The sequence below is a fragment of the Lissotriton helveticus genome, chromosome 11 (genome assembly GCF_964261635.1).
Source record: "Lissotriton helveticus chromosome 11, aLisHel1.1, whole genome shotgun sequence".
Taxonomy (NCBI): domain Eukaryota; kingdom Metazoa; phylum Chordata; class Amphibia; order Caudata; family Salamandridae; genus Lissotriton; species Lissotriton helveticus.
In genome coordinates, this window is record NC_136072.1 from 485,543,298 (window position 1) to 485,831,655 (window position 288,358).

At 47.1% G+C, this 288,358-nt stretch overlaps 1 protein-coding gene across 2 annotated transcripts; it reads right to left on the reverse strand.

Annotated features, from left to right (window-relative positions):
• Positions 1–44,864: 44,864 nt before the first annotated feature.
• Positions 44,865–218,741, reverse strand: PLEKHB2 (pleckstrin homology domain containing B2). Of its 2 annotated transcripts, none has more exons than XM_078666082.1 (8): positions 218,668–218,741; positions 137,830–137,875; positions 131,501–131,653; positions 100,550–100,652; positions 90,159–90,198; positions 66,471–66,557; positions 57,332–57,440; positions 44,865–46,488 (listed from the first exon to the last, which is right to left on the reverse strand). In XM_078666082.1, the coding sequence occupies exons 2-8, from the start codon at positions 137,864–137,866 to the stop codon at positions 46,352–46,354; spliced, it is 666 nt and encodes a 221-aa protein (XP_078522208.1). In that variant the 5' UTR covers positions 137,867–137,875; positions 218,668–218,741; the 3' UTR covers positions 44,865–46,351. The 2 variants fall into 2 exon arrangements, with proteins under 2 accessions (XP_078522208.1, XP_078522207.1); XM_078666081.1 differs by having other exon boundaries at positions 57,332–57,443.
• Positions 218,742–288,358: the final 69,617 nt, after the last annotated feature.

Sequence of the window (288,358 nt, forward strand, 5' to 3'; positions counted from 1 at the left end):
CCCAGTGGCAGAAACTCAGACGGCCCCTATTTCTGAGGCCTGGTGTGAGGAGCTATCCACTTACTTCACAGAACAAATAAGAAAAATTCAAGAGAGTCTTAAACCTACCATCTCTGATCACGCTATATCATTTCAGGATGCCTGTAACCAAGACGACTCTCCTCGACCTTTTATTCCAACTAATGGTATAAAGCCGAAGGGCACGTTGTGTTCCTTTAAAAAGGTCGAGGAGTTGGACGTTTTGGCCATTCTCAAAGCGCTGAAATCCGGGTCTCCGGCAGATCCCTGCCCTGCGAGAGTTCTGAGTGGTGTGGCAGGGGTTATTGCTTCTACTGTAACGGATTTGGTTAATAGGTCTCTTCAAGCCGGTACAGGACCTCCCCAGTGGAAGCAAGCAAAACTCCTTCCACTGATAAAAAAACCCTCAGCGGATCCTCTGATTACCTCCAACTACAGGCCCATCTCCCTCCTCCCGGCCCTAGCCAAGGTCTGCGAGAAGGTGGTGTTCCGTCAGCTGGAAAGGTTTGTGGAATCTACGGGGGCCTTACACCCGGCCCAATCTGGGTTCCGCACCTCATTCAGCACGGAGACCGCGCTCGTGGAGGTCACCGAGGCCATTAGGGAGTGTCTGGACGGAGGCGGCAGAGCGGCTCTAATTTTATTGGACCTCTCTGCCGCGTTCGACACGGTTCCACACGTCCAGCTCCTCTCGAGGTTGGAGGACATTGGCATCACGGGCGCGGCCCTCAATTGGGTAGAATCCTTTCTCACGGACCAATACCAACAAATCTGGCTCCCCCCTTATCATTCTTCGAACAGCAGGGTAGACACAGGGGTTCCACAGGGGTCGACTTTGAGCCCCCTTCTTTTTAACGTGTATTTGACGCCACTTGTCTATCTCGCGGAGAGCTTGGGTGCGAAAACAATGGCTTACGCCGACGACACCCAACTTCTCTTTACTTGGGATAAGGGCAACCTTGATACAGAGAGAGCCCAGCAGTGCCTGTCCTCGGTGTTTGCCTGGATGGCCCGGGCCTGCCTCAAATGTAATGAGGACAAGTCCGAGATCCTTCTGTATGGCCACTTTCCAGAGGCCTCTAAAGAGTCCATTTGGCCCAGGGGACTACCCTGCCCCTCTGGGATCAGCGGAGTCGCAAAAAACCTAGGGATCTGGTTTGGAGCCGATTTGTGTTTCCGAGATCAAATCACGCGACTGGCGGGTACCTGCTATGGAACCCTTACCACTCTTAGGAAGTTCTTTCCCCTTCTCCCCCAGGAGGCAAAGGAGACAGTAGCCAGAGCCCTTATACTCTCGCGTCTGGACTACGCCAATGCCCTCTATATAGGTGCACCTGACTTTCTGCTGCACAAATTGCAAGTGGTTCAGAACGCGACAGTAAGGCTCCTGTTTAACATTCCCAGGAGTCTGAGGTGTACGCAAGCAGCTCTCAGAGTTACACTGGCTTCCAGTGACGCTGAGAGTTCGCTTTAAGATTCTGACACTTGCTTTTAAAGCATTACATGGTCCCTGTCCGTCCTATCTAAGGGACAGATTTGCTTTTTACCATCCACCCCGCCAATTGCGTTCTGCCACCATGAGACATTTGGTTACCCCCAGATTTAAGAGAGCTAGACTGGGGGGAAACTCCTTGCTGGTTAGAGCTGCTCAGATGTGGAACCAACTGCCTGACCCTCTTAGACACACAACTAACCTAACATTCTTCAAAAAGCACCTAAAAACTTACCTAATCAGGCAAACCGTGTAGTCCTCTTGCTCTCATTTATTCTCGCATTCTGAATCCTGTCCCGCGCCAGGACAGTCTTGACTAGCAGTGCGCGCTACAAGAAACCATATAACATAACATACATTAATCACCAATTAAAAAATTAATTACCAATTACAAATATTAACTACCAATTAAACAAATAAATTATCAATTACAAAAATGAATTACCAATTACAAACATTAATTACCAAATTAAAAAATAAATTAACAATTAAAATAATTAATTTCCAATTAATAATTAATTAAAAATGAATTTATCAAAACCAATAAATTAAAATAAATAATTATTTAATTACAATTAAAATACTTCCCACCCATTTCCCCTATAAACCCACTAACCGCTACAGAACTTAAATGCAAAAATTAATTAAAATTAATTTGTAATTCCGAAAAAATTATAATTAATTTAATATATTTAAATTACTTCCCACCCTATTCCCCTATGAACCCACAACCCGCTCCAGTACTAAAACATTAAATTAACTTTAAAATATCATTATTATTATATAAAAATAGTACACATGTAATTTAAAACAAGTAAAATACTTAACAAAAAACATATAACACATACATATTAAATACATAATAAAATACATAATAGTTATACAAATATCGATATTAGTAACATCGAAATTAGTAACATCGATATATTTGATATCGATACTACTGACTTCGATATTACTTACATCGATATAGATAAATTCGATATTACTTACCTTAGGGTCGATATTCGGTCCAACGATATTCTAGACCTCGATATTCTTTACCTTCGATATTTCAGACTCGATATTTCTGTAGATCGATATTAAAAACTAAATTTTTAGACTGTGTACTCACATCGAATATTATGCGGCACATTTTGTGATAGCATTATTTATTTATGTTGATTTTCAACTTCTTAACAGTGGGCATAGGTTTTGCCTCATTAGTACCAATTTAACCCCCAAATATAGAAAAATGCAACAGAAAGGGTACCAGGCAAACTCAGCGAAGCGTCTTCTACTGCACAGCAGCAGGTACTACCTAGCATGTTTTTGCTAATTCTTGATTCATTTATACTAGAAAAAAAAATTTGTAAAAAAATGTAGATTCTGCAGCAGGTGATGGATAATGCAGGAAACGAAGCAAATCCATAACTATGCGAAAAAAACGCCATGTTCCGCAAATCGCATGATTCCAGCATTGCCAAAAATATATGTACTTTCTTTTTCTAATGTACACTAATCTTTACCCAGCTAAAGACAATGGTGTTTAGTCTGAAGACTCGTCACTTCCTTTGATGCTGTTTACTGACCGGTTTGCAATGATTTTGTCACAAACTGGGATTGTTTGTGTTCTGTTGCAGGTTGTTTACCATTGTGGTTGGTGCAGTTGTGAGCTTGAGCATAATAACCAACTATATGGAATATCTGAGATGTGTTGTACATGTGCCTAATGTTCTGTCTTTAGTGGTCAGTGGGTGTGAATGGCTATTGGCAGTGCGACTTAGACATGGATGCATCGTACACGTCTCCTCACCTATATATGTCGCCAAGAAGTGTGCACTATTAGGGTGCTGTTTATTATCGTGTATGCTGTTGAGAATTTCACCAGCTGTGTTTACATGTTTGTGTGTGTGTAACTAATTAGCTGAAAGCCTGTGAATATCTTAATGAGAATGTCTTACGTTGAAGGTCTTGGAGTCAATCATTAACTTATAACGTTTTCTATCTTGTGCATCGTACCTAAGTAAACAGGTGATCCGTCTGATGGGCACATTGGCACGTTCTTGTGCACGCTCCTTTCTGTAGGGGTCAAAGTCCAGATCTATCACTACCTTTCAAATATCAGGCATCTGCAATTTGCAAATCCGGTGGTTTGGAAAGGGAATTTGCTAATCAACCTGTGTACTAATAAGCTGCATTGTAAACCGTTCATTGCTAGAGTGTCTGAAAATGACCCGCCTAATGAATGTTAATTTGGAAGGTCGCAATTTGTGACCCCCGTGATTGGATGTCGCCAAAGCAGACCCTTCAATACATTTGATTTTCAAAATGGGAAACTTTTTTTAAGTAGTCATACCCATTAAAATCACAGGTGCTACTTAAACAAGCATTGGCATAGCCAATAGGTCTCGCCTTTGGGACCGTATAAGTGTTTAGTTATCCAGAACAATATCCTTGGTGCAACAACATCAAGTGAAAATCCTCCAGAAGAGGCAGCCTGATCGTAGGACCAATGGCCATGCTCAATAGCTCAGGATACCAAACTCTCCGAGTACAGTCTGGAGCCACAAGAATTACTTGGGACCAGTCGCTCCTGATCTTCTTGAGAACTCTGGGCAGGAGTCAAATGAGCGTAAAAGAGTACTGGAGGCCAGAGCTCCACTCAAAATGAAAAGTGTCTCCGAGTGGAAGCAGCCTTGTAAACTCCAGCATGTGGAACTGCTGACATTGCGCGTTATCTGCGGTAGTGAACAGATCTAACCAAGGCTCTCCTCACTACTAAAAAGACCTTGCACCACCTGCGGAAGGAGACACCATTCGTAAACCACTGGTCATCTTCGGCTGAGTTTGTCCACCCTGGCGTTCAGAGAGCACCAGAGGTGTTGAACTACCAGGGAAATCCCCTGATAAGACACAGGGCCACTTGACAAAGGTTTCATGACTGCACCCTGCCCTGTTTAGTGCAGTACCTCATGGTGGTGGTGTTGTCAATGAACACTTGCACTAGCCTCCACTTGGTGGAGGATAGAAAGGCTTTCAATGCCAGCTGGATCGCCCCGGAGCTTCAGAAGGTTGATGTGGTGTCCAGATTAAGCTAGAGATCAGAGGCCTCTGATCTCCACCTCTCTCAGATGGCTGCCCCATCCCAGGAGTGAAGCATCTGTCACTACAGTCAGATCTGGTTGGAGAATGGAGAGGGGTCTGCCGCTGACCCAATTGTCATTAACTAACCAACACTGCAGATCTTGTGCAGTTCCCACCGAGATCTGGACCATGTCAGAGAGATTTCCCTGATGCTGCCCCCACTGGAACTTCAGGTCCCACCGCAGAGCCCGCATAAGCCAACTGGCATGTGTCACAAGGAGGCTGAAGCAGGGCATGAGTCCCAGCAGCCTCAGAGTCAGTCTCACTGAAATCAAGGATAGAGGCTGAAACATTGGTTATCATAGCCTGAATATCCTGGACTTGCCGTTTGGAAGGATAGGCCCAAAACTGCACTTTGTCCAGAACAGCTCCAATGAAAGGAAGCGTCTGAGAGGGAGTTAGGTGTGACTTCGACACGTATTCTGGTGGCGGGTGCCAGCAGCCTGGGGCAAGACTGCCTTCAACAGCCAGTCGTTGGGATAGGGGAACACTGGCACCCCTGATCTCAAAAGATGAGCTGCAACCACCGCCAGTGCCTTGGTGAACACTTGAGGGGCACTGGTGACACCAAAAGTGAGAACAGAGAACTGTAAGTGCTCGTGCCCCACTGTGAACTCCAGGTAATGCTTGTGGGCAGGTCGGACCAGAATGTGGAAATATGCATCCTGCAAGTCCAACACTAATATGCAGTCTCCTGAGTTCAGGGCAGATAAGACTTGAGGAAGCGTGAGTATTTTGAACTTTTCCTTCTTGAGGAAGAAATTGAGAGGGCATAGGTCTAGGATAGGATGAGGGCCTCCATCCTTCTTGGGCACCAGAAAGTAGCGGGAATAGCAACCACAACCTACTTCTGGCATCGGTACCCTCCCTATGGCCTCCTTGGTCAAGAGAGCCATCACTTCCTGATGGAGCAAAGAAAGATGGTCCTCCGTCAGCCTGTCGCAAGCAGGTGGCATGGTGGAAGGGAGGGAGTAGCCCCTTCGGACAATCTACAAAACCCATTGGTCCGATGTGATAGACCACCAGTGGTGTGGGTGATGGCAGATTCTGCCACCCACTGGGTGCCCATGATGATAAGGGTTTTTCATGGTCATCTTCAGGACAATTTGTTTCGGGGTTAGTTCGGCTCGATTCATTATCAGCAGCTATGGAAGACATGAAATGAATGGAGTAGAGTTGTAATTTGCTCCCCAACACCATACAAATAAAATGTTATTTATTCAATCACTGATTATTGCTGTGCTTGTTCCATTCCTCTGATTAGAAATTGTTTGATGGAATGCTCAGCCAACTATTTGTCCTGAAGATGACCATGTATTAATGACAAAGGTCGAAACGCCGTTGACGCTACTGTGGCCGCGATTTATGGAGGACACATTGTTTTGTTTGTTGTGGTTCTAGCTTTGTTCTGGAACTCCTTCCTTTATGGAACCTCTGTTTATATGCTACTTGTCTGGTCGTGTATGTTCACCAATTGTTATATGTACCAGCTTTTATGTCTGAGCCTTGTGATATATTTTATATGGATTACATTTTGTACGTTTTTCTAAAAAAGTTTCCTATATGGGCCCAATTTTATATTTTTTCTTTTTTCTTCTTTTTTGATGTGCACTTGATTATTTATTGTTAAAATATGTTTGTAACTTTTGATACACTTTGAACCGTTGTTAGGAAAAATACTTCTTGCCCCTGGTTCAGGTGGTTAGGGCTGCCCCAGTGGTGGTTTATCATGATGATAAGGGGGCAGACTGTAAGGGCTTATAAGCAGAAGCTGCCGGGGGAGGTGTGGACTGGCCCAGCAGCTGGATGCCCAACCCACCACGTCTGTGGGTACAGCGTCCTCAGCCACTCACAAGCTGTGAAGCTTGTACACCCTGGTGGCTGTGGGGGTACAGACTCGGCACGTAGCCACTTCCATGGCCACAAAAGGAGCACATGGAGGATTGGGGGTGACGAGAAGCCATAGAAAGGCACATGGACCTGACCGTAGACCTGCTGTCTTTAAAGTGCTCCAGCATTAAATCCGCCTTGTTTACAAATAGACAGGACCCATCAAAGGGCATATCCATAAGTGATGCTTTGACGTCCCTAAAAAAGCCAGCCGCCCTCACCAGGCATGGCATCGCAAGGCCCCTGTCCATGAAGCTGATCAGCCCAGTAAGTTGGTGGTGTCCAATTCATATCCTTCTCACTCCAAATAACTGACTAATATCCACCACTGAAATTACTTCATATTTCACCATATTAATTCAGCACTACTGCTTTATGGGCTTCCTGAATAGTGTGTGTCAACACCCCATCGGGGTAACAAGCGCTATATAAATACAAACCTGTTTACTCCTCTATCCTTCTGCTATCATTCCAAATCCAAATAACTGACTAACCTATCCACCACTTAAAATGTAATTGCATGTTTCACTATACTAATTCAACACTAATCCTCTATGGATCCCGGAGTAGCGTGCTACTCACCGAAAAAGCGTGTTGACGCCTCGTCAGGGGTAGTAAGCGCTATATAAATGCAATTACAATACACTACAATCTGTGGATCAAAGGGGCCCGACTGATGCCACAGTCACTGGCATGGATTCAGTTGCCGGAACCCTCCCGAACCAGAGGGACCTGAAGGCACACCAGAGGCAACAAGCCGCCCAAATATGAGGTGCATAGACCCGTAAAATTCACTTAATTGGGTGGAGGTCACTCCGGCTCCCAGAAACTTGGGACACTCTCTCATCTCATCAGCTAACGGACAAGGAGAAGTCAAAAAACACTTCTTGTGGGACTTACCCAAATTACCCAACGACTTTGAGTGTGCAGAGGATCTTGGAATCCGCGACCGCTCCTGGGACCTACCTCTCGACTAGGACCTGGATTGTCAAGGTGTCACACGTTGAGCTGCCAGGAGCTTGAGGATTCCCCCCCTCAAGTTCTTCAGGTTCATGGCACGGCAATCGGAGAAGAGAAGGCCTTCGGATAATGGTTGCGTGTGAGGCACCAAAGACATACAAGATCCAGGTCCATCACAGACATTGAGCGGTGACAGGTACTGCAGAATATTGCTGTCACACCAGGAGGAAAACCTCAAAAAGACTCGACTAAAGTTGAAAAAAGTTACTCAAAGATCGACTAAGGCGTAGCTCTTTTCGTATCTGCGATGAGTGGTGTGGAAAGAAAATAACTGACAGGAGTGTGCTAGGGTGGCACGCATATAGACACCGCGAATGTCACTTCCGGCGCGGACGTCACCACGAAGAGCAAATAGGCGCCACCTACTGGCACACAAATGTTCGCCATCCACTCGGACGCCTGGGGATAATACTAAGGTAAGAAATCTGTGACTAGAAACTTCTATCAGATAAATGACACTGATTAAGAACACCATTGATGCCTGGTCGGTTTATAGGCTGACCAGGTTCCCAGGCTTTTCAGAACTACAACCTCCTTGATCAGTTCCTTGACACTGCCAGCAAAATGCTCACATCAATGACTGGACTCTTGTAACTGCAGATGTTTATGGGGCAGGGTGCAGCATTGTATGGGTGCCACCCACCTGCTACAATTTCAGAGGGTAAGTTACCCATTTGATGTCCGAAAAGATTTTGATATTAGTTACATGAGTGTGTGTTACGTTTGCATACGCTGTCATATCATGCATCAATGGGCAAAAAACATTGATACATTTGTTAATCAAACAGGCATTTTTTTAAAGTTCCCAACATTAAATGCACACCTTGAATACTTTAAAATGATTAATCTTGAACACATCTCCAACACAAACATTGTGTTAAGAATATACATTGCCATGTGAGGAGACACCAATTGATGGAGTATCTGTCAATAATCACCTATTAAGGTGTGCATGCCACTGGCCATTTAGTAATTATACTGAAGTTGTCTGTGCCACGGTGAACACATTGAAAAATAATTGTTAGACAAATTTAGAGTTTTGTAGTTACATATCAGAATCTTTAAAAATTCACTACACACATAACATGGATGCAGGCAGCTGAGGTTCCGATTACTTCAAGAGACTCTACTGATCAGAGGCGCCCTTAGTTCAATGTCTTTCACTACTTTGCATTCACTCCAGCAAAAAGTTTTAAGTCCACATGGCAGACTCTTCTGCATGATCTAGTCTTGTTCTGGTTGCAGGCTAAACCTCACCTTTACCTGCTTGATCGTGCTGTAGTTCTGGTGGTAAGTTAGATGCAGTTTATATAACCACTCTCACTGCTGCAGCTTCACTTCTATTGGATGTGTGGTGATACCTTCATGTTTTAACAAGGACTGCTGAATGGAGTCAGTGCAGCAGTCCTGTTTGGCATCACATGTCTTCAGCAGTGGCGGCCTCCCTGGCTAGGTGCAGACTGTTGGTATGGCATGGCAGTTTTGGCACTAGGCTGAGTTCACTATGATGGTCTGCATTCAGCAATTGGGGCATCTTCAGTGCAGCACGTACACTTCAGTGTGATGCCCTAAGTTTTACCAGCATGCCCAAACAGGGGTACAATGTATACAGCGCCACTGGAACCAAGCGATACCCGACTGATGAGCACTAATAATGGCGAAACCGGTTTTGGGTTGCTGGTGTTCCTGTTCAGGGAGGACCTGGCCTGGGAGTTTGGGCTGAACTGATCCTCTTGGAGCAGGGTCAAGACTTATTTCCTTATATATTCGTATGCCTGATATGGTGAATTATTGAATTGGGTTCTGAAACCTGCCCGGCCAGTAACTTGCACTCTCCAACCAGCCCTTCCCTAAAAACTATTGTTTTGAAACACTCTACGCATTGAAAACTGGGCCTTATCAAGACCTGTAAAAGTCTTAACATACTTAGTCAAGGATCTTACCAGGCCCTCTTCAAACAATAAACCATTTGCATCATCTGAAGTTTCTCTTTTCGACAACTCATTTAATTTAGGATTTATCCTCATTAATAAAGTTCTGCGTCTTTCTGCTAATAGACCTGCATTAACATTTCCCATAAAGCAATTTGCTCTTTGGCACCAACTTCTTGAGAGTGATAGGCCCACATCCGACCCGTTTAAAAAAGCCTCCTCAACAGTATCAAAGATCTTTGCCCAGAATATCACGCAATTTGTCCTGACAAATCTTTAATGACTTTTCCAACCCCTTTCTTGGGTCTTTTCCAATCTTAAACATGTAGGTAATCAGATCTGGATCTAAACTAGGAATCTGAGTCGTCACCTTCTCCTCAATAACAGGTTGTGAACACTCTGCTCGCATCAGATTCCATTCCTCTCTTTCCAGAGGTTTCTGTAGTCTTGCTTTAATATATTGAGATAAATGTTCCATGGGCCACCAATCTTTTCCTCTGGGGTGTCTTATCTCACTCCGGTCAAACAGCTTCTCCCCAAAACGGTCTTTTACAGAAGACAGTTACTTATAACCAGACCTGAACCCCATATCACTCTCCTCATTCTCATAATCATCCTTATATTACAAATCTAGGACATATTCATCAAGATTTACACTAGATTCTGCTTTCTGTGCCTCAAACTCATCAATAAGATTGTCCTCTGACTCAGCGGTCTGCTGACTCTTCCCTGTGCCGCTGTGGACACCTGAACCATGCGAGGCGCTTGGGCCTCCTTCATTCTTTCCCTTACTCTCCAAATATCTCTTTTTCTGTAAACGCTTACCACCTGGGTTCGTATTCTCTGAATCTTCATCTGAAATTTAAAAATATTCCTCCTCGTCCCGAACCCTTCTATCTGTTCTCCCTTAAACCTGCTTTAAAGTCTCTTGGACCACTGCCTGAACTTCCTCATATACTAACTTCCTCAATCTATCATCTTTTACCTCCTCAGTGTTCTGGGTAAGATCCATACTAAGTCAATCTTAATGTATCCTAAGTGAACTAAACCACTTGTCCACACTAATAATCTTCTTCTGAAATTGTTTCTCATATACCTTCTTTGCTTTAAATATACATTTTTACTACTAATTTACTCTCCTCATCGATCGTCTAACGACCATCTCAACCGGAAATGAGCGTCTGTTGAGAAAAACTCAGTTTCCTAGATACGCCTTGCACTAACTGACCTTGAAAACAGGCCGAATTGCAAAAAACAACCTTCAATTCCCACAGAAAGATCCGCCTTACACACAACGATAAAGACCGATTATACTCTACTCCATTTTGTTTACTGATACCTCGCATTCAGCCTGCGCCAGCTCCTTCCCAGATTACCAGAAAGGTCTGTTTAAATTATTATCCCATGTTTACCTAATGTAAACTAATTTACCACAGTCTTATTGTTTTGTTGTCGATCGCCCGACTAAAAAAACAAAACCTATTAACTAATCCTTTTCTTTCTTTTTTTTAATCTTATCAATAACAAAATATCTTAAACCAATTATAAAACACAAATATTAATACCAAATCTCATCACTCAATCAAAATACCCATAAATCGGGTAACCTTCATACAACTCAACAAGCATTCATGAATCAAAGTACTTAGCTTGCTCAGAAGCAGCAACAAAATAGAAAGAAAATGGAGGACACAGAGACTTTATATGGTTGAACATTCTTTTTAATTGTGATGTTTTTAAGTTCCATTCTGGGAGCTTTTATGTGGTGTTGCTGCTCAGAAGTTAATAAAAGAATAGGCATAATGCTAGCCTCCTGTCTTTCCATAAAAATCTATCTAGTCTCAGATTCCTTACCTTAGTTTACCCCAGGCATCAAACTTAAGCTGGAAAGTTTCGAGCACTATCTCTGGGCCACAAGCACTTTCAGTTTGCTGTGCTCCCTTTCAGCCTTACCTGCTCCCCTCGGATGATCGCAAACATGATGGCAGTGGTCGCAGCCCATCTGCATAGGTTAGGGGTTCCAGTCTCCCCCTACCTTAACGACTGACTGTTGAAGGCGGGCACCCCCCAGGCAGATGTCTCCCATCTCCAGACTACAGCGGACTTCCTGCCTTCACTGGGATTCTCTATTAACATGCCAAAGTCACACCAGACTCCCTCTTATATGCTCCCTTTGATGAGCGCTATTCTGGAAACAGTGTAGTTTCGGGCCTATTCTCCAGAGTGATGAGTCCAAGATACTCAGGCTATGATTCTGTTGTTGCAGTCTCTATCCTGTATTTTTGTGAGATTGACTCAGAGGATGCTGGGCCTATTGGACGTGTGTAATCAGCTGGAAACACATGCCCGCTGGCATATGGGGGCTCTGCAGTGGAACCTGAAGCCCTAGAGGGTGCAGCATCAGGGGAATCTCTTTGACTTGGACTGTGGGGAATTGTAAAAGATCTGCAGTGGTTGAGGATGAACTGTGATTGGGTCAGCGAAAGCTCCCTCTCCCTTCCCCACCCAGAGCTGACTGTGGTGACAGATGCTTCACTCCTGGGTTGTGGCGGCCATCTGGGAGAGGTGGAGATCAAAAGACTCTGGCCTCTGGTAGAGTCTCAGCTCCACAGAAACCTGTCGGAGTTGAGAGCGATTCGCCTGGCACTGAAAGCCTTTCTTCATTCAATCAAGGGAAGGCTAGTTTAGGCGTTCACAGACAACATAACCGCCATGTGGTATTGCAACAAGCAGGGCGAGTGGGGTCGTGGACACTGTGTCAAGAGGCCCTGCGCCTCTGGGCATGGCTGGCACAGCAGGACATTTTCCCGGTCCTACAATACCTAGTGGGATCTCAAAAGGTCAGGCGGGGAAACTCAGCTGTCAATGCCTCACCAATCTGGAATGGTGTCGCCATCCAGAGGTGGTGCAACATCTCTCCAATAACTGGTGAGAACCTTGGGTAGATCTATTTGCCACAGCCATCGATGCTTCGTGGATCAAGAATCACGTCTTTATTAGGAGATGGTGCAAGGTCTCTTCTGTGACTAGGATGCACCTAGGTTAAACCTTTTCTCCATCTGTGAGAACGCGCAATGTCAGCACTTCTGCATGCTGGAGTTCCCAAGGTGGCTCTCGCTCAGAGACGCATTTTGTGTCGAGTGGTCTTCAGGCCTCATGAACACATATCCGCTAATATCACTTCTGCGCAGAGTTCTCAAGAAGATCACGAGCGACCGGACCCAAGTTATTCTTGGTGCTCCAGATTGGGGTGAAGGACATGGGATCCCAAATTCCTCAGCTTGAACATCTGTCCTCCAATCAGGCTGACCTTTTGGGAGGATCTCCTGCCACAGCAACAGAGAAGGGCCATGCACCTGAAGCTGTGCATGCTTCACCTTCATGCACAAAGATTGTGTGGCAGCAAAGGAAGTCTGCAATGTCATTCTGGCAGCTAGGCGTCCCTCAACCAAGACAGTATGCATCTGCAGATGGGACCAGTTTGTGGCTTGGCGTACTACCAAAGATGTTGATCCCCTCTCTGCACCTTTGTCTGAGGTGTTGTTATTTGTTCTATCATTAGCCAGGCAAGGTTTTGCTTTGGGCACAGTTAAAGGGTATCTTTCAGTCATATCAGCTTTCTTGCAGTTGCCGGATCACCTGCTGTGGCTCGTTTTCGAAAAGAACTCCAAAGTGTGTTTACTCCAGAATCCTTCATCATGCCCAAATGGGACCTGAACTTTGCTTTGTCAGTTTTGATGTGCTTGACTTTCGAGCCTAAGCACAGCTGCCCTCACTATCTCTTGACATTTAAACAGGCTTTCTAGCGGCCATTACATCAGCCAGGAGGGTTAGCAAGCTGCTAGAACTGTCTGTGCACCCTCCTTACACCAACTTGTTTCCAGACAAACTGGTTCTGAGAACATGTACCTCGTTCCTGCTGAAAGTGTTGACACCATTCCACATCAGCCATACCATCACATTGCCAGCCTTCTTGCCCCACACCTCACCCTTCCAAAGAAGAGGAGAGACTCCATCACCTGGCCCCAAAAGGAGCGTTTTTGTTCTACATTGATAGTATATGAGAACTCCGGGTGGATGATCAGCTCTTTGTTAGGTTCACCGGAGCAAAGAAAGAGAAAGCTGTGCAGAAATGGATCATCTCCAGATAGATTGCACTCTGCATTCAGATCTGGTACACACGGGCCAAGAATTGGCCCAATGAGGGGTTGTGGGCTCACTCCACAAGAGCCAAAGCTGCAACCACTGTGTTAGCTCACGGAGTCCCTGACCTGGATATCCGTCAGGCTGCGATGTGGGCATCTCTGCATAAGTTTAGCAAGCACTACTGCCTGGACGGACAGGTCCATCGTGATGGGCATGTGCCTGTTCAGTCCTTCAGGACTTCCTGGTCTGAATTTATTCGCAGACCCATCTCTGGGGCCATAATGCTTAGGTTTCTATTCTAAGGTAAGGAATCTGCCACTAGAAGTCTCTATCCGATAAACAAGTTACTTACTTTCCATAATGCCTTATCTGGTGGAGACTTTATCTAGCTGTATAGGGCTTACTGATCCTATCTGCTTCTGTGAACTGTGTTTTTCAACTAGTATGGCACCTGTAAGCTCTTAGGGGTCTGCGCATTGGTACATCAGCATTCTGTCGCGACTCCGTGGTCTGGCGTGGAAATGTCACGGAAAGTAACCAATGTCAGTGCGGTAGGGTGGCGCCTATATAGGCTCCGCGCACATCACATTCTGAGCGGACAATGCTGAAACAGAGCTGATCAATTCCGCCCCTGTGAACCACAGGTAATGTCTGTGGGCAGGCAGGAAAATATGTGAAAATAAGTGTCCATCCAGTCCAACGCTACCATCCAGTCTACAGGGTCCAGGGGAGACAGGACCTGTGCTAACGTGAGCATCTTGAATTTCTCCTTCAGGAATTAGTTGAAAGGGCATAGGTCTAAATTAGGGCAGAGACCTTCCTTTTTGGGCACCAGAAGGTAGCGGGAATAGCAACCACAACCTACTTCTGATGCCAGCACACTCTTAAGGCTCCTTTGGCCAAAAGATCCTGTAGTTCCTGAAGGAGGAGGTGGTGCTCCGTTAACTAATCTGAGGATGGTGGCATGGGCGGGCAGGGTTTTGGTAAATTTAAGGCTGTAGCCCCACTGAACCATTTGAAGCACCCATTTTTCCAATGTTATGGACTGCCGGCGCGGCAAGTGATGCTGGATCATCCTGCCCACTGTTAGACCTGGCACCTTGGCCTGAGTCTCCCTTCCACTTTTTGCTGATGTGCCTCATGTGTTTTACTGGTGTTAGCTGCTCAGGGCACTGTGCCACTGCCAATCAGTGTCACAGTGGAAGTGCTTCATATGAAAAGTGTATACATTAATTGGTTTCCATGATTGGCTTATTTGGTTTACTGTCAGTCCCCAGTAAAGTGCACCAGGAGTGCCAGGGCTTGTAAATACAAAGGCTGCTGGTGGGCCTGCAGCACTGGTTGTGCCACCCCCAGAAGTGGCCTAGTAAAATGTGTCTAAGGTCTGCCACTGCAGAACCTGCGTGCAGTCTGGTATTGTCATGCTGGCTGGGCAAGTGCACCCACTTGCCAGCCCCTAAACCTTCCCTTTACTTCATGTGAGTCACCCCTATGGTAGGTCCAAGGGCAGGGTGCATTGTAAGCATAAGGTAGGACAAGCCCTGATGTGTGTGGCATGTCCTAATAGTGAATTACAGCCATTTTTGTTTTTCACTATTGTAAGGCTACCTGTTCTCATAGGCCAGAATGGGCTGCTGGAATTATTACACTCTATAATCCCAGTAGGCTCAGGGAACATGGTAGAAAGTCAAGTTTAGTATGCCTGAACTCAAAATAATAAAATACTTCTTTTAGTAAAGTTTATTTTAACCCCTTCAGTGCTAATGACAAGGGTAACTCGTCATGGAGTTTCCATTGATTTCAATGGAAATTCAATGGGAATGATCGACATGCCTTAGCATCCAAGTGGTTAATATCCTGTATTTGCAAATGGTACTTTTAGAAAGTTAGCATTTGCTTGCCTAACTATTTCAGCCCGCCTCTGCTAGGATGTGTATCTGCTGTCTGGTTTCTGTGAGTGATAGGGCTGGGGGATTCCAGGGTACAGTCTGGGCTGCCAGGCGGTGAATGGAGGGATTACCCCCAGGATAGGTGGGAGGAGTGCCCCTTGACTCTGAATAGGGCTGTGCTCTGCCACCACAATGCTGGCTCCACCTCCTGCGGAGCGTCTGATGTCCCTGCCCTGCACCCTGAAAGAAAAAGCCGGAGGCTCTCAACAACAAAGTGCTCCAAAACTGGGCTGAACCAGGCTCAGGCCTCCTGGCCTGGAAAGACAAAAGAAACTGTGTATAAAAGTAGGAGCCCTGCTCCTAAACATTAGATCCTGCCTTCGCCAAGAAGAAACTCTGCCCGACAAAAGGACTGACGAAAAGCTGTTGATTTCAACTTGTGCTGAACCCAGAAATCAATCTCCAAGGGCTTGGACCTGAGCTTGCCCCCTGACCTAAGCCCCGGGACCATTGGGCTTATCTCGCGTTTGCCCGTCGATTGCGTGGCTGTGGTGTTTTCCTCCCTTGCCGGAACGGTGATTTCTGGTGCCCTCGCCCCCTCCTAGGGCCGTGACACTCCGGAGCCTGGCCGCCCCTGCCGGCTGAGAGCCCGGGCTCGAGTTTGAGCCGCTCTCTCCACGCTGTGCCGGGTCGCCCGCTCTCCTGTCACCTCGCCTGCAACTGGAGCGTGCTGTGGGCCCCTCACCCCTCCCGCCGGAATTGGACCGGGGCGCATTACCAAGCCCCGGAAGGCCCGTACTTTTAAAATGTCCTCGGCCGCCCCGCTCTGCCCTCCTGCGTCCTAAAGGGCCGCGCCGAACCCTGACGAGCCTCTGGTACGATCCGTACTAGGAGGCCCCATGCGCCGCCTGCCTGCCCGGAGAACCCTACGCCGGAACTGACCCAAAGGTACGTCTTTACCCCCAACGCGTACTGAAGAAGTATGAGTCATCCCTCACAAGAGTACGCCTCAAACCAGCTGGGTTCGCAGCATCTAAGCACTCATTAAAGGTACTGTACGAAAGTTCTCAAGCAGGAGTGCGCACCGGACTCGGGGTCCGCAACGTTTTGTTTTCCCCGCATCTTGAAGTGATTCCTGGTACGTCGCGTACAGAGCAGAGGCTCCGGTACGCCGACATTTGTGTAAATGTGCCTACATCTTCCGCAGGAGTTCACACCGGACTCGGGGTCCGCAACGTTTGTTTTCCCCGCAGCTTGAAGTGATCCCTGGTACGCCGCGTACAGGGCAGAGGCTCCGGTACGTCGACATTGCACAAACGTGCCTAACTCCAAGTGCTCACATCGCACCGTGCGCCCCGTATGGAGAATACGCGGGGCGCGTGAGACCCTCTGAAAAACACGCCATCACTGTACGAGTTGCACAGGAGCAGTAAGGTTCGCACAGGCCTGTAAAATACAGCGTTTGAAAAACGCTATTGTCCTGAAAGAGGGGGGAACCTGTCTGAGAGATAATGGAACTGTTACAGCATTAATTGAACTTGCAAGTGAAACCTTCCTGCAGAACTTTAAAGAATCTTGTTGATACCAAAGTACCTTGGCTCCACTTAATGTTATATTGGTCTTGTATTAAGCCTGCAATTACCTACTCCTATATTTTTATAAAGATGACCTATTTTTACATAACTACGCCTGGTGTCCTTTTGTGGTGGATCGTTATATTGTTGTATGTGGTTATAAATGCTTAACTAACTGACGCCCTAGGATTAGCTTTGTCTGCTCGTGCCACACTACCTAGAGGGTGAGCAGGGGTTATTCTAAAGGGTGATCCCCTTATCCTGACTAGAGGAGAGGGTCCCTGTTTGACACAAGTGCTTACCTGTGCCAACCAGAGACCCCCAAATCTAACACCCACCAGTTGCCCGTAATGGTGAGAGGGCAAACTAAAGAGATTTGGAGGCTATAGGTTCTGAAGGTGGCAGACTGGGCAGACCTCTGGTCCAGGTTCCCACAGGACTTGTGGAAACCATAGCTACAAAAGAACTGGGAAGCCTGTTGACCTTTGAGGCTGGGTGGGAATGGACACATTTGGTAGCTACTAACGTAGCTGCGGAACGGACAAAAGGCAGAGTGGGGCACAAGAGGACCATGGAGAGACCTAACAAGTGGACAGTGTCCCTGTTGTCCTTAAAGTGCTTGAGCACCAGATCTGCCTTATCACTAAAGAGGTGGGTGCCATCAAGGGGCATGTCCATAAGGGGCTCCTGGAAGTCAGTAGATCTCAGCCAGGTGTGGCATTGGAGTGCCACTGACAACTAAATCACTCTGCCTCACGAACCTGTCAAATCCAGACTGCAGCATACGGTGAACTCTGCTAAGTACTTGCCATCAGCAATAGCCCTAGGTTAGGATGGCTCGGGCATCCTCCGAGGCGATGGCCAGCACTTGTGCAGCCGAATCCCAAACAGTGTGAGAATAACAGTCCAAGAGGCACATGGAGTTTACTGACTGTAGTGCAAGGCTGTCGGAATAGAACATCCTCTTGCCGAAGATGTCTAGCCTCTTGGATTCCCTTCCGGTAGGGTGGTAAGTAACGCACCAGGGCTGGCAATAGATGTGGAGGACTAGACAACCAGGCTCTTTGGGGTGAGTAAAGCTAGGTGCCCAGGAGCGAGGTGGTGGTGGCAGGAAATAGTCCTGTGCACAGGAGCCCCTATGCCGGGTTTGGCCCACGCCCCGAGTAGGCCTACTGTGACGGCTTCACTAAATGGGTGGAGATATTCTGTGGGGCGGACTCGCAGATGAAGCACCTCTGTCAAGACGTTTGTCTTCACTGACACCTATGGAGAGCCCACCTCTTCACCACCATGGCAAATCAAGGCCCTTCCTCTGTAGCCACATTTGGTGGAGAGACTAAGCCAGTGTTTGGGGAGATGTCCAAACCTCTTGCAACCACCAGTTTCTCGTACCAGTTTTCTGCAGGCTCTTCCAAAGGGTTAGGGTAGCCATAAGGATCCTCAGGTCCCTCCCAATCATATTCCCTATATGACCTGTTAAAAAAAAGGCCCTGGCTCAAACTCGGAAGGTCGAGTAACAGCTGGCACCGAAGTCGACGTAGAGTGACACTGGTCCAAATCCATATGACAATCAGGTACGATGTGGTGCGTCGGTGGCATCGGAAACAACATCGCAGAGACCATCTCCAGGAAAGGTTGTGGTCTCACAACCAGGGCTGATACGGATCCAAGAGGCCAGATTGGTGGTGAAGGCAAGCCCACCGGCGGAAATCCAGTGGGGGGCCCTGATGAATCAGTTTTGCTCAAAGGCACTCCAGTGAGCTAGCCTGCCCAATTATGAGGTTCAGGGCCTCATACAATTCTTTAAAGGGGGCAGGGTCGCCCAGGGAAATTCTGTGAAGCACGGAGTGGATCCAGACTCAGTCGCCGCTGCAGATGTGAGGGAGCAAGGTCTAGAATGGTTTCCCCGCCTCGGTCGAAGACTTGGACTGGTATGGAGAAGCCTAAGAGTGCTTAGACTTTCCATATGTTTTAAATATTTTGTTGGACTTACCCAACGATGACTTTGAGTGCAACCAAAAGTGCCGGGAACACTCATCAAATAGGCCCAGGACGTTCCATGCGGCAGGGATCGGGAGCTTTGCAGGGTTGGCTTGTGTGGGCAACCAGGAGATTCAGAGAACGTTCCTGAACTGCCTTGGAATTCATGGTGTTGTAGTCGGGGCAGGCCTTGGAGTCCTGGCTCGGCTCCAGGCATCAGAGGAAAATCGAGTGGGGGGTCTGTCACAGACATATATCTGTGACAGGAACCACAGGGTTTAAACCCCGTAGGTTTTTAAGGGAACATCACTAAGCACAATGGGAGCAAACATCTCAAAAAGGGTCACCAAAACATTGAAAAATACAGTCCAAAAATGGACTGGGTTAGGACCCGGATGACACCGACGCAGAGCTGATCAGCGCCACATAGCAGCATGTAAAGGTACTGCTTGAACATTTCTGGATACAGTCTGTGGCCTGTGGCATATTCCAAGGTAAGGAATCTGCAGCTAGAAGTCTCTATCAGATACGTCGTTTATCGTCATCACTGCTCTATGTGATTAAGCCAGGGCATGCAGAATAGTCCTACACCCTCTTATGAGGCACTTGCTGCCCCTCCCATCCCCAGGTCACAAAGACGGTTCAGGGCTTGCATTTCTAGAAATAGGACTCTGGAAAAATTCAAGATTACCATTGTGGCAAGGCCATACAAAATGTCAGGACACCAGTTTACCATGCAGGGGACATTACCATCCCAACATAATGCAATGTTTAACAGACTACATGCCAAACAATCTTCCACATGACTTCTCTAAAGTGCAATAGCATACCTCCAAAATGATCTTATGTGCCTTCAGGAGCTCTACAGAGATGTGTGTAAGCATGTGGTTCAAGCAAATGAGCAAAATGGGAAGTGCACTAAAGCCGCCTGTAGAGACTATGGAATGGTGATGTACTGCTGTTCCCCTTTATTAGGACAGTGTAGGACATGAGGTAGGCATCTAGGTCACATTAACTGCAAATTAAATACTGTAATTTTACTCATTCTTTGAAAGGATCCAGTTGCCGGAAATAGCAGTAGGTACTCTAGCAGCAGCTGAGCTTGAATGGGATTGAACAGAATAAGGCCAAGAGACTCAAGAGGGCAAGACCATCAACAGATATAAGACAAATCCCTGGCTAAAACATCAGCATCACATCCTGAATGTCCTCGACTCGCTGTACAGGGGGAAAGTCTTCAGGGGAAGGGTATCAATAAACGCTCCAGTGAAGGACAGATGCTGAGCAGAGCAGACTGAATAAATAACATAGGGAGATCACAGAATACCCATGTTGAAAAGCAGAAATATTATGCTCTGCAGGAGGTCCCACAGCAGGTGAGGTGAGCCAGCTTTCAAAAGACAGTTGGTAGGGCAGAGGAATTTGTGTATACCTGTCTGGGAAGGTGGACCACAACACTCACATATAAAGACATGAGGGGATGATATGTGGCTAAAGGTGAATGCTGCAAACTAGCAGGAAGTGCAACCCACCACAAACTGATGATGTTGCTTGTGTGACAGTAGTAACAGAACATGAAAATATGTGTCCGGAAAGTCAAGGGAAAAAGGTAATTCAGCACCCAGTAGGTCAGGATCTGGGAGCAAACAACCAAAAAGTAATATGAATAACATCTCTGGCCTTTCCCTGCCTTGGGTACCACCTTTGAGGCTCGTCTGTTCAGACAAGTCAACACCTCCTTCGAAAGAATGCAGGAATGACCTGTAGACACAGTCAATCAAATTGGGGGAGTGTGTGGAAATGATTTTTGAATTAAGAGGACATACCCTGTTTCAGCAACCTGGACATTATGAAGTAATGGTCCAGAAGTCCGTCAGGCCAGTAGTTTCCGCAGAATGAGATATGTGAAAGCGAATACTCATGGTTAACTGATGGTGGATGAAAGTGGTTATGAAGCAAGGGAAGAAGAAGAGGACGACACCGGCTGTCTGCTCTTAGCAGTGTCAAAACAACTTAAGTCACAAGAAAATGATTGTGACTGTTGCAATTGCTGAAGGACTGGCCCCTTGAAAAACTTGCGTACATTCACTACTGGTGATGGAAGTGCCAGAGAGGAGAAGGAATGCAAGTGTGCTATGGCAATACTCAGTTTAAAGCTTTCCAGACCCTTTGGCACCAACAAACTGTGCAACATTGAAGGGTACATCCTTAAGCTTCATGTGGACATCACAAGCAGAGACCTGGAACAAATCCAGTCAGATGATGCCCGTGCCTATGGACCTCTCATGTGTTTCAGTAGGCAGCCATCTCCCTAAGTTCATAGGAGTAGCATGCCACCAGGAACACAGCACTGAATAAGAGCAGAGACAGAATCCAAGAGGAGAAGACTTTCTTAACAATAGAGTTGCTGCGCTTGAACAACTGGTCAAGGGGAGTGGAGGGGTAAACTCCATCCCTCCTGAAAAAAGTCTTGGGGTTGTGCTTGGAAGAAGTTTGCACCACTACGCTTTCTAATGAATGGTGGGTAGAAACTAACTTGGGATCCCTTGTGTGCAGATCAGTGGCACCTAGAAACCTGGGGATATACCGACAGGGCAAACAATTATTTGTTTGAAGCCATGAGCACCGGACCAAGAGAAACTCACTGAAGTCAGGAGAGGCACAGACGAATAAAACGCTGGTTAGACAATGTCTGTTTATAAATTAGGTTTGGATTCTTCAACTGGAAGTGAAAGTTCCAGTAGTTTGCCAGCTTTAAGGATCCCAATGTAAAAGAAGCAAACTCAGCAGAAGAGCCAACATGATTTATTTATTTATTTATAAAGTTTTATATAGCACGAACAAGGGGATAGGACGGTAATAGTAGCAGTACAATTGTCATAGGGGGTACAAACCTGGACAAATCACATATGCAGCAGGACAAACTTTAGTGTTGCTCCACTTCCAACTTCACACATGCCATTTGATTCAAGCTAAACACAATAGATTTAGAATTTTACTATGATGCTGATTAATTCAACATAAACAAATTTAATGTGAACAGCCCAACTTAAATCCAAGTGATGATTCCAGACCACTGGTAGTTTGAAGAGCAATTTAAATACCCTAATTTACATAGTAGGGGGAAAAAGATGATCCACCTTAGTCTAACATCCTCTTTGTGAGGCACCTTGGAGGCCTTTTACGTTTCATTGGAATCTGAAATGAAGAGCCCTCTAGCAAAGTTCTGCATGCGTGGTAGATGCTTGCGCAGAAGCTCGTCCTCAAAAGAGACTGCGACTTTCTCTTTGGAGTGAGACAAAACGGGTTGTGTTTGAGTAGCAGATGCAGCCCTTGGTGTCAAAGCAGCTTTGAGACAGCCCCAAGCAGGAACAACTGATGTTGAGGCCAGGGATGCAGAAAGACTGCAGAAGTTCATGAAAGTTCTGTGGGGCCGAGCGCTAGGTGGCGCACAAACAAGATGGCCACACTGGTGTGAGGCTCTTACTGCTCGGTACCATCATCAGATCATTTATCCTGCCCTTCAGATTCTAATGTGCTCCTCGCAGTGCCGCTGTGGCGGCTGCGTCCCGGTGCCCTGGCGGAGGGAGTTTGAGGCTGGTAGCGTGCTGCTAAACACTATCGCGACGCTACTTTGTTGCAGCCGACGGAGAGTCCTGTCCTGCGTGGAGCCCTTGCCGGGATTAGCCTGGTACTTGAGTGCCGCGGCACCCACGTAGTGACTGGGCCCGATCATGGATGCGGCTGCAGCCCGCACCGCTGCTGCACACCAGGGGTGAGTGATCTTCAAACCGCCCCCAACGCGCACTTGGGAAGTCCTTCCCCTGCATATCCGGAAGGACAGAGACTGGCAAAGCACTGCTAATCCATAAAATGGCCCCTCTCAATAATACCCTGAATTTCCCGCAACACCACTGATGGGATATAAAGACGATAAACACATGATATTGGCCTAGTATATTCAATATAACCTTGTAACCGCACGTTAGCCTTGTATTATTCACACTGTGTTATTATAGTTAGGAACGTTTCCCTCTAGTATTGTCTGTACCTATTGCTGTGACCGGAGCCATCTTGTTTCGTTTCATAGTCTCAAGCACAGTTTCCCCGAAATCACGTGACTAAGCTTTCTGCATGAAACCATGATGGCAGACTTAGCTGTCTGCTCCACTCGCTAGTTTGTAGCTCAAGGGAATCCAAGGTCGCACCTGCCCTTCTTGTGGGATGCGCACATTCTAGCAGATCCCATTCCTGCGTTCCCCAAGCTACAGATAGAAAGGGAGGCACCTTGCTGACCTGCCCCCGGAATAGCTTAGGTATGGCTACTAGCAATCAATTGTGCCTTATATGGGTTTTCCTGCTGGCTCACTGACAAGTTGTATATTTCCTAGTAAGGTGACATCGTTCTATGTGTGAAACGTATATATGCTTTGTATCACTTGTATGTAGGGAGTCTCCTCTGCGCACCTCTGAGGGTCGTGTGGACTGAGGCTCCTCTGTCAGGGTCTGTATCTGCAGAATAAACGATTGAACCTTCTCCATTGCCGACTGAACTTATTATTGGTATATGAGATAGTTGGACTATTGGTGAGTGTAGTCCATTAGTATAATTTTGTTTCCTTCATGTCACCTGCTGCTTGGCCACACATTCACTGATCCTGCTGGCGGAGTGGCGGCGTGACAAACAGTGCTGAGTGTTGCTGCCCTGCCTAGAGGGAGTTGGATTATTACAGCTCGCTGCGCCCGCATCTCTACGCGGCACCACTACTGTCCCACCCGGGGGGGGGGCACCGAACGATGCAAGGGAGCGCTGTGCTGCCAGCCTCACAACTCACAGCAACAATCCGTATCGTAGTGCTCGCTGTACAGATTATGTGGCCCTGCTGCACCAACACTTATTTACTCACCCTCCAAAAGTGAGAACTACTGCGACTGCTATCTGCCTGCACTGTCATCCTGGGGGAGGCCTTGCACTTGTGATCTCCATTGCGCTACTTCCCTTCTTGGATACTGTTGACCACTGCTTGGGCCTGGATCTTCACTGCTGATGCTTCTGCCTTTTCCCGGCCTGCGCTGTGGCTTGTGTTACTGACGGAGGCCTCCCTGGCACTCTGCGCTGCTCTTAGCTCTTCCTGACAGCATAGTCTTCCCTTGAGTTCCTGAGGCCCCACATGCCACACACTGAGTGACCTGACCACTGGCCTCTTCATTACTATAACAACCTATATCGTCGAGTGTTTTGGTCCCTGCAGTGCTGCACCTTCCAGGAGATTGGCTGATCGACGATACTTCTATTCTCTTGACATTGCGGGCCCTGTGAGGCAGACTTGGTGAAGAACAACGCGTAATACTACTGTTCTTGCTTAGCTCAGTTCGGATAGGCCCTTTCCCCCTCGCTTCCTGCTCTGGCCTGCTAACTACCATCCCTGTATCAGTTACCATTGAGCTTTCAGCTACCCTACATACATCATTGGGAAGGCAGACATCAAGCAACCCCGGCTGACTTTCGAGACCAAAAGGGTTGGTCGCTCTCAGCAGGAGGGATCTGAGGGAGCCTGGGAGGAAAATACCCAGAGTGTGACCCCCCACAGGAGGACGATACGAAGTCTCTACTTTTAGAAGTGCGACGGAGTCTAATGTCTATTGCGGAAAAAATGGACACAATGACCAATCGGATGGACGCCATTGTCCACAAGCTGGACGGGCACAATGAACGCATCAAAGAAACTGAGCGCCGCGTTTCAGAAGTGAAAGACATCCATACTCATGTGACGGAGATGGAAAAAATACTTAAAATCATTGCTGCAAAAACGAAGATCTTAAAGCGCAGTCAGAGGAATAATATACACGTTCTTGGAATTCCCAAGAGTACCAACACCGGTAGAATGGAAGAATACATAGAAAGACTTTTGAAAAACACTATTGGGGCCTCATCCTTTTTCTTCCAATTTATAGTCGAAAGGGCACATCGCATTCTTGGACACAGGCCACCACCGGGAGGCAAGCCGCGTCCCATAATTGCCCACCTCCTAAATTACTGCGACTGCGATGTTGCTCTAAGAATGGCTTGGGAGAAACTCCAGCTTGTCTTTGAACGAAACAAGTTAACTCTCTATCCGGATTTCACAACTCCGATGCAAGAAGAACGGCGCAAGTGTAACCCCGCCAAGCAAAAGCTATGTAAAGCCCAGATTGACTACGCCCTTCTCTACCCAGCACGGCTGAGTATCCCATATCAAGGCAAGCAATCATTTTTTGCCAACCCGCAACAGCTAGATGACTTCCTAAAACATCTAAAGCGCCATAATAACACATCCCCTTCTCATCTCCTGGTATGACTTCTACAGCTGCAGACTAATTGCCTCCAGTGCCATGTCATCATCATCCCAGTGGAGCTTGTGGTGCTATACCGTCGCAGCAGCAGACGAACTTGATGCACAGATGCGATGGAATGGGACACCTGATGCCACTAAACAGGTAAGAGATGAACGAGGGCTCAATAACTCTTGTTCTGAGCGCCCTCGCCCTCGATGAGAATGGTCTTTCAATCGTTCTGCTACTCTGAGGGCGGGGAAGAACTGTGCATGTGCCTATGAGTTTCCCCCAGAGGGTGTTCCCCCTTTGACACTCTGCATATGTTTCCCCGGGTTTGTGTTTTTTGGTGGGGGGGAGGGATTGTATTTTCTGGCATGTTTGGGATGCTTCAGTGGATGGGGGTGGGAATGGGACTGTTTATAAATGTTTCCTCAGCACACGCAGCATACTGTGACAGACAGACAGACGAAGCTTAGCTTATTTACCCTTGTTACAGAATTAGGGAAACCACAACCTCGAGCATTAGATTTCGCATTATCACATGGCTAATACATCACCTCCCCAACATCTACATGTCCTCACATGGAATGTTAGGGGGTTTGAGATCCGAGGAAGAGACAGAGTATCTTGGCATATCTGGATCGTCACCAGGCACAGGTTGTGATGCTCCAAGAAACCCATCACAATCCTCACAATACTTTTGCATCCAAATGGGCAGATCACAGAACATGTTCCTCTTACTCATCATACTCTAGAGGGACAGCAATACTTATAAAAAAGAAAACTCCCTTTGTAGTGGCCGGCACAGCACAGGATCAGCATGGTCATTACTGCATTGTATGGGCAGATTGGATCCTGTATCGATCACCCTAGCTTGCTGCTATGGCCCTAACATTGATTCCCCGGAATTCTTTGCCACGCGGTGGGGGAAAATCACTGAGATCGGTTCCACTCACATTATATGGGGGGGGCTTCAATGTTGCCCTTAATACCGCTGCAGACAGGTCCAACCCCGTGCGGCACCATTACAATAGATCTAAAAAAATGGTGCAAGATATATTGACTGACAATGAGCTGATAGATGCATGGCGTCATGTACATACTCACTCCGCTGAAGGTAGACACTTCACAGCGCACTCTGCTTCATGGGCCAGATTGGAGTATTGTTTCACTTCCCGGGGCCTCAGCCCGTTGATTACGGCTGTTACGCAGTTAGAGCACACATTTTCTGATCATTCTCCCGTAAAATTGACGCTGTCCCTGCCAGGATATGATCTCTCACGCAGCATTTGGAGAGTGTCGCCCCTCACGCTGCTTGACACAGCATTTCACGAAGAACTAGGACAAGAAATTACTGATTTTTTTCAGAGGAATCATGGCTCTGTTGAGAGCGTCAAAACAATATGGGAGGCCTTTAAGGTCACAATTCGGGGATTTTGTATCTCAAAGAGCTTTGGAGTCTTACGGGACATCCAACATACTCTACAGAAACTAGAGAAGGAACTTAAAAGTATAGAGAGCAGACTTTCTCATGGCACTGATGGACGAACTCAAAGTGAACTTCAAATTCAGAGGGAAGTATTGGGTAGCCCGACGATATGGCGAAGGCGAGCGCCCAGGCAGGGCTCTGGCAGAGACTATAGGAAGGCCTCGCTTTTCTAACTATATCCTGGAAGTTGAGGGTCCTGGGGAAGTGCTATACAGAGACACGGCTGATATACTTAACATTTCTACCACACACTACTCTACGCTGTACACCTCGGGCAGACGGGAGGCCCTTGACCTCGATAGCTATCTTGCGGACGTCGCCCTGGGATGGTTGGGTGACTCGCAGAGGGAGTTCCTGTGTGCCCCATTTGAACTAGATGAAATAAGAGACACAATTATGCACAAGAAGTCTGGGAAAGCCCCTGGCCTAGACGGACTCCCCATCGACTTCTATAAGACATACATTGATCAACTAGCTCCCATTCTCAGGGAGGTATATGAGGATTCCCTAGAACGCTTTACACCCCCCTTCTATGAGAGAGGCACTCATCACCCCCCTACTTGAACCAGGGAAGTCGTCAGTCCATTGCGACTCGTATAGACCATTGTCCATCATCAATTGTGACACCAACATTTTTGCTAAGGTCCTTGCCAATAGGTTGAACCTGCTCATGGAGAAGCTCGTCCTCCCTGATCAATCGGGATTTATCCCTGGACGTTCGCCTACACATAACTTACGTACATTTTTCTCCATATTGCACAATGTCGATCCCAACCTTGTGCTGGCAGCGGTCTTTCTAGACGCCACCAAGGCATTTGATTCTGTTGCATGGGATTATCTACTAAGGGTACTGCAGCAAATGGGGTTCCCTCCACTGTTTCTTTCGTGGATCCGTTTACTTTACAGACTCCCTAAAGCTAAAGTTATGGTCAATGGCCGACTGTCTCCAGCCTTCCCCATAACCAGGGGCACCAGGCAAGGGTGGCCATGCTCCCCCCTGCTCTTTGCCCTCGCAATTGAACCCTTGGCGGCCAAGCTTCGGCAGCACCACCAGGACAAGGCATTGCGCTGTAACTTGCGCCAAATACTCATATCCCTCCATGCTGACTACGTCACCCTATATATTCGGGACCCACAACACAACATAAACCTACTCCTTCGAGAATGAATTGTCTTTGGGAAACTTTCTGGGATTCACATTAACTGAGGGAAGTCGCAAGTATTCCCTTTCACACCCACTGCCACACAATTTCCCATGGACTTCCCACTGGAATGGTGTAACTCCGATCTACACTACCTGGGGATGCGCATTTCTAGAGATCGGGAGGAATTAATGCGCCTCAATTATGGCATGACCCTCGACCGTATTGCAAACTGTGTCACCCGAAGGATCTCCCTTCCGCTTTCCATGGCGGGTCGTGTCTCCCTAATAAAAATGGTAGTTCTCCTGCAGCTGCTATACTTATTCCTTAACATTCCATACCACTCAGGTAGGCATTTCTTTAAGGTGCTGCGTTCAGAAATGATCAGATAAACATGGGGGGGGCAAACAGCCGTGCTTACAGTGGAATATACTTACTAAGCCCTTCGCCTTGGGAGACTTTGACGTCCCAAACTTTGAATTGTACTAAACATGTGCTCAGACACACTAGGTTAACTTTTGGTTTCACCCACGGGTATATATGCCGCAGGTAGCAGCAGAACAATGGTTGACAGATCCTCTCCCATTGCGGGCATGATTTGTGCCGTCCCTCAGCCAAGGGACAAAATATCCCCAACAACTACATGCATGGTTAACGTCTGGCACTGCATCCTTACATTACCACAAGGTACCTTGCTTTACTCCCCACTGCTCTGACTGTCATACCACCCCCACATGCCATTGCTGCAAGAGCCGGGAATTCCTAAACTACCGGAACGGATGAAAATCACAATTTGGGGGGACCTTTATCTCAATGGAACATTCAAATCGCTAGAGCAGATATTCCTCGGCACTCAGCCCTCTCCATTAGATGTATTCCTTTATGTGCGGCTCAGGCAGGGTATGCAACACATTTCCCCAGCATTCCCTCAGGAGCCCCCTTCGTTGGCCCCTCTACACTTGGTCTTACAGGCTACTTCTCCAGGGCATGTCGTCTCCAGACTCTATTACACATTTCACACACAGCAGGAGGTAGCTCCTTGTTCTTCTCTCGATCACTGTAATACAGAGCTCACAGAAGAACATTGGGCTTACTGCTGCTTACAAACGGAGCAAATCTCGGCCAGCAGCAGACCCCGCATTACTCACTTCAAATTTTTGCATCGTCTATATTATACACCTGTCAAAATGTATAAATACAAACTGAAAGACTCGTATCGATGTGATAGATGTGGTTCTGCTTGGGCAGATTTTCTTCATCTTGCCTGGGACTGCTCCATGGTGAATAAGTATTGGAGGCAGGTCTTTGAGGCTCTAGAACAGATGACAGCACTTTCTTTAGAGCCCTCCCCACTAGTGGCTTTATTGTGCTACACCGCATCAATAGCGAGGCCCCATCGTCGCTCCCAGTCAATTGCTTTGTTAATGACTAAACACTGTGTCGCTTGCAGATGGGGCAGAGGCAGAGCGCCGAAGTTTAAGGATTGGCTCTCCGATCTAACATACTGTCAAGAACATTTGAGTAATTATGCAGAGATACTCCCCTCGACTTCCCGACCCTGGAATATCTGGCATCCCCTAAAAAAACTACCTTAACGCACATTCCCCAGCAACTCCTACTATCACTGAAGAACCAGTGGCATAGATATTTAAGAGGGAAATGTTCATGAGATACTTTCTTTGTACACTTCGCATTAACACTTCACCCTCACTCTCGCAATGCTTATTTACGGATGTTCCAATGTTGATATGGGGATACTGGGATATGGATCTCTCTTTGTGTTCATACTATTTGCCCCCCTCAGTCCTAACCTAGCTGTTATTGTTAATAGGGTTTTCATGACCGCAATGTCTGCTTTATTTGGTGAGGCCCAGAGACGCCATCATCAGAGCTGGGGTGGTTATTTCCTTTCCACTATAAACTGCTTCTGTATGTATTGACTATCTTTTTCGAATCAAATTGCTATGTCTGTCTCTGATTGATTTTAATGCTACAATGTTATGTCATTGAAAATCAATAAAAACAAATAGAATAGGTGAACAGGGGCACCCCTGCCGGGTACCCCTGCTTATCGTTATTCTGTCCAACCTTTGTCCCATCATCTGAATACGGGCCACAATACATGGCCTTAAGAGCCATCAAAATCCTAGGGCCGAACCCACTCTCCCGGACTACATCCCATAGATATTGCCACCTGACGCGGTCAAATGCTTTTTCTGCATCGAGGAGGATCATGGCTACTCCCCTCCCCCCCCCCCCAGCATGGGCCTCGAACAACGATATAGCTCTTCTGATGTGGTCCGTGGTACCACGGCCCGGAATGAACCCATGCTGCCAGGGGGAGACCAGTCCACCGATGATCCTCCCCATCCTTGTGGCCAAAATTTTTGCATATATATTATTATCCGAGTTTATGAGAGAGATCCGCCTATATGATCCGGTGCTCTCTTTTGGCTTGCCCTTTTTATGAAAGACAACTATATTAGTGTCCCTCCATGTCTCAGGGATTTTACCCGTACATATGATTCCATTGAACAGATCTAATAGTAATGGGGTGATTTCTACCGACAGGCATTTGTAAAGCTCCAAGGGGATGCTATCGGGGCCAGCGGCTTTACCTGCGGCCAGATTAGATAATGCTTCACGTACCTCTTCAGTTGTTATATTACACTCCAATTTAGCCGCATCATCTGGACCCAACTTCGACCCTGGATCCGGGTGGCAACCATCCAAGCCATAGAGCCCTACATCCCCTGTTTCTTCCCTATATAATCCCTGATAAAATTTTGCGAATACTGCCACAATAGCTTGTGATTTAGTAAAATCCTGTCCCTCATGATGTATGCTAGTTATTGTATTTTTGACGCTGTCTTGCCTGATTATTAAAGCCAGTGCCCTCCCAGCCTGTTCCCCTGTCTCATACATTTTCTTCCTGAAAGTCCAATACTCTACTGACGCATTTTCTGCCATCTGTTTCTGTAGTTCTGCTTTGATCAGGCAGATTTTGGTTTGACTCTCACTTCCCTCTCTCCCAAGGGACAGGTCGAGGCAGTGCTGCTCTTCTGCCCTAACCAAATTGGCTAGGAGTTTAGTCCTACCTTCCTGTTGTTTATTCCTTGCCTGGGAGGTATAGCTGATGACTTCCCCTCTTAATGCTGCCTTGAAGCAATCCCAAACCGAGTTCCTTGAGGCACTATATTGATTTGCGTCAAAAAACTCGCGAGTCCATATTCGTAAATGTTCCACAAATAGAGTATCGGACAGTAATTTTCGGCTAAATGTCCAGGCGCTTCTCTTTCTAGACACACCTATACCATTGTATCTAATTACCAATGGACTATGGTCCGAAAGGACCTTAGGGAGCTTCATGATATTAACCTTCCCAATTTCACCCGCTGATATTAAAAAGTAATCTAATTTGAAATACTTTTGATGGGGGCTTGAGAAATAAGTGAAGCCTGGATCGTCCGGGTATTTTGTCCCCCAGATATCAATTAAGCCATGTGATTGCATCATTGATAATAATGCCCTGAAGACTTTTGGCTTTCTACCAGTATACGGTACGTTTTTTGTCAAATCTAATGAGATGTTGAAATCACCACAGACCAAGATAGGCTCTGGCCAAGTTGACAATTCCCCCTCCAGTATTTGGAATGCTGCTGGGTCATCCTGGTTTGATCCGTAGATCCCACAAACTGTTAGACCGCAAGCTAATTCCGCTATTGCCCATCTTCCCAAGGGATCCGATTTAAAACGTTTGGCCCCCCCAGGATTGTTTTACCCAGGATTGCCACTCCCCTTATTGTTGAAGACTGAGAGGAGCACGATAGTATCTCAAGGCCTCCGGCCCTTAACAACTTTCTTTTTGCCCAAGGAAGATGGGTTTCCTGCATACACAAGATATCGATAGGCTCGGATTTGACAAACTCTGCCAATCTCGCTCTTTTCCGCCAGTCGTTCAGACCCCCTATGTTGATTGAATATATATTAAGGCTTGACATCTTTGTTCTTCAATTCTCTCCTAGTTCTTAATACCTGGATTTGTTTACTAACATTGGTCATTTTGTAAAGATTGTGCCACATAATTTTTTTGCCACCCATTCTCAATTTTTTATTTTCGATGCTTACCCCACCCCACCCCCCACCACCCGTGACTACTTCTCCCACCCTTGTGACCCGCCCCACCCTCTCTCCCCTCCCTCTCCCTCTCCCCTCAGAAGCGCTCAGACCTAGGTCTGTGCGTTGATGGAATGGTGCAGCAGCGTGGAGCGTGGTGCAGTTATACTTCAAACAACAAAACCACTTGGAAAAAAAAACTTGCCCTCCCCCCTGAGTCCCCAATCCCTTCATCGAGCTCAATAGATAATAGCGTTTTGAACCAAGAGAAGAGAAATAAAAAATTTTTTAAAAAACAAATAAAAAATCATATTATTCCATCTTTTTGTAAGACCTCATTTTCCCTTTTTTTTCTTCCTCCTTTCACTCCCCTTTTTTTTTCTCTTTTGGGTATATTTTTTCTTTTCCTTCCCCCCCGCCCCTCGATTTTTATTGCTTACACTGAGTCCAGAAACTCCTTTGCTTTCACCTCGGATGAAAAGTATTGAGTCTTTCCCTCCCTTATTACCTTGAGCTGCGCTGGATTTACTAGATAGACCTGCATATGCTTATCCTGAAAGGGCTTGATCAGCTGCCGGAGTCGCCATCGCCTCTCAACCGTTGTGTGGCAAAAATCTGGTCTAACAAAGAAGGATAAGCCCTCGCAAGTTCTTTTGGCGTCAGGTCTAGCCTTATCCGAGATAATTTGTCTAAGGACATAGTTTCCAAGAAAAATTAGGACTGCCCTTGGCTTGTCGCTTTCTGCACCCGAGCGAATTTTGAACGGGGTCCGATGGGCTCTCTGGATCTCAGATGACCAGTTCCAATCTGTCAACTCCGGAAATGCATTTTTAAATAGGGTGATCATATAGGACCTGATATCTGACCCCTCGACCCCCTCCGGGACCCCCAGAACCCGCAGGTTGTTGCGTCTCACTCTATTTTCCATGTCTTCCAGCTTCCACTGGATATCAACAACCTGCGCGGCCTGTAGGTCAACCTTAAGTGAGGCGGCAGCTGCTTCAGTCTCAGTCGCCACAATCCGTTCCTCTATGTTAGAAACCTGTCCCCCACATTAGCATGTGCTTTAGACAGTTTCCTTACCACACCCTGTAGTTTACGCATAGCTGATTGTGATTTTTTAGTATCCTGTCTAGCTTCCTCTCTGTGTGTGAGGATGGTTTGATAGATAACATCCAGGAGAGGAGGGTGGGATGTAGATGCCCCTACGTCTTGGGTCCCCTGTAATGGTCTGGCTGAGGAGTGATCCCAAGTTAGATCCATGTGCGACTGAGCTTGAGCCCTCTCTTTACCAGCAGTTCTTTTAGCTGTGTTAGGGGGGGTGTGGTCCAGATCGCTATCCGACTCCAAGCCACTACCTTCTTGAGAGGAACTCTTTTCTTCGTCAGACCACTCCGCCTCTTCCGTCAGGGAATAGAAGCAATCGCTACTGTCCTTTTCTCTGTCTTGCTCACTGTCACAGCCTTCTGCCAGAGACATTAGGGCTAGAGGAGGACACAAAAGTGTAGTGTCTTTATCAGTGCCAGCTGCCTCCATCACCTGTTCCCGACCTGCTGCAGCATCTAGTGACTCGTTATTTTATCAGAACCATTGTGCTTGTTGGTTTGCATAAGGTGGTGACATTAGCAACTTTATTGATTAAAGACCCACTGGCCTGTTCCTGCTCAGCCAGCCCTGCACTAGCAAGCTCGGGGGTCTCAGGGGTCCCAGCATCCCCTCTCGCATCTGACAGATCCGACATCCCCACAGCTTGCTCAGTGAGCATACATGCAGTATCCCCCAGCAATGGTGCGTGTGCAGCGCTGTTACCTGGGGTTGCCTCGCTGACTGGTGACTGAGGCACTGAAGTCGTTACGGTTTGCTGATTTTTGCCGCTACGAGCGAGCAGCTCTGAAATTGACGGAGTCTGCTTGGAGCGCATCGTGGCCCGTTTTGCTCCTTTTGTTTGTTCCGGCGTTTCAATCTGTGCTTCAGCCTGCCCTGCTGGTTCAGATGACCCTTCGCTCTCCGCGATAGTTTTCTGCAGGTGTGCGGAGTTCATTGCTGCATTGGAGGCAGTCTGAATAGCCAGCGCTTTCCTCTTCGCGGCTGCCGCTTTTGCCGCTGCGTTAGAGGCTGGCTTCGGAGGCATTATCCCCGCCGTCCGCCTCAGCCACCGACCCAGCAGGCAAAATCCGCCTCTGAAGACCCCCTCCACTTGGTGCCGAGCCGAACTCCGACCTACGCGCCGGCGCTGAGGATGAGCCCAAAATCCGAATGCTGCCGCCGATAGCCACAGAATCCCGGCGGCTCCGGAGGACTGCTTCCACCTGATGACTTCTGGCGAACTCGCTACCGTTTCACCGTGGCAGCGACAGCCTGACACAGGTAACCGGATCTTGTCCCATAGATCAGAAGGGGGGAAAGTGGTTGCCATACGGGGGGTTGAGGGAGCTGGGAGGTTTTAATCACACCACTCCACGCTGCTGCTCCGCGGCTCCTCTCACTCTGCCGCCATCTTGCTGTTCACCTATTCTATTTGCTTTATACATCGACCCGTTGGTTAGGGAGATATTGGGGAATAACAGCATCAAGCCTGTAATAACCAACGGGTTCGAGAGCAAAATTTTAGCATACGCCGATGACTTGGCAATCATCACCTCAGATCCTGCAGAGACCATGCGAATTTTAGTTGAGATCACTAGGCAATTTGGATATCACTCTGGGTATCGCTTAAATGAGGCTAAAACACAGGTGATATGCTCCAAGAATATAGTAAAAATGGATCAGAGATATCTCAACTTTGCCACTTATCTCGGAGTAATTATTAATGCAGATACAGGGTCGATCGTACAAGATAATTTTAATCCACTTCTCAAAAAAATTGAGGTAAACCTAAAGCGTATGGATCTGCAGCATCTATCCCTTATAGGTAGGACAAATGTCTTAAAAATGACGATGCTACCCAAACTTCTGTATTTATATAGATCCATTCCCTATTTAATCGAGGAGGGAGTCTTAAAAAAGACAGAGACTATTTTCAATAGCTTCTTGTGGCAATATGGAAAGATAAGGAGGGCAGCTAAATATATGACTCTCCCTCAGGAACACGGAGGTCTGGGAGTCCCAAATATAAGATTTTATCATTGGGCTTGCTTATTGACACAGATGTCTGTTTTATTCGAACCTACACTCAGGGAGAGACACACGCTGGATCCGACTTCTGATTTATACATCCTCCCCTCAATATACGAACTATTAATGGGGAAGGAAGCTGTTGGTGCTTTACTAAGAAAAACTGGGCGTAGATTTTTTTTAAAAACTAGGCTCAAGGTTCTTAGTGCATGGGATCTCTGGAAAAAACTACAAAAATCCCTACAGATCCCTACAGTCAACATATACACACCGCTGTGGAGGTCAGGGTTCTTTCCGAACCTGAGTGTCGATGGGGCTTGGAAAATGTGGGAACAACAGGGCATCCAGACAGTGGGGGATATATTATGCAATGGCAAGATCATGACTCTAGATGCCATCCAACAGAAATTTGATCTACCAGGTGGCTACAGCTTTAAGTACCTTCAGATCTCGCGAGCGTTCAGGGCGGTTGTGCCGGCTCCTGCTTGGGGCGCTCGCAGTGCTATACTCGAATATCTATTGAGGGGCGGTGCTAGGATTAGGGTTATCTATCAAGAGCTAATTGAAAAGGTGCCGGATGATTTGGAGAAACACGAGGCAGCATGGGCAGCTAAGCTACAAGATCCAGATGTAGATTTAGAAATAGCGCTATCTCTGGATAAGCAGGTGTTTAGGTCCTCTAATCTGAAGGCACAACATTTTAAAACTCTTTTTAATCTGTATTATACTCCCTCTAAGTTATATGATTGGGGTTTGAGGATGGATAGTAACTGCCCGAGATGCCAACAGGGTCCGGCCGACCTGCTACATATGTTCTACTCTTGTGACAAACTTACTCTAATCATAACGGAGATTGAGAAATTCTTTGAGGGGCTGCTAGGCTCTAAGATCAGCCTATCCCCAACAGTCATGATTTTCGGAATTGATAGCAGGTTGGGTCTTAGTAGCAGAGAAAATGAGGCTTTTATTTTTTTGGCTGTGGCGGTTTTACGGATCCTGCTTTCGGCTGCATGGAAGGATCCTTCCGCACCAACATTTTCAATGTGGCTGGCCAGGCTCCTCACAATTCATAATATAGAATCTATGCTCTATTTACATAAGGGTAGGAAATTGCGAGAGTTTGGGTACAATATGTGGGCCCCGCTGAATGCTTGGAGGGAGGGCAGAGCATCTTAAATTTCTCGACTCAGATGGGCTAGTTGGCTATAACAATTCAACCTCGATAGTGATTTCAAGGGGTTAGTAGGTTTAAGAGCAACGAGGTGTTAATCTTTTATCTTTTCTACATATTTATATACTTAGATATTTATGTATGATGCCGCTTATCTATACTGTCTGTAGTAACGATCCTGACCTAAGTGCTTGAACAGATTTGATCTCCTTTATGAATTTTGCTGTATCAATTACTGCGTAATAATGTGTGTTTTTGTGTCTTTTTGTCTCTTTCTTTTATACCACCCAAATTCTCAATAAAAAACAAATAAAAAAAAAAAAAGAAAATCAATAAAAACAATTAAAAAAAGTTCTGTGGGCCCAGATTGTGCACCAGAGGAAGGAGGAGTAGACCTACAGATCTGGAGCATGGAATCCACTAAGGCGGCCAATTGCTACTATGGGAGCAATTACTCAAAAACAGGCACTGAGGACTACATCATGGCCAGAATTGGGGAATCTCAAAAATGCCTGGCAGAGCTATCCATGGAATGGGAGAGACATATGGAAGTGGAGGGCTCCCATTTAGGTTTTGTTTTTTTAAGAGGATTTCTCAACAGAACACTCCCTCTTCGAGGATATACCTGATGAAGGAGAAATGGAGTGGGGAAAATCCAGTTATTTGTAGACCTGTACTATGTAACTATTGACTTACCTCTCCTTGATCGCCTTGAAGGTCATGAGGGCACATTTCTTACCGGAGCCAGAGTTGTTCTTGGGATCCAGGCACCGAAAAAAGACACTGTGATGATCCAAAATTGGACATCTGCTTGATGCAAGTGCACAACTGCAACAATGTGTAAAGCCCAAACAATTGGCGAGCAGAGATGATTTGACCATAAAGTACACTATGAGGATATTTTTATATTAGAAGATAATAATGATAAAATGCTGAAGTGGGCGATCTCGATGCATTTTGAAGGGCAGTGAAGGAAAAGAAAACACAGAAGCACACAGGGTGGCACTTTATATATTTTCAATTTGTTATGTCCAAAGGAGGGACTAGAGTCTCACAGTCCCACATAGCGTGTTGGTAGATGGTGTAAAGTTTCCGGATTTAGTCTGCCACCCGGGAAAATTCCGGTGAGGAATCAAAAGGTGGGAATCTCCGGGTAGAAGTATTTATCAGGAGCAGTTGCAGCCTTAAATCTACAGCTTCTCCTCTGGTGTGCTGGAAGGGACAGATTCTCTACTGAACCCCTCACTGATTCTAGCCATCTCCTACTAGGCATGCTAGGCAACTTCTCTTTCACAGTTGATGAGACAGATGAGACAGACGTATCGTCACCCACAGGGAGATAAGGCATCAATCTGCATTGATAATTGTATCTTCTTTCTCAAAGGGATGTTACAGGGATCTCCAGGGATTTATGTTTTATCACAGTTTACCATACCTAGGGGCAAGAATATAGACTCATAACCCTTTACCTCTATAATTATATGTTGGCTAACAGAATATCCCATTAGGAGTCTACTAGCAAGCCCTAGAAGTAAAACAAAAGCTAAACCCATAGGTACTCCCTCCAAGCCACATTGGTCCCAACTGCCCAATCACAACTTATTGAAACAAAAGAAAGGTTACTTGCTTGGAGTCTTTTTTCTGCTTCAGATGATTCTCCATTGAAGTCATAAGTGCTATAATATTGCCCCACTGCCTGTGGACCCTGAAGCAGTATTATTGTAGTATACTGTCCATTAAAATGTCGCACAGGGTGCCAGTGTCCATCTTCCCTAGGATGAGCAACACCCTACAATAATACATACAGTAATAACATAACTCCTGAAAACCTGGCCCTTCAATAACTAGCATACTTACAGTCTCTCATGTTTCCTGTGGAGGCAGCCGCAAGACACCGGAGAGTAAACGAGCGCTTTAAATCTATTAACATAACAGTAGTCTACGAGGGACTACAGTTTTTCCTGGAAATCCACTGATGAAATTTAATGATCAGTTTCAAGCCTGCGTCATTTATGGCTGCAGTGAAGACTTCTATAAACCTGAGGTAGTACTGCAAGTAACCTTTTGTTCTGCACAGTAGGAACTTAATTCATAGTCATAAATGATAGAATAAAGTAGCAAGCAAATGTTTCTTAACTAGGAGTCTCCTAGGTTGCAAGAAAAAAACCAGAAAGAACACTAACCTCAAGTGTACAGATTATGTCTTGACAAAAAAGGAGATTCTCTGTTTAAAGAGATTTTTTTTATTTTGTAGCTCATTCTAATATATGGTTGCATGTACACATGTAAATAATAGTGTTTCGTAAATGTGTGGATCGATTTACATGTTACCGCCTTATAGATGTCTACAGTTGGTATATTCCTGATCCAAGCTGTTGTAGCTACTTTTCCTTTGGTAGAATTAGCGTAAAGCTTTAAAGGTAGAGGTTTGTTCGCTTGCTGACAGCATAGTATGAATCAGGATTCTATCCGTCTACCAACATATTGCTTGGATGTGGTTAGACCATGTCGGGTTTGGCCATAATTAATAAAGAGTTAGTGCATTTTTCTACGATCTTTGTTTTATCTAGGTAGAAGCAAAGGACTCTTCTAATGTCTTGTGAATGGAGGTCACTTCTGATGTTGAGGAGGATTGGGGCAAAATAGGAAGAGTAATAGATTAATGTGAAAGTCAGAAACAACTTTTGGGAGGAATGAATAATGGTTTCTCATTACCACCCTATAAAGAGTGGAAAAAGTGTAGGCCTCCACTGCTAATAAAGCTTGCAACCCACTCACTGCCCGAGCAGAGGTGATGACAATAAGGAAAGCTGTCTTACAGGAGAAATGCTGCTATATAGACTTGTGTATCAGTTCAAAAGGAGAGTCGACCGGCTTTGACAGAACAATGTTTAACTCCCACATTGAAGAAGGATGTCCAATTGGAGGGAACACTTTATTAAGTTCTTTCAAGAAGTCTTTGATGACTAATATTTTTAAAAATGATTGTCCATTTGGGGATTTTCTGTAGGCTGAACCAGTGGCCAGATGGACATTAGATTATTTGAATTGAAGCATGGTTTAGGCTCAATAAAGCAGAGAAGGTAAAATAAAGTCCTCCTGACAGATGTTTGGACTGTGCCATTATCCAGGCCCCATATTCAGAATATTTTCCATTTCATGGAATAACAGTCTTCTGGAGGGACGTTTAACTTCTTTCAATATTTCCTTACAGGCCGTTGGAAGATTCAAATGACCTTACAGTCTGAGCCATGAGCCATGCAGTCAAATTCAATGATGGTAAAGTCAGAGGGTGAATTTGCTCCTGAAGCTTGGTCAGCAGATCCAGCTAGCACAGAGGTCACCTGTGTAGTTCCATAGACATTTGCAAAAGGTCTGGGTACCACCACTAACTCAGCCAATTTGGTGCTATTAATATAATTTTCACTGGACACCTCCACAGCTTCAGTATTACTGAGGTGATTAACGGAATTGGTGGGAATGTGTAAATAAATGGTCTCAACCAACTGATCAAAATGGAATCTCCTAGTGTCTCCAGTTCTGGTACCCTGGACACAAAGTATCTGCTTTTGTATTTTTGACATTGTATAGAGTTCTATAGAAAGTGTTCCCCACTCTTCAAAGATGTCATTTAAGTCTTCATCCTCCAGGACTAATTTGTGAGACTTTTTCTAATAGCGACTAAGAAGGTCAGCTTCCCGATTCATCGTTCCTGTAATGTGCACCACTGGTCGTGCCAGTACCCTGACCGGGGTCCAGTGACAGATTGTCTGTGCTTCCAAGCAGTCTCTACCCGGTGCCTCTTTGCTGCTCAGATAATGCAAGGTGTGGTATTGTCTGTCTGAATCTAGATTGTTGATCCGTTTTTCAGAGATGGTAGAAAAGTCTTGAGATCCAGGTGAACCGCTCTTTATTTGAGATCGTTTATGTGGTAAGGGGCTTCCTTGAGTGTCCACTGCCCCTGTACTACCATCAAATGCTGTACGTGACAGGGGCGCATTCATCAATATGGTTTGTGATGGAAGCTCCTGCTGAAAGGAAACTCCCTTGAGCACATTATGCTTCTCGCACCACCATGCTAGGGATTGCTTTGCTCCAAAGATGTAGACAGATCGGATGCAAGTCCAGAATGCAAAACTGATCTTTCATGATAAATGTTTCAGTGAACCGCACGTCTAATATTGGTCTGTATTCCTTCTATTGGCCTTTTTACTGTGCAAGAAATGCCTGCATCAAACTCCTCGACTCTCTTGAGCTGGTAGATCTGGTTCAATGGCCCCTATTTTTAATAGGATCCACAAGCCTGTATTCATAAATCCACTCTGCAGATGCAAGGACACCGCTCCCTACAGTGGAATGAGAAAGGGAGGAGAGGTATAAGATTGTCACTGTCTATTCCTCTGCAGGTGGGAGGCTTTGTCTATGTTGATTTACATTTCAACAACCTTCTCTTCTGAGGGTATCTCCATCATTAGTGTTATTGATGTTGCTGAGGTTGAAAGGGCCAGCAAAATTGAACCATACATTGGTAATACCTCCAATCTTTGCCTTGAACTGCTGTTTGAAGATCTTTTTGCTTTTGTCCAAGCCCACTATCTTCTGCGTTTCTTCCTCAACTTCCTCTTTTACATCTCCTCCTCCATGTGTTGCCCAAAGTAGACCCTGGAAACTGGAGGTTCATGGTTTGTAACTGTGCCTATGGCTTTAAAGTGGACGAGCCAGGACTATCTGCAAATAGCTACACCATGACAGCATCCTATAGCTGCCAATTCTCCAAAAACAACTGCTGCACTAATAATTTGGTTACAGTTCAGTGGATTTTCATGCAGCATTTCAGAAAAGTCCTGTTGCTGATGTTTTGGCACATTGATAAATGAATGCATGTCCACTCAGAATTCCCTCGGATACCCAAGGAGAGTGCTGTTGCACTAGCATTTTTTAAATGTGCAGCTACCATATTAAATACTTTTCTACCAGTAGCGTCCAGACGTTTGCTTTCAACATCTGGCAGAGCAGTAGTTTCTGGAGCTGAAGCATGCCTCCTTCACAAGGTTACTATAACTGTACCAGGTTTCAGTTCAGTGTTTAGGAATTCGGCATCTTGTTGTGGTACCTTTCTTCAAGAGGTGCAAAGTGGCAGCTTTTATATTGCTAGAGGTAGGGAACCTTTTCTCTGCAATGTCCAGCAGGCTCTGTACTACAGGTATCAATGTTTTCAGAGCTGCCCTTGACAGCAAAGTTTCTAGAATCACATAAACTGTCAGCTGTGGAGCATCCAGGGCAATGTTCCGTTTAGCAGCTTTCCTGGTGAGAGCCCCGTTAAAGATTGCAATATCGTTGAGAGGAGAAACACGAGATGGAGATGCGAAAGGCGAAGTTGAATTGTAAGATGAATTGGTGTCATCTGAGTTTTAAATACGAGACCTGGATCTGGAAGGAGATCTGTGTCTTTTTCTCCTTTCCAGAGTACGATGGGAAGAGGCAGTAGATATACAAGTAGAAGTTGGAGTTGGTCTACTTGTGCATAGTGGAGAACCTGATGTTGGTCTCGATACCATCCTGGTGGGCTACAGCTGAAAGGGGTGTAAAGGAACTTGAAATGGATCCTCCAATGAGACTATTGGCCTTATCAGTGAGAAAGGTACTGGATACAGGTCCAATATGTTTAGATTAGGCATAGTTTGAGCAAGAATTAAAGACAAGGTTAAAAATGTAGGTGTTATGTCACAGGACACAACTTTTTGATAAGGAGATGCCAGACACAGTTAATGTAGAGGCAATGCTGCAGCCAAAAATATTATAGACAGGGACGGAATACCCATCATAGGTGATGGTGACATTCTTAGCCTTTTTGACATCGATGGAGGTAAGGACTTGGAAGGAGTGCTCAGGTGTCACTTTTTTAACATTGAGAGTTGTGACGTTGATCAGTGATGGGAATCCTACTGATGTAGCAATCGAAGATTGGTTGGTCAGCAATATCACACATGCTTTTGATGACGTTGGATGGTGGGCAGTCTTTGATGTCAAATTGTGGATGGTTTTCAATGTTATCACTTAGAGTTTTTCAGACTACAGGTGTTTGGTATGTTTTCCATGATGTTGATTAGAAATAGATGTTAAACCCGGCGTTGACGGACAACAGGTCAGTGCCAATGCTCTCAACGCTAATGCCAAAATCTTTGACAGCGATACTGAAATATGTTTAACTATTTTTTCCACTGGATCGCCTTCCTCTGCATCTCCCTTCATGGAAATCCTTCTCAGGAGTAGGCTGTCCTTCAGAGGAAGCATGAGAGGAGGACTTCTCTAGCTTTTTCTTCTTTTTTAAAATTATTTTCTGTAGACAGATGCCTTAACGGACCTTCACAAACATTTTGATAATTGCTTTGCTTAACTTTCACAGATTTCACAGTCATTGACTGAGTGTGAGATCGGCAGACACACTACACTACAGAGACCTTATATAATCGGAGACTATCTTTTTCCTACAACAGGAGGGACACTTCTCAAAAAGAGAAGACATTTCTCAAATAGAAGTTTGTCAGAAAACAGCAAACATGTAATGGAAAGGTCAACACGTCTTGTTTTTCAGGCCTACTGGCTTTGTCAATGGTTTTGTTATGCTCTACAGCATCGCTGATGCTGTGCAGGAGGGTTAAATATGGAAAAAAAGCCTATCATGCAGCAGTCCACACCATTTTGTAGGTGTGCGCATCACGCATGTGTATGCCAACAAAATGATGCAGCAGTAAGTTTTCTTTTTATTTGACAATCCGAGTTGGATCTGCAAATAAAAATATGTGCATAAGCGGTTTTTTGAAGAGTGGGAGGGGGAGAAACAAGGAGGGCACAGGTAGAGGACGCAATAAAGGCATGTGAGAAGCAACTGGCAACCCTCATGCGGTGAGAGATGCAACATGGAGGACGGGGGTTGGAAGCAACACAATAGGTGGGAGTGGGCAGGAGAAGCAACAGGCGTGTGGGGGAAGCAACACAGAAGGCAGGGCACAGAAGTATCAAGGAGGGAGGAGAAGCAACAGGTGAGAGCAACATTGAGCAGGTGGTGGAGAAGCAAACAGGCAACATTGAGCAACACAGAGTGCAAGGGGAAGAGAAGTACATCAGATTGACAGCAGGAAAGACATGCAGTCTTGTGGAGTGCTTATTCAAAAAGAAAAAAAGTTGTGCCTGAAAAGCAAGCAGTGGAAGTATAGAAGCCAGCCAGTCAAAAGGGGTGACAAATAGTCTATGCTCCACAGAAGAGGCAAACACAAGACTGACAACATATGACAAAAATAAGAAGGAGGCAAATTACAGAGAGAGCAAAGCTAACCAATGGAAAGCAGTGAGCAGGCTCCAAGCTCCGGTTTGTTCTTGGTAAGGACACACTGCCTCTCACAACTAGATAGCTTTGTTGTCTCATAGGCTTGACATAAATTACTTCATTCAACAGAATATTTTAAAGATGATGAAAAGGAGAAGTTCTGCTATCAAAATTTAGTTTAAAAAAGAAATTTGAAATGTGAAACTTAACATATGCTCCTACTCAAAGGCGCCAGAAAAAAAGAACTGGCTCTTTGAGGTAACTGTCAGTACAGAGTATCATGGGCACAGAAAGCTCCTAGACTCTTAAAAACGCATAATGCTTTTCTCACCTTTCAATGTTTACCCATCAGACTACATTATTTCATTCCCTTTCATACACTTTCCTATCTTTCTTGCACATTAAATGATGTATTGCAGCCTTGGAACTACTTATTAAGGTTCATTAGAGGATTTCCAGGAAAAAATGTAGTCCCTCATAGGCTACTGTAGGGTGTTGCTTATCATAGGGAAGATGCACACTGACACACGGTGTGAAAATTGATTGGACAATACAGCTTTGAAAAGTTCTCCCGGGTCCATGCATGCAGGAAGGATTCTAGCATTTAGGACCATCAAAGAAGATCAAACAGTACAGAACTTGTGCATAACATCATGAATTCCAAACTATTCAGTTTGCCCATTTTGCTGCTTTTATTCCAATCTTATTTCGAAGATGTACTCTTTGCTAAGTGCAGAATTGGAAAAATACAGTTTGTCCGTTTTGCTGGTTTTTATTCTAAACATCTTATTTCAAAGCAGTACTCTTTGCTAAGTGCAATATTTGAAAAATGCAGAACATTTTAGAGCTCCCATTGTTTTGGAAAAATGTTGGTGAAAGGTGCAAAAGCAACATTTTGATCACCTCAACCAAAATACCCAAAATATGTGGAAAAAATGTACCAGGAAACCATGGAAGGTGCAAATCTAAACTTTTAAATCATCTGTGTCTTGTGTACAGTGAAATACTTAATTCAATGTAGCAGCCAATTAGGGTAAATGCAGCTTTTTCCAAACATTTTAGTGCATCACAAGAAACATGGACCTGTTATCACAAAGACTTAAAAGACCAGTCTCATCCGCATCTCAAGCTAAACTTTTATTGATTAATTTTCATTTTTTAACAAGTATAAATTAGTATCCCATAATACAGAATCTGCACGCTATACATTATAAACTAGTGAATTATTAATAGGTTGCTGTTCATTTTTCTATGTTCAAATTCACCTTGAATAAACCCTTACTCCTATTTACCTATCATGGATCTTCTTTCAAAGCTGGAAAACAGATACTCCAAAGAAACCACGCCTTTAACCGTTTTATAAAAGTCCATATTATGTTCATGTTAAAGGGGTATACCAGTGTATCACCCCCATACCTCGCTTGGAAAGGCCTCATTGAGTGATCCTGGCCAAATTACTAAAGCTGTCCATACTTCTTTTCCATGTCTAACAAAATTAGGAGTGCTTAAAATTGTCATGTGAAATGCTGTGTCATCAACTGATCAAAGCTAAGGGGAAAGGACTGATAGCATCTGGAGTGCCATAGTTAAGAATCAATATAGAAAACACATTTCAATCCAAATAGTAGATCCCAGCACCTGCAACTTACCCGCACACACTTTTACATTGCAAACCCAAAGTTCTATAAAGGACGAAGCAAACCTTGCAATGGTTACCTTTGACTGCTTTTATATTATTGTGCTCTACGGAATAGTCAGTAGACCTGCAGGCAAACACTAGTTCCCACACAAGTGATGTAAAAAAATAGGAGGATGTTAAACCCTTGCAATTTTAGCAACTGAAAGTGCATTTGTGCAAATACAAAACAATGAAAATGTGGGGTGCAATATTGGCTTCTCGTGTTGAGGAGGTGCCTCAAAGAATGTGCCCGAGTAAAGCTCAAACTAAGCTTGCATTCGCTCTCTTTCGTATGAGCAACCACAGCACTTTCTGACCCACCAATCCAAAAAGAGTAAGGCTGCTAAGATCAAGAATGTAGTACATTTCTATTTGATCTAACAGAATTAACAGAGTGCTTAAGAGGCTATCCTCCTCTTGGTGGGGGAGTTGTTGACTTTCTGTCTAGATCTCAGCCTCCTTGGGTGCAGCTCGAGCATCTGATCCACCATACGTCTCCAAACAACTTTCTTTGTGTTGCTTGGATTCATCTGAGTAAGGCATTCTTGGGATGCAGAAGACCTCTAACTGAACCACAGGATTCACTGCCCAATATCTTTATGAAAGGTGGGGTGTGCTGGGTCCCATTATTGCTGCTGACTAACAAAGGTCAGAAACCTGGAAGCTTGTCTTGTCTTAGTAAACTTTTCCAACAACGCTGCATTAAAGATGTTTCAAATAAACATCTGCCCTTGTGCTAAGTATAGTTATTCCACAGTTATGATGTCACGCCATACTAAGGACTATTGCACCTTTTTTTCACTGTTAAAGGACACAAGTGAAATTACATAACAGAAGGTAGGTTACTTTTAGAAAAAGTATTACTAGCCAACACGCACAATAAATAAGACTTTGGAGTTGCCAAGGCAGAAGATTACATTTACTTGAGGGTTTCTAAAATACCCAGAACAGAGATCCCAGAGCCATGCCAGTGGCTGCACCAGCTAGCATGCCCATGGCAAGGTCTCCATCATTATTACGGTAGCGCTCACGGATGATAACATGGTTGACTGGAGGCTGGTTATAAGGCCCTAGAAGGAAAATAGAAAATAAACAATTTGTCAGTTGTACAGTTTAACTTTTGCTAGGTTTATCTCCGTTTTCAAATGAGCTAAAACACAGCACGTGAAACATGCACTTTGGCTAGACAAAACACAAAACTGGAAGATAGAGTGGCCATATATAGTGCTGTAAATCTGAAACTCATGTAATACTAGAAAGGTATTTTATGGTTGGCTGCTATCGAGTATGGCCAACATGCACTAGGCACTGTCTCACGAAAATTTTAACTGCAAGTGAGGAATATTATTTACCAAAGTTTACAACGCTGTCGATACAACGCGGTACCATTACAAAGCGGTCAGTACAACGAACACGTTGTTACCACGCATACCATTACAACGTAAGTCATTACAACGACTTGCTTTAGAGGGTTTTATGTGTTGGATTTACAATCCAACACCTTCCTTACTGTTGCACAGACTGGAGTTGGAATAGTAAATGATAGTATTCCAAACTCCAGCGCCCCCTACAGCAAGTCATTGTAATGACTTGCATTGTAATGGTACGCGTGGTAACAACATGGTCGTTGTACTGACCGGGTTGTAAAGGCATGCGTTGTAAATGCATGCAGTGCAATGTCATATATTCAGAATATTACTCTTTCTTCCCATAGTTCAAGGGGAAAGCACTTGTTTCACCAGAGCTGCCAGGCAAATGTACTGCTTTTTTGGTACAGTCAGCTGTAAATGGGGCAGATGTACCAGGGAAAGAAAGAACATAAAGTTGACATGTTGCCAATACCATGGTAGACAATATATGCTTCTACAGCAGGCAATACTCCCTCCTCTTGTTCACAGCCATGCAGTCAATAGCTCCTACAGCTTCTTCTCTCTCTACATTATGATCCACGTCCTCGATGGCTTATTCCAAAACCTAGATAAAGGCAATATTGCCTTTCTTGCCCCCCTAGACCTCTTCATGGCATTCACCAGTCGAACATAAAGAAATAAAGGATAAATTACTTACCTTCTATAATGCCTTTTCTGGTAGAGATTCTAACTGCAGATTCCTCACCTTGTGAATTTCTCTAGCTTCCCACACTGGGTCCGGAAAGTTTAACAGCAATTCCCTTCTGCATCGGCATGTGGCGCCATGCGGCTCCAAGTCAGGTCCATCAGTTTCGGGAGTGACACTGAGGCCCTTAGAACACCGCCATCTCCGCAAGCTGAAGTCAGTTTCTCTCTGTTCTCCATCCGCACTGTCGGACACTGAGCATTGAAATCAGAAGTGTAGTGTGAAGATCTTTCAAATTTGGGATCTTACTAATGGATCATGTGAGTCCATTTCACAGAAAGAGGAGGAAGGTGGGTCATTGAGAAAACCGCAGTTAGAGAGAGTCTCTACCAGAAATGGTGTCACCAAAGGTAAATAATTTGTTCTTCTGACAGAGACTTTTAACTGAAGATTCCTCGCCCTGTGAACAGATACCAAAGCATTACCTCCTCAGCTGGTGAATGGCTCAGACCAGGAAATCCTGCAGGACATATCAGGCGATATGCCAGTTCTGCTGGACCCGGTTATCCAGGCAGAGTGCTTCGTGAACATGTGAATGTGTGCACATGTATAAGACTGGTAAATGTCCATGGCTGGCACACCACATGGCAGCAAAGTGGTAGCAGCCTTCGCCCTGGAGGAATGAGCATGCAAGCTTTCTGTAGCAGATCTTTAAGCATAGAACACTACACCGCAAAATGGTTCTATTTTGCAACACTTCCCCTTTTATGTTGCAGAGAAGACAAAATAAAAGCTGGTCATCTTGACGGTATTCTCTAGTATGATTGATCTAAAAACTAAGATTCCTCTTGTGGTCAGGTCAGTAAAGCTGTTCCCCCTCCGTAGAGGGGGTGAGGTGGCGCATACAAAGCCATCAAGGTGATAGACTACCCTATATGGAAGGGCGTAACCACCTTCAGCAGCAAAGCCGCCTTTGCCCGAAAGACTACTTTGTCCAGAAAGAATGAAGTGTATGGTTGTTGGACTCATAAGGCTTGGGGTTCACTTACTCATCAAGCAGATGTGATTGCGATAAGGAACACTGTTTTAATAGTTAAGAGACATAAGGGACAACTATGCATAGATTCGAATGGAGTGCACATTAGATAAGTGAGAAACAAATTTAGGCACCACTGCGGCTTCACAAAAGGTGTTGGTAGGAACATGTGGGTCAGTCCATTCAAAAAACCGCATCACACCAGGTTACTTGAATACGCATGGCTGATCCTGTAGAAGTAAAAAAGGACGAAAGGGTAAACAAATAACCTTTAACTATAGCCACAGTTAGGCCTTACAGGACCAATGAAAAAAATAACAGAAGGATGTTTGACAAACTTACTTGAAAGGGTTGAACATGACGGAAGGAACATCAGGTAACAAAGTTATCCCAGCACCCTTAAAATGCAGACATAGGGGAGGGGTGCATGGCTGCCAGAATGACACCAACCATTATGGGTGGAAATTAAAAGCCATCAACTGTCACCACTCATTCTCCATGCATGGAGGTCTAAGATGTGCAGGGCCTGGCCGTGCTGCTACAGTAGAAAATTCTCACTTAGGAGCAGACAAATACTGGTGCCAGAAGTTCCAGGTACCACACTCTTCTTGCCATGTGCGGAGATACTACGATGACTTGGAGATATATATATATAGATATATACTTTTGCTATAATCGCGGCACCCGCGCTTTACTTTTAACATTAAAAGTGAAGCGAGGGTGCCGCGATAATAGCAAAAGTAAAGAAATAGATGTTTTTTTCTATTTCTTTACTTTTGCTATAATCGAGGCACCGGCGCTTTCCTTTTAACATTAAAATTTAAATTTCTTTACTTTTGCTAAAAGTGATGGGAGGATGCATTGGCATAGCCAATAGGTCTCACCTTTGGGACCTTATAAGTGTTTAGCCATGCAAGCATATTGTGCTGCATAGCTAAATACTTATAAGGTCCCAAAAGCGAGACCTATTGGCTATGCCAATGCTTGTTTGTTTTGCCAATAACTTTGGCGTCGCTTGAAGAATCCTCATGAAATTTTCAAAACTAGTATGACGCTCACTCCAGCTGCTGTCCTGGAAGTTTTGTGGCGATCCATCAAGCAGGGGCAGAGAAAAAAAGGGGGGGGGATTTCCTAAACACATTTTCCTCATGTTAATTCCCATAAGAACATTAGACACGACTACAGCCTAAACAGTTGAACATAACTACACCAAATTCAACTGAAAGGCAGATGTTGGTCCAGGGAAGTGCCTTTTTGTGATGTGGTGTTAATCTGTTCATTAGTTTTAAAGATATTAACCAAAATTTAAATTTGTATATATATGTGGACGCAAAGGATCAGCGGTTCTGACGCAGTGCTAAGCGAACCCACTTGCTGTAGGAGTGCTGTAATTGGCCGGCCACTTGCTGTCTAAAATGTTGCTGCCGCCATTTTATGAAGTGGAGCCAGTCCTATGGGATGGATTTAAACGTTAAAAAACATGGAAGGGGTAAAGATAGGAGTATTGAGGGGTGTGCAACTCGTTATGAGTTCAGAATGCCCCAATGTTTTTTTCCACGTGGTTGGAGTCACAACTCCATTGGGGCGTTCAGCACAGCCCCCGTGTAACATCGTGGTGCTGAGACCGGCCCCCGCAAGTGTTTTTCATGTGACCAAGTGGGTCACCTGAAGGGGGACTCCAAGTGCCCAAAGGGGACGCAGGCACAACCCATGGGCAGACCAAGGTGTTGGCTAGTGTAGCGCATGGGGAGGAGGGGTACCAACAGGAGGGTGGGGATCCCGCAGAAATGACCCTCATCTCACTCGTCACAAACTGCAAGTGTATGGTGGCGCAGGTTCCCTTTGAATGGGGGGAGGGGTCCCAGGTCCCTTGAGGGTGGTTGTGAGCCCTACCATGCCTGTAGATTGTCTGCTAGGGAACGACCTGGAGCAGTCCTTATGGAAGGATGTTGAGTTCAAGTCTTACTTGGAGATGCTTGGGTTGCCAGAGTGGTACAAAAGGGGGTGGTGATGGACGGAGCATCTGAACCAACCAAACACTCACACCCAGTCAAAAGATCTGGGTTCAATCCATCACCATTCTTTAGCCCACTCTGCCACGCCAGTTCAGGCATGGCCATATGCAAATCAGTCTGACCCTGTGCCTCATGGGAACAGTCCAGCCCGAACTGCCAAGCCATGCCTTCCCTGGACCGGAAACAAGCTTCCTAGGACCGATTTCTGGCATTTCAGCCGTATTCAGCCAGGCTTGCTTGAATCCAGTGGCAAAGTGAGCAAGGGACTCACGTCTGAGCATGCCCTGCCAACTTATGGCGAACAAAGCGGTACAAAAGGAGGTGGTGATGGCCGGAGCATCTAAACCAATCAAACAGTCACACCCAGTCAAAAGATCTGGGTTTAATCCATCACCATTCTTGAGCTCACTCTGCCACCCCAGTTCAGACATGGCCATATGCAAATCAGTCTGACCCTGTGCCTCAAGGGAACAGTCCAGCCCAAACTGCCAAGCCACGCCTTCCCTGGACCGGAAACAAGGTTCCTAGGACCGGTTTCTGGCATTTCAGCCGTCTTCAGCCAGGCTTGCTTGAATCCAGTTGCAAAGTGAGCAAGGGACTCACGTCTGAGCATACCCTGCCAACTTATGCCGAACAAAGCGGTACAAAAGGGGGTGGTGATGGACGGAGCATCTGAACCAATCAAACACTCACACCCAGTCAAAAGATCTGGGTTTAATCCATCACCATTCTTTAGCCCACTCTGCCATCCCAGTTCAGAAATAACCATATGCAAATCAATCTGACCCTGTGCCTCATGGGAACAGTCCAGCCCGAACTGTCAAGCCAGGCCTTCCCTGGACCGGAAACGAGCTTCCTAGGACCGGTTTCTGGCATTTCAGCCGTCTTCAGCCAGGCTTGCTTGAATCCAGTGGCAAAGTGAGCAAGGGACTCACGTCTGAGCATACCCTGCCAACTTATGGCGAACAATGCGGTACAAAAGGGGGTGGTGATGGACGGAGCATCTGAACCAATCAAACACTCACACCCAGTCAAAAGATCTGGGTTTAATCCATCACCATTCTTTAGCCCACTCTGCCTCCCCAGTTCAGACATGGCCATATGCAAATCAGTCTGACCCTGTGCCTCATGGGAACAGTCCAGCCAGAACTAACAAGCCATGCCTTCCCTGGACCGGAAACAAGCTTCCTAGGACCGGTTTCTAGCATTTCAGCCGTCTTCAGCCAGGCTTGCTTGAATCCAGTGCCAAAGTGAGCAAGGGACTCACGTCTGAGCATACCCTGCCAACTTAAGGCGAACAAAGCGGTACAAAAGGGGGCATGCGTGTCCACTCGGTCAATGGCAGCCAGAAAGGGTGATCAAGAGGACTTGGAGCCTGAAACAGTGGCCCAAGTCCCCGGCAAGAGAAAGGGCAGGGGGGCGGGAAACCGCCCCCTGAAGTTCCCACGGACCGGGAGGAGGCTGACCTTGAGGGGGACGCCCCGGTGCCTACAGGGGAACAAGTAGCCGAGCTGTGGGACATCTCTGAGCTGATCCATTGGCAGCAAGAAGGGGGTCCCACCAGGGAGGAATTCTGCAAGGAGCAGAAAGAATGCCCTTCTCTCGAAGGTCTGCGGCGGCAGGTTGCAGACCAGGCAGCTGGTGATCAGTTCGGATCACATCTGATCTACTGGAAGAATGGTCTCCTCTATAGTGAGCCTAAGGTTGCTGAGCCTGGGTCAGCCCGTGTGCTGTTGGTACCCCAGCGCTTCAGGACCTTCCTACTGGGTCTGGCTCATGACGTGCCTTTGGTAGGCCTTTTGGCCCCAAATGCGAAGGCAGTCAGAGGGACACTGCAGGTCTTGCCAAACTTGCCAGGCAAGTGGCAAGAGTGGGAGGGAGGTCAAAGCTCCTCTCCAGCCTTTCCCAGTTGTTGGAACACCCTTTGAAAGGGTAGGGATGGATATTTTGGGGCCACTGGATCCCAAGACAGCCATGGGCAACAGGTACAGCCTGCTCTTGGTGGACCATGCCACCCGGAGGCAATCCTTCTCAGGACAATGACGGCACCAGTGGTGGGCCGGGGGTTAATGGGGATCTTTTCCAACGTGGGGTTCCCAAGAGAGGAGGTTTCTGACAAGGGGACCAATTTCAAATCCAAGTATGTGACATCCCTCTGGAAGGAGTGTGGTGTAACCTACAAGTTCACCACTCCTTACCACCCCCAAGGTAACGGACTGTTGGAGAGATTCAACCAGACCTTGTAAGGGCATGATTAAGGGTCTAACAGAACCCATGAGGCGTTAGTGGGGCGTCCTCTTGCCATGCCTTCTCTTTGCATACAGGTAGGTCCCTCAGAAGTCTATTGGGTTCAGTTCCTTTGAGCTCCTGTATGGCCACCCTGTCAGAGGACCTCTGAGTTTGGTGAAGGAAGGCTGGTGGGCAGCATCCCCAGGATGTGTTTATTTACATGCTGGCCTTCCGCAGTCAAATTGCCTGCTTCAGGAAACTCGCTCAGGCAAACCTAGAAGCAAGCCAGGAAGAAAGGAAGAAATGAAGGAATGTTATGACCAGAATGCCACTCTGGTCGAGTTTCAACCTGAGAAAAACGTGTGGGTCATGGCACCAGTGGAACCTTGTGCCTTGCAGGACAAGTGGACTGGACCATTTGAGGTGGTGGAGCGTAAAAGTGACGTCACCTATCTGGTGGATTTACGGACTCTCAGGTACCCTTTGCGGGTCCTCCACGTCTCAAGCCTCAAGCCCCACTTCTAGAGGTCCGAAGTGAGCATGCTCTTGGCAACAGATGATGGGGTGGAAGAGGAGCGTGAACCTCTCCCTGACCTCCTGTCTACCAAGGAGCATGATGGGTTAGTAAAAGGTATGGTCCTCTCCCCTCAACTGACCCCAAAGCAGCAGGGGGACTGCCACCAGTTGTTGGGACAGTTCGCCCCACTGTTCTCTCTGACCCCAGGAGTTACTCACTGGTGTACCCATGACGTGGACACTGGTGACAGCCCTCCCGTAAAACACAAGATTTACAAGTTGACTGACCGGGTCACGGCCATCATCAAGGAGGAGGCCTCTAAGATGTTGGAGTTAGGGGTGATCGAGACCTCCAACAGTCCTTGGGCCAGCCCAGTTGTCTTGGTCCCAAAGGCTGCTGCACCCGGTGCCACTTCAGAACTACGATTTTGTGTGGACTACCGTGGGCTCAATGCCGTCACCAGGACTGACGTGCAACCCGTCCCCAGAGCTGATGAGCTCATTGATCAGTTGGGAGCTGCAAAGTTCCTCAGCAACGTCTGTGTTCTGGCAGATTACCTTAACCGATGGGGTCAAGGAGAGGTCAGTATTTTCAACCCCAGAAGGACATTACCAGTTCCAGGTGATGTCCTTTGGGTTGAAGAATGCCCCTGCCACCTTTCAGAGGTTGGTCAACCAGGTGTTGGCTGGACTGGAGGATTTCAGTGCTGCCTACCTGGATGACATTGCTGTGTTCAGTTCCAGCTGGGAAGAAAACTTGCAGCATCTCGGTAAAGTGTTGAGGGATCTGCAGGGAGCAGGCCTCACGATCAAGGCCAGTAAGTGCCAGATCGGGCAGGGTTCTGTGGTGTACTTGGGACACCAAGTAGGAAGCGGCTAGGTGGCACCCCTACAACCCAAGATTGACACCATTCTGGCTTGGGAGCCCCCCAAGACCCAGACAGAGGTGAGAGCCTTCTAAGGTCTCACTGGGTACTACAGGAGGTTTGTTAAGGGCTACAGCACCATTGTTGTCCCCTTAACAGCTGACTTCCAGAAAGGAGCCCATGAAGGTGATCTGGGCTGAGTCCTGCCAAAAAGCTTTTGAAGCCCTGATTGCAGCCATGTGCACAGCGCCCGTGCTCAAGGCACCTGACTTCTCCAAGAAATTTGTTGTGCAGACTGACGCTTCAGAGCATGGTGTGGGAGCGGTGCTCTCACAACTGAATGAAGAGGGCCTAGCCCAGCCTGTAGTCTTCCTTAGAAGGAGACTACTCCCAAGTGAACAGAGCTTTTGCTGTGGTCTGGGCACTGAAGAAGGTGAGACCATACCTGTTTGGGACTCACTTCCGGTTCAGACAGACCACAGGCCCCTCAGATGGTTGATGCAAATGAGGGGTGAAAATCCAAAACAGCTGAGGTGGTCCATCTCCGTACAGGGAATGGACTTTACAGTGGAACACCGCCCTGGCACAGAACACGCCTGCGCAGATGGTTTGTCCAGGTTCTTTCGCCTTAGTGAAAAGAACTCCCAGGAGTTTGGGTAGTTCTCCCAACTTTCAGCTGGAGGGGACATGTGTTAGACTTGGCATCTTTTGGCAGGTTACCCCTGAGTTTTTGCTTTCTGACCTCCCGGTTTTGACTCTGTTTTTGCTGGTGTAATGTTTCTGCACACTGTTCTCACTGCTGATCAGTGGTAAAGTGCAAGTGCTCTTGTAGGAAAATGTGTTATGGATTGGTGTTTCCATGATTGGCCTATTTGATTTATGTGTCAGTCCCTGGTAAAGAGCACTGCACGTGACAGGGCCCATAAATCAAATGCTGATGGTGGGCTGCAGCACTGGATTGTGCCAACCACGCAAACAGCCCGTAAAGTGCAACTCTGGCCTGCCATTGCAGAGCCTGTGTGCAGTCTGGGACTGCTGTTTCGCCCAAGGTACCCCTGTGGGCAGGGTGCATTGTATGTGAAAGGTAGGACATGCCCTGGTGTGAGTGGCATGTCCTGATAGTGAATTACAGCTAATTTCGTTTTTCACTATTGCAAGGCTACCTGTTCCCATAGGCCAGAATGGGCAGTTTGATTATAAGATTTCATAATCCTAACTGACCCAGGGAACATGGTGGAAAAACGAATTTAGTATGCCTAAACTTAGAACGATTAAATACATCTTTTAGTGAAGTTGGTTTTAATATTCTGTGTTTGAAAATACCACTTTTAGAAAGTAGGTATTTTCTTGCCTAACCATCTAGCCTGCCTCTGCTAGGTTGTGTACTGCATGTCTGGCTTGTGAGTAACAGGGGCTGTGGTGTCTCCAGGAGGCAGGGTGATTCAGCACTAGGCTGAATAGACCTATCTGCATTGGGATTGGTGGGATTAGTAGCACCTGGACCTTAATAGGGCTGTGTCTGGCTTCCACAATGCTGGCTCCACCTCCTGTGGTGCGCCTGATGACCTTGGCCCACACTGACGAAGGAAGAAGTTGTGAACTGGCAGAATGCACCCAGAACTGGTTTGGACTAGGTACGGACACTCTCTGCCTTCAGAGAACAAAGGATTTGGTGGTATAAATATTGAGGCCCAAACCCCAGAACTTTAGAACTCTTTTGGATCAAGAAGACTGCCAAGAAGAAGAGCTGGAGAAGCTGTGAGGAGGGACTACCACTTTGCTGTGTGCTTTGCTGTGTTGGTCTGCAGTGGCTGCTTCTGTCTTGGGCAGTGAAAGGACTGGACTGAACTTTCTGCAATCTACTTTTGTGAGTTTCTCCAAGGACTTGAGGTAGAGCTTGCCCCCTGTTCAAGAAGTCTCAGGAACAGCAAAGACTTCAAGCTCTTCTGCCCTCAGCACTGGGGATTGTGTGTTTTGTGCTGCAAATGAAGAAAAGCATCTCGACTACGTCTACGACGCCGCTGCAAACTCGGTGTCCTGAAGGCACCGCAGAGGGCACTGCCGCACGCGACCCTGGTCGCACCGACAATACCTGCTGACGCCGCCACCGAGCGGCTGCTCGCACTGCGACCTGTGGGCAACGCACTTCGCACCGCCTCACGATGTCCTGGTATCCCCGACGCCGCCGCTCCACTCCGAAATCGACGCCGCTGCTTGCACCGTGGTTAAAGGGCACCACTCGTAAAGTTACACGATGCATCGCCCACATCCTACACCGCAGCCTTGGTCTACCGACGCCGGCGCTATCGACTCCAGTTCGTCAATCGACGGCAATGTTTCAGCAACTACGACAACGCTGCTTGCACCGTGATCTGCCAGCACCGTGACGAGCACCGCTTTCATCTCGCACCACGAACCTGGTCTCACCGACAACGCCATCTGATGCCGCCACCAAGCCGCTGCTCGCACCGCGACATGAGGGCACCGCACGCAGCACCACTGCACTTCGCACCGCAGCACACGATGCCTGCCGATGCTAGTGCTCCTGACTCCATCAGAGAGGAGATCGAACTGCAACGCGTGTGACTTAGAGGGCCCCCGACGACTCCTGCACCGACCTCCGGAACCGATGCCTGCCGACGCCTTGTTTTCGGATGCTCAACGAGAGGTCATCGACGATGTGCATTTCTTAAAGGTACTGTTCGTGGGTCTTTCCGACACCGTAGCTGGCCCCTGACGCCGCGGTCAGCCAGAACTGTCTGGATTTGTTTGCTCACGAGGCCGTGATAGCCCCCGATGGTGCTATCGACATCAATGAACTATTTTTAAAGCATATTTTGATAAGTGAAGATTTTGAAGTACTGTATTGTGGATTTTTATCGTTTTTGGCCTTGTCTTAAGTATATAAAAATGTTGGATATTTTTCTAAACTGGTGTTCTGTCCTTTTGTAGTGCTTACACTGTATTACTGTTGGTTATGTGCAAATGCTTTACACACTGCCTCTAAGATAAGCTTGACTATTTGTGCCAAGCTACCAAGGGGGGGAGCAGGGGTTATTTTAGAAGTGTAACTCCCTTATCCTGACTAGGAAGAAGGGTCCCTATTTGGACAAAGGTGCAAACCCTTGCCAATTAGAGACCCCTCATTTCTAACAGGTACTCATAATTTGGAGAAATAGCAGAGATGTCTAGTTACCTTGGTATGGGTATTGGTAGGGTACGGCATATGCTTGTCCATTTGCGTCATACACAATTTGGGTTCCTGGAGGAGGATAGGCACCGGGATACTGCTGGAAACCATAAGCCTGCTAAGGAAAAAACAAATTTTAGATGCAAAACTGTGCACAAGAATTTGGCTACAAACACCTCTTTACACAACAAGGCAAGCAGATATGTTTGTTAAAGCATAGCCATTCTGTAATGCGACGTTCCAGGTAAAAAGCAGCCTGTTCTCCGTGTAACAGAGCGGGAACACTGTGGGTGGCAAGATGTTGGGGCTGATGGCAAGAAACAAGGAGTGCCAAGTAAATAACAAGGAGTGGAAAACTGACCTGTCAAGTGGCATTATCAGGATCACTGCACACAAATTGCTGAATATCATGAGAGATGAAGGCAGCGGGTATATAGATGATTTGCACAGCAAAACGGAGAATACTAGGCCTTTAGGTGGGTAGTGAAGGCTAGCATGAGCAAGGAACTGACCTGTGGGCTAGAAATTCCCTCATCCCTATTCAAAGGATTGACATTAGTGGGTATTACTTCATGCAGACCGGAGTGCAGCAGACAACCTGACAATAGGGAAATTCTCTGTTGGGTAGCTGTGTAACATCGAGTGGGACATGAGCCGCTTCTGGGGGTGGGGTCAACACAGGCAATGTTAGTGAACATTCACAGAATGTTTTGGAGGTCGCTTCTATGTCTAGAATAGTAATTCTGCAATGAGTAAGTACTTTTCCAGGATGGGAGGGTCAAGTGTAAACTGTCCTATTCCATGTGGGGGTTGGGTTAGAAAAATGTCTGTCCTGTGGGGAAAAAAACCTGCTTTACATATTTCTGCCATGCGAACTATGGTCAATGGGACAAAACCAACGGAATAAATAGCACATGAAAGTCTTAGTGTATGCTGGGAAAAGTGTGAATTTCAGAGGATTCCCTGGCAACAAAACACTTACGTCTGTGCTAATCATAGACGTGAGTCCTACGTTTTTCAACAATTGACCTCTGCAACGGCAGAGGCTGGAAATTGAGACTTAGTGCAATGGATAATGCAACTAACTGACTATAAAAGCCACACTAATTCATCCACAATAAATACAAACATATTTAAGTAAACACCATCTTCTTGGTCATGTGATCACAACAAATTGTACCTGAAAGTCACATGCTACGCAGTAAAGTAACAAAGTTATTTGTGTGATTTAATAGTCTAATTTCAATACATTTTATTTGGTTGGTTCTAGTTTCATAAAACCACAAGTTAATCACCTAAATGTGTCCTTAAAATAATTACATTCAAATAATAATCCCTTGTAGCAAACAGAATTGTATGTTAAGATTGGATCAATCAGATGGATTGGAATGCGGACATTTATCATAATCATTTGCTCCTTTTCGAAGTCATCCAAGGCCTCTTAGGCATGAACCTGTAACTCTGCAAAAGGAGAGTTTGGTAGGAGAGGTGTCTGGACTCGAAAGACATGCTGCCGTGGTCCAGATCAAGCTCTCCTGAGATGTAGCGGGGCGGTACTGAGAAGAGAGCGAATGAGAAGAGAGCGATGGAGGACAGCCTGGAGGGACGAAGAGAGTGGGGGTGTATTAAAATGCTAGAGCTGGGAATTCCGAACAGTCCTGGCAAGAGAGAGATGGAGACGGAAGAGAATGTGCACCGACAGGATAAGGAACGGATCAGGATCCGCACAAAACAGATGAGAAGGCAAAGTGGGAAGAGTGTGAGCGCGCTGTAAAAATAAAGACCAAAGTGAAAAGAGAGACCAGAGCTGTCGACCAGGTACAAGTATCCTTATTGCTTTCCCGGCTCTATATGAAATTAGACGGCACATTGTCTCGGTCTGCCCTGCAACACATCATAATTGGGTGGCCGACACAGACCGCAAGCATGCATCGAATTACAAAGCAAGTATTGGCAAGCCAATGGGTAAGGCTTTGGCAACCCTTTGAATTTTTATATTTTGTTTTTTTGGCAAACATATGCAATAGAAATTAAAGGGTAAAAGAAATACAAAGTAAAACTACTGCAAACTAAAGGTGGTGTGCATACGTTTGCAAATAAAAAGTAAGTACAAAATGTCATATCTCAAAAATAAATTTAAAAGAAAACATGAAAGAACAGCAAAACTGAAAGCACAGATAGGCCTGCCAGCTATTGCACTGAAGTGGACTACTTTTCTTATAAATATTTTTGAAAATATGAGGCAAGCTGCACAGCTTAAGCTGTCTCTATGCTAGACTTAAAAAGACAATGCGCTATCTGCATATGGCTTTACCTTCCTGAGGCCTCTTGCTAAGTGAGTAGCCGCAGAGTGATGTAAATGGAGAAAACATAGGGAAGTACAGCACTATGGGACACAGATGAGTTTAAGTCAATATGCATTAATTTACCCTAACCTACCTCGAGAAACATTCACAAGCTTTCTCTTAAACACACCAAAAACGTGAGGCACTGTGAACACACAAAAACTGTAAGCAGACACAGGATCCTGTTCCTAGCTGCTATTTCTGGGCCTGATCTGTGATCCAGTCAACCTCAGGAAAAGTTTGAAATTTGTCCTGGTGTCATTTTCCAACACCGGGACCATATTCAGCACCGCCCGTACATGTCTGCATTGGTTTGGTGCAGCAACCTGCAGGCAGCGAGGGGCCTTTCTTATTTTCACTCGAGCCGGGCACAAGCAAAGGCCTGATTTAAAGGGCCATCAGCCTATCTTTTGTTCAAGTATCATCCTGGTTGGGAGCCATGTGGAGCCTAACTATCTAGATGCCAATGTAATGAAAGAAATAAAGGCACATAGTTTCCCTAAAGTACTTGTGAATTGATAAGCTATGACTTGAAGGCAGGTTTTTGACTATGTTCAAGAAATGCGCAAGCACTGTAAAAATGGAAGACTTATCTGTGTGTATGAGTAATTACACTAATAATGATTTAAATGACAGCTACTAATTTATTTTTTATTTAGTTCTTTTATGGTGCTACTCATCCCAGTGAAATATGTCAGAGAGTTTTCCATCACACACAGAGACACAATAAATCATACAAGTGTGTAAATCAATGTACATGATATCTTCTTAAGACAATTTGGGATTAAGGCACTGGCGGCTCCTCCGCAATAGCGGAGGAGCATTGCCCCACTTCCTGGCGCAGAGCCAACAACCGAAAAATAAAACGTTGAACGATGCTCTTAGCATCGCTTTATTTTTGTGTTTGCCGGCTCTCAGCCAGCTTGAGCATGGAGAAGCAGGGCATGGGAGGGGGAGGAGGAGTGTGTGCACTCCCTAAGTGCTCATGTGTGTTTGGCCGGTCATTTCAGGCCGACCGATGTACACATGCGCACTTAGGTTTTCTCAAGCCAAGCTGCTTTGAGCAGCCGGGCTGGAAAAACCCCACAGACTTGCAGGCCTGAACAGAGCGTCTTTCGTGCCTGCTCAGGCCAATCCTCATGCTGCTCTGCAGCACAGGTATTTGGCTAAGAGTCTGTCCCAGGGGCTGCTGGGACCCAGGAAGAGGCCAGCAGGAGAGATACGAGGCGGAAGGTGGGCGGCGGCGTCAGGTACGTTTTTTTCATTATTATTACCCCATGTCTCCCCCCACGCTCCCCCCACCCACCCCCAAACCTTTGGTACTTTCGGCCGCCACTCGTTTAAGGTGTAGGAATCACATATCGTTCATACTTGTAGACATTATATGTTAAGAGTGAACAGTCACCTCGGGAGGGCACAAAACCCCGTATGACTGTACAGCTCAGGGAGGTCATGGAAAACATAGGAGTGGTGGATGTTTGGTGCCTACAGAATCCAGCACAGAGAGTGTACACCTGCTTCTCCCCCACACACAACACCTACAGTCGCCTCGATAGAATCTTGGTGGCGAATGCTGAGCTTAACATGTCCGTGGATGTCACACACCAGGCTCGTTTTTTATCAGACGACTTCCCAGTAGCCTGCATGGTTCAGTGGGGGTCCCCGGTTGTCCGCCCTCCCACTTGGAGGCTTCCAGTAGATATCCTCCGAGACCAAGTGGGAAAAGCGCACGTGGCAACGGCCATTGGGGACTATGTGGAACTCAATTGGGGAGAGGGAGGCATATTCGCGGCCACCAAGTGGGAGGCCCTGAAGGCGGCAGTAAGGGACGCTTGTATGGGGCTTACCTATGGCATCCGGAAACAGCTCCTCCAAGATCTCCAGAAAGCGGAGGATACCCTCCTGCAGGCCCAGCATATAGCGGACCCTAGTGCCCTACAGAGGCTAGAGGAACAGGCAGCCCGTGCTCGGCTGCATGACATCCTAGATAGGCTCGACAAATACACTCTGGGCCAATATAGGCAGCGCCTTCATAGGGAGGGTGATAAGTCAGGGCGGCTCCTGGCTTGGATTCTGAGGAGAGAGCAGACCCCCGAGTGTATTGTAGCCCTGCGGGACCTGAACGGCGACGTGCTCTATTCGGAGCAGGCCATCCTTAGGGTGCTCCAATCCCATTTACAGCAAGTATACGCGGCGGACCCAAGTATTTCCGGGGTCTCTTACCTCCCCTACTTACAGGGGTTGCAGATGCCGACCCTTTCGGATTCGGACCGGGAGGAATTGGATGCGCGCCTGACATTGGCCGAGGTTCGTATGGCACTAGCCCAGTTGCCGCGTGCAAAGTCAGCGGGGAGTGACGGGTTCCCACCGAAGTTTTATCATGAGTTCCGGGACGTATTGGCGCCACTCCTGCTGCAGGTATTCCATGAGGCGTTTGAATGTGGAGATCTCCCACAGAGCATGGCCCAGGGGGAAATATGCATGATCCTTAAACCAGGGGGGGACAAGCATGACCCCTCGTCCTACCGACCGATTACCATGATAAATACGGATATCAAAATTCTGACTAAATTATTGCCCACCCGGCTAGCACCCCATATGGAGCATTTAGTGCACCAAGATCAATGCGGTTTAATTCCTGGGCGGAACACGGCCATGAATCTGAGACGTTTGAATCACATCCAACACGAGGTACGAGGTAGGGAAGACCAGACGGTCTTGGTCTCCATAGATCTGGCCAAGGCCTTTGACACTGTTGACTGGGGCTACCTGCAGGAGGTCCTCCGGAAGATGGCCTGGAGCCCAACTTCGGCCGTTGGATTTGTATCTTATACAGTTCCCCTCGCGCCAGGGTGCGTCTGCGAGCCGCGAGATCGGAGGAGTGGCAGCTGGGACGGGGCACTAGACAAGGATGCCCCCTCTCACCACTACTTTTTGCCCTAGCCATCGAGCCGTTTGCTGTCAAGATTCGAGCTGAGATGAGGCAATGGAGTATACAGGTGGGGGACACGTGCAATGTGCTGTCGCTTTATGCGGATGATGCCTTGTTTTACTTGAAAACCCCAAGAGAGGCGCTTCCGACGTTACTGAAACACCTGGACCGTTTTGGTGAGGTGTCGGACTTGCGGCTTAATCGTAGTAAGTGAGGACTTGCCAGAGCTTGGACTGCGATGGGAGCGGACCAGTTTTCGATACCTAGGCATCCATGTGACCTCGACAGAGGAGCAGTCCCTTGCCGGTAATATAGACCGGGTGATTACGTCTCTTCAGCAATCCGTGTCTTTTTGGAACACCCTTCCACTGTCCCTAATGGGGCGACTGGCCGTCGCTAAGATGGTGATGCTTCCAAGGACACTGTATGTCCTTCAGAACACGTAGTACCCTCTTCCACCAAGGATTTTTCGGACCCTCAATACGCTGCTCACATCCCTGCTTTGGGCGGGTCGGCGAAGCAGAGTGGCCCTCCGTACTGTCGTGCGCTCCTTTGAGGAGGGGGGATTGGAAGCCCCGCGCTTCGATCTATACTATTATGCAGCGCAGCTACTTCCGGCTGCCAGATGGTTTGCAGATGCGGATGTATGGGAGACGCGATTACTAGCAGGAAGGGCAACAGTGCAGGAGCTCCGGTTGGCATTGATGCGCGGGTCGGGAGCCAAAGTCGAGCTACCCATTGTGGTGAAACACACAGCAGGCGTATGGCAAAGTTTTATAGAAAGGATCATACGCTCGGCGCCATTTCACAGGGATCTACCGATCTGGATACTGGCCCCCATGGAAGAAATAGACCACCATATGTCCTTCCGCGAATGGAGAGAGGGGGGCTGCGAGGTCCTAGCAGATCTGTACCCCTCGGAGAGCTTTGTGACGTACGAGCAGGCGGAGGAGTCATTTGGCCTTAATGGAGGACAATACTTGCATTACCAAGGATTGCGTTCTATAGTGCGCTCGATTTGGCCACAGTGTCCGGAGATACCCCCGATGACCCATACCTTACATATCCTACTGTCCTGCGGCAGAGGACGCAGGCTGATAGCCTTGCTGTATGCGGCTATGAAACGTGATTCCGCCCCTCCGGTGCCACCGACATGGGCGGCCTGGGAGGCAGACCTGGGAGCGCCTTTGGACCAAGGGCAGCGGGAGCGTATGGGGTCTTGACGCGGCGGGTGTCCTGTAATGCGCACTTTAAGCTCATTCATTTCAACTTCCTTCACCGTACCTACCTCACTCCGAAGTCGGTGAGCCGCTTCTCGGAGGATAGGAGGGATAACTGCCCCAGGTGCAGCGCGATGGAGGCGGGATTTTTGCATCTGGCCTGGGAATGTCCGTTGGTGGGCAGCTTTTGGACAGGGGTTGTAGGTCGCATAACGGCCACCACTGGCCTCCGGATTGAACTAACACACTTACATTGTCTGCTGGCATTGGTCCCTAGCGGTACAAAAGGGGGTGGTGATGGACGGAGCATCCGAACCAATCAAACACTCACACCCAGTCAAAAGATCTGGGTTTAATCCATCACCGCATTGGTCCCTAAGCCACGGAAACGGAAGCTCTCATATAAATTATTGCTACTGATGTTAGTGCTGGCGCGCAGGGTCGCCATAACGTGGATGGGACAGAGGGCCCCCGACGTAGACAAATGGGTTAAGGATGTGAGGGAATGGACACTTGCCGAGGAAACACACATGCAGAACACTAGGAGAGATGAAAAGTTGCAAGAAGACCTGCGGGCGTGGCGTGCCATGTGTATGACTGGATTGGCTACGGAAGGGCACTCGTCACAGAGTGACTCTGAAGGGACTAGTGGCGAATTATTTTCAGCGCAAGAATCGGAGGCTGAGGGGGAGGGGAGAGGAGTCCACTGAGGGGTTACCCGAACAGTGCATGGAGCAGGGCCTGGCCTGTTTTCCTCACGATGTCATTTGTTATTTGCTTGCTATTCTGCTGTACCACATGAGCTTGCGTGCTTCCAGATGTTGTCCTAATCCGTAATGTGCCATAATGAGTCCGTCGATCTGTATACAAATGTTTTTAACGATGCCATGGGGGGGGGGGGGGGTTTGTATTCTGTAAAATTGAAAAATAAAGTTTAAAAAAAAAGAGTGAACAGTCAGGAGATACAGAAAATCAGGATACAAAACCTACAGCAGTAATTGAGGTTGTCTATACTAAGACTTCATTCATTCCCAGAGGAGCCTTTCTTTCAAATCTTGGGATAACAACAGACGGAGATAAAAGCAATAAGGATTTAAACCACTGATTTACTGTTTACAGGCAGCTACTTGATGCTGGTTAATAGATCACTATGCTATATTAGAATTGCAACTTATAAACTGAAAGTATCAAAATGATCTCAGTGTCAAAAGCAGTAGCCCACTTAGCTATCTACATAAAATACAAATGTGTGATCTGAATGTTGCCCAAAGTGCTTTGCAGCAGGCACACTGACCTCTATGATAATTTACGAGTCAAAACTGTGACTGAACAAAACACAGAACTCGCTCAGAACTGCAGTAAACACCAGAGTTACATTACTGGGAATATATTCCCCTCAAAATTGTTGGGCACCGAAAGATTTCTGAAGCAGGTGTTTTAATCCTATAAAATATGTAGCCTCTTTGTGACCATTCAAATAAGCTAGAACAGATTTGCTATCAAATTTGCCCTTACTGCCAATTTCATTTAAGCTGGCTTTATTAAATAAATATTTAAGTAGACTGTCAGACTCTGCTTTTCAAGCTTCACCCCTCATGATTCCATCCATTCTTCACTGCCAAATCTTGACCTCCGATTTATGGATTCCTGGACAGTTTATTCAATTCCAACACTGTCTGTAGCATATTTAATCATGTTAGTTAGGTTTGTTTCAAAGAGTTGCTTACATAAAAAACAAAAAATTTGAATGTACTGCATGGCATTTTTTAAATGTACTTTCATGTACGACTCAAGCAAAACGAAAGATAGAAAAGATAAGACATGAGGAAGGGCAGGGATAAAAGCAAAACGTCTGAGTATGCTTATGTCCCGTTTATTTGGTCACACTTTTTTTTAACACAGTGGAAATCTGGGATTTGGAGGCTGCTCAACAATTTGTTTAGCTGGATGAGGGTGAACTTATATGTAGACATGTGAGTACCATGAGTTATCCATCTCCGAGCACTGTATAATGGGTGAAGATCTAGTATACCAATCCTGTGGAGATGTGACAGTATTGTGTATTACTTGTATGCAGCACTGTTGAAAGACGCTGGTAATATTACAATAAACCACTGTGATTCTACTGAGATACTATAGCTGACCGTTTCTATGAATTATAAAAGCTCTGCTAAGAACACCAGGTACTTTGCATTACTAGTACAACAGCCCTGCTGAGAAGGCTTGGTAATGTAGGCACCCAAACTGACATGTGCCAGAACGGCTGTGGTGAGGACACAATGACTACCTGAAGCCTATTTCAACCAGGTAGACTACTTAGCTGCCTTTCCCAATGACCCAAAAGCTTTTCCCCCACATCCCAGATCCCACCCCCTTCTTCTACGACAGTGAGTTACAAGAACAGTTTATAAACATGTCCATCAATGCACTGGTGGAAACTACAGGAGGATGACAAGAGAAGGAATGCTGGAGGTATAACTTTTTAAATAAAAACAAAACAAGTAAATAACACATAATAATAGGGTATATTTTCCCAACTATGAAAAGGAAAGCACAGTCATATAGTTTACTAGCCAACGAGGCATTTATAAAACCCATACATGCAGGAGACCAACTGTGAGTGCTGGTCTCCAGGATAACACACTTACTTGAAGAGGGACAGTGGCATAAGGAGTGTAAGGAGGAGCTGGTCCAATGGGCAAGTCTATAAAAGCATCTTCAGTGGCAAGGAAATTCTAAATAAGAGAAAGCAAGAAAAAAGAATCCGTTTTTATCAAGATGTTCTATACATTAAGTTTTAATTCAGTGCAATACACTTCTGGCTGTAACCCAGTAAAAACGGTAAGCCATTAGGGCATACACTTCATCAAGATTCACAAATCTGGCACGCAACAACCAAAAAGTAATTCAACTTTTTACCAAACGATCCTATTATTGAACTGCTCCACTACACTTTGGGCAAATCACATTATCAAATAGATTTTAAATTGTTTCTATGTGCTTTTTGAGGAACCTGCTTATTCATTTAATTTTTTTAATGTGTTTTGGTGCTACATTTTTAAAAAGTGCTTTCACGCTAATGTTTTTTTTCCAATCCACCTTGGATCAGTAAATAGAAAGAAAATATATGTCTGTGTCAGTTTGTAGGCACGCATGCATGTTGAAAGCATGCAATTCGCCTATAAAATGAGACAGCGGCTGCGTTAATTAATTTTTTTAGACAGCCTGCACAGCAGCCGTGATGAAGTACAGCATTGCTAAAAGCATTAGGAAGTCTGAAGGTGATGAAGTTAATAACAATAGGGGAGGTGTTGCCACCACAGGGGACACAAGTATTAGGTAGTTAGGAATAATATGCCGAGATGGCCTGCACCTGGGGATGTGGACACAGACTTGCAGGTTTGAGATGGTAACTTGCATGCATGAGAATTAAAAGCCTGAAGTTGTACTGTCAATGTCTACTGCTGGCATTCTGTGTTTGTTTTCTAAGACTATTGGTGTGGGCACTCAATTGATCTCTCGCACTTTAGCGCACAACCTACAATGCTATGTATCTCTTCAATACGGTTGTACCAAGGCTTGTTTTATAATGCACTTGGATACTCATGACTGCTATATTGTTTGTATGCACGTGAAATGATAAATAAAGATTACCAAAAAAACATTAGGAAAGCCAATGAGTCTCCTAGGAGAGGCATATTTGCTTTGCCAATGCTTTTTAATCCCAGTGTGTTTCTAAAGGAGAAACTGATTCACATTTGCTCCACTAAACAATCAAAAGAAACCATATCGAATGAGCATTATCACAATGTCCCTAAGGCAAACTGGTGAAAATTGTTGAGTGTTGTAGAGACAATAGCAACAAGAGGAACATCGCCTGGTACTTCACTGCAGACACCCAAACAGGAGCAGAAATGAGGTGAATGAGGCACCTTGTCGGATCAAAGAAGACAACTCTTGCCCAAAGACTTGATGGCTTCACATAGATGCCACAACTTTACCTGATTTCAGAGAGTAAAGTTGGTCTAACAGAGAAACAAGTAAAATAGTACTGGGCTCATAATACATGGCAGCAGAAGGGAGGAACAGGCCATACAAATTGCATCAAGAAAATCAGTACCAACAGCAGTAGCGCACCAAAGTAGAAAGCAGTGCCCAGGCGTGAATGCAGAGGCAAGACCAGCAAGTAAGGTTAGGACAGGGGGATACAAAGTGGGATTTAGATTATATTACTATGGCAAAGTAAGCAGCTATTTTTAGGTCGGGTCTGGGCAACGTTTGCGCAGCATCATGCTGTATTGGAGTATGGAACAGAAGCCCCGCCCACTCTCCGCCCATATTTGTCATTGGCTTGTGCCATTGCCCTTCATAAATGCTAGCTTCAGATTCGTTAATAGACTTGTTAGTCCCTCCTTAGTACCGCCTTGTCTTCATTTGTAACCTCCCATGAGGACTGGCCCTTTTACTTCGGTTGTTACACTGTACATCTTTTTTAGTCTGTAAGCACTATTTTCTTTAATGAGTTTCTCCTACTGCAGGCACGACATGCTTTCCTGCAACATTCAGCGCGCCATGCGTGCTTCCACTTTCCGAGCAGCCCAGGACAATGGCGGCCGCTTCTTTGAATAAGTCTTACATGTACAAAGGTTTGAGCTTTTGGCATTGTAAATGACAATGCCTTTTATTTATGTGTTAATTAGCAGAAACATATAAATAAAAGGCATTGTCATTTACAATGACAATAGCTTAATCTCTCACAAATGCGAGACCTGTTGCATTGCAAATGCTTGTTTAAATAAAGGAGAAAAACTAAAGGGGAGATAAAGTACCAACAACCAAGGGGTACTTCCAGAGCCTAGAATGGCTAGTCACAGCTATAAGCTGAAGTAAGCAAAACCTAGGTAACCAATTAATGCATTGACTGGTGTAGTTACAAAGCTGATGTCAGAAAAGTGCCACAAAACAGAAAAAGAAACTGATGTGAGCAAGCCTAGGAAAGAATGACAAAAGAACTGCCTTAAAAATTCTGTTAAACTGCAACGACAATGTGACTTAGTTTCAACCCACAAGTTAGAAAAAAGGCAAGGAACACTTATGTATTCATCTCTGGGGATAAAAGATAAGCAGTGCAACGAGAATAAAATGAATTAACCAGCTAGAAAGAAATACAAGCATCAGCAAAGTCAACAGGTCTCATCTAGTTTTTTACCACAGTGCACACAGCATCAGCAAAAAACATTTAGCTTTGTGGATTTATAAAAGATCAATAATAAAAAAAGATGCTGTGATGAAACTGCTGGCATGATGCTGTGTGATAACGTGTGCACGCCTCGATCACCACACTTGCATGCACCAGCATCACAACAGGGTACCATTTTGTTTGATTTTTTTTTATTTCTTCACCCCAGAAGGCTGAGGCTATATGAATTTGGAAACAACAAAATGACTGAGCACTAACCTTTTTCTTTTTCAACGCAGACAAAGGGCCATATGTATGAAGGCAATTTTGCCATCGCAAACGCCGAAATTCGCGATTGCAAATCAGCAGTGTCCAATGTATGACACAAAACACCCCTTGCAAAATAAGGAATCGTAAATTTTCCAATTCCGCAAAAAAACGTTATTTGACAATTGCAAATGGACATTTTCATACATATGGCCCTTTATGAGTAAAGCTAAGACCATTAATGAATCAGTCAACAAAAAATGAAAAACAAACAACATAGATAGGGGACTATGAATTACTTTTGAAGCAACAAAACACTTTAGATCATTGCCAAAATGTTCAGGGCGACTTCAAGACTACTTTTAGAGTACATTGTGAAATAAAATGCTCTCAATAGAGAGGGATGGATAATGAAGTAATGAATAACTTCAAATTGAGAGTGGCAATCGGTTCTGTAAATGGATAAGCGCACCATGGGCAGCAGTGATGGTTAACGGCATCTTGTCAGACTCCTTCTCCATTAGCAGAGGGACACATACGGGGTGCCCTCTCTTGTTTTCTCTCTACATGGAGCAGATGGCACAGAGAGTCCGTGACGACCCAAGCATTTTGGGGGTACAGTTCGGATGGGACGCACATATACCCTAGTGATTTACGCAGACAATGTTCTGGTCACCCTGGATGGCCTGGCACATTCTCTTCCCGCTTTCCTCAAAAGGCTTCAGCTTTTCAGTGGGCACCTTGCTTTAAAATCAACCAGCAGGGGGGCGTGGCCAAGATGGCGGCGTGATCAGACGCGCTTCCCTGGAGCTCCTGCCGACAGCAATTATCAGCACGGGCCCGCGGCCTCGGGGAGCATCGGGGGTGTCCAGCTGTCGGTCCGGACGTGGAGGCGGCGAACGGCGGCATGGAGACGGCAGCCGGGCGGAAGAGGTGGCTGCTGCAGCGGAGAGCGGCGAGGCGGCTGCGTCGAGGAGACGGCGGGGAACTGCCCTGGCTGAGGTGGGATCCCCACGGAGGCACCGGAGGTGGTTTGTGGCTGCCCGCAAACAGACAGCGGAGTGACGGCCGGTGCTCTGGGCCGCAAGGGGGAAGACGGAGGCAGCACTCCGACGGCCCGCCATTTTAACGAGCATTAACGGCGTCGGCCTGCGGGGGTCCTGGCCGGCGCCGAGTGGTGAGCGCCTCGACCACAGGGGAGACAGGCCCGCAGAAGGATCGGCGGAGAGCCGGACGGCCGGGTACAACGGCGGACGAGGTGAGCTCCTGGCCGATCGGCGGGGGCGACGAGGGGTGCCGCCATTTTGTGGACTGGTCCGGGCGCCTTGGCAGCAGTGACTAAATAGAGGGGCACATGGTGGAGGGCCCCGGCTGCTTCCGCGGAGAGAGACAGGCCCACGCCGGGACCGCGAAGGAGCGTCTCCAGCAGTGGACGGGGGTGCCGGTTCCGCGCCTTTTACCGCACACTGCCCGATGCGGGAACTGGGACCTGGGGTGTTGTTGTGGACATGCGGAGGAGAGCCTGGAGAGCTCTGAGACTGGGGTTCGGCCCTGTGATCGTGGTGAGGACCCCGAGGCGAATGAGGTAGCGGCAACGGAGCGTGGCGCTGGTGCCTGGCTCTGCCCCGGGACGATGTGGTTGAGGCCCTGGAGCTAGCCACGGGAGTGTGAACGGACCAGTGGAGGGTGGTCATACGCCAGAGCATCGGAGGAGCGGACAGTGCCTGACGTGTAGCAGGAAGTGGCAGTCGTGACTGCCAGAGATAGTGAGGCCCTTCTCTTGGTGTAGGGTGAAGACGGCTGCGGGAGTTGGAGGGCCGCGGCGGCGACTACCGGGAGGCTGGAGGTCTGAGAGAAGACCAGCCAACAGTGCACATACAGGGGTGACCCTAGCAGATCCACGATGTCTGCAGCCAGAAACCGGAAGGAGAGGACGGTCAAGGACCTTTTCGCGTCGGCCCAGGTGAGACCCCCGGCCAAGGATATGGCGGCCGGATCCCCAAAGCCCGCAGCGGAGATATCGGAAGGCAAAGACCTGATAACGAAGGCCTTCCTGGAGTCCCTCTTCTCCGCCTTACGCGAGGACATCCAATCCCTGAAGAAAGAGTTCACGGACGAGATTAAGGAGGTCCGTAGAGACATGGACGGTATTGGGGAAAGAGTTGCGGACCTTGAAACTAAAAGTGATTCCAGGGACTTGGAGATAGAGGGGATGCGCCAAGAAGTGGGCCGCCTTCACGACCAACATGTGGACCTGCAAGCTCATATGGAAGACCTTGAGAACTGTTCCCGGCGCCATAATGTCCGCATTCAGGGAGTGACATTGGCGGAAGACACCAAGGACCTCCTGGGCTTCACTAATGGTCTCTTCAATCACATTTTGGGACGCTCGCCGGAGGAAGAGATACGTATCGACCGTGTGCACAGAGTGGGCCCGCCGCGCTCTCCTAAGGCCCCCCACCCGATATCCTGGCATGTGTACAGGACTTCCGCACTAAAGAGGAGATTGTGCAAAGGGCCAGGCATCTGCATCCTCTTTCCTACAGGGGACAAGCTCCAGTCTTGTATCAAGACCCGTCCGCCATTACACTGCAGAAGCGATGACTCTTCAAGGCGGTCACGGCCTTTCTGCAGCAGCACAAAATTCCTTACAGCTGGGGTCACCCCTTCCGACTAATGTTCAAGAAGGACAACAAGATGTTCCAATTGAGATCCCTGACAGAGGCTTGCAGATTGTTGGGAATCGATCCACCGGAGGAGACGGACGGAGAAGCGGATCCCACACCGGACAGAGACGATGGACGGCCCAGATGGCAGCAGCAACACAGAAGACGCCGAGTCAACAAGCCTCCGGCAGCGGCGATCGAAGAGGGGCAGCGTGCTGCCGTGGCAGCGGTATCCTCCACTCCAGAGGTGGCCCAGCCCAGCTGAGAGTCGAATACAGCCCTACACTGCTTGGGTGGGTTTGGTAGTAATGGACCTGCTGTCGGCGGGAGACCGGGACTCGTGAGTGTGGTGCAGTCGATTTTCCCTGAGGTGACACTTTACCATTCGTCTTAGGATGATGGACATTGACTCTGGGTTTTTGGGAGGGGGGATAGTTGTGATTGTTTTACTTCATGGTTGGGTGGGCAGTTTTGTTGGGATGGGGGGGTTCCGGATCCGAGTATGGCTGGGGGTGTGTGAGAGTAATAGGGTGAGGGTCGTTGGTGAGAAACTGGGGTAAAGAAGTCACTGGTGGTCAGAACAACTGCGGAACAGGCTGTGGCCGGCGAGTAGGCCAGTGGTCGGTGTGTTGGAGCGAGTGAGGGGGATGCTTCCTTATGCCTGCGACTGAGTTGTGCATGCTCACGCTGAATCTACGCGGGCTTAACAACCCCGTGAAGCGCCGGGCTATGTTGTCCCTGCTGGAGAATTCCAAAGCAGACATCTGTCTTCTCCAGGAGATGCACTTGCTATCTAAAGATTGCCACAGGCTCAAGTCCCGTCACTTCCCAATAAAATTCTTTTCTTCTGCACCCACGAAGACGACAGGGGTGGCAATCCTGGTGTCCCAGCGGTTTAAGGGGAGGGTGTTACACAGGGGAACCGAGGTTAAGGGGCGCTTACTGTCCTGCAGATTCTCACTAGGAACAGACACCTTCACTGTTATTTCGGTATATGCACCAAATGAGGGGCAGGAGAGGTTTTTCCACCAGGCGCTTAATGAGGCAGCCTCTGCACCTGACAGACACATTCTTGTGGGGGGAGACCTTAATCTAGTATTTGACAACCTCCTTGACAGATCAGCGCAGCGGACCACACAGGCGGCACCCTTTCAGAGGGGGGGGAGCAGATTGGAAGAACTAGGAATGACTGACTTGTGGCGATGCTTTCACCCGGGAGTCCGGGATTACACATACTACTCCAACGCCCACAAGACCTATGCGCGCCTTGACTATTTCCTAGCATCTGCCTCGCTTCGAGCGCTAGCGTCTAGCGTGGAGATAGGGGCAGCGGCGCTCTCTGATCACGCACCTCTTTCTGTTGTGCTCACCTTTCCACCTCTTTGGCGCGGCGCGCGTTGTTGGAGATTGCGCGATACCTTATTACATAGAAAGGAAGTAGTGGCCAAAATTAAAGGAGCCATAACTGACTACTTAACGCACAACCGGCCGTCGGACACCTCCCTTTGCACTCACTGGGCGGCTCTCAAAGCGGTCCTGCGGGGAGAGTTTATAGCGATCGCGGCGGCAGAAAATGCGGAGCGGGCACGTAAGAGGGAGGAGCTCTCTTCCCGCACGAAGGAATTGGAACAGATACATCAACGGACGGGGGCGCTAGCGCATCAACAGCTGGCAGCATTGGACCAGGACCGAGCGGAATATGGGGCATTGCGAGTGCGACACGCGTATTACACAGGGGGTGACAGGTGCGGGAGGCTGTTGGGGCGCGCCCTCCGTGAGCTACAGCAGCGACACACAGTGCAGGAGATCCACACACAGGGAGGGGAGAAAGTGACCGAAGACGGAGCCATAGCAAAAGCCTTTAGCGACTTTTACACCACGTTATATGCGGGGGCTCGCCTTGACCCCGCAGACAGCGTGGCCTTTTTGGACTCGGTGTCCCTTCCGTCCTCGTCGTCAGATCAGTCGGAGCTCCTGGAGTGGGCGATCCGCCCCGAAGAGGTTATATCGGCGATCTCGCGCCTCAAACTTGCTAAGGCGCCCGGTCCGGATGGCTTCACTGCCATCTTCTACAAGACCTTCTGCTCCCAGATTGCCCCGTTATTGACCGCCCTTTTTAATTCCTTTTCTGATACCGGTGCTATCCCAAGGGATCTGATGGGTGCCACGATATCAGTTATTCCCAAACCAGGGAAGGACCGAACGCAATGTGGAGCCTACCGGCCTATATCACTCCTTAATGTGGATCTCAAACTCTATACTAGCATATTGGCGGCGCGGCTAGGTCCACTCATGCAGGGATTGGTCGACCCGGATCAAGCCGCTTTATCCCGGAGCGACAGACTGTCGATAAGACTAAAAGGGCGCTCCACTTGGTTGAGCGGGCCACTAGGTTGCCAGGCGAATTTATGATGCTGGCGATAGACGCGGAGAAGGCGTTTGACCGTGTCCACTGGCCGTACCTGGAACAAGTGCTTACCAGGGCGGGGTTGGTAGTTAAATTTCGCACATGGGTCCTGAATTGCTACACCTTCCCCACAGCATCGGTGCGAGTAAACGGCTGCTCGTCGCCCACATTCCCCATTGAGCGCGGAACCCGGCAGGGGTGTCCGCTTTCCCCCCTGCTCTTCGCGCTGTACATGGAACCTCTGGCACAGGCTATGCGAACGGATCCCAAGGTGCGGGGGATTACATTCGGGGCATATATCCACACGATCTGCTTATACGCCGACGACGTCCTTCTCTCCTTCGCCTCCCCTGCGGCTTCGTTACCGGCCGGCGTGGCGTTCCTGGATGCGTTTGCAAAGGCTTCCCGCTTTAAAGTTAATATGGCAAAATCATTGGCCCTTGATCTTTCCCTGGAAGCACAGACATGTGCTTCGTTGGAAGCGCAGTTCCCCTTCCGTTGGGCAGACGGTGCCGTCCCCTACTTGGGGATACAGCTGGCGGCCACACTGCAGGATACGGTGCGTATTAATTACGCCAACCTCAGTTGCACTATTCGCACAGAATTGGGACGGTGGCGACATCTCCCGCTTTCCTGGCTGGGTCGGATGTCGGCGGTGAAGATGACGATCCTCCCGCAGATCTTGTACATCTTTCGGGCTATCCTGCTTCGCCCCCCCTGAGGGCTGGATCCGCCGTACGCAATCCGAGTTGGCGCAGTTTGTTTGGAATGGGAAACGGCCTAGGATTAAGCTGAGGTTGGCGATGCTTCCCCCGGAGAGGGGTGGCCTGGGCTTGCCGGACTTACAACTCTATTATCAGGCGACCCAACTCCGGACCCTTGTGGAATGGAGTAAATGGGAATTGGAACGACACTGGCTTTTCCAGGATCAGGCGGTGGCGGGGCGTCTGTTACAGGAGGTGCCCTTCCTTCGCCGACACCACCGACCCCCCAAATTGTACGCCTCCTTTATCACGAGAGTCCCGCTTGAGGTCTGGGATCAAACTTGTACCCGGCACGGCTTGACGACGTTTCCGTCACCTCTCACGCCCTTGTTAGAGAACCCTGATTTTGGCCCGGGCAGAGATGTTCGAGCATTCGCACGCTGGCGCCCTGCGGGCTGCAGATGCCTTTTTCACATGTATTCGGGTGATGGAGTGACACCTTTCGAGGATCTCCGGAAGGTCTATGGCATACCGGAAACAGAGCGCCTTCGGTATCTTCAGGGGCGACACTGGGCGCTCCACCCCCTAACCCGTGGGGAAGCGAACCGCAAGCTTAGTAAATACGAATATTGGCTGCTAAAAATGAGGCTATTACAAATGACTCATTTCGGACATCTATCGACTACTCTTGGACAGGTACTCACACGTTTATAACGCAGGACGGTGAGGTGGGAGAGGGAACTAGGGCGGAACTTAAGTAACAAGGAATGGGACGACATTTACTATGGCGCCCGACATTCGGCTTACCACATGGGGTTGACGGACACCTTTACCAAACTAGTGACTTACTGGTACTAAACGCCTGAACGGCTGCATGAGATGGACCGTACCAGGGATGCTTCCTGCTGGCGGGGCTGCGGGGAGAGGGGCACATTGACGCACCTCCTGTGGGACTGCAGGCACATCCAGGACTACTGGAAAACGATCCTGGACGAGGTGGACACTCACTTCGAGACGGAGATCCCACGATTCCCGGCCTATGTCCTGTTGGGGCTTCCCAATGCCCTTACCTTCCCTTTGAGAGCGCGCAGGGGCCGACTGATTACGATAGCGCTGGGTTCTGCCCTTCAGGCTCTGTTGGCTTTGTGGCGCACCACGCAGGTCCCCACTTTCCAGGGTTGGTTGGGTCGGCTCTGGTCTGTCCTGGGTATGGAGAAACTATCCCTGGTGAAGGCAGGGGAGGGGGCTAAATATGCGGAGCTGTGGCAGCCCTTCCTATCCCTATTGGCCACTGAATTTGGAGAGGTGACTTGCCCAAGGTATTTAAGATTACTCCGCTTATCACATGCAGATGACTGAATTGTGTAGGTGTGTATGGTGGTATGTTTGGTGCGGGATGTTGGATCCGGAACGAGGGAGGGGGTGGGTAGATCGGGGAGAGGTTGTGGGGGGGGCGGGATGAGGGTGGGATTGTTTCTTGTTGCGGCTCTGTGGACAATGGGTCGGCTCCACCTGCTGGGCCCGCAGCTTCCGAGGACTATTGGACGATGTGGATGTACCATACGGTGGTGTTTCGTTAATATTGCTATGATAATCGGCAGCTTGCCACATGTTTTATATAGCGAAACTTCTGCTTTGTGAAAGAGCCTTTCTTTTTGCAATAAAAAGATTTAATACTAAAATCAACCTGCAAAAATGCCATGCGCTCAACCTTTCAGTTTAACCATGCCTCTAGGTGCAATTGCCTACCCGATACCCGCTAACCTGGTCGCAGTCTGACATTTCAAACCTAGGGGTGCAAATAGTTCCCACGATTGAGACCACCAACTACTGCACTTTGCGGACCCATGACAATTAAAACATTACCACCTCTCCTGGCTTGGCCGCATTGTGGCCTTTGAAAATGACAGTATTTCACAGAGCTCTGTACTTGTTTAAGGAGCTCCTGCTTACGCCCCCCCCCCACCCCCGCTGGCACGCTCAAGACTTTGCAAGCAGAGTTACTCTACTTCGTCTGGAACGGCAAGCAGCCTTGGTTGCACAGATTTCTCAAGTACACCCTACAGCCGAAGGGAGACTGGTGGCCCCTAACATGATGGTCTAAAGCTGCACAATTGGGCTTCATGGTGGAATGACACAGAAGCGAGTCAGAGAAACATTGGTGTCTTATGGACCGAGCAATAGCAGGCGACCATATCTGGCTATCCTACATACATAGGGCCTGGGGTCTTTATTCTTCACCCATTACGAGGGCTACTTTTCCAGCTCGTCACTCTGTGGCACTGCAAAGGGGCCTGACCACTTTTCTTTCGCCAATGACCTCCATCCTGGGAAACCCTGACTTCACCGCAGGTCTCCATTCCTCAGCCTTGTCTGACTGGCATAAGCCGGGCTATAAGTCGATAGGGTTGTTCTTTGACGAGGATTTGATCGATTGAAGGAGGACTATTGCCTCCCGGAATCTGAATGCATCCGCTACAGCCCTCCATCTGTAAAGGTGCACAGAGTACTCTTACCCCCAATCCGAGCAATGGCTGATCCTGAAGGAGGGAAACAGGTGCCTTATAACTGAAATGTACACCCTTTTCGCACAGGGCTACAAGGGAGAGAATACCTCTGCCCAGCAGCACTAGGAGCAGGAAATGGGATGTCTCATCACACCGAGAGACTGGAATGAGTTCTGCTACCGAACTCATCACATAGCACGAAATGTAGCCAGCACAGAAAAAGCCACCAAGATCATCACTTATTGGTACCTTACCCCTGCCAGACCGCATAGCATAAACCCTCCACACAGCGGGTCTTGCTGGAGCGGTTGCGGCGCCCGGGCACATTGCTGCATCTTATGGCCCAAAGTTAGCATATTTCTGGGAGGACGTTTTGGCAGATATTGCTGTGCACATGAACATGCAACTACCCCGCTTCCCAGCCTATAGAATTCTGGGCCTTCCTGATCCCCTTACATACCCATAAAAATTCAAGGGAGGCGTCAGATTGGACTAGCTCTCAGTGCTGTCCATCAGGTGATTCTATCACACTGGGGCACTGCTACAGTCTCAACGCACACAACTTAGCTACATAGATTGTGGTGGAACCTTATAAAGGGGAAACTAACTCTGACTGCGGAGCACCGATTGGAGGAATATCAGAGACTCTGGGACTCCTTTATTTCTCTCCTCTCCCCAGAGTTCAATGAGCTCACTTGCCCCAGATATCTGAAAGTCCGGCGCCTGCTCCCCGAGGCATTTTCTCACACCACAGGTGCAACACATGCTCTTACAGAAGCCACTATCAAAGGTGCTACTAGGGATCTCGCCTTACTTCTCTTTCTATGCCCACACACCCTTTTGCTGTTACTTAATCATAAGCGAGTATGGCAGGAGGGGGCTGGGAGTGGATCAGTTGGGGTTTCTATGTCCGTTTCTTAACTGCCTCCTGGACAGTAGTCCATCTTCCACTTGAAGCATGGGCCTTTTTTGCCCTGGCAAAGCTTCCTGCCGGCATATTGGTTGTTTGCTTTATATGTTGAGTACCAATATAAATGCAATAAACAGATTTGAACCAGCATTTGACAAAAAATACCAACATTTGGAGCAGGCCAATTTCCCACTTTCTCTTACAGCCCAAATTCCTCAAATCCGCCACTGAAGAAATTGAAGAGTATATTAAATCTCATGGTATTCGTGAAGCCTGAAATGAATGCATCTACCCTTCTCAGACCAGAGAGTCTCTTTTGGTACCACCCATGGATCGACTGCCACGGACTACAGAGGAAAGGCAGGGCCATGGTGGAATCCAAATTGTACGCAGTATTTGACAGTCAATCATTAGGTTCTCTTGAACACCACCTGAAACAGATGGAAGAAGCTGTTTGCAATCCTCGTCCTAAAGTGGTGCCCACCACTTGTTCATGTTCAGAAACTAACCCCCATATTTGGAAACCACAGATGACCATAGATTAATTGCTTTCATAAACTTCCTTCATAGAGCATATGTATTCTAGAAGGTCCTCTCGCCAAGACTACATGAACTGCCTCTACTTATGCATTCCACCTGCTGATGAGTCTACAACACCATAGCTTGCATCTACTTGAGGTATGGCAAGAGAGTGCATGTCTCTATCCTCCCCCTTATGCCTTACATTTGTTCCTGAAGGCCTCCCCTTCCCACTTATTGGCCCTATTTGAAATACTAGCTGATGATTTTTCGACTCTGAGATTGCACTGAGGTCTGCTAACCAGATGCCGTGTGCCAGTGTTCTAACCCATTACAAAATGTATGTTGCATTGGCTATCCCCAATTGGCATAAGCTGACTTACTTATAAATGCCTAGTATGTGGAACCCAGGGCATGTAAGACAGAGTGTTCCCCCAGGGCTGCAGCACTGGTTGTGCCACCCTGTCTCTAACAAACTACAAAATGTCTCATAACCTGCCACTTCAGTCAGGAAACGCAGTTGCCAATCTGCTAGTTTGACTTTGCCATTTAAACCAGTAGCAAAGCACCCACTTCCCTTAACAATATATGTGAGACTGCCCTAAGGAAGGCTTATTGGAACCCTAAGGCTGGGAGTTGTATATTACTTAGAAGGACATGTACTTTTATCATGTTCTAACAGCAAAACTTCAGAATTATCATTTTTGCTGTAGAAAGGCTGGTAGCTCCATTGGCTAACACAGAGATACTGGTTGACCTCTCAGCCTGGCTAACTTCTGAGCGGGACTGCTAAGGTGGGTAAATTAATGTATCAAATTAATCATGGCATTAAACCAGATTAGAAGCCCAGGCTGAATTTAACATCAGTTTTAAGGAAAGGCAACTTTTAGAAAGTTGCCCCTCTGTTGCCAAGTTTGTCCGGTGACCTTGCGCAGTGTTGCCATTAGACAACCTTCTGCTCTCCTGGGGAGTCGTGTGAACAAATACCAGGCTCTGGAACAATAGTAGCCTGCTACAGAGGGATGCGTCACCTCCCCCTTGCAGGAAGCCACTCAGGGTGTTGACCCAAAAGGTGAGTTTCAGAGGTGAAGTTGCCTTTGGTGGGCAAATGGAGATCACCCTACTGAAGGGCTGCCCCTTTGTTAAGGTAGACAGGCGGGCGACAACAACAGAGAGGTGAGACTAGTCCCCACACTGGTTTTCTTGTGGGCCTGTAGCCCATAGGTAACCACACCTCTGGTGTGGGTCACCAGGCTCCTCACACCCAAGGAAGGTTTCAGACATCTTGAGAGAGGGCAGAATAGCGCACTCTGGGATTGCTAGATGCCACACATAACCAGAAGTCATCACAGGGAGGGAGGAACTCTCGTAGTGCATTGGCTAGTGATCGCATTACCTCCCCAGGGCACTTTCTGGGCATAAATATTGCACTCCAGGCACCCTGAACCTCAAATCATGCCAGGAACTGGAGATAGGACTGAAGAAGGACTGCCCTGCTGAACCCTTAACCTGAAAAGAAAGGCTGCACTATTTGCTGAACTGCACCTGCCATACCTGGGGCTGACAAAGAGAGGACTCTGCCTGTGGCTCCTGGAAAAGTCTCTCCCGAGTTTCAGGCCAAAGAAGCTACTCCAAGGGTTAGTCGGCTGACCCCCTGGAACCAGCAGAAAGGCCATCAAAGCTGAAGAAGCCCACTCCGGCAAGTCAGTAGCCATATACTTTGAATCACCGCTGCCCGCTGCTGGGCGTCCGAAGAGACCGATCCTCAGCAGCCAATGGTTGCACCTGAATCTGCTGAACTGGGGAGAGCCATTTGAATCCAGATTGGTTGCCAAAGGCAGACACCAACCTTCCTCAAAGGATACCACTGGATCCGCTAAGTACAGAGATTGATAGCCCAGCCACAGCTGGAATTCAACTGTCTCAAAGAGGACTTGGAGGACACTAACCCCCTGCAGCCAAAGTCACCCCACCTTACCCATGGACCAAAGAATGGCCACAAGGACCGCATAGCACCGAGAGCATCTTTTAGCATCCTCAGCATCTTCCATCCACAGCATAACTACCAATCCATTGACGTCTATGGTGGGCTTGATGTAAATTGTGGAAGTGGACTTAAGACTGCTTTGGTGACCAGGTAACTGTCCAACTACTCCTCACTGGCTGCCCTGATCTTCTTTTTGCCAGACTTAGTTGCGCCACTCAGGCTGGAGTAGCTGAACACAACTCTTTCAAACTTTTCAAAAGTTTCTAAACTTTAGTGTTACCAATGCTTGTTTGTGCTTCAGGCTAAAAAGCTGAGATTTACTTTTTACTTAAAAATCTATATATCCGGAATGCTCAGGTGGATTTTTTATTATTTATTTATTTATTAAAGAGTTTTATATAGCACTGGCAAGACCAGAGGGTATCAGAGTTCTTTACATCAGTACATGTTCATCAAATAATGCGTATATTCAGAACAGCTGAGTCGAATCAAGACAAGTCAAAGGTTGAGTACTATGGGGGAAACATAACAATAATAATAGGGAAGGGTTACAAGGAGAGCTAAAGATTGCGAACATGTCTTGATGGGTGATTGACATCCTGCTAATTGAGACATTGTATGAGGAGGAGATCCTTTAGCTTTTGGTTGAAGCTCAAGAAGGAGGGGGTTATCCTGTTATGCACTGGAATGGAGTTCCAGATTTTTGTGGACATTACTCGAGAAGGAGCGTGCCTGGGTTTTTTGTTCGTGGCCTTTCGTCAGAATGTGGAGTAGTGTGTTTGAGCTTCTTAGGTTTCTTGTCTGACCTTCCCTTTTCAGGTGAGGAAAGATGGTTTCACAGTGAGGAGGGTTTTATGAGTGGAACCTTCCGTTCAGTTCAATTGGGAGCCAGTCAGTTCTTTCAGGGCAGGGGGAGATGTGGTCATTTTTTTAATTCATGTGACTAATATGGCTACTACATTGAGAGTGGTTCTAAGGGGTGCAAGGTGAGATTTCGCAGTGCCTGTAAGCAGTCGCAGTCCATGCAGGTGACAGCGGCAGGGCATGTAAGGGTGGACTCCGAGGGACGATGCTGAGGGGAAGTAAATAAATAAATAATTTTCACTCTGCGTCGTACCTCGGAATCCCCCTTTACACAGCCCCACTGCCCCACCGCTGTTACCTGCACTGACCGCGGCTGCCTGTAATGGTGGAGTTCCCATAGTCTAATCTAGACAACACCAGGGCTTGTTTGGCAGATTAAAGATCATTCTGCAGTAGGAAGGGTTTGATTTTGCTATGAAGCTTCCAGTTGTAGAAGGGGCTCTTCACACTGTTTATATGATCTTTCATGGTCAGTTTGGGGTCCAGTGTGATTCCTAGAGATTTGGCAAAGATAGCTAAGAGTGTCTATAGAGTCTAGCAATTCCTGAATCTAGGGGAACTGCTCTGTCTTGAATACGAGAAGAATTTCAGTCTTATCTTGGTTGAGTTTCTTTTGGAAGCCCCACACTATCTGTTAAGGGCTAGTTCATCTGCTCAGAGGAATGTTTACTTAGAACCACACTTCAATATATTATAGGTTGATAATGTTGTGGGACGCAGGTTGGAAGTCCCACATCAGAAATGAGTGTGCCTGTACTAACAGGGACGCGAAAAACCTAATCCACCTCATGATGAAGTGCCCTGTGCTGTCAGAGGTGTAGGTGGTGTACATAATTTCAGGGTTCGCAAGGACTCACAACGCAGGAATAAGCAGGATATATTTTACACCTCTGTCAATGAGGGCCATTAGTCAAACAAGTGGAGAGCCCCTGAGCTTCCAAGACAAGGAATATGGTGTGTATGCTAGCTGTGAAAGAATGTTGGGGTTTTAATCTGTAATCCGTGAACAAACCAACTCTTATGGCCACTTTTAAGAGATTTTTGGAGTCTGTATTTCTGATGTATGTATTAAATGCTGGGCAGAGGTATTTTGTAATTATTTTGAATGCTGTTACTGATGTTTATGTACTGGAAGGAAAATCCCATTTAAACAATTTCTGCTAATAGGTGTACTTCATCCAAACTGTAGGCTTCCAGCTTTGGATCTCAATTCCTTTGCCTAACTGATGACCACGGCAAAATCAATACACTGCGAAGTCTGGCTCTTTCCAGATAGTTTTCTAATTTGCACCCCACTGTCCTATTTGCCTGTCCCTTATATATAGGCAACATAATTGCATGCTGACAGCATGTGCTGTGCTATAGTATTCTCTTGCTGTTAGAAGATTTCCACCCCTTCTCAGAGCACTAGAGGGAATCATCCATCAAATCTGTCACTTAAAATGGAAACTAACAAAATACAGCTTTACACTTCTCCCCCCAAAAAAAACAATTCATGACTTCAAAAAGCAGGATTTAATTAATGTCCACTGCAGCATGTAAGAGCTCAGGTATTTAGCAGGCACTTCACCCCTGCTAACCAGTGGTCAAGTGAAGGAACTCCTCCTTTCAACATGGTGAAGATGGTATACACCAATTGGTTTATTTATTAAAGCCCCTACCTAGTGCCTGGTACCAAGTGTACTCATGGCCTATAAATTAAATGCTGCCAGCGGACGGCAGCAATTGTGCCCTCCACTGCAGTGGCACTGCAACGCATGCATCCATGCACGCCATGTAGCCTCACTGTGTAGTTTTCAACTGCAAATTCGACTTGTCAAAATAACTCCTTTTTGACAGGCCTATATCTTCCTTTTAAATATTAAATATTAAGGAGTCAGCCCTAAGTAGGCCTTATTGCTTATAAGGCATGGTGCATGGAATTTAAAAGTAGGACATGTAACGGTTTAATGTTAAACATGTCCTAATAGTGAATAGCACCTCACAGCTATTTTCACTGAAGTATTGCAGAAGTACCCTCCTGTCGCTAAAAGGCTTAAGGACCTTCAAGCCCCTCCAACAATGTCATGACAAGTTTGAAACCCAGGAGAAACTATAGATTCAGAGATATACTTGAATCCACAACGTCACAAACAGTACCTTCTCCACAAAGAAAAAAACTAGAGCTCATTTTTCCATACCTTGCACAACAACATAACGTGCAAGCCACCCTCACACTCATAACCTTCCAGCTTGACTATGCCAACAGCCTATAATCTGAGTATATTATAATTCATCATACGCAAAAACAAATCATCGGAAATGCTGTCACAAGGTTTTTTCTCTACCTTCATCCAAGAGAACGCATGAATCCAGTTCTGCAATTGTTCTACTGGCTACCTATAGCTATATGGGCAGTGTTCAATGCACTCTGCAATGCCTACAGAGCCTCCCAAGGAAAATGACTGCTATACCTTAAAGTCAAATTTAAGCAATACAAACCAAACAGTGCGCTTTAGGCTTGCACCACGTACCATACTACCTTACCATAAGAAATCCATAAGAGGCACTGCTTTCGCAGTACAAGCAGCCAAGCTCAGCAGCTTACTACCAGCCAGCATTAGAAGCACCGAAGAGCATATACACTTTTGAAGACAGTTAAAAACATGGCTATTTCCTACATAACTGCTTGACCCACATCCCAGCAACAGACCCCAGTAAACATTTGCACCCTCAGGTGTAATCCACAGCCTACAACCCACAAATTGGAAACAACTCAACCAGCAAACCGTTTTAGATATGTAGGTAAGCTAAGAAGGGCTGACCCAAAATTCCCTGTGGCACTATATAGTAATGCACTTGCATTATTAACAGTTATGGCCCACAATAGTACTAGGACCATAATAAGCAGCAGCAAGCAGCAAGCAGCAAACTGTAACTTATGCCTCTTAAATTCACATAAGACTTATCTGCTATGAGGGCTATCCATCATCAGTACTGTACAGCCCAAAAATATAAACATCCACAAATGCACAGGCATGGAATAACTGAAGACATCTGTTGCACATTGTTGGACAATTCAGAGGACTTTAATATAATCCAACATCGCAGGTCCCAAATAGCTATACAATCTGACCGCTCTCTGCATCTCACACAGACAGTCAGATATGGGATGATAATAAAAATGCCCATCCCAACCTATCTTTCCACTTCTCTTTCCCTCCAACCATGTCAGTCCAATACCACAACTATACATTAAATCTCAGACTGTACAACCCAATACAGTACCCAGCAAAGCAGACTATATAATAGAAAATAAAATTACTGGGGTAGTTGGAAGCTACAAGCATACTGAAAACCATAAAGATGCACGTCTGCTCTCATACTTCATTATCCACTAGATCACTATGCACTGCGTCACATAACAAAATAACTGCATCTCAGTGGTCATCATGCATGACATGGGATCAAATTCAAAACAAAGACAATATACTTACAACCACACACCTCACACAGTGTAGTGTGTTACACATGTAGGCAAGTGCTTCAGCTCCCAACATAGAGATAGTGAGCGCTATATAGATGCTACAATACAATATAATCCCAATGCTTTCCTATAGAACATAGGAAAGCATTGTTATCCTAATGCTTTCCTATATTCCATAGGAAAGCATTGATACAGTTTTAAGTTTAACCCCTTCGATGCTTGTGACGGAACCGTTCCGTCATCAGTCACGGCTGAGCTGTGCTGATGACGGAACGGTTCCGTCACGACCGCACCCTGTTCTGGAATGTCCAGCACAGGGGCGGAATCGGCGCCGCACGAAAGCGGTTAATAAATGTTATCTCTACATAGGAAATAGCCATGCATTTCATTTTTGGACTTTTTGAAATATTTATTATATGCCTAATTCACTGGTGAAGTCAAATTTCTGATAAATATTTTAGAAAGGGGACTTATAGAAAGTCAACTTTGTATTACTTCTACCAGCCAGTAATTAGCATTTCAATAGGCCTGAATGAGGTATAAACTTGCTCCCAGAACAGGGGCACAACACACTGGGCATGGGGAGGTGTTCTTGTCCTCTTGACAGGCTGTCCTGTGGAATGGGCCCAAGGACTTGATTAACTTCAAAGAGGTCTACCCTACCACAAGCAGATGAAGCTAACAGCCAGACCAGCCTCTATCACAGTGAGCCTCTTGTTAGCATCACAGTGTCAGATCATGCTGCAATGTCAAGACTTGCTTGACAGATCTGCTGGGATGTTTTAATATCACTAGGGGCACACGTCAAAGAGGCTTCCTTTGTCACTGGAAAATGTTAGCCGACGCTTGGGCAAGGTCCTTCGTTTGTCCCCCCAACCAGGCAGTCCCCAATCACAGCGTGCCTACAGCCTGTTTGACAGGCCTACTGGGTTTTCATATGACATTTGGGATGCACTTCAAAGAAGGAAAACAAGATGCCAAAACTGTTTGTGTGTATCCCTTGTCTGGTTGCTGAAAACTCAGCTTTACTCTACCAGACGTCTGTGTCGGAGTTAGTTGTGAGTACAGAGATTTCCCAAAACTGTATTTTAGTGTTAGATGTGGGAGACACTAGGATTACCAATGAACATTACCCAGACACACACCCAGAACACAGAACACAAGATAAGTGTGACCGAATTCTTTGCCATCTTGAAAATGCCAAAAGTGGACAGAGTTAGCCAGGCAACTTTTACCCCATTGGTTAGGGAATCCCCAGGGCTCGTTCCTACCCAGTAGCACATGCCAGGCATAAATGTGCCATTTCCAGGCACCCACTTCAGAACACTCCTGGACCTGTGGAAGATTAGAAGAGGACTGAGCCTACTGTCTGAGACCTGAGACGAGCATAAAAGATTGGACCTGGTCTCCCTTTTGTACCCAAGACAAAGAAGTGAACTCCAAGGGTCATAAGAATGACCTCCTATTAAAGCTACAGGGACACAAAAAAGCTATAAAAGGCTTTTCCCGGCGACTTGAAATGGAATGGAACCTCCTGTTGGCCTCTGCCTGCCACCCTGTGAATCTGTAAGGGCCTCCCCTGAGGTCCTGGAGGGCTTTAGAATTGTACTCCCATAGTGGATTGGGACTTACAAGAATATAGTCAGAAGGAAACGTCTTTGACCAGGACAGACCTGGCTAGTGTATCCATAATGCACTTCATAGTGGGCAGTGTCAGTGTGCCTACGTCCTGTTCTAATGCAACCACTGACTATCACCCACCGTTTGTGCTGCTTTGCTTGGCGTTATTTCTACATAAAACTTTAAAAAATCATATCTCTGGTTCTTCTTAGAGGATTTTTATCATTTTGGTGTAATGTTGTATAATAAATGTTACTCTTCTTCACAATTCTTTTGGGATTGTTTTTATTGTTTTACATTTCGACTTATTTCTATTTTAGTACTGCATAGATACTTTACACATTTTCTCTAAGCTAAGCCTGTCTGCTCTGTGCCATAGCTACAAGGGGGCTGAGCTTAGGCTTAGTTAGTGACTTTAATGGTTCACCCTGACAAGGATAGTCATTATTATTTAAGGGAGGTACACCCTCAACTAACTAACCTAATGTCTTACATATGTGATTATGCTAAGTGTGAAGGTGTTATTTTCAGAAACAAAGATGACTCTTTGAGGCAGGACCATATTTCAGGAAAGTCAATAATATTTACAAGTAATCATGTGCAATGTTGGAAGCTGGTTTATAGATAATGTGGCCTGTGTAGATAAGTGTTTGTTTCTCTTTCTTCTTGTGTGATTTCATATGTCTTCTATAGTACTTTTGGGGTTGGGGTTGGATACAGTATTGTTGGGCCATAATGTATCGCGGGAATATTGCCTCACATGTTGCCCTGTATTAATGTATTTGCTATAACCCTAATAAAAATATTAAGCAAAGAAAGCAAACTATCATGCATTTGAAAGCAAAGATGTTAGCGGACAGGTGACTAAACGTGAAAATTCTGATTTACCCAGGTTAGAAAGGGGAATACTGTTATTGAAAAGGTATGCTTTGGTTCTGTACATAAGAATAAATGGCTGATCCTTACAAGATCTGTGACTGTAGGCAAATCCTTAAACAAACAGCTATATACACGAGTGCCTCAGACAGGGCAACTTAACTAGTCCTGTTTTTTATGCTAGTACTTTGACCCTTTCCTGCTTCTGGGGAGAACTATGTGAACTTTCTGCAGTTTTCAAGTATTGGTTTGTTGTGATCTGCTGTTTATGCTTCATTATGAGAGACAATTTAAGCAACGTTCAACAAGACAAATGTAGGACAGACTTCCTGAACTTCTGGCACAACAACAACCAAGCTAAGATTGCTGCATTAACAAGCCAACAGGTCTTGCCTATACAACAGCTATTGGCTTTGCTAATGTGTTTTAGCCTTGTTGTACACCAGCATGGCTTCTGTTCGGCATAACTACAAGTTAGTGGAGTGGCATAGAGAGTTGTTGAATGGTATAGAGTGTCGTGGAGTGCAGTAGAGAGGAGCAGAATGGAATGGCGTAGAGGGTCGTGGAGGGAGTACAGTATCGTAGATTAGAGTGGAGTGGAATGGAATGGCGTAGAGTGAAGTAAAGTGGCCTGGAGTGGCATAGAGGGAGTTGCGTGCAGTGGAGAGGAGTGGTGTAGAATACGGTGGAGTAGATTGTTGTATAGTGGAGTAGCATAGATTGGAGTACGTTGTCATAGAATGAAGTGGCATGGAGTGGAGAGGAGTGGCACAGAGTGGATTAGAGTGTTGTTGAGAGAATGTTGTAGAGTCGAGGAGCGTAGAGTGGAGTAGATTGTTGTAGAGTTGAGTGGCATAGAGTGGAGTTGTGTCGTAGAGTGGAGTGCCATCAAGTGGAGAGGTATAGAGTGTCATATAGTGGTGCAGAATGGAGTACAGTGTCAAAGAGGAGAATGGAATAAGGCAGAGAGGTGTGTCATACATGGAGTGGCGCAGAATGACATGGAGTAGAGGAGGAGTGGAATGGCGTGGCATAGAGTGGAGTGGCCTAGAGTTGAGTGGCATAGAAAAATATTTTAATACGATCAAAACAAATAAATACACTGGGTGTGGACAGTTCCACACATTATTGTTTGTGCGCTGTATACATTTATCACTAAAACTGTATGTCTGTGCAAATGTAATGGTCATTTCAATTGAAAATATGTTGTCTGTAATGGTAGTGCGCTACCAAACCATGCATACTCCATACTATGTCACTCTACATCAGTCCATTCTACTCCACAGTACATCACAGAACTTCACCCTAAAACATTCCATTTCACACTACAACACGTCACTCCACTCTACAACATGCCACTCCACGACAATCTACGCCATGACACACTTAAGTCACAACACTCTACTCTACACCACTTCACTCTATGACACTTTACTCCACTCCACGTTAGGCTATTCCACTGTACTCTACTCCACGGCACTCCAGCTAACACCAAACTTCAGAATTACAAAATAATGTGCCTCATTTGCTTTTTATAATTCCGATATATTCTGAAATATCTGAGTAGTTTATTTATAGACCTTTAAATTGTGTTGTGTGCTAGAAAAAAGTTTTTCTTTTCACAACCTCTGTAGCCAGAAACATTGTTACACAAATCCTCTCACTTTTAAGACAGAGCAGGAAAAGTAAACACCATGCCAAGCTCTCTTAGAAGACAGAGCCTAACATTTCACCTCTGTCTTTGAATGCAGGGCAAATGTGACAAGATGAGAACAAAATGTAAAAGCCTGTTTACAAAAAGTGAGCACTTGTGAAAGAATACAAGGAGAAGTGGTAAACAGGCTATGGTCCAAGGAAGGGATCACCTCAAACTGGACAACCTAAAACAAATAACGCCAGCAAATAGAAAGCAAACAACTGAGAGTTAGAAAACACAAAGCCAATGGTAAGAAATTAGTGGAATGCATTACCAGGGAAGCTTTCAGAATGTCCACAAAAACTATTTAGCAAAGCAGACAGCTATACTGTTTGGTAGGCTTAGACTTAAAAATTGAGCTCTTCTGTCCCTCACACGTTTCCATCCCTTCGTTTGCAGCCCATTCAGTAGCATTTAACAAAACAATCCGGCTTCATTAATACTGATATAGCAGAAATTTATGAACCCTATTGAATGGCCATTTTGATCTTCAACAAATTTGAACACTTATAACGGTTTTGCCATATTACTCTAAGTAGATTATCTAACGAAACACAAAACCTGAAAGAGTTAAAACATGTAAATTACATTACATAATGCACAATAAAGTATATTAAAAACATTTTTCAAAACGATGCATACTACAAATCAGTACAAAATGCACTCACTGTATTTGTTCTGGCCCCCTGAAGAGCAACTTCCCATGCACTGAAACAAACAAAAAGCAATATCCGGGATTACAAAAAAAGGTACAGACACCAATAAACTTTAGATACAGTTGGTAGAGTTGGCTATTTGACAAGAACGGTGTGCTGCTTAAATGGATGATCTACTGAGGCAAAACATGCAAAATTTAGATGAAATGTTCAGGGCAATTCAGAGAAGTTATTTTAAGAGACCACTGAAATGTGAACTCATCTATTTTTGTCTCATGCAAACAAGTTCATTTAGTAATTTATCCTTTCTGAAAAAGGCAGAGAAGTGTAAAAATGTCAGGAATGGTGCCCGGCTTTACATATAAAATACAGGACTGTGAAGCAGATCTTAGAACTGGGATGGGTTGGGAAAATATCAAACAATCAATTATAGTTCTAAGATTCCTAATATTTCTAATATTTATCATCTTGTTGCATCACCCATTGATCACAAAAAATACTAATGACATATCCTTTGACTCCTTTTCTTAAAATAACTATAACTTGTTATAGGTGGTAGTGTCATTTTTGTTGATCGAAGGTTGATGATCAAACAGGACAAGCACTTTAGTGTTGCTCCATCTCCAACTTCACAAGTGACACTTGATTCAAGCTGAACACAATAGATTTAGAGTTATACTATGATGCTGGTCAATTCAACATAAACAAATTTAATGTGAAAGGCGAAAAAGCAACTTCAAAAGAGAAAGCGGTTGTTGTCTAGTAACTACAGGATAGTTAACTATAGCAGTGGTTTTGAGTCTTCAGATTGCAAGAGACCTCTCCAAGAATGAGTAAGATAGGTATTGAGAAGGGGATAAAGGTTTGTTTTTGTGAAGATAGGAACTTGAAAACAGAAAAATTGTATGGTGGGACATTTGCCTTTAGCCGGAAGTACTGAAGGTTTTGGTCACATAAAAACTAAAATGTAGTTTTTTTTAACCCATGCTGACATTTTTAGAGTGTTCTGGGTAATAAGGCATGTTGCAGTTCTCACCAGCTACACCAAGCTACATCCCCTGCATTCCTCTCAGCCTCTAGTTTTCAGAAATATCTGGTAGGTTCTTGTGATATGAAATCTGGAGGGGTCCCCAGAGCCACAGGGATCTGATTTCTAACCCTCCGATGTAAGGACTAAGTTCAATGAACTAAAAAGTAAGTTGGATAACAGCATTAACACCAATGTTCATTCTTGCACACACTGTGTGTTCAGGTTACTATCAGTCCCTCTAGATACGTTTAGGGACAGAGTGGCAATCCAAGCGATCTTTCGCTTATGATCAAGACTAAAGGATAACACTAAACACAGACATGTAATTTAAAATCCTCAATTTATGCATAACATATGCACTATAACCACACAGAATACAAAAATAAAAGCAGTTCAGCATGCATCGGTCTGCGAAAACAAGATAAATGTTTCTAACAATGTTAGTTAATTTCTGACATCCTAACCGCTTTAAGCTATTTCTAAGTGCCATGCTAATAAACCTTAGCTAATGCATTAAATAGCAGAAATGCTTTTTGAATTTTAGAGATTGTTAGGATTGATCACGCAGCATATCTTTGAAGCGTTGGTTTCAGCTATTCCTTATCAAAGCTTTGCAGAAGAAGCAAAATAAGTGTTCAGGGTGAATGGGCACCTTTTGAACGGCTTGTGGAATCAACTCTCCAATCGAGAGCGGCTCAGCTAACTTGGTGAGACATATGGCGATAATTCTAGTGCGAAGACCTCTTCTAATCAATGTTCAAACCCTGGGGTTTAACTACCCTTTGACCACAGATTTTATCTCATATTTACAAAATGAGGTTTTGAGACTCTAGGATTAAACTAACATAGTACAAAATGTGTCAGCTCCAAGCACATGTTGACAATAAGCCTCCATCTTTGTAAACAATAAGCTTAGTCTGTGGGGCCATCTTGTAATGACTGTGCTAATTAATATAAACAAAAAAACATGTCAGCCTACAGCAGGGGTCTTCAAACTGGCAGGCTGGCCCCTCTTGATCCCAGGTAGGGTACCATACTCTGGTTAAAAGAAGCATCATGCTGATAGAACTGCTTTGTTTTAAGCTGAGAAAAATGCTCAGCAGTTTCTGTAATGGGCCATTAGAAACATCTTTTGTCATTTGTACCTGTCTAGGAGTATGTGTCAAAAGGGAAGGAACTGCAAATATTCTTCAAACATCCACCCTTCATTTCGGATATTCACACTGTGGATACTTTTACAAGTTAATAAGGCCCAGCTAACCAGAACAGTATGTCTGGCAATCATGTATTTGATTGCATTTTTAAAAGGTTTAACCAAACTTAACTGTAATGTTTAAATATGTCTAGAAATATTTAAACATTGACAATTTAATTGAATAAATGTGAAAAATTCTGGGTGGGCCAAATTATTACTATTTCTTTTTATACAGAGGGGCTCAGCAGTAAAAAGGATGAAGACCACTGACCAACAGGGTCGTCGGCCATGATGATATGAGCATTTTTAGGGTGTGCTCTAGGAATTTCCCTCTAACAGAGATAAACAAAAGCCTAATCACAGGCAAAGAACGAAAAGTAACTGCCTAAATGTGAACTATCACGGGGTGCGTGACAATCCCCAAATTATGGGTTGAGATAGACTCATTTTGAGACATGTAACATATTAAAAAAAGCATTGAATATTATACATTTTTAAGAAATCATAATACTTGTGATTATTCATATATAAATTGCATATGAAAGTGTTTGCTTAGAACAGTGGTACTCAAAGTACGGCCTGTAGACCCCCAAGATCTTTCTATGCGGGCCGCGTCAAAAACAGTAGCGATCACAGAGTCAGACAATATTCTGTCTGTTAATCCTTCCTCGGTGGCTGAATTCACTGTGAAATGGTTCAAGGGAGCAAGCAATGTCTCTACTGCACCTTCCCCCTAATCTTGCTCAGTGACGTCACTCGCTTTCAGCGCGGCCGAGGACAAGGCTTTTAAAAAGGGTACACAGGTTGCTGGCTTTCCTTTCCAGCCCGGCATATACATCCTGTCTTACCTGCCCTCAGCCTTATCTCGCCACCCACGTTTAGCTCCACCGCTGTGTACCAATGCAGCCAACCCTCCCCTTGTCACCAATATAGTTCAGAATCGAGACCGACCTCTCCTCAGCCCTTGGGTCGCAGAATGCATTGCATCACCTGGTCAGCATCTACCCTGAGCTCCTAGGAAGCCAAGCTGCCTACAGAAAGGCACTTGAATGAAAAAGGGCAACTCAGACACCTCATTGAGGATCTGCAGCTGGAGTTTACATTCTTAAAAGTAAGAAAGTTTGCCAGGAGATGGTAGGTGCCCAGAGAACAGGTAGGGTTTGGTGAAGTGAGGGTAGACCTTCCAAGGGTGCAGAGACGGTGATTTTAAGGAGCCATGTTATGGTTTATAATATGATTAAGATAACAATGCAATATTTTTAGGATTAGTTAGGGATTAACAATATGTTACTTGGCCAATGTCAACCTTTAGTATTTGTATCCACCAAACTTCGGGTTTTGTTTTTTGGTTGGGCATTTTTCTAAAGGAAGTGCACCTCGTCAGGGCTCTTCCCCCATTTATAACTGCATTCAGTCCGATTGAAGCATAGTGGTTTTCCTTGGCAGGTTTCTCTTGATTTTCACAAGCAATGATGGGCATAAAGAAGATAAATATTGATTTAAGCTGTTTTAAAAATCCACATAGCAGATAAAACATGTGGGCCTAGATGTAGGTAATTTCATTTTACCACTTCTTAAATACCGAATTTTACCGATTCGGTATTTAAGAAGTGGTCAAATAGAGGGGGGGGATGTAGGTATTACAGAATCGGTAAATACCGAATCGTTAAGATTCGGTATTTACCGATTCTGTAAATTCCGATTCGGTAATGCCCATTGATTCCTATGGGCATTGAAGCCCATAGGAATCAATGGGCATTACCGAATCGGTATTTACCGATTCGGTAAATACCGATTCCAGCAAAGGTGCAGGGGGTGTCACTTTGACACCCTCTAGCACCCCAAATACAGGCATGTGTGCCATGTGGCACACAGACATGCCCTAAGTGCATGTCTGTCTGTCACAATGGCATAGGTGTGCATGCACACATGTGCATGCACACATGTGCATGCACACCTGGATTCGGTATTTTACCACCCAATTGGATTGGGTGGTAAAATACCGAATCTGAAAAGCCTTTGGGACTCAGAAGAGTCCCACCTACATCTAGAAGTTACCGAATCGGTAAAAATACCGATTCGGTATTTTACCGACTCGGTAAATTTACCGATTCGGTAAAATTGGCCCCCTACATCCCAATAACCCATTTACCGGTCGGTAACGGCCGAAATCGTCCGTTACCGGCCGGTAAATGGCCACCTACATCTGGCCCGTGGTCATTTAACTCAGAAAATATCGTCAAGCAAATGAAAAAACGTATCCACATATATTTGATATTGCCAGACTTCAGACATTCGGGGCAACATTTTCTTGTTTAGCGTTCCAGAATTTAGGCATCTTGATTTGTTAAATGCAACAAAATAGTGAGAACATTTGTTAAAAAATGTTTAAAAATCTCCATCTTTTTCTTTATATCAACCTGCACTGCAACATTAATGTAGAGTCTGCACTAATAAGTAGCACTGAAAGAGCAATAAAAACACAGTTTACATGTATTAATAAAGAGATAAAAAATGTACTTGTGTTTGAACAACTTTTGGGAGGGAAAACGAGGCAAAGAGGTTTGAAATCAACCCAGCTAGGAAAGGGTTAACAAAATACCATTTGGGTTCAATAACATGAACCATAGACAACTCACCTTCCAAACAGCACACTTTTAATACAAAAAAGAAATGAAGAAACTTTAAGTTGCAAGATTGGAACAGTCTTGCTCTGGAAGTCTTTTAGTAACATTTGAGGTCTGTACGTAGCTAAGCTAGTCAATCAAAGATTGCTCTGACGGCCAGCAAGGCATCAACTGCACCACTCTAACATGTTGAAAACATAGACATTTGTTTCTAAATACGAGATGTGCTACTGCACACAAACATTTGCGGACGGGGGATGACCCCCCGAAACCGGTCCCAGGATGCTTGTTTCCGGTCCAGGGAGGACTTGGCCTGGCAATTCGGGCTGGATTGTTCCCAAGAGTAGCAGGGCCAAGACTGATTTGCATATGGCTGGGTCTAAACTGGGGTGGCATAGTGAGCAAAGGAACAATGGTTCAAATCCAGATCTCTTGACTGGTTGACAAGTTTCAGCACTCCGTCCATTATCTTGTTGTGTTTGCTATCAACTGGACCACTCCAACATGTTGAAAATAGAGACGTTTGTTTCTACATAAAAGATGTGCTACTGCACTCAATCACCAAGGGGTATTTCCCTGGCATGCACCCACAAGTCATTATAATGATGCCAGTCAGAGAAAGTAACACTAGAGAACCTGTCCAAAAGTGATACTTGCTTCTTATAAGTGCCTCTTTCTTTGCTGGTTCAACAAGAGCAGCCCATTCTGGTTTTCTCTGCCATGATACATCTGTAGAGTTTGCTCCCTTTGTAATCTTCTCATCTACTACCGCTTCTGGATAACGTGCCCTACTTTAATGGCTTTCATGTGGTAGCTTTTACTTTGGTACTTGGAATCCTCACTCCTACTTTAGCCTTAACACCATCCGTTTACTCACTCTCTCAGTTTCTGAGTCCAGTGCTTTTTTTGTGCCGGTGTTTGCCGGTGCTCGGCACTGGCACCTTTATCTAAACACCAGCACCTGTTTTTCCACCACATGGTGGCGCTATGTGCCTTTTTTTACACAATTCCTCATTGGCAATTTCATATATTTTTTAAAAACCAGCAGATAGTTACTGCCTTCACTCGATTTGGCAGCAGTGGCAGGAGCTGGGGTGGCACCAGCTGCAGTGGACTCCCAAGAAATATTTTGGGTCCTGGCACTTCATTTTATACACATTAAGCACAGTGTCTGACCCTTACTTGGCTAGCCTTTCATCCTAAACTGCTCCTCCTCTTTGTCAAAGGGCAAGCCATGTACTATCATTGGTTTCATACGCTAAGTGGGTCTGGGTCAGAAAATTGTTTCAAGGTATGTTGGGAGAACAGAATATGCAACTCGGTTAACAGTACGCTATTAAAGTCTAAGCAATGAATGACCCCTACAATTATAATGTACGTAATTTGTTTGTTAGTCTTTGGTCAGGTTGCATGATGATAAATTTGCACGTGAGAGGTGGGGCAACCAGGGGCAACTTACCGACCCAATTAAGATTCGGTCCCTACCCTTTTTAGGGCGAGGCCTCCGCCCACGTAAGTGGGAGGAGTTTCGAGATCCTAATGTTAAAGAAGAGAAAAAAAAAGTATCTCCTAGGGCTTTGGCGAGACAAATTCCACACATTCCTTAGTGTGTTCTGTCATCTGGCCAGTGATTCGTCTTCGTTGTGTTGTCGTTTTAATAGGCTTGAAGTGATAGGGTAAATGTAGTTTTCATCCGCCATGTTGGGCATTTTTCGTTCGTGCTCGCGCAAAGAAGTACATTAATTATAATTAGGAGCTGTCAGGGTGCCTCCGTAAGTGAATCCAGATGGCCGGGCGCGTTCACCATTCAGCAGCGCTCAGCGCGCAGCTGCTCCATGCCAGGCCGGGAAAGGGCTTCATTAGCCTCACTCATCCGGCGCTGAGACAGGCCCCCTCCCTCATCTGTATCGGCGAAACAGGACAACTGGGGGGGGGGGGTTGCCTAAAATATCCTGTTAAACGAGGTTGCTGAACTTGTAATAAACTGCGTTTTGCTGGACCCATAAAGGAAATGCAGTTGTTTACTATTCCATGGGTGAGTGTGTTGAAAAACATGGATGTAGGTTCGTTGTTATAAAAAATCCTGCTTGTGCAAGACTAATGTTTACTTGTTTTTATATGGTGTCTGGTGCCCTGGGGTTTAGATTTGCATCGATATAAATACTATTTGGAATTCCCTACCAATTCGGACTCCGTGATTATCGGCATTGACCAGAATGGAATGGAAGATGGAGGCCGCCTGCTCTAACTCAAACCCAAGGCACCCCAAGTCATCTTACCACCCTAACACTTAATCCTCCTATTATGTTGACATGGGTACCGGAAGCCCACTTGGCTGGGAGAGGCTCGTTAATGGTCTCTGGCATCTCCAAGACTGACCGCGCGGCCGGCCCGAAGCCTCACAGTAGCGCTCCAATGGAAAGCGCCTGCTTCAAAGCGCCCGCTCTTTCTGAAATGTTGGCCCCGTAAACTCGCTTGGTGTCACATGTTTGGGGTAATAATATATGGCTGTAGTTTGTATAGGCAATGCCTTGTTTACAGCACAGACCATCAAAGCCCCCCCCCCAAACCCCCTCGGGGGACTCCCCACTCCACTGATGCCAGCAATAAACAGATTGTATGATCGGCTCTCCCCCGTTTTGTGTTTGTGGCTGCAGCGCTTGACAATGCTAATCCCAGACGCTATCGGGGGCACCGCACCACAACAGAGGCGCTTGTTATGGGGGCGGGGGCGTAGGGTCAGCTGTCTGAGACGAATGGGGAATCGAAAGGGGGCGTCTCTGTTCCAGTCATGAGACCGAGCCTGAGGGGCTTCACCTTTAATGTCGTAGATCGCGGTCACTGGTACATTCACCCTCTGTGACCTCCGTCGAGAACCAATGGCATCCTTTACAGCCCGACACGTCACTAATAAGAGGCCCCATTCGCATGGATCTTTAACTTGTACACGTTCAACCCTGTTGCCTCGTGAATATACAAAGATTGCAGCAACATTAACCAACTGAGCTATCTTACCCGGATACGAGGGTGTGATCTGCAAATTAAACACGGAGCTTAGAGAATGTACAGTCGCTCACCGAGGTTTGTCCATTGGATTCTTCCCTGAGACCTGCAGGCTACACCCATACCTCAGCAGCAGGAGCATTAACCCTCAGGACTGTTTTACCAGCTAGTGCGCTTCCATTTGTTTTCGGGCATAGCCGCCTGCGTGTGATGGGACTACGGGCAGTGCAGAATCAGAGTGCAGAATCAGAGTGCAGAATCAGAGTGCAGTTTGAGAGTGCAGAGTGCACATTGAGAGTGGAGAGTGCAGTTTGAGAGTGTAGTTTGAGAGTGCAGTATGAGAGTTGAGAGTGCAGATTGAGAGTGCAGTTTGAGAGTGCAGTTTGAGAGTGCAGTTTGAGAGTGCAGTTTGAGAGAGCAGAGTGCAGTTTGAGAGTGGAGAGTGCATATTGAGAGTGCAGTTTGAGAGTGCAGTTTGAGAGTGCAGTTTGAGAGTGCAGTTTGAGAGTGCAGATTGAGAGTGCAGTTTGAGAGTGCAGTTTGAGAGTGCAGTATGAGACTTGAGAGTGCAGATTGAGAGTGCAGATTGATAGTGCAGATTGAGAGTGCAGAATGAGAGTGCAGAGTGCAGATTGCAGTTTGAGAGTGCAGTTTGAGAGTGCTGTTTGAGAGTGCAGAGTGCAGTTTGAGAGTGGAGAGTGCAGTTTGAGAGTGCAGTTTGAGAGTGCAGTTTGACCTCATGGTCACAGGTTCAAATCCCAACGGGTCCACTCAGCCTTTCATCCATTTGAGGTCGATAAAATGAGTATCATTGAGTTGGGTAACAATATACGTCTGTTATTTCAGCGTCAAGATGCTGGGGTGAACAGCACTTTACAAATACACATGTTATGTTATGTTATAATTTCCATTTGGAGGGGGTTAGATCCTTTGAATATTTGGGCATAGTGGTCTCCGATAGCATGACCTGGAATAATCAGTTGAACAAGGCTTCCCTAAAATTCTCTCAGCTAGAAGGGGCATTGCGGCGATAGATTTGCTTCTCTTATACGAAGCCCGTAGCCCCAGGTCTTAAACTCTATAGCTCAAAGGTTGTGAATAGTGTACTCTATGGGGCAGAACTGTGGGGTCTGGTGGACGCAAGGAAATTAACAACAGTTGAAAACAAGTTTCTTAGGAGTCTTGCAGCCCTGCCCCAAAGCACCCACCTCCTGCCTTTGAAACTGGACCTGGGAGTTAGGTCTATACATGACCAAGCAAGTCTGTGCCCCTTGCTTTTTTGGTATAGGTTGGTCACTACTCCCGACCTGGCCCCTTATGTTGCTGCTTTTAACGAAGTGTCCACCCTAGACAGGAACAAAAAAAATTGGGTGGATAAAATATGTTAACACTGTTCGGTCAGCAATTGGCCTCCCTAATGAGCCTGCTAACTTTCCACAACGGTACTTAAAGGACCACCTAAAGCGTTAATATTGGCTATGGGTAGAACAGATCACCTATTCAAGGATTCGTCATGGTTGTTTAACCGATGTTTACTTATACATAAAATCCTCGAAATACCTTGAGAAATATCTTGATATCATCAAAGTGCCTGGGGACAGAAAATTGTACACCCAGTTTAGGTTTGGCTGCTTACCCATCAATGCCTTTACCAACCTTTGGCTAAACAACAACACCAGCCAGCCCAAGGGATGCCCATCCTCTCCCAACCCAAACAAAACTGTGGGCCATGTTTTCTTTGCATGTCCAGCCTACAACAGACCAAAAAGGAATTGGTTGGTCCCACTATGCAGACAGTTGGGGACCCATAGCCATCTTGATGCACTACGGATTTTAAGATCGGATACGAAAACATTCTTTGTATGTGGCATTGCAAAATTTCTGGGACGGTTTTGGGCCATTAGGCGAAGGCTCCTGTCCACTTTTCCTTGTGCCAGGGGCCAGCTGTAGTAAAAATGTTACGACTCGATTGTGCTTTAATCCCCAGCATCCTGTTTTTAACTTCCTTCTCACAGTTTTTATCAAAATCTTTTTAAATTGTGGATATTGTTAGTCATTATTGCACTCACACTTTATTCCTGTTTTATCCTTTTTACTTGATTTTTAATTGAGTACACACATAGGAATGCTGCATCTTAGTGATTTCCTCGGTGTTTACAATTCTCATTACGTGATACTTGACCATTTGAACCTGGTGTGTTAAATATCTACATTTACTTGTGTTAACTGTATCATGGGCTCCACTGCCAAGGAAGAATATGTGTGTATCTTTTATGGTTTTACAACCAAAATAAAGATTATGATGATGCTCGTTAGTCGGCCTCATGAGCCCACCTTTAGAGCCTGCCTAGCTAAAATGGTGAACGGCAAAATTGAAATTAAAAAGTACTTTATAAGGCCTTGTAAAATAGGTCTAGTGAAATATGTTACATTAAATAAAAGAAAGACAGAATAAGTTAGAACAGAAACAATCACTCTTAGAAGTAACACACTCTTATCATAAGACGGAGCTTTGGTGAACACAGCAAACAAATCATTTAAAACTTACAGGCAGTCGTCTGCACTTTCGGCTATGAGATTGAGGGTTTTTCCATCCCGACAAACTATCTGAAGGCAGCAGTCCCTCTGCTTCCCTTCTGGAGGCTGAAAATCTGTGCAAAGAAAGAGAAAGCACAACTCAGTAATTGGAATTCAAAGTAAAGATCCAGTGAGAGGCAATGCTGCTGTTTTGTAAGACCTTTGCAAGCCAGGTGTTCACAAGAAGAAAGACTGATAGGGCCTGACAGTCGAGATTGGTAAACCACAGAAATTTGGGTCATAAAGAGCCTGGAATGTAAAGATGAAATATGCAATTGAGATAAAGCCGCTGAATAAAGGGAAAATCCTGCTGAAAGTATGCATCCTTGCAAACTAAGCTGTAGTTTGAAAATGCTCCAGAGCTCCTCATAGTTGGTGCCTTCATTAAATGCCTGAGAAGGCCTGAGAGGACGTGGCCTACCACCTAGGGCGGTCAACCACAAATCTGGGGAACCGGGTTCAAGTCTCTGCAACGGAGCTCAACATCCTGTGATTCTGGGTAGAATCACTTCATCTCCCCATGCCTAACAATAATTAATGTGTCCTTATGTAACACAAGTAAAGCGCACTGATACCTTCAAGTCAAGTTTGCGCTATATAAAACTCCAGAGAAAAAAAATAGTGCATGAGGAGTATGTTTATGTGTTTCAAGTACAAGGCACACCTCAAACTCTAGCAGCAAGTCAATTGTGAGGTAGCGCAGTGATTCAAGGCTTTGAAGCAACAACTATGTGACAGTAGCAGCTGTTTATGCTGCAACTATGACGTTATGGACGAACAATGAGGTACAGTCAACGCCCTCACTACAATTTTGAAACTGCACTTGTTGTCTCCCTGAAACAAAAGCACGGGGAAAATCACTGCAGGAAATATTTGGTCACTAAGCAAAATCTTTAAAAGACAATTTTAGGTCTTGCCTACATCAGCTACATGTCTGTTATCGAAGTCTTACTGTTTAACATATAATAAAAATGAAAAGATGGCTCTCTTGTCAGTAACTTGAAATTATCCCATATCGCAGTACAATTTGAGAAGAAAAAAGAGCTTGATACTCAAGGGGTATGACACATCTGCTCCAAATATAATACATTTAGGGCCTCATTACGATGTCCAACGGAAAGACTCCGAACAGCATTCGGTTTGTCCGAATCTGTGTCGGAACCCGCGTTTACGGCCGCCTCGGAAACCCGACCGACCAATTACGACAGCCTGAAACCGTTCGGACTTTCCGACTCACTTCCGAAAGGCATTCGGTGAAACCGAGTCGGTCGGAGCTGACTCGTACAGGTATACGGACCAAGTTTCAGACCAACATATTACGATGTCGGAATCGGACAGCCTTTCCAAATCGGTTGTTGCGACATGGATTGGCTGTCGGAAACTGACTTTGGGGGCCTGTATCAGGTCCCCCTTCACCCGTGGTCCTTAGTTGGTGATGTTTGCTGATATTTTGATGTGAAAGAATTTCGCTCGTATTCTCATAGGGATATCGAGTTGATTGATCTGGAGTAACCCTACATAGACGCACCCTACAATCCGGATTTCACTTGTTCCCGTCGTTTTTGACTTTTGTATCATAGGATATTTGGCTCCATCAATAAATCTAGGCTGATCTGTGACACCATCCCTGGTGCTGCCTCCACGCTTTTTTGAAGATTTTTCAAGCAGAATCATACTTACTTGTTTAGGAAAAATGTGGGACTTGTCAAACATGGTTATTACATTATTCATGTATAAAGCAATATCACACTCAGGAATAGAACCATGTTAATTTGTACAAACAAGTCTACAAATTACAGATACTATGCATTTGGCCAACATATATCTTAGAGTCGCTATTGATAAATGATATTGGGTTATATGTTTTATAATCATGAGGGTTTTTTTTTTAGAAAATCACTAAATTGATTGTGTTCCGGGATGATGGACCAGATACATCTTTATCAGATTAGCAAGCCAACATTACCAATTGGCTTTTATTGAGGCAGGGATCTCTTCCACTAAAAAATGTATTATTCAAATGGTATGGTTCCTCCCCAGTCTGTAATTTGTGCAATAATTCTATCCAGGATGTTACCCATGTGCTCTTTATTTGTCCTGCTCTTTTATTATATCGTCGTAAGTGGATGAGGCCAGTCTGCCTACAACTATCCATTTTGTCTGCCTCTGCATTTAAAGACGCCATCTATAATCCACCAAATGAAATGTTTTGTCACAGGATTTTTAACTTTTTAAAATGTTTTTAGATATGTATTGAAATGTTATATGGATGTCATGATTATTAATATCGATTTTATTGGATGTTTTATAATATTTGGTGTATTCGTAACTCATATTTTATTGTCTGAGAATGTATGTTGCATCTTTTCTTCTTCTTTTTATGTGGATCTCTTCTGAGTTCCAAAATCATAAATAAATTGAATTGAATTGAATTACCAATATAGGTGCAAAAGCATCAGCAAAGATTTTATGAAATTTGATTGGAATTCACCTTCCCCAGCAGCTTTACCACTAGGCACAGCCTGTTGTGCTTTTTACATTTCTTGTAAGGTAATAACATCATATAACTTCATCTGTTTGTCTTTCTCTAGCTATGGTAGGTCTGTGTTGTATAATATTGTATTTTAAACATTTTCTGATGCTTGTCTGCTGTATATAACTTCTGACAAAAGTTAAAAAATTGCTCCAAAATAGCCTGGGAATCTCTGAAAAACCTTCCATTCTAATCCTTATTTTCCAGTATGTATGAATTATTATTTCTTTCCCTGACCATATAAGCTAACATAAGTCCGACTGATTCGCAATATTCCATTGCCTGCCCTCAAATTACAAAATGAGGTGCTGCAATTTGCTCCTTTATGTATCGCCCATTTTGTGTGAGTAGCTTTCATCTATCTGTAAATATTCGGTTGTCTATAATGCCCATTGTGAATAGCTGCTGCATGTAATATTTTAAGCGTTCATAGCTGAATTACTTTTGTTTTATTCTTTTTTTCTTTCTGATACCATCTTGAGTATTTTTTTTGTTTTGAAATTATTTATTGGAGTCCAGTTACATCTATACATTTGTGAGGGAGAGCAGAAGAATAAGAGGGGGAGAAGACGGGGGGGTGATGGGGTATATAAGAACCAAGAATCCAGGAGCGGGGAAGTAGGGGGGGGATAGTGGGGGTAGGGGGTCGAGGTATATGGCCGTGCAAGAGAGGTAGGCATTGGTTCTGGTATATGACGATAGGGGTTGTTGCACGATATGGAATTGGAATAAGAATATTGTGGTTTGTGGTTGAGAACAGACTAGGTCTAGGTGTTCAGGAGGGGGTCCTTGTCCTTCTGTGAGAGGCGTATGACAGATAGAGGAGACAATAGTTCTGTACAGATGGCCTGCCGAGGGAGGAGTGCAAACCGCTGTCCCTATAACTAGGGAAGAGTAGAGTTGTGCTATGCGGTACTGCCGGTATCCGGTAACCCCGGGTAGGTCAGGTCCCAATGGTGGTTAATCAGGGCGAATCTCTTGGGGATAGACGAGGTGAAACAAGGAGTAGGGGGTACATGGTGTTGAGCAGTTTTGTTGAGGGTGGTGATGGGGTAGAATGGTGTGACAGCAGCCTCCTGGCCCGGCGGGGCAGGTAGGAGGGAGGGGGAGGGGGAGGGGAGGAAAGGCTTGGGTAGGGGGGAAGAAGAAGGGGTGAGGGGGCAGGCATGGGGAGGGTATGGGTGAGCGAGGGGACGAACAGCAGCAACAGATACATTTCAGGAAGGAGTCTCTTGGAGGAAGGCGGTCCATGTTTGCAGGAATACCTCCTACTACTCTTGCAGTCCATAAAAAACGTGTTTCTGTGACACCTTTTGTACCATTGCCACCATCTAGTCCTCCTGCGAGAAAGAGGTAGAGGACTGCCATTGTCGCAGGATGCAGATTTTGGCTGTAGCGAGCGCTGTGTGGAGTAGGCGGCACTGTGGGTGTAGGAGGGCGGATACCTGACTATGGTTACCCCAGATTTTTTGCCTTGTGTTTAGCTGGTTTTCAACTCAGTTGGCCTGGGACCCTGCTAATCAGGGCCCCAGGCTATCTGCTCTCTCTGTAAAATGGACTCCATGTACCCTAGGTACATAACTAATTGGATATTGAGTCACCTTATCAGCCCCTGTACAGTGTACTATAGGTACGCAGGGCATAGGTGCACCCAAGGCCTACCAGGGGCAGCAGCATATCTTTTGCCACCCCTGGCTGGCCATCCAAACTGACACAACTGGCTGATCACTCAGCTGGGGCAAGGTTGTGTAATCACCCCTTGCTTAGGTATAGTATACCTATGTCTAAACATATATCTGGACACATATACACCTATAAGTCACTCCTATGGCAGGCCTTAACAATCCTGGAGGCAGAGTGCTGGTTTTATGTGAGATGGTGTGAGATGGTGCTCTAGCATGAGCTGAGCCTGTCTACAGCTTCCCGAACCATTTCCTTATAGCTGTTCCAGGGTCTTGCCATACCATATACTCTTAAGTGCATTATAATCCTCGCGGTTATTGCTAACTTTGGTTTGGCTTTATCAAAACATGTAGTGTAAGGGGTCATACACTTTGGAATACTACCCCCTCGCCAGTTCTGGCGACGGGGGTAGCATTCCACCCTTCTAGAGGGAGAAGACATGTTACTTTACTTAAACGCGGTTAAATCTAACCAGAGCCCCAGCATCACAAAATAGATGCTGCTGCCACAGACACGAGTCTGGCCTCCTGCTGCTGACCGAAACTCTGGCAGGGGAGGCCTGGACAAATGGTATCCTGTTGCAGGGAGGTGTTACACCACCCCAGACAGGAGATAGTGGATTGAGGCAGGCAGGGCGAGTGAAACTAGACACTGCCTGGTGCGCACAAGGCTCCCCATGCATAGCCCAGTTCAAACCGGTGCTGGGGCACTCCAGCCCCAGCTCTGGCGCGCAACTGGACAAAGCGAGGGAAAGGGGTGTAACCACCCCCTTCCTGGGTCCCACCCATAGGAGGGACCTAGAAGGTAATCCTGCCCCTTGATTTGGAATAAAGGTAGGAGCTGTGCCCATAGACTTTAGATAATCCTGACTGAAACTTTGAAACGAAACTCTGGACCCTTCGACATCCCACTCGACGTGGAAGACTGAAGAATCTCCCTTGTGGTCAAGGAGTGACCACCCTGTGCAAACAGGCACCATCCAGCGCCCAATGGTTTGCTTTGTTGCAGCTCCCGCCGGAGCTCCAGCGACAGAGATCGACAAGAACCGGATTCCCAGACATCCAACAGCCCAATTCACAGCGACAGCAAAGCTGAGACCCGTGGAGGCGACGTGAGACGTGGGACCGGCCATCTTGAAAAGACTGCAAAGTGCTGACAGTGCAGCTCCTGAGGCACCTTTGAAGCTGTGCATTGGGGTTTGTGAAGCCCCAGTCCCGAGCAGCTTGTGCACCGAAGATCACCCCGCCACACTCACCGAGTGCTGCGTGGGGCCCTTTTGCATTTTCCTGCTCGACGCTTCTGTCCGGTCACTTGCCCGTTGGCTAGTGGCCTCTACGACGACGAATCTTTGAATCTACTCTGCTGGTCTGGTTGCTCCAGACTGGCCCCTGCTCCCCTAAAAAAGGAGCAGTCTCTCTGACCTTGCTGGTTCAAGTAAGAAGCCATCTTCAAATCCTGCGTGGGTTGCATTTGCCAAGGCCTGTTGACTCCGATCCGGAAGCCGACACCGCCGACAGCGAGAGCCTTCGTGGGACAGTCCGTGATCCACTCCTGGTCATCGTCGATGCCCCCGAGTCCACGTGGCAGCGGAGACAAGCTTCTCGACAACCATCTGATTGCGCCCGACATCGCCTGGTTCCTTCCTGGTTCCATCCTGGTCACTGGCTAGTGACCCAGACTCGGTCCCCTCTGCTTTCAGGTACTCTACATCTTCGATCTACCCTTGGATCCAACTGGACTCTTCTCTCCTGGCCGCCTGCAGCATCTTCATCTCCGGGCTCCATAGAACTCCACGACGAAACCCGACACACTTTGGCACTTATGTACCCACTTCCTGTGGGTGAGGTAACGATAAAACACCGGTGCTCCTGTAGTGGTTTACACCTCTAGTGTCCTAGTTTCAAGTGGCTAAATTCTAGTCCAGTCGGAAGACTTCCAAAACAGTAACTTTGTAACTTTTACGCACCATTGACTTTGCATTGGTGCATGCGTGTGCTTTTAGCGCTGCACCCGAATCCCGCGGGCCTCTCCCGTCCTAACTACTGTTAGACCAGTGTAGCCCCAGCGATTCCCAAGGCCCTAGGCCTTACCATTGTTCGACACGTGGTACTTCTACCACTATTTTAGTATATGGTTTGAGTGGCCACCGGCCCTATCCATAATTGTGCAACTTCTGTATCTTTAACTGTGCTTTTGTTTAAACGCTTGTGCCTCTGTCCTCATAAAGAGTACAGAGGATTATTCTAGTAATAAATACATATATTTTTATAATATATAACTTGTGTGGTGTCCTTTCATTTGGTATTAAAAGGATTGCATATGGTAAAACAGCTGGCATCACATGCCCTCTTGAGTTAAGCCTAAGACTGCTTAGGCCTATGCTACCCCTAGGATAGCTTGTCTATAAGGTTGACTTACAACCACCACCATAAGGGTTGCTTGGACTGATACAAGGTGCTCACTGGAATAGTGAACATCATACATCAGGCCAACTTCTCACATTGGTGTGCAGCGGTTGGGATTTGAGCTTGCTGTTGTTTTACCAATTGTAATCTTTGATATCATTTGAAAGATCACATTAAGTACCATAGGTACATATAAACAAAGCTTTGATACTTAAGTTCTACTGAACTTAGTAGTTGTAGACCAAAGGGCTTAGCATACCCTGACTACAACTCACTAGCAAGGTTCTAGTAGGTAAACACATAGTGTAGGTAGGTGCATACAACCACACCTCACTAAGTCATGTCTGGCACAGGTGAACCTTCCAGTTCTCTACCTGTGGCAGGTGACCTTACCAAGGCACCTTCCAGCTATGACAAACTCAGCTTCAGAGACTTGAGTGCCTTGTGCACTACAAGGGGGCTAAAAAAGGGTCACAACCCTACCATTCCTATCCTGATACAAGTCCGAGAGAAGGATGATCTTGAGAAGTCTACTGCAGGCCCCTCAGGTAATCCAGGAGATGGAATAAACCCCCCAGATGATGAGACCATCACCCCAGAGGTAGAAGATGAGGAGGTAGATGGGGATCAAGATTCAGATGATCAGGGGGATAGTCAGGTCCAGGTCAGAAGACTTAGCGAGGCTAACTTAAGCCTACATGGGAATGGAGAGGTGAACCACCTTCCCAGACATAATAGTAGAATACTCCCTGGCAATAGAAGAGAGAGATCCCTTTCCAGGGAATCTAACCTTTCTAATGCCTCAAGGGCTTCTCAAAGGGGAATGACTTCCCCTCAGAGAAAAGAGCATAAGGCCAGGATGAAGGCTGTCCAACTCCAGATAGAGAGGGAAGAGATAGCCCTGGCCCAAGCTAAACTTGCTTTAGCAAGGGAACACAAATTGAGTGGATTAGATTCCACTGGTGGCAGCAATATCCCTAGAGATAAAGACAGGTCCTATGAACATAGAAACCTGAGTAAGATTGTGCCCCCCTACAAAGATGGGGATGACATCCACAAATGGATGACTGCAGCAATCTTATGGTACTCCTTTTCTGAGAAAGGGAGAGATAAGCTCCTCACAGTTAGCCCTGGGGATGCTAAAGACTACAATGTCCTGAAGAGTGCTCTTATTGATGGGTTCGGCTTAACCACTGAGCAATACAGGTTGTTGTTCAGAGATACCCAAAAAGCTCAGACTCAGGACTGGACTGATTTTGTAGATTGTGCTACTAAGGCTCTGGAAGGTTGGTTACTTGGCAACAAAGTACATGACTATACAGGATTGTATAATTTGATTATGAGGGAGCAGATCCTTAGTAATTGTCAGAACCAGCGTTTGCACCAGCACCTGGTGGACTCTGATCTGACCTCTCCACAAGAATTGGGAAAGAGGGAAGACAAATGGGTCAGAACCTGGATTAGGCACAAGAATCAGGGTAATGACCAAAAGAAGGATAATTCCAAGACTCAAGAGAAGGGTGGGGATAAATCAAAAGACAAGTCTCCCACAGGGCCCAAAAACTCCAATGGTGGGGGTGGGTCCCAGAACACCTCCTCTGTCAAGAAACCTTATTGCCATGCCTGTAAGCAGCCTGGCCACTGGAAATCTGATAGCAGTTGTCCAAAGAATAACAATAAGGAAAATATTCCTCCAAGTAATGCTCCAACACCTCATGTTACTGTTAGTAGTAATCCCCCAGGTGGTGGGAGCACCCCCAAGAATTTGGCTGGGTTTACTTTTGGAACTCATGTGGACTCTGGCCTAACCAGGTCCCCTACTACAGCTACTCTTGTCTGTGAGAATGGCATGGGGTTTGCCAACTTCACTGCTTGTCCAAACACTTTGAGCAAGTACAGACAGGAGCCCCTCATCAATGGTCAGAAAGTTGAGGCCTATAGAGACACCAGGGCTAGTATCACTATGGTGACTGAAAATCTAGTCCCCTCAAGGCAACTTTTACCTGGTGCCACATACCAGGTGACCAATATTGATGGAGTGCAGACAAATCATCCCATGGCAGTAGTAAATCTCATCTGGGGAGGTGTCACTGGCCCATAGGAAGTGGCAGTGTCCCCAAACGTGCCTGTAGATTGTCTACTGGGAAATGATTTAGAAATCTCAGCCTGGGCTGAGGTAGAACAAGAAACTCATTCTAAAATGGTAAATCTCCATGGAAAGGTTAGTGGGGCTGTGATGGCCACAGCCCCAATCCAAGATGTCCTTCCTGAACAGGTTGGTAGGGCTGTGTCAGTCTCAGCCCCATCTCAAGCAGATTCTCTCCCTGAACAGGTTAGCAGGGCTGTGATTGTGACAGCCCATACCCAAACTGAGTCCCTTCCTGAAAAGGTTGGTGGGGCTGTGATGGCCACAGCCCAAACTTAAACAGATTCATGTGTTGTGAAGCCTGAAACTATGGATCACTCCACACAAACAGAGAGCATTGAGGAGGAAGAGCAATCTCCCTCCCATCAGACTTTAGGAAAGGATCAGCCTCCTCAGGGAACTGATCCTACCCCTTGTGAAGAAACTGCCCCAGAGGTAGTCAGGCCTAGCCTGGCAGAGCCCCTGATGTCAGTGGACCCTTCCAGGGTGGGACCCAGTCTGGAGCAGGTAGCCTGCCCCTCTCTACCCTGCCTCAGTCAGCCCAGGGCTGCAGAGGTCAAGGAGGTCAGTGGGCCCCAAAGGGCCCCCTGTCCAATAAAACACCCCCATCAGCAGATTAGGGGCACCAAACCTAGCAGCCCTAGCAAGGTGAAAATTTCTAAAACTCCTGAGGGATCTCCCTTAAATCTAGTTAGGAACCTCCCCCAGATGGACACTGTTGAGCACAACCAAACCTGGGACCCAAAGGCCCCAAACCTGACCTGTCCCTCCAGTAAGCCAACAAAAGGGACCCAGCCTCCAGCTGTGGGCAGCCAGAGGTTGACCCTGAGAGCACAGTGCAACTCAGTCATGGAAAGAAAGGCACCCATGGTAGATAGTGATTGGAGGAAGTTGAGCCCTACATTAGTGGAGCCTCACTTCAGTAATCCCTCTCAACACCAGCCTTTTACTTTGCCAAAGCACAATACAGGTAGTAATTCCCTATGGTGGAGACCCTCTGATACCCCTAGGGTGAGGGATTGCTTAGTGGACCATGAGATAGGGGGTAACCATGCCAGTGCAGGTTCCTCCTTATATGGCCACTCAGGCAATATAGGCTTACCTGGTCAAGGATAGCCGTATCTCCTTTTGTTTGGGGGGGTTATGTAGGAGGGTGGATACCTGACTATGGTTACCCCAGATTCTTTGCCTTGTGTTTAGCTGGTTTTCGAATTAGTTGGCCTGGGACCCTGCTAATCAGGGCCCCAGGCTATCTGCTCTCTCTATAAAATGGACTCCATGTACCCTAGGTACATAACTAATTGGATATTGAGTCACCTTATCAGCCCCTGTACAGTGTACTATAGGTACCCAGGGCATAGGTGCACCCAAGGCCTACCAGGGGCTGCAGCATATCTTTTGCCACCCCTGGCTGGCCATCCAAACGGACACAACTGGCTGATCATTCAGCTGGGGCAAGGTCGTGTAATCGCCCCTTGCTTAGATATAGTATACCTATGTCTAAACCTATATCTGGACACATATACACCTATAAGTCACTCCTATGGCAGGCCTTAACAATCCTGGAGGTAGAGTGCTTGGTTTTATGTGAGATGGTGCTCTAGCATGAGCTGAGCCTGTCTGCAGCTTTCGGAACCATTTCCTTATAGCTGTTCCAGGATCTTGCCATACCATATACTCTTAAGTGCATTATAATCCTCGCGGTTATTGCTAACTTTGGTTTGGCTTTATCAAAACATGTCGTGTAAGGTGTCATACACTTTGGAATACTACCACCTCGCCAGTTCTGGCGACGGGGGTAGCATTCCACACTTCTAGAGGGAGAAGACAGGTTACTTTCCTTAAACGCGGTTAAATCTAACCAGAGCCCTAGCATCACAAAATGGATGCTGCTGCCACAGACACGAGTCTGGCCTCCTGCTGCTGACCGAAACTCCGGCAGGGGAGGCCTGGACAAATGGTATCCTGTTGCAGGGAGGTGTTACACCACCCCAGACAGGAGATAGTGGATTGAGGCAGGCAGGGCGAGTGGAACTAGACACTGCCTGGGGCGCACAAGGCTCCCCATGCATAGCCCAGTTCAAACCGGTGCTGGGGCACTCCAGCCCCAGCTCTGTCGCGAAACTGGACAAAGGGAAATGGGTGTAACCACCCCCTTCCTGGGTCCCACCTATAGGAGGGACCTAGCAGGTAATCCTGCCCCTTGATTTGGAATAAAGGTCGGAGCTGTGCCCATAGACTTTAGATAATCCTGACTGAAACTTTGAAACGAAACTCTGGACCCTTCGACATCCCACTCGACGTGGAAGACTGAAGAATCTCCCTTGTGGTCCATCCAGCGCCCAACGGTTTGCTTTGTTGCAGCTCCCGCCGGAGCTCGAGCGACAAAGATCGACAAGAACCAGATTCCCAGACATCCAACAGCCCGATCCACAGCCACAGCAAAGCTGAGACCCGTGGAGGCGACGTGAGACGTGGGACCGGCCATCTTGAAAAGACTGCAAAGTGCTGACAGTGCAGCTCCTGAGGCACCCTCGAAGCTGTGCATTGGGGTTTGTGAAGCCCCAGTCCCGAGCAGCTTGTGCACCGAAGATCACCCCGCCACACTCACCGAGTGCTGCGTGGGGTCCTTTTGCATTTTCCTGCTCGACGCGTCTGTCCGGTCACTTGCCCGTTGGCTAGTGGCCTCTACGACGACGAATCTTTGAATCTACTCTGCTGGTCTGGTTGCTCCAGACTGGCCCCCGCTCCCCTGAAAAGGAGCAGTCTCTCTGACCTTGCTGGTCCGAGTAAGAAGCCATCTTCAAATCCTGCGTGGGTTGCATTTGCCAAGGCCTGTTGACTCCTATCCGGAAGCCGACACCGCCGACAGCGAGAGCCTTCGTGGGACAGTCCGTGATCCACTCCTGGTCATCGTCGATGCCCCCGAGTCCACGTGGCAGCGGAGACAAGCTTCTCGACAACCATCTGATTGCGCCCGACATCCCCTGGTTCCTTCCTGGTTCCATCCTGGTCACTGGCTAGTGACCCAGACTCTGTCCCCTCTGCTTTCAGGTACTCTACATCTTCGATCTACCCTTGGATCCAACTGGACTCTTCTCTCCTGGCCGCCTGCAGCATCTTCATCTCCAGGCTCCATAGAAACCCGACACACTTTGGCACCTATGTACCCACTTCCTGTGGGTGAGGTAACGATAAAACACCGGTGCTCCTGTAGTGGTTTACACCTCTAGTGTCCTAGTTTCAAGTGGCTAATTTCTAGTCCAGTCGGAAGACTTCCAAAACAGTAACTTTGTAACTTTTACGCACCATTGACTTTGCATTGGTGCATGCATGTGCTTTTAGCACTGCACCCGAATCCCGCGGGCCTCTCCCGTCCTAACTACTGTTAGACCAGTGTAGCCCCAGCGATTCCCAAGGCCCTAGGCCTTACCATTGTTCGACACGTGGTACTTCTACCACTATTTTAGTATATGGTTTGAGTGGCCACCGGCCCTATCCATAATTGTGCAACTTCTGTATCTTTAACTGTGCTTTTGTTTAAACGCTTGTGCCTCTGTCCTCATAAAGGGTACAGAGGATTATTCTAGTAATAAATACATATATTTTTATACTATATTACTTGTGTGGTGTCCTTTCATTTGGTATTAAAAGGATTGCATATGGTAAAACAGCTGGCTTCACATGCCCTCTTGAGTTAAGCCTAAGAATGCTTAGGCCTATGCTACCCCTAGGATAGCTTGTCTATATGGTTGACTTACAACCACCACCTTAAGGGTTGCTTGGACTGATACATGGTGCTCACTAGAATAGTGAACATCATACATCAGGCCAACTTCTCACAGTGGGCGTGTTAGCTCTGGGGAGTCATTAATATCATGGAGTAAGATGGTGGGTGGGGTAAGGGGGAGGCGAAGGGGCATTGTCTCTCTCAGAGTGTCACCTACATAGGACCAAAAGCGCTATATAGAAGGACAGTCACATAGGATGTGGTGAAAGTCGCAGATCACTCCCGGGCATCTCTATATTTTGGAGTGCGGTAGCAGCCCTGCCTTTTGTAGCTTTACGGGCGTCCAGTCCCAATCATGTAATGTTTTGAACAGGCAGAATTTCAATCGGGCTTCCCTGGTATGTTTATCAAGGCTTCCAGTATGTCCAAACAATCTTCTTTTTCTATGGTGACATCTAAGCATGTCTGCCATTTCTCGCAGAGGCTACTAAGGAAAGGTTGAGTGTACGTGGTTAGTCAGTGTGTCGTATAGTCCAGACATCACTCCTTTATAACGACCCCACGTCAGTAAGAATTCCAGTATAGTCGAAGATTTTAGCAACCAAGGTTGAGGGCCGAGGCATAGTCTCAGGCAGTGTTGTAGTTGCAAGTTTTGCCAGGCTTGTTGCGGGAGGAGTCCGACTTCGTCTCTGAGCTGGTCAAAGGGTTTCAACTCACCGTTCATGAGGATTTGATCCAACGTCCGAATCCCTCCATCCTTCCAGCTAGGCCAATGAAGTACTCGCCTAATTATGCAAATATTGTCATTTCCCCATAGTGGGGCTTTAGAGTGCAATCAGTGGCTTACTCTTAAAAGGCGCTGTGCGCTGTGCCATGTCTTGTATGTGGCCTGCATCAACAGGTTTGGGGGGAGGTGTGGTCTTTGTAAAGGAAATCAAGGTTATCATCACAGCTAAGGAGCGAGCGCTCCGTCATGGCCCACTGAGGGGGGTGAGGGGGTCTGGGGTGCCAAAAAGGTGGAGGGCCAGGGACTAGTGCCCCATTGAGGGTAAACCCAGGCCCCGTGGGAGCAGCGGGCTATAAGTTTGGTTCTAGCAAGACGGGGCGGGTAGAGCCCCAGACACAGGGACGGGTACAGGCGTCTATGCGGCATAGAGTGACTAGGGGCATCAAAATCGGCAACATTTCCAGGGCGTATGTGAAGTGAGGAAGAGTGACCATTCGCACAGCCTGCACTCTACCCCACATGGCGGGTCCCAAGAGAGACCATTTAGCTAAATCCGTATCCAATTGTGTTATGAGGGGTGTCAGATTATCAGCGACCATGCCTTCCAGGCCTCGATTGACCAGGATCCCCAGGTATTTGAGCCAAGATGGCTGTCAATGGAAGGGATATCAGTCGATTGATGCCTTCATTGTACCATGGGAAGGCCTCACTTTTGTCCCAGTTCACTTTATAACTGGACAGGGCTCTGAACCTGTCAATAATCTCCAATAGGGCAGGTTGGAAGTGTGGGGGGTCCCTGAGCATGAGAAGAATATTGTCTGCATAGAGATATAGTTTAGATGTGCCAACTGCAATGGATATGACCCGGACCTGCAGTGAATGGCGGATGAGGGAGGCGCGGGGTTCCATGGCCAGCAGAAATAAGAGGGGGAAGAGGGGGCAGCCCTTGCGAGTACCTCTTTGGATCCAGAAGGCGTCTGATATAAACCCTCCACAGTTAACCTGGGCCACTGGATGGTCGGACCTTGGAGATAAATTGGTTGCCCAGGTCACAGTATATTATGGTGACGAAGAGATAGCCCCAGTCAATGCGATAGAATGCCTTTTCTCCATACAAAGAGGGGACCGCCGCATCTTCCGGTAGGTCCTTTTCAGTCCATAGCATGAGTGATGGTGTACGAAGGTGATTTCTGGAGAAACGACCTGGGACAAGCCAACCTGTGTGTGGTGGATGAAGGAGGGTATGACCTTGTGCAATCGTGCCATCAGGATGCTAGCCAGAATTTTAACATCTTTGTTTATGAGGGAGATAGGGCGATAGCTGCCGCATGAAAGTTGGTCTTTGTCTGGCTTGAGAATGAATGCAATCATCGCTCTATTAGAGATAGGGCCCAGGGATGCAGTCCATTCCACTTCGTTTAGAGCCACTTATAAGGTATCTATTACTCAGTCGTGGCCTGTGACAAACCTACAGGGGCAGTTTAAAATAGAAAAACACACTGCCTCATCATCCACTACCCGTGGGTCTCTGAAACCGGCAACCACTCTGCAGGCCGCCTCCCAGAGGGAAGACACAGGAGCCATCCTACTGGCAATACAGGCCACCCAATTGGTGCTTGAATCTAAAATTGGAGAAGTGGGGGTGAAGGTGTCCCTCATGCGGCAAAATCTGCGAGGCGTTGCAGACAGGATTAGGGAGGCCGAGGGACGAGTCTCGGCAGTGGAGGACACACTTGGCGAACTGCAGGCCATGGTCTCCAGGCTGGTGGCCTCCATGAGAAGTCTGGAAAAACGAGCCAAAGCCACCAAAAATAGAGTCCAGCACTGTAACCTTCTCTTTGTGGGTTTTCCAGAAGGTAGGGAGGGCTTGGCCCAGGATAGCTTCCTGGAAGATTGGCTCGCCTTATTGGTGCTGGCCTCCCAGCTGTGCACCTGCTTCGTTGTCAAAAGGGTCTACAGGTCTTTGGCGCCAGGCCTCCCTCCCCGGGAGTCCCACCCCGCCCAATCATTGCTAAAATTCTCATCTACAGAAACTGTGACAGGATCCTGCAGGAAGCCCGACAATCTGGAAACTCCACCATACCATCACAAGGAATTATGATTTTTCCAGATGACACCTGCCAGATTCAACAGGCCAGGAAATCCTATGACAAAGTCAAGGCCAAACTTTGGGTGATTAATTTGCAATACACGCTGGTGTTCCCAGGACAACTCAGGGTCATCCATGACACCTAGACTGTATTTTTTGACATCCCCGAATTGGCATGGGAATGGTCAATGGAACAGCTGGTCCTGATGCCCAACTGGGCACCGAAGTAAGGGGTACCCCTTTTCAGGCACCGCCATGCCAGAAGTCAAGGAGATGGGGGCCCGGGGAGTAAATCGCAGACTCCAGTTCAGAAAAAGTGGATCCTCACTGAGGGACTGGGCCGGTGCTCCCAAAGGACAACCACTGCAGCGGCTGCTCACCCAGCCCATGGCCTATGAGCCTTCAACAGCCTAGACGTATAGGATATACGGCCTCCCTGACTCTTTTTTGCTACACCATGTCAGCACCACAGCCTCCTTTATTCATAATGTGTCACCAAGGATCCAGGCTGAGAACAATTTTTCAGACTTATACCTAAGTTTGTGTTCACTGTTCTGAGGGGCAGGTTACAGGTAATTCTGAGGGAGAAATGTGGGGGTGGGGGGTTGTTGGAGGGATACGAATGTTTACCAAGGTTGTTGACTTCAGTTTTCTTGTGTTACAGGTTAGGAGGTTTTCTTATTTGACGTGACACCACAGTGGCTGCTACGAACGAAGAACTTGCACTTTACTCCCAGAACGGCTCATGTCACCACTGGCCAACCGTACACAAAAGACAGGTTGGTGCTCACCACTTATGCCTCCTCCTTCGCAATGGCACCCCTTCACTTTAATGACATGGAACGTCAACGGCCTTAACGACAGTATTAAACGAGGGGCAGTACTTCGCTTTGTCAAATGGAAAGGCCCCAGGGTCTTGCTCTTAGTCGAGACCCACCGTCTAGGTACCAACTGCCCCTTCCTGGCTAGATATGGGTCTGACAGAAATTATGATGCAGGTTAAACACAGGGCTCAAGAGGACCAGCTGTACATCCTCACGTGACATTCTCCTAGGTGGTTTTGCAGGTCCACCTAGATTACCTGGGGAAGAACCCTTTGTTGGAGGGCACCCTAAACATGCACATACTCGACTTTATGAGCGTATATGGCCCTCCCACTTTGGCACAACGCATCCTGAATGACCTGCGGAAGTAGGTCCTCCGACTCCCTCGAGGATCACTTTTATTGGAGGGGACTTTAACAATATCATGGCTCCCCAGATTAACTCAATGAGGGTAGGTGCCGCCAGGGGTAGGGGGGGGAGGGGGCTGCAAAGTTGGACAGAGTATCTGCGATGTGTGGAGAGTGTGGAGCTCCAGGACTTCGGCATACACCCATCTCTACACAGCACACACATCCTTGTCCCGTTTTGACTTAATCCTACTCCCAGCTTCGATCTTCCGTACATTACGGGCTCACAAATACTACCTCGAGGCATTTCGGACCATCCCCCTATAACCCTCCCCTTTGGCCTACAACACAGGGGTCCTAGCAAGTTGTAGCGAATCAATGTCTGGCTTATGTAACAAAGCAAATTTAGAGAATTCCTAGTGCAGGAGCTTGGAAATTATTACAAATTGGATCAGGGTACTGTGAATTCCCCAGGCACCATATGGATGGCCTGTAAGGCCGCCCTGCGGGGTTTGACGAGATTCTAACTAAAGGGGAAGGAGCGACCCAAGCACCAACAAATAACTGATTTAGAGTCCACTATCCTTGAACATGAATGTAAGGACCATGCCAATGTGGACAGCTCTGAGCGGCACAAGCTGCCTCGGAAGAGGATATCACTTAAACGTCTGGCTCTTGAGGAGGCCTGGCAGTGCTGGCAGGCTCGACAATGAGGGTCTACGAATGGGGGGATAAGTCCAGCAAGCACCTCTATTGGTTGGTGACGAAAGAGGTGGTTTCTCTGACCTTTCCTTCAATTGAGATTGGAGATGGAGCAGTGGAAGAGATGACCACAGACATAGCAGCCGCATTTGAGGACTACTACAGTAAAATATACGCCCCCAAGGAGCGCCCTCCGAGGGAGGCAGGCACTTCGTTCATGTCAGACATTTCTATGCAAAAACTCACAGGGAGCGATAGAACAGAATTAGACCACCCTCATACATCGGAAGAAATAACTCTGTCTCTTTGGCACACAAACTCTGGGAAGACCCTAGGCCCAGGCGGGTTCCCCATGGAATACTACCCACACCTCCAGGTCTACCTGACACCCCACCTCCTGGGTCTCTATCAAGAGGTGGCTGACAAAGCACACTTTCTTCCTGAACTTGACCTGCTGACAATAGTAGTCCTGCCCAAGTCAGACAGACCTCTGAATCGGTACTCATCCTATCGCCTCATATCACTCATTAACTCCAAAATCAAAAATTATGCCAAAATACTGACCAATCATCTACTTGCAGTTCTCCCAAACTTGAACCACCCGGATCAATACAGATTCATGCCCACAGGAGCATTAGACATTGACTCCGCAGGGAGCACATGGCTCGGATCACCTATCCTTGTTATGAGACCAACTGCCCTTCTCTTACTAGATTACGCGAAGGCAATTGACTCCGTCAACTGGGTCTTCTTGGACGAGGAGCTGGCAAAGGTGGGCTTAGGGCCCAGGTTCAGATCTGGGTGCTGTATTCTCACCCCAGAGCTGAGGTCCGCATTAGTGGCGCTTTCTCTGACCCCATTGCAATCAGTCGCAACACTTGCCTTGTTTTCACACTGGCTATAGAGCCCCTGCTAGCGTTGGTCAAATGCAATGCCCAAGTTTGGGAGTTCAACTGGGGTATGGTGACTGAAGACCACATGGCATTAAATGTGGACTATGTTCTTTTTTACATCTCCCTACTGTCTCTTATGATCCCTCGTATGGTACAGATACTCCCCCTCCATTGCAACACGCTGGTACCACAAATTGATTAGCCTCAATCAGTCCTGGTCGCTTTGACAGGACAGTATACAGAACTAGAATGACAGTAATGATTCACAGTAACCAGACTTAGTTTTCGTTACTGGCGGATGCATGTAGTGACTCACGACAGACCTTAACCGATGGGCGAAACTACCTCTTGATGTTCTGGACCACACTTCCCTGTTTAAAATTATTGCACTGCTCCGCCTACTATACACCATGCTAATCCACCTCCTGCTCTGCCACAAAACTAGTTTAGAAACCTCCAAACTAAAATACGTGAATTTATTTGGTTGAACCACCCAACGCGCATCGCCACATGGAAATGCACCCAGTCCACCTGGGAAGGTGAGCTGTGTATGGCAGATGTCCGCCTCAAATACTGGTTGGCCCCCCTGCTGGTGGTCGATGACTGGCTGAGCTGTGGCTGGTTGGATCTAACTTTCCGGCTGGAGTTGGCCGTCTTGAGTCTAGATAATATCAGAGGGATGCTATACAGCAGCCCCATCCCTTTACACCTCCTCGAAATCACAAGGGTGGCTCTCCTGACTGGGGGTGAGTGCTTGCAATGTTTCAACACTCCGTCCATCATCCCCTTTGGTTTTGCTTTGTTCGCCCTTAGTTGGCAGGGTATGCCGAGACGTGGGTCCCTTGCTCACTTTGCCACTGGATTCAAGCTAGCCTGGCTGATGACAGCTGATTAGCCAGAAACCGGTCCCAGGATGCTTGTTTCCGGTCCAGGGAAGACATGGCTTGGCAGTTCGGGCTGGACTGTTCCCATGAGGCACAGGGTCAGACTGATTTGCATATGGCCATGTCGGAACTGGGGTGGCGGAATGAGCTAAAGAATGATGATGGATTAAACCCAGATCAGTTGACTGGGGTGAGTGCTTGCAATGTTCAACACTCCGTCCATCATCCCCTTTGGTTTGGCTCTCCTGACTTGGCACTTAGCGCTTAAATGGACTGGATGTGACAAACAAATAATGCTCGAGACCCTTCACTGTGCAAGCAAATGGTTGAGTAATGTTTCCTCCTTATCTGGGTTCGGTGGATGGGAAAAAATAGAAATTTCCACAATGGGGGATATTTGTCAGGGCTCACACTTCAAAACCTATCAGACTCTGCAACAGGAATTTGGTTTACACCACTCTCAATTCTTTAGGTACCTTCAATTTTGCCACGCCCTCGACCAACACCCCAATTCCCTTGCAAATATCTCTGAATATAGCCCCTCAAAAACTCAAACCTTATGGGGCCCATTGAGAGATAAGGGGTCACTTAGAATAACAAAACCTTCATAATTAATTCCTGTGCCTGTTCAAAACTCTAAGATCTCGGTGGGAACAATGTGTAGGCCCTTTAGATGACTCTGATTGGAAACACATGACACCTAGGATACAACTAACATTGAGGCTCCGATTATTCTTCGTATGAGTAACACAACACCAGTGCGGCTCTGGGGTGCCAGCGCTTTGGAGACACCGGCGTGCTGGAGCTGCTCGGAGCCGCAAGCTCACTGTTATTACCTGGTGTGGGAATGTCCTCCGATTGTCCACTACTGGAAAACAATCCTCACCACACTATCTAGAGTGATTGGGAGACCAATAGACTGTTCTCCTGGGGTCACACTGTTGGTAGTACTGGATGGCTTTAGCCACAAGATTGGGTAACAGGATCCTGGTGGGTAACGGGGTGGCAGTAGCCAAGAGAGACATTTCCAGATCCTGGAGATCAGCTTCTCCTCCAACACTGGTTCCTTAGCAACAGGAAAAAGCAGTCTACATGTCCCGGAGATGCCCCAAGAAACATGAGAAAATATTGGGGCGTGGTTAACATCATGGAATGCTTTTAACATATGTACCCTGCAATGTTTCATAGTATGCAACTTCAAACTCAGAATTACATTGTGGCATGTGCTATGTGACACTGTGGTTATGTGATAAAAATATCAATACAATTCAGTTTATTACAAAAAAAAGTCCCGAAGGGGAAGATGTTTTGATGCTGTCAGGTGCACCATTGAGTTACCCATCAGACGATAAGATCAGCAGCCGCCCCCCCATACTCCCATTCAAAAAGTGTCTCATCACTAAATCTAGGGAAAGGTGCACCCTCTCTGAGTTACACAAACTCCCTGTACAAGGACAGGTACAGAGGAGGTGAGAGCAGGAGCTTGGTAGAATGCTGGATGCAATGGAAAAGGAATGCAGCCTTTCAACAAGCAGAATTGACAGCAGCAAGGGCAGCGGCTAACGATGCACTAATAAAAGTAGCTCCTTGCTGGTATTATACACCAGAGAGGTTAAATGCTTGGAATGCCACAAAACCCAAACAATACAGAAGGGGCTTCTAGAACAATGGGTCCATGCTACACCTACTCTGGCACCGCAGCAAGCTCACTATAAACTAGAAAGAGGCTAGAGAACAACATTAAGGCCATGTTTAACAGCACAATTCTGAGGCTTCCAGCGTACACAATCTTCTGGGTTGACAACAAGCTCACATACCCTTTTCGATCCCTGCAGGGAAAAATAATAACAGTCTTTGCCTGCACAGCTAAGAAGAAAATTCTGAGAGCAATGGACACCAAAGGAATACAGGGTCACACATGCAGTTGTACAAAATTTGGGAACTTATAAGTAAGGAGAAAAATCTCTACGAGAATTGAGCAAAAAGGGAAATATTTTGAAAAATGCTGGAATTAAATCCTGATACTGCTATCCACTGAAGTTAAAGAATTTACTTGTATCTTAAAGGTTTACGACTGATGGCTCAGAGAGAGAAGCAGTAGAGAAAGATTGAAAGCATAAGATCTGGGGGGGGGGGGCTGCACCAGCTCCACAGGTTTCACTGATTCTCCTGGTTTGGGCTTCTTGTTGCGAGTGGATTCACAAAAGGAGAAGTGCGGTGGTGAGGGGAGGGGATTAGCATTATTCAGTCATTTTGACAGACCCACCAACCAGGTGAATGTACATGGCAATTGTTGTTCTTTGCTTATTATTAAACCCAAAAAACTAGGAAGGCTGGATCTGACGTTTGCGTATATGAGGGCATTATTAGGGTAAGAAGGGTACCATGGGTGGGTAGTGGTCGTACACAGACCCATGGTGATTGTATTGTCATGAATTTTACATTTTAAAGATTTCTTTGTAGTTGCTTCCCTGTTGCACAGGTTATCTAGTCTGTTACAGAGTTCAGGATGTATAAATATTTTTACAGACCTATGTCTGTTTTTAGATCACATATCTGAGCCATTTTTTTCAGGCAGTGTGTGTGTGAGTCCTCATCTGCTTATAATGTTCTGGAGTTTAACTTTTTCACTCTTCTGGAGTGTTTGACGTAAACAAATGACTTTAGAACTTTGAACCAAACTGTAGTAAAAAGGGGGAGACTTTGACCACTCAGGCGAAACAAGCATCTTAAGGTTTACGCTACTGTTCTCTTTTCCGTTTCACATGGCAGTATGGGTGCTAATGAGTGTGGACTATGTGGTAAATCTAGCCTCTGTTTCATGATAGTGGGAACATAAACCCAGACGAATGATGTGCCAATGCTGTCCCACTCTGAGTTTATCTTGGAAGGTAGAAAGAGTTAGAGGTAAATTGACTAATCCTGACTGGGTTTCTTTTATTAAGAATTTTGACATCATTTGTTTGCAAGAGACCTGGTTAGGCGAGTCATTGTTTATTGAGGGATATTTTTTCCTTGTTACCCTAGCCATTCCATCAAGAGCAAGGAGGGTTAAGGGTGATCTCACAACTTTAATCTCAGACAATCTTCATAGCTAGGTATGCTGGCTTTGATTAGATAATCCTGTTTATTAATTGGTTTGCTTGGTGAATGTATGAACTATGAACATTTTGTTGATCAAATTTAATAATCACAATTTTAACTGGAAGAATTGTGAGATTGTTTACGCGCTTGATTATGATTTAGGTAGACGTTGAGTTTGAAAGGTTCTAATTTGCTCAATTCTGTAGTTGAGAGACTTTAACGCCCACATATGTAATTTACCTTAAAATGTAATTTGTGGTATTGAGAACAGTGGGGAGGACAACTCTCATTTTCATCATAGTATTTTAGGAGAACTGTTAAACAACCCTCTGATGAAATATAACTTACTCTTTGCTTCTAATTTGTGCTCCATATCCTGATTACTGTCTCCAACTTTTACGGGACCTGGGCTATCTTCTACCATAGATTTTATTATTTTCTCTGAGGTTCTTAGACCCTTTCTTTCAGATTTTTTCTGTGATGCCACATTGGATTAGTGACCACAATCTACTTGTATTGTCTTTTCGTTCCGCATTCAGAGGAGTTAAACTGGAACTGGTAAAGAAAAAAGGGATCTTACTCAAATGTTCTAAAATTAATCCCAATCTGATATTTAATGACGTGTTTTAGTCCTACGCGACGGAGATTATGATGTGTTTAGATGACCACAGGTGCGCCTTGGGGATTCTGAGATCATTTAATTTTATTTGTAAAGCTACTAAGATGCTTATGGCGGGAGTTTATCGACTCCTCGGGCCTCAATTATTCAGCTGGTTTGAGTTTGAATGTTCCACCACACACAAACAAGTTACAGATTTTAAAAAAAGTCCCTGTGAATTCCTGATGAGGCACATGTCTGCAGAAGGAACTATAATGACGTTTTGAAATCCAGGAAGGCCTGTTTCAGGGAGGAGATTTGGGCCTCACTGCATCTGGCTATTGCTTCACACAATAATAGCACATTCTGAAGAGTCATCAATTGATCTTATTTCAAAGCAGTCCCTGTTACAATTTTTGGGGCCACACCCCTCCCCTTTTTTCACTAGAGAAGGGTAGAGTAGGATATTAGAACAGCACAGGGAAGTAGTTTCCACACACACATTTGTTTTTAGATATGAATATCCAAACAGAGAGTGATATGAGACACTGAAACAGGTAGTAGGAGTAAGACACACCCACTACTGGGAACATTTGAAATAACCAATAGATGGGACAGTTCACCTTGTTGTAAGGGCAGGCACAGTGATTTGAGGAGTTTAGTGAGTGGGGGGCAGCCTGAACCCAGTCCAAATCCCCCTGGGCCCCTTGATGTTTGGAGCCACACTACTCGAAAACAAATAGATGGCGCATTTCAGAAAAATTACTTTTCCTCAAATATAGACTAATCATGCACTAATTCACTTTTGGTGTTTGACACAGCAAGCTTTAAACCAGTACCTTCTGGTGTTGAGGAGAGTAAGCTTGCTATTATCAAGAGCTCTAATGGAAAGACCACTGGCCCTAACTGGGTCCCCATGGACATTTATGATGGTAATGCTGATTTATGAACACCTCTAGTTACAAATATTCTAAGATCCGCTGTGGGGATTAGTGCACCATCATATTGGGCACGGTCTGTCATAGTTCCGTTATTCTTAAGAGGGGACAAAGCTGATCCTGCCTGTTACGGACCAATTTCTTTGGTTCCATAGAGAAAGCTGTAGGCCGGATTATTTTGTCCAAATTGGAAACCTGAGCCAAGGAGAATTCTATTTTCTGTGACATTCAGTACAGCTTTGTCACGGACTAGAAAAATGGAATTGTGATTACATCTGTATATGAGAGCCACCAAAAACACAGTGGCCAAACATGGAAATCTACACTTGACATTCATAGATCTCACCAGTGTCTTTGATTGGGTAAACTGATCTAAACTCTGGTCAATAACAATACCTCTGGGTGTGGATGTTTCAATTGTCCATTTCCTCAGATGTGCACATTTCAGCCTGAGTCCGCTATGGCTCTTGTGGTAAGTGCATTGATTGGATGCACATCCATCAGGCGTGTGTGGGTGGTTCCCCATTTAAATTTACCCTTTATATAAATGATTTGGGCTGGTTTTTGAAGATGAGGGGCTAAGACATGCATCAGTGGTGGTCGCATTCAATCCCCGCGCTCCTCTGCACTGATGATGCAGTTCTAATTGATAAAACAGCAAATGAGCTGAAAAAACCTCTTGAATTATTCACAGGTTTTATTGATGCCTTGGAAATGCAAAACAAAACCTGATGAAATCATTTATTATGGTTTGTGGTCATCGATTGGTGAAAACTCGCCACCATTTTGTTAGTGGTACTTGCATTGTCAGTGTTGACTTTAAAACAAATGTGAGTTTTTTTGGATAGTGCCTATATTTGGATCCTTTCCATACAATCAGATCACAGTAGTTTGAGAGGTCAATAGAAGAGGTCCTCAGGTTTGATTCCAAATTAGGTTATAAGCCACTTAATGAAATGGTTGCAATTTATAAAAGCAAGTGTCTGTGGTATGTTTGGTGTGGATCTGTGGGGATATGCAGACTTAAACAGTATTCAATCTATTGAGAAGGCCTTAAGAAGGCAATTGGCAGTGCCACAAAGCAGCTTAGCCCTTAGTTGCAATTTGGAACTAGGGATCACTTATTTGGAAGATTTAATTAGATTCTGTTAGGATTGTGGCTTTCCATTGGGTCTACGCCGAACACCAATTTACATCGCTTGGTGTTTCTGTCTGTCCGGCTTTAGATCTGGGGCATCATATTCCCAGGATTAATTATTTAAAAGTAGTTTGATTTGCTGGGGAAACCAGCGTTATTTTTAATTAATTAATCTACGAAAAACATTGCAAAATCTTTTATTTTTGAAAGGTGTAAGTAGGATGGGTATTCAAACCAGTTTGCAAATCTTCTGTTTGTGATTGTTCTTTGATTTCCACCACTGACAATATTGAACCATATTTAGCTTTTGTTGATAATACTCAACACATATTCTTCCTTCCCCATTTTAGGTTAAATAACATTGATTGCTTACTTACTTTCCCAAAGATTGACATATGAAGAAAGGGATTGCCTTAATTCCCGTATGGCAGTTGATCGGTGCAATGTACAATACATTTAAAAAAAAATCCTACCAATTTTATGATACCTAAGGAACAACTTTAAGCAATGTTATTGCATTAATTTAAACTTAAACCAGCTTCTCTTTTTTTGCAACAGCTTCAAGCAGTACAGATTAGTTTTGTGGTGCATAGCACGCCACCAAACTAGGAAATCCAGACACTGAGTAAAACATCCAATACATACACTACATGACTTTCACAACAGATCTTTCTAATGAAGCAGGACTGTCCAGATGAAATAAATTAATTAAACGTCTTCTCAAAAGGAAGGTGGCTTTCTGGTATAGCACTAACATTAATTAACTTGAAGAAGCAGTGATGTTCTCGACAATAAGGATAGTTTATTCATGCGCCTGCGTCCACCTCCTATATAAGAATCAGGAACTTTTTGTAACAAATTCCGTTTTCAGGGTGTTCAGCTGCAACATGTTCAATCTAAATCACACTTTCAAGCAGTTTAAGACAGAAAAGGCAAATCCTTGAAGTGAAAACCTGCCAAACGCATACAACCAACAGAAAATAATTTATAGTTTAAAACATTAGCCTCGGCACCTTAAACTGAACAAGGGACTCTCTACTGGGACCCAGCCAATGCACCCTAGATAAAACAGAATTCTATTGATGAAGGACATATGGGCATTTCTAGCACATCACCAAACAAGAGCAGTGTCACAAGCAAGTCCAAACCTAATAAAGGTAAGGAGTGCAGACGAGAAGCGGCAGATCATCCATGACAGATTATTAAGGCAGAACAATTTGGTTTTCACAATGGTTTACACTCGAGGTCCAGCTTTAGCTGTCCACACGGGGACTCATGTATTCACATAACCCATGTAATAATTTCCAGCCCTGCAAAACAGCACAAGGAAACCATGATGCTTTGGAAAGCCTAATGCTAGCCACTAACAACATAACCTCAGATGTGTAGTCAAGAATGTTTTATTGTTGTTACAGTATTTGTTGTAAATTTACCGTCTTTTTAGGACACCAAACATACAGATCCGAAATTACAAAGACATTACAGTAAACACAGCACAACAGTATATGAACAAATGCCTTGCAGTTCATGCATGGTTGTGATGGCGACGTGCACACAATAACACAGAACTAAAGCTATTGAAAGTCAAGTCAAGTCAAGTCATGTGATTTATATAGCGCGCTACATACCCAGAGGGTCTCAAGGCGCTTGAAGAATGGTGGGGAATTACATGTTGAATATCCAGGTTTTAAGTTGCTTTCTGAATGATAGGTGGTTTTGAGTGAGGCGAAGGTGAGTGGGGAGTGAATTCCAGGTTTTAGCTGCCAGGTAGGAGAAGGATATTCCTCCCATGGTGGTTTTGTTGATGCGAGGGACAGCAGCAAGGGCTTGGTTGGAAGAGCGTAGCTGGCGGGAGGGGGTGTAGAAGGAGAGTCGCGCGTTGAGGCATTCGGGTCCAAGTTCGTAAAGTGCTTTGTGAGCGTGGGTGAGGAGGCGGAATGTTATCCTCTTATTGACAGGGAGCCAGTGGAGGTTTTTCAGGTGACCAGAGATGTGGTCTTTACGCGGGATGTCTAGTATGAGTCTGGCAGATGCGTTCTGAATGCGTTGTAGTTTTTTCTGGAGTTTTGCGGTGGTACCGGCGTATAGTGTGTTTCCGTAGTCCAGGCGGCTTGTAATCAGTGCGTGGGTGACCGTTTTTCTGGTTTCGGTGGGGATCCAGCGGAATGTTTTTTTGAGCATGCGAAGAATGTTGAAGCAAGATGATGAGACGGCGTTGACTTGTCTGGTCATCGAGAGTGAGGAGTCCAGGATGACGCCCAGGTTCCGTGCGTGGTCTGTTGGGATGGGTGCTTTTCCAAGGGCCGCTGGCCACCAGGAGTCGTCCCAGGCGGAGGGGGAGGTGCCTAAGATAAGGACTTCTGTTTTGTCTGAATTCAGTTTTAGACGGCTGTGCTTCATCCAATCTGCTACTTCTTTCATTCCTTCATATAGGTTGGTTTTGGCGGTGTTAGGGTCTTTGGTGAGTGAGAGGATCAGTTGAGTGTCATCAGCGTAGGAGATGATATTGAGGTTGTGTTGGCGTGCGATGGTCGCGAGGGGGCTCATATATACGTTGAAGAGGGTGGGGCTGAGTGAAGATCCTTGTGGTACGCCGCAGATAACTTCAGTGGCTTCTGACTTGAACGGTGGGAGGCAGACTCTCTGAGTTCTTCCGGTAAGGAACGAGGTGAAGTCGGGAAGTGCCTCCCCGACTTCTATACCTCAGAAAGTAAGGAAATAGGATGGCTCACAAAGGAGCTATTATATATAAGGGCAATGGTAAGACCGAAAGCCTGTAGCAAAATGGCTGGATGGGGTGTGCTAGCTCAATAGCACAGCTAAATTCTATTTCTGCTCTTGACAGCACATAATGGTAAATCTCAACTTAAGCAGTTCACAGTGGGCTTCTCTCCTCTTCACTAAATAGTGCAATCATACACCATTTTTACCTCCTCTTCTCTTAGGAAGGAGTAGCAGAAGTTGAATGCTGCAAGCAGAGTGCTCACATTCACCCCGGCGGTTTGTACCAGGAAAAACCCACCACAGAGAATGCAAGTGCCTTACATGCCACAGAAGCAAGCGACATAATTCAGTTACAATAGGGCAAGTGGATTAAAAACAAAGGAATGGTAGAAAGACACAGGTCATGTGGATTTTGTCCCATTACGGAAAGGGATGTGCTAAGTATTATGCAATAGAGCATGTGCAACTGAATACATACATGATTCGGAAATATGTCCTTGAATGGTATCAGCCACATGGTACTCTTCTCTATGACGCTGAGCATGACAAAATTATGTCTATCCCATAATTGCTTCCCTTTAATAAATAACATATGGCCAGATGTACCAAGGATTTTAGCGTTTGCAAACCCTCCGCCTTGGTAAACCAGGTGTGAACACTAAAATTGATTTTCCTATATACTAAATACATTTAGCGATTCAGAAAAGTGTTTCTGAATCGCTAAATGTGTTTAGAAATGGATATCAATATGGCATATGAAAGGGATGAGATTTAGGCATACCTTCCATATGCCGAATTGGTATGCTATGTATCAATGTTTTGCTACCAAAATCAGGAGTGGTAACCTATTCGCAAAAGGGAAGGGGTCCCTTTGAGACCCCTTCCTCTTTGTGAATGTAAAAATACATTTGTTTAAGAGAAGACAATGGTCCACGAGACCACTGCTTCCTCCTATATAAACCAAAAAATAAATGAACTTTTCTTTTTAAACACACCCTATTTCCCTTTAAATGTAAATGTAAATGTAATTTGTACTGTAACGCATACTGCTGTGGAACCCTTCCTGGCTTTTCCCTGTGAAATGTCCACACCTGGGCACCCCCAAGGTGAAGCCAGTCATCCCAGCGCTGTTGGGGCCGTTGTGGAGATTAAGCAAGCTATTGCCCAGAGTTGCAGAGTGGGACCCATGATTAGACTAGGCACCGAGGCGAGAATTATCAGGTCCGAGGAAATTGAGCCCAAGCCCCGCCGAGGCGGGAATTGAACCCTGGTCCCGGGCCAGACCTCTGCATCAGGGTCTGCCGCTCTAACCATTGAGCCACACTTCGGGTTGCATTAAAAAAATATCTTTATTTAAAAGCAATCACAGGTATGGTGGACTGCTGACCACACCAGCCCACCTTTTCAGTGATGGCAGCAAATCGTAGTGATTCGCAATTTGAGACCTACTCCATGAATATTCATGAGGTATGTCGACTTGCGACCTACTATGATTCATTATTTTGCAAACCAACCTATTAGTAGATAGGTCAGTTCGCAAAATAATACAATGGTCGCAAAAATACAGGCTGCAAATTGTGACCAGTATTTTGCAACAAGTGTTTAGTACTGGCCCACAGTTAATGAAAAACGGATGAGAAAACACTATCAACTTGTAATAACCGACACCTTGTCACACGTCCAAAGCTCTGAAATCAAAAACTTCTGGCGGTAGCCAGTGAAAGTCCCTCTGTGTTGGGACATATAATATCCATGTCCATTTTTATCTTGAAATAAGATGTGGCAAAATGTTCTGGAGATGTTGGGGGTTAATTACAGTCTACTGTGGCAAGTTGAGCAAATGTGATTTGCAATATTGAGTGCACTACCTCGCACTGTTTTCACTATGATCTTTTTATATGCAATTTATGGAAATACTTTTTGATGGCCTGTAGTTGAAAACTATATATATATATTGCTATTGACTCCTAGGTCTGCTTGCCGTAGGCTGAATATGTAGCTTGAGACAGAGAGTTTGAAAGAAGCGGTACCTTGGGAAGGAGCAAATTGTGCTTTAAAGAAATACTTTTGAATTAGACTTAATTTTGAGAAAGCTCCGTGATTAGGTATTTTTTGTTTTTCTCTGGGAGTTTTTAGGTTTAGGGTGAATGATGGCAGAGGCTTGAGGAGTACAGAGGCTATATGGGTGCAGTGTGGAATCCATTAACAACACAGAGTTTGGTCAGTTGGGTGTTCAACAAGAATGACACAATAGCCATGATTGGCTGTGTAGATGCCAGGCCGAACTTAGATCTCACATCTTAATGAAAAAGATCTGGCTATCATAAACGCATTAAGGCAAGGAACCGGCTGTGGTTTACGTCTTGTTGTTAAATAATAATAGGTATTTTTTACAATGCACCCCAAGAAATACATTGATATTCTTTTCTACTGCCCTGTCAATGTATTTTTGTCTATGTTGCTGTGGTGGTTATTTTTTTTCCAACTTACTTTGATGCTGGATCAACAGATCCCATTTGTAAAAAACAAATATGTAAAAATAACAACTGTGGTATGTCTATGAGGCAACACTAGCAGACAAAGTGTAATGGTGAGAATGTTTATGAGCACTGGGGTACTACATATCCCATTACTTTGCCGGTTTCAAAAGAAGACGGTCACTACAAAGCCCATCCTCAATCTCTTACATGTGCTCCAATTTTCAGCCTTCTCAGCAACCGCTAATGGAGCAGAATGTGGAATCACTGAATGTAGAAAGTGGGGATTCCATGGTGAATATTTTGCCACAGACTCTCCCTATAACTTGCTTTTTGTGTGAAATCAGTCTAAAAACAGCAGCAGGGGGCTGGGTGGTGTACTGGGCAGTGCCCAGATTATTTCCCATTTCCTTTTACAGTGCATATTTTATTCCATAGTTTTTATTTTAAAGGCTATAAAACTTAATTTGCAATTATAAAAAAAGCAGAATTCATTGGTTGAAATGGATTTGAAATTAATTGCAGAAAACATACAGAATGGTGACTATTTTTTCGGGCAAACAAATTACAAACACACTAAAAATCACTTTTAAACTGCATTTTTTTCTGAAGTTCAACAGAATTTTCTATTTTTGGTAAACACGCTGGTTATGAACTCCAAAAAGATCCTTAAAGCCTGTAGAGAAATTTTCCACACGTGTATCTATTGTACACCGGTTAAAGAAAAAGAAGGGACCACGCTGTCGTCACAGAGTTTTATGTTTTACTGCCAAAAGTGACACACACCAAAGGGCACGTAGCATTGTATTGCTTCAGTGAACCCGACTTCCTCAGTGATACTACCTAAGGATTTATTTTTCTACTATTCAAGGAAAACAGCAAGTTATGTCTAGGGAATCTAGGCTCACTACAATGTTGAAAACTTAACCCAACTTGGCAACACCAATCAATGTGATGACAGAATGGGGTACAGTAAAAGTAGGGTCATGTTGTATTATACCTCTGCACTCGTTGCCCACTCGGATGTTAATGCAGTCTACGCGCATGTGGATTTTGTCCTCCATTTCTCGCCGGTACTGGTCATCATAGAAGGCCAAATTCCCATCCGACCAAAGGTCAAACCAGTTCTTCTTCCAGCGGCGTAAAATAGTGCCTGGAGGGAAAAGAAAATAATGTCTTCATTAAGCACACGCCTTTAACAGAATCTAGTGAATTTATCCTTAATGCTCCACCGATCTTTTTATGCATTTCACTTTTTGTTCCACGACCTGCATGTGTTCTGCTGTGTTTTTGTCCAGCTTTGTGCTATTTCCACAACGAAAGACACAAATGCCATTGCTTAATCCCTTTTGGGGCAAAGCATTTCACCATCTCTTTGTTAACGTCTTTTTGACATTTTGGTATGTATGCAATTGAACGTCAATAGAGACGCTTTACATCATATTTTCAAAATGATATACCGAATTTTTAGTTTTACAAATTTCTAAAAAAGTCATAATAGGTACTGCTGGTAGTCCCGAGTCTCCACATTACTCAGAGATAAAGGACAAAACAGGGATTGGAACTGAAATAGCATCAAGCATCAAGAGCATGCCAGTGTTGAGGACAACTTTATCTTGGAAATACTAAACACAGATGATGACTGCAGCTTGTCTATTCATCTGGCTGAGATAAGTACCTACAAAAGGTAAGGGACTCAATACATTCGGGCCAAAGGTAAAAGAAACAAAGAAAATCATGGGAGTTTCAACTTGAAGTATGTAGATAAATATGATCTTCAACTGCTTTCTTTCTTATCTCAAAAATCTTTAAGATTTGTACAAATAAAATAATATTAAAACACAACAAAGTTTAAACGCTGGGTCCACCTCATACATAATCTATACTACTATAATAAAGGATGAACTTTCAGCCTTTGAGGCGGGTACACTCGGGAACCACAGCGCCAATCCACACACCCGATACACCGTTGGAATCGTCAGGGTGTGTAGATGGTTATAGGCTATATAAATCTTTTTTTTAAAACGTGATTTAAAAAATTTACAGTAAAAAAAAAGTAGTCCCTCTGAAGTAGCGCCGGCCGCGACGTGCTTGCTCACGTCAGGAGCGCGGGGAGGAGCAGCATCCAGGAGCGCGGGGAGGAGCGGCGGACATGGCGCGGGGGAGGAGCGGTGAGGTGAGGAGCAGCGGACAGGCCAGCGGCGGTGCGAGCAGCGGACAGGCTGGAGGAGCGGTGGCTGAGGTAAGGGAGCGGCGGACATAGCGCGGGGGAGGAGCGGTGACGCGAGGAGCAGCGGACAGGCCAGCGGCGGAGCGAGCAGCGGACAGGCGGGAGGAGCGGCGGCTCAGGTAAGGGGACCCATGTCGGGGCAGGCGGGGGTCGGGGCAGGTGGGGGATGGACCGGGTGGGGGCCCGGGCTGGGGGACGGACCGGGCGGGGGCCCAGGCTGCTGCACAATGTCGGGGCGGGCGGGGGTCGGGGAAGCCTGTTGCACCCGGACAAGGTCGGGACGGGCTGCTAGTAAAACATAAACTGCAGATACAGAAGATCTACTGACCAAGTAGAAATGTGATGGGTTGAGGAAGGTAAACAGACGAAAACAAGTTACTTACCTGTAACTTTGGTTCCCCAGTATTGGTAACTTTCATAGATTCCCATAACTTGTATCATTCCCCGTCGTCGGAATGGGAGTCTCGGTAACAAAAATAACACAGTAGGTACAAAAGAGAAAGAAAAAGGCCTAGGCCTCATTCCCTTTTGTAGCATATCCGCCTCTTTTTGTAAAAGAGACCAAAACTAAGCATCAGCCAATCAGAAGAGCCTCACCCCATAGAACCCTCCTGAAGGAACCTCAGAGCCTCAGATTTTCGTAGCCGTTGTGTAACAGTAACCACATCTGCTGTAGGCTGAGCTTTCCCAGGGGAGGAGGGTGGGCACATGGGAATCTATGAAAGTACCAATACTGGGGAACCAAAGTTACAGGTAAGTAACTTGTTTTCTTGCCCCAGTATTTGAACTTTCATAGATTCCCATAGCTTGTATCAGAGTAGCTAGCAGTAAGAAATAAAGCACATTTTGTGACATAAAAGAAACATAATTGCCTCTGTACCATCACGAAAGCTGAAGTAAATTATATACTGAAATAACAATTTGTATCGACAGTAAACACAAAATGAGCATAAAAAAGGAAGGAGAGATAGTAGGGAAAGCTCACCAATTAGTGGAAGAGGTTCCTCAGGACTGCCTGGCCCACAGCTGTGTCTTCCTGTGTCAAGGATTCCAAGCAGTAATGCTTCGTAAAGGTGTGCACGCTGCTCCAAGTCGCAGCTCTGCAAATGTCTCTGATGTGTACTCCCGCGAAGAGAGCTGTAGATGAAGCCACGGATCTTGTGGAGTGTGCTCTAATCCTGCTGTCCAGCGGCTTACCCGCTGTTGAGTGGCAATATAGAATAGCACTGGAAATCCATCTTGCAATACTTTGCTTTGAAAGTGGAAGGCCCTTGCAAGGACCACTAAAAGCAATGAATAATTGTGAAGATTTACGAAACCCTTTGGTGCGATCCAAATAAAATTTCAAGCACCGCTGCACATCCAGAGAATGAAGTGACCTCTCCGCCTGTGTGGAAGGTTGAGGAAAGAAAGACTTGAGAATCACTGGTTCATTTAGGTGAAAGTCTGAAGGCTCTTTAGGTATGAACCTCGGGTTAGTCCTCAAAATCACAGTATTTCTCTTGAATGAGAAAAGGTTCCTGTATTGTGAGAGCTTGTAATTCCCCAATGTGTCTCGCCGATGTGAGGGCAAGCAGGAGAACCAACTTCCATGAAAGAAATTTTATGTCTGAACCATGAATTGGTTCGAAGGGCCTTCATGAGCTGTGCGAGAACTAAATTCAAATGCCATGTAGGAGGCAGAGGCCTCACTGGGGGGTAGACTCCAAACAAGCCCTTGAGAAATTGTTTAATTATTCTTGAAGACCAGAGAGAAGGTCCAGATGCCAAGCGTCTGTAGCGAGAAATCGCTGCCAAGTGAACTTTTATGGATGAATGAGCCAATCCTGTCTTAGCCAAAGACAAAAGATAAGGTAGAAGCTGATGAGGCTGAGAAGAGAAAGGGTCAACACTTTCCTTCCGGCATCAAATGCAATTTTTTTCCATTTTAAACGGTAAGTTTTATTAGTGGAAGGAGCTCTAGCTTCAGATAGAACTTCTCTTATTTCATTTGAGATGGGAAGATTCATGAATTCTCGCCATGCAGTCAGGTGTAATGACTCTGGATCCGGGTGCCAAATCTGTCTGTGGGACATCGTGAGGAGATCCGGAATCGTCCGCAAAGGAAGAGGAGGGACAAGAGACAGAAGGTGAAGTTCTGTGAACCAGAACTGTCTCGGCCAAGCAAGAGCTATCAAGATCATCTTGCACGGTTCCGTTTTGATCTTCCTGATAAGCCTCGGGATCATTGGAATGGGGGGAAAGGCGTACACAAATGCTCTTGACCAAGCTATCGAAAGCGCATTCCCTAGTGACCCTCGATGGTGAAGCCTGCTTGCGTAAGACTGGTATTTCTTGTTGGTCAGGGTGGCAAATAGATCTATTGAGGGTTTGCCCCACCGTTGTAAAATCTCTTCCAAGACCACCTGGTTCAGTTCCCATTCGTGACTGACTGACGATAGCCTGCTGAGTCTGTCCGCCTTTTCATTTAGGACTCCTGGTAGATGTTCTGCCTGCAGTGACATTCCATGAAGAATAGCCCATTCCCAAATCTTCTGGGCCTCCTGAGACAACGGAAGAGAACTGGTACCTCCTTCCTTGTTTATGTAGTGCATGGCCGTGGTGTTGTCTGTTCGGATGAGAACCTCCAACCCCTGCAGTCGAGGAAGAAATGCTTGAAGTGCTAGCCTGATAGCCCTGAGTACTGGGAGGTTGATGTGAAGAAGACGGTGCTGGGGCAACCAATGCCTGCTGACATGAAGATTCTGAAGCACCGCACCCCAGCCGTCCAGTGACGCATCCGTTGTCACCACTTAAGGAGACAGATAGACCTTGGGAAAGGTTTTCCTGTTTTGTCCACCACAAGGCCGCTGTTTTCATTGCGAAAGTAATCGTTACCTTGTCGTCGAATGAGCCGTGAACCTGCCTCTACTGTTTGTCTAGCTGCTCTTGAAGAGGCCGCATCCGCAATCTGCAGTGAGGGATTAGAGGGATGCATGAGGAGATCACCCCCAGAAGGGATTTGTAACGGCGTACTGAAAGACACCTTCTTCTTCTCAAGAGCAGCGCCATGGTTCGCAGTTTTTCCTGCCTTTCTAAGGACGGGAAAGCCTTGCTGAGATTTGAGTCCAAGATGGCCCCCAGGAAACGCACTGTCCTGGACGAAATCAAAGATGATTTTTCCTTGTTGCGAGTAAGACCCAAATTCTGGAATAGGTTCGTACATGCGTTGACTGCTTCCCTCGCAGTCTCCCTGCACGGGGATTTCAGCAACCAATCGTCCAAGTATGGGAAGACTGGAAAGTGATGTTTCCGTAGGAAAGCTGCCACCGGTGCCAGCACCTTGGTAAAGATTCTTGGGGCAGAGCGAAGTCCGAAGGGTAAAACCCTGAATTGAAAGTGGCTCGTGGCTACTGTAAATCGTAGAAACCTCCTGTGTGCAGGGTGAATGAGTATGTGAAAATACGCATCTTCGAGATCGAGAGTGGCCATGAAATCCCCCGGATTGACGAGACGTGATAAATCCTGAAGGGAAACCATCCGAAAGGATTGGGAAATGAGATAGGTGTTTAGCTCCCTGAGGTCTAAAATAGGGCGCCATTTCTCCAGCGTGTTCTTCACCAGGAAGAACCTGGAATAGAATCCTTTCCCTCTTTGAGATAAGGGAACCAGCTCCACTGCTCCCTTCAGGAGCATCTGTTGAACTTTGAGCTGCAAGAGACGCAGATTTTTGATGGAATGGCAGCAGGGGGCTTGGAAGGTGGGATTTGAGTGAATTCCAAGGTATGGCCCTTTCGAATTATGTTGAGCCCCCAACGGTCTGATGTTATTTTAGACCAGTTGCGGAGGTATTGTGACACCCTGCCTCCTACAGATGTTGTCATGGAGGTGGGCACAGCAGGCATAGCCAGAACGCCGCTATTGCCTCTTGGACGTATCACGTCCCTGGCGGTTCTGTTTCCCTCTGGTATTCGATCTAGAGAAAGTCGAGGCTTGACCTTGTTTTTAATGATATGGCTGACGATACAGTTGTGACGTTGATCCATATGACGAGTACCTTTGCTGCTGATATGAGCCTCTGTATGACGTGGTACTCCTGCCTCTGGCACCCCTGAAAGGAGCTTTCCGGTACTGAAGCGTACCAAGAGACCTAGCCGTCTCTGTATCCTTCTTTATCTCTTGGAGGGCATCATCTATGTGTTTTCCGAATAATGCCTCTCCGTTGAAGGGGAGGTCCAAGATGCTATCTATACTATAGCACTTCTGGAAGAAAAAACAGGAACACAAGTACTCATTGAGACAGGGGCACTGTACAGAATATGGCCCCAGGAGTGTTGGTGTCTGTAACCTTTGGTATCATACTACAGGAAGAGACTTTGAAACACATCCCATTGAGACGTCCTTTCGCTGAAATATTCCACAGATATTTCTCACAAAAAGTCTGCCATTTCGTACCTTGGGTTCGAAGAATCTAACCGCTGGCGGCAACAAAGTCAAGCAAGGTGGCATTTCCTATTTTGTTTTTCTTTTGCTTCTGTAACTTGCTTTTGCCTAAAGAAGTTTATCTAACTGAACCAATGAAACAAAACCTACATTTTCATATATCACGCTCTGCAACAGAAAAGGGGCAGTTAAAGACCTTTCTAATTATGTTCCAACATAGGTAGGTACTAAAATGTTCTAAAGGAGACATTATTGTAGAGCAAGACACGCACCAGGTATATCACTCTGGCTTTTTATTAAAGATAATAAATGATAAAAAAGGGTACACTGCTGCCTTTTTGATACATACATAAAAGGATAGACTTGCAACAAGGGCTTTTATAAGATGCTGTCAACATGGCAAGATTATCACACTGCTGACCCACTAGCACATTCAGTTACCAAAGTATGAACACCATACTGTATGTTATAGAGATCATCACACATTATAGGTGTGTCACCTCTAAAACTTGCCCCCAGGCTTAATTCAGCAGACCAGAAGACGAGAATACTGGGCCATACGTACTTTCACCCCAACAAACCAAAAGCCCAACATGTTGAAGATACTCCCACCTGGCTCCCTGGAGAAGAAACAACCATTTTGAATATAAAGAGACATCTGAAAAGAGATCACTCACTTTGGCGCAGCAGCCAGCCACTCTTCAGAAACGCCATCCTTGACCCCTAGGAATGTAGAATAAGCACAAAGTTAGCTTGGCAGATTTTTTATGTACAATGGAGATGCTTGTTTTTTTTTTGCTTTTACAGCACACACAAATGGTCAACTGTACCATGCATGGAAAACAGGAGAAATGTGCCTTTCATAACTAATAGCAGGTATTGATTGCTCATACATCTGACAGAACAGCTCAGAACACAGGTATTCCCTAATGTTTTTTTGAGGGGCAGGAAAATGCTATTGGGTTTCCATCTAAAGCACACTGATAGCACTGCTACCAAGATGGCAAACACTGCCACTGGACATTCCAAAACACATTAAACGTCAAACACCACCAACCACTCAACACCAATTGTGGGATCTTTAATGCATAAGGTACTCTGCTGCCCATTAACGGAGTATCAGCCTGACATTTTTTTTTTACATTTTCGAAATAAGTAAGACTTATCTTAAAAGGCGTATAGTGTGCCAGTCCAAAGGATTGCTTTCTAAGGCCTCTATTACATGTGGACCAATATTCCGAATGGGGCTAACGGTTGGAGTTACTCGCCCCTTCAAGATTATAAATCCCAGGGGAACCCTTTCACCGGGACACTATATCTGCAGGCAAAGTGTTCCTGTAAAATACTAAGCAAAAATATATAGGAATCAGAGTAGAAACACAGCTTACTGCATGTTATTCACCAAACACAGTCATTCTACTCCCCCAAAAGACACTAGTGCGTGTATTATCCATAACTGCAGGTGGGTGGGGAACTTACCAGGTCGTTTCTGGTGAACTGATAATGGGCCCCACAATGGTGACCACAAAATTACGATGCTGTTTCAAAGCTCCATTATAGATAAATGCCATATTGGAAAAAAGGGTAGTTGGCGGGCTGAGAAAGGGATATTTTGTCTAGAATCAAACAGTGGGGTACAGAGTAAGCATAGGGAGCAAGTTTGAATTCTGCCCGGGCTAGAAGGTGCGATTCGCTGCACAAGGCAATATTGCAACATTGTGCCGAAACTGTTTTTTTTTTTTTATCTACCGACTGTCAAGATAGTCAAAGATATTAATCTGTTGCAGGTGTGAACCTGGACAATATTGCGGAAGCACCTGGAAATCTCCTTCCTTGCTACTTGGCATTGCTTTCCCTAACAATCGAGCAAGATTTGCACTTAAAAACTAAGAACATTTATTTCAGTACTTGAAACCTTTCAGAAACTTATCAAGAGAAAAGGAAAACAAGGTGTAGTTTTAAAGAAAATGTTAATGGTTCATTCGTAGTTGGATAAAGTGGGTCTCAGAGCGGTGACAAATTGTCATCCCGCTCACTCTTACCACAACGAGGTGGTACGAACTGTTGACTACCACTACAAAATGTTGACTACCACGCTTTCAAGCACACTTACTAAGGGCCTGGGGCAGCATATATCTGAAGGATCCCTGCATCTGGACGGCCTGTATGTAAGAATCTTGTCTAAGGAAAGAATTTGATTTCTTCTTAGTGAAAGTATGTTTTAGAAACACTTTAATACGATTCAGTAGTAAACCATGTAATATAACAAACGGAACGCAAAAGTAATTGCCAGTAGACAGCTAGTTCTCTATACCTATTCGCCCCTGCTTCAGATCCCCAGCACAAGATTTTATACACTGTACACTTCAGAAAAAAATCACACTGAGATCATGGAAAGGAAGAGAAATGCAAAACTTTGTTTCAGTATCTATATTTTTCCTCAAAATAGGTACTAAACATAGATGCAGAGAAGACCTGGCATCGTCACAGCACAATAAGAAATCCTGCTCAGTCCATACTACTGACTGTGTGGGAATAAAATATGGCAACCACCATACTTGTTGATAATTGGCCTGCAGCAAAAGCAATTGTGCGTTACATTGCAGCGCAAGGATATGTACAGTTTACATATTTAAGATGAAGAAAAACCCTTTATGAAATGTAAGGGTTCTTGGCTTTGCTCCACTACACTTAAAGTTCCCATACTAGTCTGTATAGCACAAGAAAGTGAGTCCTGCGGCTGAGCAAGTGAAGATCATGGCTCCGTGGTCGAAGTACGTAAGGTGGCAAAGGGTCTTATTTTAATTAATCAAAAAAAGAAAATCAATCTCAGACATGATTCACCTGTAAGACACTGCTATCCATGTTCTTGGATCTTCCGTTCAACATTGTTTTGACACCAGCTTACAGATAAATCATGCTTTGATTGATAAAATTGCAATGATTCACAAGGAAATTACAGAGATGGCTCATCTGTCATTCATGAGAGATGCCAATTCAGGACTCACTACAAGAGCAACAATTGTTTAGCTGAGCCTCTGCATGATCCAAGCCTACATTTTATATAGATGACGTTTCCCATTCTTATTCAATTAACCCTTTACGTGACGGCTTCAATGGTCGATGCCCCCACAACCTCCCCAGTGCATCCATCAACCACTGGCCAACACTGGGGAGACATTAAAAGGATTCTCCGGTGCTTGCACAGGAGGATTCTTTTGAAAACAAACGGCTGGGGGTGAAGCGGAATTGCTTCTGCTTCAGCCCCCGCCTGTAGAAAAGTGGGGTTCTGTTGCAGTAACTCCCCCACTTTTTGCCAGATGTCTGATGCACTTTGACTTCATATGCCCTGAGTCCCTGCTAAGCAGGTTCCCAGGGCCTGTTTCTGAAAACAGTACCTTTGTAACTACAATTGGCACCTCTCTGGCCACATGTAAGTCCCTTGTAAAAGGTACCATGGTAACTAAAAGCACTCTGGCCAGGGGGGGGCTCTAAGGGCTACAGCACATATTGTGCCACCCTTAGAGGTCCTGTACCTTAACACACACACACTGCCATTGCAGGCTGCATGTTGTGGTGCAGAGAAAAGAGAAGAGTGGACATGGCACACATTCTTGTTTGCTATGCCAGCAACCCACTGTCTGAGGCCTAGGTAAGTCACTCCTCTAGCAGGGTGCACTAGCCCTCAGGTAAGAGTACAGTGGCATGAGCCCTGTACCCCTACAGTGGCTAAGTCCATTCTTAGACATTGTTTAAGTGTAGTAAAGCCATACAGAGTATATGGTCTGGGAGTTGGTCATTACGAACTCCACAGCTCCATAATGGCTTTACTAAAACCTGGGATGTTTGGTATCAAACTTCTCGGCACGGTAAACCCACACTTATGCCAGTGTGGGATTTAATATACAATGCACTCAGAGGGCATCTTAGCGATGCCCCCTGAATGACGACCAGCCCGGGTGTGGTTCCTGAATGGCTGTACGTCGTTTACCACGACCAGAGAGGTTCCTGGACCCATGGGTAGCCAGCCTCCGCTCTCTGGGTCCAGAAACAAAGCCCATCCAGGGCAGATGTGTCAAACCTCCTCCTCCTGGATGGGCTGGGTCGACGAAGGGGAAACTTCTAAGGCCTACTGACTTTGGAAGCTGTCCCTGCCTCTTCCTGTCCCCAGCAACTGGCTTCCACCGGTTCAGCCCCCCACTTTAGGCGGGAGAACCAGCGGGAAAACCAAGTTAGGAAGAGAGGGGTGGCCAGCTTTGCCAACCCCACCCCTCAGGTGGGGGGAGGGAGAGGTAAAGCACACATCTCAGTCCCTTCCATCTTGAAGATGAGGGGACCCAACCAATTAGTGAGAGGCTCATGTCCCCCTCCCACTGGAGGGTAGCATAATATGGGGTGTACCCACCGCAAGGAAGGGACCCATTGGTCCCTACCTGCACACCCCTTTTAACGTCCCTAAATGTAGTATTTAGGGGCAACCCCAAACCTTGCCTCCTCAGATTTAAGGAAGAAAGCAGAAGGACCAGAGAGCTGTGCTGACCCAGGAAGAAGAGGAGACCTACTGCTTTGGCCCCAGCCCTTCCGGACTGTTCCCCCTTTAACTTGCGAGAACCCAGATGAATCCAGCAGCCAGCAACCCCCAGAGCCCGGAGGACCTGCCCTGAACTCATCTAACACACTCTGTCTCCTATGATCACTGGATTTGCTCAAACCAAAACTCACCGACAGAATCCGAATCAAGGTAGCTCCGCGATTCTGCACCACTCCACACTCTATGCCAGCGGCCCGAGTTCCAATGGTCCAACGCCACGAGGAGGTCTCTCCAGCGATCCCGACCTGGGATCTGGTGATCCCTGATCTCCCTCAAGTCTCAAGCCTACACCTGCAGCCTCAACCTGAAGGGTCCCCTGACCACAGCTGGTAAGAAGACCTGATGCCAAAAGACACCGCTGCACCCGACGCTCCGCGGCCCTGGGTGGCCCAACTGATGGTGTCCAGGCATCCCCCAAGAACCCAACTTACCTCTCCAGCTGGTGGACGCCTTCAGGAAGTCTCCCAGCCCGAGCCTGCAGCATCTTTGCTGAACCAAAGGTGCTCATGGGAATCCACAGGGTCCCCGACGTCCACTTGGCACACTACACCCGGCTGCCCCTGTGTTGCTGGTGGTACAGCTCCTTTTTTTTTTTTTGTCCTCATATATGCCACCAGATGTTATGACTCTAGATAGGATCTCTCAGAGCCGCTAGCACAAATCATTACTATGCACCCTGGGATTTTATGCATAGCGGTATAAGATCACCCAGAGGTAGGTTGTCTACTAGTCCAACTCCCGTTCTCGATGTAGGTGAACCTTGCCCCTTGGGAGGACCAGACCACAAAAACCTGGCATAATCATTGGACTTTTCATCGTTTATCTGTCCGACCATTTTACCAACGGAGCCCATATCTTAGCAGCGCCCTCTCCACTGCACAACAAATCTGATTTACTTATAGCCATGATGTTCCTAAGGCAGTCAGCAAACCTGGGGGGGGGGGGGGGTGCTGATTTCCATTCTCTGAACACCTCCCTCCTTGCGAAGACAATAACATAAAATATGAACTGGACAATACTGTCTCTGATATCATATCCATGTGGCAGACCAAAAAGAATCAATCTTGGACTGCAGATTACTGATCGCGACAGTACGTCCTCTAAAAAACTGCAAACCTGCTGCCAATAGCTTTTGATTTCTGGGCAGTCCACAAAAATATGTAAGTCGTCTGCTGCTAAAAGCTTGCATCTTGGACAGTAATAAGATTCTCCGGAGATTTTTGTCAACTTTGAAGGAGTCCAATAAACCCTATGTGCTGTGTAAAGATGGTTCCTTCTAAGATTGGCAGGCTTTATTGTCTTTTGAGATATTATAAATGAATCTTTCCAAACCTCCAACTTCCCTACTGAACTATCTGCAAGGAGGTCACCCCAGAGTTTGGAAATTTCTGCCTCCTGCTGATCCTTTGCCCACACTAGTAAAATATCCCATGCAGAGACCTCCCCCTTCCAGCCTTCCTGTCTACTGGCTAGTTCCAGAAAGCCATTTCCCACTTCCTCCCGCTCCCAATGTAGGCTTCCCCACCAAGATGATAATTGATAGTATTTAAACCTTGTAAGGGAACCTCCTGTTATATTAAATAGGGATGTCCAATCGAGGAGTCCTAGATTGTTGCTCAGGTCTCCCCATCTTACAAAACCTGCAACCCTCAGAGGGAGCGACAGACGGTCTAATAAACATGCAGGTGTCCCCGGGGAGTCCCAGATTGGGGCTAGAGGATTATAATAAGGAATTCCCCATGTTTTGCAGGCTACTTGCCACAACTTAAGTGCTGTTAATAACATTTTTAAACAAACTTTCTTGTAAAACTTCTGGGCACCAAATTTGAACAAGAAAAATTCAAGGCCCTGAAGCAGGTCAGATAACAACGGCCGAAACAAACGGACGTGCGAGGATGAGTCCAACTTATTGGCCAGGAGTCTAAAGTTCTTTAACTGAAACGCGTAACAATATAAGAGCAAGTCTGGGAGGGCCAAGCCGCCTATTTTTAAACCCCTTCTCAGCTTCCTCCAAGCAATTCTTGGTGATTTAGTGGCCCAAATAAAGGAACCTATCTTGCCCTGGAGGCTGGAGATATCTTTATTGTGGAAAGTCAATGGGATACTGTTAAATAAAAAGGTTACTTTAGGCAGTACCACCATTGTAATTAGGTTAACTCTGCCATATATACTAAGAGGTAGACCGGCCCATCTGAGTAAAAGTTTGCTTATTTCGTTAACCACTATTTGCCAGCTTATTCTAGGGACATCAATTAGCTTTTGCGTAAGGTGAATACCCAAGTACCTGATCTTGCTTTTGGCTCCTGGTATAGGGATAAGACTGTTCCAGCTCATGATGTCCGTTTTGGTGCACCGAATTCCTCCGCTAGTTGAAATAACTTTGGAATGGCCTCTAGTGGATTGGTGGTATATAGCAATAAATCATCTGCGTATAAAGCAGCCTTAAGCTCCAGATCTCCCATTTAAAAAGGAATGATCGTTGGATCCAATCTCAGCAAAGAAACAAAGGGCTCAATATAAAGATCGAAAAGGAGAGGAGACAGGGGACAACCCTGTCTCGTCCCCCTTGAAATCATAAACCAGTTAGTCATGGTACCATTAATCAGGATTTTCGCCCGTGGGTTCCCATACAATGTTTTGACACCTTGGATAAAAGGGAGTGGGAAGCCAAACCTAGTCAAAGTGTCCCAGAGAAACAGCCAATTAACCTGATCAAAGGCCTTCGCGGCATCTATTGCCACGATGGCCAACGGCAATCCCCTTTCTTCTGCGTAATCTATCGCTCCAATAGCCTGGAATGTCAGCTCGTTTAACTGCCGCCCTGGCACAAAGCCCCTCTGGTCAGGGTGAATGATGGATTTAATAACTTTCGCTAATCTCCCAGCCAAAATCCCAGAAAATATTTTTAGGTCGGAATTAAGAAGGGAAATGGGTCTATAGGACTCTATTTACATAGGATCCTTATTGGGTTTAGCTATTAAGGTGATGGTAGCCTCTGACCATGAGGGTGGAATACCTCCCCCTTGCTGATATATGTTGTTAAAAAGGGACAGCAAGTGGGGAAGAATCTCCTCTAGGTTATCCTTATATACCTCTGTTGGTAGACCGTCGGGGCCTGGAGCCTTGCTTCTACTCATCTTTTTTAACTGCGCCCTAATCTCCCCTTCGGTGATCCCACTCGATAGAGTGCTTTTATCTGCTTTGCTCAATTGGGGCAGGGCCCTATTGCTCCACCACTTCTCCAATTCCTCTGCTCCCCCACTTATATTCTCCTGGTATAGCTCTTCCATAAATCCCCTAGCTTCGGCCTTGATCTCTTCTTCATCAGTTAACAATTTTCCCGAGCTCCGTTGGGACAGGGTGTTGATGTTATTCCTGGTCCTGTCGGATCTAGCTTTCCACGCCAAGAGTGCACCACATTTCTCCCCATACTCAAAGTTCTTAAGTTTGCTGGCTTCCCACCTATCATGGATCAGCATATCTGCCTTAGTTTTAATATTTGCTAGTAACTCCATGAGCTCCTTTTCGAGTACTGAGATCTTATCTCTGTCTCCCAAAGCTGCGAACTGTAATTCCTGTTCCTTCCTCTTATTAGAGTCCAGGTCTTTAGCTTCTCTTTCTTTTAGATTTTTTCTTTTTCGTCTCATCTGGTACCCCAAAAAGCCTCTTATAAACGCCTTAAACGACACTCAAACAGTTTGTTCTGTGGCGATCCCACATTAAATAAAAAGAACTCCAATACACTGTTTTTAATTTTGACTCCGATGCCTTCCTCCAAAAGAATAGTTCTATCAAGAGTCCATCTGCGTTCACATACGTGGGTCGAAAAGTTAATAATTAGTTCTACAAACGAGTGGTCTGAGAGGCCCACTAGGGTATGGGAAACTGAGATCAAAATCGACTTAAGTATATGGTCTACCAAAAACAAATCTATTCTTGAGAATTGCCTGTACTTTTTACTGTAGAAAGAGTACTCTCTTAAGTCCCCATTCTTAGATCTCCAGGCATCCAGCAAGTTGAAGTCTCTTATTATATTCTTGAGAGCTAAAAGAGACCTCTTAGGTGGGACATACTTTGCTCTGAAGGTACGATCTAGTTGACAGTCAAAAACAAGATTAAAAGAAAGATTTCATTGTCTTCATTCGGGCCGTAGTATACTGCGAATGTGTAGGATGAGCTAGCAATCGAAAGGACCGCCACCAACCACCTCCCTGACTGATCAGTGTCCCAGCGTTGTATCCTTATTCCCTTATTTGCCCTAACGATTATCGCTACCCCCCCCTAGAGATTCCCTTCTGTCTAGAGTATAGCACATCCTGTACCCAACGTTGTTTCCCAAAAACCTTCCTGCACGCTTCTGCCTCAAGGTGAGTCTCCTGCAGCAGGTATACACTGGCCTCCAAGTTCCTTAAAAATTCGCATACCCTCTGCTGTTTTTTCCGACTCCCTATACCATTGAGGTTTCAGGAGATGATTTTGCTACTAGAATACTGATTCGCAGCCATAGCCAAGTGTTACCCAACCAACAGCCCCCCTGAGTGACTGTAACATCTGAGTCAACACACATTGCATTTTTACAACCAAAGAGGACTTTTTATTCTTCCCCCCCCCCACCCCGACCCACCCACACCCTCCCCTGAGGAACCCTCCCTTCAGCTCAGGCGTTGTCTAGCCCCTATGGAGCTCCCCGCCTTCCAGCACCGTGTCTAAACCTTCCCCTTCTATCTAATGTGTCTACTGTATGTGATTTGGTTTTATTATCCCCTTTTCCCCCTTTTTTAATTATATCTCCCTTTTTTTTATAACAATTTTTCCACACTTCTCTCAAAGAAAACCCCTTTTTTTAACTAAATATCATGCCACCTAACAATAGGTGCAAGAAAAGAAAAAAAAAAATCTTCTTCCAAGTATCATTAGCAAGTATCCCTTGCAAGCAATGTTATGTAAACAGTAAACAGTAAGCAAAGGCAGTGACTACATATAGCCAAACCAAACTACTTCCTCATACTCATTAGTAACTCATCCACCTCATCTGGCTGGTTACATGTGTGCATTTTGTTGTTCCACATGATTTTTAAAATGGCAGGGAACTTCATCTGCACCCGCGCCCCCAATGATCTCAGTTCGGGCATTCTTGAACCCAGCTCGCATTGCCTTTGAGCTGTTCGTCCTCCTATGTCGGACCGGATTTGATATGGATTAGCCCGATAATGAAGTGAGGCACTCGCTAGGGACCTGCTGAGTATCAACTCCTTGACACTATATGTCTGGAAGTATACTAAAATCTTCCTAGGTGCCTTGCGGTCTGGATGAAGTCTGAAAGGATCTCTATGGACCCTCTGTATCTCTGCCACTAAATCTATATCTAATCGATCTTTCAACACGCCCTCCCTAAAGAGCCTACAAACAAAGGCTTTAATGTCCTCCACTTCCTCGCCTTAGGGTATTTTCAGTATGCGAAGGTTGTTCCGCCGTGAGTGGGTCTCCAGACGTTCCATATCCATCATTAAAGCCCGATTTTGCTTTTTTAGGGTGCAAAGGTCAGTGGAGCTTTCTGTAGTAGTGACCGAGAGGGTGGAGACCTTATGTTCCAGTATGGTAGTCCGAGTCTCTATACCTTCAAGTTTGGTTTCCAAGAGATCAAACCTATCGTGTAATTTCTTTTGATTGGCCTCAGAGATTTCAAACTTCTCAAGTAAATCCCCTCTCAACGATTGGAATAAGAGCCTTATTTTGTCAAGTTCAGGGGCATGGGCAGGAGGTATATCCGTTTCGGGTCCGGCCAAAGACTGAGAATTTAAGCTGCTTGTAATGACAGACGGATTAGGTCCTGAAGTCATTCCTGAAACTGGGTGCTTCCCTAATGAGGGGTGAGATGGCCTTACGCCTTCTATTGTCTAAATGTTAGTAGAGTTTTTAGGTCCCAGGCCCCCTAAAAGGACTTGGGATAATACTGCTGTAGGAGCTTGTTGAGCTGGGGCTCTCTCCGCCACTCTAGGACTGCCACTTGCCCGTATATCTGTGTCTGGGTAAGCCGGATCAGCTAGCTCATATAATGCCTCATTAGCTAGTCCCTCATTATCTTGCGTCTCCGCAATAGGGGAGTACCTGTTCTCCAAGATCAGGGTGGGTTCACTAGAGGTCTGGGTTAACTGTGAATCAGGTTCCGCTCCTGCCCCCTCCTTCAAGGAATTCAAATTCTCCATAACTTTGAAGTAGCTTTTGAGGGAGGGTGTACTTTTTTGTGTCTGAACCTGCTGGGGGGTTTTATTACTGCCCCCTTTCTTGGCGCACCACTTCCTCTTGCTCCTATGTGGTGTAAGTGGTGTGGGTCTCACTTTCTCACCTGATTCTACTAGGTCCCAAATCCCCTGCTGCCTCAGATCTTGTTTAGACCTCAGTTGGTACCTGTTTCTTACCACCTCCCCCTGCTTTTAAACTCCTTAATCTTGGTGAATTCCCTCTCTCTGGGCCCTAAAGACACAGTTACGAGGTTTGTGTTCGCAGGAGTTGTGATAATAGGGTCTACCCCTGCTCCTGCTGGGCTGACTTGACACTGGCTTAATAATGCTGCTGCTCCTGTTAACAGGTCTGCCTCCATGCAAACACTCCCCTTTGGCTGAGGCTAAATATTTTGTGGCTGAAAAATGCCCCTAACGCACAGGGCCTCTAAAGTGGTGTAGAAGTGCTCCCCTTGAATGCTGCCACACTTCCCATCTCCAATCGGCGTAACCTGAAGCTCTAACCCCAGTTCCCGGACTTATCTCAGTTAGTCTGTTTCCTTGATCCGGGGAAACCGCCACAAGCGCCTCTGCCTCTCCCTCTGCTCCTACCTCAGATGCAGCGTTTCTCCAAGCAAAGGCCAGCTCCTCCCCTGCCTCCAGGTGCAGTCTCGATTCCACCATCCCACCTCCAGGTCCTAGTGCCGCCGCCGCAGCCGCCACTGACAGCACACACGCAGTGCCGAAAAGTACGGGGAAAAAAATGCCAAAAAAGAAGCTTATTTTTAACGCGCTAAATTTTTCCCGCAAACCCAAGTATTCGACTCTCACCGTGAAACCGGAGAACTCATCCTGAACTCCACTCTCGGTGCCTCCAAGCGGGGAGCTCCGCGACAGTCGTTAGCCTGCCCCCGCCATGTTCCTCCTGTTTGCCTCCCTACACACTTAGCTATCGGTGGTGCAGCTCCTGTGCTAATTGTTGGCCCCTGCAGTGCTGACCTTAACCCCAGGAGCTTTGCTCCCACACCCGAGTGGCCTGCTCGTAAGCAGCCCCTAACCGAAGGCCCCCTTTGCCCCTTTGGCTAACATTGGGCCCCTGCACTCTGCACCCGGCCGCCCCAGTGCTGCTGGTGGTGCAACTTGAGTGCCTATCTAGACCTTGAGGAACCTTGGTCCTAGCCCCAAAAACTCCCACTCCTAAGTCGTTTACATACCCAAGAAACCACTAAAACTTTTTTCCCATAGGAACCCACATTACGAGTTTTGTTCCTGAAAATGTTGTTTAGCTGAACTTTGTATGAGAGAAAAAGTAACTAAACTGCAAACCTTAAAAAGTCTTACTTACCTTGTATTGTGCGAGCCCCAGTGTAATATCTAGGCATACCACCCCGAGTAGTCGATGTAATCTAAAAGTATTTCAAAAGTAATTACTGTGTAATTTGAACTGTTTTTAAACCCAATACAAACCTGTAACGATTGCAATTTAATCCACAACTGCATTTCCTTGAAAAGTCTTGCATTTGAGAATAAATTTCACTTACCTGAGCCAAGTCCTGCTTGGCTCTAAGAAATAAAACATAAGTATACCTTTTTATACTTGGCTAATTTCCCTGGATTCAGTCGAGCGTGTGCCATCAGTCTTGAGTGAGTGAATACAATTAATGCTTAACACACCCTCTAGATAAGCCTAACTGCTCGCACCACTACCACAAAGAAGGCAGTTAGTACTTACCTAATTTAGCCTCTGCTATATCTCTAGGGACTCTCTGGACTCTGTGTACACTATACCTTACTTTGGTATAGTATATACAGAGCCAACTTCCTACACTGCCACCCCACCCATCTGTGATGTCACTATTCCCCACAGCGAGGAGAAAGAGGTGAGTGTTCTCATCCACGACGGGTGTAGTATTTGGCCCATAAGGAGGCCTTCCCAGTATTGAGGGAAGGATCGCTGGAAAGGGGATAGTCTCTTATTTCCAGCGATGACTTTCTCAAAACATTTCTTGTTAGGGGATTGCTGGTGGACAGCAACCCACAAGCAGGAAACACTGGACACCAGGAAATTGATGCCATTTTGATGGTTGGCCCCCTTGCTACATAGGCCGTCCCCCACTTAGGGGCATTTTTTTCCATAGGAGCATTTTTTGCCCTGGGGGGGATCGTCCCAGGGGTAAAAAAAAGTGCAGGCATGAATTACTTTGTTTTGGTGGTCAACCCCCTTGGTAGTAAGGGGCGACCCTCTTGGGGGTGGGGCATTATAATTTGTAAAAAATAAGTTTGTTTTCCCCTAGGGGATGTAATTGCGCCACAATGGCGGGCGAAATCGCGTTCTCAAGAGGAAATCAAAATTGTGGGCATGAATTGATGAACTTATGTACTGGGAGGAGGGTGAGTCGGCCCCCGTGTGAGTTGGGCCGACGCCCCCAGGGAGCATAAATATATTTATAATAAATGTATTTTTCCCCTCTGGCATGGAAAGGTTTCTAGGTCCATGCATGATGTGCTGCTCTAGTCCAGGTAATTTTCTTTGGATTCTGGGGCCTGCACCCTTGTTTTACAATGCAGTAAACAACTCAACAAGTCTCAGAATTCAAAGAAGCAAGCATTGGCAAAGCCAATCAGTCTCACCTATGCAAGAGCTATTAGCTTTGCCCATGTGTTTTAGCCATGTTGTACACCAGCTATGTTGCTGTTCAGCATGGATAAAAGTTAGTGGGGTAGAGGAGAGTAGCATGGAGTGTCGTAGAGTGAAATGGCGAAGAGTGGAGTAGAATGTTGCAGAGTGGAGTGACATAGAGTGTTGTGTATTGTAGTGCCATAGAGTAGAGTGGACTGGTGTAGAGTGCATTGGCATAGAGAGTTGTAGAGTATAAGCGAAGAGTGGAGTAGAATGTTGAAACCAGACAGCTCTGCGAACTAAAAGGGAACTGAAGAGGGGGGCGAGGCCTGATGGCAGCCAAGATGGCCGCACTCTAAAGGAGCTCCGCGGCGACTGTTAGATTAACCCCTGTCATCCACATTAATCTCACATAGAGCTGTAACACAGTGCCTGAAAACGCACTTAAGAAGGAATGTAAGCTGAGCGAGGGCAATTGTGATTGTCCCGGGCAGGGACAATGAGGGGGTGATCGAACTGCTGGCTCCAAGGCAGAGTGGCGGCTTAACGCGAGGCACAGAGGTGGTGCGAACACTTGCCGGAGGCCGTCCTGGGCGAGGCGAGAGACCTGACTGATCCCGGCTGGGACCCATAGTCCCGAGGCGAGCACCCTTCGCCAGCAGCTGATCCCCCCGCTTTAGGCCTGGGATGGGTCAACGCGGCGGTGGGCTTGAGACCGGAGATCGGGCCCTGGGCCTGGAGTGAGCCCCTCACCCCGAGATCCTGAACTGGTGCCAGAGTGGGAGCCAGGCGGAGCGTGGAGGTAAGGGGATCTACAGGCAGGTGACCGCTCTAGGGTTGGCTGCTATTTGGTTTGGGACTGCCCTAGGGGCCCTTGCAGTTGGGCCCAAGTGTCCCCCTGTATCTTCAGCCTTAAAATGGAACTCCACATGAGGCCTGCAGTGAGGAAGCGGGCCTCGCTACGAAAGCGCTTCACGGCTCGGACTACCAGGGTGAGGCTTGTGGTGCTGGTTAACTCCAGTGAGGCACAAAAGAAAGCCCCTGCCGAGGTAAGAGGCCATTCTGCCGCATTTCAGAGGGTTGTTCTGCGCAGGGAGGCCTATATTGGGAGGAAGCCATGACCCCTGATGATTGTGACCCTCTGCAGTTGGGGACATATTAAACACAGCAGCTGATGGTTGTCCCTGCCGCTTTCCCATGCAGTGAGATTTGTGCGCCCCTCCGGGGCTATAAAGTGAGAGGGGCTCCTATATACAGATTGAGAGGCAGCGGGCCAAGCAGCATGGCCTGGGCCACGGGAGGTGCAGCCTGTAAGACTTATTCCACATTGGGGGGGCACACGCTGGTGACCTACTGAATGCTTGAACTGGTAAAGCAGGGACTGACCCCCTCAAATGTGGGGGCATGATACAGAAGACAACGAGATGGCCCACCAAGGAACTATGGTAAAACCTATGGGGATGCCCTTTAATCAGTTCAACAAGATGGACAAAACAAACTAAAGAGCTTCCGGCGCCAGCCGTGGAACAGTTGGAAACAGTGGCGGCAACCCAGCCGTGATCTCAAGTCCAGCCTAGACCCCAAAATAAACGCAGTGATTATAGATGTAAATCTCCTCAGGGTAGACTTTCAAAATATGTCAGGGACAGTTAATGCCACAGAAAGAACCATCAGTCAGCTCCAGTCCAAATCCCATAAGTTAAAGTAGCAAGTCCAGTACTTGACAAAACAGCACATGGCAATAGCTGCAAAGCTGGAAGACCAGGAAAGCAGAAGTTGAAGAAACAACATTAGGGTGGGGATTCCTGAAAGGACCGAGGGTCCAAGCGCAGAACTCTTTCTTGAAGACCTCATCCTTAAAACCTTGCGACCCAAGTGGCTCTTTAATTTCTTCTCTGTCAAACGTGAACACAGAGCACCGATACCACCACCCAAGCCCAATGCTCTGCTGAGAACAATCACAGCACGCATATTCAATCACTGCAATCAAGACATAATCCTGCAGGCTGTGCGATTCCATGGGTAGCTCAACTACGAAAATGCAACGATTAATTTTTACCCTGCCTTCACGCTTCAGGTACAATGCCAACGGCGCAACTCAACAAAGTCAAGAAGGCACTCCAGGCCAAAGACCTTAAATATATGATGCTATATCCAGCAAGACTTCGGGTGGTGACAGAAGGAAAGACATGGCACTTCACTACGCCGGAGGAGGCCTGGGAGTGGATAGAGGGATGGTGCACGCCTAGTCAGAGGTCTCAGCAAGAAAGAAGGAAGGGGCAACCGGATGAGCGACAGAAAGACGTCCGACAGGCACCTGACAGTGAGTGAGTGAGTGGGAAAGATCGTTCCGCAGGACAATCAATCAGAGAGCCCCTCAGAATAAACAGTACTGTGCAGTAGATTAACTGTGGAGATACTGGGAAAGCACACAGGACTCAGACATGCCTGGTAAACCTGCACCATAAGGGTGCAGAAAGTGACTGTCCATATGGTAACCGAAGAGCAGAATTCAACATTGAGACTTTATACTAAAATTCTATTTACAACAATACAATGTGTTACTGATGTGGAATATAGCACTGCCGGGATCGATATGTGAGTGTCAGCCAACTGTAGATAGTTTCATGAGTTTGCACGGGCGACGGGCACTCTGCAAATTGGGGACAGGTGGGCCGTTTTAGGCCTACAGTGCAGGGCAACAGGGTGGGGGGTTAACAAGTGGTAGACAATTGCAGTTTGATTCAATGTATAGGTTATATGTAATACTTGATTATAGCTCGGCCATGCAGAGATGAATCAAATGGGGGAGGTGGTCACTGACGGCAAGAGGAAGGAACGCATGGCAGCAGGGGGTGGCTCGGCACACTCAGACGTCCCATGGAGTCCCGAATAAGTAATACCCTGAGGGTCATGATGTGGAGTGTCAATGGCCTTGGCAACAAAATTAAATGCACCATAGTTCTGTAGTACCTTCAGAGACATGCACCGACTTAGTCCTCCTACAGGAGATGCACCTGAAAGGTAATCACTATAAGGTGCTCGACAGATTTGGTTACACTCTTCTTGCACACACAGGCTTCACCTCGGGTTTTAGAGGAATGGTCTTATTAAGACATCAATACCCTTTATCTCTGGTCACACCTGGCACGACTCCCAGGGGAGATAAGTGGCATCGACTGGCACATGGGAGGGTTGCACGCTCAACATATGTTCGACGTAAATTCCACCATGCAGAGACCTTTCCGGCGTTCTGCACTCTCCTGATGGGTATGTCTTTAGGCGTCTTCGTACTCGGGGCGATATGAATGCCACAATGGACCCAGAGATGTACAGATTGTCTAGTTTCAGTCATGGAGCTCACCCAGATCTACTGAAGGCCTTCAAAGACAAGATGGGTCTGGTAGATCTCTGGCGCACACTCAACACCATTGATGCCACATTCACCCCAATACTCAGTTAGTCAAGCACTCAACTAAGCAGGTGACTTAAAATCATAGAGAACGTGGCAGCCAGCCACTTTCTCCACCTCCCACCACCAACACACCCTGCACATCAAAGAACTTCCCCAGAAGATCCCCATCCACAGCTCTCATCAAACTCCTGACACACACGTACAAAGCCTTACACAACACTGGCCAAGCAAACCTCAAAAACCACCTCAGATTTCAGAAACCTTTGCTCAGCCATACTCGCACAAATTCCTTGAATATGAAGCACCAGAACAGACACTAGTGGTGTATCATTCTTTCCTCCGAAAGGCTGGAATGACCTGCCCTACACATCTGAGCTGCCTCCAAAATCATTGCATTCCAGTCGAAGCTTAAGATTTGACTCTTCAAATAGGTGAGTCCATGGATCATCCCTGACTGCTCCTGTGTTAGCGGTAGGATATCCTCCTGGGTGATAGTGCGCTTTACACAAACACAAAACATTACAGAGAACTCTGCACCCACATGTATGGGTAATATATTTGTCCTGCTTGCCATATTCATCCTTCGTTGGAACATAATAGATAATCAGTTTGCCATATTACAAGTGCATTACAGTCACATCACTACACATAACATTGGACGGGACATATGCCACGTTCTCAGTGACTACCCTGTTTGTCAAATACTAATGCTCTTCGTAGTTTAGGACGTGCTCTTTAGGGAAGTTTGGACGATCTGTCCCAGCATGTTTACCTTAGTTTCTAAGGTAAATATGTTCACTCGGTTTGAGGAATGCAGGCCTTGAAAGACAGTCTCGGACATCCCTCAACTTGCATCCACAAACTGGAAGGAGTTGGATTTAGCACAGTGAGTGCGCTAAAGGCGCATGAAAGACATATTGTCCTAAGCCTTGTGGCTGTCATGGGAACCGTTAATAACGGTTCACTAGGCACCTGTTCCGTAATGCTTAGAATGTTGACTGAGGTGCATCCTTGACTGGTAGAATAAAATGAGAAACGTTTTTTTCCATTTGTGAAGGTTGTTGACAAATCAACGGTCAACGTGTCTGGACATATGTGATTATAGAGGTTTGTTTGTGGTGTGTTTGTATGCAAGTTGGTAGGTAACTGGGCAAGAGATTGTTTTGATTTTGGATTCCGCTCTGTGGCGTATGAATGTGATGGGCCCTTGAAAGGTGGCAGTATGTTGATGTGAGTGGACTGATATTTTGGATTGGGCACGTGGCTGGCGCCATGAACATCTTTGTGTGGAGTGTGTAAATGCAATTGAATGGACCTAAAAGCTGTTGGTGATTTGATGTGGTTTTATAGCTCACCTTCAGTAGTCTTAATTTCAGTATTCAGATTAGAAATTTTTCTTTGAAGCTAGAATTTCTGGAGGTGCCAAAACCAACCAGTGTAAATAGCAGATCAACTTCATAAACGTAGGGCCCAATTTATATCTGTGGCGGTAAGGATACTCCGTCACTAGTACGATGGAGTATCCTCAAAGCCAAGATATGGTCCTTCTGCCCGATTTATATGCAGGCCGACGATTGATGTAACCATGGTGAAGACTACTCTGTCTCTGGCATAGTTACACCCCTCCAACGGCCCAACGGATAAAGGGCCGTCAAAGGCTGACCTCTATGTCCGTCCACCTAATTCAGATGGACAGATACACAGGTCCGTTTTCCGACAAGAAGAATGAAGACACATCCGTTCCTGTTGCAGGCACTAGTCCCAGCCTCCCTATGGGGCAGCGTTTTTGTCAGCACAAGTGGGGCAACTCTGGGTGGTAGGTCTTTTGGGGATTCCTATCGATTCCTGATTTCTCCATCACAGAAATGTAAGGAAATGCATGATGTCAGGCAAAGTTTGAAGTTTGCAGGGCATTGTGGGTAGGAAACCCTTGAGGGATCTATGCAAGGCACACCACACTGTAATCCCCTGGGTGTTTACTTTTCAAAAATGCGTATGTTGGATAGGTTTCCAAGGGAGGTGGCTAAGCAAGGCTCCATATATCACAGCTACTCCTATTGCTGATCTCTCGCCAGAGCGATTTAGTGTGTTTTGTGTGTCAGTGTCTTGGTCCACCCAAATAAGTGGGGTACAATTCTTATCAGGAGACGTTTGGGACTTCAGCGTGGTAGGAAATTTGCGGCTCCTCCCAGATTTCAGAACTTTCTGTCACAGAAATGTGAGGAAAATGTGTGCTTTTATTCAAAGTTTGAGGTTTGCAAAGGCTTCTGTATAAAATTACCTGGTAAAAGCCATGCAAGTCACCACTTCCTTCGACACCCTTTATTGTCTAGTTTTCAAAAATGTGTTTGTTTGCTATGTTTCCCTAGATGCCGGCTGAGCTAGGGCCCAAAATCCACAGCTACCCATATTGCAAAAAAGGGTCAGTTTTCAGTGAAAAAATGTGATGCGTCTATGCAGCATTTGGGGCTCTCTCCTGTTACGGGCATTTGGCCTGCCCACACAAGTGAGGTACCATTTTAATCGAGTGAATTGGAGGAATGCTGGGTGGTAGGAAATGTGTGGCTCCCCACAGATTCCAGAAGTTTTTCTCACAGACCTGAGAGCAAAACCTGTTTTTAATCAAAGTTTGAGGTTTGCAAAGCCTTCTGGATAAAATTACCTGATGAGAGCAATGCAGACACCCCACCCATGACTACCCTCGTTGTCTAGTTATCAAAATTGTGTAGGTTTGCTAGGTTTCCCTAATTGCCAGCTAGACAAGGGCCGAAAATCCAAAGCTACCTACATTGCACAAAAAGGTCAGTTTACAGAGCAAAAATGTGATGTGTCTATGTTGCGTTAGGGGTCCTTTCCTGTTGCGGGCACTGGGCTTATCCACACAAGTGAGGCCCCATTTTAACAGGAGAGTCGAGGAAATGCTAGGTGGTAGGAAATTTGTGGCTCCCCACATATTCCTGAAGTTTTTCTCATAGAAATGTCAGGAAAATGTATGTTTTTAGTCAATGTTTGAGGTTTGCAAATGCTTCTGGGTAAAATCACCGGGTGAGAGCTACGCACGTCAGACACCCCTAGACTCCCCAACTTGCCTAGTTTTCCAAAATGTACAGGTGTGCTAGGTTTCCCTAGTTGCCTGCTGAGCAGGGACCCATCATTTACAACTACCCACATTGCAAAAAAATGGTCAGTTTTCAGTGAAAAAAGGTGATGTACCCTTGTTGCATTTTGGGTCCTTTGCTGTCTCGGGCACTAGGCCTACCTACATAAGTGAGGTAACATTTTTATCGGATGATTTGGGGGAATGCTGGTTGGTAGGATACTTGTGGCTACCCACAGATATCAGAAGTTTTTCTCACTAAAATGTGGGTGTTTTAGCCAAAGTTTGCGGTTGCAAAGTCTGTTTGGTAAGAAAACCTGGTGAGAGCCACGCCACTGACTCCACCATGAAGTCCCCTAGGTGTCTAGTTTTTAAAAATGTACAGGTTTGCTCGGCTTCCCTAGGTGCCGGCTGAACTAAGGCCCAAAATTCACAGTTACTGACATTGCAAAAGAACAGGTCAGTTTTCAGTGGAAAAATGTGATGTGTCCATGATGCGTTTTGGGCCATTTCCTGTTGTGGGCACTAGCCTTACCCAGATAAGTGAAGTACCATTCTTATTGGAAGACAGGTGGGAATATAGTATAGTGGAACGTTTGTTATTACCAATTGGATTTCGCTGCATTTGTGCCTTCCGCATGTAAGTCAGTTTGTAAGAAAGAATACATTTTGAAAAAAGTATGGGTAACCAAAAATTCTGAGATGTACAAATAAGCACTGCTGGTGCCAATTTCAGAATACATAGGTTTTCTTGATACCTTTTTTTCACTCTTCATATTTCACCATATTAATTGGTTCTATACTCTGTACACAATGAAAAAACATTGTAAGCTGTAGCTCAGTTGTTGGATATTGGTCGTCAGGTTCTTGGACAACCTGCAGACCCTATATATCCCGACAAACAGAAGGATCTGGTGGCTGTAATAGTATATTGCTTTTGTAAATCAGCCATTGTGACAAAACGTTACAGATGAAAAAAACGTCACAAATGGCCATTTTCTTCCTACTCTTTTTCGATATTTCCTTATTTCAAGTTTCTTTCGGAAAACCTTGAGTGATCTACACCTACGACCACTTGCTGAATGCAGAATTTTGTCTACTTTTCAGAAATCTATAGCTTTCCTGCATCACCCATGGGTTTCACATCAGTTTTCACCACAAACTGGAAGTAGGTTGAGAGCCCACGAAATAGGAAAACTGGGCTATCTTTTTGAAAAATGGCAAACTGTAGTAAAAAAAAGGTTTTTTGAATCAGCTCTTCATGTTCCTGAAAATTGGAAGATGGGGACTTTAGCACAGCAAGCCTTTTAGTGATTCAATTATTTGAAGAAAAAAAACTGTCACTTTTTTGTGGAGCACTTTTACCCTATTTTTCCCCAATAAATCTAAATGTAGCTATATTTTGCCAATTCTCTTGGTTCCCTCGATATGAATCCACAAACCCTAGATGATGGGGGAAAAAGCAGGCAAATTTGGCATGAATACCTTATGTGGACACAAGAAGCCCATCTAGAACAGAAGAGTACTTTGCTGGGCACACTACTATATAGTGTTGCGATCCTAAGATCCTTTCATTCGAGGGCTCCGATGACAAGGAAGCGTGTTACCACACAGGCAGTCAAGGACCCAGGACAAAGGCTGCACCAAAGCTACCATTCCTTGACCGTCACCTGAGGATCAAACCCCAAAACTGCCCACAAGAGGCACCGATCTTCCGGTCCGCCCTCTGACCTGGAGTGCCGCAGCACCAAGAGTTTCATTCGACTTCGGAACAGCCTTGAGCCAACAGCAACTAACCTGGCCACCAGCCGACATGGACTTCACCCCAAGGGCTAGACCAGCTGCAATAGAGTCAGAATTTACACCAAAGCAGACTTCAAAACCAGCACTGAAAAAAAGAGTCTGGACAAAGATTGCGGAAATCGCTTGCCTGGTCATTGAGCTCTACAGGGTGGTTTATGTTAGGCAGTATAAGATGTACGTTCACCCCTCATCAGGGAAAACTTTTGCTTGCCCACTGCTTCCTGGGGAGCCAGAAATGCTGCAGCCGGCCCCCTGAAATTAAAGGAAGCTCACCTTGAAGAGGGAGTATCAGAGGAGGTAGCAAATTATCCAATACCAAAGAAGGAGATAGACCAAGCTATTAGTCCTGTACTACAGCTTTCTCCACCACCACCCATTCACCACTAAGACCACCATCTCCTCATGGTTGTGCTTTTCTATAACAAAGATTCAGATCATGACAGCCCATATGACCCACAGGACCCTTACTTTGGTCCCGAACCACCTAGAGATAGATGACCACTACTCTGACACATCCGCCATTGACTTTTCTTTATTTCAGCAAATTTCCCACGGCTCATTTACATGATCACAATCTCTCCTCTCTCTGCTGAAAGTTATACCTATGCAACCCAACAATGTCTAATCTCCACTAACTCCTGCATTAATCCCACCAGCTATGTGTTTTAGTTTACCCCTCCGACTAATGATTTTGACCGACCACTAATTCTTTAGTCCACCATAAAAAACCAAAATGACTGCATGGAATGGTTTGCTTTGAGTGTGCAAGACTTATCCCAATAAATAACAAACATTAACCAATAACACTTAACTAACCATCAACCTTGGGTCCCGGAGCAGCGTGCTGTCCTGCGTAAAGACCTTCAATGCCTAGTCTGGGGTAGTAAGCGCTATATAAATGCCATTACAATACAATACAATAAGCACAAACCACAAGAGAGCACGGGGGGTGGAGCCTCAGCAGTTAAAGGGTTAAGGATGTACTGCCTGAGCCTTACAGTGTGTCTACATTGCCCATAAAGCCGCCTTATGACCAGACTGATGCACTTGAAGGAGGTTTAAGTTCACATTTACTGAAGAAAGCAGGTCTTGACTGTTCTGTGTTAAGTAACTTTGGCCACATCACCAGTCTGCTGTCTCCTGACAAGATTATTGAGAAAACAGCTGAAGTTTGACTGTAAGTACATATTGATCTCCGTAAACTTGCACAGATATAACATTCTGGATTGTGAACTTGTCAATGAATCGGGCCATCCCTCTCTAAGATGATGACAACATCTTGCAGACTACTTAATGTCGCAGTGCATGCTTGCATATACTTCATGAGTTCTTAACAGTGTTTGTGATGCATGAGCTATGCCTTCCAATTCTACCTTCACAAAGTGCGATGTTAGGTTCTGGACTCAGTTTTAGATTGTTTCTCTCTGACTGATTTCAATCTTCAACTACTTTATTTTGGTTAAAATATACAACCATGAAAGTACGTTACAAGACATTACTGATTAAAATATCAAGGATTAACAACTTAAGACCTAAGTTGTGTAGTGCCCTGCGCATGGGCATAGTGTCAAATATATTGTTCCGTTAAATCGTTAATGTAAGAAGCAAAACCGTAATCATATGATAAATAGGCGCTGTTATTATAGTATTATGGTCTTATATACGTTTTAAAGTAGCTAGCGCAATGGCCTAAGGTGACACAATGAACGTTTGTGAGCATAAAATGCATATATAAATAAGTTAAAACTTTAAAAATCCTTGCACTTTAGTCAAATAAAGTACAGTGTCCTATGGACATGTTGGGACCCATCCAAAAAGTGTCTATTTTGAAAAATAGCTAGCAGCAATAGGGCAAAAGCGATACATTGGCATCCCCAGGGGTCCAACATCACGGGACAAAATATATTCTCCCTCAGTACAGCCCTAACATCCGCTGCCTAGACTGTCACAAGAAGATTGTTTGATCTAATTTTCCAGGCCCACATTAGGAATTTAAAGACCGCAAGCACAATACGCTCCTTGGGGTCACACCTAAGTATCATGGCAGCTTCCCAATAGTGTACCATATACATCAGTTAAACACCAGAATAATCCATCTGTTCCGAGGCAGAAAATGGTGTTGGGCAAAAAAAGAGGAAGCGGTCCACTGACTCTTCCAACTGCAGGCAGAAAGGACAGTGAGACAGCACAGAGCCACTTTTGCATATTAAAGATTTAACCGGCAAAGTACCAATCTTTAAGTACAAACTTTTCCTTGGAGTGTCCGAATCCTATGCAAGTAGGATTTAAATCTAAAGAAGCATTTGGGAGTGAGAGGAATTTCTCAGGGATCCTCCCCACTTTTTGGTCTTTCCACTTTCTTCCAGCTTGGAATCCAAACAGGCTTGCGTCAGTTTTGTAAGAATGTCTTTTGTTATTTGGGTAGAGGAGTGCTAGACATTCTCCATTTTAACAAGCTCACACTAAGCTCTATCTTCCCAAGCCAAGGAATACGAGCTCCTTTGTCAATAGTGACTATCTCTGCCAGCACCTTTCTATAGAGCTCCAGTTCAGGTGTTGTCCAAAGGCACATATTTTTTTATTTTACAAAGTTTTATATAACGCAAACTTACCTAAATCGATTATCAGAGCGCTTTACATAGCACAAGTTGCATTACATGAGGACATATTCATTTTTATTAGGCACAGGGAGATTAAGTGATTTGCCCAGAATCACAGGATGTTCAGCGTCATTGCCGAGACTCGAACCCACTTCACCAGATTTGAGGTCGACCACCCTAGCCGTTAGGCCAACTCCTCTCCCCAATGAAGCTCTGGCTGTACCCCTTTTTCTTTGGCCCACTAGTATTGATATTTTTAGCGCCCTGAGGGAGGTGTAACCAGGATTGTGGGTCTTCAGCGAAACGCGCGTCAGTGCATAATTTGAAAAACCAGATGCAAGGACCATTCTATCTAGTTTATGATGTTGTGACTTATAACGCACTTAGAATGTTAAACATTATCACTCCAGATATGTAAAGAAAAGAAGTCATTTATGTTTCTCTAACAAGAGAGTAAAGTTTTTCTGTATTTTGATCCTCACATTATCTAGAGTGTCTTGTGATTTGGATTATGTTATTTCGACTACTTTTTTAGTTGAGGAATGAATGAAGTATGAGTGTGAGTGAGTAATGAGTGGTTAGGGGACTCGATTTTTCCTGAGAACCAGAGCAAAATTATGTAAAAATTTTGACTATATGTTTTTTTGATATATGTTTTACATTTTTTTATGTATTTGTTTTGTCTTTAAACAAAGCAAACTTTTTAGACACTCACCCCCAGTCACAGATCTGGGTTGAATGCATCATCGTTCTTTAGCTCACTTCGCCACCTCAGTTCAGACCCAGCTATATGCAAATCAGTCTTGACCCTGTGCCTCATGGGAACAGTCCAGCTCGAACTGCCAAGCCAGGTCTTCCCTAAACCGCAAACAAGCATCCTGGGACTGGTTTCGGGGTAAAACCCCTCAACAGCCAGGCTAGCTTGAATCCAGTGGCAAAGTGAGCAAGGTACCCATGACTGGGCATACCCTGCCAACTTACGGCGAACAAAGCAAGCACAAAGAGATGATGGACGGAGCGCTGAAACTTTTCAGACACTCACCCCCAGTCACAGATCTGGGTTGAATCCATCATCATTCTTTACCTACATAAATTTCAATGTGGCATATAAAAAAAAAATAACAAAATAATAAATATGTGTTATGTTAAAACTGCAAGTTCAAATTGTCTGATTTGATAATTGTTTGTATTTATCTCTACAAATTCATGTATATTTGAGCTCCATTATGACTGTGTAGCTATCTTAAGGTATGGGAGATATTCCGCCCACTAAAATGGCAAAATTCACCTGATTACAGACTAAGTAACGCTGAAGATGCATTAGTATCCATTCTTGTATTTCACGCTCATGTTTAAGACCCAACTTAACATCGTGTCACAGGTTTCTGCCACAATTGGTATCATATTGATGTTCATGTTACGTACGCCACGTTTATTGTCTAGCATGCTATGCGTGACTTCCCCTTCATTTATTGTTATGTATAACTTGCGTTGTTTATTGGAAAGCGCTCTGATATCCGCAAGGATCTTGTCCGCGCTATATAAAACCTTCAAAATAAATAAATAAATAAATAAAATTAATTAGGTAGGATTCTTGTTTTTCTCATCCAAATGTGCACCCAATAGATCAGGAGTTTTATTAGACCACCTGGTCGGGTCTCTTTAGAGCTAAATCACGTTGTAGAGGTAAAAAAGTGGTGCTTGCAAGTAAATTAAAGAGTGTCCTAATGAATTGATTTTATGCACAAATAAGCATGGACACATCAGTGCAAACCCAAAGTTCAGCACCAGATATAGCTCCCTACACGGCTGTAGCCCTATATACCTCAAAGGCGGCATTACTGCTCCGCTGGAAGTAGCTTTGTGTTTCCTTCCTATAGCTGATACCCTCTGGATCAGGGTAGTTCTGCTTTTCCCCCGTTGATTAACTCAATACATGTTATCAGCCATCCTTACACTGAGATAGTCAAAGCATTTTACTTGCTCCAGGGGTGCCCCCTCTATACTGAGCCTGCCTCTGAAGGAACAATGGGGATTTAATGTCATCAATTTCGACTTTGCTGGATGTATCTGCAGACCCTTTTCAGAGCATAACAGTGCAGAACAATCCAGTAGCAACTGCAGACCGCAAGGGGTTTGGTCTAAAAGCAGGGTGGTGTTGGCAAACATGAGAATAGGGGTGTTAATGCTCGCAGATTTAGGGGAATCATGCTTGCAGTGAGCTAATCTATCTACCACTCCATTGATGTATAAGATGAAAAGAGTAGGTGCTAGCACGCATCCCTACCTGATACCATGAAATATTGCTATCCTATGTGTAAGGTCCCTTCCTGTATTCCATTTCACCAGGCGTAGGTTTCAGATTGTAACATTTTCAAAATCTTAAGAAGGTTACCTGGGGTACCATGTGACTCCAGCACCTCCCAAAGATTTTCTCTCTGTACCAAGCCAAAGGCCCTTAAGTCTATGAAGACAACATAAAGGTGGGCCTGCCTCAGGATGACATAGTTCCAGCAGATCAAGTGGAACACCTGGTCGATAGCACTGACCTTAGCCCTAAACCCTGCTTGGCTATCTGCTAGGATGTGATGATCTGCTATCCATGTTTGGAGTCTAAAAAGTATCTGCCTAGCAAATATTTTCTGACTAATGTCAATCAGGCTGATGGGCCTTTAGTTGGAGGGGACATCCCTCCTTCCCTTCTTATAGATGGGAACGATGGTTGTTCAATGCCAGGACTGGGGATGTCCTCACCTCTCAGGATTGCATTTCCTAGGGTGTACAAGTAAGACACAAAGATTTCTGGCTGAGAAAGATATAAGTGACCAGGGATGCCTTCTCCCTCTTCAGTAGATGGAGTGCCTGTGCTGTCTCTGTAATGCACAAGTCAGGAATGAAATCAGCTTCGGCCCATCGCTTTGATCCATTTCGTCTGTGGAGCAGACCGTGACAGTGTCTTTGTCCCATACCCTGTATAGATCACTGAAATGGCCAACCCATGCCTCAGGTTGGACCACAGTGTCGAGAAGATTATCTATTGTACGAAATCCCACCACTATAAGTTTCCAAAAGGGCATGGTGTTCTTATTCTAAAGGGTATCAGATAGTTATTCCCACTGCTCTGACTCCCACCCCCTTTTAGCCTTAATCAGAAGTGACTTTTAGTTTTTTCTGGCATCAATAATTTCGTTCTGTTCGCCTTTTTTTAAAGCCTCAATTAGTGCTACTTTAGCATATCTGCAATCCCATGAATACCACCCGGGAAGGTTAGTTGGCAGATGACCCCTCCGCTGATGTTAGTTTCTAGAGTGTTTTAGATTTTTCCTTTCTGACTGATTTCAATCTGTTCATATTGGATGCTATCCAACACCTGAGATATCTGTGGGCTACCTCTTGTTACCCGTTGTTTTAATCCTTACATGGAGCCAATGGAATATATGGTGGAAGTCTGTAGCGCTGAGGTACCAGTATCGAGATGAAACACAAATAAGTTTAACAAGCACTGGTAAAAGCCAATAGATCCTTGTGATCCGGCATCCCCCTCTGCCTTTCCGAGACAGCGTCATCCAGGGCGGCCCCGCTCATCAGAACCCGGCCCTGAAGCGTCCCTGACAACCCGGACTCCACCCCTCTGTCCTTCATTGCAGGAACCAATCGGGACAGGAAGTGCACCGGAAGCACTATCCCGTGACCCCGGAAGTCCCTCCCTGATTCCGGCGCAGGAGACCGGAAAAGACAGAGCCGAAGAGAGAGGGAGAGTTCCCAGCAGCGAACTTGTGGCAGGAGGCTCGGACGGAAGCGGAACCAGTGAAGGCGAACCACGAAGAGGAGGAGGACGTTTGGAGCGAGGACTGGTGGAGTCCGCAGGAGGTGGCTGGGGAGCGGCCGCGACTCACGGAAGAGTTGCGGCGGGGCATGTGAGTACCAGAAACCCAGAACCGTCTTCAGTAGCACCTTACGTGCCGTGTACATAGAGAAGTGTCACTGGGGGATTAAGAGTTACACTGTAAAAAGAACTTGTATAGCACATCCGGAACCACACAAGCACTATTGTATATACAGATCCCGTGCACCAACCCTCACCTACACGCCCTTCTACCCTCTCGCTCTCTGCCTTCCTACCCTTACCTGACCCGCCATCCTCCCTTCCTCACGATCCTGTTTCGATTCTGACACAGCCCTGGTGTTGGTAACGGTTCCAAACATATCCGTCCAGGTGGACTAATAGCCCCTTTTTGTTTTGTTTCCCCATAACCTCCGAGGACACCGTCCGGAGCCATCTACATGGAAGACCCGTCCTCCCGGCTTTTCCAGGAGAAGACTCGATCACCCCACCCGGCAAGTGCATCATTTGTGTTTCCCCGGAGTACGATAAAACTGCTGTATTGTGAAATAAAGAAACAAACATCGCCCACTATATACGGCCTCCACGCCTGTTATTCCGGTCCGCCCCAACCCCACGATCACAGTTGGTGTCAGAACTGGGATACACCGGAAGCATGGAGGCAGCGGTGCAGAAACTGGCGGAGACACAAGAACAACTAGGAAAAATGATGGAGCAGTTTCTTAAAACCGCCGAAGACGACAGGGGACAATTACACAATGTCTTGAAGGGCCAAGGACTTTCCCAGGATCAGGCCATGGGGAAGCTCACTGACGTCCTAGGACAGCAGAGGACAGTTGCTTCCCTCCCTTCGGTAGTCTTGCAGAAGTATGTACCTGGAGAAGACACGGACTATTTCTTCACCAACTTTGAAAGACTGGCCCAAGCAGCTTCCTGGCCACCTGAACGATGGGGCCAATATCTGGGACCCCTGCTGACAGGAGAATTACAGTCTGCATATCAGCAAGCCAACATCCAGGGACAGACCCCTTACGAAGACATAAAGAGATGCATTCTAGAATGATTAGGCATCGATGACGAGACCTACAGGGTGAAGCTCCGTCAGCCAAGGAAGGACCCCAAGAGACTCCCAGGGCTCTATCCTTCCGCATCAAGGACCTTACAAACTGGTGGCTTAGACCCGCAACGTCATCAAAGGAGGAGATACTCTCGAAAATATATCTGGAACAATTCCTGGCATCGCTACATCCTTCCACTCAGAGGTGGGTTCGCCAACATGCCCATCTCACACTGGACAGCGCGGTCGAAATAGCGAGCGCCTATAGTAGGGCTCAGGACTTACAGAAAGGTAAAGAGGACCATCCCCCTCGTTTCCAACCCGCTGGCAGCTTTCGACCTCATAGGGCACCGGTACCCCGGAAACAGGAGCCCGTCCCTCTTTTGCCATACCCCATCATGCCCAGACCACCCCCTCCGGGACCACAGTGCTATCACTGCGGGGGTTTTGGTCACATTGCCCGAGTGTGCCCACAGAATGAAGAGCCTATGAAGGTGGGACTGGTCAGGAACTATGTATGTATACCCTCTGGAAAAACAACGCCTCGATATTATTGCCCTGTGAAAATCGATGGACAATCCGTATTGGCCCTGGCGGATACGGGGTGTAGGCAAAGCGTCCTCCGTCCCCAAGAGATGTCAACACCTGTGGGGTCTATAACCGGCACAGTAGCGATTCAGTGCGTACATGGCGACACTAAAAGCTATCCCACCACCCAGGTCCACGTCCAACATACCACAGCTCCTGGTAGTCTACTAACGGTAGGGTTGGTACCCAAACTACCCGAACAAGTGATTCTGGGGAGCGACTACCCTGGTCTCCCTCATCTTCTCCAGGACACCATGGATTCATTAAAGCAGTGGTGGTCAGAGGCCCCCTTTCCCCAGACGCAGCCTTCCCTAGAGGCATCCGTAAAGGGACGGAAAACAAAGAGCCAGAAAAGAAAGGAAAAAAGAAACAACGCTACAGCATATCCCGTGCGCCTCGAAGAACATCCATGGGAGACCGATAGGGAATTCCGTGCTGCACAGCAAGAAGATCCCGTTCTCCAGGCTGCATGGGGAACAGCATTGGACTCTGAGGACCCCCTCAAAGTAGGTCCTTACTTTTTCAAAAAGAAGGGGCTGTTGTACAGAAAGGGCAGGCCCCGCCAGTCACCCCAATTGATAGTCCCAGGGCCCTTCCGCAATAAAGTGTTATTCCTTGCACACAGCCATTTATTGGGAGGCCATTTCAGTGATGAGAAAACGGGACAGTCCATTCTAGAGAAGTTCTATTGGCCGGGCGTTCACCAACAAATAAAGAGATATTGTCGCGAATGCCCGGTCTGCCAGAGGAACAGCAGATATCGCACTCCTAAAGTACCCCTGCAACCCTTACCACTCATTGACATCCCTTTCAGTAGAATTGGAATGGACATTATAGGCCCCCTGTTGCCCTGCCGAAGTGGCTGTCGGTACGCCTTAGTTCTTGTCAATTATGCCACCGCTTTCCCGAGGCTTTGCCCCTACGACAACCTACAGCGCAAAACATAGCCAAGGCACTGATCACCATATTTTCCAGAGTCAGATTCCCTAGAGAGATCCTGACGGATCAGAGAACCCCTTTTGTTTCAGCACTTATGAAACAGGTCTGCTCACAACTAGGTATAAAGCAGATTAGAACCTCCGCTTACCACCCCCAGACCGACGGGTTGGTCGAGCGATACAATGCCACACTAAAGACGACCCTAAAAAAGCTATTGGCCCTTGAGACTAAGAGGTGGGAAGAGATGCTCCCTTTAGCCCTGTTTGCCATCCGGTGCAAGGTACAGAGCAGCACCGGTTATTCTCCCTATGAGCACCTTTATGGGCGTCCCCCAAGAACCCTTCTGGACATGGCCCAAGAGGCCTGGGAGACCGGACCTGACCGGACCAGACCCCTCCCAGAGTATGTTGAGAACCTCAAAACCCACCTGGGTCAGATACGAGACATAGTGAGACAAAACCTAGAAGATGCACAAACAAACCAGAAACGCCACTATGACAAAGGAACCAAAGCCCGAACCCTTGTCGTAGGGGACTTGGTTCTTCTGCTTATGCCCTCGTCCGACCACAAATTGCTAGGCCAGTGGCAAGGCCCCTTTTCAGTCCTACGACAAGTGACCCCGGTCACCTACGAAATAGAATTAGACCACATTCGGGGATCAACCCAGATTTACCACATTAATCTCCTCAAAAAGTGGGAAGGACCCCGACCAGTACTGTCCAGTCTGAACCCCAAAATAGATCTCTCCTATGAGACCTGTATTGATACAGACTTGACAGAAACCCCAAAACAGGACCTCCAGGACGTCTTGTTACCCCTACAAAACGTCTTCTCCACCAATCCTGGCCATACCACGATCATAGAGCACGCCATACAGACCGATTCAGGGAAGTTAGTACTTCAACGACCCTACCGGATCCCTGAAGCCCGTAGGGCTGTCATCAAACAAGAGACCGATCAGATGTTACGCATGGGAATCATCAAGCCTTCCATCAGTAGTTGGAACTCACCCATCGTATTAGTCCCAAAATCCGACGGATCGATAAGGTTTTGTATCGACTTCCGTGAGGTAAATAAAATCTCCAGTTTTGATACCTACCCCCTACCCCGCGTAGACAAGATGGTTAAAAGCATAGGGAAAGCTGTATACATCAGCACGCTGGATCTCTACAAGGGATATTGGCAAATACCGCTGAAAGAACAGGATAAAAAGAAAACGGCCTTCTCTATACCCGACGGGCTGTTTCAGTTCACGGTGTTGCCCTTTGGCCTTCATGGCGCTCCTGCCACCTTTCAGAGAGCAATGAACCTAGTTCTGCGTCCCCATAACCATGTGCCTGGGCTTACCTAGACGACATCATTGTATATAGTGAGAGTTGGGAACAACACTTACACCATTTACAGCAGGTGGTCACTTCCCTAGGGTCTTTTGGTTTCACCATTAATCCTTCCAAAACCACCCTAGCCGCTCAAATGGTGAAGTACCTCGGGTTTCTCTTGGGTGAAGGCGTAATCCGACCCCAAAGCAACAAAATCTCAGCCATACAATCCATCCGTTTTCCTCAAACCCGAAAAGACCTCAGAGCCTTTTTAGGACTTCTAGGGTACTATTGTCGGTTCATGCCCAACTTCTCCCAGACAGCTGTTCCTCTAACCGATCTCTTAAAAAAATCCTCAAAAACAGAAGAGGCCTTGAGAAATCCAACGACCCAACTATTGCAGGCATTTAACAAACTCAAACAGTCCCTGATGTCCAATCCAGTGCTCATTAGTCCTGACAACACACAACCGTTCATTCTCCAGACAGACGCCTCAGATCACGGTTTAGGGGCAGTCCTTTCCCAAAGAGACAAGAACGGAGATGAAAGACCCATCCTTTACTTAAGTCGTAAACTGTTTCCGAGAGAAACCAACTATGCCGTGGTCGAAAAGGAGGCTCTCGCCATTAAGTGGGCTATCGAAAGTCTTCGTTATTACCTGGAGGGACGTGAGTTCCTATTGTACACGACCATGCCCCTCTCGAATGGATGGCACGAAACAAGGGACACAATGATCGCGTCCTACGATGGTTCTTGTCCCTGCAACTGTACAGGTTCAGAACCCATCACAGAAAGGGAATAGATCAAGGGAACGCAGATTTCCTCTCTCGGTACCCACCCCTTTCAACCCGTACAAGAAGGACAGCTAGGGGAAGGGGATGTGATCCGGCATCCCCCTCTGCCTTTCCGAGACAGCATCATCCAGGGCGGCCCCGCTCATCAGAGCCCGGCCCTGAAGCGTCCCTGACAACCCGGACTCCACCCCTCTGTCCTTCATTGCTGGAACCAATCGGGACAGGAAGAGCACCGGAAGCACTATCCCGTGACCCCGGAAGTCCCTCCCTGATTCTGGCGCAGGAGACTGGAAAAGACGGAGCCGAAGAGAGAGAGAGGTTCCCAGCGGCAAACTTGTGGCAGGAGGCTCGGACGGAAGCGGAACCAGTGAAGGCGAACCACGAAGAGGAGGAGGACGTTTGGAGCGAGGACTGGTGGAGTCCGCAGGAGGTGGCTGGGGAGCGGCCGCGACTCACGGAAGAGTTGCGGCGGGGCATGTGAGTACCAGAAACCCAGAACCGTCTTCAGTAGCACCTTACGTGCCGTGTACATAGAGAAGTGTCACTGGGGGATTAAGAGTTACACTGTAGAGAGGAGGAGCTTGGCGGGCATCCGTGATGGCCGCGTGAGCACAGCGCTCTCCGGACCCCCGCCACCCCCGGCATGATATCCTGAACATATCCTGATTCTTCACGAGGATTTGTGTAGAGGACGCTGGGCTGATCTCCCTGGGATTTTTGGAATTTGATTTGGACCCGGAGCGCCGAAGATACGACGACTCGAACTTTCGGGGTCCGCCCTCGAGGTGCGCCCGGGACTGGGTGCGGCACTGTGGCCGTCTTGGAGTTGAACAACAGCGGCAGGGGGATTGGACTTGTGGGTCCCCCTCTTAAGTTTCGGTTTCGATTCTGCCTCAGACTGAGACATCTGGCAGGGGAGTCTGGCCTTTGCTGGGTCCGGCGCACGAGACGGCTGTCGGGCCTTTGACTAGCTTATTCTCCTTCCAGGCTAGTTCACTCCTAGTGGTACCCTCGCCGCTGCTTTTTGGTCCCGACGCCCTACTTTCCTGCGGCCATTTCCATCGGGTCGAGTGAGTCTCCTGGTGACGCAGTCTCCGACATGGCGGGCAGAGGGGACCGAGAGACACGGAGGACCAAGACGCCCCTGCGTGGGGGCCCGGTCCAGTCTAATGTTATGGACCGTTACACCCATTCGAAGGGGTCCCCTGGAGCCGCCCTGCCTGGCCCAAGTGCGGTTGACCACATTGTGGACGCGTCAACGGAGCCGTCCTTGCAGGACATCATGGGCGCCATTTCCGGCATGAAGGAAACAATAGGCCAACAGTATGAAGCTTTGGCCCACAAAATCGACACCGTGGCCATTGATGTGAACTTGATTCGGGCCGACCTATCTAAAACCAATGAGAAGGTGAAGTCATTGGATCTCAAGTCATCCAGCCTCACGGCAGACGTCTCGGAGATACAGACGGAGATTGGCAATCTCCGTAGGGTGAACGATTTCATGACCCGGCGCCTGGAGGACTTTGAGAACAGGGCACGTCGCTGTAATGTGCGTGTGGTTGGCGTTCCGGAGAATCCAGACCCGCACTCTGTTGATCTCCTGGTCGAGGACCTGATCCAGAACTACCTCTCTCCGTCTGGGTTGAGTAAATTCTTCGCAGTGGAACGTGCCCATCGTGTTCCGGGAGGCCAGGGTAAGCCGGGCGCCCCGCCGAGGCCTATTGTTGCGAAACTCTTCCACTATAGGGATCGGGACGCTATCCTGCAGGCATCGCGCATGAAGGGCCCGGTGGCCTTTGAGAATGCCACGGTGAACTTTTACCCGGACTTTTCTCAACAGGTGCAGAAACAGCGTATGGGCTTCCGTGGAGTCAAGAAGCGCCTCCGGGACATGGGATTGCGCTATGCTATGCTTTTTCCAACCAGGCTGCGAGTTGAGTACAATGACCGAACCTTTTTCTTTGATCGGCCTGATTCAGTGAATGACTGGCTGGACTCTCTGCCGGACCGACCTCCTGCGACTGAGCCCGCCGACCACCCGGGTGGTGCTGAGGGTGGTGTAGAGAGCTGAACTACTTGTCTATGCCCGGGTCTTTGTGTAGAGTAACTTCCTCTGGGATTTTATGCCTAAGTACCTCTACTGTCTGTGTGTTCTCCTCGTTATTTGTCTTGATCGGGGTGGCAGGTGGGCCAGGGCCTTTCCTCCTCCGGGGTCTTTTTGTAGAATGGGGGTTCTTGGGCGACAGGCACACTGCATGTTGGGGTGGCTTTTTAGCTTCTTGCAGGGGTGCAGGGTGGGGGGTGTTTCCTTGATTGTTGGGGGGTGGGTGGATGGGAAGTTTGATGTTTGTGTTTTGTTTTATCAAGGCGATTCTATCTTGCTAATGATGTTTTTGATGTCATGCTCATTGGGGGGGGTTTCGGCGTTGCTGTGTGGGGTGGGGGGTAGCGGGTTGAGGTTTATTTCGTGGAATGTCAATGGTCTGGGGGACCGTATTAAGCGGGGTGTGGTGTTGCGATGTCTACGACGTTTGTCTCCGGATATTGTTTTTCTACAGGAGACTCATTTGGTGGGCAATACATGTCGTGCAATGAATAGGTGGGGCTATCGCCTCGCCGCACACTCGGGGTTTACCACGGGTTCCAGGGGGGTGGGTATCCTTGTTCGGGCTTCCCTCCCCCTGGCTATTGATGATGTGATCCTTGATGATCGGGGCGTTACGCCGTCCTCGTGGGACGCTATGAGGGTCGGACCCTTTCCTTGTTTGCAGTTTATGTGCCCCCCGGTCTACAGACCTCTACCTTTTCCGATTTGGGCCGGGTGTTGTTGAACCTCCCTGATAGTACTCTCTTCATAGCAGGGGACTTTAATTCTGTGTTCTCCGGTCTACGCGATCGTCACCCCCCTAGGGACACTCCTTCGGCCCAACAGTGGCTGGGCGGGTTTCTGGATACGTTTGGCTTGGTGGATTGCTGGAGGCTTATGCATCCTACTCAGCTTCAATACACTTTCCATTCTGGGGCCCATGGGAGTTTGTCTAGACTGGATTATTTCTTGATGCCTGCGGCGCAGTCGCCGGCGGTTCGCGAGATTAGACACCTCCCCCGGGGCATCTCTGATCATTCACCGCTCTGGCTTTGTTTTGAGGTGGGGGTGGAGGCGGCGGGCCGGGTGGCTCCTATCAACCCATGGTACCTCACCTCCCCCGAGACCCGCAGTCTCTTGATTAAGTCTTTGGACAACTATTTTCTAGACAACGAGGGGTCCGTCTCCTCTGCGATATCCCTGTGGGAGGCCTTTAAGACAGTGATTCGCGGGCAGGCCCTTTCCCTTATTGCTGAATCTAAAAAGGCGAGGAATCGGGAGGTGGTGGACCTTGAGAGGGAGATTGCTGAGATAGAGGCTGACCTGGAGTCGGATGTTACGCCTGGTAAACTCCACGCCCTGGGTCTGAAACAATTTGCTTATAGGTCTTTGGTTACAGATGCGGCTAAACTGATGTTTCGGGAGCAACAGGGTCGCTTGTATGATGTGGGGGACAAAGCGGGTACGTTGCTGGCATGGTTGGATAAGAAGGAGAGGGCGAATCGTGTGGTGCCTGTGATTCAGACTTTGAATGGTGTGAGAGTGACCGACCCGGTTGGAATAGTTGAATGTTTTGCGGACTATTTTCGTGTGGTTTATTCCCCTGTGTCTGAACGGGATGTTGCTGACTCTCGCCTTTTGTTGCGTGATATAGCTCTGCCCAGTGTTTCCGATTTAGACCGAGTCTCTTTGGAGTCCCCTTTCACTACGGACGAGATAGCGACGGCCATTCGCTCACTCCGTTCGGGCAAAGCTTTGGGCCCGAATGGATTGCCAATTGAATTGTACAAGCTACGTCCTGATAAGGTGGCGCCCTATCTTCGCACCATGTTTTTGGAATCCCGGGAGCGGGGTATTCTCCCATATGATCAGCGTCTGGCTACGATTGTTGTTATTCCCAAAGAAGGTAAACCTCGGGACCTTTGTTCGTCTTATAGGCCCATTTCCCTGTTGAATGTTGAACCCAAGGTTCTGGCTAAGCTTCTGGCTACCCGCCTCTTGACGGTCATCGGTGGCTTGGTTCATCCGGATCAATCCGGATTTATCCCGCATCGCAACACGGCTCTTAACCTACGTCGTCTCCACGGAGCTGTTGCGAGGGCGGGGCTTCTGACGGAGCCGGCCATTTTGGCTTCGCTAGACGCCTCGATGGCCTTTGATACGGTAGAGTGGCCCTATCTTTGGGCAGCTCTTGAGAAATTTGGTTTCGGACCTGAGTTTATTGGTTGGGTGAAATTGTTATACGCCGAACCCTTGGCACAGGTAGTGGTGAACGGTCGGGTTTCTGTCCCCTTCTGCCTTGGTAGAGGGACCCGTCAGGGATGCCCCCTGTCTCCGTTGCTTTTCGCGCTTGCCCTGGAACCGTTGGCTGCGTGGCTTCGATGGGAACCTTCACTCAAAGGGATCCGTTGGTCACCGGATTTTGAAGACCGCGTCTCGCTTTACGTGGATGACATTCTTCTGTATCTTACTTCCCCGCGTAAATCTTTAAATGTCTTATTTGATGTTCTTACTTCGTTTGGTGCTAATTCAGGTCTGGTTATTAATTGGGCTAAGTCCTGTGTGTATGTTCTCTCTGGTGTTTTGCCCCCATTACCGGACAGATTTCCTATCCAGGTTGTCCAGTCTGGCTTCAAGTATTTGGGGATCTTTATTACGCTGGACTCTTCACTCCGGTTCGAGCGTAATCTCCTCCCCCCGCTTCTTAGACTGCGACTGGATGTGGCCCGCTGGCGTAAACTACCCCTGTCTCCTCTGGGCAGGGCTGCCCTTTTTAAAATGATGTCTTTGCCACGATTCCTATACGCACTTCAAAATTCTTTTGACGACGTTCCCGCTACCTATTTCCGAGAGATCGAGAGTCTTCAAAGGCAACTGATCTGGGACGGGCGTCCACGTATCGCCCTTGCGAAACTTACTATCCCTTGGTTCGACGGGGGCATGGCGCTCCTCGATATCAAGAGATATTATTGGGCCACCCAGCTGTCTGCCATTAACCACGCAATGTATTCCCCGGGTCGAGATCCGGCCTTTGAGATGGATAGACTCCAGCTGCCGGGAGGGGATTTTAATAGAGCGCTTTATTCCAGATCGGCTGGGTGCCATCTTACGGGCCCGTCCAGGACCGCAGTCAATGTGTGGCGCGCCGCGAATGTGAGTTTGGGATGGGAGAACCGACTGACAATGGCGACTCCGCTTTATGCTTCCGAACGTCTGGGATGTCTCTGGTCGACTAAGGGCTTTGACCGCTGGGATATGATTGGGATATGTAAAGTGGGTGATGTCTGTGTGAAGGGTAGAGTGAAGTCTTTCCAGGCCCTTAAGGCCGAATATGACTTGAGTGATAGAGAGTTTTTTCGATATCTGCAGGTCCGGCATGCTCTGGCCTCAGTTCTGACTCCTGATGTGACCCTACCCGAGTCCTCCCCCCTGGAGGATCGCATACTGGATGGACACCTGCCCGATAGCACTATCTCCCTGATTTATAAGAAACTGATTAATAATCGCGCTGACTTATTGCTCCGACTTAGGGAGGTTTGGGTCGGTGACGGGCTGGACTTGGATGACGAGGATTGGCAGTCGGCACTCTCTTCTCCGAAAGAGGTCGCCTTCCCCGCCCGTCTTCGTTTGGTTCAACTTAAGATCCTCCACCGGGTGTATGTAACTGGTCCGCGTCTGGTAGTAATGGGTTTTTCCCCGGATGGCTTATGCAAACGTGGTTGTGGGATGAGTGCTACATTTCTGCATATTCTTTGGGAGTGCCCGGTGGTAGCAGCCTACTGGATTGATGTGCTTGCGGTGATGACTGTTGTGACTGGTATTACCCTGCGGCCTGAGGCCCGACGATGCCTGTTGAATGTGTGGGAACCCACCGACTATTCTGTGGCCCAGACCAGATGGGCGACCTTGGGATACATGGTCGCGAAGCGGGACATTGCGCAGCTCTGGGGCGCGTCCAGACCTCCCGACGTCTCGGTGTGGGAGGATAACATGGACTGGTCCATGTTCCGAGAGAAGACCGTCTATGTAGCTAGGGGCAGACCCAGGGCGTGGACGAAGATTTGGGGTCAGTGGAACGAATATCGTGGAGACATTTGTACCCCTCCCTTGGTTGACACTCCCGATGTTACCCTATCTCCCTAGGCTGGCGTTCCCGAAATTTTTCATGCTGTTCTAGGATTTTCCTGTCCTCCCCGCTGTCCCCCCCCCAGCCTTGCCGAGTCCCATTGATGTGCTTTCGTCTTCCTGATTAGTGGCTTTCCCCTCCGCCTTCTGGGCTGACCTTGATTAATGTGCATTCGCCTTGTTTAGAGTTTGTTGTTGTTTTTATGTTTAATACAGAAAATTGTTATGTCCTGTCCTATGTTTTGAGCAATACTTGGTATCTGATTTGTGCCTGGCCACGGAAGTGATCGTGTGCTTCTTATGTTGTGCGTTGCTATTAGCGGCCAGCCCGTGTGGTTGTAGGCCCATCTCTGTAATTTTTCTTTGATTGCTCAATAAAAGTTTTTAACCCAAAAAAAAAAAAAAGAGTTACACTGTAAAAAGAACTTGTATAGCACATCCGGAAACACACAAGCACTATTGTATATACAGATGCCGTGCACCAACCCTCACCTACACGCCCTTCTACCCTCTCTGCCTTCCTACCCTTACCTGACCCGCCATCCTCCCTTCCTCACGATCCTATTTCAATTCTGATACACCCATGGTGTTGGTAACGGTTCCAAACATATCCGTCCAGGTGGACTAATAGTCCCTTTTTGTTTTTGTTTCCCCATAACCTCCGAGGACACCGTCCGGAGCCATCTACACGGAAGACCTGTCCTCCAGGCTTTTCCAGGAGAAGACTCAAACACCCCACCCGTCAAGTGCATCATTTGTGTTTCCCCGGAGTACGATAAAACTGCTGTATTGTGAAATAAAGAAACAAACATCGCCCACTATATACGGCCTCCACGCCTGTTATTCCGGTCCGCCCCAACCCCACGATCACAATCCTGCATAAATAATTTCTTTGGCAAGGATTTTTAGCCATGCTGCACAGCAAAAAAGCCATATAACGCAACTGTTGCATCATTTTGTAGGAGCTGGCCAACACAGATGCATGCGCATACAAACTAAGGAGAGCAATGTTTTCTATTTATTTACCAATCCAAGATGTAAGCATAAATCGAAAATGAGCTTTTTTGATAGAGGTCATTTGGACTTCATGAAATGCTTAAAATAAAATAATATGGGGGCGTGGCCAAGATGGCGGCGGAGTAGGACGTGCTTCTTGTCCCCTCCGGCGCCGGGCCCAACATAGCCTTGACCAGCGTTGACCCCAGGGGCTCCTCTGGGCTGTGGGTCGCCCCGGAGCCTTCTAGGAGCAGTGACCGGCGGTGGTGAGAGCTTTGCCGCTCCTGGTGCCCGTGACGGGGAGCGAGGCTGGCCGCTGACCTAGCGGGCCTGCGGCGTTGTGAGCTGCGGCGTCGGGAGGCGTTTGGGGAGCCCAGGAGGCCCAGCGGACACTAGAGGTCGGTGGTTGGAGGTCGGTGGAGTCTGGTCTGGTGCGGAGCACTGCGGGGGCTGAGAGGAGGTGAGATCGGGCCGGACCGAGGCTTTGGTCCGGAGCCCCGAGAGGAGGCGGGGCCTATTGCCCACGAGCGGCGGACCTGCAGCGCGACCGGCGGCCTACTCGAGGTCGGGGTCTGCGGCCTAATCCGGGAGGCGGTGCACGCTGCTCTGGGACCCGGCTCTCTACGTGAGTGCCCAGATGTGGAGGTGAGCCGGTGGAGCCAGGAGGAGGCCGGTCCAGCACATCAGTAGCGGCGCCGGAGAGGGGGCGGGACCTTCTGGCCACACATCGGACATCGCGCTGTGGCTGTCGGCGCACTCGAGGCCGGGGACTGAGGCCTTGCTGCCGAGCTGTGGTCCTGCTGCTGGGGGCCCCGTCCGGACCCCCTGCTTTGTGGAGAGCGGTAGCGGCGGCTTGTGGGGACAGTGGTGGGCCCCCCCCCTGTTCGTTGGCTGAGCAGGGTATCCCATTTGGGACCCACGTGGTATGGCTGGCCTGACCTGAGGCCTGCAGCACGAAGCGGACGCATGGTCGTCGTGGCTGAGGGGCCCCTCGAGGTGAGAGACACAGCGGTGTGGAAGCGGAGGTCCAGTGGTGTGATTGTGGATAGCTGTGGACATAGCGGCGTGAGCTGGAGCTGCGGGGACCCCTTACTGTAGTGGACTTGCTGGTGGGGAAGGCACGCTTGGAGCTCACTGCTGCGGCTGGAGCCTTGGCTACGCTGAGTGGGGCCGCGGTGGTGGCGCCGACGTGCCCAATACCTGCAGCATTCCTGTAGTGGCCGCCTAGGGGCTACCTTGGGATCTTGGAACGGTGGGAGACGACTGGCGCACTCGTGTTCATCCTACCTGTCCTCCTTCCTTCTGCTGGACTCTCTTCCGACTCTTGGGCAAACGGCACTGGAGTGGTGATGGCCAATAACTCCCGCAAAGGGAAGGTGGGGTCTGCCAAGAACTCTCAAGCTCCAGCCTCCCCTGGCCAAAGCTCGTCATCGGGGAGATCTGACGATGAGGCCCCCGCGACTAAGGCCTTCATGAAGGAACTTTTTGCCTCCATCAAGGATGATATCTCGGAACTCCGCACCCAGCTAACTTCAGATCTCCGTGAGGTGAGGCGGGACGTCGACGGCATGGGGAGAGGGTGGCCACCCTGGAAGATCACGACCTTAGCATGGCCAGTGATGTGCACTTGCTGCAGCAGGATGTGCTCCGCCTGATGGAACAGAATATAGACCTGCAGGCACATGCGGAAGATCTGGAGAACCGTTCCCGCCGGAACAACATCCGCATTCGAGCGGTTCCCTGGGACGGTAAGGCGGGGGATCTCCGGGAGTATGTGCAGGCGCTCTTTCTTCAGATTCTGGATGAGGAAGACGTGCAGGAGATCAGAATGGATCGGGTTCACAGAGTGGGCCTGCCCCGGCGGAACGGAGGTCCCCCTCCGGATATCCTGGTGTGTGTCCACGACTTCCAGGTCAAGGAAAGGATTCTGAGGAAGGCGCGTGCCATACCCTCCCTGCAGTTTAGAGATCATCGCCCTCAGCTCTATCAGGACTTGGCCGCGACGACACTCCAGAAGAGGCGCGAGTTCCGTCCTGTCACTGCCTACCTCCGAGAGCACAATGTCTCCTATTCTTGGGGGCACCCTTTCCGGATCATTTTTTGATGGCAGAATAGGTTGGTTCAGATTCGCTCTCTCAGGGAAGCGAAAGAGCTGTTGGGCCTTGGGGATGAGACCCCGACACCCGACCGCCGGAGCTCCTCACCACGGAGAAGACGCCGTTCATCGTCCTGGCACAGGGTGGGCCCGGAGAATCGCCGGAGGCCTGACCGCGCGACTAGCCTTCAGGAGCGAGGAAATGCTGTGGCTTCTGTGGCCTCCGCCACACTTCCGTCGTCACAGCAGAGCTCTGGGGCGGTCTGATCTTCGCCTGGCTTGCCTTGGCGCCGGAGGGGCACGCACTTACAGGTAACGGGGCGATGAATGTACTTTCCGAGAAGACACCCCGGTCTTTGGCCCTGAGAGACTCGTTCTTGGGTCTCCAACTACGCCCCATGGGAGACTTTCTACGGGGGCCGTCCACCTTGGGACTCATTCTGTTATTGTTCTGGGTAGTTGGGGGTTTGAGGGATGGGAAGGGGGCAGAATGGGGAATGGAGGGGTGCTGTTGGGTGAATGGGGATTGGGGGAGGGGGAGGGGGAAGGGTGGTGACGACGGGGGGTTGGCTGTGCGTGTCTGGACTGGTGTGAATGGAGTTTTCCTGGGCCTGGGAGGGTCTGGAGAGGGGGGTTGCCGTGAGGAAGGGGGTATACTGGACTTCGCTGCTGGGGAGCTGGGAGGCGCACTCTGCCCACATGCCTATTAGTCTGGGTACCTGGAATGTAAAAGGCCTCAACTCGCCACAGAAGCGCCTGAAATTGTGGAAGTATCTCTTGGATCGCCATTTAGATGTGGTGGGGCTCCAGGAGACCCACCTGGCCTGTAAGGATGAGCTCCGGCTCCGACATAAGCAGTTCCCCCTCATATACAGGTCCTCCGCTTCTAATAAGCATAGAGGGGTGGCCCTTCTGTTTAGGTCTTCTATACAGTTCCAACCTCTGGGAGTGAATAGCGATAAGGATGGCAGGTGGCTGATGGTTAAAGGGGTGCTTCATGGGCGTGTGTGTACGTTTGTAGTGGTGTATGTGCCGAATACCCAGCAAAATAATTTTCTTCAGGGTCTGTTGGAGGCGGTGGGGGCCTTCGTCGAGGGTCATCTGGTGGTTATGGGGGACTTTAATATGGTATGGGATCAGGCTGTGGATAGCTCCCTTGCCCAGAGGTCGGACTCTGGAGTATTCTCTGCTGTGACTAAGCATAAGATGGAGGAGCTGGGTCTTCTGGATGGGTGGCGTGCGGTGAATATGCAATCCAGGGACTATACTTTTTTCTCCCACGTGCACCATACCTACTCACACATTGACCATATTTTTGTGAATCAGGCCCTTAGGGGAGATGTCCGAGCCTCTGCGATCTTTCCTCTCTCTGTCTCAGATCATGGCCTCTTGACACTCCAGCTTCAGTGGTCGGTGGGGGGAGATGGGTTTCGGAAATGGTACTTTCCGGCGGCCTTGGTGCGCGATGAGGCATCCTGTAGGGAGCTCAGGAAAGCCATTAGGGAATTCTTGGCGCTTAACCCGTGCTCGGACACCTCAGTGTTTAATACCTGGGATGCATGTAAGGCCTCACTGAGGGGTACCTGCATAGGGCTTAATGCAGCTCTTAATCGCCTGCGTAGGGGGGAGAGAGAAGCCTTGGAGGCTGAGCTTGAGAGACTTGAGAGGGCCCACAAACTGGCTCCGTCTCGCGCGACCCTCCGTCCTCTGACGGCTGTTAGAGGAAAGTTGAAGGCGCATTATGCCAACCGCTCTGAACTGACCCTTTTGCGGCTGCGCAGGGGCTCATACGCTCAGGGGAACAAGGTGGGCCGCCATCTGGCTCGCCAGCTTCGAGAAAAAAGGGAGAGGGAATATATAGGAGGAGTCCGGGACCCGGGGGGCACAATTCGTCATCGGGACGGGGATAAGGCGGATATTTTTGGGCGATTCGACGAGACGCTTTATACTGGCGATTCTCTAGATGCGGAGGCGCAAGACGCCTTTTTATCCGGACTCCCCCTCCCACAGGTCTCTGCCATCAGCAATGACCTTTTGGCTGCCCCCTTTACTAGGGAGGAAGTCCTTGGAGCGATTAAGGCCCTGAAACCCAATAAAGCCCCGGGGCCTGATGGGTACACGGCTTTTTTTTACCAGTCGTTTGCCTCGGAACTTGTTGATGACCTGGTCTCCCTTTTCAATAGCATGGCGACGGCCGGGGAGACCACGGGCACTATGGCTGAGGCCCTGATATCTGTGATCCCCAAATCAGGGAAGGATCCCTCCAGCTGTGCTTCGTACCGCCCAATAGCCTTATTGAATGTGGATGCCAAGCTGTATTACTCTCTCCTCGCCCGCCGGCTGCAGGATCTGATGCCGGCCCTTATACATCCGGACCAATCTGGTTTCATTAAGGGACGGCAGACTCACGATAACCTACGGAGAGTGATCCACCTGATTGAGAAGGCCTCTAGGTTCCGGATTCCTGCAGTGCTGGTGGGTCTGGACGCTGAGAAGGCCTTTGACCGGGTCGATTGGGGCTTTTTGTTCCGCACCCTGACTGCTTTCGGGTTTTCCCACCAATTCCTGACGATGCTGCGAGCCAATTTCCATCGTCCTACCTCGAGGGTGTTAATTAACGGGCACCGATCGGTTGCCTTTCCCCACTCTAGAGGTACGAGGCAGGGGTGCCCTTTTTCTCCTCTCCTCTTTGCTTTGAGTATTGAACCTCTGGCATTGGCGATTCGGGAGAATGACCGCATCAAAGGCATACCCTTCACTGGGGAGCAACACAAAATCTCTCTGTTTGCGGACGATGTCCTGCTATCTTTAGGTGACCCAGCTCAGTCCCTACCACCTGTCCATGAGGAGCTATCCAGGTTTGAAGCAGTGGCGGGGTTTCGGGTCAACTTTGACAAGTCACATGTCCTGAATTTGACCCTCCCCTCAGCGGAGGTGGACCGCCTACGCGGGATTACGACTTTGTCGTGGGCCACCTCGTCCTTATCATACCTGGGGGTACGCCTCACGCCAACTGTGGGCTCCCTCTTTGCGGCGAATTTCCCCCCCCTGTTAGCCTCGGTGCGCAATGACCTTGATAGATGGAAGCCGAAGTTCCTGTCGTGGCTTGGTCGGATACATGCGCTTAAAATGGTCCTCCTCCCCAAGTTTCTTTACCTTTTCCAAGCCCTACCTATACCTTTGGACGCGGATTTCTTCCGCCGCCTGAAGACGATGATGCTGAAGTTTGTTTGGCAGGGGGGCCGGGCTCGGATACCCTTTCTGACGCTTCGTCGGCCTAGGGAGGAGGGGGGGGTTGGACTCCCAGACATGCTATTATACTACACGGCCGCGCAGCTGCGAGTGATAGTGGAGTGGACCCAACAGCTTTCTGAGAAGCATTGGCTACATATGGACCGTGCAGTGGCGGGTAGGTCTATCTGGGACCTGGCGTGGAAGCCTAAGAAAGATCGCCCAAAGAATGCTTACATTAGCACGCCAACTAGCACGGTCTTAAAGGTGTGGGATACGGTCACTGGTGACGATCGGTGGACCACTTTCCCGTCGCCCTTCACCCCTATCCACTTTAATCCGGCCTTTCCGCCGGCCACTCAGGAGGGTCCCTATCGCCAGTGGCGAGAGGGTGGATGTCGGGCGCTTACGCACTTGTTTCATGAGAACGTACCCCTCACCTTTCATAATTGTATGCGAGATTATGGCATATTACCCACAGAGAGCTATCGCCATACCCAGCTGCTTCACTGGGCGACCTCAGAAGGTGTGCGAGAGGCGGCTACTCGTCCACTCTCTCCCTTCGAATCCTTCCTACTTCGCACTTCGACGATGCGGGGAGCGATTTCTTTCCTATACGGCCTACTCCTGCGTACGTCGATTGCCCCGCGACCTCGATATATGGAACGATGGGAGGGCATTTTGGAACGAGACATTTCTGACACGGAATGGAAACACCTCTGGAGAGATGTGGCGGCACACAATCACTCTGTGAGCCTTCGGGAAGCCCATCTGAAAACGATGTATGATTGGTACCTGTACCCCTCCAGGCTCCACCGCATTTTTCCTACGTCATCGGACCGTTGCTGGAGAGGGTGTGGCCTGCTGGGTGACTTCCACCATATCTGGTGGGACTGCCCGATCATCCGCCCCTTTTGGTCGGAGATTCTCTCCCACATCAAGGAGATACTGGGGTACCCGATCTCGGACTCGGTGGAGCATGTACTACTGGGTCTTCGAGACCCCGTGTTGGAACACCAGACTAAGGCTGATAAGCGTATTCAATGGCTATGTCTCGGGGCGGCTAAGCTCACCCTGGCGGCGGCATGGAAAAAGCCGCAAGCACCGGCTATATCATTGTGGCATTCGAGGTTGTGGGGCCTTCTGAGTATGGAGAGAATGTCGGACATCTTCCTGGGGGACTTTAAGAATTTCCACTTTCGATGGGGTCCACTAGTCCGCTTTTTGTCATCTGGACTCCCGTCTGCGGTATGCCCGCCCACGCTACGAGCTTTGGAGCTGGTGAGGGCTTTGCATGCAGAGACCTGGTGTAGGGTCCTGCTAGGGGGCGAAAGGGGGCTATCTGATACAATTCCAACTTTGAATGGCCTTAAACAAGGCTGTTTACTGGCTCCCCTTTTGTTCTCCCTATACACGGCAGACCTTCCCGCCGCCTTGGCTGCCAGAGAGGGCATTGCCCCGGTGGTGGGGGGGTCCCGATTTCCTGCCTGATGTATGCCGATGATGTCCTCATCCTCGATTTAACCCCTAAAGGACTAGCAAATCGGCTTCATGCTCTGCACTCTTTCGCGGTAACTCATGGCATGAAGATTAATATTACTAAAAGTAAAGTCATGTGTATAGCTGGCAAAAAGAGGTGCTGATCTGTAGATTATGGTTGGTTCATTGGGGATCAAAAACTAGAGGTGGTAAAGTCCTATATTTTTTTAGGGAAAATTGTTATGGCTAACCTGAGTGAGAAGCTCCATATAGAGCATTGTTCACGCAAAGCTATTGCCCATGGCAAAGGTCTAAATTCCTTGTACCATGCAACGGGGAAACGGCACTTTTCGAGTCTATTGGAAGTATATAGATCTAAAATCCCCGCTACAATATTGTATGGTATTGAACTTATCGAGGTGAAAAAATGGGACTTTTGCCATAAGATTGAGGGGAAGCTCTTAAGATCTCTTACTTCCCTTAATACTGCGTGCTCTCTGGCAGCCTGTAGGCTCGACTTTGGTCTTAGAAGTTGTTGGGTCCAGGGATTATGTGCCCTTGTAAGATGGGTGGCCTGCCTTGCGAGTGCAGAAGTGGGGACAATGAGAGCTCTCCTCAGAAATGAATTGCTGGGTAACTTTAATGAGTTTTCCCAACTTGTTTGTAATTTTAGAAAAGCTGTAATTTTACTAAATCTGGATGAAACTGCTCTTTTTCTGTATTCTCCATTACAGTTAAAATCGGTTCTGAAAGCAGCTTCATGGGACCTATGTTTCCAATCTGATAAAAAATTAATTTGTGGAAAAAGGAATGTAGATCTTCTCCTTGATTCTTATCAGATGAAACAACCACAACCCTATGTTTTTTGGGCCCTACCGCATGGTATACGTAGATTCTGGTTTCTTCTACGCTACGATTTAATACCTCTTAATCGATTGTTATCTAAATGGTACGGCTCCTCTCCTTTGTGCAATTTATGTAAAGTGAACATCCAGGACTGTATGCATGTGTTACTGATATGCCCTGCGCTTCGTAAACTGCGCTCTAGATGGTTAAAAGCTATCTGTTTTCGCCTTGGCATTGTCACTTTGAAGGGCTTCCTTTCTGCACTTTATTGCCCCCCCAATGAAATGTTCTGCTTTCATATTTTTAACTTTTTTAAAGGTTTCTTAGCTATTTACTAACATGCTCCGGGAGATGTTTTGATGTTCCGACTTTTTGTAATTTGTTTCACATGTCAGGACTGTATTTATCCTAGGTCTTTTATATGGTATATGTGTTGTTTTATTATTCTTCTTTTTTTTTTTTTCTTCTCTTTTGTGTTTTCCTCTATTGTATTTGCATTGTGTTGAAGTTTGTACATTTTTATGTGGCCCTCTTATGAGAGCCAAAACATAATAAATAAATTGAATTTACGAGCTTTGCACTTGTTCCAAGTCTGAATGGTTTGTGTGTCCTGCCTCCAGGATATGTGTGGACATGGATCCGTCGTCACCACTGGGGAGGGGTGGGGGGTGGGGGGGGAGATCCAGTTGGGTGTTTTTTTTCTTGGTTACTGTTTATTGTTGCGACACTGCTTCTCTTGGTGCCTAGGAACTGCTATGGCTTCCAGCACCTTTCCTTGATTGCCTCTGGTCATAGTTCTTTGGTCCACTGAGTCGACACGAGCGTTGTGTCTGTCCGTACCTGCTACCTACTATAGAGTGAACTTTCGTGGACTGCTTACAACATTTTCGTTACAGCTTATTATGCTCCCCTGTGTGGGATTTATGGCGGGGTTGTCGCCTGTTCCCTTTCCTTCCCCCTTTCCTCCCTTCCCCTTTTTCCTCTGAATAAATTCAATAAAAATATATTTTACAAAAAAAAATAATAATAATAATATGAAATTAATGGCTACAGAGACTCCATTGCCACAAATTATTTCTTAATTTGGCAAACATCTGGCAGTTTATAAACAATATAATCTATAACTGCAGAGTATTAGCGCATTGTATGTTTAAATATTTTTATTGCATTTAATGAAGCACTTTCAATGAAATATCATACTCAAAATAGGACCACAAGGAACAATAACATCACCATATCCATCTCATTGTTAGTCAGATTTTTATTTGCATTGTATCTCTATTTAGCAGTTTCTATCTATTTTCTTAACCTAATCTCCTAGTCCAACGCGGAATAATTCCTGTATGGCTCTTCCAGCTCCAATTTTTCTTAAGTGTTCTGCTATCCGCTAAAACCACCCCCAATCTTGAAAGCATCTGGCTATCAACATCTTCCATGCATTCCATGTAGATTAAGCAGCGCACCTGGAACTCCTCAAAGTTTAGCATGTGTTCCCGTCAGTCATTAAACAGCAAATATTTAACATTTTTATATAAAAGGAATCTCAGTTCTTAGATCATGATTTTGCAGATCTCAGTGAAATATGCACCCCGGTCACAGTATTCTTCACCTCCTCTTCATGTTGCTCACGCCCTTGCGTTCTATATATTAGAGAATCCGCCCTGGATCTTTGTGAGCAGCAGTGGTCACCCTATGTAATCACTTTCGCAGGGGTTTACGACTGCTAATATCTTGCTCAATGATCACTGTAATGAGTAAAGCGTATTCAGATTAGTGCACATATTACATTGGAAAGGCGTATTTCGAGGGATGAATGAGTGATTTATACTGATAAGTTTAAGTTGTTTTGCTTTCTTCCTCATTGACATTTATTGCATATTGTAATTTGATTTGTGTTATTTTTGCTGCTGTGAATTTGAAAAAATAAATAAATAAATAAATAAAATAACAAGGAAAGGAGTGGCTCTAGAAAATACCTAAACACACCACTGTTATCAATGGAGCATGTAGCTGTGGTTATGACCGGACTGTTACAGCTCGATCGTAGAAATATCTTGGTAGAAGGGGCGCACTATCAAGAAGACAGTCAAAATCATCAGCAATTGTCTTATTAAACTGACAAAGACACTGGCTGTACAATGTTTTTCAACAAAAGATAAACACAGCTAATGGGACACAAACTAAGGGAATTGCAGGACTATCTGAAAAATCTGGACATTTCACCATCCCCAATTAAGCTCAGCTGGCCATAGCTCAATACAGAAGTGAAATGGTTTCAGCACACTCAGATGAAAATGCTAAAAATAGAAGACAGTAATGGTGGGCATGGAATGGCCACTATGTTGCTTCTTTAGAGCATAGAGGAACATAGTGCTCAAATGGATGTGACCAGGTAGATAGTATGCTACGTGGGTCCCTAAGGATAACCAAATCTTCTTTTCAAAGGTGGATTGCCAAGCATCCTGAATCTTTAGCTAAAGGAAAAGAACAAATTGAAACAACGAATAATGATCCTTGGCTGTGTCTACCTGCATCCCTCCAAAACCAAGCGAGAGGCTACATTGAGTAAAATGCTTCCAGCCATGAGAGACTGTAGTGTAGTTCCTATATTCCCAATAGGCTCTGCGCATTGGAAAAATATATACTATAGATTTGACGTAGGACTGAGGTCTACTAGGTCTCTAGCGAATATATTAAACTTAATTGTGAGTGCCAGCTAGCTCAGAGGTCACTAGAAACTTTCTCGAATAAACAAGAAGGGATTAGTTTCTGACAACCGCATAAACATGACAACTTTATTTCCCAAGAATAAGAAATGTATCTCTAGAGTCGCGGAAACAATAGATAGTTATTTCACTCAGTCAATCGTGCATGCTTCGTTTCACCAGAGGTGCAGAGAAATAGAGAGACGGGCGTTTTCAATAAAAAGTATTTATTGAACAGTCTTCTGTCTCATGCAGGAGAAATGAACTGCTACAATCGTAATACTGGTTGCAAAGTACAATGCGTACAGTACGAAGAGTATTATAAAATAATACTGTAAAAGCATGATATGGTTTCTAAGCCATAAAATACATAGAATACATACATTAATAAATAAAGACAAAGTACTCAACTGGTGCTTCTAAAATACGCCTACCCCGGTGTACCTAACCTAGGTTTAGTACAAGGGAAGAAGTAAGTGAGGTGTAGCTTAGTTTCAGTATTCTTTGCCAATAATCTATCCAAGAATTCTCTAAGGGTCTAATCAGCTCCGTACCTTGGTTTCAGAATGAAGGAGGCCTGGTATCTCTCTCTCAGGACTCTATTTCCCAACAACCCGCAAGGGTAGCTTGAAAACACTGGAGCTGGATTTCTCAGCAAGAGAAAAGACAGATAAGTAGCCACAGATCTCTGTACCCCAGAGGAATCTGCCAAGAATCAATACATTTGTACAGTAACACAATCAGTCATTGCTTTTGTAGTCTAAACAATGGGAACAGTTAGAGTGAACAAGACCCCCCACCTGACCCCCTGACCCCCCCCTTAACTACTGCCCCCTCCCCTCCCACCCTGTTCCCTCCCCCCCCGCACGACATTCGATTGTTCAAGCCACTCACGCACACTCATCCGATCGACAAGTTCACTCATATGTCTGGATCCGGATCCTGCTCTATCGGGGGCTCTAACCAAATACCCTTGTAGTCCGCCCACCTCTTCCATATCTTATAATGTTTGCTAGGGCAGCCGCGAGCCAGGAATATGGGCTTCTCCATCCCCATACAGAAGTCTAGGCCCCTCTTCCAAGCGAGAAGTGACGGGGGCTGCGGGTCCTTCCAGGCCCTAGCTATGTCGCGCTTGGCTATTGTCAGTCCCAACAGTAATAAATGCCTCTTGTACAAGTTGCCTCCCACTCCCTCCAGCACATGCAGCAGTCCCAGGCGCGGCGTGCGCGGGAGCACCCAACTCAACGCCTCATCTAGGCCATTCCAGACACCGCACCAGAACCTGTCCAGGCGTCCACAACTCCACACTGTATGGAGGAAAGTACCCTCCTCGCTCCCACACCTAGTACACTCTGGGGATGCGATGAGTCCCGCTCTCCACAACCTCTGCCGCGTGTAGTACACTCTGTGAAAGTATTTAAATTGGATCAGCCGGAGGCGAATCGAGATGGCCGCGCCTCTAGAACTCGCCAGCGCCTCATTCCAATCCTCCTCCTCCAGCGGTCCAACATCTTCCTCCCATTTTTCCTTAAGGGAGCATAGGTCAGAGGAGCAATGTATGATTGATAAATGCGAGACATTTTTTTAGTATCTAACTCCCCCATAAAGACGCGGGCCTCCAGAGGGTTAAACTCAGGGAGGGACCTCAGACCCACCAGATCCGGAGCCAGGGCATGGCGAAATTGTAAGTACCGGAAAAACTGTGTATGGGGCATGTCAAACTCTACTCTCAACTCCTGGAACGATTTAAGCGTCGTCCCGGCCATGACATCCCCCAACTTAGAGATGCCGATGGCATCCCATCCTGCAAATCCCGCTAGGGTAGCCAGACCCTGGAGGCGGCCGTTGTGCCAGAGGGGAGTCTCCTCTGTCAAAGTTCGCCACCATCCCATCCGCGTCAGTGCTCGCCGCCAGACATCAAATACGACCTGCGTCGCCATCGGCAAGACCCTGCGTTTCTTTGGCGCATATAGCAGCGTGTGTAGTGAGTGTGGCTCCATCAGCAGTCTCTCCAGCGCGTAAGCCGGGTCACCCCTGTCCCCATACTACCAATCATTTAGAACAAGAAGATGGGACGCCAGGTAATAGGAAAGGACGTCCGAGGTCGCCAGTCCCCCTCCGTAAGCAGATCGAATGCACGTGCGCAGCGCTACCCTGACGGAGCTGCCCTCCCAGAGGAACTGACCCAGGACCGCGTTCACTCGCTTAAACCATGCGGGTTGGATCGTGTATTGATGGTTCTGCAATTGGTATAGCAGCCTGGGTAGGGCTACCATCTTAAAGATGGCCGACCTGCCATATATGGTCAAAGGCATACGAGACCACACTTTGAAATCCGCTTGCGTCCGTTCCCAAACCGGCACCACATTGCGCTCCCAAGCAATGGCTGGGACTCTGGTAAGGAACACCCCTAGATATTTAATTCCTCCTGTGGCCTGCTGGATCCCCGCCGCCCAATCTCCAACCTGTGGTCCCCTTCCCAACACCCAGAGAGTGGACTTACGTGGATTCATGTATAAGCCCGACGTCTCCCCAAAGATCTGTAGGATGCGCATGAGGCGAGGCCCAGACTTATTGAGTTCAGTGAGGAAAAATAGGACGTCGTCCGCATAGAGTGCGATGCGGTCAGACAGGTCATCGGTCCACTCAAAGCCTCTCATCTGTGCGTCGATTCGGACCCAGGCAGCCAGGGGTTCCATGGCTAAGGCAAATAAATAGGGCGAGAGGGGACAACCCTGTCTGGTGCCCCTCTGGATAGGAAAGGTCGATGACACCGCCCCGCCACCCGAACCGAGGCCGTAAGGTCGTTAGAGAGCAGTTTCACATATGACAGAAACACCGGCCCTATGTTCAGCCGCGGCAGTAACGAGAAGAGGTATGTCCAGCTGAGGGAATCGAACGCCCTATCCATGTCTGCCAGGAATAGCGCCGCCTGCACCCCGGATGACTGAATCGCCGCTACCGCGACATTGGCCCGCCTAATATTGTGTCGCGTCGCCCGTTTGGGCCTAAAGCCGGCCTGGTCCGGATGTACGAGGTCGGAAATGTATGGCAACAGTCTATTGGCTAGAGCCTTAGCTAAGACTTTGGCCTCTACATTCAATAAAGAGATCGGGCGATACGACGCGTATTGTTCGGGGGGCCGACCGGGTTTGTGAAAGACCACCACCTCAGCGTGTCTCCAGTCTTGGGGCAGGTAGCCTAGTTCCCGGCCTCCTCCACCACCGCTCTGTATTGGGTTCCCAGCTGAAGATGACATTTCTTAAAGAATTCACTGGGGAAGCCGTTGGGGCCGGGAGCCTTCCCTGTATTCAGTTCCCCAAGAGCGGTACCCAGCTCATCCTCCGTCAATGGTTTATCAAGGCTATCACGGGCCTCATCTGAGAGCGCCCGCGGCGGTAGATCCGCTATAAACTTATCAATCAAATCCTCTCCAATGCATTCATGCGGGGAGTACAGGTCAGCATAATAGGCCGCAAAGCCTTCCGAAAGCGACACAGGATCAGTTATCAGGGTGCCGGACTCATCTAGGATTCTCGGAGGGGTCTGTGTACGGAACTGGCCCTGGCACAGTCTATGCAACATCATCCCAGATTTGTCCCCCCATTGGTACACCCTGCTGCGGGTCGCTAACCACGCCTGCCGCGCCTCATCGAGTAGCAGTGAGGTGCAGGACTGTTGCGCCAGCAGTAGCTGCTCCAGCGCCCGATCCTCCCCTCCCGAACCACTATGCTGTTCTAAATCCCGTATGGTCGCCTCCGCTTGTACCAGAGTCTCCCTACGCCGCCTCTTGGCAGCCACACACCACACGATGTCTATGCCTCTCAATGTGGGCTTCATGGCCTCCCAGAGCGTCACCTTATTCTCCACCGTCCCAGTATTCTCTGCCATGTATTGCGCTATAGCTTTCCGCATGTGGGCCTGGTAATCCCCCAGCTGTAGGTGCCAGACCGACAGGCGCCAACGAAACTGCTGCCGCCTCCGGTCCAGTCTCAAAGAGACCACCACCGGGGAATGGTCCGACAGTCCCCGCGGCATATTAGCCGCGGCCTCCACCCTACCCTGAGCCGCCTGGGGGACGAAGATGTAATCTAGCCTGGAGAACGAGTGATGGACCGCCAAGAGGAAGGTGTATTCTCGCTGTGTGCCATGCATGTGTCTCCATGTATCCACCCAGTCCAAATTCCTGGCCATATCTTGCAATTTGGTGCGCCCGGATGCTACTGCCCCCCCCCCCCCAGGTCTGTACCTGTCGCGCGCCTGATCCATGACATCATTCCAGTCACCCCCAATGACAGCCAATACATTCGGGATAGCCGCCCATACCGTGAAGATTTTTTCCACCAAGGACCACTGCAAGGGGGGCGGGGCATACACACAGCCAAACACAACCTCCTCGTCCCCAAGTGTACCCTGGATAAAAATGTATCGACCCTGTGGGTCTGACCAGTGCGTGGAGTGTACATATGTGACTCTGCGGTGTACTAGGATAGCGACGCCCCTGGATCCCCTGGCAAAACCGGCATGAAAAACCTGACTATAGCCAAAGCGCTGGAGGCATAGTGTCTTAGTCCCTAGGAGATGCATTTCTTGCAGCATAACGACATCCGCCCCCACTCTTTTGGCCTGTTTCAGGACCACTCCCCGCTTAATCTTGTCCAGCACCCCTCTCACATTCCAACTAAGGACCCGAAGTGTGGCCCCAGGCCCAACAGCCCCTCTATCCTGGCTCGACATCAATGACCCTTTGCAGCCAGTATCCACGACACTCGCCACCTGTGTGTGCTTCAAGCCGCCATCGCAATCGTTCCAGAGTCGTGCAGTCCCCCCCCAATTCAACATCTACCAACTCCTCAAAACTCCCCCCCCCAACCCCCACCCATACCTCAAGAAACGATGAAGTACCTGTCGCGGTGCAGCGCGGTTCCCGCCTCCAACATGAGACCGACAACCCACCCCACCAATGGATCCCCATAACTGAAGTTAACTCACCCAACACCTACTCCTCCCCACCCTCACCTGAAAGGAACCCCCCCCCGCCCGTGTACTCCCCCCCCCCATCTGCAGTCGCCCCTCATTCGCTCACTTGGTCTCGCACATGGCACAGACACCCCGCTCTCCCTGCGAGCGCTCTCCCCAGAAAGGAGGAAATTAAGGTAAATTGTCCGCCATTTGGCTCTAGGCGCCCTCACGTGCCCTTCTTCTGTTTGCGGCCGCTCCTGCCGCCGTCTCCGAAGCAGTACTTGACATGGATCGCTTTCGGGAGCGGGATCTCCAATTGCCCTTGCGTCGGGAAGATCTCGCCTGCGCATCATCATGCGAGGAATCGGAGTCTCGCCCCGGTGGAGTGTGCACTTTCACTGGTCTAAGTTCATCTGTCCACAGAAACACATCCTCCGGGGAATCAAAGAAGTGTGTACGAGATTGGAATATAACTCTTAGGCGGGCTGGATAAAGGAGTGCATATTGTATCTTCAGGTCTCGCAGACGCACCTTTGCCGCCGTGAAGGACTGGCGCTGCTGTTACACCAAGCGGGTATAGTCCGGAAAGATCAGGATCGTATGATTTTCAAATCGCAGGGGCTCTTTCGCTCTGGCCTGTTTGAGGATCACATATCTGTCATGGTAATTGAGAAGCTTCGCAATCACCGACCGCGGCCTCGCTCCCTCCGGCGGCTTCTGCATCAGGGCCCGGTGCGCTCTCTCTATAACAAAGCAACTGGACAGTGCTTCCGGAGGGATCCAGCTCTCAAGCCACCGCGTCAGGAAGCCCTCCATATCTTCCTTCTCACAACCTTCAGGCAGTCCTACAAAGCGGAGGTTGTTGCGCCTGGCGCGCCCTTCTGCGTCCTCCACCCGAAGCGCTAGGCCCTTTTGCGTGGATTCCAGGGCAGCCACTGTGCGCTTGAGAGTCACCACTTCGTCTTCAACCCCAGAAATCCAAGCTTCGGCCTCTGTGATGCGGGAGACCGCATTCCGCAGGTCCTGGCGAAGGAGCGTGACATCTGCTCCCACAGCCCCAATTTTGGCATCCAGCGCGTCCCGGGACTGGGTGATGGCTGCCATCAGCGCCGCATTGTCTGGCCCGGCCGCCTGGGATCCTCCGGAGGCCCCCGTGCTGCCGCCCGGCCCTGTGAACTTATCTATGGACCCTTGCTTAGGGCCTCCTCCGCCTCCTCCTGCCCCGCGGGTCATGATTAGTGTGTTGCACCAATGTCCAGGGCCTCCGAGTGGGCACTGTCGGACCACTGTCCACTATGTCAATACAGGGGGCCCCCCGCGGTCCGAGCCGACCGCCGATTAGTCGGGCAAGGCACCCCTCGAGGTCAGGTTCCGCAGTAGGGCTCCTGTGCCCCTCAGCCAAGGCTCCACCACCAACCCCCGTCCGGTCCACACGCTGCCGCCCAGCGGGGGTCCCCCCTTGTCCGTTACCGCAATGGAGGGATGCCAGGTCTCCCGCTACTCAATCACTCTGTCGGGGCTCCACGATGGTATCCGGCCGGTGCTCTCCGCCGCCAGGCCCCAGGCTTCTTCTTCGACGCACCGCTGAGCTTTACGGGGGTCGAGGTCCCCGGCTACCGCCGCCGCCTCAGGCCTCTGTGTCTCCGATGGATCGCCGGGGTCTCCCCTCACTCTGGCACTCTGCCCCTCACCACCCGGGGGCTAACGAGAAAAGAGGAGTACCTGCTGGGCTATTCTATTCCGGCAGCGCGTCCCCGGCTCACTGATCGGGCTGCGTTGCTCCGCCGCCTCCTGTGGGATCACTTTTGCTAGGCCGGTATCCCCTGGTTCAGGGCCGAGGCTCCGGCCGCCTCCGTGTGCTGTGTCCCGAAACTCGAGGACCCCGGCTTCAGGAGACCGCCTAGGCTGCGCCGCGTCTGCCAGCCCTCACTCGCCCGCCTCCAGTTGCGCGAACTTGGTTCCAATTGTGCCAATATGAGCTCCGCAGCCCCTCACATCAAGCGCTACTGTGGGCCGCTGCCTTCCGGCCGGGTCCCGGCCGCCTCCGTGTGCTGTGTCCCTGGGTCGCGAAACTTGAGGTCCCCAGCTTCAGGAGGCCGCCTAGGCCGCGCCACGTCCGCCGGCCCTCACTCGCCCTCAGATGCGCCGACCAGGTTTAGATTATGTCAATATGAGCTCCGCAGCCCCTCATATCAAGCGCTACTGTCGGGGCCGCGGTCCGATGGGGAGGAACAGGATAATTCGGCGGATGATCAGCTGGCGGGGACGGAGCTCAACTAGGCTGCGTCCGCCATGCTTGCCGTCCAAGCCACGCCCCCGAAGGTGCCTAGTTTGACGTAAGGTTGGACATAATAACGTCATCAAAGACTCAGTTCTTTGAAAACTCCATGAGTTCTTGGATAAATCAATATTCAAGCAAGGGGAAGTCCCTGACTGCTGAAGGCGGTTTTTCCAAGAAATCGTTGTGGATTTTCAGAACTGGTGGAAGTAGCCATGCCGTATTTGGACTGCATAGGCTAAGTCTAAATATGGTTATGATTTCTATGCCTATATAAGGATAGGGCGATGTATACCTATATATGGGAATGAATCGGGAAAATTACACTAGGGTCCTAAATTCATAAACAACAAGACCTTTCCTCCCACTATCCAAATGATACATGGTTAATAATGGCTGATTTTATTGCCAATCTAATGGAGGCAGGCCCGGATCTCTCCCTTCAGCTCACATTGGACAATCAAATGTGGGCCATTCCGGAGATAAGGTCTCAGTACCAACGGAAGGAGAGTCAAAGGACCAAGATGGCAGCGTACTTAATGAATTAGGTCTCCGCATCTTAAATGGAAGACTCAACACAGACTTACCCGCTGCATACACCCATGTGTCTTTCGCTAGAACGGCCACTCTGGATTACATATGGATTTCAGTTGCCCACTTCCATCTTGTCCAGGAATTTGAGGTCATTCCTTCACCGGAAAGTGATCACGCCGTTTTAACGTGCAAATTTTCATCCCGGCACCGTCATCGCCCAACACATAATCTGCTCGGGAAAGAATCTAATCTCGAGATTGTAAGAAAGCTACGGTGGAAGAGAAGGTGGACGATTTTTTGGTCAAATTGAAACAGGAGCACAGTGATTAATTGGCCGCATTGTCTTGGGAAACAGCAGTGTTGGACCTCAGAGAAAACCTATCCATGAAGATAATCGAAAGACCAAAGAATTGCACCCCAATCACATCTTGTCTCTCTGAACATAAGCAACTTACAACAAGCATTAAGCGCAAATTAAATAACTTACTGCGCAGGGTGCCTATAATGACACAGATTACAAATCCTTGCGAAATAAAATATCGATCACTCGAAAGGAATATAGGAAAGCAAGGTTCATTTCTCAGAGGATGAAAGAAGAACGTCACTGGGCAAAAGCCCATGAAATAATAAAATCAAAGGATCAAAGACGATTCTGGAGTTGGGTAAACAAAGGGGTTAGTTCTGCCCAACCCCCCACAGTGACTAATATCTCTCCCGCTGAATGGGAGGCCCACATTGAAGCACTCTATGTAGAACCAGCAAGTCCCAAACGGCCAATCCTCCTTAGTTTCAATCACACGAACTCCAATCTTGAAGCGGAACCCACCATTAAGATAACCTCAAACCAAGTTGCACTTATAATAAAGAAAATGCGCCGAGGAGGAGCGCCAGGCCCAAATGGCATACCAACACAGATATATAAAGTATCCACACATAAGTCTGCCACTCTGCTGGCCACTTTATTTGAGGCAACCAGAATGGGTGGGTTCATTCCGGATTCTTGGCGAGGATCGCTTCTTGTCCCCATCCACAAAAAAGTTTCGCGGGCTGACCCCACCAATTATCGGATGATAGCCCTTCTTGACGTGGAAGGGAAGGCATATGCAAGTGTCCTACTGCAAGAACTGACAACCTGGGTGGAAGATTGTAAATTAATACCTTTCACACAAACCAGATTCCAAAAGGGCTGCCTCATCGAGGATAATTTGATCTAACTAGTTCACATGATTGAAAGCACACTCGCTACCAAAGGAAAATCGTTATATCTGGGTTTCATTGATTTCCAAAAAGCCTTTGACAGTATAGTTCGCCCCAAACTTTGGGAAAACTTAACAAAATGGGGCATCCCACAGTCCCTTCTGAAAGCTCTCATAGCCCTATCTACCGACACCTAGGTAAAAATAAGTTTCCTCAAGATGGTCAACCACCAATAAAATCATGACTAACAGAGGCTTAAAGCAGGGATGCATATTGGCTCCTTTACTTTTCCATCTATATTTAGCAGACCTGCCCGAGTGCCTGGCCCTCTCCCGAGCATTTCCACCACGAATTGAATCTACCAAAATTCAATCAATGCAATATGCTGACGACACGATCCTCCTCGATCAAACCCAGGTGGGACTTCAAAGACTTTTCGATTCTTTGGCCCAGTATTGCAAAACAAACGCTTTGGAGATCAACATCACCAAAACTAAGGCAATGATAGTTTCTCGCTTACGAGCCAGAAAGCTCTCCTGGTACATTGAAGGGAAGCCAATAGAGATAGTGACCGTATACAAGTATCTGGGAATTTGGATAGATAACAAAGGGAGACCAGCGCAGCATATCACTGCAATGCAGGGAGTGGCCCGCAGGTTAGAGGCGGCTTTTGTAAGAACCAAGAAAGCCCTTCAGGCGCCAAATTTTTGCAGACAATAGCCTTTGGCGCCATAACCTTCAAAGACAAAATGCTCACCTGGCTTGACAGCCCAGTCAATGTGCTTCCGCAGGGTGTTCCATCTACTCAACTCGACCTCTCATGCCCAAATCCGCATGGAGTTCTCTTTGTCATCCCAACATTGGGTTATGAAAGCAAGATTCATGGTAGAGCTCCGAGCTGAGCTTCCCCTTCCCCGGACCAATTCTCCGGCGTTTATCCTCGGAACCGCCTGAAACGTCGGGCGGACCACTGACTGGTCATTCTCGGCATTCTGGCTGACTTTTATTTTTGGGGACCGTCACAGCAGCACCGGACTTTCCTGGACTCCCCTGGCGGGGCTTGTCGACATACAGCCGGCGAGGAGGCCTACGAGAGGCCGTGGCTTGGGCCGTGCATCTAGGCCCCACCACGCGTCCTGAAGTCCAGAGTCGCCGCTCCCGCACGCATCGAGACACGGACCCCGGAGTCACCCAGCCAGTCTGACCCCTACGCTTCCCCCCCCCCGCACCGCTGGAAAGAAGTTGCACGCGTCTACCCTGTGTGATGCGGGGACATTGAGGGTGAGCTGGAAGTGCGGAGTGGGCGGAGGCCTGAGCCGGAGACGTGCTTGCCATGCTGGCTGCTCGGGCGCTGGGTAATGGAGCGACCCTGGAGGAGCTTGTGACCATCCGGTCGGTGGGGGCGGCTACGGGGGCCCGGAGCTGAGACCACCTGCCAGGGCCCTGTGACGAAACCCGGGACCGGCCTGCAGTGCACCGGGACCTGGACCTGCGGACCGACTGGATCTACAGACCGCTGCCTCCCTCCCCCCGTAGCGGAGGGGTTGCGGGAGACCTGAACTGCTGAGGCCCGGCAGGACGCTGGCGTGTGACGGACGGCGCCCGGTCCCGGGTTGAGATTGCCGGATCGTCGGCTCGGACGCCCGTGAAGACGCGGCTGACGCCTGCTGTGCGGACCGAGGGTCAGGGTAAGGAGGCCCCCCCTTGCTGGGCGCAGTGGGGCGACGGTGGCCCCCCCTTCCCCCACCGGGACTCCCACTACTGGCAACTGCGACGTACCTGTGGGGGGCGGACTTTCACACAGATCAACACACGCTGCCTGAGCCCACGTGTTGGCGGTGTGGGGACCCCGCAGGCCCCGGTGCCCCTTGCGTGACACACTGCGTGGAGAGGGCGGCCCTCTAGAACCAGATGCCTCGACTCCCCCCTGGTCCCCCTTGAGACAAGCTGGCCCGTGAGACACGGTAGCGACTGGCTGCCAGTACATGTGGATCAGCCCCACCACTGAGAGACAGAGGAAATACACGGGACAGGCGTTGTGGGCTTGGGATAGTGGCTGAGCTGGACCCTCCCTTGGGGATATTGAGACGCGGCTGTTTTACTCTGCAAAGACGCTGGGAGGTATGTGATAGCCGCGGATTGATGACCCCGGCTTCTCTGGCAGCTGCGAGGTGACACCTGACCCTCCCCACTGGCCTAGAGACAGACTGTGACCCTTGCGCTTGCGAGATTGGCCACGACTGAGGATTCGGCTAATTGCTGTGGTCACACTCGCCTGGGATTGGGTTCACCGGCTTGTCACGGCGCACCCCTACACGGACCCACCACCAACGCGGAAGGCACACGGGGGCCGGCTGCTCTACCCCGTGGCGGCGGGCACCGGGGGCAACTTCCTACGCCCTACCAACATTGACGGCCCGGAGAACTGACGATTGCCTTGCCTCCTGGCCCAGCGGGCCCGCACCGTTGGTCGAGTCGCCTCGCACATGTCCGGAGGAGTGAGAACCCGCACTGGTACCGGAGGGGCCCCACCGAAGGGAAAATCCGACAAGTTACAGCACAAGATGGCGGCTGACCAGGTAACCTCGCGGTTGGATAGCATGCTCGCTGCCATGGAACGCTTGGAACAATCGCTTCAACAGACCAGAACGTCTCTGGAATCCAAGATAGACAGTGTAGCCATAGACCTCACACACCTACGGGAAGATCACAAGAAGCTGGCCGATCGGACCAAGACATTGGAGGGAACGGTGAATGACCTTGGTTCCGCAGTATCACAAACAGATAAGCAGGTTCAAGATCTCCTGAACAGGGTGGAGTTCCTTGAGGACCGCGCTGAGGATGCGGAAGGAAGAGCGAGATGCAACAACGTCAGGCTCGTCGGGGTCCCGGAAAAATGGAAGGTGCCCGACCGACTCAGCGAGTGGAGGACTGGCTACGGGGTCTGTTGCCGGAGGACACACTCTCGCCACAGTTCGTAGTGGAACGGGCACATCGTGTACCCACGAGACCCTATGCTACTGGCTCCAACCCGAGGCCGCTTCTATTCAAGGTCCTGAACTACCGTGACAGAGACACTATCCTGAGAGAAACCAGGCGGCTTGGGGAAATCCGTATCGACAACGCTACGGTGATGTTCTTCCCAGACTACACCATTCAGGTACAACGCCAACGCCACGATTTCCTGGAAGTGAAACGCCGACTACGGGAGGCGGGCCTCAAATACTCCCTACTCTTCCCCGCAAAACTGAGGGTGGTGGCGCGAGACAAGACCTACTTCTTTAATACCCCTGTGGAGGTGAGCGACTGGCTGGATAGCGGAACTGACACAGCGCCCAGAAACGCACAGAATCCTGAGGCGAGATCCCGAGGCCGTGGACCGCGGCGCCGCCGTAGGAACAGAGATCACAGGACCGGCCGCCCGGACGACGCAGCTCACCACTCCCCGCCACAGGACCAGGTACTCTGGGAGCAGCGGGACGCACTCCGGAGGGTCTCCCAACTAAGTGCTTCACAGACCTCAGACAATGTTCAAGCCACGAGCCCGCAGTTGGTTCAAAGTGACGATGAGGCTATCTACGGGATACCAGACTCCCAACTGTCGGTGGAATTACCAGACGTCACGCCACAAACGGCTGACATGCCCCACTGAAACACATCACATGTTAACATCGGACATCACCGGGGCGGCGGGGATGGGACTGTGGGGCCAGGCGCTACCTGAGACGCTGCAGCCTGGACTATCGTTGAAAATGTCCCTTGCCGCCTTGGGAGCAGACGGAGAGGCCCTAATGCAGTGAGTACTCGCCCGAAGGTATGGACATGCTGGGGGCGGTACGAGGGTGGGATTGTCCACGGGGGTATCCCCCCCCTCTTCCCCCCTTAACTCCTGTCATCCGCCCATGCTGCCTGGGAGCATGCCTACTCCGTGCAATCAGAAAGTGGGGTTTGCCTTTCTCACTTGTATATGTATAGTTGAACCGGCGGCCACGTCCCTGGCGATGACACTGCCTGTTGAACGCTGCATTTGAACACATGGTGGGAACGACCAGTGGTCCGGGGAAGGGCTGCGGATCGACCGCACTTGGTTAAACATTGGAGTACTGCCTAATTGATACCTAGCTCAGACTACCCCCTAGACTTGAACACTAGTATTTTGCCCTCTTGGCGCGTTTGGACGGCGACATGTTCCGTTGCCGACCTTTTGGTATTTACTGCTACTTAGCACTGTTAGTAACCCTTGTTCCATTTCCCACCTCCCACCTCAGAGAATTGCCTATGCCCTGGAGGGAAATGTCAGAGTCTATGTCAGCGGAGGGTGGGGTGGGGAGGCGAGAAGCCTTGTGGGGGTGGTCACCTGGGGGGTTGATAGCGGGCGAAATGTGTGTTTCCTACCAAACCGGTTGATATGGCTGAGATTAGGATTTGCACGTGGAATGTGAGGGGAATGCACACACCGTCGAGACGTTACCAAATATACTCATATCTGCGTCGACATAAATTCCATGTGGTATTGCTACAGGAAACACATCTAAACAAGGCTTAGGTACACGCACTGCGCAGGCGATGGCGCGGACAGATATATGCCACAGAGTACTCCTCCTATGCCCGGGGGGCACTCATTTGGGTAAGGCCGGGCACTCCTTGGGCGGTCATGGATACGCAGATAGACGCGGGGGTCGGTATGTTATAGCGAGAGGCAGACTTGATGGGCACCCGGTGGTACTTGCCTCCTTATACTCTCCAAACACAGATCAGGGCGGCTTTCTTGAGTCCCTCTCCACAGCACTGGCACCCTGGCATGGGCTCCCGTGGATCCTTGGAGGCGATTATAATTGTGTCCTAGATGTACATTTAGACAGGTCAACTGCACCCCCACCTAATGCTCAGGCACACGTCACCACGAAGGCTCTCCTCAACTGGGCCCAGCAATGGCACCTACAAGACGCATGGAGGACACGCAACCCCGCGACGCGCACGTATTCCTATTGGTCAGGCGCGCACGCACTACATGTCCGCTTAGACAGGTACATGATTTCCCCTGATCTCCTCCCATTGGTCCTAGACACCCAATATATGGGCCGTACCCACTCAGATCACAATCCTCACACATTGGTCATCGCCTGGGACATCCCATATCCTCCCATTCCCACCTGGCGCCTCCAACCTGACCTTTTACTTGACGCGACCTTCCGCGACTCAATACTTACACAGACAGCTCAATACTTCGAACTCAACGCTGGCACAGCGTCCTCTCCCCAAACTGAATGGGATGCTTTCAAAGTGATGACCCGGGGGCTTTGCCTAGGAACACAGGGACACATGAGACGCCAAACTGAACACGACCTAATGCGACTGGAATCGGATCTATTGGACCTTGAGCTCTCTGTGGGGGGGGATGCGAACGCCCGACTGACGGAAGCTAAGGCGAAACACGAACGCCTACTGGACCGTTTGCGGAACATCAACTTCGCAGCCCACTCCGCCCGGGTCCACAGAAAAGGTGACAGACCGGGCAAACTGTTGACATGGCTGATTGAACGGGAAGATCGATCTGCCCCAATATCGACCATACAGGCCGGAGACGGCAGACTGCTATTCTCCCAACGCCAAATACACGAAGCGTTCACGAGTCATTACACAGGCCTATATCGCTCCCGTCTGCACGTCCCACCGACTGCCAACTCAGAACATCTCTCTGATATCCACTTACCTACCCTGACGGCGGCACAGCGGGATGACCTCGGAGCACCACTGACTCCTGAGGAACTCCGCGACACCATCTTTAACCTTTCAAATGGCAAGACTCCGGGACCGGATGGCTTGCCGGCCGAATTCTATAAGGCTGCCTCGGACATCCTGATCCCACATCTGATAAGGATGTACTCCGCGGCTGTAGACGACTTCGCCTTACCCCCGACTCTCAATGAGGCGACCCTTGTCTCCTTACTCAAGCCTGGCAGAGATGGAGCGCAGATGGGTTCTTACCGCCCTCTCGCACTTCTAAATACGGACTACAAAATTCTTGCCTCCGCACTTGCTCGCAGGCTGGCCCCCATGGTCCCTGCGCTGGTGCATCCAGACCAAAATGGGTTCGTACCGACAAGACACACGTCCCACAACATCCGCCGACTGTTCCGCCTACAGGAATACGCCACAAGACAGTGGCCGAGGGCGGGGTGCCTTGTACTTGACCTGGAGAAGGCGTTTGACTCGGTGGAGTGGCCCTACCTGCGAGCGGTCATGGAGAAGTTCGACCTGGGGGATGACTATTTGGCTATGGTCGGTCTCTTATACCGTAGACCCACGGTCCGTGTCCGCACTGGAGCGCTACTCTCTGACTCCATCCGTGTGCAGAGAGGCACCAGACAGGGCTGCCCATTGTCACCCCTGCTGTTCTCCTTAGCAGTGGAACCCCTAGCTGCGACCCTCCGGACGGCAGGAACGAACTGGGGAGTACCGTTAGCGGACGGACTGCATGTAGTGTCATTGTACGCTGATGGCCTCCTCTTGTATGTCAGAGACCTAACCACCATCCCGGAGTCCCTCGCTGCCATTTTTGGCACGTTTGAGGAAATATCGGGATTGCGTGTCAACTGGGCCAAATCGGGGGCCTACTCCTTCAGCCCGAACGTTCCTGAGTGTGACATACGCATCGGAGGCGAGAGATTGCAGTGGTACCCCAACACGTTTAGATATCTTGGGATACACATCTATCGAGACCCCATAGATATTTTGGAAGGTAACCTGATGAGGGCGATCGCCTCTACACGAGCGCAGGTGGGGTTCTGGAACACACTACCGCTGAATGTCCCAAGTCGCATAGCCTTAACGAAAATGATAGTCTTACCAAGGCTATTGTACTACTTTGCAAATATACCAACCTATGTACCTGCCCGGGTGTTCCGAGACCTGGAGGTCCTGCTGCGAGCCCTGGTCTGGAACAAAGGCCGGCCTCGGGTTGCGCTGACGAAACTCTATAGACCCACTGAAGAAGGTGGACTAGCTGTTCCCAACATGGAGTTATACTATCTAGTAGCACAAATGCAGTGGGTGTCGGGCTGGCTGGGTGGTAAGAACCTGGGAGACACGGCCACGGATACTACTGTTTGGTCCCTATTCCAGATTCATGTTCTGTTCCATCCGCTGACACGGACTCCCCGGCCGTCGCAACTGCTGCTCGCGGTGGCACGCAGATGCTTTCTCCGCTGCCTGCGTCTCACCCGAGCGACGATACCATATGCACCCATACTGCCACTGTTAGGCACTCCGACAACGGCGGGGACCCTGACCAATACAAGGCTGGACAGCTGGGTCGTCGCGGAGGTGGAAACGTTGGCCGACCTTTACTCAGACAGTGCCCTCTTGCCCTTTGCGGCCCTCGTGAGAGATACCTCCCTCCCGGCTGGACAGTTCCTAACCCACGCGTCCCTTGTACACGCGTTGACTACTGCTTGGGGAGACATGTCTAGTGAACCGCCGACACATCACTTCATGCAGTACCTTCATGTCATGAGTAACGGCACACACGTCATTCATTGGTTAACGCAAGCACTCCTCCTGCACACATACCCGGCAACTGTACGCCTGAGGGAGACATGGGCGGCGGACAGAGGGAGAGACTGGACGGACAGGGAGTGGGCTATGGTCCTGGCTGGCCCAGCGAACATCCCCCGCAGCCCTCGCTTCAAGATCATACAGTTTTATATATTACACCGCGCCTACCTTACCCCAGACAAGATAAATAAGTATTTTTCAGTCACAGACACTGCCTGCAGCCGCTGCTCCCTCCTCGGTGCAGATCTCCTCCACATGCTCTGGCTCTGTCCCGCCCTCCAGCAGTACTGGGATGGAGTGACTGAGATGCTCCGACACTGCACTGAAGAGCGAGTACCACACACATGGGAAGCCTGTATATTGGGCTTGTACAAGCGTACGCGACTAAACAAAGTCCAGACTAGGTACTGGGACCTTGGACTTATTACAGCCAAAAGATTACTCACCAAGCGGTGGAAAGCTGTCACACCCCCTCACCTTAGACACTGGTGTCTGTCACTGACGAACTGGGCAAGGGCTGAGAGCTCTGTACTGCACCGGGAAGAGACAGCGGGGCTCAGAAAGTTCCCCATCGCACAGCAATGGGACGGCATACTACATTCATTCCTACAGCAATGCACGGACCAGGGAATCACGTAAAGACATGTGTGCTGCCTCCCCCCTTCCTCAATGCAAGTTCCTGCGAACCACGCGCGATACATCACACGTCGCCTACTTGATCGCTTGACTATTTCGTGCTGGCGACTACTAGCCCCCCTCCCGGACACGCGCCATCACGCGCGGCGCTGCGGTGAGAGCCCGGACATTGCAGTGCTGCACCGGAATGCAGCACCCTGCGAACACTTGCGGACCCCCCCCCCTCCCCTATGGCCCTGCCGCGCGAGTGACCTGCACTTTTCCGCCCCCCCCCCCCCCAACCCCCCCATCTACCTACCCTGTGAGACACGGCTGCCATGCTGATTCCGACCCCCACTCAAAGATAAGGCACACTCTACCCACACGTACCCCTACCTACCTCATGGTTCATGTTACGGTTCTGTAGTTCATTACTGATTTGGTTTCACCTCCTCTTAGACCATGTCCGTACACATACAATCTTACATTTCAAACCGTTTCGTACCACATGGTGCCCTCGAATGAGACATCTAGGGCTTAGGCGCACCACCTGCGTGCTGAGATACAGAGGAGCTATTTCCAACGCAATGGGCAGACAAGGCAGCTATGCGCCCCAAACACGCTCAGATGCTGTACACCCTCATCACTCGTTAGTATGACACCATACCTGTCTACATGTAGACCCACGCGCTTACCCAGACCAATGACACACGGAAGTTTTAGTGGGCTTGACTGACGCTACCTCTGATAATGAGGGTTTGCTCAACGTAGCTACTCTGGTCCACTGACTACATAAGGAAAACCCATAGACCACACACTTACATAACACCGAATGCTTGCATTATTGTTGAGTAATGTGATGTGTTGACATACGCTGCCGAACCCCAGGGTTTTCGGCCTTGAAGCTGTGTTCCATTATCCCGCTTAATGCAATGTTCACTACCTGCAGCTGGCCCGGCTGGGTTGTAAGCTAAAATGCTGTGTATACTGTATGTTGGACAATAAAGGTCTTTTAAAAAAAAAAAAAAAAAAAAAATGAAAGCAAGATTCATTGCCTATTGTTTAAAAAACAAAAAAGCCTGTGATCTCACACTAAAGAGCTGCATATGGTCTCTGTTAAACAACCCTAGCACTCCCTGGAACCAATTTTTAACATTTTGCCTAGATGCACTAGAGGCTCAAGACATATGGACAAGTTCGCTGCCTATAGGGCCAATCACAAAAATCTTGACCAAACAAGCAAAGATCTTGTCACTCAAACATGATGCTCTAACCGTGAAGAATCTCTCCCATGGCACTTGGGCCTCAAAACTATATGACCCTAAAACTCCACCACACTATTTGTCGTCATCAATGTAACCACTAGTGAAACAATCTAATGGCCTAATCCCACTGACGGCGTATAAGTATGGTCGGAGATTCAAGGAAGATGTGTCCACACAGTGCCGTTTCTGTAAGAGCGGGGAAGAGAACTTAATCCATGTCCTGTGCATCTGCAGAACCTTACTTCCTTTACAAACCTTTTTGTTGCATCCAATTTGGAGAACCCTGAACGTCCGGACATGCCAAGAAGCTCTAAAGGAGTGTATGAGGGGCGACTCAGCTCAGATGGCCGCCTGCTTTGTAAAATGAATAACTGGGACTAATTTCCTGTTAACAGAAGACGATCACTAAGAACCTTTGCCCTACCAGCTATGAACCACCTTGCTCTCACTAATACCTTTAGAAAAAAAAAAAAGCATAACATGGACAATAATTTTAACTGTGTTTTGCATGAATTGCAACGATTTTATTTAACTGTGCAAACAAAAATACTTACTTACTTAGCTATGGATGGGATTAAAAAGTCAAGAAATTGAGGTACTCAAACATTATATATCCAACTAGAGACCTAATACCGGTCAACGCCGAACATCCAGGAGACCAGATCAGCATGTGGCTTGAGTCTCACCCAGTCGCAGGGACAGAACAGAAAGGTACAATGGTGAGGGCAGCCAAAGGTGCACATCTATGTTCAAGAAGTTTAAAGCACATAATTGATCAGAATAAAGATGCTTGTCACACAGTTCATCAGGTAGCAAGGCGCTGACACTCAACAGCCAAATATACCCAGTAGAGAAGCAAACTATGAAGTTAGTGGTGAATCAGGGTGGTCGAAAGTAGGCAAACGTTCTGAGGGGTTAGCTGCGAGTAATAAATGCATAAATTTACCACCAGAGGCAGCACCCTACGTGTGTGTCCTCTCGGGAGTCCCTGAGCTCACTACCGGAAAAATTGAAGGTCACCAGGACCTTAAAAACAAAGTCCAGTTTTGGATGACAAAGAACAGACCGCTTCCATCCAATATTAACGGGACAATCCTAAATGTGAGAAGGGTGGGGTTGATAGGCTCCCGTCCCAAGAACACAGCGGGAGACCTGGTTATTGTTAACTTCCGGGACAACCAGGTCGTCCCTTATTTGCGAAGCTGGGAGCCACAAAGAGGAGATGGGCCTATAACAACACTTGAATTGTGCGATTTTTACCCTAGAACTGCGTATTCGCCAATTAAAAGGTGGAGTGTGGAGGAATGCCGCCGGGGGGGGGGGGGGGTAGAAGGGGGACTGTATCAATTAGTTACCAGCAGATACCCACCTATAATTACTAGAACCTACTCCCTGGCTCAGATCTATTACTCTGATAGGACAAGGATATCGCTCCCACCAATTCTGTATTGTCTGATTGTAAGGAAAACTGAAGTACTTTTATTTTAAATGTTACTGTTATTCCAATGTTAATGATTTTTTGTACTTTGTATGCTTTTATTGTTAATAATTTTAACAGAATAAAGTACCTTTGATTGATTGGTGAATCAGGCCCAAGAGAGCAAGAGCCAAACAGCAAAGTGATGGTAGATAGATCCCTTCATGCTTAAACCCGAGAACATTAAAACAAGCTATAACAAAGAGAAGTTCCACCACAGAATATACTTTAGAAATGGAATCTGCAGCACTTTGGCTCATTAGAACTCTACATTCCCTGCACGCACTGTGCTCAGTCACAGCATGATATTGTTGGATTCCCATGGGAAGCTGTTCTGAGTCACCTGAGAATGCTGTGTTTGAAAACATCAGAGAGATGCCGTAGTGCAATCAGGCGGAGGCATCTGGTCCAAGTTTAGACACCTGCTGCCACAGATCAATGTAATAACCTTGTATAATCAGAAGGTTGGAAAAGCAGTATGTGCCTCCTATGAAGCGCAATCAATAATGTTGCTAGAAGGAAGCCAAGCAGCAAAATAGCAAGAAACACAGTGAAGTAAAAAGCCTTGGTTGTCTTCAGGTGGAGGGGTGCACGGTGGTTACGACATGAATGACTCCCTTCTCAGACAAACAGCACATGTGTGAGAAGACAAGAAACATTCAAGGCACTTGTTGGAACGGAAAAGTCCTCTGCATTGAATGGAGTTGTACCCTTGCCCTCACTACCCAACTGTGCTGATGCTTCGATCCCGAATGCTGATTTTAGTTGTCACAGGCACACATGAATCATGCATGTGCACCATGACATAGGCCTGTCTCACGGGTTGCGTTCTTGTTGAGCCAGGAGGGGCAGCCAAACCGCTACCTTCATAGTGATGGAAGTCTACTGCCTTAACCAAGAGTGAAGCATCACACGCGCGGTGGTGGCTGCATACCATGTAGTGAGTGATCAGTAGGAGGGGGCAGGTCTATTTGAACCTGTGGTACTAAAGTGAGACCCACAGACTCACTCACCTTTTTTAAAGTTCCACTGCTGTGTGCTAAACTCACCTGTGGCCTACATCAATTGGATGTAGAGTGCTGAGAGCGAAGGAGTAGGGACTTTGAGCTGGATGTATGTGTGCCTGCAAAGAACACAGTACAGGGCGTGCATGCATAGTGAGCATGTGTACTGGGTGTATGTTGATCAGAGAAGAGTACATGACATGAGATATGTAGTGCTGTGCAGAAAATACACAATTAAAGCATGAGCTGGGTTTATTTGTGCTTGCGAAATATATAGTACATGAAGGCTGAAGTGTTGTGCAGTGTATGCATAGGGAATGTGTTTGTTAGCAGTGGGTGTTTTGCATGTAGCAACCATGGCCTAATACAGAAAGCCTACAGTGCAGAACTGTGTGCATAGAGTGATTGGCTGTGCTGAATTTATGTGTGCCTGGTTTGGCACAATACATGGAGGTAACATTACTGAACAATACACGAAGTGCAAGTGTGCCTGTAATGGTACATTACATGCAGGAACCTGGGTTCAGTTTTGGGAAGCCCAGAACTGGCAGGTGAAGACATAAGGAGTGGAGGAATCCCCAAGACAGAGAGAGAGGATCCACTGTAAACCTCAAAGGGGACTCTTATTCAGGGAGAGTTCACAAGGGACCTGGACACATCTCAGAAAGGAGATGGGGATCATAAGAGTGGTCTGGGAGCCAGAGATCAACCTTTTGATGCACATATCACTGTAGCTGACAACCAGGTGGGAGCCCTAGTCACTCCAATGGCCTGTGTTGTGCTGCTGTGACAAACAGCCTTTCAAGTAGAGAGAAGAATTGTATGCAGTTCAAAAGAAGCACATCCCTAAAATAAAACTTGAAAGATCCAGACCCTAAATCACATTTGGTGTCTGGAAATTAACTAAAACAAGGGGAGGTTAGGACCCCCAAAATTGTGTCTTCTGCCAAGCAGGCAGATGGGTTGTATGAGAAGGGGAAGCTGTGCAAGACTTCTGCCTGTGACAAGGACTGGGGGACAAAGTCTACTAGACTGCATGCTAGGTGAGGGGACATCACTCAGGAAAACCAAATCCACCTGCTCTGAAGCAGCAGCGCATGCCTGCTTGCTAAGACCAGTGGGCCCTGTGAGGACGAGGAGATTGTTGGAGGGAGCGAGGTCCAGTGGGGAGCTCTGTCAAGAGAACTCCTGGAGGGAGCTGTGAGGAGACGGCTGCTGCACCAATGGGTTGTTGCCAATCTGCAGAAACAGGTCAGCTACCCCTGTTTGTAAAGAGAGGGCCACAGTGGAGAAAGCTGTGAGCGGAGTGCCCTGCGGGGAGCATGAAGCCCATACCACATACTGCGGTGACCAGATATGCCAAGAAGAGCCGCCATGGAAGAGAACCCTGCCAACAAGCATGAGTGCCAAGACCGTTTCCAAGCCTAGGGGACGCCCCATATGTTAGGAGGAGCCACAGGGCTGTGGTCTGCCCTGCAGGAAGGGCCGATGCCTTATGTGCAAGTACCTCTGCAACCCCATATGCCAGGAGGGGCTACCGATACCAATTAACTTTTGGAGTTCGACTGCCACCAGTGAACTGAAGTGTGATCTGTGCGTCAAAATCAAGCATGGAGGAATTGCCCCTTGTTCTGCCCCATGGATGGAGGACGCCGTGAATGCATCAACCTCAATGGGACTAGATGGGGAGCGCCAGGATCAACCCCACTCCACTGGTTGGGAGCACTGAACTTACCTTGGTGGTGGAAGCTCCGGAGCACCTCTGATCGCTGCTAGAGCTGGCCTTGCAAGCTCACAGAGAGGCTGTGCCTGGCACACCTCCCGAATGCATCCTGACTCAATGGAGCAGGACTGGAGCATCGCGAGTGTCTGTGGTTGTGGCACTCACAGAGATGCTGAACGCTTCTTCGTTGCTGGAGTCACAATGGACTCTTGAATTAGGCCTACAAGTGAACATCACCTGGATACGGCCACCAGTGAATAAAGAATAACCCCAACCACAGAAATAGAAGTGGGTGGGACAGGGATTTGCCCACCCCTGAGGGAGTCTTAGGCTGCTCACCCATAGCTACCACTGAGAGTCGAGTGCAGAAGGGGCCCCAGGACATCAGAAATAAAACGCCTCACTCATCACGGTTGGGACTTGTATGCCCCTGGCCCTCTGAAAGGGGTTCTGAGAATTAGCGGCAAGTGTTGGGGAGTCTGATGTTTAGGAGTGTGGATACAGGGGTGGCATTGGCCATTTCCAATTTGTGCCAATAGGGCAATCAGTCCCATTTTTTTAATTCTTCAATGCACAATTGTCATATGCAAAGACAATTGAAAACACAGGTTTGGGAATTGATCTACATCCATAGATCAGTTGAAGGATTTAAGAAGGGACAGAGGGCAAAGAATTCCCAGAGTGGGAAGTGAGAGGTCCTTGCTAATTTGATTAGGGTTCAGTTTGAGATACTGGTTGAAACAGATGAGGCTGTAGTTGACTCTGGGGAGAGAACCACAGCAAGAACAGAGGAAGAGAGTGCAGTGGATTCAGTCTCTGGGATCCGGAAAAGGGAAGGCAAGGAAGCCCGTCCAAGGAGGTGACCTGCTTTAAGTGTCACAAGAAGGGACATTTTTAAAGAGATTGTCAAGAGAAAGAACTTGACCCAGCAAAACATGTGATAGCAAGCATGTCACACGTGGGTGGAATCACCTGAGAGACACCGATTGTGCTTAACCTAGTAGCCATGGTCATTTGGGAGGGACCCAGATGCTTTGAAGCACAATCACCCTAACACAATGGATTTGTGTAGAAGCTAGAATCAATGGAACGAAAGCACCTGTCATGCAGGATACTGGAGCCTTCTGCAGCATGCATGAGAGGAAGTACCTTAAAACTGAGGAGATATTCCTTGGAATCAAGGATACAGGTTTGGTAGCCAGCAAAAAAGGCATGAAGTATCCGCTTGCCTGGGCTGAGATTGAGCTCAATGGCAAGGAGGTCATGATTGATATGGGGGTAAGGGGAAAGCAAGGAATTGGATGTCTCTTGTGCAATTATTATATAGCCCCTGGCTTGGTGCCAGGATCAGAATCCTTTATGGCTTGGACAACACCAGCTGTGTTAACCAGAGCACAGGCTGCACATCAATCTCAGAGTGCGACTTTTATCATCTCTGATTTACAGGGACCAGGACAAGGTAGTCTACAGGAAGGCAATGGCTGTGGAGGTAATCACTTCTGCTCCAGATGGAGGCGAGGATGAGGCAGCTGAAGTGGACCAGTTGCTACAGTCTGGGTCTCTTTCAGAGCTACGGGGTTTATTAGCTGCTGAGTGGCCTACTCAGAAAGACTTTTGCAAAGCACAGGAGTGCCCTACGCTTGTGGGACTTCGGAAGGAAGCCCAGGAGCAGATCAGCAAATGAGTGGTTGGAAACACAATGTTGAATATGAGGATGGACTACTTTATAGTGAAAAGGTAAATCCCAAGTCAGGAACTAACAAGAGGCTAGTGGTTACATTAGTGTACATGAACTTCCTGTTGTCACTGGCCCATGAAGTGCCCTTAGCAGGAACATTGGGGATAAGAAAAGGCCAGGATAGGTTGGACTCTCTGTTATACTGGGATGCACAGAGAGGTTCTGTAGAGCCTGTCCAGACTGCCAAATGAGTGGTAAGAAAGGAGGGAAGAAGGCACCTTTAGTGCCTTTACAAGTTGTAGGTCTTCCATATAAGAGGATGGGAATAGACATAGTTGGTCCATATGCCCCCACATAGCAAGGCAACAAGTATATCTTGGTTGTGGTGGAGGATGCCTCTACATACCCTGATGCTGTACCTCTGAGACGCATGATTGCAAAGGTGGTAGCGAGAGCTCTCCTAGGGACCCTAGGGATCTTTTCTAGGGTCAGATTTCCAAGGACGGTAATTTCTGACCTGGGATACAACTTCATCTCTTCTTAAATGAGCTGGTGCAACATACCACTTCTCCAGGGCATACCACCCACAAACCAATGTTTGGTGGAGCGGTTTAACAAAACACTGAAGAACATATTGGGAACTCTACCAGAGAACCTCAGGAGGAAGTGTGATCTTCCCCTGCCATGTCTCTTATTTGCCTACTGAGAGATTCTGCAGAAGGGAATAGGGTTCAGTCCCTTTGAACTTCTGTATGGACACCCAGTACAGTGTCCACTCACCTTTGCAGAGAGGTGTGGAAAGGAACCTCAAAGTCTCCACAGAAGGATGTGGTGGATTAAGTGGTTGGCCTCAGGAAGTTGATGACGGAATACGTGAATCAGGCCAAGTAGAACCTTCAGTCTACCAAGCGCTGATGAAGAAATGGTATGAACAGAATGCTATGTTGACTGTGTATCCGGACGGTCAGGAGATGTTGGTGCTAAAGCCTATTTGTCCAAGGGCTTTGGAGGACAAATGGTGTGGGCCATACAAAGTAGTTCAGAAGGTGTCTGAGGTAAACTACTTGATGGACACAAGTGCCACAAGGGAACCCCAGAGGATGTTCCATGTGAACAAGTTGAAGCCATACCTCCAGAGACATTACACAGTGAATGTCATGGCTATGGAAAGGAAGACAGTGAGCCTCTTCCTGCAAGGGTGGAAATTCCTATTGCCCGACGGCAAAGTCACGTTGATATCTTTGGGGGGGGCTAGAAGATGTAATTTCTATTTTGTAGAAAAGACAAATAGACAATAAAATGAAATAAACACAGGCAGAGGTGTGGAGCGTTTAGCGATCCGCTGAATTATCACTGTGTAGCAGTCTTTCTGATGAGCTTATATTCTTTCACAAGGCAATTAGGAGAGAGACCGTGTAAATAAGGTTAAAAAAAATGTAAAGCTTTTTTCTTTGAGATGATACATTCTTTACAGCACCTAATTGTTAGGACCATTCATTTGCAAACTTGCACTGAAACAGCCTTGAACCAGAAGGAACCGCCATAAAAACAGCAGGATGCTGTGTCATAGCTTTCAGTGTACTTGCTCAATTAAGTTCATTATTTAATGTACAGGCCATTTCTGTAGTTAACAATAAAGAGAGCATGTGTGGAACTAGACCCTTCAATATTTCCCAGATTTTTGTTTTTTATAGTTGCATTTATATAAATAAATAATAATATAATACCTCATACAAATATAGAGCACTTCATACACTTAAATGGGCTATGAAGCACAATGACAGCCAGTACTACGGAGGCTGAGTTAGCTGGAGGTTGGCCTGTGGATTGTATGCTTTTCCAGCCATAACTAAAGTGATTATGTTTCTGTCTTCAGGTTATGGTTCTGTGTCAGTCTGCCGGATTTTTGTGTGGCAACAAAAAGGGAGCAGAAAGCCAGTCCCAGTCAACTTATAAATGTATTTTTTTAAGAACTCCGACACAAAGGAATTGGCAATAAGGAGAAACGTGACATGTACATCTGTTCTGGCTAAACTGGTAGCGAAACCTGCATTTTAAAATATCTTATTGTTAAAGCCCCGCTGCAGAGAGCTCTGTGTGTCTTGTAAATCTTAGGGAATAATAATAATGATAAGTTAACTCTGTTGGTTAATGCACTTGCTGCAGAAATCTGTGTTTTGTCTAGTCACACCTTTGGCACATAAAGCAGCACAGTAGGGTAATGTGTCGCCTGTAAAAAACACACTATAACATGCAGATGATATTTTTATTTTATGTATCTAGATAAATGGGTTACTGCTTTTGACACAGAGATCCTTTTATTACTTGAAGTTCATAAACAGCCCTAATGTAGCACCATGAGCTATGAACTGGCATCAAGGCATGAATTTAGAACATTATTGTTTTCCTAACTCTTGTTATTATTAGGCTGCTAAATTGGTTTCTTTTGGTATTAATAAAGTCTTATTAGTACAAACAACCTCAATCACTGTGTTACAGTTTAAATCTTGACTTTGTGTTTCTCTTGGCCATGCACTCTTCAACATAAAATCCCTACCAGTAAAGATAATGTTTGACCTCTAAAGCTTGAAACTCTCATTGTCTTATGTAACATCAAACATTCATATGTATAATGGTGTCTAAGGCAATGAGGGTATGTACATTGATTTACACACTGGTATGATTATTGTCAATGTATAATGTGAGTGTGATGTAAAGCGCTCTGACATCCTACACTGGGATTAGTAGCACTATAAAATTGTAAGTGCTATTTAAATTATTAGTTATGTAAATACTCGTACAAACGGATACATCTGACACTCTTACAGTGCATGCATATCTCTTATATACAGCAACTGAATAAAGTCGAAAGCTTGCCTTCACATCGTAGTTCCTCTGAAGTACTTGTGAGGTGATAACAAGGTGTGGGTCTTTGTTTCTCATCCATTACATTTACATCTAGGTGTTAGGCTCCAGATAGGTCCCAGCCAGGATTATACTCAAACAAAACAAGGGCTTTTTGATTCTGACCTTTGTTTTAGGCCAAGCTGGAATCTAAAACAGGAAAGCCCCCGTGCCGCCTGCATATTGCTGCTCTGAACAGGAAGCTTACAACATGCAGGACTGTGTCACATTCTGTGTATTTCCCTGAGGCCAGACGGATCCCCAATCCAGCTCAGTAATAGCTGCCGGAACCAGGATCCAGCTAGATCCCTGTTCACTCTACCAAAAGTAAACACTGGTTAGCTGAGTACAAGACAAGACTGATGGTATATCTTTTATGTTTTTCAAGACATTTACGCACATTCTACAGTACACTGAAAAGAATGCAAATGCCAACACAAACTAATGAAGCTTGTGCATAATATGCTTTGCTAGTGAAAATTAATGAGCGCCTACCAGTTTGAGCTGCAGAGTTCTGTACTAATTATAAAACTTATTTGGTCCAGCACAACATTTCGATGTATACAATTATTATACAATTCCCCACATATAGTTCTGTTATTTGACACGATGCACAGACTCCAGCTTTTCTTAAAGGGGGGAGAAAGGGGCTTGCTCTCCCAGTCTATGCACCATTGTTGTTTACTGTAACTTGTTACCCACAGAGTGATAGGTGTGATAGCAAATTGTCTCAGCCTCTTTAAGTAAATAGAGTTTTGGATCACCTAACGCACAAACATATTTTCTAATCTTCATCTGAAAAAGCTATTAATTCTGTGCATCAGTTAAAATCATTTACATCTGTTGTAAAAGCCTAGCTTATTTAAAGGAAAATGTCATCTCAAGTGTTCGCGCACAGTCAAGTTGATGCAGCAAGATAGAGCTCGCACCCAGACAAGGAACATCACCACTATTAGGCGAAAGGTGGTGCAGTGGGGAGCCCTACCAGAAGCAGAGTACTGCATAGACTGCTGCCAATCCAAGAGAGCTGCCAGTAGAAGAGAATATGAAAAGTGAGCAGACATTAATAATGTTTGGATATATCTGTACTTGCATTGCTGATTATAAGACGCCAAGAGCAATTGGTTAATAACATTTGTTTAAAAAATTCTCAAGTTTTCGCGTACAAATGAGCTACTGGATGCAGTCTTCAAACGTTCCTTTGTGGGTTTTTTTTTTTTGCATTTTAGTACTGCAACAGCATGTGAACAGCCATGCAAATACAAACGCGAATCTCTGGCCCATATTTTACTCTGTTGCCCGGCTCTGCGCCCAGCCTGCAGAATCTACCTCAGGCCCATTCTACTTCAACTGAGCACTCGCACTGCAAAGGAGGCAATCCATCGACTTTATACGTTGGACACAGTGAAGCATAAGGCCACCTTTGGCAAATGTGTCCACTATACCCATATAAAACTGATGAACACTTCCCCCTAGGCCATCAGGCAGGCACTTGTGCAGCACTTTTTATCACCTGATTGTTTTATCCAAGAATGTAAAAGGAACATTTTAATAATTGTTGTGTGCATAGACTTGCTTTTAGATTTCTAGACTAATTCTGTCTTTTTTAAATGCGGTGTTTTTTTTTCTTTTCTTAATGTAATGGTTTTAAGTAAACACACAACTAAATAATTCATTCATTCAATGTGAACAGCCATGCAACATTGCTGCACCTTGCTTTAAAGGGTAACCAAAGTACAGCACTGCAACAGCATGTGAACAGCCATGCAAATACAAACGCGAATCTCTGGCCCATATTTTACTCTGTTGCCCGGCTCTGTGCCCAGTCTGCAGAATCTACCTGAGGCCCATTCTACTTCAACTGAGCACTCGCACTGCAAAGGAGTCAGTCCATCGACTTTATGCGTTGGACACAGTGAAGCATATGGCCACCTTTGGAAAATGTGTCCACTATACCCGTACAAAGCTGATGAACACTTCCCCCTAGGCCGTCAGGCAGGCACTTGTGCTGCACTTTTTATCACCTGATTGTTTTATCCAAGAATGTAAAAGGAACATTTTAATAATTGTTGTGTACATAGACTTGCTTTTAGATTTCTAGACTCTAATTATGTCTTTTTTAAATGCAGTGTTTTTTTTTCTTTTCTTAATGTAATGGTTTTAAGTAAACACACAAATAAATAATTCATTCATTCGCACCTTGCTTTAAAGGGTAACCAAAGTACAGCACCTGAAGTTAATTATTTAGCAGTTTTAAGTGTTGGGTTTAATAATAATAATGCCACTTTTCGAACACAGAATTACAATTTACCTTTACATTGTTGTAAATCAATTTGGTCGGTTTCATCAAGGGTAAATAGAGATCTTTTAACGTTTGTGCCCTGACCCTTATAATTGATTTACAGAGTAGGTGGCACAAGTGGATTGCTTTACAGGACATGTCGATTTCTGTAGCATTTTGTCCCTTAGACAGGTGGATAATTTAAAGAATTCCACACCCCTGTAAGGGTACAGTTTTGGGAAATAACACAGGCACCGGGAGCCTGATTGGCAGGGACACAGTGCACACTCACAGTGCATCAGATATCAGGCAAAGAGTGGGGGGTAACCATGCAAAAAGGGGCACTTTCTTCACCCACTCCCTCCTCTCTCCTGAAGCTGAAACGCTCTTTTTGCAGTTTTATATAGCGCTGCGCAACCAATATCAACCAATATTGGAGCGCTTTACATGAGCCACAATTGCATAACACAAGGCCATTTGTGTTTTTTAAGCATGGTGAGATTACGTGATAAGCCCAGAATCACATGCTGCTGCAAGAAAGCCAGGGTTCTAGCGTGGTTTCCAAATCAGCAACTCACCACATCCCCTTCTGATCCCCACCTCCTCCCCTCCTCTCTCCCGTGGCCGAAACAACTCTAGGGCACTCATCCCGCCTCTCTCCTCACCCCCCTTGCCCTCACTCCCGAGTTTCCTGTGTCCCTGCCGGTCCTTTAAATCCCTGCTACCCTGCGCAAACTGGAATAGCGGTTGTCGGATGCCAGTAAGAGCTGGGAGGTTTCAAACTTAGAAATGCACTCTCTGGCATCAGACACCCAACTGTTCCGAGGCACAGTGTGGCTAGACACTCAGCCAAGCCACAGACTGACTTGTCATTGTGTCCAGTAGTAATAGACAAGAAACAAGCGGTATTTTGTGACAGACACACGTCTGTCGTAAAAATACCACCGATTTTGGAGTTAAGATCGCAAATGTAGCTTTTTGCCGCAAAATGTGTGATTCCAGGCCGCAAAAAACGAGGGGGGGGGGCTGATTTATAGGCTAAAAGATACCATTGTTGGTGTTACTTTTGGATCACCCAACGTGGTCTGGCTTTAGTCTTAAGCCTCTTACCAAAGACTTATTTCTGGGCAATATCCGAACAGGGTCCCTATCCAGTATAGTGCATCTAACAAGACTGCTGGGGATTCCGCTGCTGGATGGTATTCGAGAAAGAGGCGATTGAGAGGAGACTATACGAATACAGAGTACCTCGTTTCTTGTGTTCGGGGGGTGGTAAGTGATCAGAAGAGCCAACCCCATACAACTCAGATTCAGATAGGGGTTACTTCTGAACATGTGATCTTACATTCGTTCTGTAAAGAGACTGGTGCTACTTTGTACGCACCATCTCTGTGGGAGGATGGGGTGTCGTTGCCCTCATCCAAAGTGGAATAGCTTCTGCCCCTCCCTGCGTTAATATTGAGGCGCGTAGGACTCGACATCCACCGTATGTGGAACGTTATAGTCACGTCTCAATGTATGATGAAAATGAGTAAAGTTGCAGCTCCAACCACCCTCTCAGTGCCCAACCTTCCCCGCAGCCCCCTTACCTGCGCTTTCTAGAGCTGTCGTCAATTTCAAGGCCCCATGTAAACAACGAGACCAATGCTTCTGGAAAAACGCTCGAAACATGTTTCGGCCCACATAAGGACATCAGTTGGTTACTGAATTTGCGCAGCTGCTATACCACATTGCCACAGATCATGTTACGTAGTGTAAAGCATATTGTGTACTATATTCCGGCCGCACAATAGCATAATTCCAGTGGACTTGACATTTTCTATAGCAGCCAAAACAGTCGGAAGGCAACAGAAACAAAGTAAATAACACCCGTTACCGAGCAGAATGAAAAATAAGTTCTCCACATTATCATTGCGCGGTAAAAAACCGAAACCAGGACACCGTTTTCTCATAATTAACAACTTTCTATAAGAACTGGAACTGCAAACAAAACACCTTTATTGCCTTGTATGTAACTCGTCTGTAATTCCCCTACTTTTTAGGTCGAGCCTGGGCAGCCATGCCCTGCTCGGGGAGACATGGTATATTCGAGTATAAACGCGAAGCCCTGCCCACTCTCCGTCCATATTTGCCATTGGCTTGTGTCAATGCAGTTCATAAACACTGGCTTCTGATTCGTACGCCTTGTCTTCATTTGTGACCTTCCATGAGGACAGGCCCTTTTACTTCTGTTACAGGTATGTCTTATTTAGTCTGTAGGCACTAAGACTTAGATTCATCATTGTCCTCTTTTGCGAGTCCTTAATAGCGATTATTAAGGAATCGCTATTAAAGACTAGCAAAACGGGATGTATGTAGAAATCGCAATTTATTTTGCGATTTCTACTGCTTCCTTATTTGCGATTCGCTAATTGCGAATCGCAAATAAGGAATGGCTTTCCCATTCATTCCTATGGACCTCAAGGCCCATAGGAATGAATGGGGAGTCATTCCTTATTTGCGATTAGCAATTAGCGAATCGCAAATAAGGAAGCGATTTCAAGGGTGCCAGGGTGTCATAAGGACACCCTGTAGCACCCCTGAAATGCAAATGTACACTGGTGTTGCGCACACACATGTCCAAAGGACATGTGTGTGTGTAACATACAACTTAGAAAAATGCACTAAAGTGCATTTTTCTAAGTTTTCGCTATTGCCACGAAGTTACACTTCGCGGTAAATAGCGGCCCCATATTGCGAAATCGCAATTTTAAAAAGATTCATGAATAGCATTTAAAGAATCTTTAATTGAGATTCCTTAAATGTGATTCTTCGCAATATAGCGATTTCTAGTATAGCGATTTTTGCATTTGGGATGATGAATCCCAAATGCAAAAATAGCGCTCGAAAAGGGCCAGATTCTCAGAATCTGGCCCTTTGCGAGCCGATTTCAGTATGATGAATCTGGCCGTATTTTCTTTAATGAGTTTCTCCTTCTGCAAACAGGACGTCTACTTTTTCCGTTCACGTGTTCTTGTGAGTCTTGGTGAGGGGGATGAATCTTCCCAGCTGCCTTCTTCGCCATCTTCCCTTCCCACCTTTCCGTTCACACGGCAGCTTAAAAAATATTGGCAAGCGGTGTCTCGACAGTTCTGCAGTGCGTCTTTCCTTTCCCGTCCCCTTTCCCTTCCGCCATTGGCATCTTCCGTTTTCATTTTCCTTTCATGGTTTTACCGCTGGAAAAATACACTGCGGCTCGGGGGCAGCCCTACACTGGGAACGCCAGGGCTTCAGCCCAAGTCCAAATGTGTTGAACCATCGCTGAGATCAATCCTGCAATCGAAAGGGCGGTGTGGTGGCAAGGTGTTGGCCCCTTTTTTGTCAAACACAGAGGCCAAGTCTGCATACGCTTCAGGTACGTCCTCTTGTATAACTGTACCCATTCCAATCAATGGCACTTGGTGGGCTTGTATCTTCTGGATCCTGAATGTGTTCTCCTGTGGATAACGGGTGGATGTGCAACGAGAGGCATCCAGAACCATGATCCGGGTTTCCCAGTTGATGTGTGGATTGTGAGTCACCAACCATGGGAGAACCAAAATGAGCTTGAATTGAGGTGCATTAATCACGGCAAAGGCGATGGTCTCCGTATGTCCATTCTCGCACGTCATCCTCATGGCTTCTGCCTGGAGGCGTATAAACCCAGAGGTTAAGTCGGTACCGTCCACAGCCTTTACGCTTTCTGGTTTGTCCTTGGTCACCGTTAGTATGCCTAATTCTTCCATGTACTGGGTGTCGATGAAATTTCCTGTGACACCAGAGTCGATGAGGGCTGTAACCGTCCATGTCTGACCTGCCAGAGACCGTAATGTCACTGTTATACCCATGTGTCGGACGCTGACGAGGGACCCAGCTGGGTGGGGCCACATGGAGGAGGAACCCAGTAGACCGACCCCTTCTCCTACTGGGTTTCGTCATTTCCCGCACCCTCTTGGTGAGATACGGAAAGAGCATAGGGTTTGTTAGCCCTTGTCTTGGATGCTTTTTCACTCTCGGACGAAATGTCCACTTTGGCCACAGTACTGGCATAGATTCTGTTTTCATCTTTTTTCTTTTTCTTCCCGGGTTAGGGGACCACGGACTCCGCCTATCCGCATAAGTTTGGGTACTTCATGGGCTTTTGTTGGTTCATTCCTGGAACTCAAGGTATCGGGACTCAGTGCCTTTGGTTTTTTCATTCATGTTTTCGCTCTTGCAGCCTGAAATTTATCCTGAGCACCAAGTCAATAAAGGATCTGATGTCTTCCAGGGGATCGGAGTGTTGTGAGAGGAGGTCCTTGATCTCATCCCGCAATCCTCTGTAAAACACAGATATCTGTTTGGAGTATGGCCATCTGGTTGCGATGACAAGCCGATTGAAGGTGGTAATATAGTGCAGTAGATCAGAAGAGCCTTGTTGCACAAATGTATGGCGAGCGAACATCCGTCGTAAGGTGTCTTTGAAGACAGGCAGACTATACAGCATAGGGTCATCGTTTTCGACCAATGGTATGGACCACTGGGCAGCGTCACCTCCGAGATAGGACAAGATAAAAGCGACTTTGGAGGCGTCATCAGGGAAGGCGGAAGCACGCGCCATAAAGTGCAGTTGGCATTGTTTCAGGAAAATGCTGTACTTGGAGCTGTCACCATAAAAGCGCTCTGGGGTGCTAGCTGGATGGGATGAGGGGTTATCACCTGTATGGGTAGGTGTAAAGGATACACGATGATTCTGCAGGAGCGTCAGGAATCCGAAGTATAGTCCACAGCCTTCCCCTGCAGCCTTCCGACTCTATCAAGCACTAGAGCACAGGAGGCGGAACAGGGGAAAACAGGGAGACAAAACAAGGAAAGGTTGGGGATAACAATTGGGTGTTGAGGGTCTTCAGACTGGTCGTCTCAACCTTCTTGTGGGCTTGGCAACAAGAGAGACTGTAATGCAAAAGAGTAATATTCTTGAGTCTGAATAGGACAATCACATTCGCAATTATTCAACATAACCTTTCATACCTAGCGGGATGTATGTTAATGTCCCTGAATGGATATGGGAGAACCTCTGGAAATGGATATATCTGGAGCTGCAGTGAAGAAGGCAAAACACTCATAAGTCTAATGACTCTATATATTCTTGTGTTATGAGCGACTAAACAATATCATGCTCACTCTGATTTTTGTCTTAACTGCCACGAAGCACACCCCAAAGGTTTGATTGAATACAAGAACTCGGTTGCCAATATCCTTGATAGTGGGAACAACATCTACAATAAACAAAACAGGAAATCAAACACTACAATACAATCTTCCTTATACCAATACAATGTGCAGCGCAATAATGCGCTGTTACCGTGATTCTGGAACGTGTAGTTGTAGCCCAATCCTCACTGGTCCACGCAAGATACCAAGTCCAAATAAGTGATATATCCCAAGAGTTGAATGACCCCAAGGAAATGATGTCAGAAGGGACGGGCAGGGAAAACATAAGGTAAAGAAAGACCCTAACTGACTAATGTTAGAGCACCGGTAACAACTCGGCCGCCAGCGAAGAAGAACCCGGCTGACAGCGGAGCACCCCGGTATTGGAGAGAATGAAGGGGGAAAGTTTGCCCGGCCTGTCAGCGGAGCACAAGCCCGGCTGACAAGCGGAGCAGAAATGAGGCCAACAGAAGGGAGAGGATGCCCGGCTCGTCAGCGGAGCACAAGCCCGGCCGACAAGCGGAGCAGAACTGAGGCCAAACAGAAGGGAGAGGAATCCCGCCGGATGGCGGAGATAAACCCGGCCGCCGGGCGGGACACCGAAACACTGGGAAGGCAATAAAAAACGGGAACGACACGGAACGTGTCAAAATGCACAAGCGCAATGGCAAGGCGCTTGGTAAACACGAGAGAAAGGCTGCGGAGGCTCAAAAAAGAACCAACAGAGCCGAGGACACTCTCGAGCAGGAAGAACGCCAGGACGTAGAAACGGAAGTCAGGCACAGGAAGTCAGGCAGCAAACGGACCCAACGGAGCTAGACGCAAGAACGTGAAGCGTCGCTCCAAGGGTCAAAGAATCCTAAATAGTGCACAGTTAAAGGGACAGCGCACTGGGAGGGGGCTTGAGGCATGACAGTAGGTTGTGGTCGCAGGAGTCGGGTACTGACGCTCCCGGATTGGACACAGGAGAGCGCAACACCCCCTCCTGTTTGGCTCTAACAGCAGGGTCTGGACTCCAAGCCCCTGTCTGCCCTACCGCTATCTGGCCCTGTAGTGCCGTGATATCCTGGCATAAGCTCATGTTCTCTGCCTGTATACAGGTCAACATGGCTCCGAGGTCCTGAAGGGTGATGTCGGGGTTGCTCATGACTTCCAGGCGAGATATGATACGTGGGCTTCCAGTTCTGTCAGAACCCCACAAGCTTACCTGGAATGGTCATGGAGCTATCTCGCAGGGACGACGCGAACAACCTCCACCATCCCCCTCCTTACCCTACCAAGGTGGATATACTGACCAAGGCAAGGATGGGACATGGGGAAGGAGTCAAAAGGTGGTGGAAGGAACGTCGTCTGTGAAGACCTGGTGAAGAATCCCACTAGACTGAGGGCACTTGTCTCGGTATCGCCAGCTATGTAAGAGAGGAACCAATTGGTTAGTACGCCTGCCCACCCTTCTATCTTGACCATACATACAACTTTCACATCAATACAAGGAACGTTGAGTACTGGTCGGTATAGTCACCTGAAGCAAAGGTTGGAGTTCCTGAATCACTGGAAGAAGATGGCATCAGCGATCCAACCGTCAGTGAAGGGCGGCCACGCACACCTGCGTGGCAGCAGCATGAAAACGTAAAGAAAAACAAGGAGGACTCCTGGGAGGTGAGGAGAACAAAGAAAACCACACGTTCCCTGTGCGCGTTGCACTGTAAACAAATAAGGCGCTCCTGCTCTGCCGGGGACCAGGCACGAAGCAGTGCACACGCGTTCCCTGTGCGTGTTGCACTGTAAACAAAAAGGCTCTCCTGCGCTGCGGGGGACCAGGCACGAATCAGTGCACATGCGTTCCCTGTGCATGTTGCACTGTAAACAAATAAGGCGCTCCTGCGCTGCGGGGGATTGGGCAATGACTACACGCTCTCTGAGCGTGTCGTGGGACTGGGGAAAAAAAGTGCTCCTGCGCCGCAGGACAGAGTCAAGAAACCCGTGACCACGCGTATCAGAGCGTGTCACATTCTAGGAGTCTAAGAGCCTTGGGGCTCCAGTAGCAGGGAGGGCACCAGCAGGCGAAGGCAAGGGCGAAAGTCTTGCGCTGGTCAAAACTCCAAAGCGTCTGTAGGCAGGTCGTAGATCACAGGGGCGGGCTCATCAGGAACAGTACTGGAAGAACAAACGGGTTGGAGTACCGCGGCTTTATGCGGTCTCACCAGGTAGTGCATCCCACCCGCCTGAGTGCTTCTTGGTTGGAGTGCTGGACCGCTGACCTGCCATGCCGTCCTGCGCTCCAACCAAGATCGGAAAACTAAACATACGACACACGCACCGCCACTCTCCCCTAGCTGGAACCATGACAGACGAATTCTTTATGCATGACTTAAGTTAGCATTTGTGGCACCATTTTGTATTCAGCCGCCATTTTGAGACATGATCAAAACTAATATATGTCTCACTCTGTCTGCCTCAACAGAAAGCAGTTGCAATATTTTTTTGTATTTCCCCAAGGTTCAGTTTTGCTGTACTAATGAACTTTTTTTCCCCACCACATACCTTTCTCACAAAATAGGTCTGCTCCCACCCTTAGAGCGGCGGGCACAGGCAGAGTAACCTTGACGCTGCGATAGCATGCACCCGGTCCTGGGATTGCAACTCATCTTTGTGTATCACCTTTGTTCTCCAACTACCAACTGGAAATTTCCAGTCTGGGCGTGTTTTTTAGTGATTCTGAAGATGTACATTAGGTGTTGTCATGTTGGCAGAAGTCAGTCCCTCTGCAGCAATCTAAGGAGGTTGGTCAGACCGGACTCCACTTGGGTGTACTTCTAATAAATAACTTTGGTTTGTATTCTCTACTGTCTGACCCACTCTTCATTTGTGAGGAAGGCCGAGAGGTAGTTGTGAGTAACCCGGGTGGCCCTAATCGGGTCACTTCCTTCATTTGGGTCCCAAACAGGGACTCCATCGGTTGACCCATCCTTGCTGTGGACGGGTGAGGAGGTCGAGGCCACGTTGGGTCGGACGGGCGGACCGGGGATCTCTGCATGAGAGAGTCTTCTACTCTCAGCTGCCCCGTCTGTCTTAACGATGCAAAAAGAACAATTGATGGACAGAATGCAGAACAATGTCATACATTCACCCCAGTAGGGAAATGTGGGCCTTAAAACCATAGTTTTTTTTCTCACCATGCTATTCCAGTTTGGACCCAGCCATATGCAAATCAGTCTTGACCCTGCGCCCAATGGGAACAGTCCAGCCCAAACTGCCAGGCCAGGTCCTCCCTGGACTGGAAACAAGCATCCTAAGACCAGTTTTGGAGTTTCACCCCTCTTCAGCCAGGATAGCCTGACTCCAGTGGCATGGAGAGCACAGGACCCATGTCTGGGCATACCCGTCCCACTCAGGGTGACGAAAGCAAAAAGAACAATTGATGGACAGAATGCAGAACAATGTCATACATTCACCCCAGTACAGAGATCTGGGCCTAAAGCCATTGTTATTTTGCGCACCATGCCATTCCAGTTTTGACCAAGCCATTTGCGAATCCGTCTTGACCCTGCGCCCAATGGGAACAGTCCAGCCCAAACTGCCAGGCCAGGTCCTCCCTGGACTGGAAACAAGCATCCTAGGACCGGTTTCAGGGTTTCACCCCTCTTCTGCCAGGATATTTTGACAACAGTCACGGGCGGTGTCTCGTCCACTGATCATTCCGACTTGGGTGCTGAACGGGGAAACCCTTGGATCTGACCATTTGGTCTGAAGAGTCGGCAGTGGAGAACAAAACTTGTTTGACCTGTGTGCACAAGGTGCTTTGGTTCTTTGTGGATATTGCACCATTTTGATTTGTATTTGACATAGTCTGATTACCGTCTTTGAACAAGTGCTTGAATTTGTTTGCATTCTTTATGAACATGGTACCATTTTGATTTGTATTTGACATAGTCTGATTACCGTCTTTGAACAAGTGCTTGAATTTGTTTGCATTCTTTATGAACATGGTACCATTTTGATTTGTATTTAATGAAGTCTGAGGACCGACTTTGGTAAAGATATTTGCAAATATCTGCTAACCATAAATAGTGAACTTGTGAACTTGTTTTCTTTTGAAAATGCTGTGCATTAGTAAGGTGTTTTGTTTAGGCTACCGTTGTTGTTCTGCTGATGCTCAATTGGAAGAAAGTCAGCCAGCGCCTCCAGAAGGCACAGCAAATTTTGACATGTACTTAAAACATGGGCTTGGCCCTATTATGTTTAGATCGTTATGGCACAAATAGTACAATGCCGAGTTGCAGTGGCCATTGACGGGCACTTTTGATGGACAGAAAATTATTTTTTTACAGGAAAAATTGTTTGCGAAAAGGAGTAGGCAGTCGATGTTTGATTAACTCAAAACGTGGCAAAAGGAAGCTAATCAGATGTGAATGAAAGCAGGGAAAGAGGCCCAGAAGGGGAGAATGCAGATATTGACTCAGAAAGCTGTAGTGCACGATAGAGAGAAAATAGAAAGAGGAATAGAGTGTGCTGAAAGGAAGTTTCGATTACAATGCGAAAAGTCTTATGTTGCCCGAGAAGAAAATGATACATTTGTGGAGGAATTATTAGATACTCGACCTCTGCCCCGCAGAAAATATACCCTGCTACGCCACAGCCTCAATCCTCCGTTCCTTCTGTCTCTACTACTTCTGTTTCTTCTGCTATTGATCAAGCTGTCTCGGCCTCTGTGCCTTCTGCCCTTTATTTGACTTCGCCTTCAGCGGCTACGATAACTGCCAGTCTCCCTACTACACCTATTGTTTCAGCATCTCTCTCGCCAGCCCTCACACCTACGACACAGTAACCAGCAACGTTGGTGCCTGTTACTTTGTTGCTACTCCTTCCCTGTTCCTCAATCCCCCGACATCACTGAGCGTGCACGTGGTCCTGTACGTGGACTAGGAGATGGAGACTGGGCGACTGCTAGGGAGCGACTCGGCGGATATTGATATGCTCTGATGTGAGAGATGAAGAGAAAAGGGTGGTAGTTATTCAGGCCGCTCAGTGGGTTCGTAACCCCATTTACAGTGTGGAGGATGTGTGGAGTGTGATGAAAGATTATGAGCCGTTTGTGCCGAAGCATGCCCTTGAGCACATGTCGGCTACTTTGATTGGACTGTGGGATCAGTGTTTCAATGATGTAGCACCCCAGATCATTTATGATATTAGGGACCATGTACATGCTGGTGATATGGCATCCAGTGAGGTTTTTGGTACTGTTGCGACGCTGGTCGCTTATCGAAGTAGGCTGCTTGAAAAGAGCCCAAAGACAGTATCCCAGTTTCCGATGAGGAAAGTTCATCCAATATACCATCCTGAACTACCGGAGCTACGGGATAGGCAGAATACTGTTATTAGACCGAGGGTAGAGGCCCATTTCCAAGAACAATGGGTTTCCACTCCATGGAAAAGGAGGGAGGTTTTGTCCCTTAAGACTCAGCTACCTGACCTTAGGAAAAATCCTACTGCATAATATAAGGAATTGACTGAGGCCGCTTCATCGACAGTGATGACACTTGCGGATATCAAAATGTTCTTTGGTTTACTGGTGCCCTTTGAATTTTGGAGGCGGGTGCAGACACAGGACCATGTTGTGGAATTGGGTGGTACCTGGGATCAGATTAAAGCGTGGGACCAGGAGAGGAAGCCTGGGTAGAGCCTAAGGCAGAGATACCAGCTTTGCCTGTTTGAATTATTATGTATATGCACTCTCTTATTTCACCGAGAAGGGTAGATTGGGACAAGTTAGCGGCATGTCGTCAGAAGAAAGATGAGAGTGTGTCTGATTTTTTTACTCGGTTTGAAGGGATGTTTTGGGATTTTAGCAGACAGGATTTGTTGGTGGAGGGAGGTGTCTGATTGTTCATTAATAGATTTGTTATGAAACTGCTTCCTGAAATTGTGACTAGGTTACAGGCCTCGGAGAGCACTTGGACTATCTCCTCCCCTTCTGTAATATTGAGTATGGCGGAGTATTACGAGCACAGGAAAAATGAGGAGAAGGAAAAGGTGGAGAAAAAGCATAAGGAATTGAAGACAAAGGTGTTGTTGCAGCAGGCTTCTAGGGGAAATAATAGAGAACGTGGTGGTTCGGGCTGACAGGTTCTGCGTACGAACTGGAATACTAAACATGTAGGGCCGAATCAGTGTGCATATTGTAAAGAGGAGTGGTAATGGCGTAGCGAGTGTCCGGTGTTGTTGCAGAAAGTTGCGGCCCCTAGAGGATCAGGTTTTCGTGCACAGGGTCATGGAGCTGGTAGACAGGACAGAGCTCAGCATGGCGCTGCCTCACAGGATCGTTCCGATAGTACCTACTTCAATGACAATAGAGGCAGACAGTATTATCATGACGACTATGACGTGGACAAGGTGACGGGACTGTCTCACAGCTAGGACATCCAGGGAAAGAGTGAGGGACCAATTCAGATACCTATAGATCAGCGCGGTCCTTATGTTACTGCAGATTTGCATGGCTCAGCTTAGGAATTTTGGGTGGATACAGGTGCAATGAATAGCTCTATCTCTCGTTCACTGGTCCCCGGGGCAGCTCTGTCTGGCCATAATACTGTTTTGGTAGGATTTTCTGGCGTACTGATTGTAAGCCCCATTTCCTAACCTCTTACACTGACTATAGGTCCTTTCACTGTGGATTTGACATTTTTGTTGACATCTAATTGCGGGGAAAATTTGATGGGCTAAGATTTATTAAAGAAGTTGCATGCGACAATTTATTGTTCCCCGGTAGGTGTTTACATGACAATGGGTCCGAATGTGATCAGCACTAAGCAGTGTCTGTCCAAAGATGCGCCCCTCCGTGTTGAATTTAAGGACGTACTGCCCACGTTGTGAGCAACGGGTGACACCGATGGAGGACTAGTGCAGATACCTCCAGTTTCCATTAAAATTAAAGACAATGCCATTTTGCCCCGTATTCCTCAGTACACAATACCGCAAGCAGGGGAGAGAGCCTTGTTGCAGATTATACAGGACTTGATTACGTCAGGAGTTGTTGAAGAGACGACTGCTAATGTATGTAATAGCCCTATTCTTCCCATTCTTAAGAGGGCAACTTCAGGTTCCTCTGATGATCATCCAGACGTTTATCGTTTTGTGATTGACTTGCGTGAAGTTAATAAAATAGTGGTTCCTCGGTTTCCGGTGGTCCCTGACATTACTGCTCTTCTGATGATAATTCCTCCCTCTGCTAAATTCTTTTCTGAAATTGATCTGAAAAAATGCATTCTTCAGTATTCCGATCCATCCAGATAGTAGGCACTTGCTCGGTATTACACCAGCTGGCAGAAGCTTTAGATTCTGTTGCGCTCCTCAGGGCTATACTGAGAGGCCAAGTATATATAGTCAAGCTTTAAAAGACCAGTTGGACTCCCTCACACTTCCCTCAGGTAACGTATTGCTTCAATATGTAGATGACCTTCTCATTGCTTCTGACACTGAAAAGAGTTACAGAGACAGTATAGTTAAATTGTTGCTGCATTTGGCACACCACGGACATAAAGTGTCACTTTCCAAATTTCAATATTGTCTACAGGAGGTCACCTACTTAGGTCACCTACTGTCAAAGGAGGGTAGGAGATTGACTCCTGAGTGTATCAGTACCATTGTTAAAATGCCTATCCCTCAAACTCAAAAGAATGTGCGCACTTTTATTTGCATTATTCCTATTGTTGCCAATGGATCCCTAACTACTCGTTACTAACAAATGCCTCTGCTAGCATTAACCACTAAAGATGTGCATGAAACCTTGACTTGGAAGCTTGCATGTCAGCAGTCTTATGAGCAAATAAAAGTTGCGCTTTGTTGTGTGCCTGTGCTTGGGAGAGTACAAGTCTCTTTCTCAAGTATCCCGGGCCCGACCCATTAAGGGCCCGAAAGGCAAGAGTCAGCATCTTAAAGTGGATGCGATGGGAAATGGGGAGCCAGTGTAACTTCTTACGGTAAGATGCAACCGACTGACGATATGGGATATTGCCTATCAGTCTTGCCGCCGCATTCTGAACAATCTGAAGACGTTCAATTTGGTATAAAGGGGCACCGGCATAGAGACTGTTAGCATAATCCAAATGTGACGTGATCAGGGCGTGAATGACAGTTCTACGGGCATCCAGAGGAAGGTACGGGAAGATCTTTCTGATCATACGCAGTTTCCCGAAACAGGCTGCCGTAACCTTATTAATTTGGGCATTACAGGAAAGAGCGTTATCAAATTGAAAGCCCAGGTTACGAGCTGTTTGGACAGAATTGGGCGGGGGGTTGAGCACGGTCGGCCACCATAGGATAGCGGGTATGGTAGTTTTCTGATTAAAAAATAAGACCTCCGTCTTATCAGTGTTGAGCCTGAGATGATTAGAGGTCATCCAGGCACATATGTTATCAAGACAATGGCGAAAACAAGCGAAGCTGGAGTCAGAGTGATCTCTAAAAGAAAACACAAGCTGAGTATCATCAGCATAAGAGATCACTCTGACCCCCCAGGACTCCACCACCTTGGCCAATGGGGCAAGATACACATTAAAAAACAAGGGGCTCAACGCAGAGCCCTGAGGTACGCCACACAGAAGGGGTTTACCCTCTGATTCAAAAGGCCTGAGGAGGACCCTCTACGATCGTCCTCTGAGAAAGGAGCTAATCCAAGACAGAACGGTGCCACCCAGCCCAATCTGCCTCAGACGATCCAATAGCATCTTGTGGGACACCGTATCAAAAGCGGCGGATAGGTCGAGGAGGACCAGCATGGCCTCCTCGCCCCTATCCACACACTCCCGGATCGTTTCAGAGACCTCCAAAAGAGCAGTCTCAGTACTGAAGCCAGTTCTAAATCCCGACTATGAGTCATGTAGCAGAGAGTTGGTTTCTAAATACTCCGCCAGTTGTAACTGCACAGTCTTTTCCAGGATTTTCGCTGGTTTAGGGAGAAGGGAGATGGGGCGGTAGTTACAAAATTGCACCGGGTCCGCATCCACCTTCTTCAGAATTGGGACTAACATGGCCTCCTTCCAGACAGTCGTAAATTGGCCCGTGCGCAGTGAAGAATTCCAGATAGAAAGAAGTGGGCTGACCAGGAGGGGGGCCAGGTTACCCATGACCTTAGCAGGGACCGGGTCTAGAGGGGAGCCAGATTTAGACCGGGTAAACAGTTTGAGTGCAGACTCAGTGGTAAGCTCTTTAAAGGCCACCAGAGACGATGTTACAGTGTCCCTGGCATCGGAGATGGGGGGGGGGGGTCAAGACAGAGAAAAGAGGACGTAATTTTGTCAATTTTGTCTTGAAAATACAACGACAGACCATTACATAAGGCCTGGCTAGCAGAGTTCTGGGGCACCATGGCGGGGGGCTTAACAAAATCTTTTACAATATTAAAAAGAGTTTTTGAGGAGTTGTCCGCATTTTTAATTTGTAAGGCAAAAAAGTCTCTCATTGTGGATCTTTTTAGTTTTAGAATTTTTTTTAAAGCAGACTTGTAGATAATTTTAGCTTCTGAGTCGTAGGTTTGCCGCCATTTACGTTCTAGTTTTTTGCAGCGGCTCTTTTCCTCACGCAGAGCCGGAGAGAACCACGGGGCCGAAGGTCGGGCTCTTGCAGAGGTGACAGGTTGTAGGGGGGCAATTGCCTCAATGGCAAGCACTAGGGCCGAATTGAACAGGGCCACGCTTGCATCAATATCATTAGTTAGTGGATCTGGTTGGTGAGAGAAAAAAGGGTCTAAGGCAGCACAGGTGACTTTATGCCATTTTCTCCCGTACTCCCTACCAAGCATCGCCGGGATAGGTCCCGAAGGAAGCATAATCTCAAACGGGAGAAGGTGATGGTCAGACCAGGTAAGGGGAAGGGAGGGGTGTACTGTAATACCGGGATGATTAGAAAAAATTAAATCAAGAGTATGGCCCGCTACATGAGTCGGGCCCTGAACTAATTGGATCAGGCTCAAGCCCTGGAGGGTGTCTAATAGTTGAGTAGCCTGAGAGCAAGAAGCATCTTCAGCATGCAGATTGAAATCACCAAGCACTATAAAGTGTGGATGTTTGAGGGAAAGATCCGCTATCAGGTGTACTAGTAGCCTTAGAGAGGGGGCTGAGGCGTTGGGGCGGTTATAAACTAGGATACCAGCCAGAATAACAGCAGCTGAGTCCGAAATAGTGAAGTACATAGCTTCAATCGGGTCCTATATCCGTACGTTTCCTGATAGTCAAATGAAGATGCGATCTCAAGATAATAGCAAGACCACCCCCCGTTTTACCACCTTCTCGGTTAATACCCATCAGGAGATAGTCAGGGGGAGTAGCTAGATGGATGTCCGGTTTGGAAGTGTCTTTTATCCAGGTTTCCGTAAGAAACAGGATATCCCAGGCATGAGAGACAAGTGATGTCCAAATCTCGCTGGCATGGCGGGGGAGAGAGCGGCAATTGACCAAGCCGGCCTTCAGCGTCAAAGGGTGAATAGAACGCTTGGTCAAGGTGGAAGGTGGAAGGGCACGTTTTCCCCATGGAGGAAGTACCAAATCACAGTGAGGGCATTTAAAAGGGCGACCCTCCAAATTGCACGGAGAACAGCGGGAGAACGGCAAGCATGTACCTGATCTCAGTTGAAGAAGCTGCTCTCTAGTCCAGCGGATAGTGCCAACCTCAGAGCGACAGACAGGGGGGCTGGCCCGGGGCACGGGCCAGGCGCGGACGGGCGCAGACGGGCTTGCCTTCGGCGCGCCATCGGTGCGCCCGCTGCGCCCGCCCACTGCGCGGACAGGAAGTCCATCTGCTTTTATACATAGAGAGGAGGGTGGGAGTCGTCCAAGAGCTGGACCGCTACCCTGCCCTCCCCTAAGATGGAGGCGGCTGTCCTCTGTGTGCCGGCGTCAGCGCCTCAATTTGGCTGCGCCGGTAGGCAATAGAGTGTGGGGGACCCTTGAGGCGATGTAAATCTCACCTGCAAGGATCGATTCTTCAGGTAATTTAAAAAAGCACAGTTCAAATATTTACAGCATTAAAAAGTAATTACCAGCCAAACGTGCACTGAGTAATATAGAGGGACAGTAAAGAGCGCCCCCGGCTTCCGCCTCAGGGGAAAGTAAGCAGTAGTCTGTAGGCAGGCAGAGAGTGAGCCCTTAAGTAACGAGGGAGGGCGGGAGTCGTCCAAGAGCTGGACCGCTACCCTGCCCTCCCCTAAGATGGCGGCGGCTATCCTCTGCGTGCCGGCGTCAGCGCCTCAATTCGGCTGCGCCGGTAGGCAATAGAGTGTGGGGGACCCTTGAGGCGATGTAAATCTCACCTGCAAGGATGGGTAGACCTGACTGATGTTCCCTATCCGACCCTCAAGGCGAACTATATGTCGATGGCTCTTGTTTTAAGTTACCAGATGGCACGACAACAGCTGCATTCACAATCACAACACTGCACACGGTAGTTGAGATGTCACAAGTTCCCTATCAGTCGGCTCAAGCTGCAGAGCTTGTTGCCCTTATTCGAGCCTGTGAGTTGAGTGAGGGATTGGCTGTCAATATCTATACTGACAGTCAGTATGCCTTCGGAGTCGCCCATAATTTTGGACGGCTCTGGGCAGAGTGAAGGTTTCTCACTTCCCATGGGATGAATATCCATCATTGCCCCCTTATACATAGGCTTTTGTTGGCGTTGACGCTCCCCAAGAAATTAGGGACAGTGAAGTGCAGTGCCCACAAGAAAATTACTGATGATGTGGGCAAGTGGAACGCCTTTGCAGACCAGACATCTAAGGAGACAGCAGGTCCTGTGAGGTGGGTGTTCGAGGTCACCATGTTTGAGGATATGCTGGAAAATGTCAAGGAGATACAGAGTGCGGCAGCAATTGAGGAATTAGCAATATGGCAGGAAAGCACAGCATGTTTGGTTGAGGAGGAGTGGTGGACTGATAAGTCAGGGAAACAGAGATTAATGTTACCAGATGCATATGTTCTTCCCATAGTCACCATGGTGCGCAGGCCAGCTCAAGTCAGTGCTAAAGGTATTTGTAAGTTGTTAGACCCTGTATGGCAAAATGATAACATCCCGAAGACTGCCGCCCATTTGGTCAAATACTGTATGGTGTGTATGATACACAATCCTGGAAAAGGTACCCCTACACCTGCTGGTAATTTTGCACCTCCCACTTTCCCTTTTGAGGTCCTTGTGATTGATTTCATAGAAATGGACCGAGTCAACAATTTGAAATATGTGTTAGTGGTTGTTTGTGCATTCAGTAAATGGGTTGAGGCTTGCCCCACCAAAGAAAATACAGCCATAGCGACTGCAAAAAGTACTCCTGAAGGAGTTCTTTCCTCGCTTAGGCTTGCCCCATTTGATTTGGAGTGATAACAGAGTCATCCAGTTAGTTTGTGAGGGACTACATATCAGACAAAAATTTCAAGCTGCAAATCACCCATAGCCCGCAGGTTTGGTTGAGAAGTACAATGGTACTCTCAAACTGAAATTGGAAAAGATTCAGGAGAGCACAGGGTTGCAGTGGACAGATGCTTTACCATTAGCCCTTTTGTCCACACGAACAACAGCACATTCTAGAACAGGACTGTCACTCTACGAGGTCGTGTTTGTGCACTCGGCTTCCCACATCCTTGTCGGTTTTCAGAAATGTAATATCCTCTGTTGGTGGACTATCTGTATGAGTTGACTAAATGTTTGCGTTCTATTCACCAACAGCTCCAGGATTCTCTTCCGCCAGTACCCGAGGTGCCAGGACATTACATTCGGCCTGGTGACTATGCATTGATCCGCAATTTTCAGAGAAGGAAGAACTTGGAGCCGAGGTGGAAGGGTCCGGTCCAGGTGCTCCTTGCAACACGCACAGCAGTCAAAGTCACCGGTCGAAATAACTGTATTCATTGTCAGCATTGCCATAGAGTGCCTCTCCCCTTACCCTACAACCAGTGGGTAAATGAAGGAATCGGGGACTTGGAGTGGGAGCAAGTCCCACAATTTGTCCCCTTTTTGGATGCCAAGGTTAAGTGGACCCAAACAGGGGCCAAGAACGATGAGGTACTAAATGCAGCATTGCCCCCGGAGATTAAGGCAATTCAAGAGCCCCTTCTACTGGACCCTCTGTGTCTGAGCCCCTTTTTACTGACCCCTCCATGCCTAGAGTAGCTAGGTACATTTTTACAAATGTTGCATCAGGCCCATGATACGTCTGTTATGTTACATATAAGAGTGATATTTTATTATCAATGCCATTATCCTATCTTGGAAGTTGGGAAGGGTGATTTGAACTGTTTACTATGGTGCATTATCACTTTCAATTCTCTGCTATAAATATGACATCTGCTGACTCTCGCACTGTGGTAGAATATATAAGTTTCTATCAAGTGTTTACTACCACAGGGTTAGGAGAACAAGAGACCCATGATACATTATCTCCAAGAGCTTGTATGAATGTATATGATAAGGTAAAGAACTAAACATGGCTTCAAAATGAAATGTTAGATTTCCAAGTACAATGCCACTGAATATTGCCAATCTTTCCAAACCCACAATATTATTAAGGACAAAGCGATGCCAGTGTCCTTAGTCAACACAACAGTGGGTTTCTGTGTTTGGGGAATTAGGAAGGTGAAAGTGGAAGAGAGTAATTGCAATCACTCATATACGTTGAGTCCGATTAGTAGCCCTCCTTTGCTCCCACCATATAATGTCTATTTAGTCTGTGGATCCCAAGCTTATGTTTGGCTTCCTAGGGGATGGTCAGATATATGTTACCTCTCTTTTCTTCTTCCCCAGTGTATATAGCACCGTCCATTTACCATAAGGACCATCAATTGCAGCGTAGGAGTGCATACCTACCTCAAGTTAGAAGGGCTATTAACACAGAAGATATAGATCAGACAGATACCATTTTGCAACAGTTCACAGACGCCATGAAGGTTATCATACCCTTTTGGAGCCCTATGTCCAACAGCCTTAATATTCGTTGGCTCACCAGAGTTGTAGAAGGGGTAATTATTACGACAGCAGGGATACTAACGAATATCACAGCTGAGCTCCAGGCTACGAGGCTTGTTGCCTTACAAAAACGGATGGTGTTAGACATCATCCTTGCTGACCGAGGGGGGGGGGGCTGTCGCATAATTGGCAGTAGCTGTTGTATATACATTTCAGACCAGACCCCCAATGTATCTGCTGCCATCCAGAAGTTGTCAGGCAGGCTCAACAAATGCAAAGAACCAAAAACTGGTTTACGAGTACAGGACAAGAAGTACGAACGGGGATAATCCTCTGGTTAGGTCATAAGACGAACTGAATCCCGGGATGAAGGCAGTCTACAAGTGAGAGCGTTGTTGTGTAGTTCCTATAAAAAGTATACAGGATCTGCGTGTTTAGACAACATACACTGTAGGATTGGGGGCAGACAAACTCTGATCACCCTCCACTGGGTATGTTTGCTCTTTTGTACCAACTAGCTCAGTGCCACTATAATCTCCTCTTACCAAGGGGAGAATAGTTCTCGGCAACCATCGAACATGACAACCCTGATCCCTCAGGACTGTGGAAACAATATACTACCTTTTGCTCAGTCACTCGTGCATACTTAGTTTGTCGCATAGAGATACACCAAATTAAAACGGGCTGGGCGTTTTTAATAAGCATTTATTGAACAGTTGTTATTCTGGTGTAGAATAGATGTGCTGCAACAACCGTATAAGTATAAGATATAAATGATTAACAGTACTATAAAGGTAAAAGGATGGTATAGTTCTACCATCTTACTATAACTATGAATACAGTCAAGTATATAAAACACATGATAAAAGATGTGTACTCCTACGATGCCTCCCTAACTAGATGTACCTATGTGTACCTAGCATGGGTGTAGGTGTTAAGCCAAAACTCCCTCTAGGATTTAGCCAACCCCATTACCTGAAGTGTGAGACTATGGGACCCCGTCCTGGTCTCGAGTGAACACCCCGCGTGGGATGTTAGACCACTGCGAGCTGGAGTGTCTGTATGCAGGAACCTCAGCGTCTCTGGTCAGTGTGTTGGCCGGGAAGTCTCGGTCTTTTCTGTCTATCTTAGCAAGATGTTGTGTATATATCCCCATAGGTCTCCCCAGGGGTCCTACCTTACTGTGTTACTGTGTCGCCCTAAGGATGACGTTGGGCATGAACTTTATGCATTGATTTTATGCAGGAGATGGCAGTCCTGCTGTGCTTCCAAGAATCCTCATGCATAATGTATGATATGTTGAACTAGGGAAAACCTGCATTCTGAATGCAGTGTAATATCTAGGTAAAAGATCAGTCCCTGTAAACTGCGACAGGTGTAATGTAGGGAGAGAATATAGGTGAAGGGTAACAAGTTTACAGAGGCCTATATTATGGTACCTATATGGAATATAACAGAGTCACTGGCATCCGAAAGTGCAGAACAAGAATCAGCATCACAAAACAGGAAATCAGGTGATGGGGCGTGGTCCAACTCCACCAGGTAAGTAAGCCAAGCGTCAAAGAGTGCGTGAGGCCTTCTTTTATCTCTCAGGCCAATCACACGTGAAAATAGGCGTGTGAGTTTCTGTGGTGACGCACAAAGAAGGCCTAATCCATTTCAGCTTTAGTAATTCCTAGTAATGGTGCATCTTGGGAGATGTAGTGAGAAGTGAGTTACACCACACAATCGAACAAGAAGCTCGAGGTGTAACACCCTTTAAACATGTCCTGGGGCTGCTACTGCAGAGCCTATGTGAGCGGTTTTACTGCCAGGCCGATTTGGCATTCGAAAACCTCTTGCCAAGCCTTAAAGTCCCCTTTTATTATATTTAAGTGACCCTAAGGTAGGTCGTAGGTAGGCTATAGGACAGGGTGGCATGTGCTTAAAAGGTAAGATATGTACTTTGAAGTTTCAGTGCGTTACATGCGTACTTACCAGGGCTCGAGTCGGAGGTACACGCAGGTACACGGCGTCCACCCACTCTTTTGACAGGGTGGACGCCGTCCCCCCTGCCAAGAAGCTGGGCCCCACAGAAATATGCTGAACGTGTCCCGGTGTTATTCTCAGACACCGGGACACGTTCAGCACATGATGCCATGAGGTAATTTGCATATTGTCAGTCCCCCCACTTCTTTTTATATGACTTTTGCCCTGGTACTTACAGACCCAAACACCCAGTTATACATCATCTCCCACCCATACTATGACTCACATACCCATTTACAAAAGCATAGAGCCACTCAAACAGTCAGTCAGACAGTGATAGACGTACTTACACATTCATTCACACTGCAGTTATGTATCCAGCAGTAAAATTGTCAGTTGCACACACAGTTACATACCCCAACACTCACAGCACAGCCTGTAAGCAATACATACAGCCATTTACATAAACATTTACAGACCCATTGACTTACTAAGAGAGCCACTCATATGCTGATATAGTTACTTACATATCCAATGACACACACACATAAAGGACTAATACACTCATTCGGATATGTACTGAAGAACTGACACTACCAAGTCACCCATCCAGAGAGTAGCCCTTTAAACAAGTGTTGGGCTTGCTACTGCAGAGCCTGTGTGTGCAGTTTTACTGCCAGGTCGAGTTGGCATTTAAAACTCATTGCTAATCCTTAAACTCCCCTTTTACTACATATAAGTCACCCCTAAGGTAAACCATAGGTAGGCATAGAGCAGGGTGATATGCGCTTAAGAGGTAAGACATGTACTCTTTTAGTTTCATTGAGTTTCACATGCACTTACAGACCCATACGCCCAGTTATACATCCAGTCTTTCACCTATACTGTGACTGACATATCTATTTACAAAAGCATAGTGCCAATCACACACCCAGTCAGACAGTGATAGTGGCACTTACACATTCACACACACACACCCACACAGCAGTTATGTATCCAGCAATACCTGAGGCAGGTACACATACAGTTATCTACCAGAATACTCACTAACACAGTCAGTAAGCAACCAATACAGTGACTTGCATACACATTTACAGAGCCATAGAGTCACTAAGAGAGCAAGTCATATACTGGCATAGTTACTTACACATTGTCAGAAGGCTCTCACCTGAGTCTGCACTGGAGCAGTACGAAGATTTTTTCCTAATTCCCCTCTCCAAACTTCCCTGCCAATCCAATATCTTCTAGACTGACAGATCAGCTCAGAGGGCGGAAAGGGGAATGGGAGAGAGATGAGACAGTCAGGCCTTCTTGGCGTCCTTCCCAGAATACGTCTCCGCCTATTTTTTCTGTTCTATTCTGCGGTTCTTCTCTGGAGAGGAAACTACATAAGGGAGATATAAGCAAACACAATACAATGTTATCTCATACGACTACTCTATCAGCAATTTAATTCTCCATCTTTGACTTGTAAATTACCCTATATGCCTGTGACTGTGGCCCCTCTTCTATAACTTCATATGCTGTCTTAATTACTTATTGTCTAGGTTATTCCTTAGTATTGTAATATTCGGTTATATTGTCTTTCTTTTAAAACATGTTGCCTTTTCACAATTAAACATATTATTAGTTAATTGATGATACATTTTCGGATCTTTTCTTTCTCTTGTTTTTAGAGTACTTGCGTGTCTTCAGGGACTTGAAGAATGAAGAGATTAATCGGAATTCTTTTCGGGCCTTCTGGTAAGTGCTTTACCTACTGCTTCTCGATTCTCTGATGTTGGGCTCTATTTTCTGGGGACTTCGATGATTTATTTGAATACTAAAGCTTGGGGGGAAGAAGCCTCACTCTTGTATGGTGCTAATGACAGGCTTCTACAATTCCCAGGAAAAGAAAGACACTAATCTCTCTCAGCGATACATCAATTGGAACTTGGGAAATTCGGAGACTCCTGACTGACTCTGAAACGAGACACTAACGTCTCTCTTGTGTCCTGGAGAGAGCGGAAAGAATGAACTCAGAGCTTGGCAGGCAAACTCAGGGAAGAGGCACTTCAAACCTCACAACCATAAATTTGTAAAAATAACAAACGCGACAGACTTAACGTAATTTACAAGCGATGCAGCTACCCTGACTAAAAAATGTCGCGGAGTAACAAGTTTTCATACTACTCAAGAAACTTCTTTAGTGAAGTGCATTGTTCTGAGGCAGTGCACGCTAGACATTCCATTCCTGCATTTAGGGTTGCAACACTAGAGTGTTCAAAAGGTTGTGGCTTTCTGGCGGCCATCTTGTAACTTCTCATCTTCTTCTTAAACACCAACTTAAGCTCTTATGCCTCAGTTTCGGAAAATATCCAGATCGTCTTCCAGTTTTCCCAGGTATCTGTAGGGTTCTAACACACAGCCATTGGCACGCCCACAGAGGGACTGATAAACTCACTCAGATATATACTCAAATACTGATACTCCTAGACACATATTGTAGGAAAGTAGGATCTGTTTCTTATGGTTACCCCCACTTTTTGCTTGATGTTACAGTGTTTTTGACTAGTCTGACTGAAATCTTGCTAATCAGGACCGCAGTCTATCTGCTTTCTCCCTAAAATATTATGCCATGTACTTTGGTACACTCCAGATTGGATGCTGGGGTACCCTTGTCAGTCCCTAGTATATGGTACACAGGTATCCAGGGCATAGACACCCTAGAAGCCTCCCATGGGCTGAGGCATGTATTATGCCACCCATGAGAGGCCATGGAAAATGGAACTACAGGCCTGCCATTGAAGCCTGTGTAAGATGGTGCATGCACCACTTACTTTAGATATAGGTTTACTATATCTATAAGTCACTACACTTAAAACGTATAAGCCACCCCTATAGCAGGCATTGACAATCCTGAAGGCAGAGTGCTGGGTTTTATATGAGAGGGTGCCCCTGCATGAGCAGAGCCCCTCTGCAGCCTTCGGAGACAATTCTTCCGGTTTGTCGGTGACGCAGCCAGACATATAGGTAGCAGTGCATTATATACACGTGTAAAATGCTATCTCGAAAACGGCTGCAACAAAACATGTCATGTTTGGTATCAAACACCTTGGAATCATACCTCCTTGGTGTGGGAGGTATGATTCCACCCTTCTGAAGCGAGCTTCGTGGGGTCACTGGTATTTCCGGTACCAGCCTTCTCGTCCCAGGCAGCACTAAATGGTTATTGCCGAACAGAGACACATTTCTGCCCTCCTGCTGCTGAGCCAAGCTCTAGCAGGGGAAGCCAGGACAATAGGCATCCTGTCACAGGGTGGTGTGACCACCTCCCAGACAGGATTTAGTGTATCGGGCTGGGTGGGTGCACTTCCAAAGTGCCTGAAAGTCTGCATCTGGGGCACACTTGGCGTCCCTGTACATAGTCCAGTTCAAAGCAGTACTGGGAGCCGATGACTCCTGCTCTGGCGCAAAACTGGACAAAGGACAGGGGAGTATCCTCCCAATTGTCCTAATCCTGAGCTTCTGTGGATTCTGAAGGCTCCACCAATACAGGAGGTGGGTTTCTATGTTCCCTAGAGGTTGAGCTGCCCTCTCACCGTGTTTGAGGCCAGTATCCCTCGTGGAGACTGCATAACTGCATAACATGAACCCCTGTGCAGCGTGTACTTTTGCAATTGCATATGCTTGTTGGCATTCCCCAACTAAGTGCATTGCGCTATTGATAGCCCCTACCTCTGTGCACATTTTGTACAAAAGACTTCAGCCTCCTCGCACTTTGTGCCCTGCAAGCTGATAATTTGTGAAACTGCTAGGGGTCCCCTCGCTACTCCTGTGCCTTCGGCCTGTGGGTCCATTTGAGAGACAACACTGATTTTCTTGGGCTCCCCTGGTTGCCTCAGGCCTGCCCTGACTCCCCTTACTGTGGTGAGTTTCCTGGTCCTTGCTGGGCCAGACCATGACCTTCCTCGACCTACTTCGTGGGTTGCCGCTGCCAAGGCTTGTTGGTGCTCCCACCAGACACTGACCCCTAAGCACTCAACATCCTTCATGGGACAGCTCATATCTGGCTCCTGGATGTCTTTCATGTCTCCTGGTCCCCGTGGCTGCAGAGTCAAGGTCTCATTCTTCACACCTGAAGAGCCCAACATCGGTGGGCATTCGTCTACCGAGCCCCTGGTCACTCCTGAGTGACCCAGACTCTGTCCACTCTGCTTCCAGGTTCCTTCCTTCAAGAATCCGCCTGTGGGTTCCACCGGACAATTTGCTTCTTTCCAGCAGTGGCATTACTTTGAAGACTCCCATTGAGAACGACTGCGGTTTCCGACGCCACTTCGACCCTATGCACCAGACTTCCCTAAATGTAAATGTCATGGTACTTATAGAGCGCACTGTCACCAGACTTTTTCCAACCTAAGAGAGTTTAGTTTCCCACTCGGTTAGGTAGGTGCACACACCACACCACACTTGGGGCCAGATGTAGGTCGCCAAATACCGGTCGGTAACGGCCGAAATTCGGTAATTTCGTCCGTTTCCAACCAGTTTTTGGAATTTGAGATGTAGGTGCCAAAAAAGTTCCGGATCGGTAAATAAGAGCCGGTATAATTCCGAATCGTAATTCTCCGAATCCTTATTTACCGAGTTCTTATTTACCGATTCGGAAAAAAAAAAAATGGTAAAAAAGGGCCATCGAGATGTAGGAAAGGGAAAAAATACAGAATCCGATGAAATTCGGTATTTATGAGTCGGTATTTACCATGGATTGAAAGCAGGTGGTAACCAGGTGCAGCCTTTAAAAAGGGGCCCAAAATGGAACAGTTCTGCAAGAATGGCGCAATTTTATGTCATTGTGAGGCGGCAACGGCTACAGGCAGCAGGAGAGAGGGTCTGGATGAGGGAGGAGCAGGTCTACAGGCAGAGGATCACCCTATTTCAACTGACTGAGCCAGAGATACTGCAGAGGTACAGGCTGTACCCCAGAACCATCCTGGACTTGATTAGGGATCACCCAAAACCCAGGGCCCACGCATCCCCCCCATGTGCAGGTGCTCTGTAGCCTACACCTGCGTGCCTCTGGGAGCTACCAGAGTGTGATTGCTGCAGTTGGTGGTGTGTCCCAGAGCTGCCTTTCACGATTTTTCCAGAAGTTCCTGGAGGCCATGACGCAGAGAATGGAACATTACATCCGGTTCCCTACACACCTGTGGAACTTGCAAAAACAAAAACTGATTTCTATCAACTGGCACACTTCCCTCACGTGATAGGCTGCATAGATGGCACCCACATTCCACTCTGTCCACCTGCAGCCACTGAACAAATCTACAGAAACCGTAAGTCAACGCACTCCATCAATGTGCAGGTGATATGCAATGCTGCCAACATCATCACAGACATAGTGGCCAAATTTCCAGGTAGTACCCATGCCTCCTACATCTTCCAGAATAGTGGGATATACACACGGCTTGTTGCTGGAGATTTTGGCGATGGATATCTGCTAGGAAAACAACAGTGACACACCCTGATAGTCATGGCAGATGTATATGTGATGCATATGTGACTAATGGTGCTCTATTTTCTCCCATAGGTGACAGTGCATATGCCCTGCGTTCCTTTGTGCTCACACCCTACCCCAATCCAACTACCAGAAGTGAGAGGCGTTATAATGTGGCTCACAGGTCAACTCGCAACGTAGTGGAGCTCACATTTGGGCTACTCAAAAGCAGGTACCGCTGCCTTCCCAAGAGTGGAGGTGCACGGCAGTACACCCCCATCCTGTGCTGCAAGATAATAGTGACTTGTGCCATGTTGCACAATCTTGACACCAAAGAAGGCACAGGGGTGGAGGTGACACATCACGAGGACATTGATGATGACCAAGAACAGGCAGAGCCCCAAGCAACAGGAGCAGCAGCAACAGATGGTAGATTGAGTCGGGCAGAGATCACACGTCGATATTTCTAGGTAATGTATGACACACAGACAGGTATAGTGTCTGAAGAGTGTAGTTTAATATTCACTACATCATGTAAAGAAATAAAAGCCATTGTCCATCAATGTCCATGTCCATGACTGCGTGTGCTCAGTTGCCGTCACTGTGAGCAGTCCTGTGGAGTTCAGGCAATGTTCAACGCTTACAGCCACGCAATACATTGCGGTATTTACGTGGCTGGGTTTCCATATCTTGGCTGGGGCCTGACTCAGCATTGCTGCGCCAGAAGCTCCTGCGCACCTCTGGTACAGGTGTGCTGGAGCCACTCCTGCTGGTGGACCCTTCTGTCTCCTCCACACCCGTGTCACCAGCAGTGCCTGTTTGAGTGGTGAGCATATGCTCCATCGCAGAGGTCACTCTTCCCATGCCCCGTGTCAAGTCTGTGCAGCAGTGCACTATTGCATCCTGCATGGTTATTGAGCGGCGGCACAGTAGTGATGTTGATGTTGCAAATCGGTTAAGTGCCTTGGACTGCTGCCGCATACACTGCCGCTCCCTGCGACGCTCTAGATGGTCCCTGTCCAACTTATCAGACAGTACACCCATGTATGTTAAGATGTCTGACATCCCGTTGGCAATTGACTCCAAGCTACCAGCAATGTTGCCTATTCCCTTGTCTATGTGTGACAGTTTGTAGTTTATGCTGTGCGCCTGCCTGTGCACGGCCAACATTGCCTTAGCCTGCAGGCGCTGTACTTTCACCATTGAGGCCTCCAGGCCACAGAAGACGCTCTCTCCTTCCTGCCCCTCGCCACCCTCACGTGCTCTCCTGCCAAGGACACTGGTACGCGCAGCGCCTGCTGTAATGTGTGGCCTGGCCTTGTCAGCCACAGGTGCAATGGTTTGATTATCGCTCTCCTCATCCTCCTCCTCATCTGAGGTATCCAGGATCCTCAGAGGGGGCACATCAGGCCTACTTGCCCTTCCCTGCATGGACAACCTGGACGTTGGTGTTGGTGTAAGCGGTGTGGGTTCAAACTCAGGGGTTCCAAACAATAGGGAGGTGTTGTGGCTCGCTCAGGTGTTGAGGCTTCCTGGGATGTCTTGTTGCCTCCTTCTACAGCGCTATGACCTTTGCTTTGTTTCTCTTTTTCTTTTCTGTTAGTTGCTGGTGCACTCTCCTCCCTTGCTGATGCTGTACTGCGTGAGGACTCTCCTGTGAAAACATATGGACATAGGATCAATGGTTTTGTTCACCTGTGTGTACTTTTTAACCGCATGCGCGCTGCGGCGATTTTTGCGCTACGCGGCTTTTTTCTAAAAGCCGCGTTACATGACGAGCTCAGCTCGTCATCAGCGTGCGAGCGGCGCAACTGATGACGAGCTGAGCTCGTCATCCGCGCCGAAGGGGTTAAATAAATTGTTTACACACATTTGCCTAGTGTACATTGTGTGCTTGGAGATGTGTGTGGCATGCCTTGCTGAATTGTATGGTGTATGCATTGCATGTATGTAACTATGACTACGTCTCCCATGATGCATTGCTGGCCCCCAGAAAAAGCTGTTCAGGAGTGTAATGATTATACACAGTGGGGAACGGTTCAGGGTAATGGGTTTGGATTAGGGTCCAAGCATCTTACCTTGTTTCTTCGTTGCTCTTGCTGAGCTGTCCAAGTCAACTATCCCATGGATGCATTCTGGCTCCAGGGTTGATATCACTAACTCCTCCAGCTCAGTCAGTTTTGGTGCTTTGTTTCTACCACCTCCTGTCACACCAGCCTCCTTTTGTTTGGGCAGCAATCTTCTTCTTGGTCATGATGAGCAGGTCGTACCATCGTTTCTTTATGTCGTCAATCTCCCTGTGCGTCACCCCAATGGCATTGACCTTTGCCTGTATGCCAAGCCATATGTTTCTCTTAACAGACTCTGCAACATGCAGAGACTATTTGCCAAAAATGTGGGTGTAGTGACCAATGTTCCCTCTAATTTTTTTCCTCTGTGTGCGGCACTGGAGGGTCTCTGTGCGCTGCAACCATGGCTATGTGCGCCAGGAACCAAACCAACCGCGCGCGTCTACGGCACCAAATGGCACTCAAAACGTTTACTTTAAAAAGTGAAAAGATGATGCATTTTCACACATACAGAGCTACAATGAGGGTCTTAAGGGCAGTTTGCAAATGTATTGTATTGCCTGTATTTTCATTGTTGTGTCTCTGACTGCTGTTGTCTGTCTTCCCCGCTGCCTGTACGTGGCCCATGCCCCGTTTTCTTCCCTCTGTTCCCCTCGCTATCCCTGTGCTCTCTCTTCACGGTCTTTCCTTCTGTACTCCTCGCTGCCCGTGTCTCTGCCCAGTTTTCCCTTCTGTTTCCCTCGCTGCACCCGGGCCTCTCTGCCCGTTCTGCCTTCTGTTCTTAGCTTCCCCTATATTTCTGTATTCTGCCTCTATGCCATTAGTTTTTTGTGCCCGTCTGCCCTCTGTACCACTCGTTTTTGTGCCCTTCTGCCCTCTTTGCCACTCATTTTTTGTGCCTTTTAGCCCTCTTTTTCACTTCGTTTTCCCCTCGCTTTTTGTGCCCTTCTGCCCTCTGTTCCACTCGTTTTTTGTGCCTTTTTAGCCCTCTGTTCCACTTCGTTTTCCCCTCATTTTCTGTGCCCTTCTGCCATCTGTTCCACTCGTTTTTTTGTGCCTTTCTGCCCTCTGTCCCACTCGTTTTTGTGGCCTTCTGCCCTCTGTTTCACTCGTTTTTGTGCCCTTCTGCCCTCTATGCCACTCATTGTTTGTGCCTTTTAGCCCTCTGTCCCAGTCTTTCTGCCCTGTGTTCCAATCGTTTTTTGTGCCTTTAGGCTCTCTGTCCCACTCATTTTTTGTGCCTTTATGTCCTCTGTCCCACTCGTTTTTTGTGCCTTTATGTCCTCTGTCCCACTCGTTTTTGTGCCCTTCTGCCCTCTTTTTCACTAATTTTTGTGCCCTTCTGCCCTCTGTGCCACTCATTTTTTGTGTCTTTTAGCCCTCTGTCCCAGTATTTCTGCCCTCTGTCCCAATCGTTTTTTGTGCCTTTATGCTCTTTGTCCCACTCGTTTTTTGTGCCTTTGTCCTCTGTCCTACTCGTTTTTTGTGCCTTTCTGCCCTCTGTCCCACTCGTTTTTTTGTGCCTTTCTGTCCTCTGTCTGTGTCCCACTCGTTTTTTGTGCTTTCATGCTCTCTGTCCCACTCGTTTTTTGTGCCTTTCTGCCCTCTGTCCCAGCCTTTCTGCCCTCTGTCCCAATTGATTTTTGTGCCTTTATGCTCTCTGTCCCACTCGTTTTTTGTGTCATTATGTCCTCTGTCCTACTCGTTTGTTTGTGCCTTTCTGTCCTCTGTCTGTGTCCCACTCGTTTTTTTGTGCCTTTATGTCCTCTGTCTGTATCCCACTCGTTTTTTTGTGCCTTTCTGTCCTCTGTCTGTGTCAACTCAATACCCTTTGGGGAGTTTCTCCGGTTAAGGAGGAACTGCACTACTGTGGAGGACTTCTATCGCCATGCAGGAGTGATGAAACTTAAGTTTAAGGAAAGGGGCTATCCGAAAAAACTCATAGACCACTCCCTAAAAAGAGCTAGGTTTTACGATAGGGACTGCCTGTTAGTCAAAAAAGAGAAGAAGCAAACTAATGAAAAAATAGTTATGGTAAGCCAGTACTCGGCGGTGGCAAATCAGGTCAAAAACATAATAAACCATAACTGGAAAATCTTAAATGACGGGGCGGAGACTATACTAGAACGTCCGCTGTACGCCTATAGAAAGAACAAGAATCTTAGGTGTAGTCTAGTACACACCTATAGAGATAACGTGGTAGAACGACAAACAACCATGACAGGAACAAAGGCGGTAGGGAACCATAAATGCGGCAATTGCTGTATATGTGAACTTTGCATAGTAACCAAAGAAGTAAAATTAAATGGAGCCACACAGAAGATCACAACATTGAACAATTGCAGAACAAAGAATGTGATATACTTGATTCTATGCCCATGCAATCAGGGATATATAGGAGAAACAGGAAGGGAACTCAGGCTAAGGATAGGGGAGCATAAATCAGCGATTAAGAACAGCAAAGAGAATGCACCACTGGTTACCCACTGGAAAGAACAGGGACATAATGTAAAAGACATCAGGTGGGTGATCCTGGAGAGAATTAAGGAACAAACCAGACTGGGAGACAGTACAAAAAGAAGGAAACAGCAGGAGCAATGGTTTATGATTAAGTTCGACACCATTAAACGTGGCCTGAATTCAAGGGAAGAATGGGAAACCCTGATTTAAAATGCACCCGGAGGCAGAAAAGCTGAGGGAAAGATATAGACAAAAATACACCCCATAGGACTCACGAGTAGGCTTTATTTCATTTAATTTTTAAACAACAAAAAGGCATAGACATGATCAGTCATCAAAAATGAGGGAAACCTAGGATTAAACTAATAGGCCAACACTGTCCCCAATAGAAATAAAATATAGCACTAAGGAAAATGCATAAAATAATTTAGGACTAATGTACCAATTCAAGTGCTTTTCTCAAAAGAGATGAGGTAACAATACAGTACAGACCAAATACAAGGAACCCTGTATTTACAGGTAATGACACAGAACACCCCTAATTAGGAGGGTAAACTTGTCTGAACCCCTTTAGAAATCGCGTGGACCGCTCAGGGGGCTGAAAACAGAGATAGAAGCAACCTTACCCGAACTAGGAGGCGATAGGGTCGAGAAAAGTATATTAGTTACCACTTATAGGCATCGCGCTAAAATATATAGAAAGCGTAGTTCAAATAGCTAAATTGCTGAATATAGTGTATCGTTTCATTTAATAAATAATAGAAACTCAGTAGGAGACAATTCAATAATACGGGAGAGATTTAAGTACCATACATCACCCACCAAACTAAAAATATACACCACTCCAAGATGGCGCCGACAAAAAGAGGGTTAAAGTGAAGAGCAATGAGCATGCGCGATCCCCAGCTGAAAACAATTGTAGTGATCGGCATAGGATATAAACAGCACGCCCTCCGCGTCTTCTTAGAGAAGGAGTAGAACGTGGCAGAGGCGATAACAGATACTTGAGCAGGTAAGCAGCAGTGGGGGGTGTATAATATATAGCATCGGCAGGGCTATTTAACACCTTTGCTAAATCAACGATATTAGGGAGAGTATGCGAGCGCCCGCCCAAGCCTACTGAGTTCAAGCACAAGTAAGGACTATGTGGGGCAGATGTCTGATGCAGTGAGAAGCACTTTGTTAAATGCGCGATATTAGGGAAAACATGGGAGCGCATGCCTGAGCTTGCGGAGTTCAAGCACAAGTAAGGACTGTCTGGGGCAGATTTCAGATGTAGTGAGAAACACCCTGTCTAATACATAATATCAGGGAAAGTACACGAGCGTTAGCCTAAACCTGCGGAGTTTAAATAAAAGTAAGGACTGTTCGGGGTAGAATTCTGATGTAGTAAGAAGCAGGGCGAGATAGCGCCAGTAAGGAAACACTGGAAAAGATGCAAGCAAGTTAATATACACGCTAAGGAAAGAATGCTTGCCAGTACAGCTAAAATGGGTACTTAACAAATAGAGGCGATTTTTATTAGAAACAACAAAAGTATGCACCTGGCAAATGTATATCCAAACATGCAGGAAAAGGGTCAAATATAAAGCGAGCCGACCGGGTATTAGATACATATTATTTAAGCAATGAATACAGCATGTGTACTTTAAGAACAACAGCGCGAAAAGATTACATTTGGCACTAGGGAGAGGACCTTAAGACTAAATAGAACATCAGACCAATATAAAGAGAAAGGCAAGAAAAAGGAGTAAAGACATGGGGAACATGATAGAAAAGGATCTAAGCATAGACTAAAGGGACCAATGGAAGCTATGTAAATACATACAAAACCTTCTCTTGCTTACAGAACATATCCAGTTCCCAAGCCGAGATATACTGATGGATGCCCGTTCATGAGAACATTTTAATCCTTATAAAGGTAAGTGGAGGAGACTGATAATGAACGAATGCAAAAGTCAAGGTTGCCTTCCTTAGAGTAAAAACTTGCTAACTGTGATCCCCTCACTTATACAGATATTTATACAAATTAAAAAGAGGAGGGGATCCACGCCCACCTGACCATAGAACAAGGAAAAGACCTTTTGTACTTGAGGAGCTATATCATCCCTGAGGTAAAAGAGAGGAACTCAATATGTTTTAAGTGGTCCAAATAAAGTGTTCTATAGAAACCAATGAAATCAAATTGTCATCCCATAGGTATATTAAAACCTAGAACAACAGTGATCGTCTGGAGGAGGCCTCCCTGACGGCTGTTTTTCCTGTGGGAATCCTACAATACCTATGGGGTAAGAGGGGCATTATAACAGGAAAAAACACTAGATGAGAGATGGATGAGTGTGACAACGAATGTTGGAATGAATGAATGCCCTTACTGTTTCCACACTAAAAAGAAAACGGAGGGTCAAGCTACCTATAGTAATAGTGAATGTGAGCCGTGTTTACAACAACATTTGTAAGAGTATAATGACGATGTTTTCTATCCACCGATGGATCCGATGATATATGCCCGAGCGAAATTGCTAAACATGATAGATCCAAGGGTGATAAGAAGGTCCTGAGAAAACACCTAAATAATTAGGGGAGTATGGATAAGGTGGAATGGATTGCTTGGGGGCAACAAACATGATGTTCTACACTGAAAATGTGATAAAATACCCCCGTAATAGTGATACTGTTTCTATCTCTATGTATCCACACAGAGATTTTTAACTATAAGTCTAGAAGCCGGTGACCCCAAAGAGATGGCATGTTCTGATGAAGGTGTTACAACATCAAGTGATATAACACCGAAACGCGTCGATGCATTTTTACTGTATTAGAATCCAAACAAGGTCAAGGAAGTAACAGATATTCATGTATTATTGTTACTGTTTACTGTACCACCAATATTAAAGAAAGACCAGTGGATCTAGAATAACAGTGGAGGGAGAATCTTAAGGCCACAGTGTTAGGGGGTTTATGAAAAGGATCCAATTGTATTTTTGTATGGTATTTGTATTGATTATTTCTCCTTTTTATCTCGTGTCGTATAATTCTAATGAATGTGATATTGCCTTTGACCATGTGTGTAATGATTTGCTATTAACTGTCTATTTAATTTTATTGTATCTGTTCAAAGAGTTTTCTTTGAAATTTTAATTCATTTTTGTGTGAAGAGGAGTCTTCACTTTTTATAATAATAAAAAGACTGTGAACGTTCATTTTTAGTGTGGAAATCTAATTTTAATTTTAATTTTCATATTTCTTACCCTTGATGTCTGTTGAAGAAAAGTGTGCATGATTGGGTAGAACCTACATAGCAACACAATACGTATTTGTTCTAGCGTACACCCAGGGATTTCTCTTTGACTAAACTACTCGGTCTGTGTCCCACTCGTTTTTTGTGCCTTTCTGTCCTCTGTCTGTGTCCCACTCGTGCCTTTATGCCCTCTTGCCTTCTGTTCCGCTCGTTCCCCAGCGGCTGTGGCCTTTTGTTTAAATATTGCTGTGAATCGGAGCCCCTTCACGGGCTCCGATTAACAGCAATGCTTAAACAAAATGCCACAGTCTGCCCCGCGCTTTACTAACAAAAGGTAGACACTTTCCAAACACAGCGTGTGCTCGCGCTGTGTTTGGAAAGTGTCTACGCTTTTGTTAGTAAAGCGCGGGGCAGACTGTGGCATTTTGTTTAAGTATTGCTGTTAATCGGAGCCCGTGAAGGGGCTCCGATTCACAGCAATATTTAAACAAAAGGCCTCAGTCTGCCCCGCTCGCACAGCCGCAAGCGCCATAATCCCCACCAGCCCCCCTGCCTCCTTACCTGCATTCCTCACACCCGCTCCACCGCCACCACTGGAAAAGTGCTCATGTTCGCGCCGCTCTTTTAAAAGCGGCGAGCGGCGCGACTCTGTAGCGACGTACTGTGTGCGCGCTCCACGCTAGGTGGTGCGCGCTGACTTGGGGGGAGGTGCGTGCGCGCGCGGCCTAGAGGGAACGGTGGTAGTGACTCACAATTTCTTCCACAAGCACCTGCAGTTCTGCTGGGCTGAACTTAATTTTTCTTTTGCGCTCACCACCATCCTTTTGCCCTTCCTGAGACTCCATTCTGTTTAACAGCTTTGCTCTGGATAGTCAGCTCCTCTCACCTCTGCTCTTTTGTTTGTTCAGTTGCTCTGCACCTGCATGGGTGTGGCCACTCCCAGGTACTGGGGAGGGGTGCTTCATTCTGATTGGTTGGTTACTCTGGGCCTTGGTTGTGGGGTGTGCAGGGTGTCCTTGATTGGTTAGCAGGCTCACATGTCAATTTAAAATCTGCCGAATCGGAAAATGCAGAATCTGTAAATCCCATTAATTACTATGGGCCTGAAGGCCCATGTGAATGAATGTGAATTACCGATTCGGTATTTCCCGAATCGGTAAATACCGATTCGGTAAATACCGATTGGATATTCCGATGATACCGAATCGGTAACATTTAGCGAAATTTTACCTACATCCCGTTTTCCGATTCTAAAATACCGATTCGGTATGAGTCGGTATTTAAGAATCGGAAAAAAAGATTTACCTACATCTGGCCCTATGGGCCAGATGTAGGTCGCCAAATACCGGTCGGTAATGGCCGAAATTCGGTAATTTCGTCCGTTTCCGACCGGTTTTTTGGAATTTGAGATGTAGGTGCCAAAAAAGTTCCGAATCGGTAAATAAGAGTCGGTATAATTCCGAATCGTAATTCTCCGAATCCTTATTTACCGAGTTCTTATTTACCGATTCGGAAAATAAGAAATGGTAAAAAAGGGCCATCGAGATGTAGGAAAGGGAAAAAATACCGTATCTGATGAAATTCGGTATTTAAGAGTCGGTATTTACCATGGATTGAAAGCAGGTGGTAACCAGGTGCAGCCTTTAAAAAGGGGCCCAAAATGCAATATTTCTGCAAGAATGGCGGCATTTTATGTCATTGCGAGGCGTCAACGGCTACAGGCAGCAGGAGAGAGGGTCTGGATGAGGGAGGAGCAGGTCTACAGGCAGAGGATCACCCTATTTCAACTGACTGAGCCAGAGATACTGCAGAGGTACAGGCTGCACCCCAGAACCATCCTGGACTTGATTAGGGACCCCCACCCATACCTGGATCACCCAACACCCAGGGCCCACACATCCCCCCCATGTGCAGGTGCTCTGTAGCCTACACCTGCTTGCCTCTGGGAGCTACCAGAGTGTGATTGCTGCAAGTGGTGGTGAGTCCCAGAGCTGCCTTTCACGATTTTTCCGAAGTTCCTGGAGGCCATGACGCAGAGAATGGAACATTACATCCGGTTCCCTGACACACCTGTGGAACTTGCAAAAACAAAAACTGAGTTCTATCAACTGGCCCACTTCCTTCACGTTATAGGCTGCATAGATGGCACCCACATTCCACTCTGTCCACCTGCAGCCACTGAACACATCTACAGAAACCGTAAGTCAACGCACTCCATCAATGTGCAGGTGATATGCAATGCTGCAGGGTGTCCTTGATTGGTTAGCAGGCTCACATGTCAATTTCAAATCTGCCGAATCGGTATTTACCGATTCGGAAAATGCAGAATCGGTAAATCCCATTCATTCCTGTGGGCCTGAAGGCCCATGTGAATGAATGTGAATTACCAATTCGGTATTTCCCGAATCGGTAAATACCGATTCGGTAAATACCGATTGGATATTCCAAATGATACCGAATCGGTAACATTTAGCGAAATTTTACCTACATCCCGCTTTCCGATTCGAAAATACCTATTCGGTATGAGTCGGTATTTAAGAATCGCAAAAAAAGATTTACCTACATCTGGCCCTATGTATGTCTACTAAAGGAGAAGCTATCAGTGGCTCTCTGCCTTCTAGATACAGTGAGCTTTCATTTTAAGAATTGAAAGCCCTGTGTGCTTCTAGAAAGCTGAAGACAGGGCGAAGTGCCGACACTCAACGTCTCATTGAGCTGTTACTGTTAGATGACCTTAGGAAGACCCCTGGGTCAGATGAACAGGAAAGAGTGGGTGGGACAGGGAATGAGGACAAGTCACAAGGTGAAATGTTTTATGACCTAGACTTAAACCTTGGCCAGGAGGACCAAGATGGTCCCACCTGGACAACTCAGCTCTTAAGGGAGATGTTGAAGAAGGCCACAATGGCCCCCTCTTCATCCCTCCTGGAAGAGTTCTGCGTTTACCAAGGAAATCTAGATCTCTCTCTGCAGAATCACATCACTCAGGACAGTCTGTAGGGACATCAATATCTAGCAAGAGAACCACTCTTATGACAGGGAGTACCAATTTCTTGAGCTTGAGATAGCTAAGCTTAGGCTCAGACGAGAACAATTGGCCCTTGATGAAGAGTCCCTAGAAGTCCAGAGAGCTAGAAACAAGTTGGGACTAGAGTCCCATGGTGGCAGCAACAGTGTCTCTAGATTTAAGGAACATTCCTTTAATAATAGGGACCTAAGCAAGATTATCCCTCCCTACCATGATGGGGATGACATCCTCAAATGGATAACTGCTTTAGGTAGGCCCTGTAATGTACACACGGTCCCTCAGGAGCAGTGGGCAGCTATCCTGTGGCTCTCCTTTGCTGACAAAGTTAGAGATAAGCTCCTCACTGTTAGAGAAGAGGATGCTGACAAATATTCAGTCCTGAAGAGTGCTCTCATTGATGGGTTTGGCTTAACCACTGAACAGTACAGGATTAAGTTCAGAGATACTGAGAAGGCCAGAATCAGGACTGGGTGGTCTTTGTTGACAGTGCCATTAAGGCTCTGGAAGGCTGGTTGCTTGGCAGCAAAGTGAATGATTTTACAGGATTGTACAATTTGATTATGAGGGAGCAGATCCTTAATAATTGCCAAAATAAGTTGATGCATCAATACCTGGTTGACTCTGATCTGACTTCTCCCCAAGAATTGGGAAAGAAGGCACATAGTGGGTCAGAAAAAGGGTGAAGCAGAAAAAGCAGAACACTGGTAGTGACCAAAAGAAGCAAGATGCTAAAACCTCAGATAAGGGTGGGAACAAGGGTAAAGATCAAAGTTCTTCATCGGGGCCCCAAAAACCTGCATCTGGGGGGAGTCACAGTCCAACAAGGGAAAAGGCAAAAAGGAAACCTTGGTGTTATATATGTAATAAAAGACACATTGGATGAAAGATGTCAAGTGTCCAAAGGCCAAGGATTCAACTCCAACCACCACTGCCCCTAAGGCAACTGCTCCACCTAGTACAGTTTCAAGTGGTGGCGCAGGGAACAAGGGAATAGTAGGGTTACCCTTGGGCTCTGAGATGGGTTCTGGCCTAGTCAGAACTCCAGCTCAGGCTGCACTTGTCTGTGATGGTGGTATGGATATTGCCACCTTATTTGTCAGCCCCAGTAACCTGGGCAAATACAGGCAACAGCCTTTGATTAATGGTAAGAAGGCCATGGCATAAAGCGACACAGGAGCTAGTGTCACAATGGTGACAAAAGATCTTGTGGACCCTGACATGATCATACTTGGTGAGATGTACCAAGTGACCAATGCTAACAATATCAGGACTGATCATTCCTTGGCATTTGTTGATTTCAGCTGGGGAGAGTTAACTGTCCAAAAGAAAGTTGTGGTTAGCTCAGACCTTCCAGTACAATGCTTGTTGGGCAATGATTTGCAAACTTCAGCCTGTGCTGAAGTGGAACTAAGGACTCATGCAGCAATGATGGGCATCTCTGCAGATGTGTTTGATCTGGCCAAGTCACAGGCCAAACTGATGTCTACTGAACAGGCCCTGGATTCTGATAAAAGTAGACCAGGTGCCTTCCAAGAGAAGGAGCAGGAGGGGTAAGGATGCGTTTTCTCCCCAGGCTTAGAGAGAGGATCAGTCTCTTGAGGGAGATGATCTCAGTCCATGTGAAGGAACTGTCCCAGATGAACTGGAGCCTGATCAGGTTGAGTTCTTGGGGACAGAAGACCCTTCCAGGGCAGATCTGAGTCAGGAGCAGCAAACATTCTGCCTCTCTCTTGAACCCCTCAGACAGCAAGCTGCTGCTGAGGCTGCTGGGGATATCAGTGGATCCCACAGGATCTATTGGGATGAGGGACTTCTTTACTCAGAGGGTAGAGACCCCAAGCCTTGTGCTACCAGGAGGTTGGTCATACATCTGAAGTTTAGGGGCTTCCTACTCACCTTGGCTCATGACATTGCCTTAGCAGGACACCTAAGCCAAAGTAAGACTTGGGTCAGGCTTGTCCCACACTTTCACTGGCCTCACATGTCAGAGGACACCAAGGAGTTTTGTCGCTCCTGTACCACCTGTCAAGCCAGTGGTAAGTCAGGTGGTACCACAAAGCCCTCCCTCATACCACTACCTGTGGTGGGGGTTCACTTTAAAAGGGTTGGGATTGACATAATGGGTCCCATGAACCCTCCAACTGCTTCTGGGCTCAGTTACATTCTAGTGGTGGTGGACCATGCCACTAAGTATCCAGAGGCAATACCCCTTAGAACCACCGCAGCTCATGTGGTGACCAGGGCCCTCTTGGGAATTTCCCCCAGAGTTGGTTTCCCTAAGGAGGTCTTAACTGACAGAGGTACCAACTTCATGTCAAGTTATATCACTGCAATGTGGAAGGAGTGTGGAGTGAACTACAAGTTCACCACACCTTATCACCCACAATGGAATGGGTTAGTTGAGAGATTTAACAAAACCCTCAAGGGAATGACCATGGGCGTCCGAGAAAAGCTAAGGCGCAAATGGGATGTCCTGTTGCCCTGCCTTCTCTTTGCATGACCAAAAGGCTTCACTGACTGTTTATCAGTCAGGACAGAAAGTATGGGTGTTGGATCCTGTGGCCCCAGCAGCCCTCCAGGACAAGTGGAGTGGACCCCATACTATACTTGAGCAAAAGGGGGAGGTTGCCTACTTGGTGGACTTTGGAACTCCCAGGAGCCCCCATAGGGTGTTACATGTAAACAGGCTCAAACCCTATGTGGACAGGGCAGACATGGGCTTGCTCATGGCTACTGATGAGGGATAAGAGAAAGAGAGTGACCCACTCCCTGACCTCCTCTCACAGAACCCTGATGATGTCTCAGTTGATGGTGTAACTTTGGCAGGCAGCCTCACTGAGCGACAGCAGATTGATTGCAGGGAGGTCCTCAATCAATAAAGGCATATGTTCTCTTTGACTCAGTCACACCACCTGGTGTGCCCATGAAGTGGACACAGGTGAGAGCCAACCTGTTAAAAATAAGATTTACAGGCAGCCTGACCATGTCAGATATTGCATTAGGACTGAGGTCCAAAAGATGCGGGAATTGGGAGTGATTGAACCCTCAGATAGCCCTTGGGCTAGTCCATTGCTCCTGGTACCCAAACCTCATAGGCTAAACACAAATAAAAGGGGGAGGAGGATATGCCCTTACTTCGACCTCCTCAGGGTAGACCTCATAACAAGTAAAGAAAATCGCAGTTTGTTAGATAAGATACAAGGTGTAGCAAAGTGAAATGCTTTGTAAAAACTGCCATCACCCACAACAAATTGTGGCATGCTTCATCCTAGGGCGGCTGCAACACCTTTGTGCAGATCCACGCTAGAGGTGGAGCAATAGGGTGGGGAAGACAATACAAACACAGAGAAAAGGAAAGGATCCAAGAAAATAATAATGAGTGCAGATTTTAAGTCTAAAACTAACCAAGGGATATCCTCATAAAAAATTGATTCCTGGACTCCCTCAATTAGGGTTAAAAAGGTGTCTCCCTACCTAAGGATGGTGGTGAGGCAAGGGTATTTAAGCACCAATCACCCCTTCATTCTGCATTAAGGTCAACATGTTTCAGCCGGAATCCTTTATTCCCCCGGCTTTCTTCAGGACTGTAGGTACCTACGCGGCACCAGGAGGGACCACCTAGCTAAGGCGGACCACCCTTGATGAATGTGTGACTACAGGGGGCCGCTCTCTCCCCTCATGCCAGTTCAGACGGCAAATTAAGTGAAACTCGATCCTATCAGGAGTATAAGTACGGAACCCACCATAATCAAAATTAACAGGTGGAGTAATTAGGTATACGATTCGTATATTAATAGAACGGTATTTAGCACAGGGATCCTACAGCCCTGACGAAAGTTGGGGGAATAAAGGATTCCGGCTGAAACATGTTGACCTTAATGCAGAATGAAGGGGTGATTGGTGCTTAAATACCCTTGCCTCACCACCATCCTTAGGTAGGGAGACACCTTTTTAACCCTAATTGAAACATGTTGACCTTAATAGACTATTTTAGGATATGGTTTGGTCTCCCCCTGGAGCCCACTGTGTATTAGTGCTACTTACGTTTGTTTCTGTGCTACAGTATTGTGTGCTTTGTGTTTATCTGCTTGTAGCAGATACTGTGAGGTATTTAAGGTGTGTTATAATAATAAATACATATATGTATACCTACTGTGTGGTTCTCCTTTAGTTTAACCAATACATTAAGGTTGTATTCTGGTAAAACAAGATGCTTTACATTCCTTCAAGACTAAGCCTGAAGGCTGCTCTCCACCGCTACCACTTGGATTCCTTTTTTTAAAAAAAACAATCTTTATTGTATTTTGGCAGACTTGCCAGTACAAATGAAACAAAACAGAAAAAAAGAAAGCGACCCTGTCCTTCCCTCTAACTCCCCCCCACCCACCATTCCCCTTGGTCCAGCGCGCCCCCCAGATTAAGCCCGCTATTTCAATGATGAGAATACAGTAATAAACATATAATCACATCTCCAGTTATCATTTCACTGCAAAAGCTGTTGTCCATCATAAGCCAATATTTAAATAAAATACATATTGTTAATACTGTCGTTCCCCCTTTCAAGAGAGGGCCCTATCACTCCTCCCTCTTGAGAAGTCCCTTATAGACCTTTCCACCTAAAGATCTCCCACATTTTTTAAATCCAATTTTTTCATTGATTAATTCCTTCATGGTTCTCCCTCTTCCCCTCCCAAGACAATCTTATCAGGGGTGTCCAAATTTCAGACACTCTTTTCAGCGCCCCTGCAACCCCTCCTGGGGTAGACTGCTGTTTCCAGCCGATAGGCCGTTAAAAATCTGCCCAGACGCTGCTGAGTGGTTTGAGGCACCGGGTAGAGCCAGTGAGTGGCTAGACAGAGCCTGAATTTCGTCATAGCAATGAAGACAAATACCTGCATCTGCCCTGAAAATGAGGTATTGCCCACCTCTAGCATAATCAATTGTATTGACAAATCTACTTTCTGTCCGACTTGGGATTCTAAAATGGCACCCACATTTCTTTTAACAGCATCCAAGCTAGGGCAAGATGTAAACATATGCAAGCTATCAGCTGCTTGGAAACCGCAATGAGGGCAGGATGAACCAGCTAATCTACCCCATTTTGCAATCTTAGCAGGGGTAATATATAAATTGAACCAGGTTTTAATGCATTGGAGCTGTAGGTTAGCCGCAATAAAAGATGTTTGAGCTAGATGTGAATCATCGACTTTTCCATATCCCACTTGTAAGTGTTCCTGCCAGTAGTCATAATGCTTAGTTAAATCAGCCACCATTGTTTAATTCAATAACTTGTATATCCTGCCAATTGTGAATGCTCCTTTGTATAACCCCTCCACCATTGACACTCTGCCAAAGCCACAGCTACCCCTAGCCTTCTTTGCCAAGAGATCTCTTATCTGGATTTATTTAAAGAATTGATTATTCTCCAGTCCATGCCTATCCCTAGTTCATTCAAACGGTACAACCTCCGTCTCATCAATCACATCCCTAAGTATCCTCACTCCTTTTTCATACCACCCTTTCATCTATCCATCTTTAAAAATATCAGGAAGAGACTCATTTTTATATAATGGGGTGTAAGCATTGAACCATCCCATACTGATTTATTTATGGACCGCAGTGCAGACTTTAAACGCATACAAGAGGGTCTTCAATTCGACCCTTTTGTAGTAGTTGAATTCAGTATGTCACAAAAGACACCCATTAGCCTCTCTACCTATTAACAACTCATATATTGAAATGGGAGCTGTGTCTTGCGAGCTATCTTTTCCCCCATTGAGCAGATCACTCATTTGATATAATATTGCAGCCCAGTAATGCAGCTGTAAATTAGGAACACCCCACCCTACTCTTTCGCTTGGAAGCTTCCATACTTTCAGCGCCCTCCTAGGGTGGCAGTTTGCCCAGAGAAATCTGAATATCATCTGATTCATGGATTTGAACCAGCATCTATTTATGGTTAGAGAAATGGCTCTAAAAAAAGAAAAACATTTTGGCAAAAAAGCATCTTAATAACATTACTCCTTCCAACCAGTGTCAGCTGAGGATTATTCAGTTGGTCAAGATCCATTTTAAATTTTGGGAGGAGTGGGTCTAGATTTGCTACGACAATTTTTGCCACATCTGCCAAGAGCTCTACCCCTAGGTATGTTGCCTTCTGCACTACCCGTGGGTCATTCAGATGTAACCCCCTTCTAATCAGAATTTGAGTCTTGCTTTGATTCAGCCGATAACCTGAGATCTGTCCACAAACATTAGCTTCCTTTGCAACTTCTCCCAGTGTGCCTGTCGGACTAGAGGTGAAAATTGCCAGATCGTCAGCATAAGCAAGAATCTTAGTTCCCCCCATTGCTTTGCACTGCCAAAATCCCACTATTACCTTTGATCTTCCTAATTAGCGGGTCAATATATACTGCGAACAAAAGGGAGGAACTGGGACAGCCCTGGCGGGTCGCCCAACTGATCAGTACAGGGTCCGACACCTTTCCCATAGTGCAACTCTAGTTATTGGCTTTTTATACATCGTTGCAATGGCCTCAATAAAGCCTTTTCCGAGCCCTCTTTTCCCCATAATTGCCCCTATTAACGGTCAGGAGACCCTATCAAAAGCTTTTTCTACGTCCAGCAGATTAGCGCCATAGGGTCTCCGGCAATTCCAAGGGCATCAAAAAGTGCAATTGTCCGTTGGATATGGTCGATGGTGCTGCAGCCAGGACAAAACCATGCTCTACTGGAGAGACCAATTTCCTCTGTTTCTTTCCCATCTTTATTCCTCCTTCTCCTTCTTTGAATAGACAGCCATTTCTGGGCACTTGGGGCCCGATGTAGGTAAAAGTCATTTACCGATTCTAAAATACCGATTTTTACCGAATCGGTATTCTGAAATCGGTAAATGATATGTAGAGAAAAAAATTCGTTAAAATACCGATTCGGTAACAATCGGTATCGTGTTTCGACACTCACCGAATCGGAAAATAACGATTCGGTAGATACCGAATCGGTAATGGCAATACAACCATATGGGCCAAAAGGCCCATAGGAATGCATTGACAAAACCGAATCGGTATTTCCCGAATCGGTATTTCCCGATTCGGTATTTACCGAATCGGTAGATACCGATTCGGAAAATACCGAATCGGTAAACACGTACTCGGCAAACAAGGAAGTGAAACTAATGAAAGCAGTCAATGAGGTGGAAGCACCCTCCCCCACCCTAGCAGGGAGTGGCAACCCAGGCAGGTGTAACTCATCAGAACTTTCTGGAGAGGCAGCCAGAGCTCAGCAGTGAGAGGGAGCAGCATAGAGAGTGTTGGGAGTACTTTGAAAACAGTGGAAATGGCAAGCAGCTCTGAGACCCAGAAGGCTGACAGAAAGCGTAAGGTCAAGTTCAGCAGCAATGAGCTGCAAGTATTGGTGGAGGAGGTGGTAAGGGTCCACAGGCAGCTGTATGGGAGGCAGTCCCTCACAGTCCCTGAGTCAACAAAAAGGAAACTGTGGAGTGCCATCAGTGAGAGGGTCAATGCAGTTGGTGTGACCCCCAGGACCATGGATGACCTCAAGAAGAGGTTCTATGATATCTGGAGCCTCACCAAGAGGAAATTGGCGGAGATCACCAAGCAGGCAGGACTGACCGGTGGCGGCAGGAACCCCGCGCCCCCCCTCACTGAACTGGAGGAACTGGTGTCCACAACAATCGAGAGGGAGAGCGTGGTTGGAGTTGGGGACATGGACAGCTCAGCCAGAGCCAAATCAAAAGGTAAGAAGCATGCACAGCATGACACACCCTACCAGACACCTCCCCATTGGCCCCCATGTACAGCCAAACCCCAGTCCAGTACTGCTAGCAATATAAATGTGCAATGCATGATGGGAAATGTAGTCAGCTAATGTAGGAACATTTAACAGTGCACATTAAACTGCATTGGACCTTAAGAAATAATCAGAGTAATGAAAATGACATGTGCAATGCATGTATTGTAGTGACAGGAAGACATTTCCACTCAGTTGACAAATGCTACTTTATTCCTAGGGGCGCCATCAGGTAGTGGAGCAGCAGCTGCACAAGTGTCAGCTCCAGCAACAGCGGACAGTGTGGTGGCAGGGCCAAGCAGCATGATGAGTCGCAGGAGCTGGAGGACAGCAGCGCCATGACACATGAGGATGACTCAGGACATGCCCTCTTATTTCCCCACTCCCCCCAATTGTCACTATCCCCAATATTGCATTTCTCACCAGAGAAATCACCCACACGGTCACAGCCAGCACCTGCCACTGCTCCAGTCAGGAGGAGTATTGTGGCCCCATTGTCCATCATGGAGGGAGCTGCGGGTCAGGCACCAGCACCCACACCTGCGACACCTGTGGCACAGCAGGCCACCCAGCACACCAGCCCCGAACGCCGGCGTCCACGCACTTCCAGCAGTGCTATTCCATCATGGAAGGGCAGCGTCTTCCAAGGGCTTGAGGGGAGCATGGTCCGAATACAGCGGATGCAGGCCAAGTCCATCCTCGCTTGTCACCGGCAATTGCGTCAACATAACCTGCAGATGGGGGAGTTGACAAAGGGAATAGTTGATTTAGTTGCAAGCAACCGGGAAATGGCTACAGGAATGGGTAGAATGACAACTGCCATGACACAGCTGTGTGCCAAGTTGGACCAGCATGAGCACATAAGGTGCAGGGATGCCCGAGTTCAGAACTGGGCAATTAACCGGCTTGCCGCATCAACAGCCCTGCTGTGCCGCCGAGGGGCAAATATGGAGGAGTGCCTCACTAATAACACTGCGGAGGTGACTGAGGTACTGGGTTTTTAAGAACCGGCACAGAACCGGTAACCCAGCGGTGTCAGGGAATACACACCCAGAGACCTCGGGTTCTTACTGATCCAGACCACAGAAACTCAGAGTCTTCTAGGTGAAGTCAAAGATTAGTTTATTGGCTGCAACCAAGGTAACAAGTGTCCTAGAAGTACAACATATGGAAGTATATTCTCAGGAGACTGCTCGCCTTTACAAAGTCAGGCTTCTCTTCTTATACACAATTTTAGGCTTCCGGCAAAACATTCTTGGTTGTAAAGTAAATCGTTAACATATTTCTAGTACAAAGAAAAAGCAGAGTCATGATGACATGTCCATATTTCACTTTGTGCTGCCTACAACAAATCATTTGGCAAGGCCCAACATTTCATCAGATATCACTGGACCCCTAATAAAAACGGGTACCTCCCCACCATAAAGTAAGTGAAGCAAAAGAGTGGAGATAGATGTGAGCGAGATATGGCAGGTGTGCGCGCTGAAATGGTTTTATGGTTTGTTGAGCCTAGATGCTATCTTGCTCGGCCACTGGGAGGGGAACTGACTTAACGAGTTCGGCCTGGTGCAATGGTTCCAACTTGCACAGGTCATGGAAAAGTCGATTAAGGAGTATGTGTCCTTGTGGGATTGAATTCAACTGGATTAAGGCCTATGTAAAGGGCAACACATAAATGGAAGCCAATGGTTTAGAACTCAAATGACGATTTCGGGGTGAAATCGTCACTCGAATGTGCTGAAAATATATGTACATGATGTACTCGTCATTCTCGGTCTTTCGATACCAAAGTGGTCATGTTTCGACGAAGTTTTAATTCTCGAGTCCAGAATAATTACACGAATCCAGATTTTCAGAACCTCAATCCCTTCTTTTGCCCTTACATAGGCAATTAATCTATCCTCATGTTAGTCTGAGTCCAGGTCTATATTCCTAAAGTCATTGAGATGTTGCTGTAACATCATTCTAGTACTTAGTTCATCTTTTGACACAGGCTTCCTTACACATGATGTAACACAGAGGCCACATATTGCAGGAGCACACTGTATGCACAGACAGAACAGGAAGAGAATGGCTAAGACCATCCCAATGACCATCAGAATTTTCCATCCCCAGGCAGATATCAGTTTCCAGAACCATCCCATTAACGACCAATCTCCTTTATCCACATGAATAGATTCGGAAATCTTATGTAGTTTGGAGATGGCCCTGTACACTGTTGGAGCATTATCTGGGATGAACATGCAACAACTAGACTGGATCAATTTGCATACTCCACCTCGGTCTGCAAGTATAACATCCAAAGCGACCCGGTTCTGAAGGGTCATAAGTCGATCCGACTGGAGCTCAGCGGTTAAGTTACTAAGGGCACCAGCAGTTTCAGTCACGGTGGACTCAACTACCCTTGTTAATTGCCTTATGTTTCTGCTGTTAGCCATGGATCCCCAGAACGGCAGAAAACCCTTTGCAAAGTCCCCAAATTCTTGACCTGCAGTGTCTTCTTTACTCAAGACACCTCTAACTACCCTTGTGCGGTGGTAATCCGCCGCTGCTGTGTAGGTGGGAGGTAACAGGAATGAAACAAAACATGAGCCCGAGAAGTCAGGGGGCAACCATGTATAGGCTCTATCATGGCAGATGAAATAAGTACCCTTAGCGGCTAAAAACGCAGGGGAAGTCTGAGATCCAAAAACATATGTTTCTGTACAGATACTCTTCCCTAGCTGAGCTCTGGGATTCTTGCCAACACCTTGCAGACACAGGTGACCCTGATGGGGTACGATCCAGATAGGGGACGATCTTTTGGCTTGCTGTTTCTCACTTAAAGTAGTGCCATATCCGGTCACGTTCCAACCTTCATATGCAAGTATCTCATCATCCGGAGTATCTTCATAAGAAGTTACTTCCTTGATCATGTCAACTATACCTTTGACTAGGGCGCTAGTCTTGAGGTTGTCTTTTACAGAACGTAGGGGTTGGACTTCTCGTGCATATATGAACATTGTCCTATATGCCCATACTGAACCATTGTGACTAAATGGCAGGACCAAATAGGGGATACCTTTATCCATTGTGTGAGGCATGAGACCGCACACCCAACAGTTAGTTGTGTTCATTACAAGTTGGTGTTGGTGTAATAACTGAACAAAGGAGTTATTAACGAACTCTAATCTCCTATTTGATTCGTGGTCAGGCAGAGGGTGGAAAGAATGAGAGGAAACAGTAGGAGGAGGTATGGGTGATGCAGTGGGCGCAAAGGTTACATGGAAAGAGAATAAACATAACTTATCAAAAATATCATTACGCTGGATAGCATAAAAATACACAATATTATAAAACTTTTCTTTGTCATCGTGTTACACAGTCTCTGCTTAAAGTTCATTTGTTTGGCAGGTCTCTCCACATCAGGAAACTCCATCCTCTCTAAAGTGCTGCCCGCGGTGGGAGGTTGCCTCTGCTAAAGGATGCTTCCGTCAGTCTAGGGCAACTCCCTTGGACCAACCAGAACTACCGACCTAACGTCGTCAGCTGCACCCAAAAGACTTTAATCAACCGCGGCCCTAGCAGCGGAACCCGGATGGCGGTTCGAAAAACAAAAATAAGCAAGTTTCCTAAATGGGAGAGCTGTACTTTCAAAAAGAGTACTTGGGAGGAAAAAGATATATTTTTTGTCCATAGGTCTTGGTCTCAAATCATAAAAAGGAATCACTTTTGTTAGTTCGTTTTTCTCGGTCGCAAATTGTAGCGTCTTTTTCCTGGTACTGTCTGGTCCTGAAACAGGAGTTCAGGCTCCAAAAAGTTCAATCGTTCTGATGGTGGCACAGTCTCTTGAAAAATGTCCTCGCTTTCACATTCAGGGTTAGTTTCTTTTACACGGTCATCGCTGACAGGTATGACACGTGGCACAGTTGTAAGCTCTGAGTCAGTGACACCCTTCTGGACCCACTGGTCATGTGGCGGAGGTGAAGGGATTCTTTTGCAGTGGACCCCGTGGATCCAGTTGGCCTTCCCCTCCACTCGAACGGCTGACCTCGTGGAAAGAAGGACGAGATGTGGCCCTGTCCACCTGGGCTGGTAGTTCTTTGTTCTCTGGAAGTTTTTCACGAGGATCCAGGAGCCAGGGACAATGGAATGGCCTGGAGTCTCAGAGACCGGAGGCAGGGTGTTGTGGACCTGTTGATGCAAAACACGCAATTTAGCCGTCAATTCATACAGGTAATCAAGCAAAATAGGATGTTCTAGCTCGCTGAACTTCGTGGGCCTAGGCACTCCCCATATGTTGGCTGGCCGGCCAAAGACAATTTCAAAAGGGCTGAGTTTCACTCGCGAATGCACAGTCATTCTGGTGGATAGGAGTGCTAAGGGTAGAGCGTCAGGCCATTTAAGACCTGTGCTCGCTTGGATTTTGGCCAATTTAAGTTTTAAAGTGCCATTGTAACATTCTACTAATCCAGCTGATTGGGGGTGATTTGTAGCGTGGAACTTCTGCCTAATGCCTAGCCCTTCACACACTCTTTTCATCACACGACCCACAAATTCACTTCCGTTGTCAGACCAGACCATTCTAGGCATTCCAAACCTGGGGAAGTACTCTTTCATAAGGGCTTTTGCTGTAGACAAGGCAGTATTGTCTTTTAGGGGATAGGCTTCTACCCATCTTGAGAAAGCACAAACAACAACGAGCACGTATTTTAAGTTGTTGCACCTCTCCATGTGTATGAAATCTAGCTGCAAAACCTCGAACGGATACGTAGGAGGTGCAAAATGACCAGCTGGAGTTGGGGTTCCCCTACCAGGATTGTGCTTCAGACATACCATGCAATTCTTGACAACATTCTCTGCACACTTGGGAATCCCGGAATTCTTCCATACTGGGGCCAACAACTCGCAAATCCCTTTCACGCTGATATGAGCCATTCCATGAGCCATTGTAACTACTGCAAGCACATATGCATCGGGTAACAACCATCTCTGATGCTCTGTCAATTCAATCCAACAACCATTTGCATCCATTCTACCTGTACTCTCTCTCCACGTGCTCAACTCTTTCTCTGTGGCCTCAGCTTGGATGGACTTCACACTCTCTATCGTGTCCTCACATATTCCAACATCACCATTCCATCTTGCAGGGCCTGCAACATACATTCGGCTCACCACATTCTTTGCCGTTTCTTTAGCGATCTCATCAGCAAATGCATTCCCACGACCAACATCATCAGTCACCTTCTTATGAGCACTACATTTCACAATCGCCATTTGCAGAGGCAAGGTCAGTGATTCAAGAAGCTCATTCACCAACTGACCATGCTGAATCTTAGCTCCATGCGAAGTCAGGAACCCACGTTCTCTCCACAATCGTCCGAAACTGTAAGCCACGCCAAAGGCATACTGGCTGTCGGTGTAGACATTCACTTTCATTCCTTTGGACAATACACATGCTCTCGTGAGTGCAACTAATTCTGCAGCTTGAGCTGAACCATGCGGTACTCGTGCAGTTTCAACAACTGTGTACAAAGTTGTGACAGCATATGCTGCAGTCACGTTCCCATTTGGGAGCTTAAAGCATGAACCATCCACCCATAATGTACCATCACATTCAGCAAGAGGAGTGTCAAATAAATCCACTCTCCCTTTCGTCTCTTCCTCTGTTGTGAGGAAACAATCGTGCTGTTCTAAAGCATCTGATTCCTCTGCAATTGGTAACAACGTGGCTAGATTTAAGGTACTGCACCTTTTTATGTGCACATGGCTCGCTAGCAGCGTCAATTCGTAACTGGACAGTCGAGCACTAGTTAAGTGCTGTGTCTTGGTCCTATTTCACAATGTGTCTACTGCATGCGGGACCATCACGATTAGTGTATTATTCATTACTAGACCAGCAGACTGTCGAATAGAAACAGCTGCTGCTGCTGTGGCCCTTAAACAACTTGGCAATGCTTTAGCTACTAGATCCAAAGTTGACGAAAAATAGGCGCATGGCCGCTGTCTCCCTCCAAATAACTGAGTCAACACAGACAATGCACAGCCCTCCTTCTCGTGGACATACAATGTGAAAGGCTTACTGTAGTTGGGGGTACCTAAACACAGGAGCCGAACATAATGCTGTGTGTAATTCGAGAAAACTTTTCTGACACTCTTCAGACCAAGGAATGGGATTGGGTGTATTTTTACATGTCAATGCCACCAAGGGTTTGGCCAATAACGAAAAATTTGGAATCCACTGTCTACAGTACGATGTAATGCCCAAGAAAGCACGCACTCTCTGTGTTCTTGGCACACTCAATTTCGCTATTGCCTGAATTCTTTCTGGGGTCAGTTTCCTTCCCTCCTTCGATAAGAGGTGACCTAAGTAGGTCACTTCTTGTCGGCAATATTGAAGCTTGGAAAGTGACACCTTGTGATGCAGATCACACAGATGACGCAATAATGTCAACGTGGCCTTTTTACAAATTTTCTTAGTATCTGCAGCAATGAGCAAATCATCCACATATTGTACAAGAGTAGCACCTTTAGGTAAAACAATCGTGTCAAGTTGTGTTTTCAGAGCTTGACTGTATATTGATGGGCTTTCACAGTAGCCTTGAGGAGCGCGTTTAAAGCGGAAACTGCGACCTCCTAAACTGAAGGAAAAAATATCCCTGCTCTCCTCAGCAATTGGGATGCTGAAGAAAGCATTCTTTAGGTCAATCACCGAAAACCACGAAGCAGAAGCTGGAATCATAGTCAATAATGTGGTAATGTCGGGGACAACTGGGAATTGTGGCAAAACTATCTTATTCACTTCTTGAAGATCAATTACGAATCTGTACACAGGTGGCTGAGAAGGGTCAGTTCGTTTTAAAACAGGCAGAACAGGACTATTGCAAATGTTGCCTCGTGTTTCTTCAATCACATCCTTTTCAATCAATTCGTAAACAATCGCTAGCAAAGCTTTTTCACCCTCATTAGATATTTTGTATTGGGGAATTCGTGGCATTTTGACATTGGACTTCAATGTTACAACATATGGTGGAATTTCTAAAAGACCTACATCATTAGGACCAGTGGCCCAAAGAATATCTGGGAGAAGTGACAATTCTGCTGGAAGTGCATCTCTCGACAAATACATGGGAGAAACTACTTTCTTACCTAAAGTAAGTTGTACTCCTGAAGAAGAACAGTACAAAGTCGCATACAATCTTTTTAACAAATCCAATCCTAGCAAATTTTCACCACAACCTGTTGTCAGAATAAGGGATGCTTCGAATTCACAAGGACCAACAGAAAGAGATAAAGGGTCAGAAATCGGATTTCTAACTGGGGCGCCAGAAAAACCTACAGAAACGTTCATTTCGCCAGACAAAGGTGCGCCAGGGAGTTTGGAGTGCATAATAGAACTCTTTGTAGCACCAGTATCCAACAGAAAAGGCTCTGACACACCTGATGTAATCACCTCAACGTAAGGTCCACTCTGATCTACTGGAACTGAAACAACTCCCTCTCTTTGCCTATGGCTGTCCTAGCAATCATTACCTTCCCAATGCTCATCTTCTGTGTAATAATCATCAACGTAGTATTGAGCTGTCCTGTCAGATACGTTATTTTGCTGATCAAACCTGTTCATAGAGTTTTGTGGTGGAAGGGGACGTGTGTTCTGAGGGGCGTTTCCACGCCCTCTACCTCTAGGTGCTTGCTGACTGCCACGACCCTTCACACCAGAAACTCCATTCGCACGTTGTAATAGAATAGGACAATTATACTTGAAATGACCCTCTTGTTTGCAATATAAACACTGGTTGGGGCCTACAGATACACAGGGTTGAGTATACTCGGTTCTTTGCGAGTTTCTCTGATACTGTTGAGGCTGCTGAAAAGTATTTTGGTAGTGATTCTGACAATTATTATTTTGATTACCACCACCACGTGGCGGATAGGCTTGCTGTAGCAAAACCTTCATTTTCAGTTCTCTAGTTTTCTTTTCTACTCTATCTTGCTCATCTTTGTCTCTATTCTTGTAATATTGTGCAGTGGCCAATATCTGGGCTGAAGATGAGACTGCCCAAGAACTTTCTGAATCTTTTAATTTTTTACACAATTCTGGAAGCAGATTGTGCACGAATGTATCGACAAACAATCTCTGACCACCTTCTGTGGTCATATCTTGACCGCTGTGGTCAACGAATGTTTCTTCAAATCTGGTGAAGAAGTCTGAGACTGTTTCCTCTTTCTTCTGCTTGCATGCAGACAACTTATCCCAATTTACGCGTATTGCAGGCATTATCGTTTTCATGTAATCTACTATTTTACCAGGGAGTTCTGCTATCAAAGGCTCAGGCTTGGCACCACCAACTTGTCGGGCATCTGCAGCAGTAATATTAGCCCATGTGTCACCTAATTCCTGGTCATGATCTATATGACGAATTTTACCCCCTAAAGGCTGTGGAACACATTTCCAAATAACATATCGATGTCGGCTAAATTCATTATACATGACCCAGCAGTTTGCGACAACTCTTTATAGTACCCTGCAGGATTTTTACGCGGATCGGGTAATGTTTGTTTGAGTGCTAAAACTTCAGCTCGCTTCCATGGGACATGTACCCATACACGCTGAAAGTGTGGCAGAATAGCTGAGACAGCAGTCGTGTCACCCTCTCTCCATTGTGGGGGAACTTCTCTCATAGGGTATTGTCGCGCCTTTTTCCTACTGGATGTATTATGCTCAGATTGTGACTCAGAACTGATCCCCTTACTCCGATATGATAACAACATTTCAACTGCTTTCTCCACATCTGGACCTACAATCATACCCTCTCCGAACTTAAACCGTACACGACACATCTCTTGTGGGATGCATTCCTGATCATTGTCTTCTAAATCCTCGCAAAGGAAAACACACATCTGTTCGAAAACATATCTCTGTGTTGCTGCTTCCCATTGATGGAAGACTTCCATGACAGACTGTACATCATATTTTACAGTGTCCATGACCCATTTCCGTGCTAAACTATTCAGTGAATCTCTCTCTTGATAATCAGGCAGTCGACTTCGCAACTGTCTTCTTCCTATGTTAGGGGTCGTGGTAGGCGACCCGAAAAGAGGTAAAAGAAGATTAGTAACAGTGCTGGCCATTTTCTGCCGAATGGAAGGTGAAACTGAAGGAAGAACGGATGGAAAAACGGGGTGAGATAAGGCAGGGGCAGAGATAGCAGAAGAGGTATCAGGGGAAATAGAGGGGGCACTAGGCAAAATCGTAGAGGGAGCATTAGGCGACGTGAAAAATACAGTAGGCAGAATCGTAGAAAACACAGGTGAAACAGAGGTGGTCGGTGGGCCTGGAGGAGGCTGCACCGAAGAAGTAGGAGCCAGCTGAAGAACAGCTGGTGGGTGCGGTGGAGGAGCAGGAGGCGTAGTTTGCGCAACTAAAGGTTGCGGGGGTGCTGTGGCATTCTGCGCATAGGGGGTGGTGAATTTAGTAAATGCGACATTAATGGGTCTTTTTCATGCTCTTTTGCTGCCTCTTGCTGAAGAGACGGCAAAACTGGATAACACTTATCTATTGCCATTTTACGTTGCCTGTGCAACTGCTCATTCATCTGCTCTTCTTCATTATCTTTAAACTGCACAGCAGCTTGCATTACTGAAAGTCCCCCCTCTCTTTTATTTTTCTTAGCTAATTTAATTTCTTTTTGTTTGGCTTCTTTACGCCATAAGCGGAAAGAGTCAAACATCGCCGGCCGGGCTTTCTTTTTAAAGAGTTTAACTTCAAGGTTGTCTAAGATTTCGGAATCAAAGCTACCATATTGGGGCCATTTTAGAACACCATCTTTCCTGGTGTATTTAATCCATACTTCGTTGTAGGTGATGGGACCTACCCCATGTTTCACATATGGTTCGTAAGTCGGAGTTCCAACTGGAGGAACCGGACATGAGTCCTCCAATCGGGAGTCCCTATTATTACCACCAAGACAAAACAAATTTCCAAGTCTAAGACTAGGCATCTTCGCTCTCTAGTCTAGTTCCAAACTTCAAAGGATTATCGATTACGATATTTCTCGTGAATACACGAGTCCTTCGGTTTTGGTGCTTGCAAGTACCAACACAAAACTTTGTATCCCAAAGATACCAAAACTAAGACCAACTAAGGACTGGGAGTTGCTCCACTTATACTTAACTGAAATATCGATGACTTCACCAGAAGACTCGTCTTAGTGTTTCGCTCTACCAAACTTCAAGGGTCCAAATCAGGGCGATAGCCAGGGCAGCAGTCCTTGTAGCCGTCGGGAAGCGGAGAACCTCGCAGCAAAGACCTTCGGACCACGTCGACATGCAGGGGTCGATGAGGTGGTTGGCCGTCCTCCGGAATTTTCACACGAAGCTCCTCACGATCTTCAGGCTGACTGGTACCACTGGAATCGCCCCAAACGTTGGGCGCCAACTGAGGTACTGGGTTTTTAAGAACCGGCACAGAACCGGTAACCCAGCGGTGTCAGGGAATACACACCCAGAGACCTCGGGTTCTTCCTGATCCAGACCACAGAAACTCAGAGTCTTCTAGGTGAAGTCAAAGATTAGTTTATTGGCTGCAGCCAAGGTAACAAGTGTCCTAGAAGTACAACATATGGAAGTATATTCTCAGGAGACTGCTCGCCTTTACAAAGTCAGGCTTCTCTTCTTATACACAATTTTAGGCTTCCGGCAAAACATTCTTGGTTGTAAAGTAAATCGTTAACATATTTCTAGTACAAAGAAAAAGCAGAGTCATGATGACATGTCCATATTTCACTTCGTGCTGCCTACAACAAATCATTTGGCAAGGCCCAACATTTCATCAGATATCACTGGACCCCTAATAAAAACGGGTACCTCCCCACCATAAAGTAAGTGAAGCAAAAGAGTGGAGATAGATGTGAGCGAGATATGGCAGGTGTGCGCGCTGAAATGGTTTTATGGTTTGTTGAGCCTAGATGCTATCTTGCTCGGCCACTGGGAGGGGAACTGACTTAACGAGTTCGGCCTAGGGCAATGGTTCCAACTTGCACAGGTCATGGAAAAGTCGATTAAGGAGTATGTGTCCTTGTGGGATTGAATTCAACTGGATTAAGGCCTATGTAAAGGGCAACACATAAATGGAAGCCAAGGGTTTAGAACTCAAATGACGATTTCGGGGTGAAATCGTCACTCGAATGTGCTGAAAATATATGTACATGATGTACTCGTCATTCTCGGTCTTTCGATACCAAACTCGTCATGTTTCGACGAAGTTTTAATTCTCGAGTCCAGAATAATTACACGAATCCAGATTTTCAGAACCTCATGACCAGGGGCATGGCCCGCATCACCAGTGCCATGGAGACACTCATAATTTCAAACACAGTAGTGAATCCTGCCCTGGACGTGGCCGAGGCTGGGGACAGCAGCAGCCGCAGCAGTCCTGCCAGCGCAGTGTCCGAGCCGCGCCGGAGCTCCAGGCGCTCCGCAGAGGCAGCCGGACATGCAGAAGGGGGGGAGCCGCATCCCAGTGGGTCTGCAAAGCGCAGCAAGAAATGACACTGCCAGTGTGGGTGAGTCAACCCGGCCCATTTCCTGACCACATATTGTTGTTATTCTTTTCATTAGTTGCACATCAGTGCTGTACCGTTGTACCACAATTAAAATTTACATTTCTTCACATACATAACGTGTCTGTGCATCTGTACTCACTCAGAAATAGTTGTCTGTTATCTCCTCACGTCTGACCCTGCCATCACTTGGTGTAGACACTCCAGCAGGTTGTGCTTGTGGCACAGCAATGTCATTGTCAGGGTCCTCGTAGTCAGACAACTCTACCTCTGTGCCCTTCTTGACTGCAAGGTTGTGCAACATTGCACAGACTGCAATCATCTTGCAGCAGGCGATGGGGGTATATTGCCTTGCACCTCCGCTCTTGTGCAAGCATCTGAACCTGCTTTTCCAGATGCCGAAGGTCCGTTCTACTACATTCCTTGTGTTTTTGTGCGCACGGTTATACCTCCTTTGGCTGGGTGTTGAGGGGTTGAGGTAGGGGGTGAGAATGAATGAGCGGAGGGCATATGCACTGTCGCCTAGAAGGAAAAGGGGTAACATTACTCACATGCATACATGACCTTCACACTGCTATTTAGGTTATGGGGGTCTGACACTGTGTCTTACCTAGGAGGTATCCTTCACCGAATTCCCCTGCCATCAGCCGTGCATAAATTCCGCTATTTTGAAAGACGTAGGAGTCATGGGTACTCCCTGGAAATTTTGCTACCACGTCAGTGATGACACACTTAGCATTACAAATCACCTGCACATTTATGGTGTGCCGTGACTTCCGATTGCTGTATACGTATTCCGTGTCAGCAGGGGGGCAAATCGGAATGTGTGTGCCATCTATGCAGCCAATGATGTGGGGGAATCCTGCCATGTGGTAGAAGTCTGCTTTTGTCTGTACCAGTTCTGCATGGGTTGCAGGGAAGGAAATGTATTGGTCCATCCTTTGTATCATGGCGTCAAGGAACTTGTGGAAGAACCTTGACAGGCTGCTCTGGGTCACCCCTCCTACCGCAGCTGCTGCACTTTGATAGCTGCCAGACGCAAGCAGGTGTAGGCTGAATAGCACCTGCACGTGCACTGGGATTGCGTGTGCCCTTGGGGTGGGGTGCTGCAACAGGGGTTGGAGGTCCCTAATGAGCTCTAGAATGGTCTCTGGGTCCAGCCTGTACCTCTGTAGGATCTCTGCATCTGTCTGCATGAACAGGGTGATCCGCTGTCTATACACCTGCTCCTGTCTCAGCCATTCCCTCTCTCCATCCTGCTGTAGCCGTAGCCGTCTTGCTATGACATAAAATGCCGCCATGGTGCAAGAAGAATTGCATTTTGGGTCCTTTTTTATAGGTCGCACCTGGTTACCACCTGATTCCAATCTATGGTAAATACCGATTCTTAAATACCGAATTTGACGCTAATTCGGTATTTCAGAGCTTTCCTACATCTCAATCTTCAGTTTTTCACACAGAATCGGTTTTATACCGATTCGGTAATTTTACCGATTCGATGAGTTTACCGACTCGGTTTTTGTTTCCGATTCTGTGTTTATCCGAATCGGTATTCTACCGAATCGGTGATTTTTCCGATTCCCAATTTTTTACCGATTCGGTTGGTTACCGATTCGGTATATTTTCCGATTCTGTGTAATTTCCGATTCGGTATTCTACCGATTCGGTAACCTTTCCGATTCGGTATTTTCACTGAATTGGGTGGTTTTCGAACTGCTACATCCCGAGGGCTCGATACCGGTCGGTAACGGCCGAAAATACCGATTTTCGGCCGTTACCGACCGACCTACATCGGGCCCTAAGACTGGAGAGTGAACTGTCAGAGTCCGTTACTGAATTATCCGGGGCCGATACCTCATTCTCACTAATGTTAGACAGCTCAGAGTCCTCATTCAGGGCCAGATGTAGGTAATTCCGATTTACCTACTCTTAAATATCGAATCATACCGATTCGGTATTTAAGAGTAGGTAAATTGGAAGTAGGCAGATGTAGGTAATTTCTATTTTACAATTACCGATTCTGTAAGATTCGGTATTTACCGATTCGGTAAAAACCAAATCGGTATTTCCCATTGATTCCTATGGGCCTTGAAGCCCATAGGAATCAATGGGAAATACCGATTCGGTATTTACCGAATCTGTAAATACCGAATCCTGGCAGGGGGAACGGGGTGTCACTTTGACACCCTGTAGCACCCCAATTGCAGGCTTGTGTGCCATGTGGCACACAGACATGCCCTAAGGGCATGTCTGTGTGTCACATGGCATAGGTGTACATGCACAGATGTGCATGTACACTGGAATTCGGTATTTTACCACCCAATAGGATTGGGTGGTAAAATAAGAAATCCTAAGGGCCTGTGGCACTGCAAACTGTCCCACCTACATATGGATTAACAGAATTGGTATATTTACCGATTCGGAAAAATACCGAAGCGGTAAATTTACCGAATCGGTAAATATACCGATTCTGTAAATTCCGAGCCACCTACAAGTCAAAAGCCAAATACCGGTCGGTAACGGCCGAAATCGGCCGCTACTGACCGGTATTTGGCTACCTACATCTGGCCCTCAGAGAGAAAAACGCTGTTCCTTAGGCCTCTGTTTCCCCGTCTCCACCTCCTTGCGCCCAGCTGCTGGAGTAGCGTCTCCAGACTTTGTTACGGCAGCCGCCTTCTGGGTGGTAGGGAGGCCATGCAGATTCACGGGAGCTCCAGAAGCGATATCCTCCGGACGGTCCCTCGGGGGCATAGGCTGTTTTGACAGCATAGCCAGGACCGAACTCCGCCATTACGTCAGCTGGCCAGGGTCTTCCAGACGGCATGGATTAGCAAAAAAGTCAATTTGCCAAAGCCTGTTTGTATTTCTCCCAACTTAGATCTCTGGGAGGATGGTCTCTTCACAAGGATCATTGATATTGTTCACGTTCACCAGAAGCTCCTCATATCAGTCGCAATGCTACGGAGCGGTATATGGGTGGTTCCAACAGCACCTACACAGCCGCCATCTTGCTGTCGGAGCCCACTGTGTATTAGTGCTGCTTACTATTGTTTCTGTGCTACAGTATTGTGTGCTTTGTGAGTATCTTTGTGTAGAAGATACTGTGTCGTACTAGAGAGTGTTATATCAATAAATACATATTTTTAGAACAAGTGTGTGGTTCTCCTTTCATTTAACCAATACATTAAGGTTGCATTCTGGTAAAACAATCTGCTTAACCAGTCCAGTCAATAACTTTACTTCTGCCACTAGGATCGTAAAAGTGCATCATTACAAAAACACAGTAGACATTAAAAAAATAGAAGGTGTGCATACTCGCAATCATATATCTATAGTCACGCAGATTATAAAAGGGCATCCTCCGCTTCTCTTAAAATCCATTAAAAAGCTACCTTTAAGTTAATGACAGACTAAAATATTCACAATTAAAAACAATGAGTAAAACGGAAGGCTGAGGCAAGGTTCCCTATTTGCTGAACCCTGTTGCGACCGTTTACAGTTTCATTACATAAAACATCCCAGATTGTTACTTGAGGAAGCCCCGCCCCATGGACCACATAGTGTTTAAAAAGCGTGATACAAAAAATACGATTGGAGGGTGGGTATTGTATTTCAAGACTCTGTAGGCCTCTAAACAACGCCCAAACCCTATGTTTCTACATATTTGAATTAACCAGCGTTTGCAAGGCAGGTGGCATGCAGGGCAGAAAAACCATACATGGATTTCAGACTCTTCCCTGTAATTGCACGCTGGACAATCTCCCATGTTCTCTGTGGCCCATTTGCTAGTGTGGTTTCCCATGTCTAAATTGTATATACAATTTCCTGGCCAGTGGGGGATAGATCACATTAGGGAATTGTTCTTTACTGTATACATCCTTTACTTGTAGGAACTCTACTGTCATCCGACCGCCAGTGGTGCTTTCCTGTGGGGACATTAAGTTGGATTGCCTATAGTTTTGCACTATTTCCAGCCTGATGGGCATGATATCTCAGGGGTTTTCCAGAGGTCCTTCCTGCCTAGCCTAGCAAAGAGATCCATTATGTGGCAAAGCCACAGAATTTTCTTAGTAGTTGGAATAGACAGGATCTCCTTGAGCTCGGCTTTGTAGAAGGACAACTCTGGAGTCACCCACACTCGGCGCCAGAATGTAATAGGCCTAAGGGCAATTTCTTCGTCAATCGGCCTCATGCTCAAATCCATACGGAGAGTAGCTAGGGGGTGCTACAAGGAAGGCCCAGTAACTGCTTCATGAAGTTGTTCTCCACTTTCGTAAGGTTAGAGGAAGAGCAATGCCCCCACAGCTCCACCCCATAAGAGTGGCCACCCTTGCCTGGGCTGTATATATTTCCACAACAGGGGCAGCTGGCTTGAATGTAGAAGTTCTGTGCAATTTCATAATCCCACCCACGGTCTGAGTTAACCTAAGTCTCGCCTTGGCCATCTGGGACCCCCAATCAAGTAATACCCAGATACTCAAATATCCTCACCCTATCCAGGAGTGTACCATTTAGGGAAGGATTTGAATGAGTGATTTTGGGGGAATTGCAGACCATATATTTGGTCTTAGTTAGGTTGATCTCCAAGCCCCTCATGTTACAGAACTCTGCAAAGCCATCAAGAGTGCGTTGTATACCCGTTGGCGATTTGGACAGTAGCAGGGTATCGTCCGCAAACATCAAAGCAGGAACCTTCCCCGAAACTAGCTTAGGGGCGTCGTTATCCTTGATGTTATTTAGGTGGTCTATGAGCCCGTTGATATAAAGAGAAATAGAGAGGGGGCGAGAACGCATCCCTGGCGTACTCCCTTTTTGATGGGGAAACGAGCAGAAAGTTCCCTTGTTTTCCACATCTCACTTGGACATAGTTCCCTAAATGAAGCCTCACTAGCACATTGAGGAGGTACTGTGGAATCCTAAGGTCACTTATTAATTTTCAGCGTTTCTCCCTGGGTACAAGGTCAAAGGCCGACTTCAGATCGACAAATATAAGATAGAGGCTGCCACCCTCTATGGTCACCGTTTTCCAGAGCAGTAGTTGTAGTCTGAAAATCTGGTCTACGATTGACATATTTGTTCTGAAGCCGGCCTGAGAGGGACTTAGGATCTCCTCCTCCTCTATCCAACCCTGTAAGCGGTCCAATAGGACCCATCCCATCAGTTTTTGGGTGATGTCAATTAGACTGCTGGGTTTATAATTTGAGGTAGAAGAGGACAGCCTTTTTTTAAATATGGGAACTATCTCTGCTCCGCGCCAGGTGTCGGGGGATCCATGCCCTTCATGATAGCAATAAATAGGGCACACAGATAGGGGACCCAAATTTTGGGTTCATTTCGGAAGAAGTCCCCTGGAAGTTTATCTAGACCTGCCGCTTTCTTACAATTCAGATTATTGATGGCACTTCCCTCTTCAGTCATGGTGATCTCCCACATCCCTTCCTGTTGGAACTCCACGGGTAAGCTCTGGGAGCCAATGATAACACCTACGCCATCTTCTCCGTCATATAATGACCCACAATGCGTCTCCCAGACTTCAGGCGCTCTATTGGGCTCTATGGCAGGTCGTCCTTCCCTGTCCCCTGAACTTTCTATTGCCCTGAACGATTTCAAATCTTTGTCGTTCAGGGCTGACCTAAGGGCTTCTCACCTATCTAGTTCCCAGTTTTTCCTTTCTTGCTGGATGGTCCCTTTATACCTGGCCCTGGCAAGTTTAATTTGTTGCCTAACCTTCGCCTTCACCGCATCCAGTAGATCCTGTTTGGCTTTACGACAATTGACGTTAAACCACAAGCATTTGGGACGTTTGTTTTCCCTCGGCTGCGACACCGGGTAGAATACGTCAGTCAATTTTGCAGTTAACTCCTCGTGTATTTTGAGTGCCTTATCTCGACCCCCTGTATGAGCCTCCGCCTGTCCTACCGCCCACATTTCAGTTAACATAGGTAATACTAGCTGGTAAATTTTGGCCAGTTTTGGGAGAGAATGCTGGATATGATTCCATCTAACTCTCCTTCTGTTATTAGATAGTGTTAATGCGTTAGTCTCAGTTGTAATAAGGGGTGCCAGGTTGGACCTACCCAAGTTTCCTATTTTCATGATCACTATTAGGGCATTGTGGTCACTGTCCTGTCTCTGCTGGACATAGAAGTCAGAGACTTTTTCCCAGGATCTGGTTTCCACCAGGATGTAGTCAAGCAAAGAGGCCTGCCCTTCTCTGTTACATGTAAACTGGCCCGGCTGGTCGGATTTAGTCCTCCCGTTACATGCCCTCAATGAGAGGGCCAAAGTAAGTGAGTGGAGTTGCAGTGCCAGTGGTGACCATACTTTGATTGGAGTAATCTGCGGGTCAGGTATTGACCAATGCAGATCTTCTTCTGTGGGCGCGGAAAGATTAGGATCAGTAAGTGGCTCAAGTTGACAATTAAAGTCACCTCCTACAATCAACACGATCGCTGGATCCAAGGTTAATATGAAACGCCAGAAAGTGGTCTATGACGACAGAGTCCTGTCTGTTGTTCACAGGTCTGGAATACACATTAATTAAGGCTATTTTTGTCTTTGTGGGAAATGTCAGCAAGACACATTGAATGTCGTTAGTGGGAGGTGTCATCTTCTCGGCTCTACAGCCAAGGTGTGTGCCTACCCAGATAGTCAATCCACCGTAGGGTCTCCCCCTCGTAGTGGCCATGATGTTAAAAGATGCAAAACCCACCCTCTGGAATTCATACCTCGCCCATGTCTCTTGAAGTATACAAATATCCTGGTTATCCAGGATATTTGTATACCCTGGAAAAAACGCCCCCATTCTGGGCAGGGCAGTTTGTTTTTGAGTCCTGCCAAGTTCCAGGACAAGATCCGCAGGCCATCACCCCGTGCTCTTAACCCACTCGATACCTCAGAGGCACAGGGGGGGGGGGGCGGAAGAACACCTGGTTTGGCCCCCAGATGACTGTCGGGTATTCCGCCAGGTTCACCTTCTCTATTTGTACCCATCAGAGGAAGTGAGGAAGAGGCATCAGAGACCCGACTCAGTTGTGTCCTGACTCTTATTGAGCTGAACCGCTGGGCATTGTCAGAGCTATTGCCCCGACTGATCGGCTCTCACTGCGCTCTGCTTCTGCCCTTTGGACCTGCTCCAATATTTTAGGATTATCCCCATCCGGGGGCCCCTCCCCCAGTCAGCCTACCTCCTCCAGACTTTCAAATCTATTATTCACCGGGATATTGAATTGAGGGCGCCTGTTGTATGTGTCCCAGCTTCCCTCCATTAGAGTCCCTGGCCCCATCATTTGGATTGCAGGTATTACACTATCTCTTATGATTATTTGCTGTTGAGGATAAAAAAGTCTAAGGGACGGAGTCTAATTCCTGTTGGGACATTGTGACAATTAGTGGTAGTGTTCAGTAGGTTTCTAACGTTTAATGACAACACACTCCCCTGTATCTGTTTTCCGGCAATTTCCCAACCACCCTACTCTTCGGACCATTATGATCTCCCCTGCTTTAGCATGCTCAAAATGTTTATATCTTGCAAGCCAAGACAGGCATTTGTTTCTGAGTTTGCGTTGGGTTTCCATTGCGTTGGGTGCGGTTGGCGGGGTTCCTGTCATTATAACTACATATGGGACACATGCTGGGTGGAGATTTATGTTGGGCAAGTGGGTGTCAACAATCACATTCCTCTCTACATTATGGCCTTGCACTGGTTGCCTGCTCTTTTTTAGATCTCGCCTGAGCCAGCGCATGCGCTGCTCTGCAAGACATTTAGAAAGTGGCTTTTAAAAGTGCTGCCACACGTTTTTGCTGGGCTAGAGCTTGCGGTTACGCGCGCGAGCATGCGCGCAGCCGCTAGTTTTCAGCGCCCGATCAGGCGCCATCAGTCTTTCCTTTATGGCTTTCGCTTGCCGCGCGTACCACTCGCAGGCTCACCTCCTGCTCCCCCTCTCAGTTAACAGCCCCTCCCCCGGAACAGAGCGCATCTTGCGGCCGCACGTCTTGTTTTAGTATGCGCTGTACTTTTGGGCATTCTTTTCACCTCGCCTTCCATTTCAGCAGAGGGCTTGTTTTGAATGCTCTCCCTTTTCACGGTGACTACCCACCTCCGGCAGTGTTATGGCGCATGGCGCACCGCGAGAGGCGAGCATTCTCGGGACGCAGCAGATAGCTGGGCTCCCTGTGACTAAAACGTGCAGTCATGGTCCGGCCCTGAACTCTCTTCACCGGGTCTGCTTGGAGAAAGTGTTTTGAAAGGGGGTTGTCGCATTTCCTTCCTGTACCCTTGTGTTCGTAATTTTCTCTCTTTTTGGTTTGTGATGTCCCATGCTTTCTCCAGAAGGGGCCCTTTAATACACTCCGCAGGTTTTTTTCCACATTCATCCGATTCTCCCGCACTGCTTGCATGCCTTAGGAAAGCACCACAAGTCAGGTAGGTCACTTCGGAGCACTTATTTAATTGGATTGAAAGTCTCTGCATCCTGTCCTTGGGCAGTGCGTTTCAAACAACACGGAAGCACCACAGAATTGCTTCACTTTGGCACATCTGTTACCAGGTGTGCAATATAGATGCCCTAGCCTCTTTTTGCCCCCCTCGCAGGTCTCTGTTTGCACGGCCCTCTTCCTCTGATCTCCATGCCACTCCGGTCTGCAGGCTCAGCTCTGGCTATCAGCACCAGGGCGCAGCTGCAGCTCGCAGCCCCTGTCGGCCTGGGTCCCCATCCACCCCTTAAACAAAGCGGGGGGGTTGTGACTCGCGTGTTCCAATATCCACTCCCTAGTTCGTTTTCCTGATACCCCGCTTAAAAACTCTGAAGAGCCATTGCCGTGCACAGCCAGGCCCAGCCCCAGTCACTGGGATGGCACCCGCATCCCATGATTCTCACAAAGAATCCTACTGTAAACCTGCACCTCTCCACCCCTCCCTGCCCCAGCGAAACTTTCACATTCACAGCAGTGACAGAGTGAAGGCTTCAAAATGACTGCCCCAAGCCGATCATTTCTATCTTATGCAGGACTCCGAAAGGGTACCCTGCAGCAGGCCTCATTACATATCCTAGCATTGGCGGATTTACATACAACAGGATGTGGCCTCCAGTTTACTGTCTTGGGGAAGTACTATACAGCTCCTCGACTCGAAAAAAATGTAGTGCTGAGGCGGCAAGTGCCAGGTATCATCAAATGACCCCTCGTCAGCAGATTTAGGTAATTTGGGAAGAAAACCTTCTTTGTATTCAGGCACACAAAAGGCTTGTTAAAAGCGTTTTACATGTTTACAAAGTATTTCTGAATTATTCGACTTTTTAGAGTGCTCTTCAGTATGTAGGGTTAGACTATAAGGAATTTCCACATGATATGTGCACATCTACAGTTCTATCTAGTGAACAAGTGAGTGCTGTGTTCGTGTGTCTGTATGTACACTCACACACATATATATGTAGATAGATAGATAGATAGATAGATAGATAGATAGATAGATAGATAGATAGATAGATAGATAGATAGATAGATAGATAGATAGATAGATAGATAGATAGATAGATTGGCATAGCCAATAGGTCTCGCCTTTGGGACCTTATAAGTGTTTAGCCATGCAACAGTTAATGTTGTTGCAGAAAGGATATTGTGCTGTATAACTAAATACTTATAAGGTCCCAAAGGCGAGACCTATTGGCTATGCCAATGCTTGTTCTAGTAGCATCCAGGACTGGGGGGTGAGGTTTATCACTACTTCGGTAAGCAGGGGGTGCGGTTTCAATGCTAGGCTCGTGTCTAACACTCCTATTTCCCTTCTCCTTGCTGATACTCGCTTCCCCTATCTCTTGGCTAGTAGAAGAACCCTCCATGGTAAGACCCCCGTTGGGTATGTTGTGATTGAAATGTCCGCCTTGCAACATATTTCGATCCCTCCTCTCACTTTGTTGGTAGAATAATCTTGTCGAGCTGGTGGCCCTACATCCCCTGCTGCCAGTGATTTCTCCAATTTATCTAGTCGACTAATTAGGGGGGCTAGTTCCTCTTTAATAGTGGCTCACCATTTATCATGAAGTGCTGCCATCAAATTCTGTGCCCACGGTGGATTAGTCATATCTACACTGACAGATTGATGGCTATCCCGATTGTGTTCTTGCTCAATGCCCCCCTCAAGGTTAGCTGTGGTGCCCTCACAGAATTTCTTTTTCTTGGGTCCGACCGTAGTTGTTAGTTTGCGTTTACCATTCTTAGGGATGTCTGTGCATGTTCTACCCTTGCGCAACGATTTCTTTGGTGGGACATCCCGTGGGGGTGACATTATGGGCTCAACTACCTGTAATTGAGTTGTGCTTGTCGGTGTGGATGGATCCGGCGCTTGGATGAATATGTCAGGGGTAAGTGACAGCCGCCATTCCGTAGGCTCAATTTCAGTGGGGGGAGAGAGGGAGCGCTGTTGATTTTATTTCTATTTAGTCCTACCTTTCTTCCCATTTTATCTCCAGCTGTCACTCAATTAGTACACACAGTTTAGCTTGAGATTGGGCTTAACATTCCTTCAAGACTAAGCCTGAAGGCTGCTCTTCACAGCTACTACCTGGATAGCTTTCTAAGGTTATCTTTGACCTTTTAAATCACCATAATGGTTGTCTGGACTGGTGCAAGGTGCCCACTTTAATTAGTGGACATCATATACCAGACCAACTTCTCGCAACTATCCAGACAAGTAGACCTTTAAACATGTTTGTGGCCTGCTACTACAGAGCCTGTGTGTGCAGTTTTAAAGCAGGTCGCCTTGGCATTTAAAACCTCTTGCCAAGACTTAAACTCCCTTTGTACTATATATAAGTCACCCTTAAGGTAGGCCATGGGTGGGCCAAGGGGAGGGTGCCATGTGCTTAAAATGTAAGAGATGTACTTTTAAGTTCAGTGAGTTTCATGCACTCTTACAGACCTGTACACCCAGTTAGATATCCAGTCTCTCACCTATACTGCAGTTTACATACCCATGTACAAAAGCATAGAGACACTAACACACCCAGTCAGACAGAGGCACTTACACATTCACCCACACATACACAGCACTTATGCATCCAGCACTTACTGAGACAGTTGCACACACAGTTACATGCCCCAAAACTCACTAAGACAGCAAGTAAGCAATCCATACACCCACTTACTTACACAAGTACAGACCCATAGAGTTACTAAGAGAGACAGTCAAATTGTGGCATACTTACACATCCAGTGACAAACACAGAGGGACTGATACACTCAATCAGATATATACTCAAGTACTGACACAACCAAGTCAACAATAAAGACACGTCACCCTTTAAACATGTCCCAGGCCTGCTACGAAGAGCCTGTATGTGCAGTTTTACTGCCAGGCCAATTTGGCATTTAAAACTCCCTGCCAAGTCTTACATTTTCTTTTTACTATACATTAGTCACCCCTAAGGTAGGCCACAGCACAGGGTCCTATGTACGTGCAAGTAAGACATGTACTTTGAGAGGGAGTAGAGCTATTACATTTACTAGCTGTAGAATGGTATGAAATACTAAGATAATGAATTATGTAGGAATTTAGTTGGTTGAAGTATGGAATGTAAAATGTATACTGTATTTTGCTTTCAGATATCTACTTGTGTTCAAAAAGAAATAGTACTACCTGCAAAAAATGGAGAACAAAACAGGAGAAGATAGACAGAACGTAGCAGAGAAAAAACATCTGCTGGTAAGAGAACTAAGTAGTTTCTTAATACAGTATTAAGAAAAATGATGTAAAAGAAAATGAAGCTTTACCAACAACTGAGAAACGAAAAGCAGTAACTTATGTTCAAAGTGGAAAATGTTGTAAAAAAACTCCTCATCTGACAGCAAGGCAGAAACTGTACAACTACATAAGGAGAAGAATGTTTAAAAGTAGGGTAATCCAAAATTTGGTAAGAAATACAAAGCAGTCTAAGAGTAGAACACCAGCATTGAAGCAAAAAGAACACGTAGAAAGTGTAGTAGATAAAGCATTTGTCTTGAAGCATAAAGTATTTATCTTAATACTAAACAGAATGAGTACACTGGATAAACAGAGTTGTCTATGAAGAGAAAAAGCCAGAAAAAAGACGTATTAATAATACTAATTTTTGTAAAGTCTTCAGATGAGAATGGAAGCATACATCTAGTACTGAGCCTTTTTTTAATGAAGAACGTTACTTCCAAGAGAACACATTAGTGCATGTAGTTGAAACAACTGGTTGATGCTATGAGGTAAAGGAAATTACTCCCATTGCAAATGAGGAGATTGTTCATAGAAATGCAGAGGAGGAGATAAGTGTAGAGGTAAAAGGAAGGCTTATACATGCTCCTGTGTATAAATGGGACTGCAGTCGTATTTGCAGTGTTCCCCAGTAGTCAATGTATATATTTAGAGCTTTTCTAAGAACATGTCAAAATAAGAGTATCAAACAGAAAATAGCAATTTTGCAAGGATGAGATCCATGCAAAGTGAGGAAGTATACTAATGTACAAGGACATTCACTGGCATATCTATCAAAGAAAGTGTGCAGAAGCACCTTTCATCACTTCAGAATGTAAGCTGTTTATCACTCTAAAATGTGAAATTTAGTTAGGAGACTTAACTATGCGAAATCTCCTGCCTTATGTTTAGGAGAAATGAAAACTCTATTGCATGGTACAGTTGCAGAGGTAGAAAAAGTTTGTGAAGATGTTCAATTAAATTTTTTTGGTCCTGAAGAGGAGTCTAGGGAAAATGAGGAGCTGGTGTGTGCAGGTGTAGATATATAGGAGACAAATATTAGTATTGATAACTGTACACAAGAGATTGCAAAGTTTTGCACAGTTTCTTCAGAGAAACCAAACTGTATTTGTATTTGTTGTTGACGCACTCACTACAAAAGCCGAACACGCAATGTTGTTTATTTTTATTTATTTATTTTATTTTAAAGGTTTTATATAGCGCTGGCTAGACCCGGAGGTATCAGAGCGCTTTACATGAGTATCAGAGCATAATTGCAGGTTACATTGTTACAAAGGTTACACAGTTATTAGAGCCTGGCAACATAGTGACAAGTAAGGTCGAGACAAACAAAAAGGACATATACGTAAGGGTAAAAGCAGGTAAGGGGAGAGATTCAGGGGAGGAGGGGGTAAGAGCAGGGGAGGTAGACAGAGAATGGAGGCGGGAAGTGGAATCAATCAATCAATCAATCAAGGACATTTATAGAGCGCACTACCTACCCGGAGGGTCTCAAGGCGCTTGGGGGGTGGGGGGGGGGGGGGGGGGGGTGCCGCTACTGCTCGAACAGCCAGGTCTTGAGCTTCTTCCTGAAGGAGAGGTGGTCTTGGGTCAGGCGCAGGTCGGTCGGGAGGGAGTTCCAGGTCTTGGCGGCCAGGTGGGAGAAGGACCTTCCTCCTGTTGTCGTTCTTCGGATGCGGGGGACGGCGGCGAGGGCGTGGCTGGCTGATCGGAGGTGGCGTTTGGGAGCGTAGAAGTTGATGCGGTTGTTGAGGTAGCTCGGGCCTTGATCGTGTAGGGCTTTGTGTGCGTGGGTGAGGAAGGTGATCCTTTTGTTGACGGGGAGCCAGTGCAGGTCTCTCAGATGTCCGGAGATGTGGCTGCGTCGGGGATGTCGAGGATGAGTCTGGCTGAGGCATTCTGGATCCGCTGGAGTCTCTTCTGGAGCTTGGTGGTGGTTCCGGCGTAGAGGGCGTTGCCGTAGTCCAGTCGGCTGGTGACGAGGGCCTGGGTGACCGTCTTCCTGGTCTCGATGGGGATCCACCGGAAGATCTTCCGTAGCATGCGCAGGATGTTGAAGCATGACGAGGAGACGGCGTTGACTTGTCTGGTCATGGAGAGGGAGGAGTCCAGGATGAAGCCCAGGTTGCGTGCGTGGTCTGTCGGTGTGGGTGCGGTGCCCAGGGCGGGGGCCACCAGGAGTCGTCCCAGGCGGAGGGCGAGGAGCCCAGGATGAGGACTTCCGTCTTGTCTGAGTTCAGTTTCAGGCGGCTGGTCGTCATCCACTCGGCTACATCTTTCATCCCTTCGTGAAGGTTGGCTCTGGCAGCGGCGGGGTCGTTGGTCAGGGAGAGGATCAGCTGGGTGTCATCGGTGTAGGAGATGATGTTCAGGTTGTGTTGGCGTGCGATGGGCGCGAGGGGGCTCATGTAGACGTTGAAGAGGGTGGGGCTCAGCGAGGATCCTTGAGGGACGCCGCAGATGACTTCGGTGGCCTCTGACTTGTACGGTGGTAGACGGACTCTCTGTGTTCTTCCGTCGAGGAAGGAGACGATCCATTCCAGTGCCTTCTCCTGAATTCCGACGTTGCTGAGGCGCTGCACTAGGGTGCGGTGGCAGACAGTGTCGAATGCCGCGGAGAGGTCTAGGAGGATGAGGGCCGCTGTTTCTCCGTTGTCCATCAGGGCTCGGATGTCATCGGTGGCAGCGATGAGGGCGGTCTCGGTGCTGTGGTTGGCTCGGAAGCCAGACTGTGAGGGGTCGAGGGATCCATTCGTCTCGAGGAAGGCGGCCAGCTGTTTGTTGACGGTCTTCTCGA

Bases quoted from the DNA above. Each gene is read 5' to 3' on its own strand.
- PLEKHB2 (XM_078666081.1), bottom strand. From the start codon at position 137,866: ATGGCGTTTCTGAAGAGTGGCTGGCTGCTGCGCCAAA. The intron at 57,444-66,470 runs GTAAGTGTGTTA...TTTTTTCCTTAG, and splicing joins ATGCCACTGTCCCTCTTCAA to CAGGCTTATGGTTTCCAGCA. The intron at 46,489-57,331 runs GTAACTAGACAT...TTTTCCTTCTAG, and splicing joins CTACCAATACCCATACCAAG to GGCCTTATAACCAGCCTCCA.